The 288,358-nt window shown below is 44.4% G+C and overlaps 2 protein-coding genes across 2 annotated transcripts; one reads left to right on the top strand and one right to left on the bottom strand.

The window, feature by feature from the left end:
* Positions 1 to 104,261: 104,261 nt before the first annotated feature.
* LOC143798735 (uncharacterized) lies at positions 104,262 to 107,424 on the bottom strand. Its single transcript, XM_077281122.1, has 6 exons — positions 107,199 to 107,424; positions 107,045 to 107,119; positions 106,024 to 106,219; positions 105,707 to 105,869; positions 104,579 to 104,924; positions 104,262 to 104,282 (listed from the first exon to the last, which is right to left on the bottom strand). Exons 1-6 carry the CDS (start codon positions 107,391 to 107,393, stop codon positions 104,262 to 104,264), a joined length of 996 nt encoding a protein of 331 aa, XP_077137237.1. The 5' UTR covers positions 107,394 to 107,424.
* Positions 107,425 to 117,504: 10,080 nt separating this feature from the next.
* GRIN3B (glutamate ionotropic receptor NMDA type subunit 3B) lies at positions 117,505 to 284,392 on the top strand. The gene is made up of 9 exons (XM_077253166.1): positions 117,505 to 118,292; positions 150,471 to 151,069; positions 180,578 to 181,625; positions 198,643 to 198,788; positions 221,939 to 222,054; positions 222,138 to 222,289; positions 245,159 to 245,323; positions 269,603 to 269,670; positions 283,920 to 284,392. The coding sequence occupies exons 1-9, from the start codon at positions 117,867 to 117,869 to the stop codon at positions 284,218 to 284,220; spliced, it is 3,021 nt and encodes a 1,006-aa protein (XP_077109281.1). The 5' UTR covers positions 117,505 to 117,866; the 3' UTR covers positions 284,221 to 284,392.
* Positions 284,393 to 288,358: the final 3,966 nt, after the last annotated feature.

Genomic DNA, 288,358 nt, shown 5'->3' with positions numbered 1-288,358 from the left:
CTGCTTGGCATCCTTCACTACTGACTGCCCGACTACATTGACTTTCTCTGTTGTAGACTGCATTTGTAGCCATGTAATGTCCTCTGCACTGTCAGTGTCTGGTGTCACAGCGTGGAGCTGTCTGTACTGTTTGCCTCTTCCCTGCCTGCAGACAGCAGTGTAATGATTCTTCTTGCCACATGACCTGCAGGTTTCCCCATATGCTGGACACTTGGTTTTGTCTCTCTCATGTCTTTTCCCACAATACTTTGCAGTGGACAGTGTTTATAGGGTAGTCTGGTCCTGTCTTTCCTTTCATAGATACTGCATGTACCTTGTCATCATCATTCTCACTGGTGCCTGCCATCATCTTCAGGCTGTGCTGTGTGAGCTCAGCAGCCCTGCAGATTTGCATACATTTCTCTAAAGTCATGCCTTCCTCTCTCAGTAATCTTTCTTTGAGATGACTGTCCTTTATGCCACACACCATTCTGTCCTTGATTAGACTGTCCCTGATCTCTCCAAAGCCACAGGTTTCTGCAAGTCTCCTCAGCTCTGTCAGATATCTGTCCACATTTTCACCATCCTCCTGATGTCTTGTGAAAAACTTATATCTTTCCACTGTCTCATTCTTCTTTGGGTCACAGTGTTTATCAAATGCCTGCACAATGTCTGCTAGGAGGAGGTTGTCTGTGTCTGGGAGCAAGGTGTGGGCTAATTCTCTGCCATTTTCCCCAATTAGGTAATAAAACAGCTTTACTTTCCGTTTGTCGTCAGTGGGGCCCACAGTCAGATCCACATACAGTGTAAACTCTTCCTTCCAATGTCTCCAGGTCTGGGACAGATTACATAAAGTGACATCCAGTCTCTGAGGGGGCTTCAGACCAGTCTCCATTTTTGCTGTACTGTCAGGGAATCTGTACTTACAGTTGCAGTGATCTGTGCAGTTCCAGCCTCATATAAGCTCTGAGAATTTGCAGGTTCTGTGCCCGGCTGCCACCATGTTCTGTTTGTTGAATCCTGTCATGAATCACACTCTTTGAGTATCTCCAGGCTCTTTATTCACATCATGTCTCAACCTCCATTACATGAATCCGTTGTACAACAACATCCAACAAGTTCCAAACAAAGAATATAGAACACACATAAAAGTAGTGAGACCCTTAGAGGCCACATGAACATATAACATATTGCTACAACATCTACAATGTGTCCCCTGAGACCATTAAAACGTCCCTCAGGTGTGACTTTCCTTTGTAATGACACGCAGCAACCCCCTTGGTAGCGCTGCCCGTCTTCTCACATCATTGTTTGGCTGGCTGCGCCTCTGCGGCAGCCCTGCCCGACACAACGCCCCTCGGTGTCTAATTTCTTTAGACTGCGAGGGTGTGATTGATGGGCATGAGCAGTGCCTATCTTCGCCTGGCACTTATCTCCTTCCGCCTTCTTCACACTGTGCGGCCTCATGGCCGTGGCATGCCATAAGGGATCAGCTGGCGCCGCACAGTCTGAAGCAGGTGTAAGGACCCGAGCGAGAGGCGAACATATGTACTGCGCCAGGCCATGAATCCCAGCCCCGCAGTGTGAAACACTGTAAAGACACTGCGGGGCTGGGATTCATGGGCATCGCGAACCGCACCAGCCGACATGAAATGATGTCAGAAGACGGGCAGCGCATGGCCAAGGGATAACGCAACAACGCAGACTCCTGTACAGCAAAATGCGATGCTCAGGAGGCCGCGCCAAGCACCAAGGTGGTATTTTTGCCAGCTGTGCTGCGTCTCATTACGAAGGGAACTCCCGCCTCCAAGACAGATTGACTGTATAAGGGCCAAAATGTTGTACATGTTTCATTCAGCTTGTGCAAGGAACAAAATTAAAAGAGCAACGTTTCACTTCTGCAGCACTACTGCTGCATAAGGCGTGGCTCTTCTAGTGTGTAACACCTGAGGGGGGGTTAAAGGTTACCTTTAAAATTGGTTCAATTAGGCTTCGGCCTACACTCCGCTCCCCCTGCAGAGCCTGGGCTCTAACATTGCCAGTTGGTGCCCCGAAGTGCTGGCTGCACAGAGAAAAACACCCGCCAATGTGTCAGTGGGGTTCAGCACCGCCAGCTGTTCCCCTGCTGTGTAGCCGGCAACGTGTCCTGCAAAAGCCACGCAGACACAAAGCTGCCGCCAGTGCAGGCTTCGGCCTACACTCTTCTCCCTCTCCTCCTGCTGACCCTGGGCTCTAACACCGCCAGTTGGTGCCCGGTAATGCTAGCTGCACAGAGAAAAACACCAGCCAATGTGTCAGTGGGGTTCAGCAACGCCAGCTGTTCCCCTGCTGTGTAGCCGGCATCGTGTCCTGCAAAAGCCAAGCAGACACAAGAACTGAAATTGAAGGGAACCTGTCCCCCCCCCCAGGCGTTTGTATGTATAACAGCCACCTTGTACAGCAGTAATGCTGCATTTGTACAAGGTAGCTCACTAAGTTATTCTCCTTGCACACGCCGAACGTAACACGTCTAAAATGTGTCCCCTGAGACCATTAAACCATCCCTGAGGTGTGACTTTCCTTTGTAATGATACGCTGCAACCCCCTTGGTAGCGCTGCCCGTCTTCTGACATCATTGTTTGGCTGGCTGCGCCTCTGCGGCCGTCCTGCCCGACACAACGCCCCTCGGTGTCTTATTTATTTTGACTGCGAGGGTGTGATTGACGGGCATGAGCAGTGCATATCTTCGCCTGTTGTCACTCATCTCCTTCCGCCTTCTTCAGACTGTGCGGCTTCATGGCCGTGGCATGCGATAAGGGATCAGCTGACGCCGCACAGTCTGTAGCAGGTGTAAGGACCCGAGCGAGAGGCGAACATATGTACTGCGCCAGGCCATGAATCCCAGCCCCGCAGTGTGAAACACTGTAAAGGCACTGCGGGGCTGGGATTCATGGTCATTGCGAACCGCACCGGCTGACATTAAATGATGTCAGAAGACGGGCAGCGCTAACAGCGCAAGGCCAAGGGATAACACGACAGCGCAGACTCCTGTACAGCAAATAACGACGCTCAGGAGGCCGCGCCCAGCACCAAGGTGGGATTCTTGACATCTGTGCTGCGTCTCATTAAGAAGGAAACTCCCGCCTCCAAGACAGTTTTGATTGTTTAAGGGGCTAAATGTCATACGTGTTTCATTCAGCGTGTGCAAGGAACAGAATTTAAAAGAGCAACCTTTGACTTGTGCAGCATTACTGCTGCCCAAGGTGTGGCTCTTCTAGTTTGTAACCCCTGAGGGGGGGTTAAAGGTTACCTTTAAAATTGGTTCAATTAGGCTTCGGCCTACACTCTGCTCCTCCCGCAGAGCCTGGGCTCTAACACCGCCAGTTGGTGCCCGGTACTGCTAGCTGCACAGAGCCAAACACCTCGCCAATGTGTCAGTGGGGTTCAGCACTGCCAGCTGTTCCCCTGCTGTGTAGCCGGCATCGTGTCCTTCAACAGCCACGCAGACACAAAGCTGCCGCCAGTGCAGGCTTCGGCCTACACTCTGCTCCCTCTACTCCTCCTGCTGACCCTGGGCTCTAACACCGCCAGTTGGCGCCCGGTACTGCTAGCTGCACAGAGAAAAACACCAGCCAATGTGTCAGTGGGGTTCAGCACTGCCAGCTGTTCCCCTGCTGTGTAGCCGGCATCGTGTCCTGCAAAAGCCACGCAGACACAAGAACTGAAATTGAAGGGAACCTGTCGCCCCTCCCCCAGGCGTTTGTATGTTTTACAGCCACCTTGTACAGCAATAATGCTGCATGTGTGCAAGGTGGCTCATAAACTTATTCTCCTTACACACGTGGAACGGAACACGTCTACAATGTGTCCTCTGAGACCATTAAAACGTCCCTGAGGTGTGACTTTCCTTTGTAATGACACGCAACGACCCCCTTGGTAGCACAGCCCTTCTTCTGACATCATTGTTTGGCTGGCTGCGCCTCTGCGGCCGCCCTGCCCCACACAACGCCCCTCGGTGTCTTATTTATTTTGACTGCGAGGGTGTGATTGACGGGCATGAGCAGTGCAGATCTTCGCCAGGCTGTCACTCAGCTCCTTCCGCCTTCTTCAGACTGTGCGGCTTCATGGCCGTGGTGTTGTGAAATTGGATTTTGGGCTCCCCCGGTGGCCACTGGTGGAATTGAACTGGTGTGCATCATCCCCTCTGTTCACCTGTTTCCATCAGGATGTGGGAGTCGCTATTTAACCTTGCTCCTCTGTCACTTCCATGCCGGTCAACATTGTAATCAGAAGCCTTTCTGTGCATGTTCCTGCTGCTAGACAACTCCCAGCTAAGTTGGACTTTAGTCCTCGTTTGTTTTTGCATTTTGTTCCAGTTCACTGCTGTAGTTTCGTTTCTGTGTCTGGAAAGCTCTTGTGATCTGAAATTGCCACTCTGATGTTATGAGTTAATACTAGAGTCTTAAAGTAATTTCAGGATGGTATTTTGATAGGGTTTTCAGCTGACCATGAAAGTGCCCTTTCTGTCTTCCTGCTATCTAGTAAGCGGACCTCAATTTTGCTAAACCTATTTTCATACTACGTTTGTCATTTCATCTAAAATCACCGCCAATATATGTGGGGGCCTCTGTCTGCCTATCGGGGAAACTTCTCTAGAGGTGAGCCAGGACTATATTTTCCTCTGCCAGGATTAGTTAGTCCTCCGGCCGGCGCTGGGCGTCTAGGGATAAAAAACGTAGGCAACGCTACCCGGCTACTGTTAGTTGTGCGGCAGGTTTAGTTCATGGTCAGTTTAGTTTCCATCCTTCCAAGAGCTAGTACTCATGTTTGCTGGGCTATGTTCTCTTGCCATTGAGAACCATAACACCGTGGCATGCGATAAGGGATCAGCTGACGCCGCACAGTCTGTAGTAGGTGTAAGGACACGAGCGAGAGGCGAACATATGTACTGCGCCAGGCCATGAATCCCAGCCCCGCAGTGTGAAACACTGTAAAGACACTGCGGGGCTGGGATTCATGGGCATCGCGAACCGCACCGGCCGACATGAAATGATGTCAGAAGACGGGCAGCGCATGGCCAAGGGATAACGCAACAACACAGACTCCTGTACATCAAAATGCGATGCTCAGGAGGCCACGCCCAGCACCAAGGTGGTATTTTTGCCAGCTGTGCTGCGTCTCATTACGAAGGGAACTCCCGCCTCCAAGACAGATTGACTGTATAAGGGCCAAAATGTTGTACGTGTTTCATTCAGCTTGTGCAAGGAACAAAATTAAAAGAGCAACCTTTCACTTGTGCAGCACTACTGCTGCATAAGGCGTGGCTCTTCTATTTTGTAACACCTGAGGGGGGGGTTAAAGGTTACCTTTAATATTGGTTCAATTAGGCTTCGGCCTACACTCTGCTCCCCCTGCAGAGCCTGGGCTCTAACACCGCCAGTTGGTGCCCGGTACTGCTAGCTACACAGAGCCAAACACCTCGCCAATGTGTCAGTGGGGTTCAGCACCGCCAGCTGTTCCCCTGCTGTGTAGCTGGCATCGTGTCCTGCAAACGCCATGCAGACACAACAGACCTACAAATGCCTCCAGTGCAGGCTTCAGCCTACACTCTGCTCCCCCTGCTGACCCTTTGCTCCAACACCGCTAGTTGGGGCTCTAAGAAGACAAGCTTGAATAGGTCCCCATCCTGGTTCCAGCACCGTCAGCTGGTTCCGGGCAGAGCCTTTGTCTTAGGTGCCTCCTTCTGGGTATCCGAGTTCCACCAATGTCAGGTGGTCCTTGGTAGTGCTTTCAGGCACGGGTACCTCCTGCTTAGTAACCGGGTTCCAGTAACGTCAGCTGGTCCTCGGTAGTTCCATTGGCTCTTGGACCTTCGGCTACCCATCTGGGTTCCAGTACCGTCAGCTGGTTCTCGGCAGTGTCTTTTGCTCTTGTACCTTCTGCTCCCCATCCTGGTTCCAGTACCATCAGCTGGTTCCGGGCAGAGCCTTTGGCTTAGGTGCCTCCCTCTGGGTATCCGAGTTCCACCAACGTCAGGTGGTCCTTGGTAGTGCTTTCAGGCACGGGTACCTCCTGCTTAGTAACCGGGTTCCAGTAACGTCAGCTGGTCCTCGGTAGTTCCATTGGCTCTTGGACCTTCGGGTAGCCATCCGAGTTCCAATTCCATCAGCTGTTTCTCGGTATTTTCTCAGCCTTCTTGTACCTTCTGCTACATTTCCGAGTTCAAGACCCTAAAGACGACGAGCCGGAAGACCACCCCTAAGATGACGACGACACCAGAGACGACAACCACTGAGATGACAACGACCCTGGAGACGATGACCCTGAAGACCACCCCGATGACGACGACCCCGGAGACGACGACCCTGGAGACGACGACCCTGGAGACGACGACGACATGGGAGACCGAGAAGCAGAAGAACAAGAGGCTGCAGAACAAAGAGCAGAAGAACATTAAGCATAACACTAAATATCAGAGCAAAAGATATTATCTAAATTATAAGCAGAAGAAGACTAAGCAGTGTATGGGGGTGAGTCCGTTCCTCCTCGTGGTGCCCCTGGATAAAGCCTGATGCTGCAGGCCAAACTGAACGCGGACAAATGTAACTCTTTTGTGACAGGCAGAACGGAAGGTGTAATCTTCAAACTTTTATAGATAACAACTACGGGAATGCCTGTCACAAATAAGAATATGATGAAGAAGTTGAATATGAAGAAGAATAATAGTTAAATAAAAAGAATATGAACAATGTAAAAAAAAAAAAGTTATAGGTAGAATATGAAGAAGATGAATAAGGTGAAGAAGAAGTTGATGTCAAAGATGCTGATGATGATGAAGAAGAAAGTGTGGGAGAAGTAAAAAAGAGGGTGAAGGGCGTGGAAGTAGTGAAACATCAATATCTGACAAAATAAAAAAAATCTTAACATAGTCAATATCTTTGTAACTCCGAACGTCTTTAAAAAAAAATAAAATTACTGCTATTCTATTTGATTGGGCTAAACCTCTATGCCTTTAATGTCTCCGCCACATCCCCCAGTACATCCTACATTATTCTTAGTTGTTTTCCTTCATATAGAATGAACCTACAAGGAAAGAAAGGGTTTATTTTAATTCCGATATTTTCGTCCCATTGACTTGCATTGGGATCGGGTATCGGAATCGGCGAGATCCGATACTTTGACGGTATCGGCCGATACTTTCCGATACCGATACTTTCCAATATCGGAAGGTATCGCTCAACACTAGTCGTGACAGGACTTGGCAGACGTGTCTTCTGTGGGAAGCTAGATCTGAAGAAAACACAAGAATGTCGTCCAAATATACCACCACACTGGAGTAGAGTAAATCCCGGAAAACATCATTCACAAACTCTTGAAACACCGCTGGAGCATTACACAGGCCGAAAGGCATGACTAAATATTCATAGTGGCCATCTCGGGTGTTGAAGGCGGTTTTCCATTCATCACCAGAGCGAATACGAATGAGGTTGTAGGCTCCACGAAGATCCAGTTTCGTAAAAATACGTGCTCCCCTAAGACGATCAAACAACTCAGGAATGAGTGGAAGTGGATACTTGTTCTTGATCGTGAGATTGTTGAGACCTCGGTAGTCTATACAAGGACGGAGGGTTACATCCTTCTTCTTAACGAAGAAAAAATCTGCGCCTGCTGGGGAGGAGGATTTGCGGATAAAGCCTTTAGCTAGATTCTCCTGAACATATTCAGTCATGGCTTGTGTCTCATGTCTCGGTAGGAGACAACGGGTAGATTCGACCTCGAGGCGGAGTAGAGCCTGGAAAAAGATCGATTGGGCAGTCGTATGGTCGATGCAGAGGCAAGGTCTCTGCTTCTCTCTTATTGAAGACATCCAAAAAAGCCTGATACGAGAAAGGTAAAATAGAGGACTTAGAAATAGGACAAGAAGGTTTTCTTGGCTGAACCGGAAGAAGACAGTTCTTCTGACAGAAGAGACCCCAACGCAGGATTTCACCAGACCGCCAGTCAAGAGTAGGCTCATGGATCCTCAACCAAGGAAGACCAAGCAAAATAGTATGGGACAAGGAAGGCAGCACATAGAAGGCGATCTTTTCCCGGTGTAGAATTCCAATTTGGAGCTCCAATTCTTCGGTTACCAAAGTAACGGACTCCCGCAGAGGTTGACTGTCAACCGACGCAATCTGTCGAGGAGTCTCCAGGGATCTGACTGGAATCTGCAATCTCCTAACAGACTCGAGATGGATTAAATTCCCAGCGGCCCCAGAATCTATATAGGCAAAATCAGAAAAACACTTATCACCCAAATGCAAAAGAACAGAAAGAGTAAGGGGTTGAGAGGGTTCAGAGATACCTAGGGAGACCTCTCTTACATGCCCTAGGTGGAGGCGTTTCACGGCCTGACTGGACAAGAACGCAAAAGATGTGACGAACTGCCGCAATAGAAACAAAGACTTTGGGTTAGCCTTTCCTTCTGACGCTGTTCTACAGGCTTTAGGCGATCCACCTGCATAGGTTCCGGAGCAGTACTAGCAGAAGTCGAATCTGAATGAGGAAGGGAAGAACTAGGAGTAGCCGGAAGAAGACGAGGAGACCTTCTCTCTCTAGCGAATTCCCGAGAACGTTCTTGAAAACGTAAATCGATGCGGGTCGCCAAAGAAATAACATCGTCCAGGGAGGTCGGAGCATCACGACCTGCTAACTCGTCCTTGATCCGAGGAAAAAGCCCCCGCCAGAAAGCTCCCACCAAAGCCTCATTATTCCATCCTAATTCGGATGAAAGAGTGCAAAACCGGATGGCGTATTGACCCTCCGAAAGCGTACCTTGATGGAGGTTAAAAAGAGACTTGGTGGTAGAGGCCAAACGACCCGGTTCATCAAATACCTTGCGGAAAGTATCAAGAAAAATGGAAAGTTGAGAAACAAGAGGATCAACCCGCTCCCAGAGAGGATAACACCACCCGCCAAAGCCTGCCCTCCATGTGTGAGATTACAAAAGCTACCTTAGCACGGTCAGTGAGATACTGCAAGGGAAGTAACTCAAAGTCGAGCTGGCATTGATTTAAAAACCCTCTACACAATTTGGGATCCCCACTATGGCGAGGAGGTTTAGCCAGACGAGGAGTTGGGTGAGGGACCAAGGCCGGAGAGGAAACGGGAGCAGAAGCCTGAAGAACACAAAGGCAATCGTCCACTGAAGCCATAAAATTAAGTATATGAGCTTGAGTGTCTCGCTGTTGAGCTAGCTCCTGTTGGAGAGTTGCCAACTGCGAAGCACTACTGGGATCAGAAGCCTGTAGCACCAAGAGACGGGACTCCATGGACTTCAAAAAGGACATAATCCTAGACTGGTTCTCTTGTAGGAACAATAACTCCTTCTGAGTTGGAGTCGAGGTACCAGCAGGGTCCATGGCCTGTGTGTACTGTGAGATACTTAGAACTCCTAGAGTGAACCCGCAGATCCATGGCATTGAACTTCCCACAGATGAGCTAGCCAGATAGACCACCCCCTATACAGGGAGCGTTAGGGGCAGGCCGAAAGGAGACTATCGCTACGGAAGCTGGCACCTGGGGACAAGCAGTAGGAGATCCCAAAGAAAGGAGCAATGGGTAAGACAGACTAGGGGTAACAGGACGCAGGGCGGATAGGTATGGTAGAGACACGAGGAAAACAGGAGAAGAAGGGAGGAAAGCGGTAACGGGGTAGGAAGGCGACACTAGGTAGAGAAGGGATGGAGTGGTAACAGGACGGACTGAGCAAGACGGCGAGGCAAGGAAAGCTAGGAACGGTGAGGAAGCTAGGCTGGCTGGGCTGAAAGAGACACAGGACAGACCGAGCAGAGACAAAGGAGGACCTGGGTCAAAAAAGCACAAATGACAGACAGGCAAGGGATAGAGGAAGGAGTAACCTTAAATACCAGACGTGCAAGGGGACTTCCGAATCAGGATCCAGGAATGGAGGCACGGAACGCCTGTAAAACAAAAGGAGGAAGTGCGCATGCGCAGAGGGAGCAGGAGCGTGAGGTGCGCACGCGCACCCGACGTGAACCAGGAAGAAGCGGGTACTCAGGAAGAGGGAGGACGCGAGGCTGCAAGGAGAGTGTGACGGGACGGAGCTAGTGAGTATACCGGCGAGTGGAGACAGAAGCGACAGAAGCAACAGGCACGGCGGCAGGTACAGCAGACGTGACAACCAGTTGCCTAGTCACCATTACTTCTCTAAGAAAGATGTGCATGCGCTACACAAGCATGTCGCAGACAACATCACCATTCCTTGAAACAATCTGTCTGACAGGGTTGACAACACTGACGCCTGGTCAAGCATGCATGGCCAGGGGCGTTATATCTCGCAGACTGGGCACTGGGTGACTCTGGTGGCTGTGGGGCGGCAGGTAGGGAAGGGGCTACTTCACAAGCCTTGGAATTCCAAAGGCTTGTAGGGCACTTGGGGATGGAGAACCCCAAGACTCTTTTCTCTCTCAAAAGAGACGCATGCATGCTGGAGTATCGAAACACGCTTGAAGACAATCTTAAGAGTTTTTTTCCCAAGACAGCAGTGAGGCACACAGTGTACATAGCAGTTATAGACTTCCAACCCCAAGAACATCGAGTCGTCAACGCAAAAACATTAGCAGCAGTATAAGTGGCAGAGGCAGCATGGTGGCTTAGTGGTTAGCACTGCAGCCTTTCAGCACTGGGATTCTGGGTTCAAACCCCACTAAGGTCAACATCTGCAAGGAGTTTGTATGTTTGTGAGGGTTTGTGAGGGTACTCTGGTTTCCTGCACATCCCAAAGACATACTGATAGGAAATTTTCATTGGGAGCACCAATGGGGACAGTGCTGAAAATGTGTGTGAAGTGCTGTGGTGGTGCTATATAAGTAAAATATAAAAAGCAATTTCTGTGAGTCATTTCACACATTTTTTTAGACCAGCCCGTGCACCAGTAGAATAGAATAAAAGACTGACACGTAATGAACGACTGGAGAAGATGGTGCAGGAGTATCTCTCTCGAGCTCAATATCAATGCCATCGGGGGGGGAGTTGTAACCTTTTGCATTTTGGTCTTCATGCCTTGGAGGTTTCCTCATGCCTGGCAGCCAGCATTCTCTCAAAACGTGTTTTCAGCACTGCTGGTGGTGTCCTGACAAATAAGCACATCTGTCTGTCCCTGAAAGTGTAGACCACCTAACTCTCATCAAGGATCTCCAATGACTTTTGCACCCCAATCGCAGACTGGGTAGACTAGACGATGGTGTCATTTTTAGTGTGTTTCAGTGCCTGCTGTTGTTACTGCTGCTAATGTTACTAACAATTTTATGAAATGCGGAGACTCCAATCAGCTCATGCATGTTTTTAAAGTGGTAGAATAAGTAATGCCTCAAAGTTGCAGTGTATGTGCCTCTAAGATGTAGCAGAGCTGGCAGCTACCTCATTGTGTTTGCATCTGGTGGGCTGCCTAGTGGAAGGGGTGTCAGAGCCCCATTATAGTATTTCTACTATGGAGAAATTGATACTGTCTTTAAAGTGCTGTGCACTATTTAAGTGAGTAAAATAAATAAATAAAATAAATTGATGCCACTTTAGTGGTGTCTGCCCCTAATTTTTGGAAATGCTTGGACTCCGAATGGGGTCTCCTTCATGTGTCTTGAATGAATTTGGCAGGTCTCTCAGAGATCCAGGCCTACACCTGTCTCTCATCCACCTGTTACTGATCTATGTTTAAGCTAGAAATGCTGTTCCAAGCCCTGTCCCATGCTAAGATATGGCCTGCTGGCTAGACCACACAAATAGCACAAAGGATTTATATACTGAAATGTAGCCTTTTATTAAATATATGTAATATTCCTTATTTAAACTTGGGGGCAGGTCACTAAGGGATCAGTGACCTATCAGAAATCATACTGGTGAATACCTAATCAGAGCATCACATAAAGTCCCCCCCACGGGCCACCTTGGAGCACGAGCATATCATTAACTCAAAACTGAAAATAAAGATTAAACAACAACCACTAGATGGATTACAACAACCAGGGTATCATTAATCAGTATAATGGCACCAACCTGACACTGTCTGTAGGTTAGTCAGCACAATCCTGCTGACAGGTTCCCTTTAATCAAAGTTATGTAGAATCCAAAATTGTGGCACTGACAAATACAATTCATTCTATTGTATTACTGCTGTATTGGGGTATCAGCAGGATAAGGAGTTTGTACAGGTTGGTAATAGATGGTGATGGGGCTGGAATATGAGAAGTGAAACGTGTCTTTGTTGTAATCTCTGCAGACGAGTTGTAGCTGGAAGAAGTTGTCATGTCGGTCTGGGCCATGGAAAAGACGGTAAAAATGAACAATTCCATCAGAAAGAACGTCAGCGGTAAGACATTATCTATAACTGTGCAGTGATTTGCTATATGTTCTGTAGGGCTGTTATCTACCACTGACCATATGGCGGTGATATCCATGTTGTTCATTATACAGAGATTATCTTCAGTAACAGAGCGGTCATCTGCTGAGGTTCTCCTCCACTATTAAGGTGTGTCACCCAGCTGTAATCAAGGTTACCTGGTTAGGGGCCCAATCAGAAGTTTTGCCCCCCTTGAACCAAAACCCTAGCTACGCCTCTGGGTCTGGGGTTTAAGTAGCTGGCCTCCAATGGCAGCAGTGTTCAGTGTCTGGAGAGAAAAACTCCAGAGAAGTGGTTTGTGCTTTTGTTTATGCCTGAACTGTGAGTCTTGCTAACCCTGCGCGGGCTGATCCCCACTAATGGAAGGACTGTACCTAGTGCTATTGTTTTGTTTTGTTTTGCTGTTTTGCCCAGAGGGCCATGTTTATTTTGTGCTTAAATTTGGTTTATGCCAGATCTAATAAACCAAGTGCATTTTTAAAGCTTTATTGTTCCCGTGTTTACCTCCGTGTGCAGCCGAGTCAGCCGATCTAACACTACCTGTGGTAGAAGTGCGGGCAGCATACCTAGCGAACACGTGTGATGGCTACAAGAGGTACTGCATGTCCTGGATGAAGGCAGCCACAAGCCAGCATACGTCAGGCAAAATGGAGGGCCTACTCAAACATCTGGTAAAAGCACAGTAGCCGCAGCACATGTGCAGCGCCCCAGAGTCCTGGTCGTTGCAGTACTGTGGCTCCGCCACTATGGGGAGCCATGGTGCGTCCGATGGCACTGAAGGAGTTCATCTGACCAGGTATCACAGACACCAATACATTTCACAGCTGGGCCTCCGGGGGGAGCTAAAGGTTCTATTCATTAGGCCACTCCCCACCATAGTGGGTAAACTGGGGGTCAGGCAGGAAGTTAGATCAGAAAGCTGACTGGGTTGGAACCAGGCAACACCTTGTGGCAGAGGGTGTTGTGGGGGAAGATACAGTAGGGTCTCTGTCAGGGGTGGGATCCTGACAGAGGCTTGGCAACTTGAGCGAACGTAACGGGACCGCGCCTGCTCCGGGTAGCGGCGGTGCCCAAGGAAGGACTAGAAGCGAGATAGATTGTGCTGAGTGAGAAATGAGATCAAGCAAAAGGAGAAATACCAGTAGGGGTCGTGCTGTAAGACCGGAGCAACACCCTACTGAGGCGCACTACCGGTGGCCGGAACGCCGAGGGAGTATTATAACATTCAGCTTCAAGCAATACTCTAAACAGCGGCAGGGCAGTCAGTCTAAGGCGGGCTGTCTAACTCAAATCACCTATGCAGTCTTGGGGGGCAACTTGTGGAGAGGGGCGACTCTAGGGTCCCGGAAGAGCTCCGAGCCTACCCGTCAAACGGGTGCCGTTCCAACCAGAACATCAGGGAGGGACGGAGGATTAGAAGAACATCATTTAATCGAGTTGTGAGGGAACTTAAGAAACAGACACAACAGTTGTGGGGGACTTTCCGTAAGCACAGCAGGGAAGGACCATAACACATAGCGCTAGAAGGAAGGCACCGATTTCCACCTGTGAGGAGAACTCTGGAGGTGCCATTGGACCGGCCGGACTTGCGCAGCCTGGTGAACCGTATTCCGGACTGAGGACCCAGAGATCTTCAGTAAAGAGGTAAAGAGACTGCAACCTGGGGTCCTCGTTATTTACTGCACCGCACCACTACGGTCTCACCCCCATCTACACCATCCACACCTGCTATTCCCTGTGCGCCCCACGGCAGGGTCACGGACCGGGGCCTAGCCGCCGTGACATCCCCAGAGCAGAGACTCACACAGGCCCGGTACCGGGTACCCCTCGGCCCTGCGGCGGTGAGGGCGCTACAACTTGGCGTCACGAACAGGATTTACTTAAGCCTGAAGAATCAGGTCATGTGTGCCTTGGGACTGTGACTTGGCGTGCTTGGACTGTACTTTATTGAGAGACTGTGTGCTGTGCCATTTGCCGCCAAAATCCGCCGCCATTACAGCGCTGAGGAGAGCGCGGGAGGAGAAAAGGGGCGTGGAGTAGGCGGAGGCAGGCTGGAAAGCGCGAACGACAATGGCCGCCCAGTCCAAATATTTCTGTGTCCTGCGGACGTGTCCGTCAACAGCCGAGGTCCACCTCCTGATCCTGTTTGGAGGGTGGAGACCATGGAGACGGGGCCGCCCATGAAAGAGACCGCGGGAAGAGGACATTGGAGAAAAGGCAAAGATGGCGACACCAGGAACACCGCGTGGGACTGACCCGATCCGGCCTGAGGCTGCGCAACCTGACACAGCCCCAGAAGCGCCAACGCTGCGGGGTCTGACCCTCACGGAGCCACCGATGGGCCGACCCCCTTTTCCGCTGTCTGAGGAGTGTGTGGCTGCAGCCGAGGCCCGACAGCTAGCCCGCCGGCTGGAGGCTGATGCCCGCGTGCTTACTCGGCTGGGCCAGCCCACGGACGTCCGGTTGTCCCCAGTGTCCCCTGTTCCCTCCCACCTGGCCGCGGCTGGAGGTACGCTACAGACACCGGACCTGAAGATTATGCCGGACGCCGAACATTTACGGCGTCTGATGGCAGCGTGGCGGAGCCGGCCCCAGCCTGCAGCGCCGATTGACTTGGTCAGAGCTCCAGAGATCCCGCCGTCACACTGGGGTGTGGTAGTGTCTTTTAACTCCCGGCACGGGAGAGGAGTTATCCAGGAGATTGGAGAGCCGCTGCAGGTCCGTGTCGATCGGGAGGAGGTGGAGCCCTGCGGCAGGAGATTCGCTCGTGATCTGGAGCCGGGCGACGCCGTGACTTACACAAGGTGGAGGAGGGAAGCTGGTGAGACGGGCTGGATAGCCCGAGGCGTACAGCGATGCATTGCCCTCCAGGCTGCTGCCGGAACACCGGAAGAAGATGATCCAGTGAGGGAAGCAGCAGAGCCCGGCCCCGCGGAACCTCGAGAAGCCCGGCCTCGCCATGCCCCGGAGGGACGGGTGCACCTGCCAGTGAGAAGGGCCTCCCGGCGTGGGATCTTATCGCTGCGAGGACCGGAACCGTTTCCTGGCTCACCAGTGCGATCTGTTGGCCTGGTGAGGCCAGATCGGAAACCACCCTGTTCCACAAAGAACGAGTAAGCATAATTGCTTTATTAATATGTACATAGTTTTTTAACTGTTGGTTTGTCGTTTCCTGATTTTTTGCTGAACCCGTCCAGGGTTAACTCTAAAGGGAATCCTTCTGTGGACCTGGGATCCCTATTGTTTTGCTTTTGTTTGATTTTTCTAAAGTTTTGTTTGCACAAGTTTCTAGAACTGCTGAAATCATGAACAGTGCATGATCCGAACTTCGTGTATATAGTTTGCACCTTATTAAAGGCGCTCCCTACTGGTTTTACTTAAAGAAGGACTCTTTGTGAAGATACCACACTGGAACCTTTGCTGAGTATGGACTGGTAGCTTGAGAAGATATGCTACCTCATAGAGACTTGGTCCCCTCTTAAAGGGGATGTTCATTTGTTATGTGTCATGATTCCCAATGGCAGGGAAACATCAAAACACAAAGATAACGGACGAGCTCTGGGTGATGGAATTTCGAGCTGACCGTGAGCTAAATCTACCACACAACTAATAGTAGCCAGGGAGCATACCTGATTAACCCTAGATGCCACGCGCCAGCCGGAGGACTAACTACCCCTGGTAGAGGAAGGAACAGACCTGGCTTACCTCTAGGGAAATACCCCAAAAGATGATAGCAGCCCCCCACATGTAATGACGGTGAGTTTAGAGGAAAAGACATACACAGTATGAAGGTAGATTTAGCAAAGAGAGGTCCACTTACTAGATAGCAGAAGGATACAAAAGAGGACTTCACGGTCAACTGAAAACCCTATCAAAAAACCATCCTGAAATTACTTTAAGACTCCTGTGTCAACTCATGACACAGGAGTGGCAATTTCAGCCCACAAGAGCTTCCAGCTACAGAGAATAACAAAACTGCAAACTGGACAAAAGATACAAAACAAAAGGACAAAGTCCACTTAGCTGATCAGCAGACTAGTAGCAGGAACATGCAACCGAAGGCTCTGGTTACAATGATGACCGGCAAGGAAATGACTGGAGAGCAAGGCTAAATAGGAAACTCCCAAACACTGATGGGAGCAGGTGAACTGAGACAGCAAAGACACACAAGTCACCAGTACCACCAGCAACCACCAGGGGAGCCCAAAAGCGGATTCACAACAGTACCCCCCCCCTTAAGGAGGGGGCACCGAACCCTCACGAGAACCACCAGGACGATCTGGATGAGCCCTATGAAAGGCATGAACCAAATCCGAGGCATGAACATCAGAGGCAGTTACCCAAGAATTATCTTCTTGACCATAGCCCTTCCATTTAACCAGATACTGAAGTCTCCGTCTGGAAATACGGGAGTCCAGGATCTTCTCCACAACGTACTCCAATTCACCCCCTACCAGCACAGGAGCAGGAGGTTCAGTAGAAGGAACCACCGGTACCTCATACCTCCGCAACAACGACCGATGGAATACATTATGGATAGCGAAAGATGCCGGAGGTCCAAACGAAAGGACAAAGGGTTAAGAATCTCCAAAATCCTATAAGGACCGATGAACCGGGGCTTAAACTTAGGAGAAGAAACCCTCATAGGGACAAAACGGGAAGACAACCACACCAAGTCCCCAACACGAAGGCGAGGACCAACACGACGCCGGCGGTTAGCAAACTGCTGAGTCCTCTCCTGGGACAACTTCAAATTGTCCACCACTTGTCCCCAAATCCGATGCAACCGATCCACCACAGCATCAACTCCCGGACAATCCGAAGATTCCACCTGACCAGATGAAAAACGAGGGTGAAACCCTGAATTGCAAAAGAAAGAGGAAACCAAAGTGGCAGAACTAGCCCGATTATTAAGAGCAAACTCTGCCAACGGCAAAAAGGCAACCCAGTCATCCTGATCCACAGACACAAAACACCTCAAATAAGTCTCCAAAGTTTGATTAGCTTGCTCCGTCTGGCCATTAGTCTGAGGATGGAATGCAGACGAAAAAGACAAATCAATTCCCAACCTGGAACAGAATGTGCGCCAAAATCTAGACACGAACTGGGTTCCCCTGTCAGAAACGATGTTTTCCGGAATCCCATGCAGGCGAACCACATTTTGAAAAAACAGAGGGACCAATTCAGATGAGGAAGGCAACTTAGGCAATGGCACCAAATGGACCATTTTAGAAAAACGGTCACACACCACCCAGATGACAGACATCTTCTGAGAAACAGGGAGATCAGAAATAAAGTCCATAGAGATGTGCGTCCAAGGCCTCTTCGGAATAAGCAAGGGCAACAATAACCCACTAGCCCTAGAACAACAAGGCTTGGCCCGAGCACAAACATCACAAGACTGCACAAAAACACGCACATCTCGAGACAGGGAAGGCCACCAGAAGGACCTAGCCACCAAATCTCTAGTACCAAAAATTCCAGGATGACCTGTCAGAGTAGAAGAATGAACTTCCGAAATGACTCTACTGGTCCAATCATCAGGAACAAACAGTCTACCAGGTGGACAACGATCAGGTCTATCTGCCTGAAATTCTTGCAAAGCACGTCGCAAGTCTGGGGAGACAGCAGACAAAACCACCCCATCCTTAAGGATACCAGCAGGTTCAGAATCCCCAGGAGAGTCAGGCTCAAAACTCCTAGAAAGAGCATCTGCCTTCACATTTTTAGAACCCGGTAAGTATGAGACCACAAAATTAAACCGAGAAAAAAACAACGACCAGCGTGCCTGTCTAGGATTCAGGCGCCTGGCAGACTCCAGATAAATCAGATTCTTGTGATCAGTCAAAACCACCACCTGATGTCTGGCACCCTCAAGCCAATGACGCCACTCCTCAAACGCCCACTTCATGGCCAAAAGCTCCCGATTACCAACATCATAGTTTCGCTCAGCGGCCGAAAATTTACGAGAAAAGAACGCACAAGGTCTCATCACTGAGCAATCGGAACTTTTCTGCGACAAAACCGCCCCTGCTCCGATCTCGAAAGCATCGACCTCAACCTGAAAGGGAAGAGAAACATCAGGCTGGCGCAACACAGGAGCAGACGAAAAGCGGCGCTTAAGCTCCCGAAAGGCCTCCACAGCAGCAGGGGACCAATCGGCAACATCAACACCCTTTCTAGTCAAATCAGTCAAAGGTTTAGCAACGCCAGAAAACCCAGTTATAAATCGACGATAGAAATTAGCAAAGCCCAAGAATTTCTGAAGACTCTTAAGAGAAGTAGGCTGCGTCCAGTCACAAATAGCCCGAACCTTAACAGGGTCCATCTCAACAGAAGAAGGGGAAAAAATGTACCCCAAAAAAGAAATCTTTTGAACCCCAAAAACACACTTTGAACCCTTTACACACAAAGAACTAGTCCGCAAAACCTGAAAAACCCTCCTGACCTGTTGAACATGAGACTCCCAGTCATCAGAAAAAATCAAAATATCGTCCAAATACACAATCATAAATTTATCCAAATATTCACGGAAAATATCATGCATAAAGGACTGAAAGACCGAAGGTGCATTTGAAAGGCCGAAAGGCATTACTAAATACTCAAAATGGCCCTCAGGCGTATTAAATGCGGTTTTCCACTCATCCCCCTGCTTAATTCGCACCAAATTATACGCCCCACGAAGATCAATCTTAGAGAACCACTTAGCCCCTCTTATGCGAGCAAACAAATCAGTCAACAAAGGCAACGGATACTGATATTTGACTGTAATTTTATTCAGGAGTCGATAATCAATACAAGGCCTCAGAGAGCCATCCTTCTTAGACACAAAGAAAAAACCAGCTCCTAAAGGAGATGAAGAAGGACGAATATGTCCCTTTTCCAGGGACTCCTTAATATACTCTCGCATAGCAGCATGTTCAGGCACAGATAAATTAAACAAACGACCCTTTGGAAATTGACTGCCAGGAATCAGATCTATGGCGCAATCACAATCTCTGTGGGGAGGGAGAGAACCAATCTTAGGCTCTTCAAAAACATCGCGATAATCAGACAAAAATGCTGGAATCTCAGAGGGAGTAGATGACGAAATGGAAACCAAAGGTACATCCCCATGAGCCCCCCGACATCCCCAGCTTATCACAGACATTGTTTTCCAGTCAAGGACTGGGTTATGAGATTGTAACCATGGTAATCCAAGCACTAAAACATCATGTAAATTGTACAACACAAGGAAGCGAATCACCTCCTGATGGTCTGGAGTCATACGCATAGTCACTTGCGTCCAGAATTGTGGTTTGTTACTAGCCAAAGGGGTAGAATCAATACCCTTCAGAGGTATAGGGACTTCCAGTGGCTCTAAATCAAACCCACAGCGCCTGGCAAAGGACCAATCCATAAGACTCAGGGCGGCGCCAGAGTCCACATAGGCATCCACAGTAATAACTGATAATGAACAAATCAAGGTTACAGACAGAATAAATTTAGACTGTAAAGTGCAAATAGACTTGTCAGCCTTCTTTGTGCGTTTAGAGCATGCTGATATAACATGAGCAGAATCACCACAATAGAAACATAACCCATTTTTACGCCTGTAATTCTGCTGCTCGCTTCTGGACAGAGTTCTGTCACATTGCATATTCTCTGGCGACTTTTCAGAAGATACCGCCAAATGGTGCACAGGCTTGCACTCCCACAAACGCCGATCAATCTGAATAGCCATTGTCATGGACTCATTCAGACCTGTAGGCGCAGGGAACCCGACCATAACATCCTTAACGGCATCAGAGAGGCCCTCTCTGAAATTTGCCGCTAGGGCGCACTCATTCCACTGAGTAAGCACAGACCATTTACGAAATTTTTGGCAGTATATCTCAGCTTCATCTTGCCCTTGAGATAGGGCTATCAAAGCTTTTTCAGCTTGAATCTCCAAATTAGGTTCCTCATAAAGCAAGCCTAAAGCCAGAAAAAAGGCATCCACATTGAGCAACGCAGGATCCCCTGGTGTCAATGAAAATGCCCAGTTTTGAGGGTCACCTCGCAGCAAAGAAATCACAATCTTAACCTGCTGGACAGGATCTCCAGAGGAGTGAGGTCTGAGAGAAAGGAATAATTTACAATTATATTTGAAATTCAGAAACCGAGATCTATCTCCGGAAAACACCTCTGGTGTAGGAATCTTAGGTTCAGACATCGGAGTATGTATAACAAATTCTTGTAAATTTTGAACCTTAGTAGCAAGATTATTTAAACCTGCAGCCAAGCTCTGAGGATCCATCTTTAAACAGGTGAGATCAGAGCCATTCAAGGATTAGAAGGAGAGAAAGGCAAAGGCTGTAATTAGAGCTGAAATACAACTGATCCAACTATGGAGCAAACATGGGGAAAAAAAAAAAAAAAACTCTACAGACTTCTTTTTCTCTCCTTTCTTCTGCCAGTAACTTTAACACGGGCCGGTCATACTGTCATGATTCCCAATGGCAGGGAAACATCAAAACACAAAGATAACGGACGAGCTCTGGGTGATGGAATCTCGAGCTGACCGTGAGCTAAATCTACCACACAACTAATAGTAGCCAGGGAGCATACCTGATTAACCCTAGATGCCACGCGCCAGCCGGAGGACTAACTACCCCTGGTAGAGGAAGGAACAGACCTGGCTTACCTCTAGGGAAATACCCCAAAAGATGATAGCAGCCCCCCACATGTAATGACGGTGAGTTTAGAGGAAAAGACATACACAGTATGAAGGTAGATTTAGCAAAGAGAGGTCCACTTACTAGATAGCAGAAGGATACAAAAGAGGACTTCACGGTCAACTGAAAACCCTATCAAAAAACCATCCTGAAATTACTTTAAGACTCCTGTGTCAACTCATGACACAGGAGTGGCAATTTCAGCCCACAAGAGCTTCCAGATACAGAGAATAACAAAACTGCAAACTGGACAAAAGATACAAAACAAAAGGACAAAGTCCACTTAGCTGATCAGCAGACTAGTAGCAGGAACATGCAACCGAAGGCTCTGGTTACAATGATGACCGGCAAGGAAATGACTGGAGAGCAAGGCTAAATAGGAAACTCCCAAACACTGATGGGAGCAGGTGAACTGAGACAGCAAAGACACACAAGTCACCAGTACCACCAGCAACCACCAGGGGAGCCCAAAAGCGGATTCACAACAGTTATGCTTAAACTGTGATATTGCTTAAGATAGGAAGCAATAATGTCTTGACCAAAGAAAGAGATGATAATGTTTACATGAGAAAGTTATATGTATTTAAGTAGTTAAATGTGAAGAAATACTGATGATGTGCTCTGAGAAGAAAAAGGTGAAAGATAGAAGAAGGATGCAGTGGGCCCGTAGGGATAGACGTGGTGTCCAGCATGCATGAAAGGAAGAAAGATAATGAGAAGGCTTAATGTTCAATAGAAAATGTTTTTGATAATGCTGATAGATAGTTAGGATAGAAGGTAAACCCTGAGTCCTCATAGGAGTCATGTAGAGATGACTTAGTGCTCTTAAACTGAAAGTAATGTTATGTTCTATACTGTGTATAGTAGTTGAAAAGGCAGTAGGCCCTGGCTGAACGGGGCGGTCCTGTAACAGAAAGGAGAGGCAGAAGGTCTGGTGCCGATAGGACAGGCGGTCCTGCAGATCTAAAGTAGGAGAATGAGAAAGTTAAACTACCTTATAATGTGATTATAGGAAGGTCTTTAGTGGATTTAGAGTGTAAGTCCTTAAAGGCAATGTTAAATTATTGTCCAACAATTTTGCACTTAGTAGAATACCCGGTTGGGTAACAGGAGTTATTTATAGCCTGTAATTTATAATGTTAACTATGTTTGTAACGTTCAAGTGTCCTTATCTCCCATAAAGGGAAGCCTGTTCAAGTATACTTATTGTTATTACACTCAACGAAACTGTATGTCTTTTTGCTAACTTGTATTGTTGTTTTCTTCCCAGTCCCGGAGTACTGTGTTTAACCAGGGGGGAGTGCAGCGCCCCAGAGTCCTGGTCGTTGCAGTACTGTGGCTCCGCCACTATGGGGAGCCATGGTGCGTCCGATGGCACTGAAGGAGTTCATCTGACCAGGTATCACAGACACCAATACATTTCACAGCTGGGCCTCCGGGGGGAGCTAAAGGTTCTATTCATTAGGCCACTCCCCACCATAGTGGGGAGTCAGGCAGGAAGTTAGATCAGAAAGCTGACTGGGTTGGAACCAGGCAACATCTTGTGGCAGAGGGTGTTGTGGGGGAAGATACAGTAGGGTCTCTGTCAGGGGTGGGATCCTGACAGAGGCTTGGCAACTTGAGCGAACGTAACGGGACCGCGCCTGCTCCGGGTAGCGGCGGTGCCCAAGGAAGGACTAGAAGCGAGATAGATTGTGCTGAGTGAGAAACGAGATCAAGCAAAAGGAGAAATACCAGTAGGGGTCGTGCTGTAAGACCGGAGCAACACCCTACTGAGGCGCACTACCGGTGGCCGGAACGCCGAGAGAGTATTATAACATTCAGCTTCAAGCAATACTCTAAACAGCGGCAGGGCAGTCAGTCTAAGGCGGGCTGTCTAACTCAAATCACCTATGCAGTCTTGGGGGGCAACTTGTGGAGAGGGGCGACTCTAGGGTCCCGGAAGAGCTCCGAGCCTACCCGTCAAACGGGTGCCGTTCCAACCAGAACATCAGGGAGGGACGGAGGATTAGAAGAACATCATTTAATCGAGTTGTGAGGGAACTTAAGAAACAGACACAACAGTTGTGGGGGACTTTCCGTAAGCACAGCAGGGAAGGACCACAACACATAGCGCTAGAAGGAAGGCACCGATTTCCACCTGTGAGGAGAACTCTGGAGGTGCCATTGGACCGGCCGGACTTGCGCAGCCTGGTGAACCGTATTCCGGACTGAGGACCCAGAGATCTTCAGTAAAGAGGTAAAGAGACTGCAACCTGGGGTCCTCGTTATTTACTGCACCGCACCACTACGGTCTCACCCCCATCTACACCATCCACACCTGCTATTCCCTGTGCGCCCCACGGCAGGGTCACGGACCGGGGCCTAGCCGCCGTGACATCCCCAGAGCAGAGACTCACACAGGCCCGGTACCGGATACCCCTCGGCCCTGCGGCGGTGAGGGCGCTACACATGCAACACCTGCAACAATTACAGCAGCAACAGATGGCGCAACAAGAAACCAGTAAGCTACTTATACAGCAGATGCAACAGCAGCACGAGCAGCAGATTGACTTGCTCACAGAGGCGATTCTTGGAAGGCTAGCAGCCCCTCACCCAAGTCCAAATGGTCAAGCGGGTTGTCATGGACAGATTTGTTCACTCCCTTCCTAGGCCGGTTGACCAGGGAGATCCCCGGAATGCGGACAAACTAGTGGGCCTAGTGGAACGTTACCAGGTGGTCGCGAGGTCCCTAGGAAGGCCAGGGAGTGGTGCATCACCATACTGGAGTACCAGCGGGAACCTGAGCCCCAAAAGAGAGGTAGTATAGCCACCAATGGGGGAGTCCTAGATCCCAATGGGTCACTGAGGGGTTGTCAAATGCCATGGGTAAAGACATACTTTGCTGGAGATGTTGTGGTCTGGGACATATAGCCGCCTGTTGTACCTTGTCCTCCGAAGAGATGGACTGCAGACTAGGGAGGCATTGCTCCTACTATGCCTATCCTGTCTGCAGTATGGACTATCAGCCAGATGAGGTCCCGCAGGCATGTCCCGTGACAATAAATGGTATGCTGGTGTCAGGACTCTTAGACTCAGGAAGTTTGGTGAACCTGATAAGGGCCACACTCCCCCACCAGTTGATCCCAGGGAAACACGTCGGCATCCACTGTATCCACATGGACACCATGGACTATCCTCTCTCCAGAGTTTCGATCAAAACGATCCGGGGTACTGAGTCCCATGAGGTCAGGGTAGTCAAAGGCTTGCCACTCCCCGTGAGAATCAGGCAGGGCGTCAGCCTTTTCTGGGACTTGTGGTGAAAGGCGGGGATACCCAGGGAGGCAGACAGGAGCCAGCTCAACCCTGATGAAACCCCATCACAGTCGGAAGTGAATGAGTTCCCTTGTGTGTCCTGGCTGGTGACGAGGATGAGATGTTGACCAGTGAGGCTGAAATTCCTGAAATGGGGGTTTCTGGGGGGAATTTTTGGACTGCCCAAATGCAGGATATAAGGTTAAAAAATGTACTTGAAAATGTGACTGTGATAAATGAAGTTATAGAATCATGAAGCAGGATTCACTGGGGTTGCCCAGGAGCCGGGGATGGCACCAAGTTCCCATACTTTGCAGTCAATGAGGAGTTGCTTTATCAGATTACTGAACAGCGAGGGGAAGTATTAGAGCAGCTGTTAGTCCCTGGACCCTATAGATGTAGGGTACTAGATCTGGCTCATGCCCATGTCTTTTGGGGGCATATAGGTGTAGATAAAACCCAAGAGTCTTTCAGAGGTTTTACTGGCCTGGGTGTAACAGGGACATTGTTAGTTTCTGCCGATCCTGCCCTACCTGCCAGCAAACTGCTCCTGTATCCCACTTCTGCATTCCCTAGTTCCATTACCCATAATTGAAGTCACATTTGACCCGGTTGCCATGCCCCTGGTTGGGCCCTTAATTAAGTCCGCCATACATCCTGGTGGTAATGGACCACGCTGTACCTGGAGGATTTTACCGCTGAGAAACTCCTCTGCCCGAAGTACAGCACGAGAGCTAGTTCATATTTTCTCCTGGATGGGCATGTCAAAGGAGGTCCTGAGAGACCAAGCGCCACTGTTCATGTCCAAGATAATGAGGGAGTTGTGTAAGGCCCACCAGATTACCCAACTTAGGATGTCTGTGTACCATCCGCAGACAGACGACCTGGTGGAGAGGTTGAACAAGACCCTGAAATCTATGTTGAAGAAGGTCCTGGAGAAGGATGGCTGAGATTGTGATTGCCTGTTGCCATACTTACTGTTCTCCATTAGAGATGTCCCACAGGTCTCTACGGGGTTGTTGCTGTTTTAGCCCTTATATGGACGGCACCCTCGAGATCTTGTGGACATTGCAAACGAGACCTGCAAAGGGGAGGTAACACCCCACTGAAGCGTTGTCGAACATGTGGCCCAGATGCAGGACAGGATCATGAGTGTGAGGGAGAGCCTCCCCCAAGCACAAGAGGCCCAGGCAAGAGTCCACAATCAGTCAGCAAGACTGAGACAGTTTAGCCCTGGAGACCGGGTGTTGGTGTTGATCCCTGTTACGCTCACGCCCTGACTGGTTGGTGCAAGTGCAGATTGTGACCCCACTGTGCCACAAACCAGACTACCCTGGAGGGGCATGACTAAGCAGCTACCTTGGTGTTCACTGGAGCCTCCAGTGGTGAGTTCAGGCTTGTGCGGCAAATAGCTGCCATGTGCCACTCCAGAGCGGTGTCTGGCCATAGCAGCTGATCCCACTGGGGAACAGAAGTCTATTTAAAGGTGTGAGCAAGTACGGATGAGAACAACTGGCATTGTGGTTAGTGTTGAGCGATACCGTCCGATACTTGAAAGTATCGGTATTGGATAGTATCGGCCGATACCCGAAAAGTATCGGATATCGCTGATACCGATACCCGATACCAATACAAGTCAATGGGACACCAAGTATCGGAAGGTATCCTGATGGTTCCCAGGGTCTGAAGGAGAGGAAACTCTCCTTCAGGCCCTGAGATCCATATTACTGTGTAAAATAAAGAATTAAAATAAAAAATATTGATATACTCACCTCTCTGGAGGCCCCTGGACATCACCGCTGGTAACCGGCAGCCTTCTTTGCTTAAAATGAGTGCGTTTAGGGCCTTCCATGACGTCACGGCTTCTGATTGGTTGCGTGCCGCTCATGTGACCGCCACGCGACCAATCACAAGCCGTGACATAATTCTCAGGTCCTAAATTCCGAATTCTAGGAATTTAGGACCTGAGAATTATGTCACGGCTTGTGATTGGTCGCGTGGCGGTCACATGAGCGGCACGCGACCAATCAGAAGCCGTGACGTCATGGAAGGTGCTGAACGCGCTCATTTTAAGCAAAGAAGGCTGCCGGTTACCAGCGGTGATGTCCAGGGGCCTCCGGAGAGGTGAGTATATCAATATTTTTTATTTTAATTCTTTATTTTTTACATGGATATGGATCCCAGGGCCTGAAGGAGAGTTTCCTCTCCTTCAGACCCTGGGAACCATACACTGGGAACTTCCGATTCCGATTCCCGATACCACAAAAGTATCGGATCTCGGTATCGGAATGCCGATACTGCAAGTATCGGCCGATACCCAATACTTGCGGTATGGGAATGCTCAACACTAATTGTGGTGGGCACGGCTGGCACTCTGGCAGGCAGGCTGGCACGGCTGGCACTCGGGCAGGTAGGTGGGCATGGCTGGCACTCTTAGCAGTCAGGCGGTCATGGCTGGCATTCTAGGCAGGCAAGTGGGCATGGCTGGCACTCTAGGCAGACAGACGAGCATGGCTGGCACTCTAGGCAGACAGGTGGGCATGGCTGGCAATCTAGGCAGGCAGGCGGGCACTCAGGCAGGCGGGCACAGCTAGTGGGACTGGAAATGGTTTGGGTAGGACAGGAACATAGGCAGGTATGAGTGGGAAAAGGGAACAGGTCGGAACCAGTTCAGACTGGAGGGACAGGAACTGGTAGGAGCCAGTACAGACTAAAGGGGCAGGAACCGCAGGGAGCGAAAAGGGAGTAGAGCAGAAACGCAGGATGCAGAGCAAAGCAGAACTGCAGAGTGCGGTGCAGAGCAGAACCACAGGATGTAAAGCAGGGCAGAACCACAGGATGTGGAGCAGAGCAGAACTACAGGATGCGGTGCAAAGTAGAATCGCAAGATGCGACGCAGAGCATAACCACAAGGTGCGCAGCAGAGCAGAACTGCAAGGTGCGCAGCAGAGCGGAACTGCAAGTTGCACAGCAGAGCAGAACTGCAGGTTGCGGAGCAAAGAGCACAGCTACTGGTTGCAGAGAAAAGAGCAGAGATGCTGGTTACAGAGCAAAGAGCAGAGACGCAGGTTGCAGAGCAAAAAAGAAGAAGGAGTGAACACAAGGAAACACACAGCAGGATAGGGAAGGCTACAGACAGGGATACAAACGGACACAGGTATAGGACCTAGCAAGGACATGAGGTCCAGAGCATGGAGCTGGTAGAGGACAAAACTCACAGCATGGCCAGGAGTGGTGAGTAACAGGGGAGATGGGAAGCCGTGCAGTGATGCCGGCAGGGATGTTACAGTCCCCACCTTCGAAACTAAGTTCCTGGCCAAATGGCAATGGCCATACGAGATGGTCGAAAAGTTGAGTGACGTCAACTACAAAGTCCACCAACCAGGGAGAAGAAAACCATACCAGGTGTACCATATTAACTTGCTGAAATCGTGGTGAGACAGGAATTCGGTTGAAGCAACATGCCTAGGGGCCCATCCTGAAGCCAGGGTCGAGGATGTCACATTGGCAGAGACACTGTCACCATCCCAGAAACAACAGTGCCGTGATCTGCTTCAGCGGAACCGAGACCTGTTTTTGGAGTTATCAGGATGTACGCAGGTTGTGAGCACAAAACCTGACTGAAACCTATATGAGGGTGAACCAAAGGCCGTATCAGATCCCTAAAACCCGCCGTGAGGTGATCTCCAAGGAGGTGAAGAAAGCCTGGGCAGTATTCAGGAGTCAAAGAGTGTCTGGTCCAACCCTATTGTCCTTTTGCCGAAGCCAAATGGAGAGTGGCGCTTCTGTAATGATTACAGGAAGCTCAATGAGGTGTCCAAGTTCGACGCATATCTGATGCCCCGGGGCCAATCAGCTTATTGAGAGGTTAGGGTCAGCTAGAAATGTCACCACTCTGGATCTAAAGAAAGGGTACTGGCAAGTTCTCCTGTCTCCAAGTGCTGAGGAGAAGATGGCCTTCACCACATCCGATGGGTGCTTTCAGTATACATGGACGCCATTCGGACTGCAAGGAGACCCAGCTACCTTCCTGAGGAATATGGATCAGATCCTAGCTCTCACAAGCAGTACACTGCCGCTTACTTGGACAACATCATGATTTTCAGCCTGGATTGGGGAAGTCACCTGCAAAAGGTCCAGGTGGTACTGGATGCACAGAGGAAGGCAGGGTTTACCATAAATCCAAAGAAGTTTTCTCTATGGAAAGAAGAGGCAAAGTACTTGGGCTACATTGTTGGAAGGGGCGAGATAAATCCACAAATAGACACAGTGGAAGCAATCCAGAAGTGGCCTCAGCCGTTCTCCAAAAAGCAGGTTAGGGCATTTCTGGAAATTGTGGGATATTATCGGCAATTTATCCCAAATTTCACCATGATAGCAGCCCCACTGACGGATCTTCTCAATGGCATAAAATTGTTGATGGTCAAGTGGTCCTCTGAAGCTGAGATGGCATTCCAGGAGTTGAAGCTCATCATCTGTAGACAGCCGGTCTTGTTCGCAGCAGACTTCACTAAGGAGTTCGTGCTCCAGACAGATGCCTCTGAGGTCGGTGTGGGAGATGTGTTGTCCCAATAAATAGATGAGGACAAACATTCAGTCCTATATCAGGGAAGGAAACTCTCCTCCTGAGAGAAGAGCTGTGCCATTGTGGAGAAAGAGCGCTTCGCCATCAAGTGGGCAATTGACATCCTGAGATACTACCTGTTAGGCAGAAAGTTCAGGCTGGTGTCGGATCATATGCCCCTGAGATGGATGAGGGAAAAAAGGGGACGAATGCCTGGGTAACTAGGTGGTTTCTCATGCTCCAGAACTTTACTTTTCATGTGGAGCATAGGCCAGGGAAGTAGCATGGGTACGCAGATGACCTGTACAGAGGTCCCTACTTAGTGAGTGAAGGTGCCAAAATCACCCAGAGTTTTTCCTCTAGCACACAGTGTTGTGAGGGGTTAAGTTATTTCCATAATGGGCTGGCTTTTCTGTGGACATCCATAGAGCGGGTGGGAGGATGTCCACCTTATTTCCACCCCAGGGTGTAGTCTGGGGTTTAAGTAGCTGGCCTCCAAAGGCAGCAATGTTCAGTGTCTGGAGAGGAACACTCCAGAGAAGTGGTTTGTGCTTTTGTTCATGCCTGAACCATGGGTCTTGCTAACCCTGAGGGTGGTGATCCCCACTAATGCAAGGACTGTACCTAGTGCTACCATTTTGTTTTGCTATTTTGCACAGAGGGCTGTGTTTATTTTGTGCTTAAACCTGATCTAATAAACCTAGTGCATTCTTAAAGCCACAGTGTTCCCGTGTCTACATCCGTGGGCAGCCGAGGGAGCAGCTCTACTAGAATATAAACATCGAAAAGTTTAACTTAGGTTGCTAAAAGTGCAAAAATGGCTTAAAAGTAAGCAAAGGAAAAGATGGGGTTAAGTTAGACTAAATGGCTAAATATTCAATCCAGCATAAGCCACTTTGATCATTTTTGTGCATTTTAAAACATTAGTTTAAGCCTATGCTGTATAGAAATAAGCAGGATTTTCAGTTCTGTCCATAGTTTTTTTTACAGACACTGGACTGTTTTGGAGTAAAACATGACTCTCTGCAATGAGAGACCCAGTTTAGATTTCATGCTGTCTATAGCACAGACAACAGGAAACTGTTCCCTTCTTGCCACCTGTAGAGTTCAGTTACATTATTACTAATTGAGGAGGGTGAGAGTTGATTCTAAAATAATAATAGATTATTAATTATTCTAGGGTATGTAATAAGGCTACATTAAAATTTCTGTTTGCACAATCTGTCTGTTCTGTTTGGAGGAACAGACAAATGGAAATCAGGTACAAAATGGTTCTGGTTTTATTAAATACATTGTTACACTGGACTTTGTTATCAATATAGTTGTTGAGTGCCAAAGAATGTTAATTCTAATTATTATTTCACAATAAGGCATTTTTTCAACAAGTGCTAGAATACTTGTATGTACTGTCTTTATACGTGTATGTTTGATATGAACTAATAATTAATTTACTTAAAATATATTAAACTTTTTCTCGGACCTTCAAATATCCAAGTTTCCATCCTTCAAAGGAAGAAACATTAATCTAAAACCCTGTATTGGAAGCTTTGTGATATATAAGGAGTAAGGTCTAATTTGATGACCTTGTATATGCCATCTTTAACAGATTGATATGTTCAGTCCAAAAACCTCATCCTTCTATATAAAAATGTCCTCAATTATGTACAAATCTCTTTAGACAGGAAGACACACAGTATTTATCTGAATTATGTGTATGGCGATCAGACCATGACCCTTTAAAGTAGCGTGCTTATGAAATATACATGCTGCATGACTGCTCCGGTTACTGTGCACCCTGCAGAATTAATTTTTCAGAAGAGTTTTACATTAAGTGGAGTGCCTGGTAAATGTCTTCTCTACATAAAGCAACTGGAGCTTTGACTATTTTGGTGGTTAATTCTCAAGTAGAGGAGAAATAATTCATACTCAGGGTGACAGACATTGCATGACGTGAGCTCGATATAACTCGTCTCCAACAACCCTTCTTTCAGACTTCATTGCATTCAATGTTAGCTGAAAAGAGAATTAAATCAATCGAGCACTGAATATAAAACTAATGAACGAAATTGGTAGATTTTTTACACCAATAAACACAATAACTTGTGAGTACATGAGGAATCATATAGTGTACAATTGTATAGAATTGACATTACAGCAAAATTAGTTTTTAGGAAAAGATGGATCATTATTATTGGCTCCATGGTTTACTCTTCTTCTTGTTCTTACTATTATTAGTATCAAATACACATCTTATTATAATTATGATATATGATAACCAAACCATTTTCAAATCTTTTTTTGCAATATACCTACCAAGAAGAGATAATTCAAGCAAGTGGAAGTTTAAGGCTATTTGTGCACGTTGTGGATTTGCTTGCAGAATTTCTGCAAAGTTTCTACATCTCTTGGCAGAAAAACGCAGTGGAAAATCTGTGCTTTTTTTAACCCCTTCATGGCCTTGGGATTTTCCATCTTTCCGTGTTCGTTTTCCGCTCCCCTCCTTCCCAGAGCCATAACTTTTTTATTTTTCCGTCAATTTGGCCATGTGAGGGCTTATTTTTTGTGGGACGAGTTGTACTTTTGAACGACATCATTGGTTTTACCATGTCGTGTACTAGAAAAGGGGAAAAAAATTCCAAGTGCGCTGAAATTGCAAAAAAAGTGCATTCCCACACTTGTTTTTTGCTTGGCTTTTTTGCTAGGTTCACTAAATGCTAAAACTGACCTGCCATTATGATTCTTCAGGTCAGTACGAGTTCATAGACACCTAACATGACTAGGTTATTTTTTTATCTAAGTGGTGAAAAAAAATTCCAAACTTTGCTAAAAAAAAATAAAAAATGCACCATTTTCCGATACTCGTAGCGTCTCCATTTTTCATGATCTGGGGTCGGTTGAGGGCTTATTTTTTGCGTGCCGAGCTGGCGTTTTTAATGATAGCATTTCGGTGCAGATACGTTCTTTTGATCGCCTGTTATTGGCCCGTTAATGATCGCCCGGCGATGCGATCATTTCCGGCCGCCCGGCCGGAAGCGGTAGTTAAATGCCGCTGTCTGCGTTTGACAGCGGCATTTAACTAGTTAATAGGCGCGGGCAGATCGCGATTCTGCCCGCCCCTATTACGGGCACATGTCTGCTGTTCAAAACAGCTGACATGTCCCGGCTTTGATGCGGGCTCACTGCCGGAGCCCGCATCAAAGCGGGGCTTCTGACCTCGGACGTACTATCCCGTCCGAGGTCAGAAAGGGGTTAATGAGTTTTTGATGTGGGGTTTTTTTGCGTTTTTTCATGCGGTTTTTTATGCTTTTTGTAAGCTAAATAAAGATATATTATTAAAAAAAATAAATTGTGATTTAATTTCCTTGTTCACACTCTTCAGCCAGATACCCTCATCAATATTAAATAAAGACACACACGCACACACACACCAGCCTATGTAGGAGCATTAACATAATTAACCTACATACAGTTAGGTCCATATATACAGGTCCTTCTCAAAAAATTAGCATATAGTGTTAAATTTCATTATTTACCATAATGTAATGATTACAATTAAACTTTCATATATTATAGATTCATTATCCACCAACTGAAATTTGTCAGGTCTTTTATTGTTTTAATACTGATGATTTTGGCATACAACTCCTGATAACCCAAAAAACCTGTCTCAATAAATTAGCATATCAAGAAAAGGTTCTCTAAATGACCTATTACCCTAATCTTCTGAATCAACTAATTAACTCTAAACACATGCAAAAGATACCTGAGGCTTTTAAAAACTCCCTGCCTGGTTTATTACTCAAAACCCCCATCATGGGTAAGACTAGCGACCTGACAGATGTCAAGAAGGCCATCATTGACACCCTCAATCAAGAGGGTAAGACCCAGAAAGAAATTTCTCAACAAATAGGCTGTTCCCAGAGTGCTGTATCAAGGCACCTCAATGGTAAGTCTGTTGGAAGGAAACAATGTGGCAGAAAACGCTGTACAACGAGAAGAGGTGACCGGACCCTGAGGAAGAAGTGGACTGAGTCTGGTGTGGAAACATCCAGAGCCACCGTGCACAGGCGTGTGCAGGAAATGGGCTACAGGTGCCGCATTCCCCAGGTAAAGCCACTTTTGAACCATAAACAGCGGCAGAAGCGCCTGACCTGGGCTACAGAGAAGCAGCACTGGACTGTTGCTAAGTGGTCCCAAGTACTTTTTTCTGATGAAAGCAAATTTTGCATGTCATTCGGAAATCAAGGTGCCAGAGTCTGGAGGAAGACTGGGGAGAAGGAAATGCCAAAATGCCTGAAGTCCAGTGTCAAGTACCCACAGTCAGTGATGGTGTGGGGTGCCATGTCAGCTGCTGGTGTTGGTCCACTGTGTTTCATCAAGGGCAGGGTCAATGCAGCTAGCTATCAGGAGATTTTGGAGCACTTCATGCTTCCATCGGCTGAAATGCTTTATGGAGATGAAGATTTCATTTTTCAGCACGACCTGGCACCTGCTCACAGTGCCAAAACCACTGGTAAATGGTTTACTGACCATGGTATTACTGTGCTCAATTGGCCTGCCAACTCTCCTGACCTGAACCCCATAGAGAATCTGTGGGATATTGTGAAGAGAAAGTTGAGAGACGCAAGACCCAACACTCTGGATGAGCTTAAGGCCGCTATTGAAGCATCCTGGGCCTCCATAACATCTCAGCAGTGTCACAGGCTGATTGCCTCCATGCCACGCCGCATTGAAGCAGTCATTTCTGCCAAAGGATTCCCGACCAAGTATTGAGTGCATAACTGAACATTATTATTTGTTGGTTTTTTTGTTTGTTATTAAAAAACACTTTTATTTGATTGGACGGGTGAAATATGCTAATTTATTGAGACAGGTTTTTTGGGTTATCAGGAGTTGTATGCAAAATCATCAGTATTAAAACAATAAAAGACCTGACAAATTTCAGTTGGTGGATAATGAATCTATAATATATGAAAGTTTAATTGTAATCATTACATTATGGTAAATAATGAAATTTAACACTATATGCTAATTTTTTGAGAAGGACCTGTATTTGGACAGAGACAACATTTTTCTAATTTTGGTTATAGACATTACCACAATGAATTTTAAACAAAACAATTCAGATGCAGTTGAAGTTCAGACTTTCAGCTTTCATTTGAGGGTATCCACATTAAAATTGGATGAAGGGTTTAGGAGTTTCAGCTCCTTAACATGTGCCACCCTGTTTTTAAAGGGACCAAAAGTAATTGGACAATTGACTCCAAGGCTATTTCATGGACCGGTGTGGGTAATCCCTTCATTATGTCATTCTCAATTAAGCAGATAAAAGGCCTGGAGTTGATTTGAGGTGTGGTACTTGCATTTGGAAGGTTTTGCTGTGAAGTAAACATGCGGTCAACGGAGCTCTCCATGCAGGTGAAACAAGCCATCCTTAAGCTGCGAAAACAGAAAAAACCCATCTGAGAAATTGCTACAATATTAGGAGTGGCAAAATTTACAGTTTGGTACATCCTGAGAAAGAAAGAAAGCACTGGTGAACTCATCAATGCAAAAAGACCTGGGCGCCCACGGAAGACAACAGTGATGGATGATCGCAGAATAATCTCCATGGTGAAGAGAAACCCCTTCACAACAGCCAACCAAGTGAACAGCACTCTCCAGGAGGTCGGCGTATCAATATCCAAATCTACTATAAAGAGAAAACTGCATGAAAGTAAATACAGAGGGTTCACTGCACGGTGCAAGCCACTCATAAGCATCAAGAACAAAAAGGCTAGACTGGACTTTGCTAAAAAACATCTAAAAAAGCCAGCACAGTTCTGGAAGAACATTGTTTGGACAGATGAAACCAAGATCAACCTCTACCAGAATGATGGAAAGAGAAAAGTATGGCGAAGGCGTGGTACAGCTCATGATCCAAAGCACACCACATCATCTGTAAAACACGGCGGAGGCAGTGTGATGGCTTGGGCATGCATGGCTGCCAGTGGCACTGGGTCACTAGTGTTTATTGATGATGTGACACAGGACAGAAGCAGCCGAATGAATTCTGAGGTATTCAGAGCCATTCTGTGTGCTCAGATCCAGCCAAATGCAGCAAAACTGATTGGTCGTCGTTTCATACTACAGATGGACAATGACCCAAAACATAAAGCCAAAGCAACCCAGGAGTTTATTAAAGCAAAGAAGTGGAATATTCTTGAATGGCAAAGTCAGTCACCTGATCTCAACCCAATTGAGCATGCATTTCCCTTGTTAAAGACTAAACTTCAGACAGAAAGGCCCACAAACAAACAGCAACTGAAAACCACCGCAGTGAAGCCCTGGCAGAGCATCAAAAAGGAGGAAACACAGCATCTGGTGATGTCCATGAGTTCAAGACTTCAGGCCGTCATTGCCAACAAAGGGTTTTCAACCAAGTACTAAAAATGAACATTTTATGTAAAATTATTGAATCTGTCCAATTACTTTTGGTCCCTTTAAAAACAGGGTGGCACATGTTAAGGAGCTGAAACTCCTAAACCCTTCATCCAATTTTAATGTGGATACCCTCAAATGAAAGCTGAAAGTCTGAACTTCAACTGCATCTGAATTGTTTTGTTAAAAATTCATTGTGGTAATGTCTATAACCAAAATTAGAAAAATGTTGTCTCTGTCCAAATATATATGGACCTAACTGTATGCTGTAACAAAACAGCAACTGTGGCTACGTCCCTACGGTCAGTAATCAGCAGCACTTTGGATGCACCACATGTCCGTTCCATCCAAAGCGCTGCCGGCTTTCAAATGCAGGTAATTCCATATGTGTTCATTGAACCGTGTGAAATCACTGTGCCCTATACATTGGATGGGTGATATTTATATTGCTGAGACTGAGCATCTCTGCAAGATAAATAGACATGCTGTGGTCTGGAAAGACGTGCCGCATGTCCGTCTCCGCAGGGAAGCCATGGGCGTTGGTGCATGCATAGTGGATGTGGGAATTCTTGATATCCCATCCACTATGCTGTAACATCTGGCTTCTGCGGGTTGAACGCTGTGGATGTTCGCAGCATCCAACCCGCAGCCTTTACTGATGTGGGAACATAACCTCAGAAATCTGTGTGAAATGCTATATCTGTTTATTTTTCAAAAAATTTAAAAAATTGCGTGGGCTCCTGCATAATTTTAATAATCAGCAGAGGGAAAGCCGATGGCTGAGGGCTGATGTTAATATTCTGGGAAGGAGCTAATAGCTATAAAGATTCCCAGGCTATTAATATCAGCGATCACCTCCTGTCAGTGTATCACTGGCAGCCGGGTAAGATCGATGTGGGACACTTGGTATTAAAAGGATTACGTCGGACAGGATAGTATTATACTGTATGTTGGTTTATTATTTTATTTTTGTTGCAGGAGATGAAGGCGTCAGGGATTAGGTGTTCGGTGTGTATGTATTGTGTATGTGAATATGTAAATGTTTTGATTTTTTTTACAATTGTACACAGGCGCCGGATGATGAGACTATTCTCTCATCATCGGCTCATGCTGTCACTGTTATATGTGACAAAACACGTAGTCGAATGGGAGTAGTAGTCCCATCAGATGACGCCTGGGTAAACACGTCACATGGTAAGGGTACTGTCACACAGTGGCACTTTGGTCGCTACAACGGCACGATCCGTGAAGTTCCAGCGATATAGTTACGATATCGCTGTGTCTGACACGCTACTGTGATCAGGGACCCTGCTGAGAATCGTACGTCGTAGCAGATCGTTTGAAACTTTATTTCGTCATCAAGTGTCCCGCTGTGGCGGCATGATCGCAGCGTGTAACAAAGGTGTGCACGATATTTCCAATGTCCCGTATGACTTCTACATCGCAACTACGTCATGAAATTATCGCTCCAGCGCCGTGCATTGCAAAGTGTGACCGCAGTCTACGACGTTGGAGCGATAATCAAGCGACGCTGCAACGTCACGGATCGTGCCGTCGGAGCGATCAAAGTGCCACTGTGTGACAGTACCCTTACACACACACAGAGAGAAAAACATAAACACACAGACAGACACACAGACAGACACAGACAGACACACAGCGAGAGACACACAGACAGACATACGCACATATTCTCTGCACACACACAGAGACACACGCACATATTCTCCACCCACACATAGAGACACACACACATATTCTCTGCCCACACACTCTTTCTCCTTCTGACATCATTTCCCTTTGACAAATGGCAGCTTTTTTGGCAGCAAATCCGCAAACCTTTTTACACCTGCATTTTCGCTGTGGATTTGACTGACTCAATGGAAGTCAATGGGTACAGAAATGCTGCAGATCCGCAAAATGAATTGACATGCTGCGGGAAATAAAATGCTGCGGGAAATAAAATGCTGCAAATAAGGACAGAAATTTCCGGATTAAGTGCACAACACTTCAGGAATGTCATTGATTAACATTGCTTAAGTAATCCATTGCGTTTGTATTATGGCATTATTCACAGAAAAAGAAAGATAACCTTTGGGGTGCAAATTATAACAACAATTCACAGAAAAAAAAACCCAGTGTGAATGTTAAAAAATACCTTTATTAATTCATCTAAAAATCTTAACTGGTGCAACAACCAAAACCATCACCAATTTTGGACATACTTGCTGGCTGTTGAGTTTCTTTTATGGATATACCTATTTGATACTAATGAATTTATGTCTATACTGTCTCTAATTAGGGGATAAGGATCTGAGAAACATTGTAGAGTTCCACCTGGGAGAGTTCTCTCTGATGTATCATGAGTTGTGAATGAATGGGCACTCTTTAGGAAACTCCAGCATTTATTTTGCTAGGGACATATCAGGGACAGCCGTCAAGGAGCGGGGACTCCACTTTTCATCATTTTCATCAATAGGGTGCTAACATCCGCTGACAGGTCGGGTTTAGGCAGGGATAGCCCATTATTGGCCCCCTGTTTGCAAAAGACAAGAATCTATCTACACTATTGGATACACCGTATGTATGCAACTGATTTTCCTACCCCATCCCATAGGGTTTTACAGGGGTAGAAGGGATAGTCGATGGTGAGCGGGGGCGCCATTTGCGCAGGTGTAGGGTGCCAACCTCCGCTGGTAGGTAGGGTGCTTATAGTGCAGTGTAGGGCCAGGCACCTCTCTGGCCTTGTGTATTGTGATGTGTCTATGTGCCACAATACACTTTAACTGGATGTGCTTCCGAGGATACACATCCAGTTGAAGTTTCTGCTGGTGTCAGCGGGTCCCTGACCTCCTGGACCCATGGCTGTCACGCCCTTGTCAGCAATGGATACCATATGTAATATTTAATGAAACAGAAACACTGAGGAATGAGAAAGTGCAGGGCATATTCTGGCTATGGTCGCAAAACTGCAGGATGGACATCCACATAATACAGAACTAAGTGTATTTATTGGTGAATTAGTTACTAAAGACGAAGACATTTTAGGGGTGCTTCAAGCTTACATTAACCCTTCACAACATTGGACAGTAGTCTGGCCAGCTCCAAATATCAGGGATGTTGTTAGAGACATATGTTTGCTATCAATATACCTAATTTGGACGTGTCCGTGTGTCTGTGCACAATGAGTCATCCACAGTTGGGCGTAACCATGGATACCTAAAGAGATGAGCTCCCCCTGGTGGCGAGTTAAGGCATAAGCCTTTTTTGAATGTTAGCCTGTGAGGCAACACTGTGAGGCAAGATTGCAAAGATGGATCAAATTTAGCGCGCTGCTGCACGTAGAGAAACTGACATTTCGATGTCAGTTCTGCCAATCTAAAAATTTCAAAGACGAAATGGCGCAGGACAAAACATTCCCTTCCTGCTGCAAGAGAGGACAAATCCAATTACATCCCATTCGTATGGATGATCAATTAGTCAAGTTGATGAAAGGAGAGCATCAGCACTCCAATAACTTTATGGCTAATATAAGGCAATACAATAGCTCACTTGCTTTGGCATCAATGGGAGGACATGTAGAGCCACCTCCTGGGCATGGTCCATACTGTTTTCGAATTCATGGACAAATTTACCACAGAACTGCCCCATTGCATCCGCACTGTGGGTAGTACTCCCAAGTTTTCCCAGATTTATATCTTGGACAGTGAAGAAGCATTAAGTACAAGAAGTCAAGCAAATAAAAAGTGCCTCCCAGCACTGCTATCATCTCTTGTAGAGAAAATGAAAGCAATTAACCCACTCGCAAGAGCCTTCACAATGATGAGGGAATTTGAAATAGAGGAAGAGAGGATTGCTGAATTAGAAAATCACGATCCACTCAAAATGTCAATTATAAATGACTACAACGATGACCAGAGGCGCTACAATGCACCAAGGTGCAATGAAGTAGCTATAATTTATCAAAATGCAATGGGTGAACCCTCATTTAATAGGGACATCAGAGTTCACCTCAAAAATGAAAACCAAACTGTTCAAATCAGCTTTCTTCACAGAAAGTGTGATGCAATGACATATCCTCTTCTATACCCATGTGGGGACAGTGGATGGACAATAAATTTGACAACTCCAATTGCCCTAAATGTGCAACATCAAGGAATTGGTGACATTCATCTACCATCCATACCAGTGGATCAAGAAAAAATCACCCTGTTGCAGTACTATGCATACAGACTTGCCATTCGTGACGTGTTCAAACCCCTTTTAAATGCTGGGAAGTTGACGCAACAATTTATCGTTGACAGTTACGTCAAAATTGAATCCAACAGGATCGACTATATAAAACAAAATCAAAAGGCATTACGTGTCGACAGTTATGCCGGCGTTATGGATCACATCCATAATGCTGCATTACACCAAGGGCTAAAAGCTAAAAGCCCAATACCTATGCAGCAAAATTACCAAGACTCCATGACAATTGTCTGAAAATTCGGAAAAGCCAGATCTTTTTGTTACGATGACCTGGCTGCAACCCAAAGTGGAAAGAAATTACTGAACACTTAGAACCATGACAAAGGCCAGTTGTCAGACGAGATTTGGTTGCACGAGTATTTAAAATCAAACTCCAAGCCGTGCTTAATGAGATTTTGAAAAAACACAATTTTGGCCGTGTAGTTGCCTATGTGCATGTAATAAAATTTCAAAAGCGTGGACTACCACACGCTCACATGCTCTTAATCCTCGGAGAGGGACAGAGAAATAATTGACGAATTGGTCTGAAATCCCAAATGAGACAGCAAATCCAAAACTGCATGAGGCAGTGATGAAGCACATGATTCATGGCCCTTGTGGCGAAGAGCAACCTGGTGCTATATGCATGACAGATGGTCAATGCGCCAAAAAATTCCCAAAGGAATTTAATACAGATATAAACCCAATGTTGATGGTTATCCACAGTACCATCGACGAAATACTGGGAAAACCAGACAAAGAACGTGAGAAATCGACAATAAATTGGGTAGTTCCATACAACCCTTATTTATTACTCAAGTACAATTGCCATATCAATGTTGAGATATGTGCATCAATAAAAAGTGTTAAATATCTTTTCAAATATGTATACAAAGGACATGACTGTGCCAATATCAAGTTTGATACATTAAACTAGAATGAACCAGCCATGTGCCTAGATTCTCGGTATATAAGCGCCCCTGAGGGCATGTGGAGAATCAGAAAAAATAAATGCATGATGCTTCACATACCATTAAAAGGTTTGCTGTTCACCTTGAAAACATGCAGCAAGTGTTTTCGAAGATGGTAATGTGGATATGGTCATTTCAGACTCAAAAGCCTCTACTCTGCAGGCTTATTTTGAGCTAAACAGAGTTGACGCTTCCGCCCGTCAGTATTTGTACAGTAAAATCCCTGAACACGATAGAAAAGCTGTACTAGAAGGATGGAAAAAACGACGGGCTCAATTTGGGAAAACAATTGCCGGAATGTATACAGTCTCTTTAACAGATGGTGAGCTGTATTACCTAAGACTCCTTTTACTTCACGTAAGAGGAGCAAAGTCTTATGCTGACTTAAGGACTGTCAATAGAGTCGTACATGACACGTATAAAAATGCGTGCATTGATCTTCATCTATTGGAAGACGATTCCCAATGGGAAGATGGTATAACGGATGCAATCACTTTCCAAATGCCCTACCAACTTCGCAAATTATTTGCTATAATTTTTGTATATGGGGAACCAGCTAAACCATTGGCATTATGACAAAAATATAAAACCGAATTTATGGAGGATTACACCAGGTGGTATACTCCAGAAATTGCTGAGCAACTGGCTCTTTGTGATATTAATGAAGTGCTCTTAAGCAATAAAAAGTCCTATGCTGACTATGGATTGCCAACTCCAGTAAATGATCCAGATGAAATATTGAACCAACTGACAAATGGTTTACTGTCAACTGTGTGTACAAAGAAGTCTTTTATTAAGCTTTTTAACCCCTTCCCGACCTTTGACGCACCGTATGCGTCATGAAAACCTGTGCCAATCCATATGCTGCGTCATGGCTGGATCGCGTCCCTGCAGGCCGGTTGAAAGGGTTAACTCAAATTTCACCCGACATGCAGGGACAGGGGGAGTGGTGCTACAGCCCAGGGGGGGTGGCTTCGCCCCCCCGTGGCTACGATCGCTCTGATTGGCTGTTGAAAGTGAAACAGCCAATCAGAGCAATCTGTAATATTTCACCTATGAAAATTGGTGAAATATTACAATCCAGCCATGGCCGATGCTGCAATAGCATTGGCCATGGCTGGAGACCCTGATCTGGCCCCCCCACCGACTGGCGGCGGCGATCTGCAGCCGCCGTCAGTGTTCCGTACCCCTCCGTCCTGTTGTAAACGCCTTCCTCTCACCTACGCCCCTCCCCCATCCTCCCCTCCGTCCCCCCCGCTGTCCGATCGCACCCCCCCATACTTACCTAGTCCCGGTGTCCTTCCCGGTGTCCTCCGTCTTCTCGCATGGGCGCTGCCATCTTGGAAAATGGTGGGCGCATGCGCAGTGCGCCCGCCGAATCTGCCGGCCGGCAGATTCGTTCCCTGTACATTTTGATCGCTGTGATAAGTTCTATCACAGCGATCAAAATAAAAAAAATAGTAAATAAATCCCCCCCTTTATCACCCCCATAGGTAGGGACAATAATAAAGTACAGAAAATATATTTATTTTTGTTTTTCCATTAGGGTTAGGGTTAGGGGTAGGGTTAGGGTTAGGGGTAGGGTTAGGGTTAGGGTTGCACTTGATAGGGTTGCACTTAGGGATAGGGTTGCACTTAAGGATAGGGTTGCACTTAGGGTTGCACTTAGGGTTGCACTTAGGGACAGGGTTGCACTTAGGGATAGGGTTGCACTTAGGGTTGCACTTAGGGTTGCACTTAGGGATAGGGTCACACTCAGGGATAGGGTTGCACTTAGGGATAGGGTTGCACTTAGGGATAATGTTGCACTTAGGGTTGCACTTAGGGTTGCACTTAGGGATAGGGTTGCACTTAGGGATAGGGTTGCACTTAGGGTTGCACTTAGGGTTGCACTTAGGGATAGGGTTGCACTTAGGGTTGCACTTAGGGCTAGGGTTGCACTTAGGGCTAGGGTTGCACTTACGGTTGCACTTAGGGCTAGGGTTGCACTTAGGGCTAGGGTTGCACTTAGGGCTAGGGTTGCACTTAGGGCTAGGGTTAGAATTAGGGTTACAATTAGGGTTACAATTAGGGTTAGAATTAGGGCTAGGGTTGGAATTAGGGTTAGAATTTGGTTATGTGCACACGGTGCGGATTTGGCTGCGGATCCGCAGCGGATTGGTCGCTGCGGATTCGTAGCAGTTTTCCATCACGTTTACAGTACCACGTAAACCTATGGAAAACCAAATCCGCTGTGCCCATGGTGCGGAAAATACAGCGCGGAAACGCTGCGTTATATTTTCCGCAGCATGTCAATTCTTTATGCGGATTTCGCAGCGTTTTACACCTGCTCCATAATAGGAATCCGCAGGTGAAATCCGCACAAAAAACACTGAAAATCCACGGTAAATCCGTAGGTAAAGCGCAGTGCGTTTTACCTGCAGATTTTTCAAAAACGGTGCCGAAAAATCCGCAAACAAATCCGCAAGGTGGGCACATAGCCTTAGGGTTAGGGTTGGAATTAGAGTTAGGGTTGGAATTAGGGTTAAGACTAGGGTTAGGGGTGTGTTGCGGTTAGGGTTGTGGTTAGGGTTAGGGGTGTGCTGGGGTTAGTGTTTGAGTTAGAATTGAGGGGTTTCCACTGTTTAGGCTCATCAGTGGGTCTCCAAACGCGACATGGCGCCACCATTGATTCCAGCCAATCTTGCATTGAAAAAGTCAAATGGTGCTATCTCCCTTCCGAGCCCAGACGTGTGCCCAAACAGTGGTTTACCCCCACATATGGGGTACCAGCGTACTCAGGAGAAACTGGACAACAACTTTTGGGTTCCAATTTTTCCTGTAACTCTTGGGAAAATAAAAAATTCTGAGCTAAAAAATTATTTTTGAGGAAAGAAAACGTATTTATTATTTTCACGGCTCTGCGTTATAAACTTCTGTGAAGCACTTGGGGGTTCAAAGTGCTCATCACACATCTAGATAAGTTCCTTCAGGGGTCTAGTTTCCAAAATGGGGTCACTTGTGTAGGGTTTCTACTGTTTAGGCACATCAGGGGCTCTGCAAACGCAACGTGATGCCTGCAGAGCATTCCATCAACATCTGCATTTCAAAACGTCACTACTTCACTTCCGAGCCCCGGAATGTGCCCAAACAGTGGTTTACCCCCACATATGGGGTACCAGCGTACTCAGGAGAAACTGGACAACAACTTTTGGGGTCAAATTTCTCCTGATACCCTTGGGAAAATTAAAAATTCTGGGCTAAAAAATTATTTTTGAGGAAAGAAAACTTATTTATTATTTTCACGGCTCTGCGTTATAAACTTCTGTGAAGCACTTGGGGGTTCAAAGTGCTCACCACACATCTAGATAAGTTCCTTCAGGGGTCTAGTTTCCAAAATGGGGTCACTTGTGTAGGGTTTCTACTGTTTAGGCACATCAGGGGCTCTGCAAACGCAACGTGATGCCTGCAGAGCATTCCATCAACATCTGCATTTCAAAACGTCACTACTTCACTTACAAGCCCCGGAATGTGCCCAAACAGTGGTTTACCCCCACATACGGGGTATCAGCGTACTCAGGAGAAACTGTACAACAACGTTTGGGGTCAAATTTCTCCTGTTACCCTTGGGGAAATAAAAATTTGCGGGCTAAAAAATCATTTTTGAGAAAAGAAAAATTATTTTTTATTTTCATGGCTCTGCGTTATAAACTTCTGTGAAGCACTTGGGGGTTCAAAGTGCTCACCACACATCTAGATTAGTTCCTTGGGAGGTCTAGTTTCCAAAATGGGGTCACTTGTGGGGTAGCTCCAATGTTTAGGCACACAGGGGCTCTCCAAACGCGACATGGTGTCTGCTAATGATTGGAGCTAATTTTCCATTCAAAAAGCCAAATGGCGTGCCTTCCCTTCCGAGCCCTGCCGTGCACCCAAACAGTGGTTTACCCCCACATATGGGGTATCAGCGTACTCAGGACAAACTGGACACCAAGATTTGGGGTCCAATTTCTCCTGTTACCCTTGGGAAAATAAAAAATTCCGGGCTAAAAAATCATTTTTGAGGAAAGAAGAATTATTTTTTATTTTCACGGCTTTGCGTTATAAACTTCTGTGAAGCACCTGGGGGTTTAAAGTGCTCATTATGCATCTAGGTAAGTTCCTTGGGGCGTCTAGTTTCCAAAATGGGGTCCCTTGTGGGGGAGCTCCAATGTTTAGGCACACAGGGGCTCTCCAAACGCGACATGGTGTCCGCTAACGATTGGAGCTAATTTTCCATTCAAAAAGTAAAATGGCGCGCCTTCCCTTCCGAGCCTTGCCGTGCGCCCAAACAGTGGTTTACCCCCACATATGAGGTATCGGCGTACTCAGGAGAAATTGCCCAACAAATTTAAAATCACACCTATATTATAGATTTTAGAGGTTTTGTTGCCAGACAAAAAAAATATCGATAAATATGCTGTGTGTATATATATATATATATATATATTTATATATTGCATGCAAGTGAGGGGGTCATAGTGCACCCTAGCTGTCGCCACTGGCTCATTGCATCATTACGCCAGCTCAATTTTAGATACTGATCACTTTTTTCAAATCTTGATTGATAGCTCTCAGTAGACTACTGCCTGAAGTCAATCAGTAACTCTGCACCCCAGCATGGACACTTGAAGAGCCCAGTCATGCTCACATAGACACATTACAGGCTCTCATTGATGGTTCCTATACTACAGCACCTAGCAACCATAGACAGGAATTAGCAATGAGAATTTTAGCGCTGTAAATCAGGATAGGTGTTATGATCCTAGTGGCTGAGGATCACAAAACGGACTAGCTAAGTTTATGAACATAGACACGAGCTCTAGGGAGGTGGTAACTGGACTGACCGCAAAACCTGATCCTAACCAAACACACTAAAGGTAGCCGGTGAACGTGCCTAAATTCCTAGACGTCTCGACGCAGCCTGAGAAACTAGCTACCCCTAGAGAGAAAGAAAGTAAGACCTCACTTGCCTCAGAGAAATAACCCCAAAGATATAGAAAGCCCCCAACAAATAATAACGGTGAGGTAAGGGGAAAATACAAATGTAGAAATGAAACAGATTCAGCAAATGAGGCCCGCTAATACTAGATAGCAGAAGACAGATAGGAAACTGTGCGGTCAGTAGAAAACCCTATACAAAATATCCACGCTGAGAATTCAAGAACCCCCACACCAACTAACGGTGTGAGGGGAGAAACTCAGCCCCCTAGAGCTACCAGCAAGTGAGGAAATCACATATTAGCAAGCTGGACAAGGACAGATAATAAACCAAGAAACATATTGAACACTGATGATCAAAAAATGAACAAACAGAAACTTAGCTTCTCTTGAAGAGACTGATAACGAAGGACTGCAGGAGAGCTCCAAAATAGCACTGAAGACATTGACAGCAGGCAACAACTGAGAGTCCAGGTGAACTAAATAGGAAACCAGCTAACAGATAACGAGACAGCTGATCAAGCCTCAGACCTGCAGAATGACACAAAGAGCCACCAGAGGGAGCCCAAAGACAGCACTCACACAGTACCAGTTGTGACCACAAGAGGGAGCCCAAAAACAGAGTTCACAACAGTACCCCCCCCCTTGAGGAGGGGTCACCGAACCCTCATCAAAACCCCCAGGGCGATCAGGATGAGCCACATGGAAGGCATGAACCAAATCGGCCGCATGAACATCAGAGGCGACAACCCAGGAATTATCCTCCTGACCATAGCCCTTCCACTTAACCAAATACTGAAGCCTCCGTCTAGAAATACGAGAATCCAAGATCTTCTCCACCACGTACTCCAATTCGCCCTCAACCAGCACCGGGGCAGGGGGTTCAACAGAAGGAACCACAGGCACCACATACCTCCGCAACAAAGACCTATGGAACACGTTATGAATGGCAAACGACGCTGGGAGGTCCAAACGAAATGACACCGGGTTAAGGATTTCCAAAATCTTATAAGGACCGATGAAGCGAGGCTTGAATTTAGGAGAGGAAACCTTCATAGGAACATACCGAGAAGACAGCCATACCAAATCCCCAACAAGAAGTCGGGGACCCACACCGCGACGGCGGTTGGCAAAGCGCTGAGCCTTCTCCTGTGACAACTTCAAATTGTCCACCACATGGTTCCAAATCTGTTGCAACCTATCCACCACAGAATCCACCCCAGGACAGTCAGAAGGCTCAACCAGACCCGAGGAAAAACGAGGATGAAAACCAGAATTGCAGAAAAAAGGCGAAACCAAAGTAGCAGAACTAGCCCGATTATTAAGGGCAAACTCGGCCAATGGCAAAAAAGTCACCCAATCATCCTGATCAGCAGAAACAAAACATCTTAAATAAGTTTCCAAGGTCTGATTAGTTCGCTCGGTTTGGCCATTCGTCTGAGGATGGAAGGCCGTCGAAAAAGACAAATCAATGCCCATCTTAGCACAAAAGATCCGCCAAAATCTGGACACAAACTGGGATCCTCTGTCAGACACAATATTTTCAGGGATGCCGTGCAAGCGAACCACATTCTGAAAAAATAGAGGAACCAAATCGGAGGAGGAAGGCAACTTAGGCAAGGGAACCAAATGGACCATCTTGGAAAAACGATCACACACCACCCAGATGACAGACATTCTCTGAGAGACTGGAAGATCCGAAATAAAATCCATGGAAATGTGCGTCCAAGGCCTCTTCGGGACAGGCAAAGGCAAAAGCAAACCGCTGGCACGAGAACAGCAAGGCTTAGCCCGAGCACAAATCCCACAGGACTGCACAAAGGAACGCACATCCCGCGACAAGGAAGGCCACCAGAAGGACCTAGCCACCAAATCTCTGGTACCAAAAATCCCAGGATGGCCTGCCAACACCGAAGAATGAACCTCGGAAATAACTCTGCTGGTCCATCTATCTGGGACAAACAGTCTCTCTGGTGGGCAACGGTCAGGTCTATCCGCCTGAAATTTCTGCAGCACTCGTCGCAAATCTGGGGAAATGGCAGACAAAATCACTCCCTCTCTGAGGATACCAGTCGGCTCTGAAACTCCCGGAGAGTCAGGCACAAAACTCCTAGAAAGAGCATCAGCCTTCACGTTCTTCGAACCAGGCAGGTACGAGACCACGAAATCGAAACGGGAGAAAAACAACGACCAACGAGCCTGTCTAGGATTCAGCCGCTTGGCAGACTCGAGATAAATCAGATTTTTGTGATCAGTTAAGACCACTACATGATGCTTAGGTCCCTCGAGCCAATGTCGCCACTCCTCAAATGCCCAGTTCATAGCCAACAACTCCCGATTACCAACATCATAATTCCGCTCGGCAGGCGAAAACTTTCTTGAAAAGAAAGCACAAGGCTTCATCACAGAGCAATCAGAGCTTCTCTGTGACAAAACAGCCCCTGCTCCAATCTCAGAAGCATCAACCTCGACCTGAAAGGGAAGAGAGACATCAGGCTGACACAAAACTGGAGCCGAAGAAAACCGGCGCTTCAGCTCCCGAAAGGCTTCCACGGCTGCAGGAGACCAATTAGTCACATCAGAACCCTTCTTGGTCAAATCCGTCAAGGGTTTAACCACGCCAGAAAAATTAGCAATGAAGCGACGGCAAAAATTAGCAAAACCCAAGAACTTCTGAAGACTCTTAACAGATGTAGGCTGAGTCCAGTCATGAATAGCCTGGACCTTGACTGGGTCCATCTCAATAGTAGAAGGAGAAAAAATAAAACCCAAAAAGGAAACCTTCTGTACTCCGAAGAGACATTTTGAGCCCTTCACAAATAAGGCATTAGCACGCAGGACCTGAAATACCATCCTGACCTGCTTCACATGGGACTCCCAGTCCTCAGAAAAGACCAAAATGTCATCCAGATACACAATCATAAATTTATCCAGATATTCTCGAAAGATGTCATGCATGAAGGACTGGAACACAGAAGGAGCATTAGAGAGTCCAAAAGGCATCACCAAGTACTCAAAATGGCCTTCGGGCGTATTAAATGCTGTTTTCCATTCATCCCCCTGCTTAATGCGCACAAGGTTATACGCACCACGAAGATCTATCTTGGTGAACCAACTGGACCCCTTAATCCAAGCAAACAGATCAGACAACAATGGCAAAGGATACTGAAATTTGACCGTGATTTTATTTAGAAGACGATAATCTATACAAGGTCTCAGAGAACCATCCTTCTTGGCCACAAAAAAGAATCCTGCACCAAGAGGGGAGGAGGACGGGCGAATATGTCCCTTCTCTAAAGACTCCTTTATATAGCTCCGCATTGCGGCATGTTCTGGTACAGACAAATTAAAAAGTCATCCCTTAGGGAACTTACTACCAGGAATCAAATTTATAGCACAATCACAATCCCTGTGAGGAGGCAGGGCACCGGATCTGGGCTCATCAAATACATCCTGGTAGTCCGACAAAAACTCAGGGACCTCAGAAGGAGTGGAAGAAGCAATTGATACCAAAGGAGCATCGCCATGAATCCCCTGGCAACCCCAACTTGACAAAGACATAGCTTTCCAATCCAGAACTGGATTATGGGCCTGCAGCCATGGCAGACCCAACACGACAACATCATGCAAATTATGCAGCACAAGAAAGCGAATCACCTCCTGATGCACAGGAGTCATGCACATGGTCACTTGAGTCCAATATTGAGGCTTATTCTCAGCCAATGGTGTAGCATCAATTCCCCTCAGTGGAATAGGGAATTCCAAAGGCTCCAGGACAAAACCACAGCGCCTGGCAAACGACAAATCCATCAGATTCAGGGCAGCACCTGAATCCAAAAAAGCCATAACCGAGTAGTATGACAAAGAACAAATTAAAGTAACAGACAAAATGAATTTAGGCTGTATGGTACCAATGGTGACAGGTTTAGCAATTTTTTTAATGCGCTTAGAGCATGCTGAGATAACATGAGTTGAATCACCACAGTGAAAGCACAACCCATTTTGACGTCTATGATTTTGCCACTCAATTCTGGTCAGAACTCGGTCACATTGCATAGACTCAGGTCTCTGTTCAGAAAACACCGCCAGATGGTGCGCAGATTTGCGCTCCCGCAAACGCCGATCAATCTGAATGGCCAAAGCCATTGAGTCATTCAGACTTGCAGGCGTGGGGAACCCCACCATAACATTCTTAATGGCTTCAGAAAGACCTTCTCTGAAATTTGCAGCCAGGGCACACTCATTCCATTGAGTAAGCACCGACCATTTCCGAAATTTTTGACAATACACCTCAGCTTCATCCTGGCCCTGAGAAAGAGCCAGCAAGGCCTTTTCTGCCTGGTTCTCAAGATTAGGTTCCTCATAAAGCAGTCCAAGCGCCAGAAAAAACGCATCCACATTCAGCAATGCAGGATCTCCTGGCACCAGAGAGAAGGCCCAATCTTGAGGGTCGCCACGTAACAAGGAGATAACAATTTTAACTTGCTGAGCGGAATCACCAGAGGAACGAGGTCTCAAAGATAGAAATAATTTACAATTATTCTTAAAATTCAGAAACCTAGATCTATCTCCAGAAAACAACTCAGGAATAGGTATTTTAGGCTCTGACATAGGGCTATGAACAACAAAATCCTGAATGCTTTGCACCCTTGCAGCAAGATGATCCACACTAGAAGTCAGACTCTGAATATCCATGTCTGCAGCTGAACACAAAACCACCCAGAGATTAAGGGGATGAGAGAAACTGGACAGACTGCAGCAAAGATAGAGAGGAAAAAAAAAAATTGTACTCAGGGCTTCTCTTATCCCACTTCTGCGATGCATTAAACACTTTTGGGCCTGCTGTACTGTTATGATCCTAGTGGCTGAGGATCACAAAACGGACTAGCTAAGTTTATGAACATAGACACGAGCTCTAGGGAGGTGGTAACTGGACTGACCGCAAAACCTGATCCAAACCAAACACACTAAAGGTAGCCGGTGAACGTGCCTAAATTCCTAGACGTCTCGACGCAGCCTGAGAAACTAGCTACCCCTAGAGAGAAAGAAAGTAAGACCTCACTTGCCTCAGAGAAATAACCCCAAAGATATAGAAAGCCCCCAACAAATAATAACGGTGAGGTAAGGGGAAAATACAAACGTAGAAATGAAACAGATTCAGCAAATGAGGCCCGCTAATACTAGATAGCAGAAGACAGATAGGAAACTGTGCGGTCAGTAGAAAACCCTATACAAAATATCCACGCTGAGAATTCAAGAACCCCCACACCAACTAACGGTGTGAGGGGAGAAACTCAGCCCCCTAGAGCTACCAGCAAGTGAGGAAATCACATATTAGCAAGCTGGACAAGGACAGATAATAAACCAAGAAACATATTGAACACTGATGATCAAAAAATGAACAAACAGAAACTTAGCTTCTCTTGAAGAGACTGATAACGAAGGACTGCAGGAGAGCTCCAAAATAGCACTGAAGACATTGACAGCAGGCAACAACTGAGAGTCCAGGTGAACTAAATAGGAAACCAGCTAACAGATAACGAAACAGCTGTTCAAGCAGAATGACACAAAGAGCCACCAGAGGGAGCCCAAAGACAGCACTCACACAGTACCAGTTGTGACCACAAGAGGGAGCCCAAAAACAGAGTTCACAACAGATAGGATGAAGTGCTCAGCATGCAAAGTGACGAGGGTTATGCACCAAAGTTCCCTCATTTGCATAGAATATATATATATTTTATTTGACAACTAAAACACTAAAATCTATGCTATAGACATGATTTATATAGGATCCAAGTCCTCTACATACCTGTATAAGTCATGTAATTAGAGTTTTGGGAGGGACTGACTATAACTATTTAGAAGACCAAAGTGTGTGGCTGTCCAAGTGACTTGTATATAGGCAATACTATGTTCTTGTTATGAGCATCTATGCCTCTTTTGATGTATCCCATTATGTTATTTACCTTGGCAACAGCTGTCTGTCACTGGTCGCTAAAGTTGCGTTTGCTATCAACCCATACACAAGTCTTTTTCTGAGACACTTGTACCCAGTAGTACATAAAGTATGGCTTCATGTCTAATAAATCCATATCCATCAAGGAGGATGTACCTTAAATTTGCAGGCAAGGCAGGAAAGTTAAGTATGTCAAAATCCTATTTTATATCATGAAGCTCATTGCCATAGACGTTACTGAGTTAACCCCTGCATTTACCCTTACTCTTGTGTTTTTAAGTGACTGTCATTAAAAAGGAGTAGTAAGCAGGGTTTCCCCTTGTCATACCTTTGAGACAATGGCTTGGCTGGCCAGGTTGTTGCCATATATTGTTGGATTTTATTAACAGAATATGGAGAATTGCATTTAGTTGTGTATATACAGTGGGTAGGGAAAGTATTCATACCCCTTTACATTTTTCACACTGTGTTTCATTGCAGCCAGAAAACTCACATTATCCATAAAGATGCTGGTAGACTGCGACACCCCCTTTTTCCATATGTGTTACAAGCCAGTTTAAGAAAAAACAGGTGTAATGCTAGCTATCAGCAACTCTGTGGCCTTCTCTCCAATATGCTTGGATTCTGACTCACAGGGGAGATACATAATTCAAGTATGTTCCATTAATAATGTATTACAGTGGGTATGGAAAGTATTCAGACCCCTTTAAATTTTTTACTCTTTGTTTCATTGCAGCCATTTGGTAAATTCAAAAAAGTTTATTTTTTTCTCATTAATGTACACTCTGCACCCCATCTTGTCTGAAAAAAAAGAAATGTAGAAATGTTTGCAAATATATTAAAAAAGAAAAACTGAAATATCAAATAGTCATAAGTATTTAGACCCTTTGCTCAGTATGGAGTAGAAGCACCCTTTTGAGCTAGTACAGACATGAGTCTTCTTGGGAATGATGCGACAAGTTTTTCACTCCTGGATTTGTGGATCATCTGCCATTCTTCCCTGCAGATCCTCTCCAGTTCTGTCAGGTTGGATGGTGAACGTTGGTGGACAGCCATTTTCAGGTCTCTCTAGAGATGCTCAATTGGGTTTAGGTCAGGGCTCTGGCTGGGCCAGTCAAGAAAGGTCACAGAGTTGTTCTGAAACCACTCCTTTGTTATTTTAGCTGTGTGCTTAGGGTCATTGTCTTGTTGGAAGGTGAACCTTTGGCAAAGTCTAAGATCCAGAGCACTCTGGAAGAGGTTTTCATCCAGGATATCTCTGTACTTGGCTGCATTCATGTTTCTTTCAATGACAAACAGTCGTCCTGTCCCTGCAGCTGAAAAACACCCCCATAGCATGATGCTGCCACCACCATATTTTATTGTTGGGATTGTATTGGGCAAGTGATGAGCAGTGCCTGGTTTTCTCCACACATACCACTTAGAATTATCACCAAAAATTTCTATCTTCGCCTCATTAGGCCAGAGAATCTTATTTCTCATAGTCTTCATGTGTTTTTTTTAGCAAACTCTATGTGGGCTTTCTTATGTCTTGCACTGAGGAGAGGCTTCTGTCTGGTCACTCTGCCATAAAGGCTCGACTGATGGAGGGCTGCAGTGATAGTTGACTTTGTGGACTTTCTCCCATCTCCCTACTGCCTCTTTGGAGCTCAGCCACAGTGATCTTGGGGTTCTTCTTTACCTCTCTCACCAAGGCTCTTCTCCCACGATTGCTCAGTTTGGCTGAACGGCCAGGTCTAGGAAGACTTCTGGTGGTCCCAAACTTCTTCCATTTAAGGATTATGGAGGCCACTGTAATCTTAGGAACCTTGAGTACTGCAGAAATTCTTTTTTAACCTTGGCCAGATCTGTGCCTTGCCACAGTTCTGTCTCTGAGCTCCTCGGCCAGTTACTTTGACCTCATGATTCTCATTTGGTCTGACATGCACTGTGAGCTGTAAGGTCTTATATACACAGATGTGTGCCTTTCCAAATCAAGTCCTATCAGTTTAATTTAACACAGCTGGACTCCAATGAAGGAGTAGAACCATCTCAAGGAGGATCACAAGGAAATGGACAGCATGTGACTTAAATATGAGTGTCTGAGCAAAGTGTCTGGATACTTATTACCATATGATATTTCAGTTGATCTTATTTAATAAATTTGCAAAAATTTCTACATTTCTGGGGGGGTTTTCAGTCAAGATGTAGTGCAGGATGTACATTCATGAGACAAAAATGAACTTTTTTGAATTTAACACATGGCTGCAATGAAACAAAGAGTGAAAAATGGGGTCTGAATATTATTTGTACTCACTGTATTCCCCAAAGTGATATAGGGTGATCATGAATTGAACAGTACCACATAGCTCTATGTGGGAAAAGTATAGCACTAAGAAATGTCTAGGCAGTCACACATTTTGCATACATTAGGTCACAGAGCCCTAACTCCAACATTTTCCAAAAATTAGCTATTTAGTATAAACCTATATAGAAAAAGCAAGGAAGCAAAATGGTAAAATATCTGTTTTTTTATTATATGCGAACATATTTAAGAAATAACAATGTACAGTTGTGCTCAAACGTTTACATACCCCAGCAGAATTTTTGCTTTCTTGTCCTTTTTTCAGAGAATATAAATGATAACATGAATGATAATACCAAAACTTATTCTCCACTCATGGTTAGTGGTTGGTTGAAGCCATTTATTGTCAAACTACTGTTTTCTCTTTTTAAATCAAAATGACAACCCAAAACATCCAAACGACCCTCATCAAAAGTTCACATACCCCATTTCTTAATACCGGGTATTGCCCCCTCGAACATCAATGACAGCTTGAAGTCTTTTGTGGCAGTTGTGGATGAGGTTCTTTATTTTCTCAGACGGTAAAGCTGCCCTCTCTTTTTGGCAAAAAGCCTCCAGTTCCTGTAAATTCCTGGGCTATCTAACATGAACTGAGTGCTTGATACCTCCCCAGAGTGGCTCAATGATATTGAGGTCAGGAGACTAAGATGGCCACTCCAGAACCTTCACTTTGTTCTTCTGTAGCCAATGACAGGTTGACTTGGCCTTGTGTTTTGGATCCAAGTACATCCCATGCGCAGCTTCTGGGCTGATTGCAAATTTGGCTCCAGTATTTGCTGATAACGTGCTACATCCATCTTTCCTTCAACTTTGACCAAGATTCATGTGCCTTTCTAGCTCACACATCCCCAAAACATCAGCAATCCACCTCAATGCTTTACAGTAGGAATGTGGTCCTTTCATCATAGGCCTTGACCTCTCTCCAAATGTAACGTTTATGGTTTTGGCCAAAAAGTTGTGGCCAATTTTAGTCTCATCACTCCAAATTACCTTGTTCCAGAAGTTTTGAGGCTTGTCTCTATGCTGTTTTGCGTATTGTATGTGAGATACTTTGTGGCATCTGCGCAGTAATGGCTTTCTTCTGGCGACTCGACCATGCCTACCATTTTTCTTCAAGTGCCTCCTTATTGTGCATCTTGAAATAGCCAGACCGCTAGTTTTCAGAGAGTCCTGTATTTCAGCTGATGTTATTGGTGGGTTTTTCTTTGCATGCCGAGCAGTTTTCCTGGCAGTTGTGGATGACATTTTTGTTTGTCTACCTGACTGTTGTTTTGTTTTTACAGAGCCTCTTATTTTCCATTTGTTAATCACAGTTTGAACGCTGCTGACTGGCATTATCGATACCTTGGATATCTTTTTGTGTCCCTTTCTTGTTTTATTCAGTTCAACTAACTTTTCCCATAGATCCATTGACAGTTCTTTTGCTTTCCACACAACTCACATCCAGAAACATGAGTGGATTCCAGAAATTCACTCAGCTTTTATGCACACACACTGATTACCAGCAAACCCGTTTTGTGTCAAGTTCTGTGCATGTTACCAGGCCAAAATCACCAGGATATGTGAACTTTTGATCAGGGTCATTTGGTTGTTTTGGGTTGTCATTATGATTTAAAAAGAGAAAACACAGTAGTTTGACAGTAAATGGCTTCATCCAACCACTAACCATGAGTGGAGAAAAAGTTTTGGTGTTATCGTTCATATTCTCAGAAAAAAGGACAAGAAAGCAAAAATTCTGTCAGGGTATGTAGACTTTGAGCACCGCTGTATATATATTGAAGTAGAATGTCTCGCTCGGCTGGACACAGAGGTATAAAAGGAACACTGTCTCTTTAAGAATGTGCTTGGTTTATTGAGGCAGCATAAACCAAGCAAGGGAAAATAAACACGGCTCTTTGGGCAAAATAGCAAAACAAAATAAAATGGAAGAAAACACAGTCCTTTTCCTAGCGGGGTGCAGCCCATTCATAGGTATAGTTTCCACAGTACAGGTCCATAATATGCCACATGGGCACAAACACGTTCCTGGAGTGTTTCCTCTTCAGGTATGGAGCGCCCCCAGACGCAGGGCAGCGGGGTACTCGGTACCGGGTCCCTCTGTCTCGGTTCTGGGGATGTCACGGTGGCTTGACCCGGTCCGTGGCCCTGCTGAGGGGCGTCCAATTAAAGGTGTAGGTAGAAGTCTGTCAAGTGTTCGTGACGCCACCTGTGGTATTCGGTCAGGATGACCGACGCTGCTAGGGGTCCGCTGGGGTGATAGAATGGCAGCTAGATGGTATACCTTCCCACAGGTGAAGTATGTCCCCAGGGCTTCCCTTGAGGTGTAGATGATGATGGTGTAGGTCGCAGTAAATAACGAGGACACAGGGTTGCAGTCTCTTTACCTTTTACTGTAGACTTCGGCATCCACAATCCAGAGCACTGCTAACAGGGCTGGCTGAGACCGGCCGGTCAGAAGGCACATCCAGAGTTCCCTTTACAGGTGGAAATCAGTAGCCTTCTTACTTGCGCCTGTGTGTTGTAGTACCTCCCTGCTGAGCACCACGGGATAATCCTCACAACCTTTGTATCTGTTTCTGATGTTCTCTTTCTCTCCGTCCCCCAGTGTGGATAGGAGGCACCCGTATGACGGGGTAAGCCTGGAGTTATTTTATAGGGACCCTAGAGACGCCCCTCTCCCACAATTGCCTTCGTTGTCTGCTTAGGTGAATAGGTGAGACAGCCAACCTAAAGTTAACTGCCCTGCCACGATCGGAGTAGTGCGCAGAGCCAGTACTCCCTCGGTCTTCCGGCCACCGGCTACGCGCCTCAGAAGGATGTTGCCACGATCTTAGAGGCACGACTCCTCCCGGTATTATCTCCTTAGTGCTGTGATCTCGTTTCTCACTTCTCCACAATATACTTCGCTTCTTGTCCTCTCTTAAGATACCGCCGCAATGAGGTGCAGGCGCGGTTCCGTAACGATCTGTCTCTTGCTAAGCCACTGTCAGGATCCCACCCCTGACAGGGACCCCCCCTGAATCTTTCCCCGCAACACCCTCTCTCACAGGATGTTGCCTGGGCAAAACCCAGTCAGCTTCTCTCTAACTTCCTATCCAACCCCCAGTTTTACCAGAGTGGGAGGAGTGGCCTAATACATAAAACCTTTTGCTCCCCCTGGTGGCCGGAGTATGAAGTGTAGTGTGTGACTGTGATACCTGGTCAGGTGAACTACTTTAGTACAATCAGACGTAACATCGCTCCCCTTAGCGGCAGAGCGACATTACTGCAATGACCAGAACTCTGGGGCGCTGCAGGTACACTGCACACTGCTGTGTTGCAAAGCCTGCCACTTAAACCCTATACCATGTGACTCCTATCCATCATGTGACTGACCACATGATTTTGACATCACACAGGTCCTGTCAGTACACGGCAGTGCAAGTGGAGATAAGGTGGGCATCCTCCCACCCACTCTATGGATGCCTACATAAAACCAGCCCATGTATGCAACTTTAAAGGGAACCTGTCACCCCCCCAGGCGTTTGAAACTAAAAGAGCCACCTTGTGCAGCAGTAATGCTGCATTCTGACAAGGTGGCTCTTTTAGTTATTGGTGCTGTAACTGCAGAAATAATCCGTTTTGTAATTTGTCCTAAATACCTTTCTTCAGTCCTGGAGGCAGGCCTTTCCCACCGCTGCAGACGCCACATAGCCATCACTCAAGTCTTCTTGGCGCCGGGTGCCGCCTCCTCTGCGCTGTTTTGAAATCAGCAGGCGCCTGCACTCTTTTGTCATGCCTTAGGCAGGCACAGTGAGCGCTGCCCGTCCTCTGTCCCCATATCCAGTCTAGCTGACTGCGCCTGTGCGGCCGCCCTGCCTGGGAATCCCAGCCCCGCAGTGTCTTCTGATTTATTCTCACTGTGGTCAGTTACATACATCTTATACCCAGTTATCATGGGTGAATGTATGCCAAACAGTTCATCAATGTTCATGGAACAAAACAAGCACCAACAGTTTGTTCCACTGGCAGATACTTCTCTGCCGTTATAATAGCCCCCTTCCAGGGTGTTACCTTTCTGGAGCTCCTGCTCCACATGCTGAGCTCCTGTCAGTCCTTTCTCCTGGGGAGCTGCCTTACAGGGATCACTGTCCTTGCGACCAGGTCACTCCCGACAGTCCAGACCCTACGAAGGTCAGTAGTTCCCCAATGCAGTGCCTTCACAGACTCTGTACATTCGGCCTTTCAGTGCGCTCTTCAGGATGTCTGTCCCCACCTGGGACCATCTAACACAGGCCACTGCGTGTGCTGTTCAGGACGTCCATCCCCACATGGGACCAGCCAACACACAGGCCACCAGGTCCCAAAGCCCCACCACGTGCTATTCAGGAAGTTAGCACTCCCACCACATAGGCTTCCAGGACCTACAAGACAGACCATTCAGGTCCAAACACTTTCCACTACAGAGACCATGTGACCACACCATGGTCACATTATGTACCTGTAACCACTCCCAAAGGTGGGAGGTGTGTGTGGTTAGCCAGACCCACCCAGCTCTCCAACTAACCCTGCAAGCCTCCCTTTTAACCAAACAAACACAAACACTTGTGGAACTACAGGTCCCAGAACAATCTTACTTCCGGCTTACAGAGCAGACCCTCTGTGACACATACTGGCCATTTACAATCCTGCCGGTCACTGTTTCACCATCAAAATCACAGATATGCCTCCATGCGCATCCCGAGGAGCACATACAGCGCCACCTAGCTGTAACAGGGGTCACTGCATCATAGCAGGGAGACTCGGACCGATTTTTCATACATTTAGTATGACCCCGGCCTAACAAGAAGTATCTTAGGGTGTCGATTGCCCACTTGATGGCCAAGCACTCTTTTTCAGCGAAGGCACCGTTTTTCTCACAGGATCAGAGCTTCCTAATTAAGTATATGACTGGATTTTCATCCCCATCTATATACTGGGCAACACGGCTCTCAATCTGACATCAGAGGCGTCAGTCTGGTGCACAAATTCCATAGTGAAATCCATTGCAACCAAGATCTCTTGTCTGCATAGGGCGAGCTTCAACTCCTGGAATGCCATCCCTGCTTCAGAGGACCACTTGACCATCATCGATTTTGTGCCATTGAGAAGATCTGTCGGGGGGGGGGGGGGCAGCTATTATTGTGAAATTCAGGCTAAATCATCAATAATATCCTACAATTACCAGGAATGCCGAAACCTACTTTTTGGAGACTGGCTGTTAGGCGCTGGGATTCTCCCACTGCACGGGGTAGATCCCAAGCCTTGTCTGCCTCTGCGGTCTCCCATTCTGCTTCGCCTACAATGGGAGCTGCTCAGCAAAGATGTCGGTCTCAGCGTCTTGCCCAGACTCATGCTCTTCGCTTGGTTACTGCTGGCTCTCCAGCCAAAGCTATAGTAACTAGCAATAGGCAGGGGCAAACAGGTGTTCCATAGGCTAAGTCCATTAATCACCCCACTGAGCACGCTCGTGAGGTGGCGACCTCTTATTGGTGGTCGGTTGTCAGCTGCTTGGGTGACGTGGCAGTTCCGAATTGGTCCTCGAGCAAGGTCCTGTCTGACTGGACTTATGCGGAACATATAAAAAGTTCTCTGGAGCACACGCCGGCACGCTAGGATCATTTATAACTTATGAGTGTGTGGGACATAACGGTAGTCTGGACTTGTTTGCGAGTGCTCAGGGCAGGCATATAGCCTTTAGAATTCTGCCACCTCCAGAGAGGAGTTTGGGTGAATTCAGGTCAGGCGTATAGCCTTTAGAATTCCGGCACCTCCGGAGAGGAGTTTGTGTGCGTGCACACACTGTGATTGTGTCCACTACCTGTTCCCTTACCCCTGTGAGGGTTGTGTTCTCCTGTGAGGTTAACAGGGATCATGTTTACTGCCATACTTGCTCTGTTACTGTGTGCAAGTGACACAGCTCTACTGCAGAGCATCTTTTCCATTGCTGTGTGCGAGTGACACAGCTTCGTGTGTTATACACTTAGTGAAGTTTAACTCAGTGCGATCTAGTTACCGCTCGCTGTGTGTTCCGCTGTGTGTTCACTAGCTGCGGTTTTCCATCACTGCACGGTGGACCTCGAGTTGTGATAGCACTTTATCAAAATTTATATTTAGTGCGATCCGCGAACCCTAACAGGGTCTGGCTAGCAATGGCAGACGAGCAGTGTTTACAGTGATTCATACAGCAGCTGGAGGGCAGGTTGTCTGCTCTAGAGCGCACAACTTCAGCAGTGCATGTTACCGCAGTAGCGGCTCATGCAGCCAATGAAGCTGTGTCCAGAGATTCTACTGCCACCCCTGTACCGTCTCCCACTCACTGTCCCCTGCCCGATAAGTTCTCGGGAGACAGCAAAGTCTGTTGAGGATTCGAGAACTAGTGTGCTATTCATTTGGAGCTAGTGGCATCACGATTCCCATCAGAGGAGGCTAAGGTGGGGTTTGTGGTCTCTTTATTAATGGACAGGGCATTGGAGTGGGCTACCCCGCTGTGGGAGTGCAATGACCATATGGTGCAGAGCATCTCTTGATTTCTGAGGGCTTTGAAACAGGTCTTCTTAGGACCTCGTGTTACCCAGGATTCCACTCTCCAACTCTTGGCGTTAACCCAGGTCTCCTCCATGGTCAGCCAGTTTGCCATCCAATTTCGGACTCTAGCAACCGAGTTGGAGTGGTTGGATAAAGTCCTAATCCCGGTGTTCTGGAATGGGCTAGCTGATCATGTAAAGGATGCCCTTGCCACTAGGGGGATTCCTGCCACACTGGAGGACCTAATATCAGTCTCTACCCGCATCACCCTTCGGCATGCCGAATTAAGGTTGGAGCAAGCCCAGTGTAGGCAGAGATTTAGGTTGGCTCCAAATTTTTCCAAACCTCTGGAGTCTCCGGCTCAGTCTAGCGAGCCCGTGGAAACCATGGAGGGTATTGCAAGTGGAATCTAGGTCTCGTTCTGCTCACACACACCTGACCTGCCATGTCTGTAGACAGGCAAGACACTAAACAAACAGGTGTCCCCAGCAGCAGGGAAACAACCGCGTCTAGTGGCTATTGGAGGAGGCTCACTAGACATGGAGGGGATGTCCTCCAAAGTAACTTTTAGGGCAACACTTTCTTATGGATCGACTTCCCACACTACTGAGGTTTGCTTGGATTCTGGGGCTGAGGGTAATTTTATGTCCTCCACTTTTGCCAACGGCATGCAATACGCCTAGTAATTCTCACCAAGCCGATCACCATCCGGGTGGTAAATGGCTCCGCTCTATCCTCTCTGATCACACATCAGACCATTCCTCTCTTCATTGCTATATCTCCAAAACATCAGGAGATAATTTCCTTATTTATCATTCCTGAGGTTATAGACGATGTATTGTTGGGTATACCTTGTTGCGTCACCATTCACCTCACATTGACTGGTCTACTGGGAGCATATTAGGATGGAGTAGGTCGTGTGAGGGATGGTGTCTGGGGCCTCAGGTTCTGGTCAGTTCATCTGAGGTCACCAAAGATCTAACATCTCTCCCTAAACACTATTGGCAATACGCAGACGTGTTCTTCAAAAAAGCCACGGAGACTCTTCCGCCTCATCTCTCACATGACTGCCCAATTGACCTCTTGCCGGGTTCTAAGCCTCCCCATGGGCGTGTTTACCTGCTATCTCTGCCGGAGACAGAGGCTATGTCCCAATACATCAAGGAGAATTTAGATAGAGGATTTATGAGGAAGTCAGTGTCTCCTGCTGGGGCTGGATTCTTCTTTGTTCAGAAGAACGGGGAACTTTATCCATGCATTGGCTATAGGGGGTTAAATGCTATTACCATCAAAAATAAATCCCTCTGCCTCTCATCTTGGAGCTCTTTGACAGACTCTGAGGGGCTAGAGTATTTTCCAAGTTAGATCTACATGGTGCGTACAATTTAATACGTATTCAAGAAGGGGATGAATGGAAGACCACGTTTAGCACTCAGGATGGTCATTATGAATATCTGGTAATGCCGTTCGATCTCTGCAATACGCCTGTCATCTTCCAAGACTTTGTTAAAACATCTTTTGTGATTTGTCATCCACCTCGGTAGTAGTATATCTGGATGATATACGTATTTATTCTCCAGGTATTGATTCTCACCGAAGAGATGTCTGTAAAGTCTTCAAATTCTTACGTGCTAATTTCCTTTTCGCCAAGTTAGAGGAGTGTGTTTGAGCAGGAATCTTTGCCTTTCCTGGTGTATATTATCTTGGCCAAGGGCTTGGCCATGGATCCTGACAAACTGGACTCTGTGATGAACTGGCAAGAGCCGCATTCCCCTAAAGCGGTGCAGTGCTTTATAGGGTTTATCAACTATTATTGTTACGGAACTGCAACACAGAACTAGGATAGAAGGGGGAAAACTGAGACTAAGCTGATACCCTACGATGGAGTGGGCGACCCATTCCTTGCGAATAGACCCACCAACGATCCTAGGTTAATCTCAGCGAAGTCCTATAGATAGGTGGAAGGAGGTCCCTGAAATATCTAAGGACTGGGTATAAAAACTGGTCACCTCCTAATAGAAAATACAGAGATGGCTGCAGAAACCAACTGAAAACAGAAACCAAAGATAGCAGAACCAGAGATCCCAGAACTGCACAATATCAAACACAGAAAGCTATCAAAACACCTAGCCAGAACTCTAGTGGATTAACACTGTTGTCCAGCAAGGAATGGAGGCAGGTGCTGGGTAATAAAGGGTGATACAATCACCTGACCTAAGGCAACCCAGCACCAGGGGAAAAAGACCAGCAGACAGAAAACCACAACAAGATGGCGGATGGTCAAAAACCAAACAGATTCGAACAATTATTGCCAGTTCATCCCACAATTCTCTGCCCTAGTATCTCCTCTGGTAGCCCTCGCCAAGAAGGGAGCTAACCCAAAGCAGTGGTCTGAGGAGGTCTCCAAGGCATTTACTTCAGTGAACTCCCACTTTGCTAGGGTTCCTGTGTTACATCGGCCCGATATAGATAAGCTCTTCATATTGGAGGTGGATGCCTCTTCCATCAGTGTAGAAGCAGTCCTATATCAGAAGGATGCTCAAGGTCAGAAACACCCATGTTTCTTCTTCTCTAAGACCTTCAAACCGGCGGAGAGAAGCTATTCATCGGGGACATGGAGTTAAGGTACCGTCACATTAAGCGACGCTGCAGCGATAGCGACAGCGATGCCGATCGCTGCAGCGTCGCTGTTTGGTCGCTGGAGAGCTGTCACACAGACCGCTCTCCAGCGACCAACGATGCCGAGGTCCCCGGGTAACCAGGGTAAGCATCGGGTTGCTAAGCGCAGGGCCGCGCTTAGTAACCCGATGTTTACCCTGGTTACCAGCGTAAAAGTTAAAAAAACAAACAGCACATACTCACCAGCGCGTCCCCCAGCCTCTGCTTCCTGACACTGACTGAGCTCCGGCCCTAACAGCACAGCGGTGACGTCACCGCTGTGCTTTCACTTTCAGTTTAGGGCCGGCGCTCAGTCAGTGTCAGGAAGCAGACGCTGGGGGACGCGCTGGTGAGTATGTGCTGTTTGTTTTTTTAACTTTTACGCTGGTAACCAGGGTAATCATCGGGTTACTAAGCGCGGCCCTGCGCTTAGTAACCCGATGTTTACCCTGGTTACCAGTGTAAAATATCGCTGGTATCCTTGCTTTTGCTGTCAAACACGGCGATACACGGCGACCTAGCGACCAAATAAAGTGCAGACCTTCTAGCAGCGACCAGCAATTTCACAGCGGGATCCAGATCGCTGCTGCGTGTCAAATACAGCGATATCGCTATCCAGGTCGCTGCAACGTCACGGATCGCTGGCGATATCGCCTAGTGTGACGGTACCTTTACTGGCCATGAAGTTAGCTTTCTCTGAGTGGAGACATCTCCTAGAGGGAGCCCGATACCCCTTTCAGATGTTTACCGACCACAAGAATCTGCTTTATTTGCAGATGGCCCAGCAACTGAATTCTCGCCAGGCCAGATGGTCCTTATTGTTCTCCAGCTTTAACTTCAGAATTTAGAGAAGAATTTACGTACTGATGCTCTATCCTGTTCCGCTGTCTCTTCCAAGGAGGGGAATGATCCATGGCTTATTGTCCCATCAGAGAGTCTTCAAAGGATGGCTCCAGTGTCTCTGGAGCAGGTGCCCCCAGGCAAATCAAAAAAACACCAGAACACAGGCAGGGATGCTTACCTGTTCAAGGCCTCCAACAATTGCACTACCCAGGGTGCACCAGGCCCAAATGAAGATAGCGAAAACACAGGTGCAAATAATACCGATGCAGCCAACCTACAATCAGGAATTGGCTGCTTGGAGCACCCGTGCAAAAAAATAGTCTGTATGTGGCATGTTCACACAGGAATGCAAAGTATATGGTGAAAAGCCTATTAATGACGCCATATATATAGCGGGCTAACCATGATGCATCCTGTGTGAACAGAGGCCACAGTGTACAGAGCCATCTAGGGCCCAGGCGCACCCTGGAAAAATTTACAGTGCACCAAAAACATAACAATGTATGCAAGGTATTGGTTGATATTATGGCCACAATATTGAAGCTGCCAACCCACGTCAAGGGTCCTTGTATCTTGGCAGTCCTAATCTAAAAAAACACCATTGGAGGAAACCCTCCACTAAACTAAACAAAAAAACACCAGAACACAGGCAGGGATGCTTACCTGTTCAAGGCCTCCAACAATTGCACTACCCAGGGTGCACCAGGCCCAAATGAAGATAGCGAAAACACAGGTGCAAATAATACCGATGCAGCCAACCTACAATCAGGAATTGGCTGCTTGGAGCACCCGTGCAAAAAAATAGTCTGTATGTGGCATGTTCACACAGGAATGCAAAGTATATGGTGAAAAGCCTATTAATGACGCCATATATATAGCGGGCTAACCATGATGCATCCTGTGTGAACAGAGGCCACAGTGTACAGAGCCATCTAGGGCCCAGGCGCACCCTGGAAAAATGTACAGTGCACCAAAAACATAACAATGTATGCAAGGTATTGGTTGATATTATGGCCACAATATTGAAGCTGCCAACCCACGTCAAGGGTCCTTGTATCTTGGCAGTCCTAATCTAAAAAAACACCATTGGAGGAAAACCTCCACTAAACTAAACAAAAAAACACCAGAACACAGGCAGGGATGCTTACCTGTTCAAGGCCTCCAACAATTGCACTACCCAGGGTGCACCAGGCCCAAATGAAGATAGCGAAAACACAGGTGCAAATAATACCGATGCCTTGCATACATTGTTATGTTTTTGGTGCACTGTACATTTTTCCAGGGTGCGCCTGGGCCCTAGATGGCTCTGTACACTGTGGCCTCTGTTCACACAGGATGCATCATGGTTAGCCCGCTATATATATGGCGTCATTAATAGGCTTTTCACCATATACTTTGCATTCCTGTGTGAACATGCCACATACAGACTATTTTTTTGCACGGGTGCTCCAAGCAGCCAATTCCTGATTGTAGGTTGGCTGCATCGGTATTATTTGCACCTGTGTTTTCGCTATCTTCATTTGGGCCTGGTGCACCCTGGGTAGTGCAATTGTTGGAGGCCTTGAACAGGTAAGCATCCCTGCCTGTGTTCTGGTGTTTTTTTGTTTAGTTTAGTGGAGGGTTTCCTCCAATGGTGTTTTTTTAGATTAGGACTGCCAAGATACAAGGACCCTTGACGTGGGTTGGCAGCTTCAATATTGTGGCCATAATATCAACCAATACCTTGCATACATTGTTATGTTTTTGGTGCACTGTACATTTTTCCAGGGTGCGCCTGGGCCCTAGATGGCTCTGTACACTGTGGCCTCTGTTCACACAGGATGCATCATGGTTAGCCCGCTATATATATGGCGTCATTAATAGGCTTTTCACCATATACTTTGCATTCCTGTGTGAACATGCCACATACAGACTATTTTTTTGCACGGGTGCTCCAAGCAGCCAATTCCTGATTGTAGGTTGGCTGCATCGGTATTATTTGCACCTGTGTTTTCGCTATCTTCATTTGGGCCTGGTGCACCCTGGGTAGTGCAATTGTTGGAGGCCTTGAACAGGTAAGCATCCCTGCCTGTGTTCTGGTGTTTTTTTGTTTAGTTTAGTGGAGGGTTTCCTCCAATGGTGCCCCCAGGCAAATCCTATGTACCACCTAACTTGCGCCTGGAGGTCCTATCTTGGGCTCACTCCTCCAAGGTAGGAGGGTATTTCGACATCAAGAGGACCACTGAGCTGTTGGTGATAACTTTTTGGTGGCCTCGGATGGTGTGGGACGTAAGGGATTACATTCAGGCTTCCGTTTTATGTGCCAGGAATTGGTCTTCTTGGCAGAGACCCATGGCTTGTTACATCCTTTGCTGGTGGCACATATGTCTTGGGAGATGGTCAGGATGGATTTTATTGTGGATTTGCTCAAATCTAGTAACAACAGAGTTATTTGGGTGGTCATCTACCATTTCTCAAAAATGGTACATTCGGTCCCTCTTCCGCGCGTGCCTTCGGCACAGGCATTAGCGGTGCTGTTCGTAAAACACATTTTCCACCTTCATGCCTGACAAGATGTCAGCAATCGGGGTCCACAATTTGCATCTTGGTTCTGGAGGGAGCTTTGTCGGCTGCTTAGTATAGAGCTCAATCTCTCTTCGGCGTACCACCCTGAGACGAGTGGGCTGGTGGAGAGGGCCAACCAGACTCTCATCACATACCTACAGCATTTTGTTTCTGCCAGGCATGATGACTGGGCATCTTTGCTGCCATGGGCGAAGTTTGCATTAAATAACTCCATCTCTGACTCAACTGGGCAGACACCGTTCCTCCTTAATTACGGTACCTGTGCACATGATGTCTCGTCCTCCGATCCTAGGGTGGTGGATAGGACATCTTGGATCGCATGCAGGATGCCATTAAAGCTTCTAAAGAAAGGATGAGGGTCTCCGCCGATGCGCATTGTCATCCCACTTTGGTTTTTGCCGCTGGCGAATTAGTGTAGCTCTCTGCTCATAACATCAGGCAGCGTGTAGAGTCCACTAAATTTGTTCCCGGTACCTTGGTCCTTTCGAGGGTCTGGGATAGGTGAACCCTGTGATATTTACGTCTCAGCCTTCCTCCAAATCTGAACATCGCTGACACCTTCCATGTTCTGTTGAAACCCGTATACATGACCCAATCGTTCAGGACTGTCAGGAGTTCGGATACGTCCTCAGATGATTTCGAGGTCAATGCCATTTTTGGGTCCAAGGTAGTACGTGGCAAAAAAATTTTGGTGGACTGGAAGGGTCATGGGCCGGAGAATAGGACCTGGGAGCTGATTGAGCACATTCGTGCCCCTCAGCTCATTGCGGCTTTCGACTGTGGCGAACATCACTGAGAGGGGGCCTAGCGGGGTGGTAATGTTGGGGGCTGGGATTCTCCCACTGCACGGGGTAGATCCCAAGCCTAGTCTCCCTCTGTGGTCTCCCATTCTGCTTCAGCCACAGTGGGAGCTGCTCAGCAAAGACATCAGTGTCAGCGTCTTGCCCAGACTCATGCTGTTTGCTTGACTACTGCTGGCTTTCCAGCCAAAGCTCTAGTAACTAGCAATAGGCAGCGGCGAACAGGCGTTCCAGAGGCTAAGTCCAGAAATCACCCTACTGAGCATGCTCGTGAGGTGATGACCTCTCATTGGTGGTCGGTCGTCAGCTGCTCGGGTGATGTGGCAGTTCCGGATTGGTCCTCAAGCAAGGTCCTTTCTGACTGGACTTAAGCAGAATGTATAAAAGCTTCTCTGGAGCGCACGCCGCAATGCTAAGATCATTTATAACTTATGAGTGTGTGGGACATAACTGTAGTGTGGACTTGTCTGCGTGTGCTCAGGGCAGGCATATAACCTTTAGAATTCCGGCCCCATCAGAGAGGAGTTCTGGTGAATTCAGGGCAGGCGTATAGCCTTTAGAATTCCGACACCTCCCGAGAGCAGTTCATGTGTGTGCACACGCTGTGATTGTGTCCACTGCCTGTTCCCTTGCCCCTGTGAGGGTTGCTTTCTCCTGTGAGGTTAACAGGGATCGTTCTTAGCGCCATACTTGCTCTGTTACTGTGTGCAAGTTACACAACTCTACTGGAGAGCATCTTTTCCTTGCTCTGTGCGAGTGACACAGCCTCGTTTGTTATACACTGAGTGACGAGCTAGTTACCGCTCACTGTGTGTTCCGCCATTGTTCACTTTTCCATCACTGCACGGTAGACCTCGGGTTGCGATCGCCCATTATCAAAATGTATATTTAGTGTTATCCGCAAACCCTAACACCGGCTGCTGCCACTTTTGGATTGCCTCCGCTTTGTCTATTTGTGGCTTTATCTCACCCCTTTCAATGATATAGCCCATGTATTTTGCCTCTTCTTTCCCAAGGGCGCACTTCTTTGGGTTTATAGTAAACCGTGCCTTCTTCAGTGCATCCAGTACCGCCTGGACCTTCTGCAGGTGACTTTCCCAATTCGGGCAGAATATTACGATGTCGTCCAAATAAGCGGTGGAGTACTTCTTTTGGGGGACTAGTATCCGGTCCATAGTCCTCTGTAGTCTGAACGGCATCCGGATATACTGAAAGCACCCCTCAGGTGTGGAGAAGGCCGTCTTCTCCTTGGCACTTGGAGTCAGGAGAATTTGCCAGTACCCTTTCGTTAGGTTCAGGGTTGTAATGTATCTGGCTGACCCTAAACTCATAATCATAATCATTACACTTTCCATTTGGCTTCTTCCTCAGTGGTTGGTGGACCTTGTAGTTGACGTCACTCAACTTCTCCATCACCTAGTATAGCCCTTGCCAATTGGCCAGGAACTTACTTTCCATGGTGGGGATCAATACCAACACCTGGTCTCAAGAGCTAAACTGTCTCAGCCTTGCAGCTCAGTTGTAGACCTTCACCTGGGATTCTTGTGCTTGAAGGAGCTCTCCTTCACAATTGGCATCATCTGTTATGACCCCAGTGGACAGGGTCTCAGAGGAACGTGTAAGTCTGCAAGATACAAAAATCCAGCTCATAGGACTGTGGTAACTGGGTTGACCAAATAGCTACTCCTAACGCCAACACTAGAAGTAGCCGGGGATCATGCCTACGGTGATCGCTAGATGACTCGCGCCAGCCGGAGAATCTAACTACCCCTAGGAGAAGAAAACAAAGACCTCTCTTGCCTCCAGAGAAAGGGACCCCAAAGCAAGATACAAGCCCCCCACAAATAATAACGGTGAGGTAAGAGGAAATGACAAACACAGAAATGAACCAGGTTCAGCAAAGAGAGGCCAGCTTACTAATAGCAGAATATAGCAAGATAACTTATCTGGTCAACAAAAACCCTATAAAAATCCACGCTGGAGATTCAAGAACCCCCGAACCGTCTAACGGTCCGGGGGGAGAACACCAGCCCCATAGAGCTTCCAGCAAAGGTCAGGATACAGATAGGAACAAGCTGGACAAAAATACCAAACAAAACAAAAGCAAAAAGCAAAGAAGCAGACTTAGCTTGAAAAACAGGAACCAGGATCAGAGGACAAGAGCACAACAGATTAGCTCTGATTTCAACGATGCCAGGCATTGAACTGAAGGTCCAGGGAGCTTATATAGCAACGCCCCTGAACTAACGGCCCAGGTGAGGATATAGGAAAAGACAGACGCTCCAGAGTCAAATCACTAATGACCACTAGAGGGAGCAAAAAGCAAAATCACAACAGTACCCCCCCTTAGTGAGGGGTCACCGAACCCTCACCACGACCACCTGGGCGATCAGGATGAGCGGCGTGAAAGGCACGAACTAAATCGGCCGCATGAACATCAGAGGCGACCACCCAGGAATTATCTTCCTGACCATAGCCCTTCCACTTGACCAGGTACTGAAGCCTCCGCCTGGAGAGACGAGAATCCAAGATCTTCTCCACCACGTACTCCAACTCGCCCTCAACCAACACCGGAGCAGGAGGCTCAGCAGAAGGAACCACAGGCACAACGTACCACCGCAACAAGGACCTATGAAACACGTTGTGGATAGCAAACGACACAGGTAGATCCAGGCGAAAGGATACAGGATTAAGAATTTCCAATATCTTGTAAGGACCAATAAAACGAGGTTTAAATTTGGGAGAGGAAACCTTCATAGGAACAAAGCGGGAAGAAAGCCACACCAAATCCCCAACACGTAGTCGGGGACCCACACCGCGGCGGCGGTTGGCAAAGCGCTGAGCCCTCTCCTGTGACAACTTCAAGTTGTCCACCACAAGATTCCAGATCCGCTGCAACCTATCCACCACAGAATCCACCCCAGGGCAGTCAGAAGGTTCCACATGACCCGAAGAAAAACGAGGGTGGAAACCAGAGTTGCAGAAAAACGGCGAAACCAAGGTGGCGGAACTAGCCCGATTATTAAGGGCAAACTCAGCTAACGGCAAGAAGGTCACCCAATCGTCCTGATCAGCAGAGACAAAACACCTCAAATAAGCCTCCAAAGTCTGATTAGTTCGCTCCGTCTGTCCATTAGTCTGAGGATGGAAAGCAGACGAAAACGACAAGTCAATGCCCATCCTACTACAAAAGGATCGCCAGAATCTGGAAACGAACTGGGATCCTCTGTCTGACACAATATTCTCAGGGATGCCGTGCAAACGAACCACGTTCTGGAAAAACACAGGAACCAGATCGGAAGAGGAAGGCAGTTTAGGCAAAGGAACCAAATGGACCATCTTGGAGAAGCGATCACATATCACCCAGATAACAGACATGCCCTGAGACACCGGAAGATCAGAAATGAAATCCATGGAGATATGTGTCCAAGGTCTCTTAGGGACAGGCAAGGGCAAGAGCAACCCGCTGGCACGAGAACAGCAAGGCTTAGCTCGAGCACAAGTCCCACAGGACTGTACAAATGACCGCACATCCCTAGACAAGGAAGGCCACCAAAAGGATCTGGCCACCAGATCTCTGGTGCCAAAAATTCCTGGGTGACCTGCCAACACCGAGGAATGAACCTCGGAAATGACTCTGCTGGTCCACTTATCAGGCACAAACAGTCTGTCAGGTGGACAAGAATCAGGCCTACCAGCCTGAAATCTCTGCAACACACGTCGCAGATCTGGAGAAATAGCTGACAAGATAATACCATCCTTAAGAATACCAACAGGTTCAGCGACTCCAGGAGCATCAGGCACAAAGCTCCTGGAAAGAGCATCGGCCTTCACATTCTTTGAACCTGGTAAATACGAGACAACAAAGTCAAATCGGGAGAAAAACAATGACCAGCGGGCCTGTCTAGGATTCAGGCGTTTAGCAGACTCGAGATACATCAGATTTTTGTGATCAGTCAAGACCACCACACGATGCTTAGCACCCTCGAGCCAATGACGCCACTCCTCAAATGCCCATTTCATGGCCAACAACTCCCGATTGCCCACATCATAATTTCGCTCAGCAGGCGAAAACTTCCTAGAGAAAAAGGCGCAAGGTCTCATAACAGAGCAACCAGGGCCTCTCTGCGACAAAACGGCCCCTGCTCCAATCTCTGAAGCATCCACCTCAACTTGAAAGGGAAGCGAGACATCAGGCTGGCACAAAACAGGCGCCGAAGTAAACCGACGTTTCAACTCCTGGAAAGCCTCCACGGCAGCAGGAGCCCAATTAACCACATCGGAGCCCTTCTTGGTCATATCCGTCAAAGGTTTCACAATGCTAGAAAAGTTAGCGATAAAACGACGGTAGAAGTTAGCGAAACCCAAGAACTTCTGAAGACTCTTAACTGACGAGGGCTGAGTCCAATCAAGAATAGCTCGGACCTTGACTGGGTCCATCTCCACAGCAGAAGGGGAAAAAATGAACCCCAAAAAGGGAACCTTCTGTACACCAAAAAGACACTTTGAGCCCTTGACAAACAAAGAATTTTCACGCAAAATTTTAAAGACCATCCTGACCTGCTCCACATGCGAGTCCCAATTATCAGAAAAAAACAGAATATCATCCAGATAAACGATCAGAAATTTATCCAGATAGTTCCGGAAAATGTCATGCATAAAGGACTGAAAAACTGAAGGGGCATTAGAGAGCCCAAAAGGCATCACCAAGTACTCAAAATGACCTTCGGGCGTATTGAATGCGGTTTTCCATTCATCCCCTTGCTTAATGCGCACAAGGTTGTACGCACCACGAAGGTCTATCTTGGTAAACCACTTGGCACCTTTAATCCGGGCAAACAAGTCAGACAACAGCGGCAAAGGATACTGAAATTTGACAGTGATCTTATTTAAAAGCCGATAGTCAATACAAGGCCTCAAAGATCCGTCCTTTTTAGCCACAAAAAAGAATCCCGCACCAAGAGGGGAAGAAGACGGACGGATGTGTCCTTTCTCCAGAGACTCCTTGATATATGAACGCATAGCGGTATGTTCAGGTATCGACAGATTAAACAGTCTTCCCTTAGGAAATTTACTGCCTGGAATCAAATCTATTGCACAGTCACATTCCCTATGAGGAGGCAATGCACTGGACCTGGACTCGCTAAAGACATCCTGATAATCAGACAAGTACTCCGGAACTTCCGAAGGCGTAGAAGAAGCAATAGACACAGGCAGAGAATCCTCATGAATACCACGACAGCCCCAACTAGACACTGACATAGCCTTCCAGTCAAGGACTGGATTATGGGTCTGTAACCATGGCAGCCCCAAAACAACCAAATCATGCATTTTATGTAGAACGAGAAAACGTATCACCTCGCGGTGTTCAGGAGTCATGCACATGGTAACCTGTGTCCAATACTGCGGCTTATTTTCTGCCAATGGCGTAGCATCAATACCCCTAAGAGGGATAGGATTTTCTAATGGTTCAAGAATAAAACCACAGCGCTTAGCAAATGAGAGATCCATAAGACTCAGGGCAGCACCCGAATCTACAAACGCCATGACAGGATAAGATGACAGTGAGCAAATCAAAGTTACAGACAGAATAAACTTAGGATGCAAATTACCAACGGTGACAGGACTAACAACCTTAGATATACGTTTAGAGCATGCTGAGATAACATGTGTAGAATCACCACAGTAGTAGCACAAGCCATTCCGGCGTCTATGAATTTTCCTCTCATTTCTAATCAGGATTCTATCACATTGCATCAAATCAGGTGTCCGTTCAGACAACACCATGAGGGAATTTGCGGTTTTTCTATCACATTGCATCACATCAGGTGTCTGTTCAGACAACAACATGAGGGAATTTGCGGTTTTGCGCTCCCGTAACCGCCGGTCAATTTGAATAGCCAGGGACATGGTATCATTCAGACCTGTGGGAATGGGAAAACCCACCATAACATTCTTAATGGCCTCAGAAAGGCCATTTCTAAAATTAGCGGCCAGTGCACACTCGTTCCAATGTGTCAGCACGGACCATTTCCGAAATTTTTGGCAATACACCTCAGCCTCGTCCTGGCCCTGAGACATAGCCAGCAAGGCTTTCTCTGCCTGAATCTCAAGATTGGGTTCCTCATAAAGTAAACCGAGCGCCAGAAAAAACGCATCAATATCAGCCAATGCCGGATCTCCTGGCGCCAACGAAAAAGCCCAATCCTGAGGGTCACCCCGTAAGAATGAAATAACAATTTTTACTTGTTGAGCAGAGTCTCCAGACGAACAAGGTTTCAGGGACAAAAATAATTTACAATTATTCCTGAAATTCCTAAACTTAAATCGGTCTCCTGAAAACAGTTCAGGAATCGGAATCTTGGGTTCAGACCTAGGATTTCTGGTAACATAATCTTGTATACCCTGCACACGAGCGGCAAGCTGGTCCACACTTGTAATCAAGGTCTGGACATTCATGTCTGCAGCAAGCTTAAGCCACTCTGAGGTAAAGGGGAAAAGAAAAAAAAAAATGAGAAAGGGAAAAAAAAAAACTCAAAATTTTCTTTCTTATAATCCCACTTCTGCAATGCATTAAACATTTAATACTGGCCTGGCATACTGTTATGACCCCAGTGGACAGGGTCTCAGAGGAACGTGTAAGTCTGCAAGATACAAAAATCCAGCTCATAGGGCTGTGGTAACTGGGTTGACCAAATAGCTACTCCTAACGCCAACACTAGAAGTAGCCGGGGATCATGCCTACGGTGATCGCTAGATGACTCGCGCCAGCCGGAGAATCTAACTACCCCTAGGAGAAGAAAACAAAGACCTCTCTTGCCTCCAGAGAAAGGGACCCCAAAGCAAGATACAAGCCCCCCACAAATAATAACGGTGAGGTAAGAGGAAATGACAAACACAGAAATGAACCAGGTTCAGCAAAGAGAGGCCAGCTTACTAATAGCAGAATATAGCAAGATAACTTATCTGGTCAACAAAAACCCTATAAAAATCCACGCTGGAGATTCAAGAACCCCCGAACCGTCTAACGGTCCGGGGGGAGAACACCAGCCCCCTAGAGCTTCCAGCAAAGGTCAGGATACAGATAGGAACAAGCTGGACAAAAATACCAAACAAAACAAAAGCAAAAAGCAAAGAAGCAGACTTAGCTTGAAAAACAGGAACCAGGATCAGAGGACAAGAGCACAACAGATTAGCTCTGATTTCAACGATGCCAGGCATTGAACTGAAGGTCCAGGGAGCTTATATAGCAACGCCCCTGAACTAACGGCCCAGGTGAGGATATAGGAAAAGACAGACGCTCCAGAGTCAAATCACTAATGACCACTAGAGGGAGCAAAAAGCAAAATCACAACAATCATCCTTACAATCCAGTCCTGCATTTTTCATTTTCAGCATCTAGAAGTCTCCGGGGCTGTCGTCCGTATAACAGTTTGAATGTTGAGAACCCCGTAGAGGTCTGTTGGACTGCCCTGATGGAGAACAGTAGGTATGGCATGAGGGAATCCCAATCTCGGCCATCCTTCTCCATGACCTTCTTCAGCACGGACTTCAAGGTCTTATTGAACCTTTCCACTAGTGATGAGTGAGCATACTCGTTAATGCTCGTTACTTGCCCGAGCATCACCGTACTTGGCGAGCACCAAGCATTGCCAGTTTTGATCGGCGGGAGCTCATGTCCCCGCCCTGCATGATTGGTGCTCTTTACAGAGCCAATCAACATGCAGGGATTGTGTGCCATGCACTGTAATGCTTCAGCCATGTTTATTGTGGTATAACAGTGATTGGCTGGACACACAACATCATCAGGTCTATAAGAGACCTGGCACCGCCCTGCTCAGCGCAATCAGCTCCGGATTCAGACAGTGTAGGGAGAGCTGCTGCCGAGATAGGGTCAGATTCGGGGATTTATTAGTTAGTGTGGTCTACCATCATAGAATCCACAAATTTAGCTAAACCAACAGTCCTTCTAAGGACAAATTACGGAGTATGTAGATTGCAGTGCTAGGTAGGCAGGGGAGTGTATGTGGCTCTATACATATCAGTGCAAGGCATTCAGGCACTGTATGTGGGTATATAGATATCATTGCATACATCAACAGGGATCATTCCATTACTGTTTGCTGCGGCTGCTGCCTATTACATATATACCTAACCCCAGATATCAGTGGCTAGGAAGAATTTTTTTGGCATCTTAATCGTGATATTTTATTTCAAAGCAATCCAGAGCCCCCTTTTTTTTGCTTGTTCACATATTGGACATTGTGGTTTCTCTGTCAATCCCCTGATCTATCTGTGGGCTACAAATTTGGGCATTTCAGGCCTCCATTCTACTGTATTTGCTGTCTGTTACCCTCATTTTATACAGTATTTTGGTGGGAAAAAAAAACAGGCCACATATTGGACATTGTGCTTTCTCTGTCAGACCCCTGATCTATCTGTGGGCTACAAATTTGGGCATTTCAGGCCTCCATTCCACTGTATTTGCTGTCTGAAACCCTCATTCTATTCAGTATTTTGGGGTAAAAAATACAGGCCACATATTGGACATTGTGCTTTTTCTGTCAGACCCCTGATCTATCTGTGGGCTACAAATTTTGGCATTTCAGGCCTCCATTCCATTGTATTTGCTGTCTGTAACCGTTGTTCTATTCAGTATTTTGGCGTAAAAAATACAGGCTACATATAGGACATTGTGCTTACTCTGTCAGACCCCTGATCTATCTGTGGGCTACAAATTTGGGCATTTCAGGCCTCCATTCCACTGTATTTGCTGTCTGAAACCCTCATTCTATTCAGTATTTTGGGGTAAAAAATACAGGCCACATATTAGACATTGTGCTTTCTCTATTAATACTATTAGTCCATCAAAGAGTAAATTGCCCAAAGGGACACTCAACTTAGAATAAATCAAATATATCCCTGGGGGTGCAATTGCCCAGGATAATGAGTGATGTAGGCCAATACAAAATTATTTTAAAACTGAATTTTTATTGAAAAGTATATATAAAAAACTATTTGTTAAACAGGGCTAAAAAAAAACAAAGGGAGGGAAGCGGATACAGACACAGGTGATACATGTAAAAAGTGATAATACTAATTGGTGGTGGCAAGACTATAGTATTGACAAAAATGGCACATAAAAATACTGCTGTGATAAATAACCACTATAACCGGACAGGAATACCATCTGCAACATGTGTCGGGATCCAGCAGTAGGCTAATATATGCACAAATACTATAATATATAGGCATCAGTATGATGTAAAAATGACACAACTATATGCAGATAACAACAAGTTCACTAAGTACAATACAAAAATAGTAATCCTAAAAATTAGAGGACTAAACTTGGCAGGGGGGACAACAACGCTGTAATCCAATGAAAAATAATAAATATCGCCGAAATCGGTAACATACACTGGATGACAGTGTCCCCTAGATAAAGTACTCCCTAGTTGGGTAATTAGTAACCCCAATGGTACCAATGAATAGAATGTGCTATATAGTAGAAGCGCTTACCACCAGAAATGCTGTGTCTGACGTGCTCCCTCCCGCCCGACGGGCACCGTTTCGCTGATCGCTTCTTCCGGGGGTGTGTGCGGTGAGGGGTATCTACGTGGTATAAAAAGGCCGTGCTGGGATGTGATAGGATATATCTCCAGTGTTGACGGCGCATGCGTCGGGACTCCGTTCCCATAGAGAAAATGACTTCCGGGAACTGCCAGCTGGAACGCAGTGGAACGCACCGCGGTCACCTGATAGGCACACCCGGAAGTCATAGGGAATCTGACCCCACGCATGCGCACCTGGAAACAGGAGGGGATGGAGGAAAAACAAGAAAGACTACACCGGACTAATAATATAGACGGTACCACCGCAGAAAAGTGAACTTATGTGTTAAAGCTAATATTAGAAAGACTAAAAGTACATCAAATATTATATATAAGAAGGTGCTTTAATATAAAGTGCCCATAGTGCCAACATCGTATTAATATTGATATTTAGTATTTAATAAATATGACTAATAGCACAATCCCATTATTTATATTGCAATTAGAAAAACCTTATACTACACAATCCCATTTAATAAAATAAATAAATAAATAACAATAATAAACTACAACATACACTAATATAAACAATAAATAATAAATAATAAATGTGTGTACATAAATAAATAATAAACCAAATTTATACGGATGAATACCATATGTAAATATAGCCCAAAACTAATAACAAACATCATATACATAACAGTGAAACCAATATAATATGTAAAAACTAGATATACCACATAAAACCAAAAAATGATATAACGATTCATATAGGTGGTCCGTATACGTTCATGTGCCTCTCTTCATTTTATGCATCCAGATGATAACCTCCAAAAAGGGGAATGATCCCCTAATCATTTCTTGTAGCTGGACTGTATAATGTTATTAATCATAGCCAGAGAGATATAACATCCCATATTCACAATCCCTAGTTTCGGACACTTCTGCAAAGGATAAAAAAGGGTATTAAAAACAATTAAAATGACATACAACACATTAAAAAGGAACCCCTAACCTAAGAAAACCACTGAAAAAACAACCGAAGAACCTACAAAAAGGCATTAAAGCCCAAATTTTCATTAATACCTTGTGGGGTAAGTGTGCCCAATCGGAAAATCCATCTACTCTCGTATTGGGCCAAAACTTGACCTAAATTGCCCCCCCTAATACCAAGATCTACCTGATCAATCCCTTGAATTACCAAGCCTCTAGGGTTGCAGTTATGGTGGTCCAAAAAATGACGGGGGAGTGTTTTAAGACTAGAGACGTCTTCAACTGTGATGGCCTTTTCAATGTCCTCCACGTGTTCTCTCACCCTTATTTTGAGTTCGCGTGTGGTGAGGCCGATATAAATTAAATTACACGGGCATTTGGCATAATAAATAACCCCTCGTGAGGAGCATGTGAGACGTTTTTTAATTTCGTATTTTTTAGATCCATTCCAGTTGGTAAATGAGGTGGATTTGCGTAAGTTTAGACAGGCTTTACAAAAGCCACAAGGGAAAAAAACCATCCTGTGATGTCTTCTTCTTAGAATGCCGTTTCGGGTCATAGTGGCTGTGGACCAAAATATCTTTGATATTCTGCCCACGTTTAGCTACCATCAGGGGGGCTGCTGGAATCACTTCTCGTAGAACCGGGTCGGATTTAAGGATACCCCAATGTTTCTTTAAAATACTCCTAAGCTCTTCCCACTGATTATTATAATTAGAAATGAATCACACCGGCTCCCTCGCCTTCATACAATGTTTTTTTATGGAAGGATGTATCAAATTGATACGAGGAGTGTTAATCGCCCTCTTATAACCTCGCCTAATTGACTTTTTACTGTATCCCCTATTGGAGAATCTCAATGCTAAATCAACAGCCTGATTTTCAAAGGCTTCTTCTTGTGAACATATTCTTCGAGCTCGAAGAAATTGACCAATCTGGATGCCTCTGATAGTTGAAGGCGGGTGGGCTGACGAGTAATATAACAAGGAGTTGGTAGACGTGGATTTCCTGAAAAGATCAGTTGTTAGGGTCCCATCATCAAGAACCCCAATTTGTAAGTCTAAGAAATCTAAATTCCTCCCGTACTTGTGAGTTAAATGAATATTCATGGAGTTATCATTAAGTTTGTCCATAAGGCCATGAAGTTCGTCTACTGTCCCCTCCCACAAAAACCATATATCATCGATATAACGCATCCATCCCTGAACCTTATCCATTTCAGGGATGGTGCCGTCCAAGAAAATGTCTCTTTCCCAAGCCCCCATAAACATGTTGGCATATGAGGGGGCACAAGCAGCCCCCATTGCCGTACCCTGTAATTGTAGGTATGTCTGGTTGTTAAATGTGAAGATATTGTGTGTTAGGACATATTCTAATAGGGTAAGGACTAAATCGATCAAATCAGACTTGAGGTTGGTAGAATTTAAATAATAAGCCACTGCCCGGAGACCATCTTGATGTTTTATTGCCGTGTACAGTGTCTCTACGTCCGCGGTTACCATTATCATATTCTCGTCCAAGTAGAGACCATCAAGTCTCTGTTGGGCGGCATTGGTATCCTGAATGAAGGAAGGTAAAGTTGATACCAGAGGTTTTAGATACCAATCTATAAAGTTGCAAACAATTTCATTAAGCCCACCGTTACCGGCCACGATTGGTCTCCCTGGGGGATCTAAGGGATTTTTATGTAACTTAGGGATCAAATAAAATGTAGGCAATTTAGGGTGTAACTGTCGTCTAACATCTTCTTAGAGATGATTCCCTGTTCCCATGCTTTATCCAGTATGTTAATCAAATCAATTTGATAATTGTGGGTGGGGTTAAAAGTCAACTTTTTATATCCCAGAGGGGCATTGAGTAATTTGTAGGCCTGTTTCTCATACTGGTCAATAGGCCAGATTACCAGATTGCCACCTTTATCGGCCTCCTTAAAGACCACATCAGTAAATGCTTGTAATTCGGCCAAAGCTTGCCTCTCTTCCCTAGAAATGTTGGTAAAATGTGAGGGCCTGGAGGCCAAGTTTTCAATATCCGTTGTAACCATCTTAGTAAAAATTTCAATGGCCGAACAAGTACTGAGAGGTGGAAATTTTTTGGATTTCCCGAACATGTTGTCCGGACAAGTACTTACCGCAGTTGTAGTCTCATTTTCCTCCAATAAGGATTCCAAGATTTGTAGAGTCTCATTGTCATCATTTATAGGTTCCCCAATGTCCTTTTTATGGTGAAACTTTTTAAAAATTAAATTTCTAGAGAACAGATGTAGGTCCTTTATCGCTGTGAACGAGTCTAAATGGCACGAAGGGGAGAAGGTTAAACCTTTTTCCAAAAGACGCAATTGTGTGTCTGTAATTATATGTTGTGAGAGGTTCACTACCTTATATTGTTCCCCAGATGATTTTTTCCCTTTTGTTCTTGTGAAAATATCATGTAATCGTTTATCATTCCTTTGATGGCCTCTGCGAGTTCTTCTCTCTTTGATATAATTCTCACCCTCGCTTATAGATGTATTGTAGACATCTGAAGTAGATGCACCTGAACTTTCTGATATTGTCCTTTCCTGATGCACATTTTGTCCATTACCATCAGTATCTTCTTTATGGGATTTATTAGGGCTTTTATATTGCCAGCGGTAGATCTTATTATTCTCATAATCATTGAGATCACGCTGTAATTTTTTAAATTTATTTTGGCTGATATTATCTATTTCCCACTTATCCACCTCCTTATTAATGTCTGCTAGAGACTTATCAAAACTGTCCACTGGTATTTGTTTCAAAGTATTTTTTCCCATTTCATCAATTTCTTCATTGAGTATTTTTAAGGACTGTGAGTTCTTATCAACGATAATCTGCATAAAATCTAATGAACAAGTCATAGCCGCAGATGTCCATCTTTTTATAAGTGCATCATCTTCCAAATCAAATGATGGATATATTTGGACTCGGAGGCCCCAGGGTATAATTTGTTTATCCAAATAGTTCTCCAGTGAAAATTTTTTCCACCATAGGCAGGTTTTTTTGTAAAGAGCATTTTTGTAGGATTTAATAAGATCTTTATTAGTAGTAACGGTTGTTTCTTGGGTTCCTGTGGAGGTGCCCTGTCTAAACAGATCAGATGCTTTGGACTGCCAGGCTTTTTCCCTGGCTTTGAAGTCCATATTATTGATGGGACAAAAAAGTCTGTCATACAAACAGAAAAACTATATTAATACTATTAGTCCATCAAAGAGTAAATTGCCCAAAGGGACACTCAACTTAGAATAAATCAAATATATCCCTGGGGGTGCAATTGCCCAGGATAATGAGTGATGTAGGCCAATACAAAATTATTTTAAAACTGAATTTTTATTGAAAAGTATATATAAAAAACAATGGGGGCTGCTTGTGCCCCCTCATATGCCAACCTGTTTATGGGGGCTTGGAAAAGAGACATTTTCTTGGACGGCACCATCCCTGAAATGTATAAGGTTCAGGGATGGATGCGTTATATCGATGATATATGGTTTTTGTGGGAGGGGACAGTAGACGAACTTCATGGCCTTATGGACAAACTTAATGATAACTCCATGAATATTCATTTAACTTACAAGTACGGGAGGAATTTAGATTTCTTAGACTTACAAATTGGGGTTCTTGATGATGGGACCCTAACAACTGATCTTTTCAGGAAATCCACGTCTACCAACTCCTTGTTACATTACTCGTCAGCCCACCCGCCTTCAACTATCAGAGGCATCCCGATTGGTCAATTTCTTCGAGCTCGAAGAATATGTTCACAAGAAGAAGCCTTTGAAAATCAGGCTGTTGACTTAGCATTGAGATTCTCCAATAGGGGATACAGTAAAAAGTCAATTAGGCGAGGTTATAAGAGGGCGATTAACACTCCTCGTACCAATTTGATACATCCTTCCATAAAAAAACATTGTATGAAGGCGAGGGAGCCGGTGCGATTCATCTCTAATTATAATAATCAGTGGGAAGAGCTTAGGAGTATTTTAAAGAAACATTGGGGTATCCTTAAATCCGACCCGGTTCTACGAGAAGTGATTCCAGCAGCCCCCCTGATGGTAGCTAAACGTGGGCAGAATATCAAAGATATTTTGGTCCACAGCCACTATGACCCGAAACGGCATTCTAAGAAGAAGACATCACAGGATGGTTTTTTTCCCTTGTGGCTTTTGTAAAGCCTGTCTAAACTTACGCAAATCCACCTCATTTACCAACTGGAATGGATCTAAAAAATACGAAATTAAAAAACGTCTCACATGCTCCTCACGAGGGGTTATTTATTATGCCAAATGCCCGTGTAATTTAATTTATATCGGCCTCACCACACGCGAACTCAAAATAAGGGTGAGAGAACACGTGATGGACATTGAAAAGGCCATCACAGTTGAAGACGTCTCTAGTCTTAAAACACTCCCCCGTCATTTTTTGGCCCACCATAACTGCAACCCTAGAGGGTTGGTAATTCAAGGGATTGATCAGGTAGATCTTGATATTAGGGGGGGCAATTTAGGTCAAGTTTTGGCCCAATACGAGAGTAGATGGATTTTCCGATTGGGCACACTTACCCCACAAGGTATTAATGAAAATTTGGGCTTTAATGCCTTTTTGTAGGTTCTTCGGTTGTTTTTTCAGTGGTTTTCTTAGGTTAGGGGTTCCTTTTTAATGTGTTGTATGTCATTTTAATTGTTTTTAATACCCTTTTTTATCCTTTGCAGAAGTGTCCGAAACTAGGGATTGTGAATATGGGATGTTATATCTCTCTGGCTATGATTAATAACATTATACAGTCCAGCTACAAGAAATGATTAGGGGATCATTCCCCTTTTTGGAGGTTATCATCTGGATGCATAAAATGAAGAGAGGCACATGAACGTATACGGACCACCTATATGAATCGTTATATCATTTTTTGGTTTTATGTGGTATATCTAGTTTTTACATATTATATTGGTTTCACTGTTATGTATATGATGTTTGTTATTAGTTTTGGGCTATATTTACATATGGTATTCATCCGTATAAATTTGGTTTATTATTTATTTATGTACACACATTTATTATTTATTATTTATTGTTTATATTAGTGTATGTTGTAGTTTATTATTGTTATTTATTTATTTATTTTATTAAATGGGATTGTGTAGTATAAGGTTTTTCTAATTGCAATATAAATAATGGGATTGTGCTATTAGTCATATTTATTAAATACTAAATATCAATATTAATACGATGTTGGCACTATGGGCACTTTATATTAAAGCACCTTCTTATATATAATATTTGATGTACTTTTAGTCTTTCTAATATTAGCTTTAACACATAAGTTCACTTTTCTGCGGTGGTACCGTCTATATTATTAGTCCGGTGTAGTCTTTCTTGTTTTTCCTCCATCCCCTCCTGTTTCCAGGTGCGCATGCGTGGGGTCAGATTCCCTATGACTTCCGGGTGTGCCTATCAGGTGACCGCGGTGCGTTCCACTGCGTTCCAGCTGGCAGTTCCCGGAAGTCATTTTCTCTATGGGAACGGAGTCCCGACGCATGCGCCGTCAACACTGGAGATATATCCTATCACATCCCAGCACGGCCTTTTTATACCACGTAGATACCCCTCACCGCACACACCCCCGGAAGAAGCGATCAGCGAAACGGTGCCCGTCGGGCGGGAGGGAGCACGTCAGACACAGCATTTCTGGTGGTAAGCGCTTCTACTATATAGCACATTCTATTCATTGGTACCATTGGGGTTACTAATTACCCAACTAGGGAGTACTTTATCTACGGGACACTGTCATCCAGTGTATGTTACCGATTTCGGCGATATTTATTATTTTTCATTGGATTACAGCGTTGTTGTCCCCCCCGGCAAGTTTAGTCCTCTAATTTTTAGGATTACTATTTTTGTATTGTACTTAGTGAACTTGTTGTTATCTGCATATAGTTGTGCCATTTTTACATCATACTGATGCCTATATATTATAGTATTTGTGCATATATTAGCCTACTGCTGGGTCCCTACACATGTTGCAGATGGTATTCCTGTCCGGTTATAGTGGTTATTTATCACAGCAGTATTTTTATGTGCCATTTTTGTCAATACTATAGTCTTGCCACCACCAATTAGTATTATCACTTTTTACATGTATCACCTGTGTCTGTATCCGCTTCCCTCCCTTTGGAGGTTTTTTTAGCCCTGTTTAACAAATAGTTTTTTATATATACTTTTCAATAAAAATTCAGTTTTAAAATAATTTTGTATTGGCCTACATCACTCATTATCCTGGGCAATTGCACCCCCAGGGATATATTTGATTTATTGTGCTTTCTCTGTCAGATCCCTGATCTATCTGTGGGCTACAAATGTGTGCATTTCAGGCCTCCATTCCACTGTATCTGCTGTCTGTAACCCTCGTCCTATTCAGTATTTTGGGGTAAAAAATACAGGACACATATTGGACATTGTGCCTTCTCTGTCAGACCTCTGATCTATATGTGGGCTACAAATTTGGGCATTTCAGGTCTCCATTCCACTGTATTTGCTGTCTGTAACCCTTGTTCTATTCAGTTTTTTGGGGTAAAAAGTACAGGCCACATATTGAACATTGTGCTTTCTCTGTCAGACCCCTGATCTATCTGTGGGCTACAATTTTGGGAGTTTCAGGCCTCCATTCCGCTGTATTTGCTGTCTGTAACCCTCGTTCTATACAGTATTTTGATGTAAAAAAAAAAAACAGGCCACATATTGGACATTGTGGTTTCTCTGTCAGATACCTGATCTATCTGTGGGCTACAAATTTGGGCATTTCAGGCCTCCATTCCACTGTATTTGTTGTCTGTTACCTTCGTTCTATTCAGTATTTTGGGGTAAAAAATGCAAGCCACATATAGAAGATTGTGGTTTCTCTGTCACACCCCTGATCTATCTATGGTCAATAAATTTGGGCATTTCAGACCTACATTCACCATTTTTTGCGGTGTGTTATCCTAGTTCTATACAGTATTTTTCTGTTTAAATTAATAATATACAGGCCACATATTGAACAGTGTGGTATCTGTCAAACGCCTCCTCAATCTGTGGGCTAAAAATTGTGGCATTTGAGGGCTCCCTTTACCTACAGTCCAGATAATTTAAACTGTGGTTTTTACGCACACTGATCACATATAAGTTTGCTCCAAATTCAGCCATTTGTAGTGAACGTGGAAAATATTTTAGTAGTCCTTTTAAAATGGGCAAGGCTAGGGGCAAGTGACGGGGAAGTGGAGGTGATGCTGATGGTGCATGCAGAGGCCGAGGCCTTTGACAAGCTGAAAGTGGGCCACAACAAACAACCACATCTTCTCGCTCGACTTTCCTGTCCCAATTACTAGGGGACCGCAGTACACACCATTGAACTCAGAGCAGCGTCAAAAGGTTGTTGGTTGGATAGCGGATAATGCTTCCAGTCAATTTGCCACCACCACCACCACGCCTTCCACACGGTCAAGTCTGAGTAGCCGTGAGTCTGGACCGCATATTACTCACCCTGATCCTCCTTCCTCCCACCATGCCAAGTGCCCGGAGACAACTGATCCCACACTTGGACACTCCGAAGAGCTGATCACTTGTCCATTTATAGATTCGAGACTCTCGGCCGGTCCACTTGAAGCAGGGCAAGATGAGATCGCATGTAGTGATGCCCAAATATATGAGCAGCCATGGCCACATGAAAGGTAACGTTGGGAAAGTGTCACAAGAGGTGGACGTCAGGAGGAGGAGCAGGGTGGAAGACGAGGTGGTGGATGATATAGTAACTGACCCAACCTGGCAGGAGAACATGCAGAGTAAGGACAGCAGCGCACATGGGGAAGAAGACATAGCGCCCAACAGGCAGGAAGAAGCAGTGTGGTGGCCACAGACAGAAGGCGTGCATCCGTTCCCCGTAACACCAACATGACGGAAGTTGCCATTCCAATTGTTAGGTCTTCCCGAGTTTGGTTGATTTTAAAGACTCTGCCTATAACCCCAAACAGGCCATTTGCACCACCTGCCATGCCAGCATCAGCAGGGGTAGCAAAACGACCAGCTTGAACACCACCAGCATGATCAGGCACATGGCAGCAAAGCACCCAACTGTTGTGCGTGCAAGCCAATCCCCTGTTCACGGTGCATGCAAAGATGCCTCGTTCCCTGCACCTGTCATTGCTTACAGTCAACTAGCACCATCATCAAGCATGTTCTTGTCCCAGCACAGTCTTCAGTTGTCCATACCCCAGTCATTGGAACGCAAGCGGGAATACGCAGCCAATGCCCCACAGGCCATAGTACTAAATTCACACATTTCTCATCTGCTTGTGCTTGAAATGTTGCCTTTTAGGCTCATGGAGACAGAAGCTTTCCGCAACCTGATGGCAGTGGCAGTCCCAAGGTACTCGGTGCACAGTCGCCACTATTTCTCCCGGTGTGCTGTACTGGCATTATACCAGCACATGTCTCACAAAATTACCCGTGCCCTCAACAATGCTGTTACTGAGAAAGTCCACCTAACCACGGACACGTGGACAAGTGCTTGTAGGCAGGGATGGTTCATCTCATTGACGGCACATTGGGTTAACATAGTGGAAGCTGGGACCCAGTTGGACCTTGGGATGGAAAATGTCCTCCCGACGCCGGGGATTGCGGGCCCTACATCAATCAGCGTTGCCCCACAGTCTATAGCTCCTACTCTTCAGCCTCCATCTCTGAAATGAGCACATCAGTCACAAGCTGAAAGCACTGCAGCACTGCCTCAGCCAAGCGGCAATAGGCTGAGCTGAAGCTAATCTGCTTAGGTGACAAACCGCATAATGCTGAAGAGTTGTGGGCAGCTCTGAAAGAGCAGTCACATTTGTCGCTGACATCGCTGAACCTGCAGCCAGGCATGGTCATGTGTGACAATGGCCAGAACCTGGTGGTGGCTCTGAGGTGAGGTGAGCTTACACACATACCATGCCAGGCCCATGTGCTTAACTTCGTCATTCAACGGTTTCTCAAAAGCTACCCGGAGCTGCCTAATCTTCTTGTGAAAGTACACTGCCTGTGTGCCCATTTTAGAAAATAAGCTACTAAGCTACAGCTACAGCCGCCCTTGCCATGATTCAGTAGCATTTGCAGCTTCCGGCTCACTGACTGGTGTGTGATGTCCCCATGCATTGGAACTCTACACTGCATATTTTGGAAAAGATTTGTGAGCAGAAGAGGGCAGTTGTTGACTACTTGCATCAACAAGGCTGTCGTTATTTAGTTCAGACTCCACACAAAACTTTGAGGACTCCACCAAGATGGTGAGCAGTCAGAAATAGTTCCCGGGGTCTTCCCCATGATGTTCCTGTGTCATTTGAGTACTGTTCCCATCGATTTCAGAAATTTTAAGACCCTAAAAGGACCCCCATGCTCAGGATTCCCATAGACTTACATTGGGCTCGCTCGTTGCTCGGGTTGAGTACCCGAGTATTTCAATTTGCTCGACCCAAGCATTTTAGTGCTCACCCATCACTACTCTCCACTAGGCTGTCTGTCTGCGGGTGATACACCGACGTCCTTAGTTGGATAATCTGGAGGGCCTTACACAACTCATTCATTACCTTGGACATTGACAGTGTCCCCTAGTCCATCAGGATCTCCTTCGGTAGGCCTGTATGGGAGAAAATATGGACTCGCTCCCTTGCAATACTCCGGGCGGAGGAGTTTCTCAGTGGTACCGCCTTCAGGTACCGCGTAGCGTAGTCCATTATATATATAAAAAACGTAGAAGTGAAAAACTTCAGGTTCATACAGCATGCCCTGCCATAAAAAAAATTGGTATAGTAGGTTGCAGAGATTAAGGTATGAAATCGGCAGTTTCAGTTACTAATATACATGATTAATGAAGTTAATCTAGAGCACCAAATGGTAAAGCTATAGTAATAATAAAGGTTTTTAATTGATCAAAAACAATATTAGACCCAGTACAACAATTCACATCTCAGTGCTTAAGAGACCACAACAAAGAAAATTAAACAGATCCTTAGCTGAATGGAATATAGGCTTTGTAAGGCAATAGTACACTGCTCAAAAAAATAAAGGGAACACTAAAATCCCACATCCTAGATATCAGTGAATGAAATATTCCAGTTGTAAATCTTTATTCATTACATAGTGGAATGTATTGAGAACAATACAATCTAAAAATGATCAACGTAAATCACAACTAATATCCCACGAAGGTCTGGAGCTGGAATGATGCTCAAAATCAAACTGGAAAATTAAGTTACAGGCTGATCCAAATTCAGTGGAAATGCCTCAAGACAAGCAAATGATGCTCAGTAGTGTGTGTGGCCTCCACGTGCCTGTATGACCTACAATGCTTGGGCATGCTCCTGATGAGGCGGCAGATGGTCTCCTGAGGGATCTCCTCCCAGACCGGACTAAAGCATCTGACAACTCCTGGACAGTCTGTGGTGCAACGTGACGTTGGTGGATGGTGCGAGACATGATGTCCCAGATGTGTTCAATCGGATTCAGGTCTGGGGAATGGGCGGGCCAGTCCATAGCTTCAATGCCTTCATCCTGCAGTAACTGCTAACACAGTCCAGCCACATGAGGTCTGGCATTGTCCTGCATTAGGAGGCACCCAGGGCCAACCGCACCAGCATATGGTCTCACAAGGGGTAGAGGATCTCATCACGGTACCTAATGGCAGTCAAGCTACTTCTGGCGAGCACTTGGAGGGCTGTGCGGCCCCCCAAATAAATGCCACCCCACACCATTACTGACCCACTGCCAAACCGGTCATGCTGAAGGATGTTGCAGGCAGCAGATCGCTCTCCACGTCGTCTCCAGACTCTGTCACGTCTGTCACATGTGCTCAGTGTGAACCTGCTGTCATCTGTGAAGAGCACAGGGTGCCAGTGGCAAATTTGCCAATCCTGGTGTTCTGTGGCAAATGCCAAGTGTCCTGTATGGTGTTGGGCTGTGAGCACAACCCCCATCTGTGAACATCGGGCTCTCAGACCATCCTCATGGAGTCAGTTTCTAACCTTATGTGCAGACACATGCACATTTGTGGCCTGCTGGGGGTCATTTTGCAGGGCTCTGGCAGTGCTCCTCCTCTTCCTCCTTGCACAAAGGCTGAGGATCTCCTTTTGCATCAATTACTGCATCAATGCGACATGGCATGGAGGCGATCAGCCTGTGGCTGTGCTGAGGTGTTATGGAAGCCCACGTTGCTTTGATAGCAGCCTTCAGCTCATCTGCATTGCTGGGTCTGGTGTCTCTCATTTTCCTCTTGACAATACCCCATAGATTCCCAATGGGATTAAGGTCAGGCGAGTTTGCTGGCCAATCAAGCACAGTGATATTGTTGTTTTTAAATCAGGTATTGGTACTTTTGGCAGTGTGGACAGGTGCCAAGTCCTGGTGGAGAATTAAATTTCCATCTCCAAAAAGCTTGTCAGCAGAGGGAAGCATGAAGAGCTCTAAAATTTCCTGGTAGACGGCTGCGCTGACTTTGGTCTTGATAAAACGCAGTGGACATGGCTCCTCAAGCCATCACTGATTGTGGAAACTTTACACTAGACCTCAGCTTGAATTGTGTGCCTGTCCACTCTTTCTCCAGACTCTGGGACCTTGATTTCCAAATGAAATGCAAAACTTACTTTCCTTGTGGAGTCTGTCTGTTGCGGGTACATGTCAGCTGTATAGATCAGTTGTCATGTGCCCGGAAAGGTGCTGGCTCAGTGCCAGAGCCCGCACCATACAGGGGAAGTCTGACATGGGTGTACTATTCTGCGATCACTGACGGCCTTCCGCATCTCTATGCGGCGGCTGACGTCGGGTCACATGTACCTCTGTGTCCTGACGTCACCTGCCCCATGATGCGGACACCAGCCAACGTTGCGGCTGCCTTGGTGACGGATGCATCACTTCCAGCCCGCAGCAATGTAATTTCTGGCAGCAAAATCTTGGGAGATGAGACTTCAGCGCTGAGATCTCATCTCCCGACATATTTGTGCCAAGATCTCACTCTGCGCATGCGCCGCCCCTACGGCGGCCATTTTCATGGAGTCCACTACACATGAAACCATGGAACTGCGGGGGGTTCTGGCCTTTCACAAAATGTCGGCAGAGCTCCCAGCAGCAGCACTGGAGATCCCTGCAATGGCACCGGAGACCCCCGCAGTGGCACGGCACACATCGGAACACCCCCTCATGCCAGCCTGCAGCATCTCTCCACTCCTGCCTCCTCCAGCAGTGACCCCATTTCACTGCAGCCACCACCCCTGGTAAGCAGTAAGACGCATTGATTATAAGAAGCACCACCATTTAAAAAAACAAACAAACATTTTTTTCTTATTTTTCTCTTCAAAATTTTGGGTGCGTCTTTTATATTCCGGAGCGTCTTATTATCCGAAATATACTGTAACTATAACCCGCAATGTTATGTGTATCAGGGAACTCATCCAACGCTTTTTTAAAAGCTGTTATAGTGTCTGCCATTACTACCTATTGTGGTAGGGCATTCCACAGTCTGACTGCTCTAACTGTAAAGAACCCTTTCTTATTTAGCTGCCGGAACTGCCTTTTTTCCACCCATAATGAGTGCCCCCTATGTTAGGGCTGGCGGAACGCATCGAATAATATAAGGGTAGTAGTATGGTGCTTTCGCAGCCTGGGGTCAACCGTGCAGAGATATTACCTGCTGCCCGGTAATGGCGGACGCAATTTGGTGGAATAATACACTATGTTCCAAATTATTATGCAAATGAAATTTTTCTCAGATTTTCCTAAATGGTTGGTGCAAATGACAGTCAGTCTAATAAAAGTAATCACCCGTTAGAGTATACATCGAATTTTATTGAAGAAACCTCCCAATGATAACAGTATAATCTCCAAAATGAATAAAAACTCACAATGCACTGTTCCAAATTATTAGGCACAGTAGAATTTCTAAACATTTGATATGGTTTAAAGAACTGAAAATCCTCATTTGTTGAATTTGCAGCATTAGGAGGTCACATTCACTGAACAAAAAGCTATTTAACTCCAAAACATCCTAACAGGCCAAGTTACAGTGGGGCAAAAAAGTATTTAGTCAGTCAGCAATAGTGCAAGTTCCACCACTTAAAAAGATGAGAGGCGTCTGTAATTTACATCATAGGTAGACCTCAACTATGGGAGACAAACTGAGAAAAAAAAATCCAGAAAATCACATTGTCTGTTTTTTTATCATTTTATTTGCATATTATGGTGGAAAATAAGTATTTGGTCAGAAACAAAATTTCATCTGAATACTTTGTAATATATCCTTTGTTGGCAATGACAGACGTCAAACGTTTTCTGTAAGTCTTCACAAGGTTGCCACACACTGTTGTTGGTATGTTGGCCCATTCCTCCATGCAGATCTCCTCTAGAGCAGTGATGTTTTTGGCTTTTCGCTTGGCAACACGGACTTTCAACTCCCTCCAAAGGTTTTCTATAGGGTTGAGATCTGGAGACTGGCTAGGCCACTCCAGGACCTTGAAATGCTTCTTACGAAGCCACTCCTTCATTGCCCTGGCGGTGTGCTTTGGATCATTGTCATGTTGAAAGACCCAGCCACGTTTCATCTTCAATGCCCTTGCTGATGGAAGGAGGTTTGCACTCAAAATCTCACGATACATGGCCCCATTCATTCTTTCATGTACCCGGATCAGTCGTCCTGGCCCCTTTGCAGAGAAACAGCCCCAAAGCATGATGTTTCCACCACCATGCTTTACAGTAGGTATGGTGTTTGATGGATGCAACTCAGTATTCTTTTTCCTCCAAACATGACAAGTTGTGTTTCTACCAAACAGTTCCAGTTTGGTTTCATCAGACCATAGGACATTCTCCCAAAACTCCTCTGGATCATCCAAATGCTCTCTAGCAAACTTCAGACGGGCCCAGACATGTACTGGCTTAAGCAGTGGGACACGTCTGGCACTGCAGGATCTGAGTCCATGGTGGCGTAGTGTGTTACTTATGGTAGGCCTTGTTACATTGGTCCCAGCTCTCTGCAGTTCATTCACTAGGTCCCCCCGCGTAGTTCTGGGATTTTTGCTCACCGTTCTTGTGATCATTCTGACCCCACGGGGTGGGATTTTGTGTGGAGCCCCAGATCGAGGGAGATTATCAGTGGTCTTGTATGTCTTCCATTTTCTAATTATTGCTGCCACTGTTGATTTCTTCACTCCAAGCTGGTTGGCTATTGCAGATTCAGTCTTCCCAGCCTGGTGCAGGGCTACAATTTTGTTTCTGGTGTCCTTTGACAGCTCTTTGGTCTTCACCATAGTGGAGTTTGGAGTCAGACTGTTTGAGGGTGTGCACAGGTGTCTTTTTATACTGATAACAAGTTTAAACAGGTGCCATTACTACAGGTAATGAGTGGAGGAAAGAGGAGACTCTTAAAGAAGAAGTTACAGGTCTGGGAGAGCCAGAAATCTGGATTGTTTGTTTCTGACCAAATACTTATTTTCCACCATAATATGCAAATAAAATGATAAAAAAACAGACAGTGTGATTTTCTGGATTTTTTTTTCTCAGTTTGTCTCCCATAGTTGAGGTCTACCTATGATGTAAATTACAGACGCCTCTCATCTTTTTAAGTGGTGGAACTTGCACTATTGCTGACTGACTAAATACTTTTTTGCCCCACTGTACATGTTAACATAGGAACCCTTCTTTGATATCACCTTCACAATTCCTGCATCCATTGAACTTGTGAGTTTTGGAGAGTTTCTGCTTGTATTTCTTTGCATGAAGTCAGAATAGCCTCCCAGAGCTGCTGTTTTGATGTGAACTGCCTCCCACCCTCATAGATCTTTTGCTTGATGATACTCCAAAGGTTCTCTATAGGGTTGAGGTCAGGAGAAGATGGTGGCCACACCATGAGTTTATCTCCTTTTATGCCCATAGCAGCCAATGACTCATAGGTATTCTTTGCAGCATGAGATGGTGCATTGTCATGCATGAAGATGATTTTGCTCCTGAAGGCACATTTCTTCTTTTTATACCATGGAGGAAAGTTGTCAGTCAGAAACTCTATATACTTTGCAGAAGTCATTTTCACACCTTCAGGAACCTTAAAGGGCCCTACCAGCTGTTTCTCCATGATTCCGGCCCAAAACATGACTCCTCCACCTCCTTGCTGTTGTTGCAGCCTTGTTGGGACATGGTGGCCATTGTTGTGAACTAGACTTTTTTGGCTCCCTCTTGTGGTCACTAGTGATATGACTCTGGGATTGTCTTTCCCTAGTTTGGCACCCACCTGGGTCGTTAGTCCAGGGGTGTTGCTATATAAACTTCCTGAATTCTCAGTCTGGTGCCTGGCATCGTTGTAATCAGTTCCTTTCTGTTTGCTCCTGTCTGCTGGTCCTGGATCTTGCAAAATTAAGCTAAGTCCTGCTTCCTTGTTTTTTGGTTATTTGCATTGCTCTTATTTATTTGTCCAGCTTGTACTAAATGTGATTCCTGATTTTGCTGGAAGCTCTAGGGGGCTGGTATCCTCCCCCCGGGCCGTTAGACGGTTCGGGGGTTCTTGTATATCCAGCGTGGAAATTTTGATAGGGTTTTTGCTGACCGTATAAGTCATCTTACTATATTCTGCTATTAGTCAGTGGGCCTCTCTTTGCTAAATATCTAGTTCATTCTTACGTTTGTCTTTTCTTCTTACCTCACCGTTATTATTTGTTGGGGGCTTGTATCCAACTTTTGGGGTCTTTTCTCTGGAGGCAAGAAAGGTCTATCTTTTCCCTTCTAGGGTTAGTTAGTTCTCCGGCTGGCACGAGACGTCTAGAACCAACGTAGGCACGTTCCCCGGCTGCTGCTATTTGTGGTGCTAGGATTAGTTATACGGTCAGCCCAGTTACCACTGTCCTATGAGCTGGTTTTTTGTGTTTGCAGACTTGGTAATTACTTCTGAGACCCTCTGCCATTGGGGTCATAACAGTATGCCAGGCCCAAGTTGAATGTTTAATGCATTGCAGAAGTGGGATAATAAGAAAGGAAATTCTGAGTTTTTTTTTTTTTTTTTTTCTTTCTTCCTCCCCTTTACCTCTGAGTGGCTTGTGCTTGCTGCAGACATGAATGTCCAGACCTTGATTACAAGTGTAGATCAGCTTGCTGCTCGTGTGCAGGGCATACAAGATTTTGTTACTAGTAGTCCTATGTCTGAACCTAAAATACCTATTCCTGAACTGTTCTCTGGAGACCGATTTAAGTTTAGGAATTTCAGGAATAATTGTAAATTGTTTCTGTCTCTGAGACCCCGTTCATCTGGAGACTCAGCTCAGCAAGTTAAAATTGTTATCTCTTTTTTGCGGGGCGACCCTCAGGATTGGGCTTTCTCGCTAGCGCCAGGAGATCCGGCATTGGCAAATATTGATGCGTTTTTTCTGGCGCTCGGATTGCTTTACGAGGAACCCAATCTTGAAATTCAGGCAGAAAAAGCCTTGCTGGCTATTTCTCAGGGCCAGGATGAAGCTGAAGTGTATTGCCAAAAATTTCGGAAATGGTCCGTGCTTACTCAGTGGAATGAGTGTGCTCTGGCCGCAAATTTCAGAAATGGCCTTTCAGAAGCCATTAAGAATGTGATGGTGGGTTTCTCCATTCCTACAAGTCTGAATGATTTCATGGCGCTGGCTATTCAAATTGACCGGCGTTTGCGGGAGCGCAAAGCCGCTAATCCTCTGGTGGTGTTGTCTGAACAAACACCTGATTTAATGCAATGTGGTAGAATTCAGACTAGAAATGAACGGAAAAATCATAGACGTCAGAATGGGTTGTGTTTTTACTGTGGTGATTCTACACATGTTATATCAGCATGCTCTAAACGCCTAACAAGGGTTGTTAGTCCTGTCGCCATTGGTAATTTGCAACCTAAATTTATTTTGTCTGTGACTTTAATTTGCTCATTGTCCTCCTACCCTGTTATGGCGTTTGTGGATTCAGGTGCTGCCCTGAGTCTTATGGATCTGTCATTTGCCAAGCGCTGTGGTTTTGTTCTTGAGCCGTTGGTAAATCCTATCCCTCTTAGAGGTATTGATGCTACGCCATTGGCAGAAAATAAACCGCAGTTTTGGACACAGGTAACCATGTGCATGACTCCTGAACATCGGGAGGTGATTCGTTTTCTTGTGCTGCATAAAATGCATGATTTGGTCGTTTTGGGTCTGCCATGGTTACAGACCCATAATCCAGTCTTGGATTGGAAGGCAATGTCTGTGTCAAGTTGGGGCTGTCAGGGAATTCATGGTGATTCCCCCCCGGTGTCTATTGCTTCCTCTACTCCTTCGGAAGTTCCTGAGTATTTGCCTGATTATCAGGATGTATTCAGCGAGTCCAGGTCCAGTGCTCTTCCTCCTCATAGGGACTGTGACTGCGCTATAGATTTGATTCCAGGTAGTAAATTTCCTAAGGGAAGATTATTTAATCTGTCTGTACCTGAGCATACCGCAATGCGTTCGTATATCAAGGAATCTCTGGAGAAGGGGCATATCCGTCCATCCTCTTCCCCTCTTGGTGCGGGATTCTTTTTTGTGGCCAAGAAGGACGGATCTTTGAGACCTTGTATTGACTATCGGCTTCTGAATAAAATCACTGTTAAATTTCAGTATCCTTTGCCTCTGTTGTCGGACTTGTTTGCCCGGATTAAAGGTGCCAAGTGGTTCACCAAGATAGATCTTCGTGGTGCGTACAACCTTGTGCGCATTAAGCAAGGAGATGAATGGAAAACTGCATTTAATACGCCCGAAGGTCATTTTGAGTACTTGGTGATGCCTTTTGGGCTCTCTAATGCTCCTTCAGTGTTTCAGTCCTTTATGCATGATATTTTCCGGAAGTATCTGGATAAATTTATGATTGTTTATCTGGATGATATTCTGGTTTTTTCTGATGATTGGGACTCGCATGTAGAGCAGGTCAGGATGGTGTTTCAGGTTTTGCGTGAGAATGCTTTGTTTGTTAAGGGCTCAAAGTGTCTCTTTGGAATACAGAAGGTTCCCTTTTTGGGTTTTATTTTTTCCCCTTCTGCGGTGGAGATGGACCCAGTCAAGGTCCGAGCTATTCATGATTGGACTCAACCCACGTCAGTTAAGAGTCTTCAGAAGTTCTTGGGTTTTGCTAACTTCTACCGTCGTTTTATCGCTAATTTTTCTAGCGTTGTTAAACCTTTGACGGATATGACCAAGAAAGGTTCTGATGTTGCTAACTGGGCTCCTGCAGCCGTGGAAGCCTTCCAAGAGTTGAAGCGCCGGTTTACTTCGGCGCCTGTTTTGTGCCAGCCTGATGTCTCACTTCCCTTTCAGGTTGAAGTGGATGCTTCTGAGATTGGGGCAGGGGCCGTTTTGTCGCAGAGAGGCCCTGGTTGCTCTGTAATGAGACCATGTGCTTTTTTCTCTAGGAAGTTTTCGCCCGCTGAGCGGAATTATGATGTTGGCAATCGGGAGTTGTTGGCCATGAAGTGGGCATTTGAGGAGTGGCGTCATTGGCTCGAGGGTGCTAAGCATCGTGTGGTGGTCTTGACTGATCACAAAAATCTGATGTATCTCGAGTCTGCTAAACGCCTGAATCCTAGACAGGCCCGTTGGTCATTGTTTTTCTCCCGTTTTGACTTTGTGGTCTGGTATTTACCAGGTTCAAAGAATGTGAAGGCTGATGCTCTTTCAAGGAGCTTTGTGCCTGACTCTCCTGGAGTCGCAGAACCTGTTGGTATTCTTAAAGAGGGAGTAATCTTGTCAGCCATTTCTCCGGATTTGCGACGTGTGTTGCAGAGATTTCAGGCTGGTAGACCTGACTCTTGTCCACCTGACAGACTGTTTGTTCCTGATAAGTGGACCAGCAGAGTCATTTCCGAGGTTCATTCCTCGGTGTTGGCAGGGCATCCGGGAATTTTTGGCACCAGAGATTTGGTGGCTAGGTCCTTTTGGTGGCCTTCTTTGTCTCGGGATGTGCGGTCATTTGTGCAGTCCTGTGGGACTTGTGCTCGAGCTAAGCCTTGCTGTTCTCGTGCCAGCGGGTTGCTCTTGCCCTTGCCTGTCCCGAAGAGGCCTTGGACACACATTTCCATGGATTTCATTTCAGATCTTCCGGTGTCTCAGGGCATGTCTGTCATCTGGGTGGTATGTGATCGCTTTTCCAAGATGGTCCATTTGGTATCTTTGCCTAAGCTGCCTTCCTCTTCCGATCTGGTTCCTTTGTTCTTTCAGAATGTGGTTCGTTTACACGGCATTCCTGAGAATATCGTGTCTGACAGAGGATCCCAGTTTGTTTCCAGGTTCTGGCGATCCTTCTGTGCTAAGATGGGCATTGATTTGTCGTTTTCGTCTGCCTTTCATCCTCAGACTAATGGACAAACGGAGCGAACTAATCAGACTCTGGAGGCTTATTTGAGGTGTTTTGTTTCTGCAGATCAGGATGATTGGGTGACCTTCTTGCCGTTGGCTGAGTTTGCCCTTAATAATCGGGCTAGTTCCGCTACTTTGGTTTCGCCATTTTTCTGCAACTCTGGTTTCCATCCTCGTTTTTCCTCGGGACATGTGGAGCCTTCTGACTGTCCTGGGGTAGATTCTGTGGTGGATAGGTTGCAGCAGATTTGGAATCATGTGGTGGACAACTTAAAGTTGTCACAGGAGAAGGCTCAGCGTTTTGACAACCGCCGCCGCGGTGTGGGTCCCCGACTTCATGTTGGGGATTTGGTATGGCTGTCTTCTCGATTTGTTCCTATGAAGGTCTCCTCTCCTAAATTTAAGCCTCGCTTCATCGGTCCTTACAAGATATCGGAAATCCTTAATCCCGTGTCCTTTTGCTTGGATCTTCCTGTGTCGTTTGCCATTCACAACGTGTTCCATAGGTCTTTGTTGCGGCGGTACGTTGTACCTGTGGTTCCTTCTGTTGAGCCTCCTGCTCCGGTGTTGGTTGAGGGCGAGTTGGAGTACGTGGTGGAGAAGATCTTGGATTCTCGTCTCTCCAGGCGGAGGCTTCAGTATCTGGTCAAGTGGAAGGGCTATGGTCAGGAGGATAATTCCTGGGTGGTTGCCTCTGATGTGCATGCGGCCGAATTAGTTCGTGCCTTTCACGCTGCTCATCCTGATCGCCCTGGTGGTCTTGGTGAGGGTTCGGTGACCCCTCCTTAAAGGGGGGGTACTGTTGTGAATTAGACTTTTTTGGCTCCCTGTTGTGGTCACTAGTGATATGACTCTGGGATTGTCTTTCCCTAGTTTGGCACCCACCTGGGTCGTTAGTCCAGGGGTGTTGCTATATAAACTTTCTGAATTCTCAGTCTGGTGCCTGGCATCGTTGTAATCAGTTCCTTTCTGTTTGCTCCTGTCTGCTGGTCCTGGATCTTGCAAAATTAAGCTAAGTCCTGCTTCCTTGTTTTTTGGTTATTTGCATTGCTCTTATTTATTTGTCCAGCTTGTACTAAATGTGATTCCTGATTTTGCTGGAAGCTCTAGGGGGCTGGTATCCTCCCCCCGGGCCGTTAGACGGTTCGGGGGTTCTTGTATATCCAGCGTGGAAATTTTGATAGGGTTTTTGCTGACCGTATAAGTCATCTTACTATATTGTGCTATTAGTCAGTGGGCCTCTCTTTGCTAAATATCTAGTTCATTCTTACGTTTGTCTTTTCTTCTTACCTCACCGTTATTATTTGTTGGGGGCTTGTATCCAACTTTTGGGGTCTTTTCTCTGGAGGCAAGAAAGGTCTATCTTTTCCCTTCTAGGGTTAGTTAGTTCTCCGGCTGGCTCGAGACGTCTAGAACCAACGTAGGCACGTTCCCCGGCTGCTGCTATTTGTGGTGCTAGGATTAGTTATACGGTCAGCCCAGTTACCACTGTCCTATGAGCTGTTTTTTTGTGTTTGCAGACTTGGTAATTACTTCTGAGACCCTCTGCCATTGGGGTCATAACAGGCCATACACCAACCATCCACTACTCCATCCATCTGGAGCATCCAGGGTTGCTCAACACCTATCAGTAAACAAGAATGTTTGGAAATTAGTCTTCATGCATGTGTGGGCCCAATGCAACCATTTCTGCTTGTGAACACTGTTTAAGGGTGGCCGAATAGTAGGTTTATGCACCACAGCAAGCCTTTGAAGGAGCCTACACCATGAGGTTCGAGGGACTCCAGAGGCACCAGCAGCTTCAAATATCTGTTTGCTGCTTTGTAATGGCTTTTTAGCAGCTGCTCTCTTAATCCGATGAACTTGCCTGGCAGAAATCTTCCTTATTATGCCTTTATCAGCACAAACACTTTTGTGCTCAGATACAGCCACAAATCTCTTAACAGTATGATGATCACGCTTACGTTTTCGGGAAATTTCTAATGTTTTCATCCCTTCACCAAGGCATTGCACTATTTGATGCTTTTCAGCAGCAGAGAGATCCTTTCTCTTTTCCATGTTACTTGAAAACTGTGACCTGCTTAATAATGTGGAACATCATTTTTAAGTAGTTTTCCTTTAATTAGAATCACCTGGAAAACTAATTATCCCATGTGTTTAAGATTGATTTCAGTGATCCATTGAACCCTGAGACACAATACCATCCAGGAGTTTATTTGAAAAACAAAACAATTAAATCTTTATCACACTTAAATCCAATTTGCATAATAATTTGGAACACAGTGTAGATGAACACACGTGGGTTAACGTCACCCGTGTGTACAGAGGCAGACTCTGTTGCTTCACAGAACAGCACTACCGCAGAATGTAAATGCCTTAGCCTGTTAAAGCTCACAGAGCTCGGCAAGGTGAGCGCTAATGTATAGTCACAGGACTCTGCCCCAAGGACGCAGGGTTAGAGTCCCTCTAGACCCACTAGCGCTCTGCGCCGAAACTGGGGTGCCAGGGAGAGACTACACTAATAGCTTTAATGCACAAAGTGTGCGCAGCGCCGTTCTGGTGGACAGACACCACTAACCACCCTGACTACGGCCTGGAAAACGCTCTAATTGCGCCCGGTGCCGCACTGGTGGTCGCTGCTTAATTGACGCAGTATTCTCGTGCCTAGTGCTGGATGGCACAATCTGGCGCTAGTTAGCTCAAACACCCAACTACATGCAACAAAGCTAGAGAGGGGGATAATTTAGAAGCTTTCACCAGATATCAAACACACATCCACACACACACACGAGTTCAGTTTTATACTAGCGCATGGCCGGGCGGCCATGCAAACCTTTCATAGTTGCAGCCTTCGGGGACCTTCCCAGTGGTCCAATCAGAGCCACAACAGGACCTGTGCATGTGACCTCCGAACTCCAATGAGAGGTCATCCCACGGGCATGCTCAGTAGACAAAAAGCAGGACTTAGTCCCTGGAGAGTCTGCTCACCGCTGATTAATGCTTGTTACAATAGCTGGAACTGGGACAGCAGCAATAACCAGAGCACAGCATCAGCTTGAGCAAGACGCTGGGAATGACATCTCTGCTGAGCAGACACCTCTGCGGATGGGGAAGAATGGTAGACCGCAGAGGACAATGGTTCGAGATTCCCTCTGTGCGGCGGAAACATGACACCTAACACCCTAGTCCTCAGTGTGGTCTTTGGAAGTAATAGGTAATGTGCCAGTGTTTTGTACTGACCACACATACTGTATATTTATATTTATACATGTAAATGACATCACCTCTGAGGCGTCTTTTTTCTAAGCTAAACAAGCCCAACTTTTCTAACCTCTCATTGTATGAGAAGCCTTCCATCCCGTGTAATAACCTAGTTACCTGTCTTTGAACTTATTTTAACTTTTGAATATCCTTTTTAAAATGTTGAGCCCAAAACTGGATCCGTATTCTAAATGTGGCCTCACCCATGATTTATAAAGGGGTAATAATACGTTGGAATTGCTGGATTTTATCTTTTTATACATCCTAAAATCTTGGTTGCTTTTGCAGCTGCTGCTTGACATTGAGTACTGCTGCTCAACTTACTTGTAACCAGAATACCCAAGTCCTTCTCTTGATCTGTAGTCCCAACTATACTCCCATTTAATGTATATGCAGCAATAGGATTACTCCATCCTAGGTGCATTACTCTACATTTATCTACATTAAGCCCTTGAAGACGCAGCCCTTTTTCGTTTTTGCGTTTTCGTTTTTCGCTCCCCTGCTTCCCAGAGCTATAACTTTTTTTTTATGGCCATGTGAGGGCTTATTTTTTGTGGGATGAGTAGTACTTTTAAAAGACATCATTGGTTTTACCATGTCTTCTACTAGAAAAGGGAAAAAAATTCCCAGTGTGGTGAAATTGCAAAAAAATGTGCAATCCCACACTTGTTTTTTGTTTGGCTTTTTTGCTAGGTTCACTAAGGCTACGTTCACATTTGCGTTGTGCGCCGCAGCGTCGGCGCCGCAACGCACAACGCAAACAAAAACGCAGCAAAACGCATGCACAACGCTGCGTTTTGCGCCGCATGCTTTCAACGCATGCGGTGCAAAACGCTGCGTTTTTTGGAAACGCAGTTGCGTTTTCAACAAAAAACGCAGCGTTTTGCGCCGCATGTGTTTTTTTGTGCAGTGAGTCATTCTTCATCCCACCCACAAAAAAAGTGTCTACACAATAGATAAGGACCACCAATGGCTAGAAGAGGGTTGGTGTTTATGTAATTGTGTATATATACCCTGGCAGACATGAATTCCTCCCATTTTGCTGGTATTCATGATGGAGCGTTCCATGGACAGTATCTACATGGATATGGAGATGGAATTTGCCTTGGCTCATGCCTATGCTGTCTCCTGTTCTCATCAAAGGGAAAGGGAAAAACGGAGATGGATTCGTCGCCGCTTTTGGATACACCCTATCTTGGAAGTCCGGGAGAGCCGTGGAGCATACCATAGCTTGTTTGGCGAACTGAATGACAACCTGGAGAAATATTTAGAGTACACCAGGATGTCTCAGGAGAGCTTCCGGTATCTTCTGCGTCGGGTGGAAGGAGCCATTAGCAGGCAGGACACGCAGCTCCGGAGAGCTATTTCCGCAGAGGAGCGGCTTCTGGTGACTCTACGGTACGTAGCTGTTTGAATGACTGTGATATGTTCTTCCCTTTTTTTTTTTTTAATTTTTTTTGGGGGTGGTATGGTCAATGTACTTTTATAAATTGCAATGTACTTTAATGTCATTTCTTTATCTTCTTGGCAGTTTCCTGGCTACCGGAGAGACCTTGAGATCCCTTCAATTTCAGTTCCGGATTGGAGTCTCCACTCTCTCCGGAATTATTGCTGAGACATGCCGCGCTTTGTGGGATAATCTCCGGGAGGAATTTTTACCCGTCCCTACAAGCGATATCTGGTTGGCCAACGCACAGAAATTTGACCAAGTGTGTTCGTTTCCAAACTGTATTGGCGCGGTGGATGGCAAGCACATTCGGATTACCAAGCCAGGGAAAAGTGGATCCCTTTTCTACAACTATAAAAAATACTTTTCCACTGTGCTGATGGCAATTGCCGGTGCGGACTGCCGTTTTCTCGCAGTGGACATTGGTGCGTTTGGCCGTTCAAATGACTCGCGCACATTTAAAGAGTCGGATATGGGCCAAAAATTATATGGGAACAATTTTAATTTCCCACAGCCACGACCTCTTCCCCACACCGAAGGCCCTGCGATGCCATTTGTTGTGGTTGGGGATGAGGCATTCCAAATGTCTGCCAACCTATTGAAACCCTACTCCAGTCGGGGCTTGGACCATACAAAAAGGGTGTTCAATTACAGACTGTCCAGGGCCAGAAGGACTGTGGAGTGCGCCTTTGGCATCCTTGTCTCCAAATGGCGGATATTAGGATCCGCCATTAATCTGAAAACTGAGACAGTGGATGAGGTGGTGAAGGCGTGTGTGGTTCTCCACAATTATATTCTGTCCAAAGAGAGACTGAACGTGGATCTCGATGAAACCATAGCCAACCCATTGCCCGATTTCCATGATCATCCTCTGAGGTCAAGTGTGGAAATTGCGCAGATGAGGGATCGTTTTGTGGCCTATTTTGTGTCAGATGTTGGCCGTGTGTCATGGCAAGATACAATGGTGTAGTAAACTGTTGGACTGTATTCTGGTGTGACTATGCTAAAAATAGTTCACCAATGTAATGTGCCTTATCTAAAAAACTTGGAACCCTTTGTTTTTAAAATGTTGTGTTTTAATAAAAAAAATTTCTTCAGTTTTCTACCCTGCTTCAAAGACAAAATTTATACCATACCATATAACATATTTATTTGTTTGTCAGATCGCCGTGTATCGTTGTGTTTGACAGCAAAAACAACGATACCAGCGATGTTTTACAATGGTAATCAGGGTAAATATCGGCTTACTAAGCGTAGGGCGGCGCTTAGTAACCTGATATTTACCCTGTTTACCAGTGCGAAAGTTTAAAAAAAAAACAGTACATATACTCATCTTCGCGTCCCCCGGCGTATGCTTCCTGCACTGACTGAGCGCCGGCCGGAAAGTGAATGCACAGCACAGCGGTGATGTGACCGCTCTGCTGTTAGGGCCGTCACTCAGTCAGGGCAGGGAAGCGGACGCCGGGGGACGCAATTCTGAGTGTATGTACTGTTGTTTTATTTACATTTAACACTGGTAACCAGGGTAATCATCGGAAGCGCGGCGGCCTGCGCTTAGCAACCTGATGTTTACCCTGGTTACCCGGGGACCTCGGCATCGTTGGTCGCTGGAGAGCTGTCACACAGACAGCTCTCCAGCGACCAAATAGCGATGCTGCAGTGATCTGCATCATTGTATGTTTCGCTGCAGCATTGTTAAGTGTGAAGGTACCTTTACGGTATGTGTCCACGTTCAGGATTGCATCAGGATTTTGTCACGATTTTTCATCAGTATTTGTAAGCCAAAACCAGGAGTGGAACAATTAGAGGCAAAGTAGAATAGAAACATCTGATCCACTTCTGTATTTATCACCCACTCCTGGTTTTGGGTTACAAATACTGATGAAAAATCGTGACCAAATCCTGATGCAATCCTGAGCGTGGACACATACCCTAGTGATTGAAAACACCTCATACACTTTAGTGTTTGTAAACACCTCATACAGCAATGAGAGACACACCAAAAAAGGCAAAATAAAAATGGTAAAAATAGTGTCTGACATTGCATATATGAGTTGTTTGAAGCACAAAATATGTGTAGACGGCGCACGGTGTGACTTGCTGAGAAGTATACAGGAAAATAATAGCAAATATTGTTGTATTAAAACCAAAATTTTTTATTGGGGGGAAACAGAAAAAAAAAAGGGGAAATAAACTTAGGGGGTATCAACCTGTGCCACCATGGGGGAATGGTATGTTTCTTTTTGGGAATGGGGAGCGGAAAATGAGGATGATGACGACGACGACGACGAGGAGGATGTTGACCTATTATAGTCCAGGAGGCTGGATGGCAGGTCTAAACCCTCCGCAGGGTATAATGGGGAGGAAACCGCCACCTCTGTAGGGGTGCGTGTCCTCTTGCTTTTGTGCTTTCTTTTCCTTTTCTTTCCACGATCGGTATTAGCTCCCCCAGAATGATGGCTGCGGGAGGATGAGGGCCTGGCAGGAGCAGGAGTCGGCGGCACACTGCTATGGTGCCTGTGGTGGCGTCGCTCGGCACTTGGACCAGGGTGGGGTGGCTGGAGTGGCTCTGCAGCAGTAGTTGGAGTCATGCTAGCCAGCGACGGCACTACGGGCAGTGTCGCTGACTGCATGACCCGAGCCTGCTGCAGAGCCCTCACGTAGGCATTGTTGCAGGATTGCATCACCGAAATCTGGAGTTCCGGCGTAAGGTGTTCCACCATGCCCTTACCAATAGTACTTAAAAAATGTTTGGCCGGATTTGAGAGCTCGGTTTCCATATTTTCAAGGCGTCGTTCGATACTGGACAGACGAGTGTCCATTTTATCGCTCAACGCCTTGAAACAGTTCTGGAAAACCGTGCTCAAATGCAAAAATTCGGGCATGGCTGGCCTGTCCGAGGCCCGCTGGCGCTGTCGGGAATTCCCAAACGAAGGTGCGCCAGAGGCCTCGTGCAGGGGAACACCTGATGGACCGGCTGCCGGTTCTCCAGATGGTGGTGCAAGCCTGCTGTCGCTGTGGGAGGGCTGTGACGGGTCAGATGGCGATTCATGAAGGTCCGCTCCTGCGGGGCGAGCTCGCTCGAGGGTGCTGCTGTGTGTCCTGTGAAAAGATAAGGAAAGAATTAGCCTTCAATTAATTAACTATCACATACGCCAACTCCTGTAATAAAACATTACATGACACATCAATACATTACAATCCCCTGTCTCTCAGTCTGTGTGGCCTATAATAAATTGCTGATTGTTATTGCCAGCTAACCATTAGGGCTGACGATAACAATCATGGACATACCTACGGCAGAAAATGACTGGTCATTCCCGCTGCCAAAGCCAATGCATACCTCTGTCATCGTTTTCAAAAAATTTTTTTTTTAAATCTTTCTTGATGCTGCCTATGCCGCCAAATTAGTAAAAAATTTAAAGCCAAGAAAAACATTAAAAAAAAAAAAAAAAAAAGTCACTTTGCTGATCTGATCGCAGGAACGGCCATGACGTTAGGATCATGTGATCCAGACGTCATCATTATTCCTGCGATCAGAACTACCCTGACTCAGACCGTAACCTGTCATGGACTACAATGACTCACGCCTAACCAAAAAAATTACTAATGGGCTATATACCATTCCACTAGGGTAAAAGGATTGCCAAAATGCTACGATGACTACATGGATGGCCAATACACTATGTTCCTTTGGAAATATACTATGTGTATATGTAGCTAGAACGTGTACTATGTGGCTGCGATATAGTGGCCTGGCAATCTACTATGTGGATGCACAATGTACGTGGCTGGGCAATGTACTATGTGGCTGTGCAATATGCTATGTGTCTGGGCAATGTACAATGTGGCTGTGCAATATGGTATGTGGCCAAAATACTTACTGTCGGCGGGTAAGGACCGGTCTTAGGAACTGGAGTGCCCTGTTATATTTATAGGGCACCGCCTTGGACGCAGCAGCACCACTCCGAGCTTGCTCCTCCGCAGCACGGATCCCCTTATTGAAACGGTCCTTCATGGATCGCCATCTGGTCCTCAACTTTTTCACTGTGAATGTAAAGACAAAAAAATGGTTACATATTTAGCATTTTAAAAGGATAAAACAACCGTGTGCGATGCAAAGTTTAGGCGTTGATCGCATCACACACGGTTGTGTTTATCCTGGCAAGATGGGTCATAGCAGCGTATCTGCAATACTCACTAAAGTTGCCTTTGGCCTTCGCTGAGGCACTGTCAAAGCCATCCCACAGCGACTTTGCCACCTCTGCCCACAAACGCCTCGACACCACCTGGTCCATGTGCCGAGGGTCACGGCTGTCCCACAACGGGCCACGCTCCTGGATGCTGGAGATCAGGAGGTCCACATCAATACTGTCTCCTTGGGCCCGTTGTGAAACCTAGAAAAATTAGAAAACAAATAGGTTACAAATATGCAAATAATAACAACCACCAGTACCTGGCATGATAGGTACCTTTGCCCTATCCTTTGCCATTTGATGTATGTATATTGATGTTTTCTACACCTGTGTTTTGGAATGTTTGTGTGCAGGGAGTTCAACTTTATTTTACCTTCCCCCAATACTTGCTGCCCTGAAAATCTATAATGTAATTAAAGGCCCCGTCTCACATAGCGATTTACCAACGATCACGACCAGCGATACTACCTGGCCGTGATCGTTGGTAAGTCGTTGTGTGGTTGCTGGGGAGCTGTCACACAGACCGCTCTCTCCAGCGACCAACGATCAGGGGAACGACTTTGGCATCGTTGAAACTGTCTTCAACGATGCCGAAGTCCCCCTGCAGCACCCGGGTAACCAGGGTAAACATCGGGTTACTAAGCGCGGCCCTGCGCTTAGTAACCCGATGTTTACCCTGGTTACCAGTGAAGACATCGCTGGATCGGTGTCACACACACCGATTCAGTGATGTCAGCGGGACCTCAACGACCAAAAATTGGCCCAGGCCATTCCAACACGACCAGCGATCTCACAGCAGGGGCCTGATCGCTGGTACGTGTCACACATAGCGAGATCGCTACTGAGGTCGCTGTTGCGTCACAAAACTTGTGACTCAGCAGCGATCTCGCTAGCGATCTCGCTATGTGTGACGGGGGCCTAAGCTTAGTAAACATCCCTAGTGAAAGCAGGATGCTCCTCAAATGTAATGTTCCTCACAGCAGGATGCTACTGAAAAAAAAAAGATTAAAAAAAAAAAATACTCACTCGCCGGCCTGACGCCACATCTTGGCCCCGATCTCTCTGCTCCCGCTGACTGCCTTCCCCCTCACTTGAAGAAGCCTGGAAAAATTGTATACAAAAATTATTGTCAATGCTACAAATGGCAGCGAATAGTAAGCAAATGGACATAATTACTCACCGCACTCCCCCGCGCCGATTGGCTATGCTCAGAAGAACTTGGCATTCTTGCAAGTTTGTTCTGCAATGAAAAAATGAGCAAAAAATCACATCCAATGCCACATACAATAAAATAGGCCCAAAACATTAAAACAACCACAATTGACTGTTGACTGATAGGACAATGCAAACTCAAAAAGCGACACCACAACGCCATACATTGCAAGAGAATACAATCGAAGAAACAATACAAGAATAGACCCAAACAAAATTAAGCAAAAATAGACACCTATGTAAAAATTTCTAAAGCTACAAAATTATAAAAAAAAAACTTACAGGAAAAAAAAAGGCACAATGAAATAGCAAACTAATGAACGCCATAATTTACAATTACAACAAGACATGATCCAAAACAACACCATCTGGTGACATCCACCGAAATACATCAGAAAAAGGCGCTAAATAACATTCTAGATAATAAGCAATAAACATTACGGGACAACCGCTGTTACAATATACAGCAACCCAAAAGATAAAACATCAAACGTCAAATAGAAAAGAAAACACAATAAATTTAACCCCTTCCCGACATGTGACTGTATAGTACGTCACATGTCGGGACCCCCGCTTTGATGCGGGCTCCGGCGGTGAGCGCACATCAAAGCCGGGACATGTCAGCTGTTTTGAACAGCTGACATGTGCCCGCAATAGGTGCGAGCAGAATCGTGATCTGCGCGCGCCTATTAACTAGTTAAATGCCGCTGTCAAACGCAGACAGCGGCATTTAACTACCGCATCCGGCCGTGCGGCCGGATATGAGCGCATCGCCGACCCCCGTCACATGATCGGGAGTCGGCGATGCTCCTCCATTGTAACCATAGAGGTCCTTGAGACCTCTATAGTTACTGATTGCCGGTGGCTGTGAGCGCCCCCCTGTGGTCGGCGCTCACAGCACACCTGCAAATCTGCTGTGTAGCAGCGATCTTATGATCACTGCTGCATAGCAGAGCCGATCGGGCTGTGCCTGCTTCTAGCCTCCCATGGAGGCTATAGAAGCATGGCAAAAGTAAAAAAAAAAAAAGTTTTTAAAAATGTGAAAAAAATAAAAAAAATATAAAAGTTTAAATCACCCCCCTTTCGCCCCAATCAAAATAAATCAATAAAAAAAAAACCCAACCTACACATATTTGGTATCGCCGCGTTCAGAATCGCCCGATCTATCAATAAAAAAAAAGCATTAACCTGATCGCTAAATGGCGTAATGAGAAAAAAATTCGAAACGCCAGATTTACGTTTTTTTGGTCGCCACGACATTGCATTAAAATGCAATAACGGGCGATCAAAATAACGTATCTGCACCAAAATGCTATCATTAAAAACGCCAGCTCGGCACGCAAAAAATAAGCCCTCACCTGACCCCAGATCACGAAAAATGGAGACACTACGAGTATTGGAATATGGCGCAATTTTGTTTTGTTTTGTTTTTTGCAAAGTTTGGAATTTTTTTCCACCACTTAGGTGAAAAATAACCTAGTCATGTTAGGTGTCTATGAACTCGTAATGACCTGGAGAATCATAATGGCAGGTCAGTTTTAGCATTTAGTGAACCTAGCAAAATAGGCAAGCAAAAAACAAGTGTGGGATTGCACTTTTTTTGCAATTTCACTGCACTTGGAATTTTTTTCCCGTTTTCTAGTACATGACATGCTAAAACCAATGATGTCGTTCAAAAGTACAACTCGTCCTGCAAAAAATAAGCCCTCACATGGCCAAATTGACGGAAAAATAAAAAAGTTATGGCTCTGGGAAGGAGGGGAGCGAAAAACGAAAACGAAAAAACGGAAAAAGCTCCGGGGGTGAAGGGGTTAAAAAAAAAGGCCACCAACTAAAAAAAAAAAAATAAATAAAGGCCATACTACACACTTGTCAATGGAAACATTCAAGAAAGGAGATACATACGGAAGCCATAGGGAAAACGACGTTAAACCATCATAGTAAACCATCACCAAAAAAAAAAAGGGAAAATACAATTGAAAATAGAATGGCATATAGCAGCCCAGAACAATACAATACAAATGAAACATCATAAATGTAGCCCCCCCACCAGCACGAAAAGACACTCAAGGAAAGCAAAAAAACGGACAACAGCATAATAAAACACAGCAAGACATGAGCCAAGAAAACGCCATATGGTTACCCCCAACAATAGAAACCAGAAAAAGACATGCACCAGAAATTTAACATAAAAATCTGCCAAATTAAAGACATTGAACAACCGCATGACACCAGAACAACCCAAAATCCCTAAAACCAATCCAAAACCAAGCAAGGCCGGTGACAATAAACGCCATCATATAACGCCAGAAGTACATCAAAACCAGATTAAAAAACACAATTTTTCACTAACAACCCACAGTGCCATAACCGTACAATAGCACAGACCAAACATTGCACAAATTAAATCAAAATCAAAAAATAAAACACAGAATAAAAAATATGCAAAGAGAAATATATACTTACAGGTTGTGAAAGCAGGTTTCTCCTCAGTGACTTGTCTTGTCTGATAGCCTTGTGAAAGACAATGCCAAACCCCTTTTTTTCTCTCTATATATAGTGGGTTTTTTTTGTCTAGACAATGTTTTGCATTTTTTAGTGGAAAACGCATGCGTCGTACAACGCACCACGACGCAAGTACTTGCGTCGTCTGCGTTGTCAATACAAGTCAATGGGAAAAAAGGCGCATCGACGACGCAAACACGACGCAAACACGACGCATGCGTTTTTTACAAAGTCTGCGCCGCCCAAAAAATGCAACATGTTGCGTTTGCCGCGCCCTGACAGGTGCGCCCTAACGCCGCATGCGGCGTACAACGCACCAAAACGCATGACAACGCATGTACATGCGGCGCCATGCGGCCCCAATGTTAAAGATAGGGCCGCACGCCGCATGCGTTTTGGTGCGGCGACGACGCTGCGGCGCACACAGTGAACGTAGCCTAAATGCTACTATGATTCTCCACGTCATTATGAATTCATAGACACCAAACATGTCTAGGTTATTTTTTATCTAAGTGATGAAAAAAAAATGCCAAACTTTGCTAAAAAAAAATAAAATGGCGCCATTTTCCGATACACATAGCGTTTCCATTTTTCGGGATCTTGGGTCGGGTGAGGGATTATTTTTTGCGTGCCGAGCTGTTGTTTTTAATGATACCACTTTTGTGCAGATACGTTCTTTTGATTGCCCATTATTGCATTTTAATGCAATGTCGCGTAGACCAAAAAACGTAATTCTGGCGTTTTGAATTTTTTTCTCATTACGCCGTTTAGCGATCAGGTTAATCCTTTTTTTAATTGATAGATCGGGCGATTCTGAACTCGGCAATATCAAATATGCGTATGTTTGAATTTTTTTTATTTTGAATGGGGTGAAAGGGGGGTGATTTAAACTTTTATAATTTTTTAGTTTTTTCATATTTTTTAAAACTTTTTTTAACTTTTGCCATGCTTCAATAGCCTCCATGGGAGGCTAGAAGCTGACACAACTGGATCGGCTCCGCTACATAGGAGCGATCATCATATCACTCCTATGCAGCTGAATTACAGACTTGCTATGAGTGCCGACCACAGGGTGGCATTCACAGCAAGCCGGCATCAACAACCATAGAGGTCTCAAGGAGACTTCAGGTTGTCATGCCGACGCATCCCTGACCCCCGATCACATGACGGGGGTCGGCGATGAGCGCATTTCCGGCCCGATCGCCGGAAGCGGTAGTTAAATGCCACTGTCAGCGTTTGACAGCGGCATTTAACTAGTTAATAGCGACAGGTGGATTGTGATTACACCTGCCACTATTGCGCGCACATGTCACTGTACAAAACAGCTGACATGTCGCGACTTTGATGTGGGCTCAGCGCCGGAGCCCACATCAAAGGGGGAGACACGACATGCGCCGTACTAGTACGGCACATGTCGTTAAGGGGTTAAATCTCATTTGCCAAGTGTTTGCCCATTCAGTCTTCTTATTCAGATCGTTTTGCAATATTGTAATGTCAAGGTCAGAGTTTAATATCCTACATAGTTTGATGTCGTCAGCAAAGACTGACACTTTACTCCAAATTATTATTATTATTATTATTTATTTATATAGCACCATTGATACCATGGTGCTGTACATGAGAAGAGGTTACATACAAATTACAGATATCACTTACAGTAAGCAAACTAACAATTACAGTCTAATACAGAGGGGTGACGACCCTGCCCTTGCGGGCTAACATTCTACAGGATGGTGGGGATGGAGACAATAGGTTGACGGTTGTTGGAGCTCCGGTGTTGGTGAGGCAGGTGGCAGCAGGGTCAGTGCAGGCTGTAGGCTTTCCTGAAGAGGTGGGTTTTCAGGTTCCGTCTGAAGGATCCGAATGTGGTTGATAGTCGGATGTGTTGGGGCAAAGAATTCCAGAGGATGCGGGATATTCTGGAGAAGTCTTGGAGGCGGTTGGGTGAGAAGCGGATAAGTGTGGAGGAGAGAAGAAGGTCTTGGGAGGACCGGAGATTACGTGAGGGAAGTTATCAGGAGATTAGTTCAGAGATACAGTACAGACCAAAAGTTTGGACACACCTTCTCATTCATTTTTCTGTATTTTCATGACTATGAAAATTGTACATTCACACTGAAGGCATCAAAACTATGAATTAACACGTGGAATTAAATACTTAACAAAAAAGTGTGAAACAACTGAAAGTATGTCTTATATTCTGGGTTCTTCAAAGTAGCCACCTTTTGCTTTGATAACTACTTTGCACACTCTTGGCATTCTCTTGATGAGCTTCAAGAGATAGTCACCGGGAATGGTTTTCACTTTACAGGTGTGCCTTGTCAGGTTTAATAAGTGGGATTTCTTGCCTTATAAATGGGGTTGGGACCATCAGTTGTGTTGTGCAGAAGTCTGGTGGATACACAGCTGATAGTCCTACTGAATTGACTGTTAGAATTTGTATTATGGCAAGGAAAAAGCAGCTAAGTAAAGAAAAACGAGTGGCCATCATTACTCTAAGAAATGAAGGTCAGTCAGTCCGAAAAATTGGGAAAACTTTGAAAGTGTCCCCAAGTGCAGAGGCAAAAACCATCAAGCGCTACAAAGAAACTGGCTCACATGAGGACCGCCCCAGGAAAGGAAGACCAAGAGTCACCTCTGCTTCTGAGGATGAGTTTATCCGAGTCACCAGCCTCAGAAATCGCAGATTAACAGCAGCTCAGATTAGAGACCAGGTCAATGCCACACAGAATTCTAGCAGCAGACACATCTCTACAACAACTGTTAAGAGGAGACTTTGTGCAGCAGGCCTTCATGGTAAAATAGCTATTAGGAAACCACTGCTAAGGACAGGCAACAAGCAGTTGAGACTTGTTTGGGCTAAAGAACACAAGGAATAGACATCAGACCAGTGGAAATCTGTGCTTTTGTCTGATGAGTCCAAATTTGAGATCTTTGGTTCCAACCACCGTGTCTTTATGCAATGCAGAAAAGGTGAACGGATGGACTCTACATGCCTGGTTCCCACCGTGAAGCATGAAGGAGGAGGTGTGATGGTGTGGGGGTACTTTGCTGGTGACACTGTTAATAAAGACATATTTTCAGTTGTTTCACACTTTTTGTTAAGTATATAATTCCACATGTGTTAATTCATAGTTTTGATGCCTTCAGTGTGAATGTACAATTTTCATAGTCATGAAAATATTGAAAAATGTTTAAATGAGAATGTGTGTCCAAACTTTTGGTCTGTACTGTATATGGAGGAGACAGGTTATGGATGGCTTTGTAGGTCAGTATTAGTAATTTGAACTGGATATGCTGAGGGAATGGGAGCCAGTGAAGAGATTTTGCAGAGGGGGGAAGCGGAGAAGTAGCGAGGAGAGAGATGAATTAGTCGGGCAGCAGAGTTAAGAATGGACTGGAGAGGTGCAAGGGTTTTAGCAGGGAGGCCACAGAAAAGGATGTTGCAGTAGTCAAGGCGGGAGATGATGAGGGCATGCACAAGCATTTTAGTAGATTGACGTTTGAGGAAAGCATGGATTCTGGAGATATTTTGGGGCTGGAGGCAACAAGAGGTGGAAAGAGCTTGGATGTGCGGTTTGAAGGACAGGGCAGAGTCAAGGGTTACAAGGCAGCGGACTTCCGGTACGGGGGGAAAGCGTGATGTCGTTAATTGTGATAGATAGGTCAGGTATGGAAGATCTATGAGATGGAGGAAAGATGATGAGTTCAGCTTTGTCCACACTGACTTTGAGGAAGTGAGAGGAGAAGAAGGAGGATATGGCTGATAGACACTCTGGGATTCTGGACAGCAGAGAGGTGACGTCTGGGCCAGAAAGGTAGATCGGAGAGTCATCAGCATAAAGGTGGTACTGGAATCCATGGGACTTTATGAGTTGTCCCAGGCCAAGTGTATAGATTGAGAAGAGTAGGGGTCATAGAACAGAGCCTTGGGGGACTTCAACAGAGAGAGGGTGAGATGAGGAGGTAGTGTGGGAGTGGGAGACGCTGATTGTGCGGTTGGAAAGGTATGAGGAGATCCAGGATAGGGCGAGGTCTTTGATGCCAAAGGAGGAGAGGATCTGTAGTAGGAGGCAATGGTCAACTGTGTTGAAAGCAGAGGACAGATCTAGAAGGAGGAGTATAGAGTATTGTCCGTTTGCTTTGGCTGTAAGTAGGTCATTAGTGATTTTGGTCAGGGCTGTCTCGGTTAAATGATGGGGGCGGAAACCAGATTGTAGATTGTCAAACAGCAAGTTAGATGAGAGATGGGAGGAAAGTTCAACGTGGACGTGCTGCTCCAGGATTTTGGAAGCGAATGGAAGCAGCGATACTGGGCGATAGCTGGACATAGCTGTTGGGTCGAGGGTTGGCTTTTTAAGGATAGGCGTAATTGTGGCATGTTTGAAAGCAGAAGGGAAGGTGCCAGAAGTTAGTGATAGGTTGAAGAGGTGGGTTAGGGATGGGATAAGTGTGGTGGTGAGGTTGGGGAGGAAGTGGGATGGGATGGGGTCAAGCGCACAGGTTTTGAGGTGCAATTTGGAGAGGAGACAATTAAGCCCCCCAATCCCATCCACAATGTCATTAATAGAGGTTAAAAAGAATCAGTCCTAGCACAGATCCCTGCTGTACCCCACTGCTGACTATATCCCATTTAGAGAATGTACCACTTATGACGACTTTGTTTCCTGTCATTCAGCCAATTCATTACCCATCTACATATAGGTTCTACCAGTCCTTGCTTCTGTAGCTTCAGTATAAGGCCATGTGCACACGCTGCGGATTTTGCTGCGGATCCGCAGCGGATTTGACGCTGCGGATCCGCAGCAGTTTTCCCAAAGTTTACAGTACCATGTAAACCTATGGGAAAAAAAAAAACGCTGTGCACATGCTGCGGAAAAATCCGTGCGGAAACGCTGTGGATTATTTTCCGCAGCATGTCACTTCTTCTGCGGATTCCGCAGCGGTTTTCAACCTGCACCAATAGGAAAGTGCAGTTGAAAACCCGCTGAGGAATCCGCAGAAGAAACCGCATGAAAATCCGCAGTGGTTTTGCACTGCGGATTTTCCAAATCCGCTGCGGAAAAATCCGCAGCAAAATCTGCAACGTGGGCACATACCGTATGGCTGTTATGTGGTACAGTATCAAATGCCCTTGCAAAGTCCAGATAAATCACATTAGCTGCATTACCTACATCCAGATTTGCACTGACCTCCTCATAGAAACTCAACATGTCTGTTAGACATGACTTATTCTTCATGAATCCATGCTGGTTCTCAGTTATTATATTATCTGCAATATATTTCTGCGGGTCATCTCTTTAATGCCCTCAAAAAGTTTGGACACTATTGATGTCAGGCTTACCGGACGGTAGTTGCCTGGATCCACGGCTCTGTGCCACGTTGCGGCTTACAGTAGTAGATACAGTAAACTACATGTGAGAATCTGCTATTAAAAGATTTGTCCAGTTTTGTAAGATAGATTTTTTTTCCAGAAAAAGCTCCAGACTTGTTTGTCCCATCCACTTTAATAAAATTGAGCTGCAATACCAGAAACAAACCAATGATAATAGTGTCGCTGTTTCTACAAAAATGTAAGAGCATTTTTTTCCTGAAAACTCCCTCTAATCTGTGCGCTGTATGTCCTAAAATTCTGTACATTTACAATCCGAACCTGTGCCATGTGTGCAGTGACTACAAGTGGCGCCCTATATAATGTAAAGGAATGACGTTTGACTTTTAGATAAATATTGTTCCTATCCCTAATAAAAATTCTGTATCTTGTGGTTTAATTTTTCTGTTAGGCTGCACATTTCAGCTGCCAATTTCTCTGCCTTATGTAGAACAGTTTACGGAGTGTGAAACACTATTATAGTATGCCATGCTATTATAATCTTTCACATTCTGGACAGAAAGGTAATTAAAAATATTACTGTCATTCATGGATATTTTCCTTTTTTATTAAGGTTGGCAAATGCGCTGAGGATTCTCCAGACATTTTGTAGACAATTATTATTTCAGTATTGCAAAAATATCCAGACATTCAAATCACTAAGTAAATTGTTTTTTTTTGCAGATTTATATCCTCCAAGGTTTCTTTTTTCAGATCCTGTTTTCAGATCTATTTTACACATTTAATCTAAGCGTGAAGTGTGTTTTCTGTGGAAGCCTGGAGAGAAAATACGTAACGCTGATTGATAGAAAAAATTCTCAGCCTTCATTAGAGTGTTGGTCACATACACAGCACAGGGGCTTTCTCTGTCTGTGACACGCACTCAGAAGATTGACTACCTGCCTCCATACAAATACTGCCACACAATCTCCAGGCAGCCAGTTAGCAGAGCTCCTTTATTTTACACGTCAGCCGTACATAACTGCTGGAGGGTCTTCCCTGTTCAGTCACCTGTTAGGGACTGCCTGTTCCAGGCCACCATCTGGTGGATCTCAGGATCTCTTTATCCCCTACTTTACGTTTATTATAACATTACCTCAGAGCATCCATGATTGTGTACATATGAGGACTATCTTCCCCAGAGCACATTCTTCCTTTTGTTTCCCACCATACTTTAAAACCTTTGCCCACTCCCTTCCTCTGTTGCACTACAGTGTGTGCCTAATGAAGCATGAGCACTGCTGTGCATATCTATCCTCCAGGCAGAGTTACCACCATCACCCTCCTGTTGCACAGGACATAGGACCTGGTGTTCCCCCTCATTTCCATGTATCTTCAGTCCTTGCTTCAATTCCCAAACGCCGTTTCCTAGCTCATGTCTCTCCATCACCATAATTGTACCTGTCCCCCCTCCACATAAACAGATTTTGTCTGTCATGCGTTAACTCCCTCCATTTGGCATTGCTTCTTCCCTTGCATCTCCTCTTGGCAGTTTTCCTCTGACACAATTGCCTTTCTTTGGGCACTATCCAGATTCTTTAAAGTACAAGGCAAAAGACAAACATATCTCTTGACCCCAAATGGCCCTGGTATTTATGGCCACACTGCATTGGTTTGAGTATGAGATCCATTACTGACCTAGTGGACTTGAAAGAGTTAAGCATTAGCAATGGCAATTCTTGGCAGTGTTACACAGAACACAGGATGACCAGGACACCACTGCAGTCTGCAAAAGCCTAAAAATGGCTAAATGTCTATGTCCACTAATAATCCCTTTGCTTATGATGTTTTGTGTTTTATATGTTGCTGTCTGATTTACTCTGTTTCTTAGCCTTTTTAAATGAGCCTATGTATTTTACCTTAAAACCTTGACACGCTCACATTCTTACTACTCATTTCTTTTCATTTGCCCTTGTCTTGTAATCAGCGCCCCAGACAGTCTCGGAGATCTGTTAATGCTTCAGGACCCACCTCTCTGTAGACTGGCCTTAAATCTGTGAACCTGGATAACAATAACTCACACCAGTCCCAAAGTAATAATCTACCTACAACATCTTATATCTGCCTGTCTCCTGTTATCTCCTTCTCCAGTTAACCCCTTAAAGCCTCTTTTTTTCCAAGCTTTCTGAATTTTCTTCTCTGTCTAGCCCTCTTTTTCACTTAACTTTCACCCTGTGACTGGCAGTTTAATTTATTGTCACTGTACAATGCTTTCCGCTCAGAATCACCTCTCAGTATTCCTTATCTCTTCTGTTTGCTTTCCTTCTCCTGTTCATCAATATTTTTGACCTCCTCTCCTCTGGTCCCTCTCTCCCTCCTGGTCTCTCTCCCTCCCCTCTCTCGCTCTGTTCTGTCAGTATCACCAGACTCCAGCAAATAGTGGCAGAGCTGAGCTCAACTCAGCATCAAGACTGATTCATCCTGAACAGACTTCTTTCCTTACATTCCCGTCATTTACGTCTCATCCTCCTAGATTGGGATCCTGTCCTCCTCTCTCTTCATACATAGCACCATTTTTCCTGGATAGATGTTCATCACCTATATTCTTGTATATTCACATTGACCTCCTTTCTCATGCACTTTACCCTCCCTCAACACTGTTCTCTGCCTTCTCACACCATTTTCCTATTGCCTTTTGGTTTCTTGTCCTTCTTTCACTACCTCAGCCCACTCATCTTCTAAATCATTCTCACCATATTTCTACCTCTGTCATTTGTTCATCCACCTTTTCTTTCCACCCTCCCCTTTTGGTTTCACCTCATGGATATTCTGCGCTGGTTTTGCTTATACCTTAGTGTATTCTGCAGTTTGGTGCCTTGCTGTGGTCACCCACAACCATGTCGTATTCTTGCCCGTATTGGGCACACTATTCGTCTTGGTGCACTCTTGCCCTTGGCTGGACATTCGCAGACAAGAATCCAGAATGTTCTGTCCCGCATCAGTCGCAGCAGTTTACTCCCATACAATCTGAGTTTGGAGGTGGTTTCAGGGGCTCCAAGGGAGAGGGATCCTGTCTCGTTGGCAAGATGGTTATGCCAGGTGATAGTTGCCCAAGGAGTGGCTGCAGTGCTGGCATTCCCTCAGTCACAGGAGGAGCTGCTACAATTGGAATTTTTGTCCAGTTTCCTGGAGATACCATTCCTCAGTATTCTGGAGCAAGATCAGATCATGCCACTGACCACTAAGGTAACTTGGTAAAATCTTTTGTCAAAATATTGCCAAAAGTGTAAACAGCATGATCCAAGAATTGGAATAATTGCTTGTTGTACAGGAGAAATGTAAACATATGGTCCACTAAATGTTTCCACCTAACTTTAATGTTCTCTCTGTCATTTAATATCCTCATATATCTAATCAAACAGAATCTGTATTCCAGCAAGTCCTTGTCTCCAGTCATTCTTTGGGAAGTTATCACAACACATATTTGCTCAACCTTTCATTGTCATCCTAATTCTGGAGCTCATTCTCAATGTCATTTATTTTGATCCCTGCCGCTCCATGCCCTGTTTATAGAGCAGCACTGAACCCTCGCCAATAATAATGGATCACCAGTCATACCCGGTTGCATTTGATTAGTGAATGATGCTAGTGTTCACTTTTATGATAACCTATATGTATGCCATTTGATCATATTAGACTATATGTATATTTAACCCTTGCACCCAATCTAGATTCAATATTTTCCCACTGAGATCTTTGTTGACGATGCTTGTGTTTTTCTGCTGTGCACAGTTGGAAATACTTTTGTTTTCCCGGGCATGAGATAAATTTCTGTAGTCACTTTATGTAATTGCAGAATGCCAAATATTGACAGCACTTATTACTACTAAGAGAAGCAGATGAAAATCTAGTCCTCTTGCTGAATCAATCGAGGAGAATCCTGGCAGCGTGCATAATGCACAGTGTAAAGATACACCAATCTAAAGTCATAGAACGACTGTAGACATTTGCTTCAAACCTGGAAAACTCCTTTTAAAACTTTTAAAACATAATTCATATAACAGCAAATATGTTTCATGCAGCTCAGCTCCAATATGTAGTAGGGTAACAAAAAAAATAACTTGTCTACTATATGGCAAGATAAAAAGTCAAGAAATAAATTAGATTAGAAATTAAAATAGACTTGTGTAGGACATATGAACATAACATATTTTGTACTTTACAAATATATTAATAGTTACTAAGTAGGGATGAGCGAACCCGTGGAAGCTTGGGCTCTTGTACCCAACCCGAACTTGATTCCAAAATTTGGTTCCGGCACCAGAACTGCACCAGAACGTAAACCAGAACCAAGAACCCCGTTGAAACCAATGGAGACCTGGATAATCCTCTCTCTCTTTCTTTCTCTGCAATGGAATTTCCCTGGAACTCTGAACATGCAACGGACTTCCGGGGAAAGTCCACATTCAGCGTTAAGCACCAGACAATAACTGTCCAGTATGAACACCAAACTTCTAAGTTCGGGTTCTCTCATCTCAATTCCTGAGTCATTAATGAATGAGTATGAGGATGGATCCTGGTCCTAGTTTCAGATCCATCCTCAGCATGTTGTCATTTTCCACTAGAATTAATGAAAAGTCTGAGAGGTGAAATCTCTTTAACCAGTTAAAGACCAAGCCATTTCTCCCAGGCACATTTTCGCATTTTTCTATTCATGCAATTTAAAGACCTCTCATTTTTTTGCAAATTCAGGCACTCAAACTGGTTTGCATTCAATTTCTTGTTATACATGGGGCCTAATTGCTATGTCATTTTAAAATATTTTTTTCAGCAATATGTGGTGATATCAATTAGAAAATATAGAACCACTAAAATACGTTTTAAAATGTGTTATCCTTTCTGTAAAAAATATTTTCATATAATCAAACATGTTTTATTCAACTGGGGTGGAGCTAGAAATTTGGATCGGCAGTGGTTTTTTTTTTTTTTTTTTAACTTCCCTGATTTTTATTTTTCATTTAATTACTCATCGTGCCTCTCATAAGGTTATACATTTTCTCCTGTAACTGGGTCTGGTATATTAGCCCCTGTTACAGGGCAAATTCAGCTTTCTGGCTGGATCCAATAGGAATAAGTTGCTAATTCTCCCTACCAAACCTTGGTGATCACGCGCTGTCAGTTTTGTTCAGCACTGTAGATACAATGATCAGGAAGGCAGAGACAGTAATAAACCCGTTCTGCCTTCTCTATAGGTATTCCAACCATCTCTGACAACTGGCTACCTTCTCGCACAGCTGCAAGATCTCATATATCTGCTATACTATGCAGTGACATTTTAGAACATCACTGCAGGGTGTAATGCCGGCTGCGCTGACTTTTAAAGTCTGGTTTTAAGTCTGGTCTGGTGTTAAGTTTGTCTGAGGCCACAGGCTCAAAATGCTACATTGGGCAGACTTGGCACAAGCCACTCTGTTTAGCAGAATCCAGAGAAACCTCAACATCTTTTAGCCCCTGTACGGGAATCTGGTTTTACAGCAGGAACCAGTGGAGTGCTATCAAGGAGGGGTTGCCATCTAGAGGCAGTAATGGTCGCCAAACAGGGTCAAGCTGAGAGGTTGCATCAAGGACAAAAACAGGAGGCAAGTGGGTAGTCAGATTATAGGCCGGAGTCAGAGCATGGTGAAGACAAAGCAGATAACTAGAGCCAAGTTAGAGACTATGTCATGAGCTGATTACATTCTAATTACTGCCAGTTAGTGTCAGTCTGCTGGGGTTTATATACAAGGTAGCCCCACCCATGGCACCCAGTAGAGAGCTAATTACCTACCAGCTCACTACAGGAACAAAAGCGAATAACAAACTGTCGCCACCTAGCAACCAGGGCACGGGTGGCAGTAGTGTGTTCAGACAGATGTGACATCCGGAAGTGGTTAAAAAGGACCCATCAGTTCTCTTGACAAGTCTGTTTTAGTAAATAATTGTACCCCATCTCATGGCTCTATTTTGGGGATTGTCCTTATACAATATGGCACTGCCCAATCAATGATGCCAGTACAAGACTCTCTAGCAAAACATTTCTTTGACAAATGGATATGGTAATATCCCGTTGTCAATTTATTCATAAATGTTCAGGAGGAACAAAGGAAAAAAATCACAACCCAAAGTCATGAGGAAACATTTTCCAGAATTGTTATTTCATTGGAAATATAAGTATATACTAAAATAAATTAAAGTCGAACTGATATGTACTCTATAAATACCGTAGGTATTGTCAAAATTATGGAAACAGAGAGCGATAAATATAGAAGATTTCAAGGCTTTAGTGAACAAAGTTTAAATGGATAGACACTAAGGTTTTCCATATCATTTACTGTGACTGCTTTTCCTTAGTGTCTGTGAGCAGCCATTATTATTATTATTATTATTTATTATTAGAGGGCCATTTATTCAATGGCAATTTGGAGACACAGATTGCTATTATCCCTGGCTCCACCTGTGATATACCAAACCACACAGGGACCATACAACCTAACCTGCACCCCTGATTCCATATGTGAGACAGCATTATCTTCCCTTGCCCCCGCTGGGATATACCAAACGAAACAGGAATTACACAGCCTGATCTGTACTCCTGATCCTATATGCAAGACAGCCATTGGTTCCTTTCCAGCCGAAACTACGGTTATATTGCACTGGCAAGCGTTTATACCATATCAGTCTGGTTACACAACTGCATCCCTCTATCAGACTTACCAATCATACAGTGTACTTACTTTAAACAACAGATTTTCTTTGGGTGATTTTTGTGATCAAGGCCACGGGCTGGCCGAAACGTAAATTCGCCAATCGCTTTTTACCACTGATTCAAGTCAAATAAACTTTTGATGTATGCAACTTTAACTATACGAGTGCAGTGATTGCTTTGACTCTGGGATTCTGGACAGCAGAGAGGTGACATCTAGGCCAGAAAGGTAGATCTGAGTGTCATCAGCATAAAGGCGGTACTGGAATCCATGGGACTTTATGAGTTGTCCTAGGCCAAGTGCATATATTGAGAAGAGAAGGGGTCCTAGAACAGAACCTTGAGGAACTCCAACAGAGAGCGTGTGGAATGAAAGGGTAGTGTGGGAATGGGTGACGCTGAATGTGCTGTTGGAAATGTAGGAGATCCAGGATAGGGTGAGGTATTTGATGCCAAAGCAAGAGAGGATCTGTAGTAGGAGGCAGTGGTCAACTGTGTTGAAAGCAGAGGACAGGTCTAGAAGGAGGAGTATAGAGTATTGTCCAAAAGCTTTGGCTGTAAGTAGGTCGCTAGTAATTTTGGTCAGGGCAGTCTCAGTGGAATGATGGGGATGGAAACCAGATTGTAGATTGTCAAAAAGCAAGTTAGATGAGAGGTGGGAGGAAAGTTCAGCGTGGACGTGCTGCTCCAGGAGTTTGGAAGCGAATGGGAGCAGCGATATTGGGCGGTAGCTGGACATAGCGGTTGGGTCGAGGGTTGGCTTTTTAAGGATAGGCATGATTGTGGCATGTTTGAAAGCAGAAGGAAAGGTACCAGAAGTTAGTGATAGGTTGAAGAGATGGGTTAGGGATGGGATAAGTGTGATGGTGAGGTTGGGGAGGAGGTGGGATGGGATAGGGTCTAGTGTACAAGTGGTGAGGTCTTCTCCAAATCACACAATTAAGCTCCCCTTCAGTAATGTTGGAGAGGGAGGTTATGGGGAAGGGCATTGGTCTGGTATACAAAGGGGGTGTGGTGATTGAACAGTAAAGACAGCAGAGATGAGGGAGGCTGGAGGGGGCAGTGGTGGGAGAAGGAGGGAGTTAAAAGTTTTGAATAACTGTTTGGGGTTGTAGGATAGGGAAGATATGAGGGTTGTGAAGTAGGACTGGTTAGCAGAAGTGAGAGCAGATTTGAAAGGGAGTGTTGCTTGTTTGAGTGCAGTGAAATCATCTTGCAAATTTGTTTTCTTCAAACGTCGCTCTGCAACCCTGGACACTTGCCGGAGCTTTTTAGTGATGTTATTCTGCCAGAGTTGCCTATTAATATGTCGCACTCTGCCATGAACGAGAGGTGCGACCGTGTCAATAGCTGATGCTAGAGTAGCATTGTAGAAAGCAGTGGCACTGTCTGTGTTGTGGAGTGAGGATATGGATGCCAGTGGTAGAATGGTCAGAGAGCATGTGGGTGTCTAGGTGTGCGAGGTTTCTGCAGGGGTGCACATGTTGCTGGACAGTTGTTTCTTTAAACTTTTTACTCAGTGCTGATTGATCAATGAACACAGCCATCAAGACTATTAATATAATTTTCACATAAAAGCACAAACATCACATTATGTCAGAAACGTAAATTTATTAACCTATTTCACTCTTTTCACAGGACTATGAATATAATTTTAACATAAAAATATTCACATAAAAGCACAAGCATCACAGTATGTCATAAACCTAAATTTATTCACCTATTTCAATTTTTTTTACCTTTTTTAACGTTTATATAACTAAAGCAACTGCATCTAAAGAGAAATCCTAGTTATAAACATGTAGGTGATAACTTCTACATTGATGCAGGGTATGACTATTGAGAACTCCACCAATCATCAAAACATGGGATTTGTCCTCAGTTGGCATAAAGCCTTGTTTGCACAAACACTCTTGGTCTATAGGAATGACGGATAGACAAATACAGAGCTTGATCATCTTTGTAAGTCCCAAAGTCTTTGAATGATCCAGTACCGTTCATATAGAACTGCCTCTCCATTCCATTGGGGGACACAGGACCATAATAGTTCATCAGACAGTATTTGACCTAGGGATTTATTCTAAGTCTAACTAGATTTGGCATCAGGAAATAATTTTCTTTCTCCACTGCTTGCTCCCTTCACTAACTTAGTCAGGTATGAGTGACAAGTACAGTTATAAAAATGTTTACAAATCCTTTAAAACAAACCTGTCAGCAGGATTTTGCTAAATAAACTATAGGCATTGTCAAGTTGATGCTGTTATACTGATTAAAATGTTACCTTGGTTGATGAAATCTATCTTGTGGTTGTTTAATCTGTATTTGTAGTTTTCAATTAATGTGATTCTTGTGCTTAGGTGCAAGCCTGTGCGGGGGGTCTTTATGTGGTGCTCCACTTAAATATTCATCTGTATGGGCTTATGACAGGTCACTGATCCTTTAGTGACCTGCCCCCTATTTAACATAATGCATATAATATTTTTCACCACTAAATGAAGGTTTCTGCTAGCAGTGCAGGGGGTAAATCTGTTCAGTTGAGAGTCTATGAAGCTTTCCTGCTTTGATGAACTCAGCTGTTCAGTGTTGGCTACTCCCTTCAGCTATTTATACTCGCCTCTGGCAATCTGTATTGCCAGTGTTAGTTTTATATTGCTTGGTGTGGAGTTGGAGGTGTTTGGAGTGTTGATCTAATGACTGTTGCTTCGTGATTGCTCTGTGTGTACAGTATCCTCATCCTCTCCTATTTGGTTGTTCCTTCCTTTTACTTCCAGGTGTTCCACTCTGTTATTTTTGAGGGCATATTTTTATGTTCGGTATTTTCATTTATCCCTGTATGTCTTCCCTTGTTAGTCTGTGTGAAGAGTATTTGAGATATAATTTCATGCCAGTCATTTGTATCCTATGTGGCATGGGATTAGAAAAAACCCCTTCATTGTGCAACTAGCAGCAGCAGGAGGGCCAAGACTCAAAGGCTGTGAGTGACAGCTCTCACACCTTGAGCAGCTCATAGTAGGACAAAGTCTGGTTTGTGTTTTCTTATACAACTGCTCCCATCAGAGATCACCATTATTCTCATTTGCACATGGAAACACGAGAAGCAATGGAATGAAACTGAAAGGAAGAAGATACAGATTAAATATTAGAAAAAACTTTTTGACATTGAGGGTGATCAATAAGTGGAGCAGGCTTCCAAGAGAGGTGGTGAGTTCTCCTTCACTGGAAGTTTTCAAACAGAGGCTGGACAGACATCTATCTGAGAGAGTTTAGTGAATCCTGCTCTGCATTGAGCAGGGGGTAGGACATGATGACCTGTGAGGTCCCTTCCAATGCTAACATTCTATGATTCCCCACTTCCATGGGTGGGGCAGGTGACGCTGATTCAGGAGCTCAGCAAGGTACGTGGCTCCGGATCTTCACCATTAGAAGTAATCTGGGGAGAAGGGATAGCTAGGGCACCCCTAGCCTTAGGGACAGGGAAGGAGCCCCTAGCCCCGGGGTATCAAACTACAGCCACATGACAGTAGCAATTTTCAGATTTATAATTTTTAAATATTTAGAAAACCATGTATCATTTCCTTTACACTTCCAAATACTTGCAATTTTTTGTTGATAGATCACATAAAATCCCAATAATAATGTGAAAATATATGGAAAGTGGTATGAATACTTTTGCAAGGCACTTTACAGCTAAGTGGATTGACACCTACAGCTAAGGAATAATCTATATGTGCCTTTCTATTTTCCTGTTTTTAGGCTTAAAGTACTTAATTTATTTCCCAGTGTGATCATGCAATATGCAGTGTGAACATAGCTATATTTCAATCTTAGGCATACCTCCTTTAACTTGTAATAACACTATATTTAAGAGCAGAATTTGTACTTTTTGATTGCACTCTATAAAACATGTATTTTGGGGGGTTTTTTGGTTAGGATTTAATGGAATTATGATAGTTTTTAATTGGAACTTTATTTTAAAAAATACAGCAGCGAGATGGGAGGAGGTGCTGTGCATATTCCATGCAATATTAAGCACTGAAAATGTCTTTAAGAGCCAATAGCACTAAGACTGAAGCCAATATCACAATCAATAATTATGCTAACAAATACTGCAAGCCATTTGCCTGAGCACTTTTTACTATATTACGTCATTTTACATTGTAGAAGTGTTGATACTCAATCCATTTCTTAAATAATGTTGGATTCATAATAGGGTAAAAAGCAAAACGAGAAATGATGTATGCAATTATTCTGTTTCCAATATATTCATACACTGCAATTTTCCATTAATATACCAAGAGCCATCTGAAACATATTTTGCAACACATACTGTACTATATTACAGAAGCCTAATTCATACCCAGTGCCCACAGGCTAAGCTCTAAATCTAGTATGGCAAGTACAGCACACTAAAAACTGCAATGAAGGTTGTGTTCTTCAGCAGCAGATTAAAAGGGGATTAGGCAAATTGAAAAAAACATATAATTTCACAAACCTCTTGGTCCCAAATATTGGCTTTGACTGGGAGTCTGCTAAATGGACTACCGTAAATTCTGTACCCGAAGGTAAAAACTTCTTTCAGTAACAGCTGGTATAAAAATTGGGTATATATTAGATTCAAAGTATCCAAATGTAAGATTAATCATCAAATTCATCAGCAGGACAAAACCACATTTGGGGGAGGGACGCTAGGCCTGACCTAGGTCGACAGCAAAAGCTACTAACAGTAAGGTACCACTTCTACCTGCAAATTTTACTACTATAATCACACATGTTAGTACATTGTTGCATTATTATGAATGTACTAATATTATGCATTTAGTTTTGAGTAGTTTTGGATAAGGCTAGGTTCACACTGCGTTACAGCAGCCCATTCAACACATAGGTTAACGGGCTGCTGTAATGCAAGTGCCGACTTTGGCACATCGCTAGCGCAGATAGAGCATCTGCTAGCTCCATCTGTGCTAGCAGTGACGGACCCGGAAACGCTGCAGCCCGCGTGTCAGGGTCCGTCACTCAATGACGGCACATGGCTAGCGCACGCCCACTGTGGGCGTGCGCTAGCGACGCGTCCGACATTGGAGTCTATGGCGGCGTTAGAGGACTACGTTACACCGCATTATGCCGCGGTGTAATGTAGTCCGTCTAACGGACTGCCATAGCGCAATGTGAACCGAGCCTAAGAGAACGTCTTTCACTTGCCCCTTCCTTCTTGATTTACTGCGTTATTTCCTGTACATGCTCTTGAGCAGGCCTATTTTGTGTCCCTTTCTGCGAGGCACATAGTGCTTTTAATATGGAAATTGTGGTTCTAGGATGTTTCGCCCCCAGCAGTTCGCCCACAGCAGTTCGCCCCTGGATACATTTTGCACCCGCACATTTTGCCCCAGCATTTGGCCGCCAGGATGTTTCGCCCCCGCACTTTTCACCCCCGCACATTTCGCCCCCAGCAGTTCTCCCCCAGCAGTTCTCCCCCAGTAGTTCTCCCTCAGTAGTTCTCCCCCAGCAGTTCTCCCCCAGCAGTTCACCCCCAGCAGTTTGCCCCCAGCAGTTCACCCCTGGGTACATTTCGCCACGCACATTTCACCCCCAGCATTTGGCCCCCAGGATGTTTCGCCCCCCCACATTTCACCCCGCGCACTTTTCGCCCCCATCAGTTCGCCCCCAGCAGTTCACCCCTGGGTACATTTTGCCCCGCACATTTCATCCCCAGCATTTGGCCCCTGGATGTTGTTTCACGCCTGGCAGTTTAACTCCAGCAGTTCGCCCCCGGATGTTTGTACCCTTGTGGTTCATGAATTCCTGTCCATCATCAATGTTTCGCCCCCAGCAGTTTGCCCCCGGCGGTTCACCCCCAGATGTTTTTACCCTTGTGTTTCATGAATTCCTGTCTGTCATCAATGTTTCGCCCCCAGAAGGTTGCCCCCAGCAGTTCGACCCCGGATGTTTCACCCCTGAATGTTTCTCCTACAGCATTTTGTCCCCGTGATGTGTCGCCATATGATGTTTCGCACCTAACATTTTGACCCCAGATGTTTCACCCTAAACTTTTGGGGTCAACATGCAGGGATCAAAACATCTAAGGCTGAACATACCTGGGGGTAAAATATACAGGACCCCAATTGCTGGGGATTCCCGTGGCTTCCTTTTCAGAAGCTCACTCAGTGTCTCTACTGGCTGGCCTTAAAGGAGTATTATCACCCTAGAACAAAAAAAACTGACATACTTACCTGTCACAGCTGCAGCTCCTTGGGTCACAGAGTGCAGTCTAGCAGTTCCCCGTGATGTCTTCTGCTTCTGGCTGTCTTTTCATCTTCCCTGGATCACTGATCCATGAAGCATGATGAATGCCGCAGCAGTGAGGCCGAATGTCTCCAGGCCGCTCACTGACATGACATCACTCCTGCCCCATTCATCAGTCAATCCAGGGGGCAGGATGCCTCTCCTGTCACCAAGACTCGCGGTGGCCTTCGGATCCAGAATGGTCATCACCAACCCACACAGCCAGGAGAAGATCAGGCAAAGACGAGCAGAAGACCTCTAGGTAAGTACCAGGAGCGGAAGATCGGCATCATGCTTACCGCAACATGATTGCTGAAGCATGCTGCCTTATTTTGATTTTGCTGTTCGGCATGAGTATACCCCTTTAATGCAGGCTATGAATGGAAGCAGGAGGATTGTTGACTGACTACAGGGTTAATCCCACCAACCATCTCTGCAGAACTGAGATATTGGCTTTGCTGAACTAAAGTGGTGGTTAACCAGCTTCTACAGAACCACTTTATCAGGTCTTCAGAAGGGGGGTTTGGGATTAGCCCTCACAAAACACTTTGCCAGTATACAAAAGAATGGAGCAGTAGATAAAAGTGGTATTCTCACTTCAGGATCCCTTTTTCTGTTGATGCCCATTCCTCAGATTAGGCCAAGAATAGGGTCCAGTTGTATTCTGCATTGAACCAGCTGTTTATCAGCAATTTTCAGCACCAACGACAATGACAAGTGACTGGAAGCTGCAGCCATAGCTCTCCATGATTTCAGTGAGATCCAGGGAAGATGTGACAGTGCATGGTAGAGAGCTGATCCACCATGACATGCCTTATACAGGGGCATGCACTGCTCTGTGCAGAGAAATGCATGTTCTGGACGGGACTCGGTTGTGTGCATCCAGTCTTTCAGCAACAAATGGCCCTTTGGGGACAACCATTAAATTGGTGTGGCCTTTGGTGAATATGAGTTTGACACCCCTGATCTAAGACAAGTGACCATCATTTTACTGTCATGTAATAGTGGTGTTACACTTAATGGCTTCTTTTTGTCATCCATTACATATCATACTGTATCTAGTGATGAGCAAAACCCGATCTGGAAAGTTCAGGGTTCGTATCGAACATTGCCTGCTTGGGTTCAACCACATCAACCCCAAACAGGCAATGTTCGGAGTTTGCTCATCAGAAAACAAAAATTACTTATCTCCCTTTTGCTGAGGTCCTGACCTGTGTGAAGTCTTCTTGACCAAGGGAATCCCTAGCTAGGAATCCTGAAAGGGATTCCCTCGGGTAGGATGACCTATTCACATAATGTGGAAGTGCATGGAAGAGGACCCTCCACGTCTGCCGGTACCTCAGCAAAAGGGTATGTAGCAATATATATATTTTCTTTTTACTATCTGGTCAGTGATGAGGATGTGGTGGACAGATCCTCCACTCCTCTGAGTCTCCATGCCCATTGAGTTCAATGGAGATGATAGTTTGGGGGTGCTGAATCTGGCAGGTTCACTTCTCACTAATCATATTTTGGGTCTAAGATGTATAAATGTGATCAAGTTACAGTTTTTTTTTAATTCCAAAACGTTGAGTTTTCTAGATAAGTAACTTTAGAAACAGACAGAAAAATATTAACAATTGGTCAAACCAACCAACATTGCAGAACAATATATTTAAAGCGTAACTCTAAAAAAAGCCCCAAAATTTTTGATATGTTATAGTACCTGTGTCACTGATCTTTTCCAATGGAGAACCCCTTCCAGCAGCTTTAGTTTATTTTTTTAAATATATTTTGCAAATTTTATTTAGTTTTGTGTGAAAAGTCGCATCCAAGTTACAGCAGCAGGCTCTATGTGCTGCAGGATTTCAGTGGTTACTAAGGAAGTCGGGCCCCCTTGGTAGCAGAAATTGTGGACGGATTCAGGCTTCCTGTGATACATTCAGGGCTGTTCGATCACAGCCCTCTGGAAAGTTCCTCTTCCCCCTCCCCTCATGTGCTAGATCCTGGACAAGAAGAGGTCATCCACCCTGTGTAAAGCCAGTAAAGGACTGAGCACATGGAGAGTTGGGGAGCTATGCAGGGGGCTGTGAACCAGCAGCCCTGTATACATCATAGGGAGCACGTTGATGCCTCTTTCAGACTTGCTGTTTTCCTGGCGATTACCGTGGCAGTTTAAAACCGCGGTGGTAATCGCCTGGAAGATAGAACTTTTTTAAAATGGAAAACCATTGAGCTTTCTGCTGCACAGTTTTCCTGCGATTTGAGCCCATTGACTTGCATTGGGCAAATCGAGTGCTATGTAGTGGTTTTGCTGACGATTACTGCCGCGGTTTTAAACTGCTGCGATAGTCGCCGACAAAACCGCTAGTCTGAAAGAGGCCTGACAGTTGCATGCCCCCTAGAGTCCATCCACAAGTTCTGCTACTAAGGCGAAACGGCCTCCTTATTAGCCACTGAAATCCTGCATCACATGGAGTCTGCTGCTGGAACTTGGATAGGACTTTTCACACAGAAGTAAAGTTGCTGGAAGGGGCTCTCCATTGGAAAAGAAGATCAGTGCCACAGGTACTATAACATAGTAAAACTTGTTTTTTTTTAGAGTTACGCTTTAACTGTATAAATTAAAACTGTTAAACAAGAAACATAAACGGTATAGAGGGGGAAGGGTTAGAGAAAAAGAGGGAAGAAAAGAAAAATTGCAGGTGTTAATGTTTGAATTATTTTACAGCTAAATATGTGACCATCAACTAAAATTCAAAGCTGTAGGCGATGCCTCTCAGATAATCTATCAAGCTTCTATCGTTGAAATCTTGCACAATACGTTTAACCCTTGCTGAAATTGCAGCGTATTTTTTGTTTCATGCAGTTGTGGGATTTCCTGCTATTATCTGAATAATTTCTAAACTGTGGAGCTCTTGCTGATGTTTCAGACAGTTAATGAACTGGTATATATTTGGGAAAAGACTACCACATGTTTCTTGAAAACTACGGTGCCATCCTTCAACATCATTATTTGTTCGCTGTTGATCATTTAATGTTCGTTCATACATATTCCAAAGTTCAACTGGAAACAAAGGTGCCTGACGTCCTCTGCGAGTCATTTGACCAATATAGGTATCTTCAAAATAGTTGGCAATGAGTATGGCTTCTTGTGGAAAGTCAGGATTTTCCACTAACTCTTCAAATGAAGGCACAACATTCTGTGTTGGTAGAAAGGCAAGGGCAGGTATCATGCGTATCCAACGAGCAAATTCATGGTCACCTTGATATTGCACCTTGAGTTCTTCATTTTGAACTTTACGCCAAACTGACTGTGTTAGGTTGAAGAAGCAACCGGTCTTCTTGAGGTTGGGGAATTCATTCTCAAATGCCTGGATTGCAGCTAGTTCAAAATCCAACATCAGGTTGTGTGGCTGCAGTCCAGGTTGTATGTTCTTCAGCTCTTGTAGCAATCTCTGGTATGTTGAATGGCTCTTGTCCGTCAGTAAGGCGTAGACTACAGGAACAACAAGGCCGCTGTGGACTACATGACTTGTATAAAGTTGCTTGAACAGGGATGGTGTAGTGGAAAACAAGACATCAGCAAACCACTCTTTACTTTGGGCCAGTAGATGGAGATTGTCTCTTGTTCCAAATATCAAGATATGCCTGTGTGCACTTCCTAATTAAAAGTGAAAGTATTAGTACAGGAAATAATGAGAGACAAAATAAAAAGTAACAAGTAGCAGACAGAGAATTTCGGGATGAATTCACAATAAGTTTTCCAAATCAGAAGCATCCATTGTTCATATCTCACATTTAAAACTCACATTTTGCTTCAGATTTTCTGATCTTATAACAGAAACGTAAAACTGAAGAAAAATCTGATGTGAAGGGGCTAAGCATTATTTGTTTCTACGACATGTATTGTCCCAGTGGAAAATTATATATTCCTGTTTAAAAATGCTTCCAAGCTTCAAAAATTTCACATTTTCAAAGTTGTGAAAGGATTAATGGCAGCAGAAACTAGCAAAATGCAGAATTCCATGATAACAAAAGGTTTACATCAGGAAAAACGAGCAAACATGTAAGAAGCATTTGCAAAAAATAGCATATTAACTCAATGGTTCATTAGGTTGGGGTCATATGCAGCGTAAATGTCTAAATCCCATCCACATGCTGATGAAAAAATGCACAGTTAAAAAAAATGACATGCAGTGCAGCAGTGGCATACCTACCATGTAGGCAGGGGACGCCACTGCCCCCAGGCTGTCAGGATCTACCAAGGTCTGGTACAGTAGGTGCCTGTCATCTACTGGAGTATGGCAAGGATAAATTAATACTGCCTACTGCTGCGCTGCTTTCCTCACTCTGCTTTGGTGCAGATCCTGAGATGTGAGAGATCACATGATTGCATACATCATTCCAGGTCCTGTATCAAAGCAGAGGAACACAGCGTGTGGCAGCAGATGGTGAATATTACTTAACCCACTGCCATGCTCTGGTAGGTGACAGGCACCTAACGGAGCATGGTGTACCCTCTTCCCAGCACTAATTCAGCATTGGAACTCCATTCCAGGCTGTTGGCAGGGGGCGTGGCTAAAGGGGCAGTGCATTATGGAGGAAGGGTGGCCCAGGCCCCTTCAAAACTTTGCTATGGGGCCAGGGCCAAGCAACTTTTGTCACTGCATGTGAATGTATGCTGCCATTATGCAAATGAGATTCCAGCCATTCAGACAAGGGGCTAAAATCCTGCATTAAAACCTGCACCTAAAGCCATAGAGCTAAATAGAGATTTTGGTGTAGAATTATCTACACCAGAATAGCTGTAGATCTACAGTTTTGGACAATCCACAGAGGTTAGGAGACATGTTAATGAATCATAGAGTCATAGAATCATAGAATGTTAGAGTTGGAAGGGAACTCCTGGGTCATCTGGTCCAACCCCCTGCTCAAAGCAAGATTCACTAAATCATCACAGACAGATGTCTGTCCAGCATCTGAAGACTTCCATTGAAGGAAAACTCACCACATCTTATGGCAGCCTGTTCCACTCATTGATCACCCTCACTGTCAAAATGTGTTTTCTAATATCTAATCTGTGTCTCCTCCCACTCAGTTTCATCCCATTGCTTCTAGTCTTTCCTTGTGCAAATGAGAATAAAGATGATCCTTCTACAATGTGACAGCCCTTGAGATATTTGTAGACAGCTATTAAGTCTCCTCTGTCTTCTTTTTTGCAAGCTAAACATTTCCAGATCCTGTAACCGTTCCTCATAAGACATGGTTTGCAGACCAGTCACCATTCTGGTCTCTCTTCTCTGAACTTGCTCCAGTTTGTTTATGTCTTTTTTAAAATGTGGTGCCCAAAACTAGACACAGTATTCCAGATGAGGACTGACCAAAGAGGAGTAGAATCCTTAAAGGGAACCTGTCAACCCCAAAATCGAAGGTGAGCTAAGCCCACCGGCATCAGGGGCTTATCTACAGCATTCTGTAATGCTGTAGATAAGCCCTGATGTATCCTGAAAGATGAGAGGTTAGTTTATACTCACCCAGGTGCAGTCCCGGTTCTGTTCTGGTCCAATGGGTGTAGTGGTCCTGTCCGGGGCCTCCCATCTTCATAGGATGACGTCCTCTTCTTGTCTTCATGCTGCAGATCTGGCGCAGGCGTACTTTGTCTGCCCTTTGTCCGCCGGGCCTCTCTGACCTTTCCCAGCGCCTGCGCACTGCAGTACTTTGCTCTGCCCTCAACAGGGCAGACAAAGTACGCCTGCGCCAGAACCGCAGCATGAAGACAAGAAGAGGACGTCATTCTATGAAGATGGTAGGCCCATCGGACCAGAACCACAGCGGGACAGCCCCTGGTTGTGTATAATCTAACCTCTTTTTCTCATCTTTCAGGATACATCGGGGGCTTATCAACAGCATTACAGAATGAGGTAGATAAGCCCCTGATGCCGGTTGCAGCAGACAATCTGCAGCTAATTTATAGCAGAAAATTCAACACTAAAATTAACATCTAGTGATGCGGGTTTGATGTGACAACCTTGTCCTCTGGCTGTGATTGACAATGGCTGGATACCTGCAAATCATGGTTGATGGACAAGGATACCACTCTGCTTATGAACATGGCAGACCACTGTATCTTAAAGGCAGAACTTCTACTTTGAAGCTGAGCAGAGAATTAGACTGCAACTAAACAAGTGAGGCATAGTGGGAATCAGTAGGTCTCATCATACATTATACTATCCTCAAAGTTTCCCTTTAAGGCAAAAAAAAATCACATAGTACTCTAGCACTTTGTAATATATAATTTTTCACATTTGTGCAACATAAACTTTGCAATAATTCTCCATAATGGAAATGTTAAATGCTTACCAGAGTCATGCGGAAGGAACTGCTGCTGAATGCCATCAATATTGATCCCCTGGAACTCCTGGGGAATAACAAGTTGATCAAGGGTTTGGGGCAACCTTGGAATATTGACAAGTTGCCTTGATAATCATATTGTTCTCTTCAGTGATGCTTTCTTTGGGAGAAGTGCTATAACATTAGAATGGGCTCCTGAAATGACTTCTGTGAGAATCTGTTGTGGTGTCTCCTGTGTTGTCCTTGCCCTGGTGACGGCCTCATTGACAAGTCGGATTGCTTCAGGTCTTGCTGCTTGTGCTGCAAGGTTGTGGGGATTGGTTAGTTTCACCACTTCACCAGATGCTTCATTGGTCCAAACACGTCCCTTGCAAGTCGACCGTTTTTCACACACCCAGATGCCATGGACATCGTCAGCCGTTTGTTTGGAAAATACGTAAATGTGATTCTCGTAGACCAACTTCTTCTTCCCATGTTTCGATAGAACTGAATTCATACTTGTAGAAAGTGAATTGCTGTGGAAGCTGACTGATTTTTTTGTGCTAGTACACCTCTCTCTTTGTAGAGATTTTAGACACTGCTATATTCTGATGTAAAGATGGAATAAGAGCTAGTCTAATGTAACTTGAAGGACACCTGACATTAAAATTGTTACATCTGCAACAAAACTTGCAAACAAGCAGGTCAATGCTGGGTCAAGTAAAAGTTCACAAAATGTTTTGATTTTAGAGTGGTTTACATTCTCCACTTAAATCTGGCCTCATTCACACTACATTTTTTTAATCCATTTATTTTTTTCGTGTTATGCTTTTGTAACACAAAAACATTTTAGAAAAGTTTTGGAAAATGTCTTGTTAAATTTGCGGGCAAAATGCTCTGACATTATAATGCAATCAGTTGTGAGGTTAACAGATGGAAATAGTTGATTTAAGGGTACTGTCACACAGTGGCACTTTGATCGCTACGACGGTACGATCCGTGACGTTCCAGCGATATCCATACGATATCGCTGTGTCTGACACGCAGCAGTGATCAGGGACCCTGCTGAGAATCGTACGTCGTAGCAGATCGTTTGGAACTTTATTTCGTCGCTGGATCTCCCGCTGTCATCGCTGGATCGTTGTGTGTGACAGCGATCCAGCGATGTGTTCGCTTGTAGCCAGGGTAAACATCGGGTTACTAAGCGCAGGGCCGCGCTTAGTAACCCGATGTTTACCCTGGTTACCAGCGTAAAAGTAAAAAACAAACAAACCGTACATACTCACATTCCGGTGTCCTTCAGGTCCCTTGCCGTCTGCTTCCCGCTCTGACTGACTCCCGGCCGTAAGGCAGTACAGAGCACAGCGGTGACGTCCCCGCTGTGATCTGCTTTCACTTTACGGCAGCACTCAGTCAGAGCGGGAAGCAGACGGCAAGGGACCTGAAGGACACCGGAATGTGAGTATGTACGTTTTTTGTTTTTTTTTACTTTTACGCTGGTAACCAGGGTAAACATCGGGTTACTAAGCGCGGCCCTGCGCTTAGTAACCCGATGTTTACCCTGGTTACCCGGGGCCTTCGGCATCGTTGGTCGCTGGAGAGCGGTCTGTGTGACAGCTCTCCAGCGACCACACAACGACTTTCCAACGATCACCGCCAGGTCGTATCGCTGGTCGTGATCGTTGTAAAGTTGCAGAGTGTGACAGTACCCTAACATGTCACAAAAGTGCAGCACTCTGTACAGTACTTTTGTGGCATGTGGATTGATGACGGACCGGATTTCATGAACCACAAGGACAAACTGGCAGAACATCCAAACACAAAATTCTGGGGGCAAAACTGCCAGGGGCAAACTGCTGGGGGCGAAACATTGATGACGGACAGGAATTCATGAACCACAAGGGTAGAAACATCTGGGGGCAAACTGCCGGGGCGAACTGGGGGCAAAACATTGATGACGGATGGGAATTCATGAACCACAAGGGTACAATCATACGGGGGCGAACTGCCGGGGGCATTCTGCTGAGGGCGAAACATTGATGATGGACAGGAATTCATGAACCACAAGGGTACAAACATCCGGGGGCAAACTGCCCGGTGCGAAATATTGATAATAGATGGGAATTCATGAACCACAAGGGTGCAAACATCTAGGGCGAACTGCCAGGGCGAACTTCGGGGTGCGAAACATCCAGGGGTGAACTGCCGAAACATCTGGGGGCTAAATGCTGGGGATGAAATGTGCGGGGGCGAAATGTACCCAGGGGCAAACTGCTGGGGACGAACTGCTGGGGGCGAAATGTGCGGGGGTGAAATATACGGGTGCGAAACATCCTGGGGGCCAAATGCTGGGGACGAAATGTGCGGAGGTGAAATGTACCCAGGGGCGAACTGCTAGGAGCGAAATGTGCGGGGGTGAAATGTGCGGGAGCAAAACATCCTGGGGGCCAAATGCTGGGGACGAAATGTGCGGGGGCAAAATGTACTCAGGGGCGAACTGCTGGGAGCAAACTGCTGGGGGCAAAAAATTCAAATCCCGAGCAAATGTGCTCGCCACTACTCGTTACTCGCTGGTGTATCACTGTACTCGGTGTATTCGGCGAGCACCGAGCGTTTCCGGGATTACTGGGAGGGAACTCAGGTCTCCACCCTGCATTTTTGGCAGTCTTTAGAGACCCAATCAACATGCAGGGATTGTCTGCCAGGCACTGTAATGCCGCAGCCATCTTTGTTGTGGTTTTGCAGTGATTGGCTGGCCGCACAGCATCATCAGGGGTATAAGAGACCAGACGCCGCCCTGCTCGGTGCATTCAGCTCAGACAGTGTAGGGAGAGCTGCTACTTAGATAGGGTCAGATTTGGGGATTTCTTAGTCAGTGTGGGGTCTACCATCCTAAACTACTCAAATCCAGCTAAACCAACAGTCCTTCTAAGGACTAATTCCAGAGTATATACAGTAGGTTGCAGTGTTAGGTAGGCAGGGGAGTGTACGTCGCTCTATACATATCAGTGCAAGGCCTGCAGGCACTGTATGTGTATATAGAAATCATTGCATACATCAAGAGGGTCCATTCCATTACTTTCTGCTGCTGCTACCTATAGCATATATTGACCATATATACCTAGCCCCAGGTATAATTGGGTAAAAGAGATTTTTTTATTGTAAAGCAATCCAGAGCCCTTTTTTTCTCCATTTGCTTTTTGATACTGCGCAATACAGCCAGATTCTTTTCCTAGCATAGTGTGAAAATGCAGCAATTTTAAAGGGGTCACAAAAATCACTTATATGAGTGTGCAGAAAAATCTTTCATTTTTTTGTGGTAGGGTAGAGTAGAATTTATTTTTGAGTGTCTTACACAATTTCTTGACATCATTGTGCTGAACCCCCCCAAAAAATATATACCGGCCACATATTTTACAGTGTGGTATATCTGTGACACACCTCATACATCCGTGTGCTAAAAATTTGGGCATTTTAGGCCTAAATTTTATTTTTTTGCTGTCTGTTACTCTAGCTATATACAGCACTATTTTGCAGACCCCCCAAAAAATACAGGCCTCATATTAGGAAGTGTGGTATCTCCATGACAGACCTCATATATCTGCGGGCTCCAAGTTTGGGTATTTTAGGCCGGTATTCCAGTTTTTTTTCCTGTCTGTTACTCTACTTATATACAGAACTATTTAGCAAACCTCAAAAAATATACAGGCCACATATTTGGCAGTGTGGTATTTCCATGACAGGCCTCATATATCTGCGTGCTCCAAGTTTGAACATTTTAGACTGGTATTCCGGTGTTTTTCCTGTCTGTTACTCTACTTATATACAGCACTATTTGGCAAACCTCAAAAAAATACAGGCCACATATTTGGCAGTGTGGTATTTCCATGACAGGCCTCATATCTGCGTGCTCCAAGTTTGGACATTTTAGGCCGGTATTCTAGTTTTTTTCCTGTCTGTTACTCTAGCTATATAAAGCACTATTTAGCAAACCTCAAAAAAAATACAGGCCACTTATTTGGCAGTATGGTATTTCCGTGAAAGGCCTCATATATCTGCGTGCTCCAAGTTTGGGCATTTTAGGCCGGTATTCCAGTTTTTTTCCTGTCTGTTACTCTACTTATATACAGCACTATTTTGCATTTTAAAAAATTAAAAAATACAGGCCACATATTTGGCAGTGTGGTATTTCCGTAAAAGGCCTCATATATATGCGTGCTCCAAGTTTGGGCATTTTAGGCCGGTATTCCAGTTTTTTCCTGTCTGTTACTCTACTTATATACAGCACTATTTTGCATTAAAAAAAAATACAGGCCACATATTTGGCAGTGTGGTATCTCCGTGACAGGCCTCATCTATCTATTTTGCTGTCTGTTACCCTACTTATTGACACCAATTTGATAACCAAAAAAACATTTTTAACTACAGTCCAGATAGTTTAAAGTGTGTTTTTTCCACACACGTATCACATACAAGTTCGCTCCCAATTCAGCCATTTGTAGTGAACTTGTAAAATATTCTAGTCCATTTACAATGGGCAAGGCGCATAGCAAGGGACGGGGAACTGGACGTGATGGTGATGTTGCATGTTGAGGCCGAGGCTGTGGGCAAACTGAAATTGGGCCACAAAAAACACCCACATCTTCTCGCTGGACCTTAATGTCCGAAGTCCTAGGGGACCGCAGCAAGACAGCACTATTGAAGCCAGAGCAGTGTGAAAAGGTTGTTGTTGGATAGAAGATAATACTTCCAGTTACTTGGCCACCACCACCAGCACCCCGTCTTCTACACAGTCAAGTCTGAGTAACCGTGAGTCTGGAACGCATATTCCTCACCCTGATCCTCCTTCCTCCCATGATGCCGAGTGACCGGAGACAACTGATACCACACTTGGACACTCCGAAGAGCTGTTCACTTTTCCATTTATAGATTCGGCCCTCTCACCCAGTCCACTTGAAAGCGGGGCAACATGAGATTCCATGTAGTGATGGCCAAATATTTGAGCAGCCATGGTCACAAGAGGTGGACGATAATCAGACACAATTGCTCGAAAGTCAGGAGGAGGACCAGGGTGCGGAAGTGGAAGATGAGGTGGTGGATGATATAGTAACTGACTCAACCTGGCAGGAGGACATGCAGAGTGAGGACAGCAGCACACAGGGGGAGTGAGGCATAGCACCCCTTCAGGCAGGAAGAAGCAGTGTGGTGGCTCAGACAGAACACCAACATGGCAGAAGTTGCCAGTCCAACTGTTAGGTCTTCCCGAGTTTGGTTATTTTTTAAAGACTCTGACGATATCCCCAAACAGGTCATTTGCAACACCTGTCATGCCAGCATCAGCAGGGGTAGCCTTACCACTACCAGCATGATCAGGCACATGATAGCAAAGCACCCGACTTTGTGGGCCCAACCCCAGGCTCCAGGAACAGTGTCTGCAGGTGACACCACTGCTTCTTCCACTGTTGTGCGTGCAAGCCAATCCCCTGTCCACGGTGCATGCAAAGATGCCACCTGCCCTGCACCTGCCGTTGCCCACACTCAAATAGCACTATCATGAAGCAAGTCCTCATCCTTGTCCCAGCGCAGCCTTCAGTTGTCCATACCCCAGTCATTGGAACGCAAGCGGAAATACGCAGACAACACCCCACAAGCCACAGTACTAAATTCACACATTTCTTGTCCACTTGCGCTGGAAATGTTGCATTTTAGGCTCGTTGAGACAGAATCTTTCAGCAACATGATGGCGGCGGTAGTTCCAAGGTACTCGGTCCCCATCCACCACTATTTCTCCCGCTGCTATTTCTCCTTACTGTCATTGACAGTCATTACTGGGTATTGACAGTCATTACTGGGTAGTGACACTTTTAGACCCATGCTACAAGGAGAACCTTCAATCTCTTCCTCCAGAGGCAGACAGGTGTACTAAAATGCTGCATTACCAGAGGGCCATTGTTGCAGAATTAGTAAAAAAATTCCCATCTCAAAACGCTGGAGGCAGACATAACAGTTCGTTGGACAACCAAGGAGTACAGGCGAGAGAGACACAACTCCAATCCAGCAGAGGCAGGTGAACACTGGCAAAGTTCTGGGACAGTTTTCTCAGACCCTCCCATCGCCTTGGCCCTGAGGCTCGGGGTAATGTCACAAGAAATGGAATGTTTTCTAAGATGCTGAGGGAGTGCTTTGCTGACCATACCAACGTCCTCCATGATTGCTCTGTGCCTTTTAATTATTAGGTATACAAGCTGGACACGTGGCATGAACTGTCTCTCTGCACTTTGGCCTGACCTGCCGCTAACGATTTGTCAGAGCGGGTTTTTAGTGCCGCTGGTGGAATTATCACAGATAAACGCATTTGTCTGTCAACGGAAAACGCAGGCAGGCTGACTCTTACAAAAATTAACAAGGGCTGGATTGGGCCAGACTTCTCTACACCACCAAATGACAGCAAACCATAACCTCCAATACAGTGTCTTTTTGGGAGATGTATTCCCATGCACCTCTACACGCCCACACATGGGTATACGGTTCCTGATTTTGGCTATGCTGCTATAGCCAGTCAATTTTTTGGCAAGGGAGTCTATGATCCCCTTAAAAAAATGTAAAATGTGCCCCCCATGGGGAAATGTTTGTCAGCCCATGCGCTTAGTGTATGGGCATTCCAAGTCTAGGAGACCAGCTCCTTTAAATTGGGCATCTTTTTAATGAGGCCTTCCTCCACGTCTCATCATCCACCACCACTAGACCACCAGGGTTAATGTGTTCTGTGCTGCTACAGTCACTGTAGGTTTTTGCAAGTGTGTTTATGATGCCTGTAAACAATTTATTTTTAAAAAATTTACCCCCCCCCATGGGGAAATGTTTGTCAGCCCATACACTTAGTGTATTGGCATTCCAAGTCTAGGAGACCCGCTCCTTTAAATTGGGCCTATTTTTTAATGAGGCCTTCCTCCACATCTCATCATCCACCGCCACTAGATCACCAGGGTTAATGTGTTCCATGCTGCTACAGCCACTGTAGGTTTTTGTAAGGGTGTTTATGATGCCCATAATAGAAATATTTACACAGTATGTTGATGTGTACCCCCCAGGAGAAAAAGTTTGTGTATGGGCATTACGAGTCTAGAGACCCTCTCCTTTGTAATGGGACAATTTTTTATGAGGCCCTCCTCCATGTTTCTTCCAAGGGGGGATTGGGGTGCGTGCAAATGTGGATCAAGGTGGCCCTTGCGTTCAATGCAAAGGAAACAGTATGGCAGGACCAACTGAAGAATGTGAAGTGGGTTTTCCTGTGGCCATCCAGTACCTGGGTTCAAAGGCTTATTGGGGTGCATATAACTTGATAGCAGGGCAGGCCTTGCAGTCATTGCATAAGAAAACAATATGGGCGTACAAAATGAATAATGTGATGTGGGTTTTCTTGTGGCCATCCAGTACCTGGGTTCAAAGGCTTATTGGGGTGCATATGACTTGGTAGCAGGGCAGGTCTTGCAGTCAATGCAACATTTTTTCAGGAAGCCCTCCTGTACCTCTCGTGAAAGGGGTATTGGGGTGCGTCGTAATTCTTGGCAACCCAGCCACTCACTGCATAGGCAATAACAGCATAGGAGACCCACTGTTTAATAATGGCCCTTTAAAAATATTAATGCCACCTGATGCCCCTCTAAAAATAGGCTTTGTGACTTTGAGTCCCTCCTTCATAAATGAAACAAGATGTGTCTGCTTATATGTCACACACCACATGGCCAACTAGGGTTGTTAAATGTTACAATGGCATTTCCCAGTGAATGCATTTGTATTGGTTGAAAGCAATGTTAATGTTGAAAAACGCATCAAAAACGCTGCGTGTGAACATAGCCCAAGTGGTGAAGACACATTTTGTTCTGGCGTTAATTATTTTGCCTTATATACAAGTCATTACACTGGAAAGGATGTACCTTAACATATTTCCCAGCAAAATCCATTTTGGTTTCGTTTTTGTATGTTTTTTGGTACACCTGTAAAAATGGCGTGAAACTCTGACAACATTGTTTACAGCTGTGACCTAGGAATCAGAAATGCTTCCAGGGACATTTGCCATGATGTTCCCGTGTCATTTGAGCAGTGTTTCCTTCATTTTCAGATGTTTTTAGTCCTTAAAAGGACCCCCGGGGGGCATCACGGTAAAAATGCTCGGGTCTCCCATAGACTTACATTGGGCTAGTTGTTCTGTCCGAGTACCAGAGTATTCCAATTTGCTCGACCCAAGCAACAAGCACCCAAGCGTTTTAGTCCTCGCTCATCACTAATATTGAGCTGTCACACAGAATGTACTAATCAAACACTCGAGGAATATCTTCAGTATTATGTGTCTGATCGCCTGTCTGACTGGGTGGAACATCTGCCATTAGCTGAATTTTGCATCTTCTCCTCATGGTTTGTTTAGTGTATTCCAGTTTTAACCCGGTTTGTTTCTCACAATTCTTATGGATCCTGATTTGGACCTTGACATGACCTCTCAGCTCTGACCTTGGTTGGCGACCATTCTTACCTCTGGACAGCAGCCCTTCCATGGTAGCATTCCACTGGGTCCTATTAAAACCAGGGGTACAGGGGTTAAAGGGTATTGGGATGTTTCTGGAGTCTGCCAGATGGAGTGACTTGGGCCGGTCTGCAATAACCATGCTCTCCTACTGCCTTGGATCACAACAATCTTCTCATGTTAGATATATTTCTGCTTGACTTTAGATACTCATAGTAATAAGGTTTGTCCCATGTGTGTACATACTGTATATATATATACAGTACAGACCAAAAGTTTGACACACCTCATTTAAAGATTTTTCTGTATTTTCATAACTATGAAAATTGTACATTCACACTGAAGGCATCAAAACGATGAATTAACACATGTGGAATTATATACTTAACAAAAAAGTGTGAAACAACTGAAATTATGTCTTATATTCTAGGTTCTTCAAAGTAGCCACCTTTTGCTTTGATGACTGCTTTGCACACTCTTGGCATTCTCTTGATGAGCTTCAAGAGGTAGTCCCTGGGAATGGTCTTCCAACAATCTTGAAGGAGTTCCCAGAGATGCTTAGAACTTTTTGGCGATTTTGCCTTCACTTTGCGGTCCAGCTCACCCCAAGCCATCTCGATTGGGTTGAGGTCTGGTGACTGTGGAGGCCAGGTTATCTGGCGTAGCACCCCGTCACTCTCCTTCTTGGTCAAATAGCCCTCACACAGCCTGGAGGTGTGTTTGGGGTCATTGTCCTGTTGAAAAATAAATGATGGTCCAACTAAACGCAAACCGAATGGAATACCATGCCTCTGCAAGATGCTGTGGTAGCCATGCTGGTTCAGTATGCCTTCAATTTTGAATAAATCCCCAACAGTGTCACCAGCAAAGCACCCCCACACCATCACACCTCCTACTCCATGCTTCACGGTGGGAACCAGGCATGTAGAGTCCATCCGTTCACCTTTTCTGCGTCAAACAAAGACACGGTGGTTGGAACCAAAGATCTCAAATTTCGACTCATCAGACCAAAGCACAGATTTCCACTGGTCTAATGTCCATTCCTTGTGTTCTTTAGCCCAAACAAGTCTCTTCTGCTTGTTACCTAACCTTAGCAGTGGTTTCCTAGCAGCTATTTTACCATGAAGGCCTGCTGCACAAAGTTTCCTCTTAACAGTTGTTGTAGAGAGGTGTCTGCTGCTAGAACTCTGTGTGGCATTGACCTGGTCTCTAATATGAGCTGCTGTTAACCTGCAATTTCTGAGGCTGGTGACTCGGATAAACTTATCCTCAGAAGCAGAGGTGACTCTTGGTCTTCCTTTCCTGGGGCGGTCCTCATGTGAGCCAGTTTCTTTATAGCGCTTGATGGTTTTTGCCACTGCACTTGGTAACACTAAGTTTTCCCAATTTTTCAGACTGACTGACCTTCATTTCTTAAAGTAATGATGGCCACTCGTTTTTCTTTACTTAGCTGCTTTTTTCTGGCCATAATACAAATTCTAACAATCTATTCAGTAGGACTATCAGCTTTGTATCCACCAGACATCTGCACAACACAACTGATGGTCCCAACCCCATTTATAAGGCAAGAAATCCCACTTATTATACCTGACAGGGCACACCTGTGAAGTGAAAATCATTCCCGGTGACTACCTCTTGAAGATCATCAAGAGAATGCCAAGAGTGTGCAAAGCAGTCATCAAAGCAAAAGGTGGCTACTTTGAAGAACCTAGAATATAAGACATAATTTCAGTTGTTTCACAATTTTTTGTTAAGTATACAGTCTTTAAAGGTGTGTCCAAACTTTTGGTCTGTACTATAATATATATATATATATAATTGTCTAAGGGGTACTTCGGTCTTTCTGTCTGTCTGTTGGCAACTTCCGTCACGGAAATCCCGCATCGCTGATTGGTCGCGCCAGCTGCCTGTCATGGCTGCCGCGACCAATCAGCGACGGCCACAGTCCAATTAGTCCCTCCCTACTCCCCTGCAGTAAGTGCCCAGCGCCCGCTCCATACTCCCCGCAGTCACCGCTCACACAGGGTTAATGCCAGCGGTAACGGACTCACTCCGTTACCACCGCTATTAACCCTGTGTGACCAAGTTTTTACTATTGATGGTGCCTATGCGGCGTCAATAGTAAAAACATCTAATGTTAAAAATAATAAAAAAAAATAAAAAATCATTATATATTCACCTTCTGCCGCCTTTCCCGCTCCTCGCGACGTTCCGGTGCCAAGGATGGTATGCCAGAAGGACCTTCCATGACATCACGGTCATGTGACCGCGACGTCATCACACCCTAGGACCGGAAGCTGCCACCTGCACCGAACACAGGCGACAGAACTACAAGGGGCCCCTTGGAAGGTGAGTATATGTTTATTTTTTATTTTTTAACCTGTGACATACATGGCTGGGCAATATACTACGTAGCTGTGCAATATACTACGTGGCTCTGTGCTGTATACTACGTGGCTGGGCAATATACTACGTCACTGGGCAATATACTACATGGCTGGGCAAAATACTACGTAACTGGGCAATATACTACGTGGCTCTGTGCTGTATACTACGTGGCTGGGCAGTATACTACGTGGCTCTGTTCTGTATACCACATCGCTGGGCACTATACTACGTGACTGGCCAATATACTACGTGGCTGGGCAATATACTACGTGGCTCTGTGCTGTATACTACGTGGCTCTGTGCTGTATACTACGTCGCTGTGCAATATACTACGTGGCTCTGTGCTGTATACTACGTAACTGGGCAATATACTACGTGGTTGGGCAATATACTACGTCACTGGGCAATATACTATGTCACTGGGCAATATACTGCGATACTACGTGGACATGCATATTCTAGAATACCCGATGCGTTAGAATCGGGCCACCATCTAGTATATATATATATATATATATATATATATATATATATATATATATACACATATTGTAGCGTTTCACCCTCTACATGTCTTGGGGACACTCACTTGGCAGCAGAATAATCATAGACAGGCACGGTTTTTCACATTAACAGTCCATGTGGTTTATTATACTCTCAGCATAAACCACTGTAGGCCATGTTACAAATCACAGACCTCATGTAGTCCTGTACTTCTTAATATCTGTCTTCTTTACAAATCATACATTATTCAGGCCTGTATCTCTCCAGGCACCGGTTGACTGCACAGTTCAGCAACTGTCCTATCTTAGCGCACACAGTTCTTTTCCCTATACCAGGGGTTACCTCTCAGGAGCTCCTGCTCCACAGGTAGACTCCACGTCAGTCCCAGGTCCTCAACACGGACTGCCCAGGTCGGCGGTCTCACAGTGCTTCCAGGATGACTCCGCTCCCAGGAGCCTCCAACACTGACCGTCCAGGTCCTACAGCACATAGGCCACTCAGTACCAAAGCCCAACCATGTGCTATTCAGGAATTCCCAGTATTTCCATACAGGCTTCCAGGGCCTTGCACTTGGACCATTTAGATCCAAACACAGGAACCATGTGACCCACACCCTGGTCACATTATATACCCTTAACCACCCCCTTGGATGGGAGTGTAGATGTGTGGCTAGTTTGCCCCGCCCATCTCGCACAACTAGCCTAGTAAGTCTCCCTTGACTATTATACAACACTACACAAACTCTTGAGGGACTACAGGTCCCAGAACAACCACGTTAAAACAGACTTACCACACAGACTCCCTCTGCGACACATATCGGCCATTCACAACACTGCCAGTCACTGTTTCATCACAACTATGCGTCCAAGTGCATCTTGAAGTGCACACACAGCGCCCCCTGGCTGTAACATTGGTCACTGCACCACAATATATATATGTATATATACAGCTCTGGCAAAAATTACCACTGCAAAATGTTCACTTTGTCTGATTTTTCTCTTTAGAGGTATGTTTTTGAATAAAATGTAAATTATTCTTTTATTCTATAAACTTCTGACAACATGTCTCCGAATTTCCAAGCAATACATTTTGTATTTTTTTCTGACAAAGAAAAATGGTCAAGATAAAAAAAAAACAGTGCTTTTAGACCTCACATAATGCAAAGAAAATAGTCTCATAATCATTTAGAAACAACAATACTAATGTTTTAACTCAGGAAGAGTTCAGAAATCAATATTTTGTGGAATAACCATGATTTTTAATCACAGCTTTCATGCATCTTGGCATGCTTACCACCAGTCTTTCACACTGCTTCTGGCGCAAAAATTTAAGCAGTTCTCTGTTTGATGGCTTGTGACTATCCATCATCCTCTCGATTACATTTCAGAGGTTTTCAATGGGGTTCAGGTCTGGATTGGGCTGCTGATGATAGGGTTTTGATGTGGTGGTCTCTTAATTTTTGCCAGTGCTGTATATTATAATATACTGTATATATATATATATATATATATATATATATATATATATATATATATATATGTGTGTATATATATATATATATATACTGTATATATGTGTGTGCATTCATAAGTATTGAACTCATCACCAATTTTCAAAGTGAATATATTTCCAAAGGTGCTAATGGCATGAAATTCTCACCAAATGTCAGTAACAACCCATCTAATCCACACAGGCAAAGAAATCCAACTGTAGATGTCCATAAATGTAATAATGAGAAATGACAGGGGAAAAAGTATTGAACATGCTTACTGAAATTAATTAAATACTTGGTTCAGTATCCTCCTGATAAAGGATTCATGAACATTAATATTAGCTAAAGTGAGAAAGGCCTTTAGTTGCTTAGAATTTACATGGAGTTCCTTTGTTACCAGGCAGACTCGTCGACCACAAATGAGGGTAATAATGATATGGAATTTCCTACTTTTGTAAACAATCTGTCTAACTGTGGCTTTGAGGACTTTTCCACTTTGATGGGTATAAACATCTCTTTATATGAGGTCCTCTTAAATCTCTGTTCGTGCCATGATGCACTTACACAAAAGTTTTGGGAAGATCAATTTTTGATTAAACTTTGATACATCCCTATTCTTTATAGAGTACCTTGAGCACAACAGACATCTCACACACTGAAAACAAGGAGATTTTATAGCTAAAATATGCTATTGAAATTATGTGAGGGAGGGCCAGGACCATAGTCATGGCTGAGGTTACAGGCTTTTGTGCACCTTGGCTCCCATCACATGTAAAGAACAAACTGCTATGAGGGTACTTGCCTCTCAGTTATCCGTACTCTCTGGGTCTCTTCTGAGCTGCTGCAGACCCTCTTCTTCCGATTGCACAAAAATTGAGATACAGTCTTGCTTTAAATTCAAACACAAAACTTTACTTGCTTCTGTTCACAGCACATCCTTCTCCATTACACTTACAGCATCGGGTTCCGTACAGTCCACATCCTCCACTTTCCCTGCTTCTCCTCTTACGGCCTTCAGTACGTGCCCGGGTCCTATCACCTCTCGTGGTAACGCAGCATCCTCCCTCTACTAACTCACTGCACTAGGGAATTCCCTCAGCCGTTTCGCACTGGATCTGAGGGCATCAGCCCATGCGATAAGTTGCCACATTATGGAGCCACCTGTGTCCCCGTACTGTCCTAGCCCTGCTTTCAGCCTTCATTCCAACACTGCTGTAAGCCCGCTGTCCAGCTCTACTTTTGGCACAGTGGGCCCTGGATGGCTGGGTCCTGTACTTAATCGTTGTGGAGCTACTAGGTAGCTTGGATTCTGGGCCCTTCCCAGCTGACTGGGAACCATGGCCCCTACTGACTCTAACTAGGAAACTGTTGCTACCTTACCCCAACTAGCTCCTCCTATAACTAACTATTTATCATGTACCATCTTGTAGCCAAATTTGAGTACTACACTGTCCTTACATATTCATAGAAAAACATCATACAAGTAGTACAAGTAGTACAACACATTATGGAACAGAAAACATTTAGAAGACACCATATACATCATTAAACAAATGTATTCTTACAAAGTGCAGCAACCGGGACATATTTAAAGGGGTAGGGGCATATACCAGTCTTTGTGACCCCCTTGCAATTAGAATTAACAAGCAAAGTGATTTAGAATACATAGAACGACTACACAAAGAGTATTTTAGCAACTACACAGTTCATATATTTAATATAAAAAATAAGTATATTGATATGAATGCACAATTCAAATAGAATAGAAATAATAAACACAATGGTCAGTATACAACATTTTACCAAGTACAGAGCATATCAGTAGCTATATTTAAATTGCTATTTGTCTTGGGTTAATGGCAATAATACTCCTAACAATCATCAATATGCACTGCTTGCTGCTATCAAACTGTTGCATAGGTTTGCCCAACGTACGTTTTGAGTACATTGTTGTCGCTTCCTCAAGAGGGTGCGCCCCTGAAACAGCTTATATTCACCTAATAAAGCTTCCCTTAAGTATTGGGACTCTATGTTGTCAGTGGCTCGGCATAGGCAGTAGTTACAGTGATGTTACTATAGATAGAGCCACTTCTGTAATTCCAGTGATGTAATCAGCACCAAGTCTAAGACCAATTCTAATAGGATCACATCTAAACGTATTTTATAAAGTGACCCAATATTCCTATACAGTTGACTGAGAAACATGCTTGATTAATACTTAGTCTAAGGCCTGTGTCAAAATGTGAGTACAATGCGAGAAACTCGCATCAATACCTGGCACTGCCGCCGGCACTCAGGATCGGAGTGTTCAGCTGCATAGAAATACATGCAGCTGCACACTCCGGTCCCGAGTGCCGGCGGCAGTGCCGGGTATTGATGCCAGAGACTAGCGCGAGTTTCTCGCATTGCATTCGTAAATTTGACCCGGGCCTTAAGCCAGCTTATTGAAGCCTGTGTATTTTTATCAATGGATGTAATGTCTCTGAAATCCCTGTTAATTATAAAATTCATGTTTTTTGGATCAACTACAATCCCACTTGAAATGGAGGGGGTTTAAGATTAAAGGTCATTTTTGCATCTGTTGTATCTCACTACTTATTTTATAGTGTAACTGTCATTTCAACTTTTATTTCATAAATCAGTAGTGTACATGAAAATAAGCAATTTTATAATATATGTTATCAGAGACATATGTTTCTTTCTCCTGGACTGATAATTCATTTTAAAAATTCTCAATTCACGGGTAAAATCTGTATTCAGTGAACACGGAATGTTACATTACTGAGAGGAGATGGCAGTTGCTATTGATAAGATTCTATGTCCTCGGGAGGAGGGAAGAACTCTGTTGCTAGCTCTTCCCTCCTTCTCCCACCTCATGTCTACATAGAATCCTATCAGTAGCAACTGCCATCTCCCAGCTCAGTGATGTAGAAATGTGTCTTCACTGAATACAGATTATATCTCAGAATTGAAAATTTTGATAATGAATGATTAATTCTGGCACAGAAAGAAGCAGCTTTCTCTGATAAGATATATTACAAAGTTGCTTATTTTAGTGTGTACTATTGATTTATGAAACAAAAATTATAACAGTGGTTAATCTTTAAGTTTGTCTGTGACAGCTTTGTACACTTTAATTGCTTGACACGTAATGTATATATATAAATAATATTTGGTTCTTTCTAGAATCCCTTCCACCTGCTTATGGATACTCGAAGCTCAGTTGGTTCTCTCATGGAAATTTTAGGTAGTGTGTTACAAAACAAGAGCTGGGAGGAACTTCTGGTTATTACCTGCCACCCATGGGAAACAACAACAATTCTTGACTATTTGACAACTAATACAAGTATGATGACACGTGAAATCCTCAACATTCGCTCTCTCAATGATTCTGCTATAGGAATTTACCTGCATCATCACTTTGAAGATATTAAGGATCTTGAGATTCCCTTGCTCCTGCATGGATGTGACGCACACCATTCCTCTTTAGTATTCAAGGCTGCTCAAGATAGTGGCTTGGAAGTACAAGAGTTTCATTGGATGGTTGGACAGCCTCTCAAAGTGGAAGAGATGCAGACTCATGGGATGCCCCCTGGGTTACTGGCTTACGGAGAGGTCAGCCGATCAAGTTTGGAAAAGTTTATAAGAGATGCAGTAGGATTAGTTACCCGGGCAATCACCAGTGCAGTGCAAGTGAGACCAGATCTTGCTCTTATTCAGACAATGGTGAACTGCAATGACAAACAGACACCACAAACTGAATCTTCTGGTATGTACCTTTCTAGGTGAGTTACAGTCTTTAAAATTGACCTTGTACTTTAAAAACAATTGCAATTATCCAAGGTTTAAAGATTTGGAGTATTGAATTCTGTTTATACATTATTAATAAGCGTAGCATAATAAGTTATCATTTTTTTAACAGGACATTTTCTTGAGAAGCTAAAAATAATGACCTTCAGAAAGACTGATGTAATCAGCCTAGATAAGCACTGAGGCTCGCAAACCTGGAGAAAGGCTTCTAACATAAGGGTACTAAGAAATGAGACGTTTTTAAAGACATGTTAAATAGGTATTGCGAAAGAAACATATTATGGAAAAAAAGCATTAGAAATATTACAAAACAAATGTATCGTAATTAAATATGCAGCAATACCAGAAAGGAAGCTTTTGAGCTTCTTGAGGAACAAGTCATTATTATTATAACTGCAGTACAAAAGATAAGGATAAATTATAGAATGTGCAAATACAGGAAAGATGGAAACAGTGTCAGGAAAGCAAAACTGAATTTACATAAAATATTAAATATAACTGGGCAGGATAAAGGAAAAGGCAATCTCTTCATTTGCTCAATAAATGTCTCAGCCAGAAAGTGCAGAGCTGCCTTAACCACTTCCTGACCGCCGACGGTAGATACACATCGGCGCTAGCAGGGCTTTGTGCAGCACCGACGTTTGTCTACGGTCGGCGTTTTTTTGCTCACCAGGACCCCCATGTACCTTATAATGAGGGGATTCCGGCACACAATGCTTCCTGTGACCTCCGACCTCATCGAGACCTGATTGGTTCAGGTCCTGATGACGTCAGTATCACAGCACCCAATGAGACAAATCGTTAGGAAAGTTTGTTGTAGCAACGAACTTCCTGGGGCGATCTGCCTCATAAAAACGCTGTTTCTCCTCAGATCTCCTGTAAGTGAGAGATTTGAGGAGAAACAGTGTTACGAGCGCTGCTGGCAACATCTGTGTTAGTCAGCGCTCTTGCTATAAAGTTAAAAAGACAAATAAGGTAGGTTAGGGTTTAGTGCTATAGTTCGGGTTACTGTTAGGCTAAAGTTAGGGTCACTCTTAGGCTAAAGTTAAGGTCACTGATAGGCTAAAGTTAGGGTTACTGTTAGACTAAAGTTAGGGTTACTGTTGGGCTAAAGTTAGGGTTACTGTTAGGCTAATGTTAGGGTTCACGTCACATCAGTCACATCATATCACGATCATATCAGTCAGTCACATCACGTCAGCCACGTCAGAGTTTTCTATTTCTGGAAAAAAAAACAAAAATAAAAATAAAATGGCTCATCAGTATTATAGTGAAGAGGAGACTTTTGCACTTTTATGTTCTGACAGCAAAGAAAGTGCAGTTTCAGATGGCAATGTGGATTTTGTGGGCTTTAGTAGCAGCGACAGTGATAGCTCAGAAATGAGCAGTGATTCTGGTCCATCCTCACACGCAAGGACCAGTACAACAAGAAGGGCAAATAGTGCTTCTGGAGAAATATATCCAACTCAGGGAACCAGGTATGGACTGGGACTGAAATTCAGCCCTGGCATTTTAAATCACACAGGCTCATGTTGTCCCTTTTCCCAAGCACCAGATGGGATATATTACTAATATTACCCTGGATGGAGGAAAGGAAGATTTTCTACAAGACCAATATTTCTAATGATACCAGTGGCCTGCTGGGGTAAGTGACGGAGTCAGTGACTTTGTGCTTCATCACAACTCTTAACAGTATGGGTGTCTTGAGAACAATGATTCTGTTAACAACTTAGCAGACAAGGCAGCCCATGACCAGACAGGCCCTTCTGGCATTTGCCAGAATTGCCCGATGGCTAGTCCGGCCCTGCAGGGAACAATGCCCAGTACTAGTGCTGTCCCTAGTGCTCGTGAATTATTGCACACCAATGTCCGAGAGGCTTTTCTTCTTGATGTAGCATTTCCCAGATGGGAGGCTTCGGATTCTGCTACTCCATTCATCCCTAATTTTAATGCCATTCCAGGTATAAATGTGGAGGTGGAAAATTTTGGACCAATTAATTTTTTTAATTTGTTTACGACAGATAGCTTGCTAGAGCATATTGTTCTACAAACAAATTTATATGTGTCTCAATTCATCAGCCAGCATCCACAATCCTATTATGCTAGGTCAAATTTATGGCCACCAACTAATGTCCTAGAAATGAAAAAAAATTTAGGACTTACATTCGCTAGGGGGCTTGTTAAAAAAACAAACATTCGTCCTATTGGTCCAACTGCCCTGTTCAAGCCACCCCTATGTTTCCTGCCGTTCTCCCTAGGACCCATTATGAAATGCTCATGAGGTTTTGGCATTTTAATGACAATAGTCAATGCCTGCCCAGAGATGCCCCAGAACATGACAGGCTATTCAAAAGCAGACTCATCATCAAAGATTTGACAGAAAAGTTCTTAAAGCTCTACACCCCAACATAAAACATTTCCATTGATGAGTCCCTTGTAAAATTCAAAGGAAGACTGCACCTCAAACAATATATTCCTTCTAAGAGGGCAAGGTTTGGAATAAAGCTGTATAAAATGTGCGAAAGTTCAACCAGAAGCACATCAGCTTTTCGCATTTATGTGGGGAAAGATAGCCAACTAAACTCACCAGGATGCCCTACTTATCTGGGGACATCTGGAAAAATCGTTTGGTAGCTGATAACTCCATTTTTACAAAAAGGCTACAATCTGAACGTTGACAATAACTACACGAGCATACCCCTATTTAAAAGTCTGGTTGAACATAACATAGGGGCTTGTGGGACCATTCACCAAAACCATCAGGGGTTTCCACAATCGTTGGTCAACAAAAAGGTCTGAAAGGGGCAGCCAGGGGCTTTACGCAATGGGGAGCTGCTTGCCCTTAAGTATAAGGATAAAAAAAGATATTTGTATCCTGAGCTCGATCCACACAGATGCCACAGGGGTCACTGCAGACCAACAGGGATCCACTACTCCAAAACCTGTGTCTGTCATTAACTACAACAAATATATGGGGGGTGGGGACCTTGCAGATCAGGTTGTGCAGCCATACCAGGTATCAAGAAAATCATATACCTGGTATAAAAAGTTAGTCATTTATTTGTTTCCAAGCCCTGCCGTGCGCCCAAACAGTAATATTCCCCCACATATGGGGTATTGGCGTGCTCAGGAGAAATTGCACAACAAATTGTATGGAGCAATTTCACTTTTTAGAAAATGCTAAATATGGCAATAAAGGAACATTTTTGTGGGAAAAAATGAAATGTTAATTTTTTTTCCTTCCAGATTCCATTAATTCTTGTGAAGCACCTGAAGGGTTAATAAACTTCTTGAATGTGGTTTTGCACACCTTGAGGGGTGACGTTTTTAGAATGTTGTAACTTTTGGGTATTTTCTTTCATATAGACCCCTCAAAGTGACTTCAAATGTGAGGTGGTCCCTAAAAAAAATGGTTTTGTAAAACTTGTTGAAAAAATGAAAAATCGCTGGTCAACTTTTAACCCTTATAACTTCCTAATAAAAAAAAATGTTGGTTCCAAAATTGTGCTGATGTAAAGTAGACATGTGGGAAATATTATTTATTAACTATTTTGTGCGATATGACTCTCTGATTTAAGGGCATAAAAATTAAAAGTTTTAAAAATTGCGAAAGTTTCAAGATTTTCACCAAATTTCAGTTTTTTTCACAAATAAATGCAAGTCATATCGAAGAAATTTTACCACTATCATAAAGTACTATATGTCACGAGAAAACATTCTCGGAATCACTGGGATTCGTTGAAGCATTCCAGCGATAAGTAAAAATTGGCCCGGTCACGAAGGCAAACAACAGGCTCGGGCGCAAAAGGGTTAAAATTACCAAAATCAAAGACATTGGGAGCAATTCATTAATACTGGTAAAGCTCACTTCAGTCTTAATGAAGCACTCGCTGGAGTACACAGATTTGATTCATTAAGCGGTTTTCACATATTGGTGTAGCTGGTCAAGACGTGCGCATAAATGGCAATGGAGGCAATATTTTTGCGCAATTGCCAAGATGCACAAAATATGGTGACTTATTAGGGTGTTTATGCCAGAATTCTGGCGTAAACATCTGAATCTCCCCCATTGGGTTCAGAGGACAAAGACATCCCTGTTCTGCAGGAATTTTAACCATTTCAGATTGAATATGTTCTCAAAATCAATTTCCAATCCTACGGTCAGTTTTTAGAAGACAATTTCTTCAAGCAGTGGTACAAGAAAAAATCTGCTTGTTTTAAGAAAACCATGATTTTTATGCACGACAATGCTCCATCACATACATCAAAGTGCTCCACTGCTTGGCTAGCTACCGTATTTTTCCAACTATAAAACGCACTTTTCCCTAAAAAAAATTGTGAGGAAAATGGGGGGTGCGTCTTATAGTTGGAATGCAGGCTTACCGGCAGTGTGGTGGCGGCAGAGGTGCGGGGATGATGAGGCGCGGTGAGCGGTATGGCGTGAGCAGGTCCCTTCCACAGGTGAGGTGGCGCCGCGGCCCGGTGTCGAAGGAGAGCAGCAGAGCTGGGTGAGTCACAGCTTTCCCGGTGGTGGTGGCCATCTTCCTGAGGCCGCTCGTGCGCAGATTGAGTTTTCTGCTTCCTGGGGCTTCAGGAAAATGACCGCGGGAGGCCGCACGTGCGCAGATTGAGATCGCAGCGGCCATTTTCCTGAAACCGAGTTCGCAGATTGAGATCTCGGCTTCAGGAAAATGGCCGCCGCGATCTCCATCTGCGCACGCGTGGCCATTTTCCTGAAGCCCTGGGAAGCAGAGTACTCAATCTGTGCACGCGCAGCCTCAGGAAGATGGCCACCGCCACCGAGAAACTGATGATTAACACAGCTTTGCTGCTCTCCTTGGATCCCGGCCGCGGCGTCACCTCACCTGAGGAAGTGACTGCACATCTGCCGCCACCACAGCACTGCCGCAACCTCCCCATGGACACCAAGCCATGGCGTTGCCCACCTAAGCAGGAAGGGACCCTGCTCAGGTGCATGCCGTACCACCCACAGCGCCTCAGCATCACCGCACCTCTGCTGACACCATGCCTCCTGTGACCCTGCTCTGCCACTGCCTGCCCTCAGGTAAGAGATCTTAAATTCGGACAATAAAACGGACCTCCATTTTATAAAAAATCTTTTTTTCTGCAATTTTCACCCCATATTTGGGGTGCGTCTTATGGTACGGTGCGTCTTATAGTCCGAAAAATACGGTATTTCTTGGCCCACTCTTGATGTTTTGTTAAGTGGTGATCAGATTTCAGTGCTTCTTATCTTGGTCATGTCTCTGAGCACAGAACATCTTGCACACCAGTGAAGTTACAGTTCTGGAAAATTACACCATTGGAGGATATTGAGTTTCACGTCACTTCATGATTGATTCTTAAATCTTTGGCAGTTAATGTGCATCTTTTTTCACAACACGTTTCCTGCAACTCTGCTGACTATTTGATTTTTTATTAAAAACACAGAATCACAATAATATTAAATATCATTGCATCAGATGTAATGCGCGATAAAGACTCAAGTTCCCCCACAAAGAGATTTGCAAAACTTTGGGCAACTTGAGGCCCCATTGCCATACCAAATTGTGTAAGGACAGTTTATCCTGAAATGAAAAAAAATTATGTTTTAATATGAACTCTAGTACATTTAAAAGAAAATGTTTTTGTTCCAACCCAATGCTGGGATTTGTTGATAAATAATAATCTATGGCTTGAAGACCCAATACATGGTTTATATTTGAATATAAGGCTGATACTTCCAGTGACGTAAAAAAAATTGGGTTTCTCACAGCTATCATGCACTCCGAAACTCAACTGGAGGCACTTCCTAAAGCAAACCAGGTCATCTGCATCCCATTGCACCTTGGGTAAACTGCTCCTAGTGTTATACCTCAGTAAACACATCCCATTCAGGTGAGCACACATAGTGTCTCTCACCTGATTGTATTACACTAATTTACTACTCTTAGATAGTAATTTCCCCAAAGGATTTCCATTACTTTTATATTTTCTGCTGGACGATTTCTTTGGAATCAGAAGAATCTCCTAGTGGAGTTGTGAGTGGAGCGCCCCCACGCGTAAGGGCAATGGGGTACTCGGTAATGGGTCCTTCGGTTCTGTGGGGATGTCACGGTGGCCCGACCCGGTCCGTGGCCCTTTGAGGGGCGTCCGATTGAAGGAGAAGTGTGTATAGTGTTCGTGATGCCACCTGTGGTACTCGCTCAGGGTGACCGACGCTGCTTAGGGGTCCGCTGGGGTGATGGAACGGCAACTAGATGGTATACCTTCCCACAGGTGAAGTGTATCCCCAGGGCTTCCCAGGTGTGTAGGTGGTGATGGTGGACGATGTAAGGCGCAATGAATAACGAGGACACAAAGGTTGCAGTCTCTTTACCTTTTACTGAAGGCTTCAGCATCCACAGTCCAGAGCACTGATCACAGGGCAGGCAGAGTCCGGCCGGTCCCAGGGCACATCCAGAGTTCCCTTATCCAGGTGGAAATCAGTAGCCTTCCTACTAGCGCCTGTGTGTTGTAGTACCTCCCTGCTGAGCACCACAGGATAGTCCTCACAACTTTCGTGGATGTTTCTGTTGTTCTCTCTCTCTCTGTCCCCCAGATGGTATGGATAGGACAACCCGTATGACTGGGATAGCCTGGGGCTTGTTTGTAGGGACCCTAGAGACGCCCCGACCCCCACAATTTGCCACCGTGTCTTCTTAGGTATTAAGGTCAGGCAGCCAACTTGGAATTGACTGTCCTGCCGGTCTCTGAAGTAAAGCGTAGAGTCTATTACTCCCTCGGTGTTCCGGCCACCGGCTACGCGCCTCAGAAGGAGGCTGCCGATCTCGGGGCAGAACTCCTCCCGGTGTTTTCTCCTTGTGCTGTGACTTCGTTTCTCACTCTCTACAATACAATTCGCTTTGTGTCCTTCCTTTTGATACTGCCGCACGTGGGGCAGGCGCAGCTCCGTAGCTTTCTATCTCACTAGGCCTCTGTCAGGATCCCACCCCTGACAGGGACCCTCTGTCTGCAGCTCAGATGTTCCTCCTTTTCCCCCTGTCTGCCTGACAGGAACTCTCTGGGTCAAGACGCAGGCAGCGTCTGACTCGCTTTCTATCCAAACCACCAGTTTTACCCTTCTGTGAGGAGTGCCCTACTCGATAGGAGCATGGCTCCCCTGGTGGATTGGAGTGTGAAGTGTGTTGTGATGCCGTGATACCTGGAAAGATGAACTCCTTTAGTGCCATCAGACGTAATACCACTCCTCCTGGTGGAAGAATGACATTACTGCAGCAACCAGGACTCTGGGGCGCTGCATGAGCAGCTTGGAAGTTGAAATAGAATACTTTTCTACATGTCTGCCATACAAGAAGAACTTAATAGTGATATCAGAATTTATAAGAAAACTACTGAATTTTTTTCCAATTTGAAAAAAGTATGAAAATAGGAATAAGAAATCAATTGGATGCTGACTTTCTGGAAATCTGTATGCAAAAAAATCGGGTACCCAAAGATTTCAATATTAATATACCCTCCATTTTCCCTGAAGATAAAAAATTCACCACTGAGTGGAATGACTATTTGGATCTACGGTATGTTCCTTGGGTTAAATAAGATTTTTAATCCCGTCCTGACATCGGGCGTAATAGTATGCCAATGTCGGACACCCTCCCTTTGATTTGAGCTCCGGCGTTGAGCCCACATCTTTCCCGGCACGTCAGCTGACATGTGCCCAGAACAGCTGCGGGTGGAATCGCGATCCACCCACGGCTATTAACCCAGTAAATGCTGCTGTCAAATGCTGACAGTAGCATTTAACATGCACTTCTGGCAATTGCGCCTGAAATCGGCCCATCGATGACCCCAGTCATGTGATCGCAGGTCACCAATGGGTCTCCTTGAGACATCTATTTTTGTCACTGCCATATTGCTATGAGCGCTGCCCGGTGGTCAGCGCTCATAGCAAGTGAGGTATTCTGCTACATATAGGCGATCTGATCATCGCCTGTATGTAGCAGAGCCGGTCGGGTTATGGCAACTTCTAGTATTCCATGGAGACTATTGAAGCATGCCAAAAGTGAGAAAAATAATAATAAAAAATAAATATATATATACATATATATATATATATATATATATATATATATATATATATATATATATATATATATGTTCAAATCACCCCCCTTTCGCCCCATTCAAAATAAAACAATAAAAAAATGAAACATACACATATTTGGAATCGCCGGGTTCAGAATCATCCAATCTATCAATAGAAAAAAAGAATAACCTGATCACTAAATGGCGTAGCGAGAAAAAAAGTCAAAACGGCAGAATTCCTTTTTTTGGACACCACAATATTGCATTAAAATGCAATAACAGGCGATCAAAAGATCGCATCTCAACCAAAATGGTATCATGAAAAACAGCTCAGCGCTCAGAAAATAAGCCCTCACCCAACCCGAGATAACGAAAAATAGAGACGCTACGGGTATTGCAAAACGGCAATTTTTTAAATTAACAAAGTTTGGAATTTTTTTCACCACATAGATAAAAAAGAACCTAGACATGTTTGGTGTCCATGAACTTGCAATGACCTGGAGAATCATAATGGCAGGTCAGTTTTAGCATTAAGTGAACCTAGTAAAAAAACAAAACAAAACAAAAAACAACTGTGTAATTGCACTTTTTTGCAATTTCAAAGCACTTGAAATTTTTTTCCCATTTTCCAGAACACGATATGTTAAAACCAATAGTGTCGTTCAGAAGTACAACTTATCCCACAAAAATCAAGTCCTCACATGGCCATATTGATGGAAAAATATACAAGCTATGGCTCTGGGAAGAAGGGTAGCAAAAAATTAAAGCGCAAAACCAAAAATACCTCTGGTCATGAAGGGGTTAATAACTAAACGCAAAATATTAGCTACAAAAGCGACATAACAATGTGAACCTTTGTTATTTGATTTAGACAAATGTAAATAATTACTAGAGATGAGTGAATATTTCAATGTTCGGAATACGATTGTCGAATTTGCAATATTCGCTGATTAATTGGTTGAATATTCGCCGAACATATCCGAACACCATTCATGTCAATGGGAGGTAAAAACAAACGCATGCACAACACTTTATAACGACCCCAAATGCTGCCAAAACACATCAAATGAGGGACAGAAAACAGGAAAGTGGCCTCAATTCACCCAGTACAAAATTGCAGCATGGCACTGCAGCATTCAGCCAGGCAGGAGGTATTGGGGTCTGGAATAGCATTTACAGCTTTCAATTGAATGTCACAGTAAGACGAGGTGGATGAGGGATTGGTGTTGGCCTCCTTTGCTGGGAGCCCTGATACTGCATGCAACACCTCTACCTACTTTCATGCTGAGCCACACTCAGGTGGCATAAATATCAGTTTTGTAGACTACTATTGTCAGAAAAATTTAAGGATAGTAACACGGGTAGCTGAGTCCAAGGAGGTGGAGGCCCGAGGGCCTCCGAGGCCTACTGCTACAGGCAACATGCATGAATGAGACCCAACCAGGATGGTTCACATTTCCAAAAATTATTGGCAGATACCATCAAAGTGGCATCAATTTCACCACAGTTGAAACAGTATAATAAGGACCGACACATATTCCACTATGCCCAATCCAGCAGATGGACACCCAACCAGGAGTGTTCACATTTAAACAAATGAGGGCCTTACACCACAGACGTGACATAAATTTCACGAGAGTAGAAATAGTATAATAGGGACAGACAGGTCTTCCACTACACCCAATCAAGCAGATGAACACCCAACCAGGAGTGTTTACATTTATAAAAATTATTGGCAGACAATACCAAAGTAGCATCAATTGCACCACAGAATAAATAGTATAATAGGGACTGTCAGGTCTTCCACTACACCCAATCCAGCATATGAACATCCAACCTGGTTTTCAAATTTAAAAAAATTATTATTAACCATCGAAGTGGAATAAATGTCACGAGAATAGAAATAGTATAATTGGGACCGACACGCCTGTGTGACGACAGTCTGGAACTTAGAGACAATGTTATCCCTTCCACATACTCCTCTGCCTCCGCCTCCTATTCTGGGACCACCATCTCCTCTCGCAGGCTATTCAAAGTCTGCTCCATAATATAGATGACCGAAATAGTGATGCTGATGACGTCGTCGTCAGCGCTAACCATCTTAGTAGCAGTTTAAAAACTGTGCAGAAGGATGCAGAAGTCCGTAATCTCTGCCCACTCCGTAAACGTGCTATGGGCCACGTCCATACTGCGTTGGCCCAGGCTATACAACATGACATACTGCGTCAAAGCTTGTTGCTGCTGCCACAGTCACTGCAACATATGCAGAGTAGAATTCCACCGTGTTGGCACATCGCATATCAACCTGTTAACTGGTGTAGACAAATATGGCACCCCTAAGGGTCCAGTCGCCACAGAGGTACTGCACCTCAGCCAGACATGTGGTACTCTGCTCTTGGGTAAGGAGAGGACACTACCCAGTACCCACACACCAGCACCCAACACTAGACCTCTATAGGCCAGGAGGGAACTAGGTAGAGGGTGTGGGTAGAAAGAGTGGAGTTGTCATGGAAACAAGAGGTGTTATGGTTCTCAATGGCAAGAGAACATAGCCCAGCAAACATAAGAACTAGCTCTTGGAAGGATGGAAACTAAACTGACCATGAACTAAACCTGCCGCACAACTAACAGTAGCCGGGTAGCGTAGCCTGCGTTTTATCCCTAGACGCCCAGCGCCGGCCGGAGGACTAACTAATCCTGGCAGAGGAAAATATAGTCCTGGCTCACCTCTAGAGAAATTTCCCCGAAAGGCAGACAGAGGCCCCCACAAATATTGGCGGTGATTTTAGATGAAATGACAAACGTAGTATGAAAATAGGTTTAGCAAAATTGAGGTCCGCTTACTAGATAGCAGGAAGACAGAAAGGGCACTTTCATGGTCAGCTGAGAACCCTATCAAAACACCATCCTGAAATTACTTTAAGACTCTAGTATTAACTCATAACATCAGAGTGGCAATTTCAGATCACAAGAGCTTTCCAGACACAGAAACGAAACTACAGCTGTGAACTGGAACAAAATGCAAAAACAAACAAGGACTAAAGTCCAACTTAGCTGGGAGTTGTCTAGCAGCAGGAACATGCACAGAAAGGCTTCTGATTACAATGTTGACCGGCATGGAAGTGACAGAGGAGCAAGGCTAAATAGCGACTCCCACATCCTGATGGAAACAGGTGAACAGAGAGGATGATGCACACCAGTTCAATTCCACCAGTGGCCACCGGGGGAGCCCAAAATCCAATTTCACAACAGTACCCCCCCCTCAAGGAGGGGGCACCGAACCCTCACCAGAACCACCAGGGCGATCAGGATGAGCCCTATGAAAGGCACGGACCAAATCGGAGGCATGAACATCAGAGGCAGTCACCCAAGAATTATCCTCCTGACCGTATCCCTTCCATTTGACCAGATACTGGAGTTTCCGTCTGGAAACACGGGAGTCCAAGATTTTTTCCACAACGTACTCCAACTCACCCTGAACCAACACCGGAGCAGGAGGCTCAACGGAAGGCACAACCGGTACCTCATACCTGCGCAATAATGACCGATGAAAAACATTATGAATAGAAAAAGATGCAGGGAGGTCCAAACGGAAGGACACAGGGTTAAGAATCTCCAATATCTTGTACGGGCCGATGAACCGAGGCTTAAACTTGGGAGAAGAAACCCTCATAGGGACAAAACGAGAAGACAACCACACCAAGTCCCCAACACAAAGCCGAGGACCAACCCGACGCCGGCGGTTGGCAAAAAGCTGAGTCTTCTCCTGAGACAACTTCAAATTGTCCACTACCTGCCCCCAAATCTGATGCAACCTCTCCACCACAGCATCCACTCCAGGACAATCCGAAGATTCCACCTGACCAGAAGAAAATCGAGGATGAAACCCCGAATTACAGAAAAAGGGAGACACCAAGGTGGCAGAGCTGGCCCGATTATTGAGGGCAAACTCCGCTAAAGGCAAAAAAGCAACCCAATCATCCTGATCTGCAGACACAAAACACCTCAAATATGTCTCCAAGGTCTGATTCGTCCGCTCGGTCTGGCCATTAGTCTGAGGATGGAAAGCAGACGAGAAAGACAAATCTATGCCCATCCTAGCACAGAATGCTCGCCAAAATCTAGACACGAATTGGGTACCTCTGTCAGAAACGATATTCTCCGGAATACCATGCAAACGGACCACATTTTGAAAAAACAGAGGAACCAACTCGGAAGAAGAAGGCAACTTAGGCAGGGGAACCAAATGGACCATCTTAGAGAAACGATCACACACCACCCAGATGACAGACATCTTCTGAGAAACAGGAAGATCCGAAATAAAATCCATCGAGATGTGCGTCCAGGGCCTCTTCGGGATAGGCAAGGGCAACAACAATCCACTAGCCCGAGAACAACAAGGCTTGGCCCGAGCACAAACGTCACAAGACTGCACGAAGCCTCGCACATCTCGAGACAGGGAAGGCCACCAGAAGGACCTTGCCACCAAATCCCTGGTACCAAAGATTCCAGGATGACCTGCCAACGCAGAAGAATGAACCTCAGAAATGACTTTACTGGTCCAATCATCAGGAACAAACAGTCTACCAGGTGGGCAACGATCAGGTCTATCCGCCTGAAACTCCTGCAAGGCCCGCCGCAGGTCTGGAGAAACGGCAGACAATATCACTCCATCCTTAAGGATACCTGTAGGTTCAGAATTACCAGGGGAGTCAGGCTCAAAACTCCTAGAAAGGGCATCCGCCTTAACATTCTTAGAACCCGGCAGGTAGGACACCACAAAATTAAACCGAGAGAAAAACAACGACCAGCGCGCCTGTCTAAGATTCAGGCGTCTGGCGGACTCAAGATAAATTAGATTTTTGTGGTCAGTCAATACCACCACCTGATGTCTAGCCCCCTCAAGCCAATGACGCCACTCCTCAAAAGCCCACTTCATGGCCAAAAGCTCCCGATTCCCAACATCATAATTCCGCTCGGCGGGCGAAAATTTACGCGAGAAAAAAGCACAAGGTCTCATCATGGAGCAATCGGAACTTCTCTGCGACAAAACCGCCCCAGCTCCGATTTCAGAAGCGTCGACCTCAACCTGAAAAGGAAGAGCAACATCAGGCTGACGCAACACAGGGGCGGAAGAAAAGCGGCACTTAAGCTCCCGAAAGGCCTCCACAGCAGCAGGGGACCAATCAGCAACATCAGCACCCTTCTTAGTCAAATCAGTCAATGGTTTAACAACATCAGAAAAACCAGCAATAAATCGACGATAAAAGTTAGCAAAGCCCAAAAATTTCTGAAGACTCTTAAGAGAAGAGGGTTGCGTCCAATCACAAATAGCCTGAACCTTGACAGGATCCATCTCGATGGAAGAGGGGGAAAAAATATATCCCAAAAAGGAAATCTTTTGAACCCCAAAAACGCACTTAGAACCCTTCACACACAAGGAATTAGACCGCAAAACCTGAAAAACCCTCCTGACCTGCTGGACATGAGAGTCCCAGTCATCCGAAAAAATCAAAATATCATCCAGATACACAATCATAAATTTATCCAAATAATCACGGAAAATGTCATGCATAAAGGACTGAAAGACTGAAGGGGCATTTGAAAGACCAAAAGGCATCACCAAATACTCAAAGTGGCCCTTGGGCGTATTAAATGCGGTTTTCCACTCATCCCCCTGCTTAATTCGCACCAAATTATACGCCCCACGGAGATCTATCTTAGAGAACCACTTGGCCCCCTTTATGCGAGCAAACAAATCAGTCAGCAGTGGCAACGGATATTGATATTTAACCGTGATTTTATTCAAAAGCCGATAATCAATGCACGGCCTCAAAGAGCCATCTTTCTTAGCCACAAAGAAAAAACCGGCTCCTAAGGGAGATGACGAAGGACGAATATGTCCCTTTTCCAAGGACTCCTTTATATATTCTCGCATAGCAGCATGTTCAGGCACAGACAGATTAAATAAACGACCCTTAGGGTATTTACTACCCGGAATCAAATCTATGGCACAATCGCACTCCCGGTGCGGAGGTAATGAACCAAGCTTAGGTTCTTCAAAAACGTCACGATATTCAGTCAAGAATTCAGGAATCTCAGAGGGAATAGATGATGAAATGGAAACCACAGGTACGTCCCCATGCGTCCCCTTACATCCCCAGCTTAACACAGACATAGCTTTCCAGTCAAGGACTGGGTTATGAGATTGCAGCCATGGCAATCCAAGCACCAACACATCATGTAGGTTATACAGCACAAGAAAGCGAATAATCTCCTGGTGATCCGGATTAATCCGCATAATTACTTGTGTCCAGTATTGTGGTTTATTGCTAGCCAATGGGGTGGAGTCAATCCCCTTCAGGGGTATAGGAGTTTCAAGAGGCTCCAAATCATACCCACAGCGTTTGGCAAAGGACCAATCCATAAGACTCAAAGCGGCGCCAGAGTCGACATAGGCATCCGCGGTAATAGATGATAAAGAACAAATCAGGGTCACAGATAGAATAAACTTAGACTGTAAAGTGCCAATTGAAACAGACTTATCAAGCTTCTTAGTACGCTTAGAGCATGCTGATATAACATGAGTTGAATCACCGCAATAGAAGCACAACCCATTTTTTCGTCTAAAATTCTGCCGTTCACTTCTGGACAGAATTCTATCACATTGCATATTCTCTGGCGTCTTCTCAGTAGACACCGCCAAATGGTGCACAGGTTTGCGCTCCCGCAGACGCCTATCGATCTGGATAGCCATTGTCATGGACTCATTCAGACCCGCAGGCACAGGGAACCCCACCATAACATCCTTAATGGCATCAGAGAGACCCTCTCTGAAATTCGCCGCCAGGGCGCACTCATTCCACTGAGTAAGCACAGCCCATTTACGGAATTTCTGGCAGTATATTTCAGCTTCGTCTTGCCCCTGAGATAGGGACATCAAGGCCTTTTCCGCCTGAAGTTCTAACTGAGGTTCCTCATAAAGCAACCCCAAGGCCAGAAAAAACGCATCCACATTGAGCAACGCAGGATCCCCTGGAGCCAATGCAAAAGCCCAATCCTGAGGGTCGCCCCGGAGCAAGGAAATCACAATCCTGACCTGCTGAGCAGGATCTCCAGCAGAGCGAGATTTCAGGGACAAAAACAACTTGCAATTATTTTTGAAATTTTGAAAGCAAGATCTATTCCCTGAGGAAAATTCAGGCAAAGGAATTCTAGGTTCAGATATAGGAACATGAACAACAAAATCTTGTAAATTTTGAACTTTCGTGGTGAGATTATTCAAACCTGCAGCTAAACTCTGAATATCCATTTTAAACAGGTGAACACAGAGCCATTCCAGGATTAGAAGGAGAGAGAGAGAGAAAGGCTGCAATATAGGCAGACTTGCAAGAGATTCAATTACAAGCACACTCAGAACTGAAGGAAAAAAAAAAAATAAATAAAAAATCTTCAGCAGACTTCTCTTTTCTCTCCTTTCTCAGTCAATTAATTTAACCCCTTTTTGGCCGGTCAAACTGTTATGGTTCTCAATGGCAAGAGAACATAGCCCAGCAAACATAAGAACTAGCTCTTGGAAGGATGGAAACTAAACTGACCATGAACTAAACCTGCCGCACAACTAACAGTAGCCGGGTAGCGTAGCCTGCGTTTTATCCCTAGACGCCCAGCGCCGGCCGGAGGACTAACTAATCCTGGCAGAGGAAAATATAGTCCTGGCTCACCTCTAGAGAAATTTCCCCGAAAGGCAGACAGAGGCCCCCACAAATATTGGCGGTGGTTTTAGATGAAATGACAAACGTAGTATGAAAATAGGTTTAGCAAAATTGAGGTCCGCTTACTAGATAGCAGGAAGACAGAAAGGGCACTTTCATGGTCAGCTGAGAACCCTATCAAAACACCATCCTGAAATTACTTTAAGACTCTAGTATTAACTCATAACATCAGAGTGGCAATTTCAGATCACAAGAGCTTTCCAGACACAGAAACGAAACTACAGCTGTGAACTGGAACAAAATGCAAAAACAAACAAGGACTAAAGTCCAACTTAGCTGGGAGTTGTCTAGCAGCAGGAACATGCACAGAAAGGCTTCTGATTACAATGTTGACCGGCATGGAAGTGACAGAGGAGCAAGGCTAAATAGCGACTCCCACATCCTGATGGAAACAGGTGAACAGAGAGGATGATGCACACCAGTTCAATTCCACCAGTGGCCACCGGGGGAGCCCAAAATCCAATTTCACAACAAAGAGGGAGGAGTTAGTGAGTGAGTTAGTGAGTTGGAGCTGGGGACTTGAGCAGCGAGGAGCTCATCCCAGCACCAGAGGAGAGACAGAACAAGGAGATACAGATAAGTTCCAGAGAGTGAGAGAGGAAGAAGGGGTCCTAGGGGCACTGGTAGTGAGAAATTCACCCCGTGGGGCCCGAATCCACGCCGACCGTAGTTGGGTGGAGGGACCAGGTCGCAGTAGGGGACTGACTGGACCACAGACCCGGAGGACACAGCACCCGGCTGAGGATTGCATAAAGAACTGTGAGTAAAGTGTGGAAACTGTATCCTGCTGTGTCTTCTGAATTATTGCTGCTCCACCTGCCCTGCACTATGGCCACCACTATCAAATGTAACACCATAACTGCCCTGGGGCCTAGCTCTACCTGTGGAGAGCTGTATCAACTCTGCTGAGTCACCAACTGCCCCAGTGGACCTGAACCGCAGCGTCGGCCATCCATTGCCGAACACCACGGGTGGCATCACAAACAATCTCCCCATAAACTTTATTCCCCTTTAATTTCCTTATTTTAATTGGATGCCCAGGGCCACTGACCGGGTCACTGCTGCCGTGACAACTCCCTTAACAACCGTCGGACCCGGCCCGAATACCCCATGGCCCTAGTGGGTGCCCCACAAAGACCTCAGTATCGATGTAAGTCGATGACCTAAGGGGTGTGAATGGCGGAAATGAGTACACAGCTTACGTGCTTTCTGGAGCAGCTCACCCAGGCCAGGATACTGGCGGAGAAAATGCTGTACCACCAGGTTGAGGACGTGAGCCATGCAAGGCACGTGTGTGCGCTTGCCTCTCCATAGGGCCGCCACCAGGTTTGGACACGGCCTTTCCTGGATGCAGGTTCAACAAAGACAGCCATTGATTTAACTCAGCCTGGAGAGCTATCCACAACTCTTCAGCTGTATGACTGCGATCTAAATGGCATATCAATTTTAATACTGCCTGATTGCGGTGTGCCCTGGCTGCGCAGTATGGAGGTGGTGGGGGTTTCCTCTGCACTGTTGGAATGCATGTCTCATTATGGCAGAGTGCACAGGTGGAGGCCCTAGAGGAGATAGAGGAGGCAGAAGCAGTGGAGGAAGTGTTAAAAGCTAGAGGTTTGTCCTGCACCCCTTGGGGATTCCAAGACATGTGGAGCAGCACCTGCTCCCACAGCCACCAGAGTCAACCAGTGCCCAGTCAGCGAGATGTAATGTCCTTGGCCATTCTTACTCATCAAAGTGTCTGTGGTGAAATGCCCCCTGGAAGACAGAGATTTAGTCAAGGAACGGGTCATGTTGTCTGCGACATGCTGGTGTAGCGCAGGCACAGCTTTCTTACAAAAGTAATAGCGATTGGGCAATTGATACTAGGGGACTGCGACAGCCATCAGCTTTTGGAAAGTGACTGTATCTACCAGGCACAAAGGCATCATTTACATGGCCAACAGATTGGAGATAGTAGAGTTCAACCTCTTAGCTTTGTCATGTGTAGAAGGAAACAATATTATGTGACCACAACTGTGGAACCGTGGACTGGCTGCAGTGCTAAGAGAGGGTGGAGTACGGTGATCTGGACAAACTGCTGGACCATTAGAGAGGTGCAGATGGAGATGTTACTGTGGATTGAGAAGGTTGTGGTGTGCTTGTTCTCTGAGATCGGTCAAAAAGCAGGCATGTCCATTTCCGTTACAACTGACGTCAGGCTCTCACTCAGTGTGACTGGAGTGGGTAAAGAACCCGAGGTTCTGCTGTCGAAGACCTGCGTCTCAATAGTTGGCACGGTAACAGAATAGGAGGAAGAAGCAGCAGATGCGATTGATGGGGCGGCTGATGGTTGTTGAGGTCCGCTCATCCCAGAGTAACGCATGTTGAAAAAAGACCCAGGCTAGGCAACCCTTGCCACCCCTGCGAGCTGAAGACCCACGGATGCTGCTGGTCACAGCCAAAGTTGTGGCTTAGGATGCATTGCTCATCGTGGCTGCATCACTGCGTGTATGTGACATACAGCGCAACGTAACCTCTCTCGTCTTCCTCCTCAGATGGCCTACTCAGCTGTATGCCTTTATTTTCACACCAACTGGGATCTAACACCTCATCATCATCCTCTGTGTTATCACATTCCTAACCCTTGTCCGCGTGAGTCTCAGATATTTGAGCCTCATCAGGATCACCTCCCTCCCAGGGGTTAACATCTGGTGATGAGGGTCAGAATGCTGATCAGACCCTACTTTTTCCTGCCCCGGATCCAAGCTAAAAGAATTTTGGGCATCGGTGCAGATTTCCTCCTCTTGACTCTGTGAAGCTTTTGAGTACACTTCTGATGATCATGGCATAGAATGTGTGAACAGCTCTTCAGACTCATCCATCTGTGGCTCCGTACAGTCAGTTGTACGGTTGGAGAGTTGGGACGCAGTGGGAAGCAAGGGTAATTTGGGTGCCACCTCTGTACTGGGTGTGATGTTGAGGAGGAGGAAGAGGAGCAGAGGCCACTTGAAGCTGCACTTGCCATCCACTCGAGCACATACCCTTTCTGGGCCTCATCAACAAGGTGTACCACTGAGCGTCTGCCAAAGAAAGGTAGTGGAGTAGCCCGTTGTAGCCCGAAGTTGTCAGTGGTCTTTGCATAGGACATTGTAAGGGGGTGAAGAGGAAGACAAGCCCAAAGGAGGTTGCTTTCCCTGCTCCTTACCTGGAACCACTTAGTCAGACAGCTGGGTTGTTGAGGGGAGGACTTTCTGCCCTGGACAGAGGAGACCATGTGACTGCTGAGTGCGGAGAGGAAGAGAGAGGAGTGTGGTCAGAAAAGAGCGGGAAAGCAGAGCGCACGGGACAGAGGGGACAGCGCGCGATAGAGAAAGCAGGCTGCAGCGCCGCACTCCCCACGAGAGAGTGCTCCTCGTGAGGGCACTGAGGCTGAGATACCCACCATAGTGAAGGCTGTATGTGAGGGTGTGGACTCGGAAGCCTCCGTAATCAGAGAAGACTTTTCCCCTGACAGTGCAGAGACAGTGACTCGAGCATGCAGCCCCGGTGACCGGAGTGACAAGCCAAGACTCCTGAGTGTGATAAGTAAACTACTCAGTGTGTGCAGCATTACTACTGCAGAGAGACTGTCAGCTTAACATACAGAGACTCATGCAGCAGTGTGACTGTGCTACTTCCTGCTTCCAGTTTCACTCTGAGAAAAAGACTGCAAAGATTTAACCCCGGAGTTTCCAGTTCCCAGGAGACAGAGGAGAGACTTCAGAATCTTCAAGTGCTGCTGGTGACTGTATCCACGTTGGAATAAGGACCCTCCAGTCAGGACCTCGCTGGACTGATAAGTTACAAGAACACTCGTTAACCATTTATATTCCGCTTAACTGTTTCATAGCTTCAGTTAGCTTGCTGTGTATTGTTATACTGTTTGCTTTATCTCTACTAACCCCCTGTTTTCTCTCTGCGAGGAGAATCTTACTCCTGTTAATAAGTCCCCCTCAAGAGTTGGTCTGTCTGTTCCGTGGTGACATACTCAACCCTGCACCCTATTACAACATGACATTGGTTCACTAGTGCTTTCATAAACATTAAAACCTACCCCACGTACACCTTGAACACCAAGTCTAATTCCCCTTCCACCACGGGCTCGCTTTTTCCAAGTCATGTTGCTCAGATAGTGTAGGTGGAGCACAGTATTAGAAAAAAAAAATTAGATTTTAAATTCTGCACCACCTCTGCAAACAGCTGAATTTCAGCGGCAGTAAATTCCAAGGTGAAATATGGCATGCTGTATTAGTTTAGTCACAGAAGAAAGAATTGTTTGAGTGTGGATGAGGCCTGCATGACAAAAATATATGCTACAAACAATTTTAAAGTGAGGTCCCTTACTGTAAGACACAAGGATGAGATTTTTTGTGACCTTTGGATCAAGCCTCTATAACACACTTGATGCTCCAAATTATTTGAAAATCGTGTCTCCTACTGTATGACACTAGGAATAAAAGGATTTTTGGTGGCCTATGGATCAGGCCTCTATAACACACTAGATGCTACAAACTATTTGAAAGTCAGGTCTCCTGCTGTATGACACTAGGAACAGAACAATTTTTGTGGCCTCTTGATCACAGCTTCTATAACACATTATATTCTACAAATTATTTGAAAGTCAGGTCCCCTACAGTATGACACTAGGAACAGCAACAAGTTGTATGTTGCATTTTCTCCTGTTACAATTGTGAAAATTATAAATTTGGAGTCAAGCAACATTTTTGCATTTTTCATTTTGAAGGCTCAACATTCTAAAATTCTGTGAAGCACTCGTGTGTTGAATATGCTCACCATACCTCTATATAAGTTATTTGAGGGGTGACGTTTCAAAATGAGGTTACTTGAGGGAAGTTTCTATTGTTTAGGAACATAAGTAGCTATCTATTCCAGCCAATTTTGCGCTCCAAAAGTCAAATCATGTTCCTTTACTTCCGAGACCTGCCATGTGCTCAAACAGTAGTTTCCCACTACTGTACATATGAAGTATCGGAGTACTCAGGAGAAATTGATCAGCAAATTGCATTTTATCCTGTTAGTCTTCCTAAAATTAAAAATTTGGAGCTAAACCAACATTTTTGTGAGAAAAATGTATTTTTTCATTTTCACGTCACTCACAACGTTATAAAATCCTGTGAAGTATCTGTGGGTTCAATGTGCTCACCATACCTCTAGATAAATTACTTGAGGGGTCTAGTTTCCAAAATGGGGTCACTTGTAGGGGATTTCCGCTATTTAGGCATTTCCTTTCCAAGTGCTGTCGTGTATCTAAACAGTAGTTTTTCACCACATATTGGGTATCAACATACACAGGAGAAATTGCACAACAATTTGTACTGTCCATTTTCTCCTGTTTTTGTTGTAAAAAAAATTGGGGGCTAAACTAATAATTTTATAGGAAAATTAAAATTTTCTTTTCTTTCTTCTGCATTGCATTAATTCCTGTGAAGCAACTAAAGGGTTAAAGGGAATCTGTCACCCCTTTTTTTCGATATGAGATAAAAATATCGTTCAATTTAGTGTGAGCTCTGCATTACTGCAGTACCTTTCATATCCCCTGATTCCCCACCTTTGCTGAGAAAATAACTTTGTAATTTCTCCGGCGTCCTATGTAAATTACCCCGATCCGGTCCAATGGGCGGGGCCTATTCGCCGTCTCTCCCCACCTCCTGCCTTGCTCTATGCATTTACTTTTCTTCTTTACTGCGTTGGCATTGTTTTCCTGCGCCTGCGCATTGAAATGTCCTCTCGCGCGTGCGCAGTATGTTTTGCCCAACAGTGGGCAAAGCATAAAACTCATTATTGCACATGCGCCGGCACTTTCCATGATGTTCTGTAACCCCAGAAGTCTTTCCATGCAAAGTCCAGGAACACAAGATTTCCACAGCAATACTTCTGGGACACAGAGCATAGGGTAAAAGCCAGCGCATGCGCAATAATGATTTTATGCTTTGCCCACAGTTGGTCAAAGCATACTGAGCAGGGGCTAGAGGCCAATTCAATGCACACACGCAGAAACTGTACAGGATCTGTGCTACTCACAGATCTCGTTACGTCCAGCACGATGAGGAGCGGGAGGAGAGGTGGCGAATAGGCCCCGCCCATCGGACCGGGCTGGGGTAACTTACATAGGACGCCGGAGAGATTACAAGGGTATTTTCTCAGCAAAGGTGGGGAATCAAGGGTATGAAAGGTACTGCAGTAATGCAGAGCTCACGCTAAATTGAACGATATTTTTATCTCATATCGATAAAAAGGGGTGACAGACTCCCTTTAATAAACTTTTTAAATGTTGTTTTGAGCAGTTTCAGAGCTGCAGTTTTTAAAATAGTGTCACTTTGGGGTATTTTCTTTCACATAGGCTGCTCAAAGCCACTTCAAACGTGATGTGGTCCCTAATAAAATAATGATCGAAAAATTATAGAATTGTAACCTTTTTAATGTCCTAACAAAATAAATTATGTTTGAAAAGTTATGCTGATCTACAGTATTAAAAATCAAAGTTTGAAAATTGAAAAGTTTAAAAATTTTTTGCCAAAATTGCAATATTTTCGCAAATTAAAAAAATCTTAGAATCACTGGAACAAGTTGAATCGTTCCCAACATGTTACCTCATAAATTGACACTTGTCAAAATAGTAAAATTTGGCCTGGTCGGAAATGTAAAAGCAGGTTTTGGGGTGAAGGGGTTAAATTAATGATATGTTTGAAAGTAAACGAACCATGACCATTTCAATACCTGACCAAAGTAAGAAAGTAAATATTGTCTAACCAAAGTGTGAAAGTAAACAATGCTTGACCAAAGTGTGCCAGTAAACAATGCATAACCAATGTGTAAAATTGCACAGTGCCTTACCAACTCATTGGACCTACCAATGTGTAAAAGTAAACAATGCCCAACCAATTCAACTCCCACTCCTGTTTTTACATTTGCAAAATAATTTCATCAAATTGCCCTTTTTTTTTTCCAAAAATGGTTTATGGCTTTACATAGGCCTTGCATTGGTGACCTAAAATCTTTGCTTGTTAAAGCAAAACTGAACCTGATCCTGAAAAACACAGCAAAAATGCAGCAAGAAAAGCAGCTAAACATCCAGAAAATCTTGTTTTTTTGCCTGTAGCTTCTTTACTGCCAAGAGATCAGATTTTGGCTGCAAAAAACTTAAAGCGGATAAAAAGCAATGTGTGAACATAGCCTTAAAGGTAATCTGTCAGCAGGTTTTTCTATATAATCTGTCAGCAGCATTATATCGGGTCAGAGACCCTAATTCTAGTGATGTATCACTTAATTTACTGGGTGCAGCAGTTGTGAGATAATCAGTTTTCTCCCTTTCAGATCTACTAGTTTTCTGACTGCTGAATTCTGAGTTCTCACCCCTCCTACACCAGTGAATGGTAGAAAAATGCCAATCAGTGGTGAGGGTGTGGTTACCCAAAACCAGTTGACCAGTAGGCACTCGACACCTAGCCCTGTTGTCATATTCTCATACTGATAAACCACTGAAAGGGCATGGATGGGCAGAGACACAGGACAGTGACCCTGCGGTCTGTCTGGTAAAAGAGCTGCTGACACAAGCAGATTCACACCCTGGCAAATTGTTTATCTACAGCGGTAAGCTGTGCCGGAGGAATATTGATCCACGCACTCACGAGTTGGTCTGGCAAATAGTGGTCCCGAGACAAGATGCACCAATGGGTCTGGAAGCATACCACAATGTAGCAGGACACTTCGGATGGAGGAAGTTAGAGATCCTACTCCGTGGAAGGTTCTACTGGATTGGCATGAGAAAAGCCATTGAAAAATGGTGCTGAGAGTGTGTGTGTGGCCCATGCAACCTGCGCAGAAAGGACTGTGACAGCCAAAGGGCTCCCCTACAGCCCATAATCACCAAACAGCCACTGGAACTGGTGGCCTTAGACCACGTGAAGCTAACTCCAAGCCGGTCCGGATATGTCTATGCCTTGACCATTGTGGACCATTATTCCAGATTCCTGGTAGTCGTGCCTGTCAAGGACCAAACAGCGAAGACAGCAGCCAAAGCCTTCCGGCAACACTTTTGCCGACCACACGGATACCCAGGGAAGGTACTTACTGACCAAGGCCCAGCCTTTGAAGCGCAAGTGTTTCAAGAGTTCTGCAACCTGTACAGATGTAAGAAGATCAGAACAACACCGCACCACCCACAAACAAATGGCATGTGTGAAAAGACTGACTGAGAACCAAAGGGGGCATCACGAAAATAGACTTTCAAAATACCCCTTAAAAGACCGTTCCCTTTTAATTGAGCCCCAGGGCCACAGACCGCGTCGCAGGCACCGTGACATCCCCTTTAAGAGCGACCGGACCCGGTACCGAGTACCCCACTGCTCTTGTGGGTGACTCACATCCTTCCTTATGAATATGTATATATGAATGCTTCCAAGGATTTTTTTTGTTTTTGTTTTTTTTGGGGAGGGGGATATCCTTGGAGCAAGTATTCAAAGAGATTTGCTAGATGTGGAAGTAGCTGTTTGGTGATTTCTTTTTTATAATAAATCAGGAATCCATCAGGGCCACGTGTTTTCCCACTGGGTATAGTTTAAAGCGTGTCTAATTCCTGTGGGGTGATTTAACATGTTAACACATCACATTAGCTTGCTTGAGTGTACGCAAGGGCAATGAGTTTTAAAAGTTAATTATTTTACTTGAGCCTTCGTGTGGGTCTTTCATTGGATTCGGTGTTTCTAAATTGGAAAGGTTTTCATAAAACAGGTTAAAGGAGTTTGCAATTTCATTTGTTTTATCAACTAATGTCTTGATCTGTTTAATAAAGGACCAGTTAGAGCTATTCTTTAGTAGCGAAGAGGTGAGCTTGCTTCCTTTGTTTCCATGCATATAAAACTTTTGCTTACTTTGATAGATTTTAGCTGAATGTGTATTTAAAATGCCTGTTTCTCAGACTAGAAAGGCCATCCTGAATACTTTTTGCCATTGATGTTTTATGCATGTATTCTAGAGTATTTATCTGGTGTAGGATAGAGATAATTTCTTTCTCTCTTTCAGGTGTGAGCCTAAATCAATTAAATCCTCCCTTAGAACTGATTTTTGAAAGTCCCAGGTTATAGGGGTTGGGCAGCCCGAGTTTGGGTTCTCTTTAAAATAAAGTTCTATAGATTTGGGTAACTTAGAAATAGTTTTTTCATTGTCTATTAAAGTTTCATTTAGTCTCCAAGTATGGTTTGGATGATGTAATATGGCTATAATTAGTTCCAAAAAGATCGGGCGTGGTCTGAAAGTGTTTTAGAGGGGCAGAAAAAAAGGTGTATTTTTAATAGATTTTTGGACAGGGTTTAATGGGGTATTAAGGTCTCCTCACATAATGAGGAATTCCTCGCTAAAGAGGGCTAGTGTTTCTAATGTTTTCAGAATCCAGGTAGATTGTCCTTGCTTTGTATAATAAGAGTATTTGCTATATGACCATTCATAAAGACATACCGTATATATTTGTGTATAAGCCGACCCGAGTATAAGCTGAGGCACCTAATTTTGCCAGAGAAAACTTGGTAAGCTTATTGACTCGAGTATAAGCTGGATATGCATTGTCCCCTCATCCCTGTCCTGCTATGCGTGGCTCCCCCATCCTGTCCTGGCATGTGGCTCCCCCGTCCTGTCCTGGTATGTGGCTCCCCTGTCCTGTCCTGGTATGTGGCTCCCCCGTTTTGTCCTGGCATGTGTGGCTCCCACCTGTCTTGTCCTGGTATGTGTGGCTCCCCCTATTGTATACATAGCTCCCCCGGTCCCGCATGGCTCACTGTTGTGAATTCTGCTCTTGGGCTCCCTCCGGGGGTTGTTGGTGGTAGTGCAGTTGCCTTGGGGTTGTAATTCAGGGCAGGTGTTTCTGCTGATTGCAGCTCTACTGGGTATTTAGGTTTGCAGGATCCATGAGTCCTTGCCAGTTGTCCATTGTTTTTGGAGGGATTGCATCTCTCTCTGGTTCCTCATGCCCTGCTGCCAATTCAGCTAAGATAAGTGTCTGGTTTTTTTGTCTCTGTGCACACATGCAGTGTGCTTTGCAATTCAGTACAATTCATTGTGTTTTTGTCCAGCTTAGACTTTGTTTGGATTTTTCAGTCATGCTGGATTCTCAGGAGATGCAGATATACTTTCTATGTCTTTAGTTAGATGTAGAATATTTGTATTATTTGCTGTGGATATTTTTAGGATTTTAATACTGACCGCTTAGAATTCTGTCCTATCCTTTTCTATTTAGCTAGAAGTGCCTCTTTTGCTAAATCCTGTTTTTCTGCCTGCGTGTGTCTTCCTCTTATACTCACAGTCAATATTTGTGGGGGGCTGCCTATCCTTTGGGGTTCTGCTCTGAGGCAAGATAGAATTCCCATTTCCATCTATAGGGGTATTTAGTCCTCCGGCTGTGTCGAGGTGTCTAGGATGTATTAGGTACATCCCACGGCTACTTCTAGTTGCGGTGTTAGTTTAGGGTTTGCGGTCAGTACAGGTACCACCTACTCCTGAGAAAGTCTCTTATGCGGCTCCAAGGTCACCGGATCATAACAGCTCACCCCCCAGCCTATCGTTGTATGCATGGCTCACACATTTCCCCATCCTACCCTCTCTCCTGGCGCCGTCTCTGCATGTCCGTTGTCCCGACGCCGCAGCTCTCCTGTGCTGAGCAGTCACGTGGTACCGCTCATTAACGTAATGAATATGCACTCCACACCTATGGGAGTGGAGATGTGTGCATATTCATTACCTTAATGAGCAGTACCACGTGACCACTCAGCACGGGACGGAGATGCAGCAACGGCGCGTGGAGGGTGAGTATGATGTCTTCTGTTAGCTGGCTCCTGCCGCTGCTCTGCAGCTCCCCCTTCCCCTTCCATATTCTGGACAATAACTCGTGTATAAGCCGAGGAGTCCGTTTTCAGCACAAAAAAATGTGCTGAAAATCTAGGCTTATACACGAGTATATACGGTATCTACCTTTCTGGTAAGAGGGTATTTTTGAAGGGTAGGCCCTTACACAGGGCGATACCAACTCCTTCATCGGGAATGCAAAACTCGAAAGATCTGGAATACAACCTTTTTTTAAAGTGTGTTTCTTATAGAATAGCACATTTTTGTTTTCCTTTTTTTGCAGGAGGATTTAACATTTTAAAAAAGGTTTTTCCCTTGGCATTATGGGGGTGGGTGTTTTGAGATTTGTTTTCTGGCTTTAGAAGTTGTTTTCTTGCGTACAGTCCACTCTTCCACTTTCGTAAGCTGAGGAAAATCAAAACCAGCATCTAGTGGCATCCAGAAAGGGAGTTTCAACGGGGAAATTTGTAGAATTTCCCAAGGTCTTTGAAGGTCTTCTAGTGTGAGAATGGTAACTTGTTTTCCATCTTTAATAACTGCTAGACCAAAGGGGAAAAGTCATTTGTAACTTAGGTTATTGGATCTCAGGTCTTCTAGGATGGGTTTAATCTTCCTTCTTTTTGCCAGGGTAGAGGGTGCAATATCATGAAAGATTTGGATAGGAGTATTTTCATGATTCTCTTGCTTTGGCAAGGATGGCTGAGGTGTTCATGAAACTGAGTAGGTCACAAAGTAGATCTCTTGGAGGCTCTGCAGGTTTTGGTGTTTTAAAGGCATATGGACTTGTTCTATTATTATTTTTTCCACTCTTTCAAGGCCAACAATAGTAGAGAAAATTAATTTAGTGACTTTTTCAAGAGTTTCTTGGGTGGAGGATTCACGAACTCATTTGATTCTTATGTTTTTACATCTGCTTCTATTCTCTTGATGTTAAGCTGGTGGTGATAGTATGAAACTTGTTCCTTTAGGGTATTTGATAACTGCATGAGATCTGTCAAGAAGACTCCAGAGAGTCAACCCTGTGACCTACATGTTTTAGATCTGATCTGAGGCCTCAGGTTATGTGCACACATTGCAGATTTTGCTGTGGATCCGCAGCGGATTGGCCGCTGCAGATTCGCAGCAGTTTTCCATGAGTTTACAGTATCATGTAACAAGTATCAAGTATCAAGTGCACATGCTGCGGAAAAAAACGAGCTGAAACGTAGCGTTCTTTATTCAGCAGCATGTCAATTCTTTGTGCGGATTACCTGCGGATTTACCAAAATCAGTCTGGAAAAAAGTTCTTATGATAAGGGTTTCATGGCTTGAGACAAGGATTTTTTGAAGAATGACCTAGAAATAGGAACAGAGTCAGTAGAAAACGGTTCACTTTCAGAGTCATCATTACTGAAATCTGAGTCCTCAATTGGTGCTGAGTCAAGGGAATGAGAGAATGCCTTTTTAAAATTGGTTGAGGGGTGGATAGGTTTTTCTTTAGGAATTTGTCCAGTTCACCTTCTTGTTTATGAGTTGTATTTAATATGGAATGTTTCACCCACTCTTTGCTAGATTTAGCCATTTTTAATGTTAGTGTGCACCAAAAAGAATTACCACTTGTTCATAGAAGGTGTCTAAACTTTAATTTCTCAATATTTGCCACTATGGGAAGCAAAATCTTGTGAGATTGTATTTTTCCAGATGGCCAGTAGGTGTCAGTGGTGTAGTTTAAAATACTGTGCTGCACAGAGTATTGCAATAAACTGTAGCAAATTATAGTAATAGTTTTAGGTTTTAATTCATACACTATATGATCCTAGGAGAGGTTATGTATGATACTGGGCGATTTGTGCAGAGTAAAATGAAGCTTTGCAAAGTATTGGTGCTGGTGAGGAGGGGTGAGATATTAGGCAGTGTTGTAGAGCTGCTTCCTCTGGTGCCTTGTAAGATGGAGGGGAATATAACTCCAAGTGTCTGGGTGACCTGTCAAGTTGTCTAAGGAGCCCCTGTTGCTGGTATTCTTGTGCATAATGCAAAAATTCAACCTGAGAATAAACTTCTGCCATCTTCATATGGGCCTCTGCAGTTGAGTTGAAGCTATTGGATAAAGTTCTTGGTGTGAGTACTAATCAGTAGAGACATCCATAGAAACTCTGTCTAAGGAGCCCCTCATATACAGTTTAGTTATGAAGTCATAATAAGACTAGAGGCATTTCTTGAAGATTTTTGCACAATTATTGAAAGTATCTGTTTGCTATTGCATTATGGTGTGGTCTTTGACAACCAAATATTGTATTTGTTATGGTCAAAAAGCAAAAGCATTTTTGGGTTCATTGGACCAGGTTAATATTTTCTTCATGATTTAATAGTCTAATTTTGGCAAACTGTGGCCAATATATGTGCAGTTTTCAGCAGTTGCTTTGTCCATACGACCTTCCCAAGTGTTGTGAGCAACTGTTCTAGGGAATTCTGCTGTTGTGACCTGCAGATAGTTTGACATTACATTGACAGTATAGGGCATAAATTATTTCAAGGTCAGAGAGCAGTGTTCCTGATGAACATGCTTACAGGCACCTGACTTGTCCTAACATTCTTGGACAAGTTTCAGTCAGTTTAACAATAGTAATTTTATAATTTTAATGTATGATAGTAATTACCTGTCTAGTAAAAAAAATATGTTTTTAAAACTGTATTCATAATGATATTTTCAATATTTTTCTATTTCCAGAGAACCACTTTAAGCAGATGCTAACATTTCATTGTTAATTATAGGTACTTAGCCAATACATCATTCTCAGGACAAACTGGTCAAATCTATCTAATGAATAATAATCTGATCCATACTGATCACCATTACAAAATATGGAGCCTGGTGCGTGATTCTTTAGGAGACCCCACCTGGGTAACTGTGGGTGGTTGGCATGAAGGAAAAATGGAAGTAGAAGAAGGTCTGTGGCAAAATCGCATACAAAAGCGTGAACCAGCACCAGTGGTGACACAACGCATAAAGCTCAGAGTGGTAACCCTTGTGGAACATCCCTTTGTTTTCACTCGAGAGGTGGATGCTGATGGCAGTTGTCCAGCTGGGCAAATGTGCCTGGACCCTCGCACAAATAATACTGCGTTATTAAACATGCTCTTTGAAGAGCTAAATTCACCAAACGGATCTGTGCCACTAGAGTACAAAACTTGCTGTTATGGTTATTGCATTGATTTATTAGAAAAACTGTCTGAAGATCTTGGATTCGACTTTGAGCTGTACATTGTTGGAGATGGAAAATATGGAGCACGAATCGGCAACCGTTGGACAGGACTAGTTGGAGACTTGTTGAGTGGAGCAGCTCACATGGCTGTTACATCTTTTAGCATAAACTCTGTGCGAAGCACTGTTATAGACTTCACTAGCCCATTCTACTCTACCAGCCTTGGTATTTTGGTTCGCATGCGAGACACTGCCTCCCCTATTGGAGCTTTTATGTGGCCTCTACACTGGTCCATGTGGGTGGGTATATTTGTGGCTTTGCATTTAACTGCATTATTTCTTACATTCTATGAATGGAAGAGTCCTTTTGGCATGACTCCACATGGACGTAATCGGATGAAAGTCTTCTCATATTCTTCAGCACTAAACCTATGCTATGCCATTCTGTTTGGAAGGACTGTATCAAGTAAAACTCCAAAATGCTGCACAGGAAGAGTTCTCATGAACCTGTGGGCTATTTTCTGTCTACTAGTACTATCCAGCTATACCGCAAACCTTGCTGCAGTAATGGTGGGGGATAAGACTTTTGAAGCCTTGTCAGGAATCCACGATCCAAAGGTGGGTATAATTACTTAAATTACTTTAATGTATTTATAAATGTTTTCTCTGCATATCTCCGTTTTATTGTTGATATTTGAGATTTCTAGCTCTGGTACATTTATTCTAGATTTTCTAGATTTTCTTCACTTATTTATGGATATTTACTCCATAATGAAGGCCTTCTAGAAAATTTCAAATGCCATTCAATATTCATAAAATATCTCGGCATGGAAGATGTTAAACATATGTTTGCTTTAAGTTAGAGACCAAAGACCTAGAACGGGCAAAACCTAGATATCTTTTCTGTCAGGGGAAGTGTTGTCATAGAGGAATCAAATGTATTCGAATCAGCAATTACTAAAATAACTACATATTGAATTTCCATGGCAAATACACAAATTAAAGTTTTCATGAGATGTGACCGGATAAATTGATTATTCTTAAAGGGGTTTTCCAATGAACAAAGTACATTTTAATAGGTAATGAAATAATTATAATCCACAATTGGATTGTTTAAAAAATGTTGAGATAATCTTGTAAATGTGCCCCTGCTGTGTACTGTGTAATGACTGTGTCTGACCATACAGGAAAACGGTATGATCATATTACAGCTCCTGGGTGGGGGGATGCAAAAGAGAGTATACAGACAGTACAGCATGGGGATCTGTTGTGAATTCTGCTCTTGGGTTCCCTCCGGTGGTTGTAAGTGGTAGCGCTGCTGTCTCTGAATCGCAGCAGTTATCAGGTGTGTTCACTTTTTGCAATTTTGACTGGGCTATTTAATCTTGCTTCACCCTTTAGTCAGTGCCAGTTGTCCATGGTTCCTGGAGGATTCCTGCCTGGTCTCTTCTGCTTTGCAGTTCATTTCAACAAAGCTAAGTTCTGGCCTTGATTTTGCTGTCCACATGCTGTGGACTTAATGTTCAGTTCTTTTCCATGTTTTTGTCTTGTCCAGCTTGGTCTGTATAAGGATTTGTTTAGCCAAGCTGGTATCTCTGGAGATGCAGATATACCCTCCATATCTTTAGTTAGCTGTGGAGATTTTGTATTTTCTGTGGTGGATATTTTCTAATGTTTTAATACTGACCGCATAGTACTCTGTCCTATCCTTTCTGTTTAGCTAGAAGTGGCCTCCTTTGCTAAATTCTCATTTCCGTCTGTGTATGTTTTTTCCCTCTCCTCTCACAGTCAATTTGTGGGGGGCTACCTATCTTTTGGGGATTGTCTCTGAGGCAAGATAGTTTTTCCTTTTCTATCTCTAGGGGTAATTAGTCCTCCGGCTGTGTCGAGATGTCTAGGGAGCGCTAGGTACATTTCACGGCTACTTCTAGTTGTTGTGTTAAGTTCAGGGTCTGCGGTCAGTACAGGTACCACCTTCTCCAGAGTACGTCTCATGCTGCTCTTAGGCCACCAGATCATAACAGTACAACTGGCCAACAATGAGTTAACCGCATCTCAGAAGAAGGGAAGGAAAGTGCTGAGCCATTTTTTTTTCTGTAGTCTGTTGTGTTTTTTTTTTTTTCTCTTCCCTCTTTACCTCTGGGTGGCTCAGGAGTTCAGCGCTGATATGGATGTTCAGGGATTGGCTTCTCGTGTGGATCAACTTGTCAACTTGCTGCTAGAGTACAGGGTATTTCTGATTATATCATTCAGACTCTGGTTTTAGAGCCTAGAATTCCAACTCCTGATTTGTTTTTTGGGGATAGGTCCAAATTTCTGAGCTTTAAAAATAACTGTAAACTGTTTTTTGGCTCTGAAACCCCGTTCCTCTGGTGATCCCATCCAGCAGGTTAAAATTGTTATATCTCTGCTGCGTGGTGACCCCCAGGATTGGGCATTTGCCCTGGAACCTGGGAATCCGGCGTTGCTTAATGTAGACACCTTTTTTCAGGCGCTTGGGTTATTGTATGACAAACCTAATTCAGTGGATCATGCTGAGATGACCTTGTTGGCCCTGTCTCAGGGTCAAGAAGCGGCAGAATCATATTGCCAGAAGTTTAGAAAATGGTCTGTACTAACTAAATGGAATGAGGATGCCTTGGCGGCAATCTTCAGAAAGGGTCTTTCTGAATCCGTTAAAGATGTTATGGTGGGGTTCCCCACGCCTGCTGGTCTGAGTGATTCTATGTCTCTGGCCAATCAGATTGATCGGCGCTTGCGCGAGCACAGAGTTGTGCACACTATGGCATTGTCTTCCGAGCGGAGTCCTGAGCCTATGCAGTGTGATAGGATTGTGTCTAGAGCTGAACGACAAGGATTCAGACGTCAGAATAGGTTGTGTTTTTACTGCGGCGATTCTGCTCATGTTATTTCTGATTGCCCTAAGCGTACCAAGAGAATCGCTAGTTCTGTTACCATCAGTACTGTACAACCTAAATTTTTGTTATCTGTGACCCTGATCTGCTCATTATCGTCATTTTCTGTCATGGCATTTGTGGATTCAGGCGCCGCTCTAAATTTAATGGACTTAGAATTTGCCAGACGTTGTGGTTTCCCCTTGCAGCCTTTGCAGAGTCCTATTCCTTTGAGGGGTATTGATGCTACACCGTTGGCTAAAAATAAACCTCAGTTTTGGACACAGCTGACCATGTGCATGGCGCCAGCCCATCAGGAAGATTGTCGTTTTCTGGTGTTGCATAATTTGCATGATGCTATTGTGCTGGGTTTCCCATGGTTACAGGTGCATAATCCGGTATTAGATTGGAAATCTATGTCTGTGACTAGTTGGGGTTGTCAGGGGGTTCATGGTGATGTTCCTCTGATGTCAATTGCCTCCTCCCCCTCTTCTGAAATTCCTGAGTTTTTGTCATATTTCCAGGATGTATTCAATGAGCCCAAGTCCAGTTCCCTTCCACCGCATAGGGACTGTGATTGTGCTATTGATTTGATTCCAGGCTGTAAGTTCCCTAAGGGCCGACTTTTCAACCTGTCTGTGCCAGAACATACCGCCATGCGGAGCTATGTTAAGGAGTCCTTGGAGAAGGGGCATATTCGGCCATCTTCTTCACCATTGGGAGCAGGTTTTTTTTTTGTTGCCAAGAAAGATGGCTCCTTGAGACCCTGTATTAATTATCGCCTCTTGAATAAGATCACGGTCAAATTCCAATACCCTTTGCCTTTGCTTTCTGATTTGTTTGCTAGGATTAAGGGGGCTAGTTGGTTTACTAAGATTGACCTTCGAGGGGCATATAATCTTGTTCGTATTAAGCAGGGTGACGAATGGAAAACTGCGTTTAATACGCCCGAAGGCCATTTTGAATACGTTGTGATGCCATTCGGACTCTCTAATGCTCCATCTGTGTTTCAGTCCTTCATGCACGATATATTTCGGAATTATCTTGATAAATTCATGATTGTATATCTGGATGATATTTTGATTTTTTCAGATGACTGGGAGTCTCATATGAAACAAGTCAGGATGGTATTTCAGATCCTTCGTGATAATGCCTTGTTTGTGAAGGGGTCTAAGTGCCTCTTTGGAGTACAAAAAATTTCTTTTTGGGCTTCATTTTTTCTCCCTCATCTATGGAAATGGATCCGGTTAAGGTTCAGGCCATTCATGATTGGATCCAGCCCACATCCATGAAGAGCCTTCAGAAATTTTTGGGCTTTGCTAATTTTTATCGCCGTTTCATTGCCAACTTCTCCAGTGTGGTTAAACCCCTGACCGATTTGACGAAGAAAGGCGCTGATGTGACGAATTGGTCCTCTGCGGCTGTTTCTGCCTTTCAGGAGCTTAAACGCCGATTTACTTCTGCCCCTGTGTTGCGTCAGCCCGATGTTTCTCTTCCTTTTCAGGTTGAGGTTGACGCTTCTGAGATTGGGGCAGGGGCCGTTTTGTCTCAGAGGAATTCTGATGGTTCCTTGATGAAACCGTGTGCTTTCTTTTCTCGAAAGTTTTCGCCTGCGGAACGCAATTATGATGTCGGCAATCAAGAGTTGTTGGCTATGAAGTGGGCATTTGAGGAGTGGCAACATTGGCTTGAGGGGGCCAAGCACCGTATTGTGGTCTTGACCGATCATAAGAATCTGATTTATCTCGAGTCTGCCAAGCGGCTGAATCCTAGACAGGCCCGATGGTCCCTGTTTTTCTCCCGTTTTGATTTTGTGGTCTCATATCTTCCGGGTTCTAAGAATGTTAAGGCTGATGCCCTCTCTAGGAGCTTTTTGCCTGATTCTCCTGGGGTCCTTGAGCCGGTCGGTATTCTGAAGGAAGGGGTGATTCTTTCTGCCATCTCCCCTGATTTACGACGGGTTCTTCAGGAATTTCAGGCTGATAAACCTGACCGCTGTCCAGTGGGGAAATTGTTTGTTCCCGACAGATGGACTAGTAAAGTGATTTCTGAGGTTCATTGTTCTGTGTTAGCTGGTCATCCTGGAATTTTTGGTACCAGAGATTTGGTTGGTAGGTCCTTTTGGTGGCCTTCTTTGTCACGGGATGTGCGTTCTTTTGTGCAGTCCTGTGGGACTTGTGCGCGGGCCAAGCCTTGTTGTTCCCGCGCTAGTGGGTTGCTTTTGCCTTTGCCGGTCCCTGAGAGGCCTTGGACGCATATTTCTATGGATTTTATTTCGGATCTTCCGGTTTCCCAGAGGATGTCAGTTATCTGGGTGGTTTGTGACCGGTTTTCTAAGATGGTTCATTTGGTGCCTTTGCCTAAGTTGCCTTCCTCTTCTGATTTGGTTCCTTTGTTTTTTCAGCATGTGGTTCGTTTGCATGGTATTCCGGAGAATATTGTGTCCGACAGAGGTTCCCAGTTTGTCTCTAGGTTTTGTCGTGCCTTTTGTACTAAGCTGGGCATTGATTTGTCTTTTTCTTCCGCATTTCATCCTCAGACAAATGGCCAAACCGAGCGAACTAATCAGACTTTGGAAACTTATTTGAGATGCTTTGTGTCTGCTGATCAGGATGATTGGGTGGCTTTCTTGCCATTGGCCGAGTTTGCCCTTAATAATCGGGCTAGTTCTGCTACATTGGTTTCACCCTTCTTTTGTAACTCTGGTTTTCATCCTCGTTTTTCTTCGGGGCAGGTTGAGCCTTCTGATTGTCCTGGGGTGGACTCTGTGGTTGACAGGTTGCAGCAAATTTGGGCTCATGTTGTTGACAATTTGGTGTTGTCTCAGGAGGGGGCTCAACGTTTTGCTAACCGTCGTCGGTGTGTTGGTTCCCGGCTTTGGGTTGGGATTTGGTCTGGTAGTCTTCCCGTCATGTCCCTATGAAGGTTTCCTCCCCTAAGTTTAAGCCTCGGTTTATTGGCCCTTATAGGATTTCTGAGATTATCAATCCAGTGTCTTTTCGTTTGGCCCTTCCAGCCTCTTTTTCCATTCATAATGTTTTCCATAGATCTTTGTTGCGGAAATATGTGGTGCCCGTTGTTCCCTCTGTTGATCCTCCTGCCCCGGTGTTGATTGATGGGGAGTTGGAGTAAGTGGTTGAGAAGATTTTGGATTCTCGTTTTTCGAGGCGGAAGCTTCAGTATCTTGTCAAATGGAAGGGTTATGGCCAGGAGGATAATTCTTGGGTTGTTGCCTCCGATGTTCATGCTGATGATTTGGTTCATGCCTTTCATTTGGCTCGTCCGGATCGGCCTGGGGGCTCTGGTGAGGGTTCGGTGACCCCTCCTCAAGGGGGGTACTGTTGTGAATTCTGCTCTTTGGTTCCCTCCGGTGGTTGTAAGTGGTAGCGCTGCTGTCTCTGAATCGCAGCAGTTATCAGGTGTGTTCACTTTTTGCAATTTTGACTGGGCTATTTAATCTTGCTTCACCCTTTAGTTAGTGCCAGTTGTCCATGGTTCCTGGAGGATTCACATGCCTGCCTGGTCTCTTCTGCTTTGCAGTTCATTTCTACAAAGCTAAGTTCTGGCCTTGATTTTGCTGTCCACATGCTGTGGACTTAATGTTCAGTTCTTTTCCATGTTTTTGTCTTGTCCAGCTTGGTCTGTATAAGGATTTGTTTAGCCAAGCTGGTATCTCTGGAGATGCAGATATACCCTCCATATCTTTAGTTAGCTGTGGAGATTTTGTATTTTCTGTGGTGGATATTTTCTAGTGTTTTAATACTGACCGCATAGTACTCTGTCCTATCCTTTCTGTTTAGCTAGAAGTGGCCTCCTTTGCTAAATTCTCATTTCCGTCTGTGTATGTTTTTTCCCTCTCCTCTCACAGTCAATATTTGTGGGGGGCTACCTATCTTTTGGGGATTTTCTCTGAGGCAAGATAGTTTTTCCTTTTCTATCTCTAGGGGTAATTAGTCCTCCGGCTGTGTCGAGATGTCTAGGGAGCACTAGGTACATTCCACGGCTACTTCTAGTTGTTGTGTTAAGTTCAGGGTCTGCGGTCAGTACAGGTACCACCTTCTCCAGAGTACGTCTCATGCTGCTACTAGGCCACCAGATCATAACAGGGATCACAGCTGATTATTTATGTGAGATAAAACATTGCTTAAAAACAGGCAAGGAAATGCTTTATCTCACACAAAGAATCAGCCGTGATCCAATGCTGTGCTATCTGTATACTCTTTTTTGCTTTCTCTCCTGCCCAGGATGTGTGTTATGAACAGACCATGTCCCTGTATGGTCAGACACAGCCATTACACAGTACACAGCAGAGAAGGCAGAAGGGATAACAATATCTCAAATTTCCAGACTTTTGTCGCACAGGCAGGTGCCTGTCATGGTTCCCAATGGCAGGGGAACGTCAGGACACATAAATAACGGACGAGCTCTTGGGTGATGGAATCTCGCGCTGACTGTGAGCTAAACCTACCACACAACTAATAGTGGCCGGGGGGCGTGCCTACGTTTTATCCCTAGACGTCTCTCGCCAGCCGGAGGACTAACTAACCCTAGTAGAGGAAAAAACAGACCTGGCTTACCTCTAGGGAAATTCCCCCGCAAAGGAGACAGAAGCCCCCCACATATATTGACGGTGAGTTCAGAGGAAAAGACATACGCAGTATGAAGGTAGGTTCAGCAAAGCGAGGTCCGCTTACTAGATAGTAGAAAGATACAAAAGGGAACTGCACGGTCAGCTGAAAACCCTTTTAAAATACCATCCTGAAATTACTTTAAGACTCATGTGTCAACTCATGACACCGGAGTGGTAATTTCAGCCCACAAGAGCTTCCAGCTACAGAGAATGATATAACTGTAAACTGGAACAAAAAATGCAAACAAACTTAGGACTAAGAGTCCAACTTAGCTGATCAGTAGTCTAGGAGCAGGAACATGCAACAGAAAGGCTCTGGTTACATTGATGGCCGGCAAGGCAATGACTGAAGAGCAGGAATAAATAGGAACTCCCCACTACTGATGAAAACAGGTGAACTGAGAAAGAAAACACACCCGAGTCACCAGTACCACTAGCCACCACCAGAAGGAGCCCAAAAGCAGATTCACAACAGTACCCCCCCCTCAAGGAGGGGGCACCGAACCCTCACAAGAACCACCAGGGCGATCCGGATGAGCCCTATGAAAGGCACGAACCAAATCAGAGGCGTGAACATCAGAAGCAGTTACCCAAGAATTATCTTCTTGACCATAACCCTTCCACTTAACCAGATATTGTAGTCTCCGTCTGGAAATACGGGAGTCCAAGATTTTCTCCACAACATACTCCAATTCACCCTCAACCAGCACAGGAGCAGGAGGCTCGGTAGAAGGAACAACCGGCACCTCATACCTCCGCAATAACGACCGATGGAAGACATTATGGATAGCGAAAGATGCCGGAAGGTCTAAACGAAAGGATACAGGGTTAAGAATCTCCAAAATCCTATAAGGACCGATGAACCGAGGCTTAAACTTAGGAGAAGAAACCCTCATAGGGACAAAACGGGAAGACAACCACACCAAGTCCCCAACATGAAGACGAGGACCAACACGACGACGGCGGTTGGCAAAATGCTGAGTCTTCTCCTGGGACAACTTCAAATTGTCCACCACCTGTCCCCAAATCCGATGCAACCTATCCACCATAGTATCCACTCCAGGACAATCCGAAGACTCCACCTGACCGGAAGAAAAACGAGGGTGAAACCCCGAATTGCAAAAGAAAGGAGAAACCAAAGTGGCAGAACTAGCCCGATTATTGAGGGCAAACTCTGCCAACGGCAAAAAGGCAACCCAGTCATCCTGATCCGCAGACACAAAACACCTCAAATAAGTCTCCAAGGTCTGATTAGTTCGCTCCGTCTGGCCATTAGTCTGAGGATGGAACGCAGACGAAAAAGACAAATCAATGCCCATCCTAGCACAGAATGCCCGCCAAAATCTAGACACGAACTGGGTCCCCCTGTCAGAAACGATATTTTCCGGAATACCATGCAAGCGAACCACATTTTGAAAAAACAGAGGGACCAATTCGGATGAGGAAGGCAACTTAGGCAAAGGTACCAAATGAACCATCTTTGAAAAACGGTCACACACCACCCAGATGACAGACATTTTCTGAGAAGCAGGGAGATCAGAAATAAAATCCATAGAGATGTGAGTCCAAGGCCTCTTCGGAATAGGCAAAGATAACAACAATCCGCTAGCCCGAGAACAACAAGGCTTGGCCCGAGCACAAACATCACAAGACTGCACAAAAACTCGTACGTCTCGAGACAGGGAAGGCCACCAGAAGGACCTAGCCACCAAATCCCTAGTACCAAAGATTCCAGGATGACCTGCCAACGCAGAAGAATGAACCTCCAAGATGACTCTACTGGTCCAATCATCAGGAACAAACAGTCTACCAGGCGGGCAACGATCAGGTCTATCCGCCTGAAACTCCTGCAAAGCCCGTCGCAGGTCTGGGGAAACAGCAGATAATATCACCCCATCCTTAAGGATACCTGTAGGTTCAGAATCACCAGGGGAATCAGGCTCAAAACTCCTAGAAAGGGCATCTGCCTTCACATTTTTAGAACCTGGTAGGTATGAGACCACAAAATTAAACCGAGAGAAAAACAACGACCAGCGCGCCTGTCTAGGATTCAGGCGCTTGGCAGACTCAAGATAAATCAGATTCTTGTGATCGGTGTAATATGCATTAATTAAATCTTGTACCTTGTCTCTTTAAGAAAGATGAGATGTAGAGAATTGTGGGTAGTTACAGAGAGGAGGGGGAGAAGTTACTTTCACTTTGTCATGCATGCAGAGACAAGCTTATGCAACCTGCTAAAGAGAAATAAAGATAATGAAGATTTACTAGTGTGGATTACTTACAAAGTGTGGACATTACAACTGGCGACGAGGATGGGATCGAAAATCTTCTGCTGCAGTGAGTACTAATCCCTATTTTACTGATCCACACGGCTGCACCACTGAAAAACTTCATCATGGCTGAATACTTACACAGTTTCCCACAGTTTGATATGACTGATGTCACTAATCTCTCCCATAACTGGAGAAAATGGTTGAGCAGATTTGAGAACTTTCTAGAAGCCATAGATATAAAAGAGGAGAAAAGAAAGAAAGCATTACTTTTACATTGTGCAGGCACAGGAGTCTATGATATCTACTGCACATTACCTGCATCTGAGACAGATACATACAGCGATTGCAGCAAAGCTCTCACTGATTACTTCAATCCCAAACAAAACATCAGATATGAGAGATACAAATTCAGAATTGCTAAGCAGCTTCCCGAAGAATCCATAGACACCTATGTCACACGACTGAGGGAGCTGGCACATGGATGTGCATTCACAGATATAGATGATGAAATCCTAACTCAGGTAATCGTCACCTGCTCATCTAACAAAATAAGGCGCAAAGCTCTGCAGCAAGATCTCTCTTTACATGAATTACTCAAAATAGCCCGTGCTACGGAAATAGCAGATCATCAGGCTACTACAATGGAGAATGGGGAAAAGTCACAGGTACATAATCTCGTGCATAAAAATACACAAGACAAGCAAACCCCGAAACAGAAAAAATGCTATAGATGTGGACAGGAGTTCCCTCACCGCCTGGACAGATGTCCAGCTATAGGACAGACATGCAATAAGTGTGGAAAAGGGAACCATTTGGCAGCTGTCTGCAGATCAGCACAATACAAGCCTTCTCTGCCTATGACACGGCCTGCCGATGTAAAAATGGTAAATCAGGATACAGAAGAAGCATCTGGAGCAGAAAACTATGTGTTCACCACCTCTGCCACTGGCTCTGTACAGTCCCCCTGTATCACACTCCCAATCTGCGACACCAATATCACGTTTACAATAGATACGGGAGCGTCAGTGGACATCATAGACAGCACTACCTATGAGCAATTGAAGACAAAGCCAGTTTTGCAGCAAGTACATACTAAAATCTTCCCATATGGATCTAAAATACCTCTAACTACCAGAGGGCAGTTTGATGTTGAACTGAGCTATAAAGACAATAAGCAGAAAACTACCTTTCATGCGTTACAAGGATCAGGAGGCTGTCTTCTCAGCTATCACACTGCCTTGAAGCTAGGTCTCATCCAAATTATCCATACCATAACTGATCCTGCGGACATGGATATACAAACCATGGTGAATAATTTTCCCTCCCTATTTAGTGGCTTGGGGAAACTAAAAGACTCTCAAGTACATCTTCATGTGGACGATAGTGTTCGCCCAGTGGCCCAGTCACATAGGCGCATTCCATTTCACCTGAGAAGGAAAGTAGAAAAAGAACTCCAATTCCTCATGGACGAGGACGTTATCGAAACCGTTACTGGGCCCACTCCCTGGGTCTCACCACTGGTGGTAGTTCCTAAACCAAAGGCTCCTGACCAGGTGAGATTGTGTGTTGACATGCGCCTACCCAACACTGCCATTCAGAGAGAAAGACATATCTCACCCACAATTGATGACATCATTCATGTGTTAAATGGAGCGACCGTCTTTTCAAAACTCGATCTCAATAAGGGCTATCACCAGTTAGAGCTGAGTCCAGAATCCAGATATTTGACAACATTTTCCACACATGTGGGCCTCAGAAGATATAAAAGATTGACTTTTGGGGTCTGCTCTGCAGCGGAAATTTTTCAGGATGCAATAAGGGGCGTTATTCAGAACATTCCAAATGCCTTTAATTACAGTGATGACATACTGGTGTTTGGCAAAACTCAAGCTGAACACAATCGTGCTCTATATGCCGTCTTTGAATGCCTCCTCTCTGCTAGACTCACCTTAAACAAGGAAAAATGTGAATTTGATAAAAATTCATTAGAGTTTTACGGTCATATTTTTTCGGCAAAAGGGGTACAACCTGATCCCAAGAAAGTGGAATCCATTAAATGAGCCTCAATTCCACAAGATGCCAGTGAAGTACGCTCGTTTCTTGGAATGGCCAGTTATTGTGCTAGATACATTCCAAACTTCTCAACAATTAACAGTCCATTAAGGGAACTTACAAAACAGAGTTGTGTTTTTCAATGGTCTCCAGACTGTCAAAATGCATTTGAAACAATTAAAACTGAACTTTGCTCAACAACCACAATGGCCTATTTTGATCCAGCTCTCCAAACTGAGCTAATTGTGGACGCCAGTCCCGTGGGGCTGGGTGCCATCTTAGCACAATATAAAGATAACAATCAAAATCCTCAGATTATTTCTTATGCAAGTAAAAGCTTAACAAGCACGGAACGGAAATATTCACAACCTGAAAAAGAAAGCTTGGCAGTTGTCTGGGGATGCGAACATTTTCACTTATTTCTGTATGGAGCTCCCTTCACTGTTGTCACAGATCATCAAGCACTCCTTACGATCTTTGGAAATCCCAGAGCTAAAATGCCTGCACGCATAGAACGGTGGGGTCTACGTCTACAGGACTACAACTACAAAATTGTCCACAAGCCTGGAAAATTCAGCAATCCCGCTGACTATCTGTCAAGACATCCGATGACTGATGATCTACCTGAGCATTCCGCCATTGAAGAATACATATGCTTCATTACAGCCCATGCAGTACCAAAAGCTCTTTCCATTGATCACTTTGTGAACGCCACAACAAGTGACAAGACACTACGTGCTTTAATACAAATCATCCGAAATCGAAGGTGGCATGAAATTCAAAGAGAAAAATTTCCCGATCCTGAGATTGATCTGACAGAATTAAAACTATTCTCAAGTGTACGGTATGAACTATCTGTCACTGAGGAATGCCTCATCCTTCGAGGTACCAAATTGGTTGTACCTAAGACTCTGCGCAGCTTAGTAATACAGATAGCGCATGAAGGTCATCTGGGAATTGTTGGCACAAAGAAATTACTCAGAGAAAAAGTGTGGTTCCCAAACATGGATCAATTGGTGGAAGAGAAGGTTAAACACTGTTCCACCTGCCAAGTTATCACTCCATCATCACAGCTGGAGCCTTTACAAATGTCACCTCTACCCACTGCTGTCTGGGAGGAGGTGGCAGTCGATATATATGGACCGTTACCAAATGGCCAATACATTCTAGTAACAATTGACGAATATTCCAGATACCCTGTCATTTCTTTTATCTCTTCAACATCTGCTACTAGTGTGATACCAGAACTGGATAACATATTTTCAGCATATGGCATTCCAAGAGTGGTCAAAACGGACAATGGACCTCCATTCAATGGACACGTGTTCACACAATTTGCTGAATACTTGGGGTTCAGTCACAGAAAAATCACACCGTGCTGGCCGCAAGCAAATGGAATAGTCGAACGCTTCATGCGCACCATGGGGAAACGAATCAAGGCAGCTAGCCTGGAGCACACCCCACTGAAACAGTCATTGTACAAATTCATGCGCAATTACCGCAATACGCCACATTCTACTACCAATGCTGCTCCAGCGCATCTAATGTTTGGCAGAACTCTGCATATACGAATCCCTGACATAGTCAGTCGTCCTGTACCAAGTGACTCCTCTGTGCGCTTAGCAGACTCTTCCAACAAACAAACCATGAAACACTATGCAGACAGAAGGCGAAGGGCACAGCCAAATGCTATCAAAAGAGGTGACGTCGTTGTGGTGCGTCAGAGACCAACCAACAAGACTTCAGCTGCATATTGTCCCGCAAAATATAACGTTATTGACAAGAAAGGCAGCATGGTCACGGCTGAGAGGGATGGACACTTCATAACTCGAAACTCTTCACATTTCAAAATTATTCCTCAAAATAATGACAATGGACATTCTCTGGGGGAAGATTCGGCACTCAACAGTGGAGAGAATCACCAGGAGGCAACAAGTTCTTCATTAATGGACACCATCGCTGAGCCCAGACGTTATCCATCAAGAGAGAGAAGGGCTCCATCCAGACTTATTGAAGAAGCGTGACTTCTTTTCTTTAACAGGGCAAAATGGACATACGTTTTCTTGGACATTTTTCTTGTTGCATCATTAGTTCATGTTATTTTATTTTAGCTTTATTCGTTTAAAAAAAAAAAAAAAAAAAAAAAAGGGGGATGTTGTAATATGCATTAATTAAATCTTGTACCTTGTCTCTTTAAGAAAGATGAGATGTAGAGAATTGTGGGTAGTTACAGAGAGGAGGGGGAGAAGTTACTTTCACTTTGTCATGCATGCAGAGACAAGCTTATGCAACCTGCTAAAGAGAAATAAAGATAATGAAGATTTACTAGTGTGGATTACTTACAAAGTGTGGACATTACAATCGGTCAATACCACCACCTGATGTCTAGCCCCCTCAAGCCAATGACGCCACTCCTCAAAAGCCCACTTCATAGCCAAAAGCTCCCGATTACCAATATCATAATTTCGCTCGGCGGGCGAAAATTTTCGAGAAAAGAACGCACAAGGTCTCATCACGGAGCAGTCGGAACTTTTCTGCGACAAAACCGCCCCAGCTCCGATTTCGGAAGCGTCGACCTCAACCTGAAAAGGAAGAGCAACATCAGGCTGACGCAACACAGGGGCAGAAGAAAAGCGGCGCTTAAGCTCCCGAAAGGCCTCCACAGCAGCAGGGGACCAATCAGCAACATCAGCACCCTTTTTAGTCAAATCAGTCAAAGGTTTAGCAACATCCGAAAAACCAGTTATAAATCGACGATAAAAATTAGCAAAGCCCAAGAATTTCTGAAGGCTCTTAAGAGAAGTAGGTTGCGTCCAATCACAAATAGCCCGAACCTTGACAGGATCCATCTCAATGGAAGAAGGGGAAAAAATGTACCCCAAAAAAGAAATCTTTTGAACCCCAAAAATACACTTAGAACCCTTCACACACAAGGAATTAGCCCGCAAAACCTGAAAAACCCTCCTGACTTGTTGGACATGAGAGTCCCAGTCATCCGAAAAAATCAAAATATCATCCAGATACACAATCATAAATTTATCCAAATATTCATGGAAAATGTTATGCATAAAGGACTGAAAGACTGAAGGGGCATTTGAAAGACCAAAAGGCATTACTAAATACTCAAAATGGCCCTCGGGCGTATTAAATGCGGTTTTCCACTCATCCCCCTGCTTAATTCGCACCAAATTATACGCCCCACGAAGATCAATCTTAGAGAACCACTTAGCCCCCTTTATTCGAGCAAACAAATCAGTCAGCAGTGGCAAAGGTTACTGATATTTGACTGTAATTTTATTCAAGAGTCGATAATCAATACACGGCCTCAAAGAGCCATCTTTTTTAGACACAAAGAAAAAACCGGCTCCTAAGGGAGATGAAGAAGGACGAATATGTCCCTTTTCCAGGGACTCCTTAATATACTCTCGCATAGCAACATGTTCAGGTACGGATAAATTAAACAAACGACCCTTTGGAAATTTACTGCCTGGAATCAGATCTATGGTACAATCGCAATCTCTGTGAGGAGGGAGTGAACCAAGCTTAGGCTCCTCAAAAACATCATGATAATCAGACAAAAATGCCGGAATCTCAGAGGGAATAGATGATGAAATGGAAACCAAAGGTACATCCCCATGAGCCCCCTGACATCCCCAGCTTAACACAGACATTGCTTTCCAGTCAAGGACTGGATTATGAGATTGTAACCATGGCAATCCGAGCACCAAAACATCATGTAGATTGTACAACACAAGGAAGCGAATCACCTCCTGATGGTCTGGAGTCATACGCATAGTCACTTGTGTCCAGCTTCCAGCTACAGAGAATGATATAACTGTAAAGTGGAACAAAAAATGCAAACAAACTTAGGACTAAGAGTCCAACTTAGCTGATCAGTAGTCTAGGAGCAGGAACATGCAACAGAAAGGCTCTGGTTACATTGATGGCCGGCAAGGCAATGACTGAAGAGCAGGAATAAATAGGAACTCCCCACTACTGATGAAAACAGGTGAACTGAGAAAGAAAACACACCCGAGTCACCAGTACCACTAGCCACCACCAGAAGGAGCCCAAAAGCAGATTCACAACAGGTGCCATGGGAGGGTGGCTTACAGCAATCGAGGTGGGGCTCATGGTACCATTTTTAATCACATCCAATTGTGGAAATTATTATTATTCCGAGATGTATTGATTAAAATCAACTTTAAAATTAACTTTGTTCATGGGAACATCTCTTTAAATGCTCCACCATAATATGCAGTTTTAAACAAACCAAAAAATAGTAACAAACAAAAATAGTAACAACAAAAAAGTATAACAAACGTATACAAGAAAGGAAAGTAAACCAGGTGGAATTGCCATAATATGTCTGTTAACTGAATTTAGGTACCGGACAGATGCAAGTACCATATATATACTCGAGTATAAGCCGAGATTTTCAGCCCATTTTTTTCGGCTGAAAGTGCCCCTCTCAGCTTATACTCGAGTCATTGTCCCAGGGGTCGGCGGGGGCGTGGCTGTCACATCATACCCGGCGCGGTCCCTGCTTCTCCGATGGTGTCCGGTGCCCACAGCTCTTCCTGTGTTCAGCGGTCATGTCGTACTGCTCATTAAAGTAATGAATATGGACGCGACTCCACTCCCATAGGGGTTGAGCGCATATTCACTACTTTAATGAGCGGTACCATGTGACCGCTGAACACAGGAACAAGCTGCCGGCGCGCACCAGAGACCATCGGAGAAGCAGGGACGTGCAGACCATGCTAGGAGGGGGTGAGTATGACGGGGAGGGTGAGCCATGCGATATTCATCTGTCCCCGTTCCACCGTTGTGCCGTGTCTTCCTCGTCCTCTGGCTGTGACGTTCAGGTCAGAGGGTGTGATGACGTGGTTAGTGCGCGCCCTCTGCCTGAACAGTCACTGCAGAGAGATGGAAGACACAGCAGCATGTGGCGGTGGAACGGGGACAGGTGAATATCCCATGTGTCGGGGGCCTGAGCCAGCGGCAACTCCGGCACCTGGCGCCCATTGATGATAGGTGAGTATGTAATTTTTTTTTAATCGCAGCATCAGCACATGGGGCATATTATTCTATTGAGCATCATATGGGACCATCAACCTTTATGGGGCATATTATTCTATGGAGCATTTTATGGAGCCATCAACCTTTATGGGGCATATTATTCTATAGAGCATCTTATGGGGCCATCAACCTTTATGGGGCATATTATTCTATGGAGCATCTTATGGGGCCATTGTTAACTTTTGAGCAGAATTATATGGGGCATATTTTAATATGGAGCATCTTATGGGGCCATCATTAACCTTTTATGCAGCATTATATGGGGCATATTTTAATATGGAACATCTTATGGGACCATCATTAACCTTTGTGCAGCATTATATGGGGCATATTTTTTGTATGGAACATCTTATGGGGCCCAACATGAACTGTATGGAGCATTATATGGGGCTCCTGATTCAATATGAATATTCAAAAACACAACCTACTGATGTCTCAATTCATTTTATTTGTATTGGTATCTATTTTTATTTTTGACATTTACTGGTAGCTGCTGCATTTCCCACCCTAGGCTTATACTCGAGTCATTAAGTTTTCCCAGTTTTTTGTGGCAAAATTAGGGGTCTCGGCTTATACTCGGGTCGGCTTATACTCAAGTATATACGGTAATTTGCGATTCATCTTAATGGTAATCAGGAATTATAGTTATAAAAAATATGGTATTTGGTCAACTTTGTATACTAATAATTTGTCTGTCTTTGCAGCTTCATCATCCTTCTCAAGGTTTCCGTTTTGGAACCGTTTGGGAAAGCAGTGCAGAACAATACATTAAAAAAAGTTTCCCTGAAATCCACAACTATATGCGAAGGTTCAGCGTGCCATCCACTTCAGATGGAGTCCACATGTTAAAGTGAGGAGGCATTTCAGTGACAGGGTGGGCACAACTGTTAGATAATTTAAAATGACATTTGGGGAATACTTTTTTCGAGCTCTACATCCATAGTATGACCAACAACTGATGAATTAGTGGTACTTTTAAGTCAGCATTGAAATCTACTGCTAAGACTCTGAACACTTACATGGCATGACTTATGTTCAATTTAAAAAGCAAATTGTAGGAGGAAATTTGCATGACACAAAAAATGCAAATCTCCAATTTACTGTATAGATGTAGAGTTAGATTAGAGATGAAGCCAATTTTGACCTTTATGACTTGGCCAAATTTTTTAAATCTCACCAGTGTCACTTTATGTGGTAATAACTTTGGAACGCTTCAACGTATCATACTGTTTCTGAGACTTTTTTTTTGTGATACACTGTACTTCATGTTAGTGATAAATTTACTGTAGATAGATATGTTTTGCGTTCATTTGTGAAAACTTTGGAATTTTGGAGAAAATTTTGAAAAAATTTGCATTTTTCATACTTCTAGTTTTATACCCTTAAACCAGTTAGTCATGCTGTACAAAATAATTAATAAATAATATTTCCCACATGTCTGCTTTATATATACATTGTATTTTCATATGTAATTTTATTTTGTTAGGATAGAAGGGTTAGAAGTTGAGCAGCAATTTCTAATTTTTTAAAGATATTTACAAAACCTATTTCTTTAGGGACTTATCCTGATTTAAATGGATTTTGAGGGGACTTTCTATTGGAAACACCATAAAAGTGATATGATCTTAAAAATGGCTCCCATCAAATACTTAAAAACTGTTGTTAGGACATGTTTTAACCCTTCAGGTGCTGCACAGGAATTGTAACTTTTCCTCTAAAATGTTGCTTTAGTCTGGATTTTTTTTCAGTTTTACATTGAATAGCACAAGAAAATTAACCTCAAAATTTGTTACCAAGTTTCTTCTGAGCATGTTGATGCCCCACATGCAGTTAGTCTCCTCTAGTTGGAGAAACAGCAATGATTAGAAGGAAAGGAGTACCATTTGAATTTTGGAACATATATTTGGCTAAAATAAATAGAGGGCGCTATGTGTCAATTGCCAGGCCCCTACGGTGCCTAACTAGCAGAAACCCCCAACAAGTGACCGCATTTTGGAAACTACACCTCTTCAGGATTTTATCTAGGGGTATATTAAGCATTTTTAATCCACATGTACTATACAAATTCACTGACATCAGCATGAGCGCTGTGGGAAAATTTCTAATGGCCCTCGCACTGATGTCAGTGAGTTGAACTGAGTTCATTGGCTGTGAACTCCCAAGACCCTTCTGGTGGCTCCACAAGTGTGTGAATTTTCTCAGGCTCGGGGTGACATCAGTCAGGTCATAGGCATTCACAATGAGACACTAGGCAGCAGTAGCAGACGTTGCTCAGTGTCCGTTCTGGATGGAAGGCTGTATAATCACATCATGCAACAATGCAGCCTGCCATCCAGAAGTATCAGAGTTAGGCCCATCGCGGAACAAATGGATTATTATTTTCTCTGAGGACAGATGAGGAATATGGTTGATTATTATTTTAATTCTCTTACAGGTGATGGTGGCTTCACTGGAATGGGCGATGACGTGAGTATGGTTTAATTAAGATTGATTAAAGAATTCTGTGTCATTATTTCAATTAAAAGACTGTATTCTGGGTGTGGGTTCATTAATACAGTATGATTATGGAGTTAGTAATGGGGACATCTCTCTATTACTAACCTCTGGGTTCGATGTCACCTGACAATACAAAGGTGACATCAACCCCCCAAGTATCACCCCACTTGCCACTGCAACGTGGCAAGTGGGAAGAGCAAAGCTTAACTTTGAGCCTTTTCTGGGCTGGCTGAGAGCTGATGTTTCTAGCCTGGGGGGCCATATCCATGGCTCCTTCTTAGGCTATTAATATCAGCACGCAGCTGTCTTCCAGCCTTTGCTGGTTATTAATTATAGGGAGACACTATGTTATAATTTTTGGGGGGTCCCCCATTTAAATAACCATTAACCCCTTCTGCCATTGGACGTACTATTCTGTCCATGTGGGGTGGGCCCTAATTCCCAAGGACGGAATAGTACGTCCAGCGCGATCGGCCGCGCTCACGGGGGGGTGTCAGCTGCCTATCGCAGCTGACATCCGGCACTATGTGCCAGGAGCGGTCACGGACCGCCCCCAGCACATTAACCCCCGGCACACCGCGATCAAACATGATCGCGGTGTGCCGGCGGTACAGGGAAGCATCGCGCAGGGAGGGGGCTCCCTGCGTGCTTCCCTGAGACCCCCGGAGTAACGCGATGTGATCGCGTTGCTGCGAGGGTCTCTTACCTCCTATCCCTGCAGGCCCCGGATCCAAAATGACCGCGGGGCTGCATCCGGGTCCTGCAGGGATTACTTCCGGGTGCAGACCAGGCGCAGCTAAGCCTGCTGCGCTGGAACTGAGATCGGTGATCTGACAGAGTGCTGTGCAAACTGTCAGATCACCGATCTGTGATGTCCCGCCCCCAGGGACAAAGTAAAAAAGTAAAAAAAAAAAATGTGTAAAAAAAAATAAAAAAATTCCTAAATAAAGAAAAAAAAAAAAAAATTATTCCCATAAATACATTTCTTTATCTAAATAAAAAAAAATATCACACAATAAAAGTACACATATTTAGTATCGCCGTGTCCATAACGACCCCACCTATAAAACTATATCACTAGTTAACCCCTTCAGTGAACACCGTAAAAAAAAAAAAAAAACGAGGCAAAAAACGCTTTATTCTCATACCGCCAAACAAACAGTGGAATAACACGCGATCAAAAAGACGGATATAAATAACCATGGTACCGCTGAAAACGTCATCTTGTCCCGCAAAAAACGAGCCACCATACAGCATCATCAGCGAAAAAATAAAAAAGTTATAGTCCTCAGAATAAAGCGATGACAAAATAATTATTTTTTCTATAAAATAGTTTTTATCGTATAAAAGCGTCAAAACATTAAAAAAATGATATGAGGTATCGCTGTAATCGTACTGACACGAAGAATAAAACTGCTTTATTAATTTTACCAAACGCGGAACGGTATAAACGCCTCCCCCAAAAGAATTTCATGAATAGCTGGTTTTTGGTCATTCTACCTCACAAAAATCGGAATAAAAAGCGATCAAAAAATCTCCCATGCCCAAAGATTGTTACCAATAAAAACGTCAACTCGTCCCGCAAAAAACAAGACCTCACATGTTTCTGTGAACTCAAATATGGAAAAATTATAGCTCTCAAAATGTGGTAACGCAAAAAATATTTTTTGCAATAAAAAGCGTCTTTCAGTGTGTGACAGCTGGCAATCATAAAAATCCACTAAAAAACCCGCTATAAAAGTAAATCAAACCCCCCTTCATCACCCGCTTAGTTAGAGAAAAATTAAAAAAATTAAAAAAATGTATTTATTTCCATTTTCCCATTAGGGTTAGGGTTAGGGCTAGGGTTAGGGCTAGGGTTAGGGCTAGGGTTAAGGCTACAGTTAGGGTTGGGGCTAAAGTTAGGGTTAAGGTTGGGGCTAAAGTTAGGGTTAGGGTTTGGATTACATTTACGGTTGGGAATAGGGTTGGGATTAGGGTTAGGGGTGTGTCTGGGTTAGAGGTGTGGTTAGGGTTACCGTTGGGATTAGGGTTAGGGGTGTGTTTGGATTAGGGTTTCAGTTATAATTGAGGGGTTTCCACTGTTTAGGCACATCAGGGGATCTCCAAACGCGACATGGCGTCCGATCTCAATTCCAGCCAATTCTGCTTTGAAAAAGTAAAACAGTGCTCCTTCCCTTCTGAGCTCTCCCGTGCACCCAAACAGGGGTTTACCCCAACATATGGGGTATCAGCATACTCGGAACACATTGGAGAACAACTTTTGGGGTCGAATTTCTCCTGTTACCCTTGGGAAAATACAAAACTGGGGGCTAAAAAATAATTTTTGTGGAAAAAAAAATATTTTTTATTTGTATGGATCTGCGTTATAAACTGTAGTGAAACACTTGGGGGTTCAAAGCTCTCACAACACATCTAGATGATTTCCTTAGGGGGTCTACTTTCCAAAATGGTGTCACTTGTGGGGGGTTTCTACTGTTTAGGTACATTAGGGGCTCTGCAAACCCAATGTGACGCCTGCAGACCATTCCATCTAAGTCTGCATTCCAAATGATGCTCCTTCCCTTCCGAGCTCTGCCATGCGCTCAAACGGTGGTTCCCCCCACATATCAGGTATCAGCGTACTCAGGACAAATTGGACAACAATATTTAGGGTCCAATTTCTCCTGTTACCCTTGGAAAAATACAAAACTGGGGGCTAAAAAATAATTTTTGTGGAAAAAAAAATATTTTTTATTTGCACGGCTCTGCGTTATAAACTGTAGTGAAACACTTGGGGGTTCAAAGCTCTCACAACACATCTAGATGAGTTCCTTAGGGGTTCTACTTTCCAAAATGGTGTCACTTGTAGGGGGTTTTTACTGTTTAGGTACATTAGGGGCTCTGCAAACACAATGTGACGCCTGCAGACCATTCCATCTAAGTCTGCATTCCAAATGGCGCTCCATCCATTCCGAGCCCTCCCATGTGCCCAAACGGTGGTTCCCCCCCACATATGGGGTATCATCGTACTCAGGACAAATTGGACAACAACTTTTGGGGTCCAATTTCTCCTGTTACCCTTGGGGAAATACAAAACTGGGGGATAAAAAATAATTTTTGTGGGAAAAAATTTTTGTTTTATTTTTACGGCTCTGCATTATAAACTTCTGTGAAGCACTTGGTGGGTCAAAGTGCTCACCACACATCTAGATAAGTTCCTTAGGGGGTCTACTTTCCAAAATGGTGTCACTTGTGGGGGGTTTCAATGTTTAGGCACATCAGGGGCTCTCCAAACGCAACATGGCGTCCCATCTCAATTTCAGTCAATTTTGCATTGAAAAGTCAAATGGCACTCCTTCGCTTCCGAGCTCTGTCATGCGCCCAAACAGTGGTTTACCCCCACATATGGGGTATCGGCGTACTCAGGACAAATTGTACAACATCTTTTGGGGTCCATTTTCTCCTGTTACCCTTGGTAAAATAAAACAAATTGGAGCTGAAGTAAATTTTGTGTGAAAAAAAGTTAAATGTTCATTTTTATTTAAACATTCCAAAAATTCCTGTGAAACACCTGAAGGGTTAATAAACTTCTTGTATGTGGTTTTGAGCACCTTGAGGGGTGCAGTTTTTAGAATGGTGTCACACTTGGGAATTTTCTATCATATAGACCCCTCAAAATGACTTCAAATGAGATGTGGTCCCTAAAAAAAAATAGTGTTGTAAAAATGAGAAATTGCTGGTCAACTTTTAACCCTTATAACTCCCTAACAAAAAAAAATTTTGGTTCCAAAATTGTGCTGATGTAAAGTAGACATGTGGGAAATGTTACTTATTAAGTATTTTGTGTGACATATCACTGTGATTTAATTGCATAAAAATTCAAAGTTGGAAAATTGCGAAATTTTCAAAATTTTCGCCAAATTTCCGCTTTTTTCACAAATAAAAGCAGGTAATATCAAAGAAATTTTACCACTATCATGAAGTACAATATGTCTCGAGAAAACAGTGTCAGAATCACCAGGATCTGTTGAAGCGTTCCGGAGTTATAACCTCATAAAGAGACAGTGGTCAGAATTGTAAAAATTGGCCTGGTCATTAACGTGCAAACCACCCTTGGGGGTGAAGGGGTTAAAGTCTATGTATACAGCTATGCGCTGATATTAATAGCCTGGGAACCCCCAGGGGTATTACCATTACCCCCTTCCCAGGCTATAAACACCTACCCCCAGCCGTCGGCTTTCCCTCTGCTGGTATGGAAAATTATGAGGGAGCCCACACCATTTTTTACATTAAAAATGTATTTAGTAATACAATACATGTACAGTAAGCTAGAGAACCACTAATTATATATGTGACTGACATCTTTATATCTATGTATTGTATGTATATAGATATGTATTCTATCCTATTCTATCAGGATATGTTGTGATTTTACTGTACTGCAGATGAATTGCTGGTTTTTCGAAGGACATCAGTGTGAAAAAATCCGACAGCATTCGCATGGTCCAAGTGTTGTGCGATTTTTTTCTCGCACCCATTGACTTCTCTTGCTGAATGAGATCCAATTTGCCATTACAATAGCAGCATGCTTCGATTTTTTTCCAGTCCAATTGTGATCCGATCCTAGCTAGAAAAAAAAATCACAGATGACCACACAATGATAAAATAACATTGGACCAAATGCAATTCGATTTTTAATTGGATTGCATTCGTCTGATTTTATCTCAAGTGGGAGTGTGCTCAAATACTGAAAAAATCTGCAAAGAAATCATGATTTTGGTGGTGATGTTTAAGATTATCCTGTAGAAAACTGCAGCACTTGCAAAATAACAGAAAAAAACCTTAAAGATGGCTAAAGATTTCAAGTTCAACAATTAAGTGATCTACGTTTTAGCACAGATGGAATTTGGGATTTTTGTTTGCTTCCCAGCTTTGAGACAGAATAGACAGACTGAAGTAATGCCAAGGCAGTGTTAAAATGAGGAATTAGGAATGATTCATATGTTTGTATTAAATTCCTGAGCATTGGCTCATTTCTGACAGAGTTTGCACTAGTCTAACTCCAGACATTAGCCACTGTAGGAGATGAGATAAGGTCCAATCCACCAGAATCCGATATATAATCTTCAAGGAAAATGCTAAGACTCGTCAGACTCTTTGAGATGTGACAGGTCTGGTTTTTACATTTTCATGCAGACAAGATGGCCGTGTCAATGGATTGAGCTATGCATGCATGGCTTTGAATTCCATCTTTTAGTTTGTTTCTGAATCTTTTAAGTTGCCTCATCAAGTTCTTTTTTACTCTTCTACTGTTCAAGAAACTTTGTTGAAAGAGTCAGTTTCATAAGGAGAAGCCATTTCAGTCTGGCAAAATGAAATTCACTGGTTTCACCTTGTCATGCTTGATGACAACTTTATACAGCATACTCGTATAATGACATTTTCTTCCTTTTGAGTACTTAGACAATACAGATTAACCCCTTTCTGACATTGGATTTAATGATCCATCCATGTGAGCTGGGTCAATTTGACCATGGACAGATCATTACGTCATCGCGATCGCCTGAGCTCAATGGGGGTGCAAAGGCGATCGTCGCCGGGTGTCAGCTGATTCTGACAGCTGGTTTTTCTTCATTCTGCCTCCCAAAAATCAGAATAGAAAGCAATCAAAAAAGTTATGTGCCCAAAAATTCTGCCAATTAAAATGTCAACTCGTCCAGCAAAAAACAAGACCTCACATGACTCAAAATGTGGTGATGCAAAAGCTATTTTCTGCAATAAAAAGCATCTTTTAGTGTTTGACAGCAGCCAAATATTAAAACTCGTTATAAGACCTCTATCACACGTCCTGATATTTCTGGTACAGGAGATGTCAGTGTCCATGTTTGTAATGCGTCTGGCACACATGTGGCAACCATGTGCTCAGAGGCATAGCTAGGGTTTTGGTTCAGGGGGGCGAAGCTTCTGAGTGGGCCCCCTAATCAGGTAACCTTCATTACAATTGGGTGACTCGCCCTAATAGTGGAGGAGAACCTCAGCAGATGACCGCGCTATTACTGAAGATAATCTCTATATAACGACCAACATGGATATTACCGCCATATGGTCAGTGGTAGATACCAGCCCTACAAAACATGTACGAGATCACAGCACAGTTACAGATAATGACTTACCGCTGATGTTCTCTGATGGAATCGTTCACTTTTCCCATCTTTTCCATCTGGTACAGACCGACATGACAACTTCTTCCAGCCAGGACTCGTCTGCAGAGAAAACAACAAAGACACGTTTCACTTCTCATATTCCAACCCCATCACCAACTATTCCCAACCTGCACAAACTCCTCATCCTGCTGATACCCCAATACTGAGCCGCTGCTGCCGTATGTGACCCTATTACTGCACCTGCTGTGTGGTTCTCTGTGCCTTCTAAATTCTAAAGCACCCCTCTATAATATAGTAATGCCGGGTGCAAGTGCCCTAGAAAACAGTGCCCACATTTTGCTCCCTAGAAAGTAATATTGCCATGTGTGCCCCTTTGATAATTACAGTAACCTGAGATCCCCTATAACAAGAAGTGCCCACTTTACATTTAATAATGTCCCGAGTCTGTCTCCCTGTACAGCTGCCCTATACAGTATAATGCCCCCTCACTGTATAGTACCATCCACACAGTATACTGATCCCTTAGTAGCCCCCAAACTGTTTGATGGCTCCAACACTGTATGATGGCCCCTTCACTGTAATCTCCACACTGTTTGATGCCCCACTAGATGGCCTACATATAGTATAATGCACCAGATCATCCTAAACATACTATAATGCACTCCCCATAGGTCTCCATATAGTATAATGCACTCCACATAGGACTCCATATAGTATAATGCACTCCCCATAGGACTCCATATAGTATAATGCACTCTATAGCACAAGGCAGTACCCATAGGCAGACTCTATAGCACAAGACAGCACCCCCATAGGCAGACCCTGTAGTTTAAGACAGCACCCCATAGGTAGACCCTGTAGTATAAGACATAACCTCATAGGCAGACCCTGTAGTATAAGGCAGCACCCCATAGGCAGATCCTGTAGTATAAGGCAGCATCCCATAGGCAGATTCTGAAGTATAAGGCAGCACCCATATAGGCAGACCCTGTAGTATAAGGCAGCTCCCCATAGACAGACTCTAGTAAAAGGCAGCACCCCATAGGCAGTCCCTGTAGTATAAGGCAGCACCCCATATGCAGACTCTAGTAAAAGGTAGCACCCCATAGGCAGACCCTGTAGCATAAGACAGCACCCCATAGGCAGACAATGTAGTAAAAGGCAGTACCCCATAGGAAGATTCTGAAGTATAAGGCAGCCCCCATATAGGCACATCCTGAAGTATAAGGCAGCATCCGTATAGGCAGATCCTGAAGTATAAGACAGCACCCCTATATGCAGATCCTGAAGTATAAGGCAGCCCCCCTATAGGCAGATCCTGAAGTATAAGGCAGCCTCCTATAGGCAGATCCTGATGTATAAGCCAGCCCCCCATAGGCAGATCCTGAAGTATAAGGCAGCCCCCTTATAGGCAGATCCTGAAGTATAAGGCAGCCCCCCATAGGCAGATCTTGAAGTATAAGGCAGCCCCCCATAGGCAGATCCTGAAGTATAAGGCAGCCCCCCTATATGCAGATCCTGAAGTATAAGTCAGGCCACCTATAGGCAGATCCTGAAGTATAAGGCAGCCCTCCTATAGGCAGATCCTGAAGTTTAAGGCAGCACCCTTATATGCAGATCCTAAAGTATAAGGCAGCCCCCATAAAAAAAAAAAAATAAATACTCACCTCTCTTCCTCCTTGTTCCAGCGGTGCTCTGACCTCCCACTCATCTTCTGACAGTGGGCGCCGGGTGATGACGTCATCGCGCCCACTGTCAGCGCCGGCGTCGCCAGACGCTGACAGGGGTATTATGGGTGCGGTGACGGGGGGGGGGCCCACTACTGGCACAAGGGGCCCCATAGCGGGCGGCAGAGCAGGGAGATCGATTATCCCTGCTCTGCCGCAGAAGGTAACTGTATTGGCGCGCACAGTCACAGTTACAGTAACGTAGCTCCGGGTGGGCCCCCTCTGAGCACCGGGCCCAGGGCGATGGCCCCCTCCGCTCCCCCGGTAGCTATGCTACTGCATGTGCTGCATCAGTACCACACGGACGGGCGAAGTCACCAGAGCTCAGGCCGGCTGGGAACTGAGCCCAGTGACCGGAGGTAATCTCTATCACATCACCCCGGTCACTGACGCTGCGTTCCCAGCAGCTCATTCACCAGTGGTCCTCAGCCTGAACGGTCGCATCTTGGCACCATCCAGGTTGAAAACTAATTATCCCCCAGACATGGATTACGGCGTGTCACAGAATGACAGACAGGTTTGGTATTTTTTATTTTTGCTTTCTTACAGGATAACGAGGGCTTTTGGTGGAATAGGCATTTAGTGAGTATAACTGTGTTTGTTATTTTAAAATAAAAAAGTAAAACTGTGTTTTGTTTTATTTCTAATAAAAGATTTTATTATGGCTGTGTCTTTATTTACCATGTAGCTATAGGATTAGTAATGGATAAGTGCCTTATAGACGTTACTCCATTACTAAGCCGTGAGCTTGATGTCACCTGACAATACAAAGGTGACATCAACCCAACAAATATGAACCCCACTTACCACCTCTACAGGGCAAGTGGGAAGAGTAGGGCAAAGCACCAGAATTAGCGCATCTAATAAATGTACCTTTTCTGGGCAGCTGCAGCTGCTATTTTTAGGCTGGGAGGGGGTCAATATCCATGGTCTCTTACCAGCCTGAGAATACCAGCCCCCAGCTGTGAACTTTAGTAAGGCTGGTTGTCAAAAATGGTGGGGACCCTATGCATTTTTTTAAATTATTTATTTAAATAACTTTAAAAAAACAGCATGTGGACCCCTCTATTCTTGACAACCAGCCTTGCTGAAGATTAGATTACAGCTGAGGATTGCAGCCCCCTGCTGTTTTGTCTAGCTGGTTATAGAAAATACAAGTACAGGAAAGATATATATCTTTGTACCATGTTAGCCAGTAGATAGAAAAATATTTAGAATTGAGAGTCCTCAGTGGTTGATACCTTTTAGTCTCTAACTGAAAAGATGGTAACAAATTGTCCATAAAGATGCAGTACATTCTGGTTGCAATTTCTTACCATCTTTTCAGTTAGCCATTAAAAGGTATCAACCACTGAGAAAATACAGGGGAACCCATGCCGTTTTTTTTCATTTATTTATTTATAGCGCCGGCGGCTGATGAATACCCCCATCAGCTGCTCCTGCTGTCACTGTTATTAGCAGCAGCTGGGGTAGGCTGATGGGAGAAATAGTATCATCAGCCGCTGCCTGCTGTCTCTTTTATAACTTAAATGTAACTCTCATCATTCTCCCCTGCTCGCGGCGATCGCCGGCAGAGCAGGGGAGAATGATGAGAGCCGTGTGTTCAGCATCCGGTGGGGAATAGAGCTTACTGTAACGCTTGTTCCCTGGCGCCGATCCGTGTCACACAGATGACATCCAAGAGAGTTATGTGTATGCACGTGTGCGGTATGTTTTGTGGCACGTGCTGACATTAAAAAAGGACATGTCAGCGTGTTTTGCCCACAGATACTCACTGACGTGCACATACCCATTCACTTGAATAGGTAAACAGCTGTGGAAAAAGTGAATAGCGCCCCCCAGAGTCAGATTCGGGGGTTTTTTTACTGACGCCCAAGTTGCGATCGCCGGTAGTTAACCGTTTACCGGCGGTCGCAACAACAACAAAAAACGCGATTTGCCATTTAATTTCTCTGTCCTCCGATGTGATCGCACATCGGAGGATAGAGAAATGGGGTCTGCGATCACCCCCCAATACTTACCTATCTCCCCCAGTGTTCCTCGTGGCTCCCGATGGGCGCTGCCATCTTTTTCTGGGAAAAAAAATGGCGGGTGCATGCCCGGCACCCGGAAGATCTTTGGGGTCTCGGCTGCCGGGGGTAGCCGAGACCCCAAAGAACATGATCGGGGTCGGTTTTTACCGACCCCTATTTTGCGATCGCCGGTAATTTAACTGTTTACCGGCGACCGCAAAAAAAAAAAAAAAAGCGATGTCATTCTCTGTCCTCTGATGTGATCGCACATCAGAGTACAGATAAATAGGGGGATCAGGGACCCTGTTATACTTACCAGTGTCCCTGGGTCCTCCTGCTTCTTCTGCTGGCCGCCGGCTTCTTGCTTTGGTAAGAAGATGGTGGGCGCATGCGCAGTGCACCCGCCATGGTCTGCCGGCCGGCAGAGGAAGATTCTTCCTCTTGTTTTATTTTGGTCACTGTGAGATCCTATCACAGTGATCAAAATAAAAAAAATAGTAAATAACCCCCCCCCCTTTATCACCCCCTTAGTAAGGAAAAAATAATAAAATAATAATAAAATAAAAAAATGTATGTATTTCTATTTTCCAATTAGGGTTAGGGTTAGGGGTAGGGTTAGGGTTAGGGGTAGGGGTAGGGGTAGGATATGTGCACACGTAGAATGGTTCTCGGCGGATTTTTCCGCAGCGGATTTGATAAATCCGCAGGGCCAAAACGCTGCATTTTTCCTGCGGATTTATCGCGGATGTACCGCGGTTTTTGTGTGGATTCCCCTGCGGTTTTACACCTGCGGTTTTCTATTATGGAGCAGGTGTAAAACCGCTGCGGAATCCGCAGAAAGAATTGACATGCGGCAGAATGTAAACCGCTGCGTTTCCGCGAGGTTTTTTCCGCAGCATGGGCACAGCGTTTTATGTTTCCCATAGGTTAACATTGTACTGTAAACTCATGGGAAACTGCTGCGGACCCGCAGCTGAGGAAATGCTGCGGATCCGCAGCAAAATCCGCAATGTGGGCACATAGCCTTAGGGTTAGGGCTAGGGTTAGGGCTAGGGTTAGGGTTAGAGCTAGGATTAGGGTTAGAGCTAGGGTTAGGGCTAGGGTTAGGGTTGGGGCTAAAGTTAGGGTTAGGGTTGGGGCTAGGTTTAGGGCTAAAGTTAGGGTTTGGGCTAGGGTTGGGGCTAAAGTTAGGGTTAGAGTTGGGATTAGGGTTTGGATTAGGGTTGGCATTAGGTTTACATTTGGGATTAGGGTTAGGTTTGGGATTAGGGTTAAGGTTAGGGTTGGGATTAGGGTTAGGGGTGTATTAGGATTAGGGTTAGGTTTTGAGGTTAGGGTTGAGATTAGGATTAGGGGTGTGTTGGGTTTATGGTTTTGATTAGGGTTATGGTTAGCTTTGGGATTAGGGTTAGGGGTGTTTTGAGGGTTAGGGTTGTGATTAGGATTATGGATCAGGTTGGGATTAGGGTTAGGGGTGTGTTGGGGTTAGGGTTGGAGTTAGAATTGGGGGGTTTCCACTGTTTAGGTACATCAGGGGGTCTCTAAACGCCACAGCCAATTTTGCGCTCAAAAAGTAAAATGGTGCTCCCTCCCTTCTGAGCTCTGCCGTGCGCCCAAACAGTGGTTTACCCCCACATTTGGGGCATCAGCGTACTCGGGATAAATAGGACAACAACTTTTGGGGTCTAATTTCTCCTGTTACTCTTGTGAAAATAAAAACTTGGGGGCTAAAAAATCTTTTTTGTGGAAAAAAAAATATTTTTTATTTTCACGACTCTGCATTATAAACTTCTGTGAAGCACTTGGGCATTCAAAGTTCTCACCACACATCTAGATAAGTTCCTTACGGGGTCTAGTTTCCAAAATGGGGTCACTTGTGGGGGTTTTCTACTGTTTAGGTACATCGGGGGCTCTGCAAACGCAACATAACGCCCGCAGACCATTCTATCAAAGTCTGCATTCCAAAACGGCGCTCCTTCCCTTCCGAGCTCTGCCATGCGCCCAAACAGTGGTTTACCCCCACATATGGGGTATCAGCCTACTCAGCATAAATTTCACAATAAATTTTGGGGTCCAATTTCTCCTGTTACCCTTGTGAAAGTAAAAATTTTGGGATGAAAAGATCATTTTTGTGGAAAAAATATGATTTTTTTTATTTTCATGGCTCTACATTATAAACTTCTGTGAAGCAGTTGGGGGTTCATAGTGCTCATCACACATCTAGATAAGCTCTTTGGGGGGTCTAGTTTCCAAAATGGGGTCACTTGTGGGGGGTTTCTACTGTTTAGATACATCAGGAGCTCTGCAAATGCAACATGACGCCCGCAGACCATACCATCAAAGTCTGCATTCCAAGCGGCGCTCCTTCCCTTTCGAGCCCTGATGGGTGCCCAAACAGTGCCCCCCCACATATGGGGTATCAGCGTACTCAGGACAAACTGGTCAACAGATTTCGGGGTCCAATGTCTCCTGTTACCCTTGAGAAAATAAGAAATTGCAGGCTAAAAAATCATTTTTGAGGAAAAAAAAAAGGATTTTTTATTTTCACGGCTCTACGTTATAAATTTCTGTGAAGCACTTGGGGGTTTAAGGTGCTCACCACACATCTAGATAAGTTCCTTAAGGGGTCTAGTTTCCAAAATGTGGTCACTTGTGGGGGGTTTCTACTGTTTAGGCACATCAGGGGCTCTCCAAACGCGACATGGTGTTCGATCTCAATTCCATCCAATTCTACATTGAAAAAGTAAAACGGCACTCCTTCTCTTCCAAGCTCTGCGGTGCACCCAAACAGTGGTTTACCCCCACATATGAGGTATCGACGTACTCAAGAGAAATTGCACAACAACTTTTGTGGTCTAATTTCTCCTGTTACCCTTGTGAAAATAAGAATTTGTGGGCGAAAAGATCATTTTTGTGTAAACAAATGCGATTTTTTATTTTCACGGCTCTACTTTATAAACTTCTGTGAAGCACTTGGGGGCTCAAAGTGCTCACCACACATCTAGTTAAGTTCCTTAAGGGGTGTAGTTTCCAAAATGGTGTCACTTGTGGAGCGTTTCCACTGTTTAGGCACATCAGGGGCTCTCCAAACGTGGCATTGCATCCGATCTCAATTCCAGCCAATTCTGCACTGAAAAAGTCAAACGGCGCTCCTTCTCTTCCAAGATCTGCAGTGCGCCCAAGCAGTGGTTTACCCCCACATATCGGGTATTGGCGTATTCAGGAGAAATTGCACAACAAAATTTATAGTTAAATTTCTGTTTTTACACTTGTGAAAATTAAAAAAAATGGTTCTGAATTAAAATGTTTGCAAAAAAAAGCTAAATGTTCATTTTTTCCTTCCACATTGTTTCAGTTCCTGTGAAGCACGTAAAGGGTTAATAAACTTCTTGAATGTGGTTTTGAGCACCTTGAGGGGTGCAGTTTTTAGAATGGTGTCACACTTGGTTATTTTCTATCATATAGACCCCTCAAAATAACTTCAAATGTGATGTGGTCCCTAAAAAAAATGGTGTTGTAAAAATGAGAAATTGCTGGTCAACTTTTAACCCTTATAACTCCCTAACAAAAAAAAAATTGTTTCCAAAATTGTGCTAATGTAAAGTAGACATGTGGGAAATGTTATTTATTAACTATTTTGTGTGACATATCTCTCTGATTTAAGGGCATAAAAATACAAAGTTTGAAAATTGCAAAATTTTTAAAAATTTTCGCCATATTTCCATTTTTTTCACCTGTGGGTTCAAAATGCTCACAGTACCCCTGGATAAAATTCATGAGGGGTGTGTTTTTCAAAATGGGGTCACTTGTGGAGGATTTTCACTGTTTAGGCACATCTGGGGCTCTCCAAACGCGACATAGTGTCCACTAATTACTCCAGCAAATTTTACATTTAAAAAGTTAAATGGCGCTCCTCACCTTCCGAGCCCTGTCATGTGCCCAAACAGTAGATTTACCCCACAAATAAGGTATCAGCGTTCTCAGGAGAAATTGCACAAGAAATTTTGGGGTCCATTTTCTCTTATTACCTTATGAAAATAAAAAGGTTTTGGTCTTAAATAAATTTTTTGCGAAAAAAATTAAATGTTCATTTTTTCCTTCAATATTGCTTCAGTTCCTGTGAAGTAACTGAAGGGTTAATAAGCTTATTAAATGAACACCTTGAGGGGTTCAGTTTTTATACTAGTGTCACTTTTGGGTACTTCTTGTCATATAGGCCTCTCAAAGTCACTTCAAATGTAATGTGGTCCCTAAATAAAATGGTTTTGTAAATTTTGTTGAAAAAATGAGAAATCGCTGGTCAAGTTTTAACCCTTATAACTTCCTAACAAAAAAAATTATGTTTCTAAAATTGTGCTGATGTAAAGTAGACATATGGGAAATGTTATTTACGAACAACAGCTCTGGCAAAAATTAAGAGACCACTGCAAAATTTTCAGTTTGTCTGATTTTTCTCTTTATAGGTATATTTTTGAGTAAAATGTAAATTGTTCTGACAACATGTCTCCGAAGTTCCAAGCAATAAGTTTTGTATTTATTTTCTGAAAATGAGAAATGGTCAAAATAACAAAAAAAATGCATTGCTTGCAGACCTCAAATAATGCAAAAAAAGAAAACAAAACAAGTTCATAATCATTTAGAAACAATAATACTATTTTTTTTTACTCAGGAAGTGTTCAGAAATCAATATTTTGTGGAATAACCATGATTTTTAATCACAGCTTTCATGTGTATTGGCATACTTTCCACCAGTCTTTCACACTGCTTTTGGGTGACCTTATGCCACTCCTGGTACAAAAATGTAAGCAAGTCTTCTTTGCTTGATGGCTTGTGACTATCCATCTTCCTCTTGATTACATTCCAGAAGTTTTCAATGGGTTTCAGGTCTGGACATTGGGCTGGCCATAACAGATATTAACACTTCCGTCTTTTTCCTCCCGTTTAAATCAGTCGATTTTTGAAAAAACAGGATCCTGCAAATTTTTCTGCAGGATCCTGTTTTTCCCCATAGACTTGTATTAGCGACGGATTATGACGGATGGCCATCCGTTTCATCCGTCGTTCAGAGGAACGTTTTTTCTGCACGTTGGAAAATTGCTCAGCGCTGTCCGTCGTTAACTATAATGGAAACCTATGGGCGCAGGATCCGTTGCTGACCGTCAAACACAGGAATCCAGGGACGTATCTCGTTTTTTCATTCTGAGCATGCCTGGAAGGATTTTCTAGTCCGGGAAAAAACACAAATCTCTCTCTCTCTCCAGAATTTTATGCATTGAAATGCAGGTACTAACAAATTCGATGCATCCGTCAGGTTCCTGGATGCGTTACATCCGTTTGCCAATCTTTTTTCAACATCCGTCGATACTTCCTGCCGACGCATTATGACGGCTGTCTCAAGACGGAAGTGTGAACGAAGCCTTTATGTGGTGGTCCCTCATGCACACCTTGATTGACCTAGCTGTATGGCATGGCACATTGTCCTGCTGGACCAGGACCCCAGAGTTGGATAACATTGCCTGAGCAGAAGGAATCAACTGTTTTTCCAGGATAACCTTGTATGTGGCTTGATTCATACGTCCTTCGCAAAGATTAATCTGCCCAATTCCAGCTTTGCTGAAGCATCCCCAGGTAAACACCTGGTCGTCTAATGGTTAGATGGAGACCTGGAGAGGCATACAAGCCACAGTGTTTTGCACCCACTGTGAAATTTGGTGGAGGATTGGTGATGATCTGGGGATGCTTGTGGGTCCCCCTGGAGGAGCGAGATACCTATCACCACACATTGCTCCTGTGTACCTGAGGATACCGGATAAGAGAAAATGCTAACGGTTAGAGTCAATGTCACGACACAGCTGTCGGGTGACTCAGGACCAGGGGCTCCTTTTCTGGCCCTAACAATAGGGGGCATCCTAGCTCGCTCTTTTCCCGAGGATACTTCAGATGGTGAAGACGCCAGGGCCTCCGCCCTTGCCTTATCTCTGAAGATAGCCCTCCGTCTGTTCCCTTCCCCCACCCAGGGAAGAGGGGGCTCTACTGTGCACCACAGTGCACCAGCCCGACAAACAGGGCAACAAAGACAAGGGGTAACTGAAAACTACACACACACAAAATATTCACTCACATATAACAGACGAATCCACTGGGGTGTGCAAGAAGAGGAAGAAACCAAAATAGGTAAGGATAAGGAATTACCTAGCATACAAACCAAACAGCAGTCGCTTAAAACTCCTCCAGCACTCCTTTTCATACCAACCTCTCTCCCTCCTTTAGCCATGGAGCATAAAGCTAACTCTGAAGAGGAGTAGTAATAGAGCCCAGATTATATAGGGAAAAGGAGTGGCTAACCGAGCACAGCTGAGCACAGGGATTTCCAACATGGCCGACTAACCACTGTCCTGCCGGAAGAAATAACCACATTTAATAAGATGGAGAAGTGCTTCTTCTCAGCACCGGAGTAGGAGCAACCAGACGCTGCTGTCTCCTAGCTCCCCTCCATCGCGGTAACCCCGTGACAGTTGTTTTCTGATGAAAGCAAATTTTGCATCTCATTTGGAAATCAAGGTACAAGAGGAAGAGTGGAGAGTCACACAATCCAAGCTGCTTGAGGTCTAGTGTGAAGTTTCCACAATCATTGATGGTTTGGGGAGCCATATCATCTGCTGGTGTAGGTCCACTGTGTTTTATCAAGATCACAGTCAGCGTAGTCATCTACGAGGAAGTTTTAGAGAACTCCATGTTTCTCTCTGCCGACAAGCTTTTTGGAGATGGAAATTTCATTCTCCAGCAGGACTTTGCACCTGTCCATACCTGGTTTAAAAACAACAGTATCACTGTGCCTGATTGGCCAGCAAACTTGCCTACCTTAACCCCATAGAGAATCTATAGGGTATTGTCAAGAGGAAGATGAGAGACACCAGACCCAGCAATGCAGACGAGCTGAAGCCTGCTATCAAGCAACCTGCCCTTCCATAACACCTCAACAGTGCTACAGGCTGATCGGCTCCATTCCACATCGCATTAATGCAGTAATTGATGCAAAAGGAGCCCCGACCAAGTACTGAGTGCATTAACTGAACATATATTTCAGTAGGCCGACGTTTCAGATTTTAAAATCATTTTTCAAGCTGGTGTTAAAAAGTATTCTAATTTACTGAGATAATGATTTTTGGGTTTTCATTGGTCGTAAGCCATAATCATCAATATTAACAGAAATAAACACTTGAAATAGATCACTCTGTTTCTAGTGACTCTATATAATATAGGAGTTTCATTTCATTTTTTGTATTGAAGAACTGAAATAAATTAATTTTTTTATGATATTCTAATTTTGTGAGAAGCCCATGTGTGTGTGTATATATATATATATATATATATATATATATATATATATATATATATATAGAGAGAGAGAGAGAGAGAGAGAGAGAGAGATACCGTATATATGCTTATATATATACACTCACCGGCCACTTTATTAGGTACACCTGTCCAACTTCTTGTTAACACTTAATTTCTAATCAGCCAATCACATGGCGGCAACTCAGTGCATTTAGGCATGTAGACATGGTCAAGACAATCTCCTGCAGTTCAAACCGAGCATCAGTATGGGGAAGAAAGGTGATTTGAGTGCCTTTGAATGTGGCATGGTTGTTGGTGCCAGAAGGGCTGGTCTGAGTATTTCAGAAACTGCTGATCTACTGGGATTTTCACGCACAACCATCTCTAGGGTTTACAGAGAATGGTCCGAAAAAGAAAAAAAATCCAGTGAGCGGCAGTTCTGTGGGCGGAAATGCCTTGTTGATGCCAAAGGTCAGAGGAGAATGGGCAGACTGGTTCGAGCTGATAGAAAGGCAACAGTGACTCAAATTGCCACCCGTTACAACCAAGGTAGGCCTAAGAGCATCTCTGAACGCACAGTGCGTCGAACTTTGAGGCAGATGGGCTACAGCAGCAGAAGACCACACTGGGTACCACTCCTTTCAGCTAAGAACAGGAAACTGAGGCTACAATTTGTACAAGCTCATCGAAATTGGACAGTAGAAGATTGGAAAAACGTTGCTTGGTCTGATGAGTCTCGATTTCTGCTGCGACATTCGGATGGTAGGGTCAGAATTTGGCGTAAACAACATGAAAGCATGGATCCATCCTGCCTTGTATGGAGCATCTTTGGGATGTGCAGCCGACAAATCTGCGGCAACTGTGTGATGCCATCATGTCAATATGGACCAAAATCTCTGAGGAATGCTTCCAGCACCTTGTTGAATCTATGCCACGAAGAATTGAGGCAGTTCTGAAGGCAAAAGGGGGTCCAACCCGTTACTAGCATGGTGTACCTAATAAAGTGGCCGGTGAGTGTATATATGTTGTAGTAGATCTGTTCCCTCAGCTACTCAGTGAAATAGTCACAGGAGTCCTTTTAGTTTAACCCCTTCGCCCGAAGCCTGTTTTCACCTTCCTGACCAGGCCAATTTTTACAATTCTGACCACTGTCACTTTATGAGGTCATATCTCTGGAACGCTTCAACGGATCCTAGTGATTCTGAGATTTTTTCTCATGACATATTGTGTTAGGGCTAGCGGAATGCACTGAGTAAATAGAGATGTGTTTATTGATATTGGTGCGTTCGCAGCCCGGGGTCCATCGTGCAGGAGTACCTGCTGCTAGCAAACGGCGGCACTATATGCCGGTATGGACTAACTCAGTTAATTCACCGAGTAGCCGTGAAAACAAAGCACTGTGCCCTGTTAGACTTCACAGAGGCACAGACTAGCTGCCCAAACAGAGAGCAGTCAGTGGTCACGCATGCACACAAAACTCCTCGCCGGAGGTGCCAGCATTCTAGGGGCTTATTTCAGCCAGGTCCCTGAATACATACAAACACAAACTCCTCGCCGGAGGTGCCAGCATTCTAGGGGCTTATTTCAGCCGGGTCCCTCAACACACTCTCACGTGACCACACTGGCGCAAAGCACATAACAAAGAACAATACTAGCGCATGGCCGTGCGGCCATGCGAACCTTAATTAGTTGCAGCACGTACAGGACCTTCCTAGAAGGACCAATGAGAGGCTGCCACAGACGTGAGCACCTACATGACCTTCCTGAAGGACCAATTGCCTTAGCTGCAGTATCTGATCATGTGACCCTCGATCTCCAGTGAGAGATCCTACTCTAGGCATGCTCAGAACGAGAAAAGCAGGACTTAGTCCCAGAAGCATCTGCTCGCTGCTGCCCAGCACTGACTTCAATGGCAGAAGCAGGAAAGGCAGCAGTAACTCTTTGTACAGAGTCAGACTGAGCGAGATGCTGGCACCGACATCTCCGCTGAGCAGGCTCCACTGCGGCAGGAGAAGAATGGGGGACCACAGCAGAGATGGCCCGAGGTTCCCCTGTGCAGAGGCGGGAACTCAACCCCTAACATTTTGTACTTTATGATATTGGTAAAATTTCTTTGATATGACTTGCGTTTATTTGTGAAAAAGATGGAATTTGGAAACAAATTTGAAAATTTTGCAATTTTCAAACTTTTTAATTTTTATGCCCTTAAATCAGAAAGATATATACACAAAATAGTTAATAAATATCATTTCCCACATGTCTACTTTCCATCAGCACAATTTTTGAAACAGAAGAGGGGAAATGGATTTGGTAGAGGAGAATTTGCTGAATTTCTTTTGGCGGGTGAGGAGCCATTTCGCTTTTCCAGAGCCTTTGTACTACCAGTAACGTGGATGCCCCCTATATTTCCATTAACAGATAACAGATCTGAGTGGGAGCCTGCTATTTTTGTGGATTGAGTTGAAGCTTTTATTGAGAACATTTTACAAAATGTTTGGGATCACATTTATCTGGCGCTCTATGCTGAGCACTTACTTTGGTGTTTCCATCTAAATCTCCTAGTGACACGATTCATATGAAACCCCCGAGGGATCCATTCACTATAATGAGGCAGCAGAGTTGCTGTGGACTCCGTCCGGCCTCTGTTCAGTGGTGTACTTTTCAGGAGTGCACAAAACTGTGGCCGACAACACTTTAATGCAATCCTAAAAAGACGGACACCGCCGGATCACAGGTCAGACAACATCCACAGTGCCTCCATCTGCCTCATTATAGGGAATCTTCCGCCGAGGGTTCTGTCTGAATCACGTATTTTCAGAGATTTACACGGAAACCCTGGTGTAAGCGCTCAGCGCAGAGCGCAGGATAAATGTGCACCAAGCCTTACTGTGATCTTTGGAAGGCAGAATGAAAAAATTCACAGCATGTGATGAATTAATTTAATTTATTTTTACGATGTTCCTTGTGCGGTATAAGTGATTAGGTGACTTTATTCTTTGGGTCAGTACGATTACAGTGATACCAGATTTATGTCGGGTTTCTGTGTTTTGCTGCTCTCACACGCTTTTTATTGCGAAAACTAGTTTTTGCATCACCATATTTTGAGAGCTATAATTTTTTCAAATTTTGGCCAACAGAGTCATGTGATGGCTTGTTTTTTGCGGGCACGAGCTGTCGTTTTTATTCGTACCATTTTTTATCGTTTTCTATTCTGATTTTTGGGAGACATAATGAACAAAAACCAGCAATTCAGGAATTGCTTTTTGTTTTTGTTTTTTTTATACCGTTCCACGTGTGGTAAAATTGGTAAGACCGCTTTATTCTTCGGGTCAGTATGCTTACAGTGATACCTCACTTATATAGTTTTTTATGTTTTGGTGCTTTTACACAATAAAAACTATTTTATAGAAAAAATAATTATTTTTGCATGGCTTTATCCTGAGAGCTATAGCTTTTTTATTTTTCTGCTTTTGGAGCTGTATCACAGCTTGTATTTTGCGGGACAAGATGACATTTTCAGTGGTACCATTTTTATTTACATCTGTCTTTTTGATCGTGTTTTATTACACTTTTTGTTCTGCGGTATGATAAAGCATTGCTTTTTGCCCCTTTTTTTACGGTGTTCACTGAAGGGGTTAACTAGTGGGGCAGTTTTATAGAGCGGGTCATTACGGACACATCGATGCCAAATATGTGTACTTTTATGGGGTTTTTTTAATTTACATACATAAATATATTTATTGCAAAAATATTATTATTTTTTTCTTTATTTAGGGATTTAAAAAAAAATAAAAAATTACACTGTGTAATTTTTTTTTTACTTTCTTTACATTGTCCCAGGATGGGACATTACTTTATAACATGTTCTGCAAGCTTGCGAGTCCTATCACTAATCTAGTAGCAAAGCCACAAAAGAGGACTGAAGTTTTGGAGGATTTTCAGTCCTCTTTTGGGGCTTTGCTACTAGATTAGTGATAGGACTCGTATGCATGAGGATCCTTGACGTTGGGTTGCAAGCTTCCATATCTTGGCCAAAATATCGACCAGTACCGCACATATTTGTATGTAGTTTGAATTAAAGACAAATTCCCCAGAACGTGAGCGCCGTGACTTTATGGAAATCTGACCAAATCATACAGCCATCAGAAAAAGGCGTATAACCGCATACTGAATTAAATAAATTTTATTGTATATTTTGGCAATTCTACATGTTCTTGTAAAACATGTGGAAGAGTTTAAACTTAAAAAAAACAACTTTTAAAGAATATTTATTCTTTGTAGGACAGACCCATCAACATTGAATGCTTTTATTATGGACAAAGCTTTGTTGGATTATGAGGTATCCATAGATACGGATTGCAAGTTGTTGACTGTGGGGAAACCATTTGCCATTGAAGGTAGGATTTAATTCAATTTCAAGTTGATTTAAAGAAATGACTATATTGTAAAAGGTACAAATAATGTTTTCATTTCTACTCAGGTTATGGAATTGGTCTGCCCCAAAACTCTGCCTTAACCTCTAATATATCTGAGTTCATAAGTCGTTATAAATCATCTGGATTCATGGACACTCTGCATGACAAATGGTACAAAATGGTGCCTTGTGGAAAGCGGGTGTTTGCTGTGACTGAGGTAACACTATATCAAATTATCTATCACCCATCTGCATAGCGTGTAATTGAGTTTTCTAACCTCCCAAACTTGCATGAATTGGCTGTAAATGTTAAAAATATATACCTATCTTTTAAGTTTAGTTATAGGTCATTCTTCAGTAATTGGTTGTTGAAATGAAACTCCCTGTCTATTTTTGTATTTTTGTTCTAAAACAAAAGAAACTCTACAAAGTGTTGAACAGACTTTATCATCAAGAATTAAAGGCATATTCCCAGGTCTAAGGTAAAATCCCAATATGTAACAAGTGTAATAATAATATTAGCAAATTCCTCCAATTAGAAATATACTATAGTTCTTCTGAATCGCTATCTCGCTTTCTGAATATAGAACATTGCAGTAACAGGTATCCATGATTACAACCACTCTATTAACAGTTAGTTAGTTAGCCTTTAGAGGTCATAACCATGGTAACTTAAGCTACTGCAATGCCGTGCACATTGGGTAAGCGATATTGCGAATAAGGGGAACTATACTACATTTCTAATTGGAAGAATTTGATATTATTATTATTACACCTACTACATATTGGGATAGGATATTGGAGATCGGAACACCCCTTTAAGGTAGCACTCAAGTGACATGTAGGGAACTGCTGTAGCTGAAAATTGACTGATCTGTGATATACTCACTCAATAGCAGGGGAAGGGGACATAATGCCACTACTCTCGGTATAAGCCACAGCCTAATTGACCTGGGTCAATCTAGATGCATATGTATATGAAACCGATTAAAAATTAACTTTTAATAAACCAATCTATATATATAATTGTCTAAGGGTTTTTCTGTCTGTCCTGGAAATCCCACGTCTCTGATTGGTCGAGGCCGCCTGGGCCTCGACCAATCAGCGACGGGCACAGTATCGACGTAGATGTCATAATGGTTGCCATGGCGACGATGAAGTCATAAAGGTTGCCTTGACCAATCAGCGACGGGCACAGTCATCTGCCGCGAATTCTGGAATCATCATTGTCCATATACTACGGGGACATGCATATTCTAGAATACCCGATGCGTTAGAATCTGTCTGTCCTGGAAATCCCGCGTCTCTGATTGGTCGAGGCCAATCAGCAACGGGCATTGTCCTCCACTGCTGTCAAGTGCCGCCATTGTGTTGTTTAAGGGTCTAATTGTCTGTCTGTCTCGGAAATCCCGCCTTGCTGATTGGTCGAGGCCAGCCGGCCTCGACCAATCAGCGACGGGCACAGTCTGCCGCGAATTCTGGAATCATCATTGTCCTCCACTGCTGTCAAGTGCTGCCATTGTGTAGGGTGTGTGCCTGCGTCTCCCTGTATGGGCGGCATCTCCCTGTGTTTCTATCTTAGAATGGGTCGTAAACAAAAATACGCCAATGAGGATGACAGAAAAGCAGCAGCAGCAGCAAGAAAACGACAACATCGAGAACAGGAGATACCACAACAAACTGCCGCCAGACAAGTCCAGGATGTGGAATCTCACAGACAATGTCGCCAACAGGAGACACCACAACAATCTGCTGCTAGACAAGCCCAGGATGCGGAATCTCACAGACACCGTCGCCAACCGGAGACACCACAACAAACTGTTGTACGACAGGAACAACATGATCGCCAAATTCATAAAAAATGAATGCTCTACCAACTAAGGCACGACCAGGACAATATTCAACAACTTGCACATTACGTAACAGACAATGAAAGTACAATTCATGAACACTACTGTGGGAATATGAATGCAGTTTGCTCTAAATGCGACTCTCTGAATTTCATTGATGAAAAACCATCTGACAATCAGTTTACTCAATGCTGCCAAAAAGGAAAAGTTAAGCTACCGAGACCTCACTACTCAGATCTGTTTGAGCAGTTAATGAAAGGAATGCGTCATCCTCATCACAAGTCCTGCGCGCCTGCGCGGAAAGGACCTGCCGTGACGTCACGGTCATGTGACCGCAACACGGTCATGTGACCGTGACGTCATCACAGGTCATGCGCGACAAGGACCTGCCGTGACGTCACGGTCATGTGACCGTGACATCATCACGTGACCGCGACGTCATCACACCCTGGGTGTTATGGACCTAGTGGTTAGGAACACTTGAGATTACCTGATAGGTAAACCAGAAATATAGGACAAGCTCTGGGGACGTGGAAACTTTACTGACCGCAACCCTGATCCTATCACACACACTATAGGCAGCCGTGGAGCGTACCTAACTCTCCCTAGACGCCTCTTCACAGCCTGAGAACTAGCTACCCCTAGAGAGAAACAAAAGCGTCAGAGAAATTTCCCCAAAAGTAAAGTCAGCCCCCACAAATAATGACGGTGAGTTCAGAGGAAAATACAAACATAGGAATGAAAACAGGTTTTAGCATAGGAGGCCCACTAGTACTAAATAGTAAGAAGATAGCAAGGGAACTGTGCGGTCAGTATAAAATACTACAAAAATATCCACGCAGAGAATACTAAAGACCCTCACACCGACTCACGATGTGAGGGAGCAACTCTGCTCCCCAGAGCTTCCAGCTAGCAAGAAAATAGCATATAAGCAAGCTGGACTGAACTTAACATATACTGAGAAACATTTTCCAAAAGCAGTGAGCAAAAATGAACTAGCATGAACTTAGCTTCTACAAGAGGAGACAGGTCACACGAGAAGTCCCAGAGAGATCTGAACCAATACTGAATACAACGACAGCTGGCAACAAGTAAAGATCTAGGTGGCGTTAAATAGGCAGCAGCACAGCAGAAAACGAGGCAGCTGGAGCCCAGCTAAAGACCAGCAGTATCACTCAAAGCCACCAGAGGGAGCCCACGAACAGAACTCAACAAAGTACCATTCATGACCACAGGAGGGAGCCCGAGGACGGAATTCACAACAGTACCCCCCCCTTGAGGAGGGGTCACCGAACCCTCACCAGAGCCCCCAGGCCGATCAGGACGAGCCAAATGAAAGGCACGAACCAAATCGGCAGCATGGACATCAGAGGCAACAACCCAGGAATTATCCTCCTGACCATAGCCCTTCCATTTAACCAAGTACTGAAGCTTCCGTCTCGAAACACGAGAATCCAAGATCTTTTCCACCACATACTCCAATTCTCCCTCGACCAACACTGGAGCAGGAGGATCAACAGAAGGAACCACAGGCACCACATACCTCCGCAACAATGACCTATGGAACACATTATGGATGGCAAAAGATGCTGGGAGGTCCAAACGAAATGACACAGGATTGAGGATTTCAGAAATCTTATAAGGACCGATGAAACAAGGCTTAAACTTAGGAGAGGAAACTGTTATGGTTCTCAATGGCAAGAGAACATAGCCCAGCATACATAGGAACTAGCTCTTGGAAGGATGGAAACTTAAACTGACCATGAACTAAACCTGCCGCACAACTAACAGTAGCTGGGTAGCGTAGCCTGCGTTTTATCCCTAGACGCCCAGCGCCGGCCGGAGGACTAACTAATCCTGGCAGAGGAAAATATAGTCCTGGCTCACCTCTAGAGAAATTTCCCCGAAAGGCAGACAGAGGCCCCCACATATATTGGCGGTGATTTAAGATGAAAATGACAAACGTAGTATGAAAATAGGTTTAGCAAAATCGAGGTCCGCTTACTAGATAGCAGGAAGACAGAAAGGGTACTTTCATGGTCAGCTGAAAACCCTATCAATACACCATCCTGAAATTACTTTAAGACTCTAGTATTAACTCATAACATCAGAGTGGCAATTTCAGATCACAAGAGCTTTCCAGACACAGAAACGAAACTGCAGCTGTGAACTGGAACAAAATGCAAAAAACAAACAAGGACAAAAGTCCGACTTAGCTGGAAGTTGTCTGGTAGCAGGAACATGCACAGAAAGGCTTCTGATTACAATGTTGACCGGCATGGAAGTGACAGAGGAGCAAGGTTAAATAGCGACTCCCACATCCTGATGGGAACAGGTGAACAGAGGGGATGATGCACACAAGTTCAATTCCACCAGTGGCCACCGGGGGAGCCCAAAATCCAATTTCACAACAGGAAACCTTCATAGGAACATAACGAGAAGACAACCAAACCAGATCCCCCACACGAAGTCGGGGACCCACACAGCGACGGCGGTTAGCAAAGCGCTGAGCCTTCTCCTGTGACAGTGCCAAATTGTCCACAACGTGGTTCCAAATCTGCTGCAACCTGTCCACCACAGAATCCACACCAGGGCAGTCAGAAGGCTCAACCTGCCCTGAGGAAAAACGAGGATGAAAACCAGAATTACAAAAAAAAGGCGAAACCAAAGTAGCCGAACTAGCCCGATTATTGAGGGCGAACTCAGCCAATGGCAAAAAAATCACCCAATCATCCTGGTCAGCAGAAACAAAACATCTCAGATAAGTTTCTAAGGTCTGATTAGTTCGTTCAGTTTGGCCATTTGTCTGAGGATGGAAAGCCGAAGAAAAAGACAAATCAATGCCCAGCTTAGCACAAAAAGATCGCCAAAATCTGGACACAAACTGGGACCCTCTGTCAGACACAATGTTCTCCGGAATACCATGCAAACGAACCATATTCTGAAAGAACAGCGGAACCAAATCAGAGGAGGAAGGTAATTTAGGCAAGGGCACCAAATGGACCATCTTAGAAAAACGATCACAAACCACCCAGATGACAGACATCCTCTGAGAGACCGGAAGATCCGAAATAAAATCCATGGAAATATGCATCCAGGGCCTCTTTGGGACAGGCAAAGGCAAAAGCAAACCACTGGCACGAGAACAGCAAGGCTTGGCCCGAGCACAAATCCCACAGGACTGCACAAAAGAACGCACATCCCGCGACAAGGAAGGCCACCAAAAGGACCTAGCCACCAAATCTCCGGTACCAAAAATCCCAGGATGACCCGCCAACACTGAACAATGAACCTCGGAAATAACTCTACTGGTCCATCTATCAGGGACAAACAGTCTCTCCGGTGGACAACGGTCAGGTCTATCGACCTGAAACTCCTGCAGCACCCGCCGCAAATCAGGGAAGATGGCAGACAAAATCACCCCCTCTCTGAGGATACCAGCCGGTTCAGGAACTCCCGGAGAGTCAGGCACAAAACTCCTAGAAAGGGCATCAGCCTTCACATTCTTAGAGCCCGGGAGGAACGAAACCACGAAATCGAAACGGGAGTAAAACAGCGACCATCGAGCCTGTCTAGGATTCAGCCGCTTGGCTGACTCGAGATAAATCAAATTCTTGTGATCCGTCAAGACCACCACACGATGCTTGGCTCCCTCAAGCCAATGTCGCCACTCTTCAAATGCCCACTTCATTGCCAACAACTCCCGATTACCAACATCATAATTACGCTCAGCAGGCGAAAACTTTCTTGAAAAGAAAGCACATGGCTTCATCATAGAGCCACTAGAGCTTCTCTGAGACAAGACAGCCCCCGCTCCAATCTCAGAAGCATCAACCTCGACCTGAAAAGGGAGAGAAACATCCGGCTGACGCAAGACAGGAGCCGAAGAAAACCGATGTTTCAGCTCCTGAAAGGCCTCAACGGCCGCAGGAGACCAATTAGTCACATCAGCACCCTTTTTGGTCAGATCAGTCAAAGGCTTAACCACACTAGAAAAATTAGTGATGAAGCGACGGTAAAAATTAGCAAAGCCCAGGAACTTCTGAAGACTCTTCACAGATGTAGGTTGAGTCCAATCATAAATGGCCTGGACTTTAACTGGATCCATCTCGATAGTAGAAGGGGAAAAAATAAAGCCCAAAAAGGAAACCTTCTGGACTCCGAAGAGACATTTAGAGCCCTTCACAAACAAGGCATTAGCACGCAGGACCTGAAATACCATCCTGACCTGCTTCCATGAGATTCCCAATCATCAGAAAAGACCAAAATATCATCCAGATATACAATCATGAATCTATCCAGATACTCTCGGAAGATGTCGTGCATAAAGGACTGAAACACACAAGGGGCATTAGAAAGCCCAAATGGCATCACCAAGTACTCAAAATGGCCTTCGGGCGTATTAAATGCTGTTTTCCATTCATCGCCCTGTTTTATACGCACAAGATTATACGCTCCTCGAAGATCTATCTTGGTGAACCAACTAGCCCCCTTAATCCGAGCAAACAGATCGGACAGCAGAGGCAAAGGGTACTGAAATTTGACCGTGATTTTATTAAGAAGGCGATAATCAATACAGGGTCTCAAAGAACCATCCTTCTTGGCCACAAAAAAGAACCCTGCTCCCAATGGTGACGAGGATGGGCGAATATGTCCTTTCTCCAAGGACTCCTTTATATAACTCCGCATAGCGGCATGTTCAGGCACAGATAGATTGAAAAGTCGACCCTTAGGGAACTTACTACCAGGAATCAAATCTATAGCACAATCACAATCCCTATGAGGAGGTAGGGCACCGGATTTGGGCTTAACAAATACATCCTGGTAATCTAACAAAAATTCAGGGACTTCAGAAGGAGTAGAAGCAGCAATTGACACCAAAGGAACATCGCCATGTACCCCTTGACAACCCCAACTAGACACAGACATTGATTTCCAATCCAATACTGGATTATGAACCTGCAGCCATGGCAACCCCAAGACGACAACATCATGCAAATTATGTAACACCAGAAAACGAATATCCTCCTGATGTGCAGGAGTCATGCACATGGTCACTTGAGTCCAGTACTGAGGCTTATTCTTGGCCAATGGCGTAGCATCAATTCCCCTTAGTGGAATAGGGAACTGCAAAGGCTCTAAGAAAAAACCACAGCGCCTGGCAAAATCCAAATCCATCAGATTCAGGGCAGCACCTGAATCCACAAAAGCCATAACTGAGTAGGATGACAAAGAGCAAATCAAAGTAACAGACAAAATAAATTTAGGCTGTACAGTACCAATGGTGACCGACTTAGCGAACCTTTTAGTGCGCTTAGGACATTCGGAGATAGCATGAGTGGAGTCACCACAGTAAAAACACAACCCATTCTGACGTCTGTGATTTTGCTGTTCAATTCTGGTCAGAATCCTACCACATTGCATAGACTCAGGCTTCTGCTCAGAGAACACCGCCAGATGGTGCACAGGTTTGCGCTCCCGCAAACGCCGATCAATCTGAATGGCCAAGGACATTGATTCATTCAGACCTGCAGGCGTGGGGAACCCCACCATAACATCCTTAAGGGCTTCAGAAAGACCCTTTCTGAAAATCGCTGCCAGGGCACACTCATTCCATTGAGTGAGCACAGACCACTTCCTAAACCTCTGGCAGTAAACCTCCGCTTCATCCTGACCCTGAGACAGAGCCAGCAAGGTCTTTTCTGCCTGGTCGACTGAATTAGGCTCCTCATAAAGCAATCCAAGCGCCAGAAAAAACGCATCTACATTTAGCAATGCAGGATCTCCTGGCGCCAGGGAAAATGCCCAATCCTGAGGGTCGCCACATAACAAAGAAATAATAATTTAACTTGCTGAGTAGGGTCACCAGGAGAGCGGGGTTTCAGAGCAAGAAACAATTTGCAATTGTTTTTAAAATTCAGAAACTTAGATCTATCTCCAGAAAATAAATCAGGAATTGGTATTCTAGGCTCTAACATAGGATTCTGAACTACATAATCCTGAATGCCTTGTACCCTTGCAGTGAGATGATCCAAACTAGAGGACAGATCTTGAATGTTCATATCTGCAGCTGAGTCCTGAACCACCCAGAGATTAAGGGGAGGAGAGAAGCAAAACACACTGCAGAGAAAAAAAATGAGCTCAGAACTTCTCTTATCCCTCTTTTGTGAGGCATTAACACTTTATGGGCCAGGTGTACTGTTATGGACCTAGTGGTTAGGAACACTTGAGATGACCTGATAGGTAAACCAGAAATATAGGACAAGCTCTGGGGACGTGGAAACTTTACTGACCGCAACCCTGATCCTATCACACACACTATAGGCAGCCGTGGAGCGTACCTAACTCTCCCTAGACGCCTCTTCACAGCCTGAGAACTAGCTACCCCTAGAGATAAACAAAAGCCTCACTTGCCTCAGAGAAATTTCCCCAAAAGTAAAGTCAGCCCCCACAAATAATGACGGTGAGTTCAGAGGAAAATACAAACATAGGAATGAAAACAGGTTTTAGCATAGGAGGCCCACTAGTACTAAATAGTAAGAAGATAGCAAGGGAACTGTGCGGTCAGTATAAAATACTACAAAAATATCCACGCAGAGAATACTAAAGACCCTCTCACCGACTCATGACGTGAGGGAGCAACTCTGCTCCCCAGAGCTTCCAGCTAGCAAGAAAATAGCATATAAGCAAGCTGGACTGAACTTAACATATACTGAGAAACATTTTCCAAAAGCAGTGAGCAAAAATGAACTAGCATGAACTTAGCTTCTCCAAGAGGAGACAGGTCACACGAGAAGTCCCAGAGAGATCTGAACCAATACTGAATACAACGACAGCTGGCAACAAGTAAAGATCTAGGTGGAGTTAAATAGGCAGCAGCACAGCAGAAAACGAGGCAGCTGGAGCCCAGCTAAAGACCAGCAGTATCACTCAAAGCCACCAGAGGGAGCCCACGAACAGAACTCAACAAAGTACCATTCATGACCACAGGAGGGAGCCGGAGGACGGAATTCACAACACCTGGGACCGGAAGCTGCCGCCTGCACCCCACACAGGCGACAGAGCTACAACGCGCCTGCGGAAGGTGAGTATATGTTTATTTTTATTTTTTTAACCTGTGTCATACATAGCTGGGCAATATACTACGTAGCTGGGCAATATACTACGTGGCTCTGTGCTGCATACTACGTCACTGGGCAATATACTACTTAACTGGCCAATATACTTCATCACTGGGCAATATACTATGTGGCTGGGCAATATACTACATGGGCTGTGCAATATACTATGTGACTCTGTGCTGTATACTACGTCACTGGGCAATATACTACGTCACTGGGCAATATACTATGTAACTGGCCAATATACTACGTAACTGGGCAATATACTATGTGGCTCTGTGCTGTATACTACGTCACTGGGCAATATACTACGTAGCTGGGCAATATACTACGTGGGCTGTGCAATATACTACGTGGACATACATATTCTAGAATACCCGATGCGTTAGAATCGGGCCACCATCTAGTTAAAATATATATGACCAACAACAGAAAGGCCCTCTAGGACTGAAGAAATAGCTTAAAAACATGTAAAGCACAAGCCAACTAACTACTGTACTCGGTTAACCTGGTATTGTTATTGCTTGTTGAATTTGCATACCTTTCCTCATGGACCAATAGTACAGACCAGAAATCACAGATAGTATTAATAAATAACCTATTAGCTATTAATGCAGAAAGCCAAAAGGTTGTGGCACAACGATATGAGAGAGCGGTGATATTGGTGCCGGAGGGGAATGCGAGCCACCTCTCCCTGACTAAACTCTCCAGATAAGTCATGTCCAGATGAAACGAGTCGAAAGTTAATTATGCATCGGAGCCTCAACCTAAAGCAGACGGGCTAAGCACTTAGGGCACCGTCACACAGTACCATTTACATCGCTACGACGGCACGATTCGTGACGTCGCAGCGTCGTATGATTATCGCTCCAGCGTCGTAGACTGCGGTCACACGTTGCAATCACGGCGCTGGAGCGATGCCGAAGTCCCCAGGTAACCAGGGTAAACATTGGGTTACTAAGCGCAGGGCCGCGCTTAGTAACCCGATGTTTACCGTGGTTACCAGCGTAAAAGTAAAAAAAAAAAAACCGTACATACTCACCATCTGATGTCCGTCAGGTCCCTTGCCGTCTGCTTCCTGCTCTGACTGAGATCCGGCCGTACAGTGAGAGCAGAGCGCAGCGGCGACGTCACCGCTGTGATCTGCTCTCATTTTCCGGCCGGCAGACAGTCAGAGCGGAAAGCAGACGGCAAGGGACCTGACGGACATCAGATGGTGAGTATGTACGGTTTTTTTTTTTTTACTTTTACGCTGGTAACCACGGTAAACATCGGGTTACTAAGCGCGGCCCTGCGCTTAGTAACCCGATGTTTACCCTGGTTACCAGCGAACGCATCGCTGGATCGCTGTCACACACAACGATCCAGCGATGACAGCGGGAGATCCAGCGACGAAAGAAAGTTTCAAACGATGTGCTACGACGTACGATTCTCAGCTGGGTGCCTGATCGCAGTAGCGTGTCAGACACTGCGAGATCGTAACGATATCGCTAGAACGTCACGAATTGTGCCGTCGTAGCGATAAAAATGCCACTGTGTGACGGTACCCTAACACACATGAATGGAACCTGTCGGAAGAGGGCATACCCTGCAAAATGGTGTGAGCGTTCCAATTAGTTACTGACAAACCTTTTGGCTTTCTGGATTAATAGCCATATGTGTATACTGTATACACACAATCATGGCACTCTTGAAACTGTTCCAGAAAATGAAGTATTTCTCCCAGAAAATTATACACATTTCTTTCCTATGTATGTATTGGAACAGCACAAAAAAAACAGAAAAAAAGGAATATTGGTTACAGCCCCAGAAATGGACCGGACAAAATTGTTAGCACCTTTCCAAAATTCTGGGTAATCAAGTTTGTTTCAAGCATGTGATGTTCGTTCAAACTCACTTGTGGAAAGTAACAGGTGTGGGCAATATGAAAATCACAGCTGAAACAAGATAAAAAGGGGATAAGTTCACTCAATCTTTGTATTGTGCATCTGTGTGTGCCACACTAAGCTTGGAGAACAGAAAGAGAAGAGAACTGTCTGAGGACTTGAGAAACAAAATTGTTGAACATTGTCAGCAATTTCAAGGTTACAAGCCCATCTTCAGAGATGTTGCTGTTTCTTTGACCACTTTGTACAGTATAATCAAGAAGTTTACAATCCAAGGCACTGTAGCTGATCTCCAAAGAAATTCAAGCTGTCCGGCAATCTCAGGGTGCATCAGTCTCAGCGCAAACTATCCATCGATATTTGAATAAAATTAATTCTATGGCAGGAGACCCAGGAGGACCACAGTGCTGACACAGAGACATAAAAACGCTAGACTGCAGTTTGCCAAAATGTACAGAAGAAAGCCTAAATCCTTCTGTCTTGTGGACAGATGAGCCCACGATAGAGCTTTCTGGTAAAGCACATCATTCTACTGTTTACCGAAAATGGAATGAGGTCTACAAAGAGACGAACACAGCACCTATAATCAAATATGGTGGATGTTCAAAGATGTTTTGGGGTTGTTGGTGCACTGGGTGCCTTGAACATATACAAGACATCATGAAATCTGAAGATTACCAAAGGATTTAAGGTCACAATTTACTGACCAGTGTCAGAAAGCTGGGTTTGCCTCCTAGGTAATGGGTCTTCCAGCATGACAATGACCCAAAAAATACTTCAAAAAGCACCCAGAAATGGATGGAAACAAAGTGCTGGAGAGTTCTGAAGTGGCCAGCACTGAGTCCAAATCTAAATCCCATTGAAAACCTGTGGAGAGATCCTAAAATTGGGAGTAGGCACCCTTCAAATATGAGATCTGGAGCAGTTTGCAAAAGAAGAGTGATCCGAGGTGTAAGAAGCTTGTTGATGGTTATAGGAAGTGATTGATTTCAGTTATTTATTCCAAAGGGTCTGCAGTCAAATATTACATTGAAGGTGCCAACAAATTTGTAAGGCATATTTTTGTTGTTTTGTGTGAAATTATGTCCAGTTTGCCTTTTTATGTCAGTTTTTTGCATTGTTCCAATACACACAAAGGAAATGAACATGTGTATAACAAAACATGTATAAGTGCAATAATTTACCGAGAGAAATACCTCATTTTATGGAACATTTTCAAGGGTGCCAACACTTTCGGCCATCACTCTATATATAGATATGTATAAATACATACTGTATTTAATATATATATATATATATATATATATATATATATATATATATACTAGATGGTGGCCCGATTCTAACGCATCGGGTATTCTAGAATATGTATGCCCACGTAGTATATTGCACAGCCCACGTAGTATATTGCCCAGCCACATAGTATATTGCCCAGTGACGTAGTATACAGCACAGAGCCACAAAGTATATTGCCCAGTTACGTAGTATATTGGCCAGTTACATAGTATATTGCCCAGTGAAGTAGTATATTGCCCAGTGACGTAGTATACAGCACAAAGCCATGCAGTATATTGCACAGCCCACATAGTATATTGCCCAGCCACGTAGTATATTGCCCAGTGATGTAGTATATTGGCCAGTTACGTAGTATATTGCCCAGTGACGTAGTATATTGCCCAGTGACGTAGTATATTGCCCAGCTACGTAGTATATTGCCCAGCCATGTATGACACAGGTTAAAAAAATAAAAATAAACATATACTCACCTTCTGCAGGCGCGTTGTAGCTCTGTCGCCTGTGTGGGATGCAGGCGGCAGCTTCCGGTCCCAGGGTGTGATGACGTCGCGGTCACGTGACGACGTCACGGTCACATGACCGTGACATCACGGCAGGTCCTTGTCGCGCAGGACCTGTGATGACGTCGCGGTCACATGACCGTGTTTCGGTCACATGACCGTGACGTCACGGCAGGTCCTTTCCGCGCAGGCGCGCAGGACTTGTGATGGCGCGTTCCTTTCATTAACTGCTCAAACAGATCTGAGTAGTGAAGTCTCGGTAGCATAACTTTTCCTTTTTGGCATCATTGAGTAAACTGATTGTCAGATGGTTTTTCATCAATGAAATTCAGAGAGTCGCATTTAGAGCAAACTGCATTCATATTCCCACAGTAGTGTTCATGAATTGTACTTTCATTGTCTGTTACGTAATGTGCAAGTTGTTGAATATTGTCCTGGTCGTGCCTTAGTTGGTAGAGCATTAGTTTTTTATGAATTTGGCGATCATGTTGTTCCTGTCGTACAACAGTTTGTTGTGGTGTCTCCGGATGGCGACGGTGTCTGTGAGATTCCGCATCCTGTGCTTGTCTAGCAGCAGTTTGTTGTGGTGTCTCCTGTTGGCGACGTTGTCTGTGAGATTCCACATCCTGGGCTTGTCTGGTGGCAGTTTGTTGTGGTATCTCCTGTTCTCGATGTTGTCGTTTTCTTGCTGCTGCTGCTGCTTTTCTGTCATCCTCATTGGCGTATTTTTGTTTACGACCCATTCTAAGATAGAAACACAGGGAGATGCCGCCCATACAGGGAGACACAGGCACACTCCCTACACAATGGCGGCACTTGACAGCAGTGGAGGACAATGATGATTCCAGAATTCGCGGCAGACTGTGCCCGTCGCTGATTGGTCGAGGCCGGCTGGCCTCGACCAATCAGCAAGGCGGGATTTCCGAGACAGACAGACAATTAGACCCTTAAACAACACAATGGCGGCACTTGACAGCAGTGGAGGACAATGCCCGTCGCTGATTGGTCGAGGCCGGCTGGCCTCGACCAATCAGAGACTGTGCCCGTCGCTGATTGGTCGAGGCCTGGCGGCCTCGACCAATCAGAGACGCGGGATTTCCAGGACAGACAGACAATTAAACCCTTAGACAATTATATATATATATATGAGACAAGCGGGGATTCCGTGTCTGGACACAAGCACAGCACCTATCAGCGTGAATAAGTCCATTCTGTGTGCCTAAACCTATCTGCGCAAATACCAGACGCAGACCATGCTGTGCCTTATATGACACTACAGTCATTTACTTTTTTCATCATAGTAAGTAACTGATGAAGGTCCAGATATAGGACCGAAACGTTTTGGCTACTACGATTAAAATCTCACAAGCATTAAGTTGAGTGCCAGGTTCTTTCTTTTAATTATATATATATAGATATATAGATATATATACACAATAAAAGGGGAAGGTTTGGCAACAGTTTGACTAGTCACATTTAAAAATTGTAGGCACCACAACAATACTATTGGTTACTGCCATAAATTGCTTTCCACGCATGAAAGTAGCAACCTCTTTATTTTGGGGTTAAGCAATTTCAATATTCTAATTTGGCATTGGTACATCACATTACTATACTATTATAAACCAAAAAAATCTCCCTTCCCCCTTAAAGTGAAAAAAGAAAAACTTCGTTACACACGTTTTACTTTTTGCCTATCTATTTCAATATTCCATTTTGGCAGTGGTACACCTCCTTACTATACTTGTTGTTGGTTGCAACATTTTTAGTTAATATATTTACCTAGTGGCATTAGTGTTTAGTTGTTTCTTTGGCCAGGGAGAATTCAAGTGCTATAACCCAAAATTTGTAAATTAATTATTACAGTAAATTGAGACATGCAACTGTGCAGGTCTGTTTTGCAACACTTTAAATTAAATTGTCAATTTAATTTAACCCTTTCCTGATATTTGCAGTATATATATATGTATATACATCATGGTTGGGATGAAGTATATATATGTGATTGTGAACGCCTCCGGGTGTTCAGCTGATATGACAGCTGACACCAGTCACTCACTGCCAGGAACGGCGCCCCCACCAATCCAGGCATTTTAACCCATTAAATGCTGTGATCAAAATCAATCGAAGCATTTAGAAGGCAGGCAGAGAGTGGGTTCCCTCTGCCATTCAATCGGCAACCCTGCGACTTCATCGTGAGGGGCCGATCGTTGTCATGGTGCCCTGATGTCGTTATTTTTTACTCATTTTCACAGATCAACATTGTAAAATTCTGTGAAGCTCCTCTTGGTTCAAGGTGCACACTGCACATCTAGATACATTCCTTCAGGGGTCTAGTTTCCACAATAGGGTCACTTGTGGGGAGTTTTCACTGTTTAGGCACATCAGGGGCTCTCCAAACGTGACATGGTGTCCACTAATGATTCCAGCCAATTTTGACCTCCAAAAGTCATATGGCGTTCCTTCCTTCCAAGCCCCGCCATGCGCCCAAACAGTAATTTTACCCCACATATTGGGTATTTGTGCACTCAGAAGAAATTGCAGAATACATTTTGGGGTCCTTTTTTCTCTTGTTACCCTTGTGAAAATAAAAGAAATGAGGCTAAAAGACATTTTTATGGGAAAAATGTGATTTTTTTTATTGTCATGGCTCAACGCTATAAACTTCTGTGAAGCACCTGGGATTCAGGGTGCTCACCACATATCTAGATATCTTCCTTGAGGAGTCTAGTTTCCAAAATTATGTCAGTTGTGTGTGATTTCCACTGTTTAGGCACATCAAGGGCTCTCCAAAAGTGACATGATGCCTGCAGACCATTCCATCAAAGTCTGCATTCCAAAACGTCACTACTTCTCCTCTGAGCCCCAACGTGTGCCCATACAGTAGTTTTCTCCCACGTATGGGATATCAGAGTACTCAGGACAAATTGGACAACAACTTTTGGGGTCCAAATTCTCCTGTCACCCTTGGAAAAATACAAAATTGAAGACTTAAAAATCATGTCCGTGAAAAAAAATATGATTTTTTTATTTTTACGCCCGGGCGCTATAAACTTTAGTGAAACACCTGGGGGTTCAAAGTTCTCACCACCCATCTAGATAAGTTCCTTGGGGGGTCTAGTTTCCAAAATTGGATCACTTTTGGGGGGTTTCCACTGTTTAGGCACATCAGGGGCTCTCCAAATGCAACATGGTATCCGATCTCAATTCCAGCCAATTTTGCATTGAAAAAGCCAAACGGCGCTCCTTCTCTTCCATAATCTGCCATGCGCCCAAACAGTGGTTCTCCCCACATATGGGGTATCAGCGTACTCGGGACAAATTATACAATTACTTTTGGGGTACTGATACCCTTGGGAAAATTAAAATTGGGATTGAAAAGATCATTCTTGTGGAAAAAATATGATTTTTTAATTTTACGCCTCTGCGTTATAAACTTCTGTGAAGCCCTTGGGGGTTCAAAGTGCTCACCCCACATCTAGATAAGTTCCTTAGGGGGTCTAGTTTCCAAAATGGTGTCACTTGTGGGGGGTTTCCCCTGTTTAGGCACATCAGGGGCTCTCCAAATGCGACATGGCATCCGATCTCAATTCCAGCCAATTGTGCATTGAAAAGTCAAACGGCGCTCTTTCCCTTCTGAGCTCTGCCATGCGCCCAAACAGTGGTTTACCCCCACATATGGGGTATCAGCATACTCAGGACAAATTGCACAATAACGCTTGGGTCCAGTTTCTCCTGTTACCCTTGGGAAAATAAAAAAAATTGAATCTGAAATAATTTTTTTGTGAAAAAAAGTTAAATGTTCATTTTTTTAAACATTCCAAAAATTCCTGTGAAACACCAGAAGGGTTAATAAACTTCTTGAATGTAGTTTTGCGCACCATGAGGGTGCAGTTTTTAGAATGGTGTCACTTTTTGGTATTTTCGATCACATAGACCCCTCAAAGTGACTTCAAATGTGATGTTGTCCCTAAAAAAAAATGGGGTTTTAAAAAGGAGAAATCGCTGATCAACTTTTAACCCTTATAACTCCCTATCAAAAAAAAATTTGGGTTCCAAGATTGTGCTGATGTAAAGTAGACATGTGGGAAATGTTACTTATTAAGTATTTTGCGTGACATATCTGTGTCATTTAAGGGCATGAAAAAATTTACATTTTTTTCACAAATAAACGCAAGTCATATCAAAGACATTTTTCCACTATCATAAAGAACAATATGCCACGAGAAAACAATGTCAGTATCACCAGGATCTGTTGAAGTGTTCCAGAGTTATAAAGGTACATTGGTCAGAACTGTAAAAATTGGCCTGGTCATTAACATGGAAACCACCCTTGGGGGTAAAGGGGTTAATAATAGGAAGACTTTCCAAGCTATACTCCTGTTGTTACCCTGAAAGTACTATTATAGTGAAATATATAATGCACTATAGCTGATTATGTCAAGATTTATTTAGCAAATTATGGTGGAAAATAAGTATTTGGTCACCTAAAAACATGCAAGATTTCTGTCTCTCACAGACCTGTAACTTCTTCTTTAAGAGGTTCCTCTGTCCTCCACTCATTATCTGTAGTAATGGCACCTGTTTGAACTTGTTATCAGTATAAAAGACACCTGTCCACAGTCAGACTCCAAATTCCACTATGGTGAAGACCAAAGAGCTGTCGAAGGACACCAGAAACAAAATTGTAGCCCTACACCAGGCTGGGAAGACTGAATCTGCAATAGGCAAGTAGCTTGGTGTGATGAAATCAACTGTGGGAGCAATAATAAGAAAATGGAAGACATACAAGATTACTGATAATCTCCCTCGATCTGGGGCTCTACGCAAGATCTCACCCTGTGGGGTCAAAATGATCACACGAATGGTGAGCAAAAATACCAGAACCAAACAGGGTAACCTAGTGGATGACCTTCATAGAGCTGGGACCACCGTAACAAAGGCTACCATCAGTAACACACTATGCCGCCAGGGACTCAGATCATACAGTGCCAGACGTGCCCCCCTGCTTAAGCCAGTACATGTCCAGGCCCGTCTGAAGTTTGCTAGAGAGCTTTTGGATTATCCAGAAGAGTATTGGGAGACTGTCATGTGGTTTGATGAAACCAAAGTAGAACTGTTTGGTAGAAACAAAACTTGTTGTGTTGGAAGGAGACAGAATGCTGAGTTGCACCCAAAGAACACCGTACCTACTGTGAAGCATGGGGGTGGCAACGTCATGCTTTGGGGCTGTTTCTCGGCAAAGGAACCAGGACAACTGATCCGTGTACATGAAAGAATGAATGGGGCCGTGTATCGTGAAACTTTGATGGCAAACCTCCTTTCATCAGCAAGGGCATTGAAGATGAAACGTGGATGGATCTTTCAGCATGATAATGATCCCAAGCACAAGGGCAACAAAGGAGTGACTTCATAAGAAGCATATGAAGGTCCTGGAGTGGCCTAGCCAGCAGGGCCGGCCCGAACGTATAGGCGAACTAGGCGGCCGCCTAGGGCGCCGACCCTAAGGGGGCGCCAGAGAAAAAATAGAAAAAATTATAAAAAATCTTTTCAAAAGGCAAAAGGTGTATGGAGCGGAGCTAAATGTGTATGAGGTGTATGGAGCGGAGTGGTGTGTGTATGAGGTGTACGGAGCGCAGCCGTGTGTATGAGGTGTACGGAGCGGAGTCGTGTGTATGAGGTGTATGGAGCGGAGCTAAATGTGTACGAGGTGTACGGAGCGGAGCCGCATGTGTATGAGGTGTATGGAGCGGAGCGCGTGTGTATGGAGCGCAGCCGCGTGTGTAGGAGTAGCTATGTGTGGCCATTATACGGTACAAAGTATCATGTGCGGCCAATATACAGTATGGAGCATCATGTGTGGCCATTATACAATGGAGCATCATGCGTGGCCATTATACAGTATGGAGCATCATGTGTGGCCATTATACAGTATGGAGCACATATTTTTTTGTTTATAATTATTCTTTATGAAACAGTGTGATCAACAGTGCTAAATGGGTGTGGTTGGGACGTGGATATGGGTGTGGCTAGTTATGAATGGGTGTGGTCAGAGGCGTGGCCTAAAATTTGCCGCGGCGCGCTTCACGCGCCACAAACTTTGTCCCTCTTTCCCATCTTCAAAAGTTGGGAGGTATGTTAAAAGTAGTAAGGGCGCAACAAAATAGTTTCACCTAGGGCGCTGTAATCTCTCAGGCCGGCCCTGCTAGCCAGTCTCAAGAGCTCAACCCCATCGAAAACCTTTGTAGGGAGTTGAAAGTCCGTGTTGCCCAGCGACTGGCCCAAAACATCACTGCTCTAGAGGAGATCTGCATGGAGGAATGGGCCAACATATCACCAACAGTATGTGCCAACCTTGTGAAGACTTACAGAAAACCTTTGACCTCTGTCATTGCCAACAAATGATATATAACAAAATATTGAGATGGACTTTTGTTAAATACTTATTTTCCACCACAATTTGCAAAATAAATCTTGACAAATCAGACAAGGTGATTTTCTGGATTTGTTTTCTCATTTCAACTCTCATAGTTGTGGTCTACCTATGATGTCAATTATAGGCCTCTCTCATCTTTTTAAGTGGGGAACTTGCGCAATTGGTGGCTGACCTAATCCTTTTTTTCCCCCACTGTATATGCTGCCACAGAGGAATTTTATTGTGTGGTAAAAAAAAAAATTGTAGGCTGCTACACAGGAATATTATGTAGCTCCTAAAAAAATGGTTTTATAAATGCTGGTAGTACCTAATATTATTATCCTCTATAACTACCTGATTTTTATATTTTGCCAGTAGATTAAACCCTCCCTATTTCACCCTAATCCCACAGTCTGTTCCTAATACTAAACTATACAACACAATGGAAAATAGCAGAGATCTGCAGCATGTACTTGCAATGATAAGAACACCCAAGCCTTTCACCCTCCTTCCTATTCAATCTCTCCCTACTTAAATTCCCACCTAACAAACAAGTAATCTCTACAAAATCTTCAGCTCTTAAAAGAGCTTTTTGGAATAAATAACGCTCACTATAACCCCCCTATCACTCTCCCTATGCTCCTTTCACTGTCCCTATGCTGAAACTGCTTTCTCACTATGCTGTTTCCGGCACCTTCAGCCTTTAAATAGTCCCTATGATGCTGGAAGGCAAGCCAATCACAGTAATGCCACACCAAAGATGGTGCCGGCATTACTGTGATTGGCAAGCCAGCCCAACATGTTCATTAGTTGCAAATAAAGCACCAAACATGCTGGGTGGGTTACTCAAATATAACGAGGTGAATACCTAATTACTCGCCGAGTAACGAATAGCCCAAACACCGTACTATTCGTGTGAGTAACAAATAGTGCTAAATGTATTCATTCATCACTAGTTAAAAACTCTGCTTCATATCTGCACTAAAATTGCATCAAATAAGTTGTAAAAGGCATAAAAGAAATGCTGCAAACACGCAAACGTTGTGTGGTGAGAACACCTGAAGAAAAAAAGAAGCAGAAATAAAGCAGTATTTTAATACATCATTTACCGATCTGTGTACATAATTTGATCGCTGTGTTGCGCAGGTCATTATGATTGCAGGGACACCAAATATATCCTTGTTATTTGCTGCTTTGTGATGTTCACTATTTTTTTTAAATGCATTAAAACAATACATTATGTTTTTCATTATCAAGTGTTTTTCATTATTATTTTTTAGTAATTTCACAGGATGAAAAAAAAAATTTATTCTCAAATAAAGTCTATTTCTAACACTATAATCTGCCTGTATTCAGATCCTGCAATACATATCAAGTACACAAAATTATCCACTTTACATCACCAGCTTAAGAGCCTTACTGTAATGGTAGGTCTGTGGGTGTGAGACCCAAGGAGACTCACAGGAAAAAAAAGACATTTTTGTAATTGCTTATTATTAGTGATGAGCGAGTATACTCGTTGCTCGGGTTTTCCAGAGCACGCTCGGGTGGTCTCCAAGTATTTGTGAGTGCTCGGAGATTTAGTTTTCCTTGCCGCAGCTGCATGATTTGCGGCTACTAGACAGCTTGATTACATGTGGGGATTCCTAAGCAACCAGGCAACCCCCACATGTACTCAGGCTGGCTAGCAGCTGTAAATCATGCAGCTGCGTCAACAAAAACTAAATCTCCGAGCAGTCACAAATACTCGGGGACCACAAACCCGAGCAACGAGTATACTCGCTCATCACTACTTGTTATTTTTACTACTATAGGAATAAAACTAAATTCTCCTTCTTTCAAGGGACCATAAGAATACATTGTTATATGCAATGTAGCTCTCTGGGCATGTATAACCTGCTTCTGGATTCATTGCATGCAATAGAAGTCAAGATTAAAAATCTCCTATCTACATTCTTATGGGTTGTGGCTCAATGGTAGAGAAGCGTCCTCCTCCTCAGAGTTGCCTTCTGTCTTCCCGATGCACAGTGAACATGTAATCTGTCTTCTGATTGGTGGAGCAGCCCCTGCTAACTGATGCTCCGTAGCTCATTCTGTGTGCCCTCACCCTGCCCTTTCCCCACAAAAAAACATCCCTCACACCTCAGAAAAACAGCAAATTGATTTACAAGTCTGTAGGAAGACAGAGGGGAGTATTATAAAAAAAATCACCACTAGGTGGCTCTGCCCCCTTCAATGTGCCGCCCTAGGCACCTGCCCTCCAGTTCCTAATGGTAAATGTGGCCCTGCCTACGGGCTACAGATTGGAGAGTGCTAGGGCAGGGAGACCATTGCTTCCTGCTCTACCGCAAGATTTAACAGTTAAGACTCATGGTCGCTCTGAGTGGTCCTTTGTTATGACCCCAATGGCGAGGGTCTCAGAGGAACAAGTAAGTCTGCGAAGTACAAAAATCCAGCTCATAGGGCAGTGGTAACTGGGTTGACCATATATCTACTCCTAACGCCAACACTAGAAGTAGCCGGGGAACATGCCTACGTTGGTCGCTAGATGTCTCGCGCCAGCCGGAGGACTAACTACCCCTAGAAGAGGAAAACAAAGACCTCTCTTGCCTCCAGAGAATAGACCCCAAAAGTTGGATACAAGCCCCCCACAAATAATAACGGTGAGGTAAGAGGAAATGACAAACACAGAGATGAACTAGGTTTAGCAAAGAGAGGCCCACTTACTAATAGCAGAATGTAGTAAGATAACTTATATGGTCAACAAAAACCCTATCAAAAATCCACACTGGAAATTCAAGAACCCCCGAACCGTCTAACGGCCCAGGGGGAGAACTCCAGCCTCCCTAGAGCTTCCAGCAAGGTTAGGATACAGATAATGTACAAGCTGGACAAAAATGCAAACAAAAACAAATAGCAAAAAGCAAGAAAGCAGACTTAGCTTAATCTAGCAGGAACCAGGATCAGTAGACAAGAGCACAACAGATTAGCTCTGATTACAACGTTGCCAGGCATTGAACTGAAGGTCCAGGGAGCTTATATAGCAACACCCCTGAACTAACGGCCCAGGTGAGCATACAAGGGATGACTGACATACCCAGAGTCAAATCACTAGTAACCACTAGAGGGAGCCAAAAAGCAAATTCACAACAGTCCTTACTATGTGAGTGCTATGCTATGTGCCACTATGTGAGTAGCTACGCTACTGGGTCTAAATCATCATAAATGATCATATCCAGTAGCCCAGTGCAATGTGTCTCATTCTTCTATTCATCCCCCTCTTTTATGATGTTCTTATCTATTTTATTGGGCCTCTCATAATTCTCTCCTGAATGTCTGCAATAATAACTAGTGTCTGAATGAATACATGATTGTCTATTTTTTTCGCAATGGTCACAGATCCAGTGTTGGTCCACTTGCGCACCAAATCATGTATACTGCTGTTTTGCTAGAAAGTGAAACAAGCACTATAGTCCTGCGTGATTGCCTGTGCAACATAGACCTCAACTATCACTATTCTTTGTTGTATCGAATACGGCATGTTGGACGCATTCACACACAACTTTACTGCCCTCTACACATAGTGCCTCCCTACTGGCAGGGAAGTGTATTTCTTAAACATTACAGCTGAAAAGTAAGTTAAGCTCTGATTGTTTCTGTTACCAACAAAGAGCATTTTACTGATAGACAGTTTTACTGAAAGAGGTGACCATTATCCTTTACAAGCCCCAAGCAAGAAACACAGGGGCCATGTTTTTTCTTGCCCATCATCATCACTGTCCCCATTGGGGCTCACAATTCCTATTAGTATATCTATGGAGTGTGGGAGGAAACCCATGCAAACCCAAATAGAACGTACAAGCGCCTTACAGATGTTGTCTGTGGTGGGATTTGAATACAGGATCCCAGCACTGTATTGAAGATAATGGCAGACAATGTGTGAAGTGAGGAGAAAGTAATTTATAATGTTTTATAAGTCAAATAAATATACAATTGCAGTTTTTTTTTGTATCCTATAGACACTTCAGATGGGAATTTACCATTTTTCTGGACTCTTTGTCCTCCTCTGTATCGGGTTTTGTGGTTCGCTCCTCACATCCTTAGGAGAAAGGATTGTCTATTACTTGATCTTGCCTCGCATTAGGAGAAGGCGTAGATTCAAATACTGGCTTCATACTAGTCAGGTAAGCTTTGAATTCTGGTATAAATTATAAACAAATATTCATGGAGTTAAAACGTGTTTAAATTCCCTTAAGGGGGAACATAGATTTAAAGTAATGTGTTAAAAAATTATGTTATCCAAATCAGAAAATCTAGATCTTGGGCAGAACTACCTATTGCATTAACCCATTATCTACCAATGTCCTTTTTTTAGGACGCCTAATCTTTAGCATCTAGCAACTAAGATTTTATAATTTTTATAATTAGGTCCAATTTTTTGTGTTGTGTTTGTAAAATAAATGTTTTCAAAATAGGAAATCATGTCATTGTCATTTTTAATTGAATATTGGGACGCCCTTTTCTGAAAAATCCGTACTTGTAAAAATGTTAATTTGGCAAGTAATGGGTTAACTAAATATGCAGGTGTAAGTACACCGTGGCTGCAAACAACGTACAACAGCACTCGGCAAATTCTATACACGTGAATTACACAATTGCTCTGCAAGTAAAAACGTGAGGTTCTTGGTGGTCACATTGATTAAAATTTGGGTACCCATCTTTTATCAACAAGGCAACCTCTTTAAGATGGGACCATATACTAAAAACGTACCTCTATGCCTATGCCGCAAATGAACTGTGGGATTCTGCTGTATAATTTCAATGTTTTAATGAAGGTTTAGTTTCAAACTTTTTTCTTAACTTTAGAAAGTATTTTTTATTTTTCAAATGTCAAAGAGAATGAACAAGTTCATACACAATGACTAAGTGAATTAATACAGTTTACACGTAAAGATTTGTCAGCAGGATTTCACTGTTTGTACATGCAGCTCTTTCAAAAACAAGTCCAGCAGTACCATTATCTGGACAGTCCATTCCTATGTTACAGAGAAATTAGCTTTTGAATTAATATGCAAAATGAGTCTGAAGAGCTATTTGTAGATCTGAAACCTCTGTCATTCCAGCTCTATTCTCTACCCAGCACCACCCCCTGACAGCCACTATGCTGCGTGATTTCAGGCAAAGTACCCATCAGTCAAGCAAGATGAGGCAGTTCTGGACGGGGAATAGAGCTGGAGTGACAGAGGTGTTAGATCTACAAATGACAGGTTAATTTGCATGTCAACTCAAAAGCTGATTTTTCAGTAACAGAGTGTCGAGAAAAAGGTATTGTTGAACTTGTTTTTGAAATAGCTACATGCACATATACTTTGGGGGGGTGAAATTCTGCTGACAGCTTCTCTTTAAGCGTACACAATATTAATTCAGTTAGTCATTGTATAAATATGACCCTTTGAATAATTATTCAAATAGGCTGGCCATGTAAACAGGGGCGGACTTACCATTGGTGCAAAATGTGCAGCCGAAGGCCCTAGACGAATGGGGCCCACTCTTATCTCCAAAGCAGTAGAAATGATGCATTATGATGAGCTATTGGATTGCAAAGTCCCCATATACTGTTGTCGAACAATGGTCCTCCGCCATCTGTGTCCGCTCCTGCATGTAAAAGTATTTCTGGACTTGCCTTTGAAAGAGCTATATTTAAATATAAATAGTTGGGGTGTAAAATTCTGCTAACAGATTTCCTTTAACTGTAAAAGAGAAATTCATACAAAAACATACCCAAAATCTACTTTATATATCCCTTTCATGTAAACTAATTGCCATAGTTAGGAGTGGTCCAAATGCAAACCATTTTTCACCACTTATTTAATCCCACATCTAAGCTATTTTCTATAAACCTGCATTAAAAATTCCCCATCGTTCCCTAACTACACTAACTACTTTTGTATTTTTGATTCTACTTTCTGTCAATTTGTTTGGTTGCTGGAATACTAAAATGAAGCATCATCAGGGGGTAGAGGCTGTGGGCATTAATGGTTTTACATTGCTCTATTGCTCGCTCATAGACTATTCCTTGGTTTAGAGTACATTTCTTTAGCATATAACCCTGAAAAAACGTATTCAAAATTATATGGCACTATAGTGCTCATCAATAGACTATTCCGTGGTCTGGGGTACATTTCGTTGGTACATAACCCTCAAAAAAAACTTGTTAAAAATTTTATTGGTATTATATTGCACACCCATAGACTATTCCATAGTCTGAAGCCATTGCTGAAGCTGAATACAAATTTATAGCGGTCGACATTGGGGCCTATGGCCGCTCCAATGATTCACAAGTTTTTAAATTGTCTGCAATGGGGCGTCATCTCTATGGAAACACCTTCCAATATCCACCCCCAAGACCGCTGCCTGACACCTCTGGGCCTCCAATGCCATTTGTATGTGTTGGAGATGAAGCCTTTCAACTCTCGGAACACCTGCTGAAACCATACTCCAGTAGTGGATTGACGCCAACTAAAAGAATTTTTAATTACCCCTCAAACGAGCATGAAGAATGGTGGAGTGCGCGTTTGGGATTCTAACAGCCAAGTGCAAGTTCTATTGACCGCTATCAACCTGAATACTGACACGGTGGACGAGGTGGTGAAAGCTTGTGTGGTCCTGCACAATTTTGTTATATGCAAAGAACAGATTTCAATTGATGACCACCTTTCATGATTATCAGAACATTACTTATAGAAGTTCTGTGTCAGTTTCCAGAATGAGGGACAAATTTGCTGAATAGTTTATTTCACCTTAAAGGGAACCTGTCACCCCGTTTTTTCCGTATGAGATAAAAATACTGTTAAATAGGGCCTGAGCTGTGCATTACAACAGTGTATTTTGTGGACCCCGATTCCCCACCTATGCTGCCGAAATACGTTACCAAAGTAGTCGTTTTCGCCTGTCAATCAGGCTGGTCTGGTCAGATGGGCGTGGTGTCTTCCCCCAGATCTTGCTTAGTTTTCCGTTGGTGGCGTAGTGGTGTGCGCATGTCCAAGGTCCCGAATCCACTGCACAGGGGAGTGAAAAGAGCGCGATGTGCGCTATTTCATTGGTGATCGGTGGGGGCGGCCATCTACCTTTGGCCGCGCGTGCGCAGAAGCGGCGCTCTGCTGGCCGCGGCTTCAGGAGAATGGCTGCTGCGATCTCCATCTGCGCACGCGCGGCATCCCATGGCCATTTTCCTGAAGCCGCGGCCAGCAGAGTGCCGCTTCTGCGCACGCGCGGCCAAAGGAAGATGGCCGCCCCCACCGATCAGCAATGAAATAGCGCACATCGCGCTCTTTTCACTCCCCTGTGCAGTGGATTCGGGACCTTGGACATGCGCACACCACTACGCCACCAACGGAAAACTAAGCAAGATCTGGGGGAAGACACCACGCCCATCTGACCAGACCAGCCTGATTGACAGGCGAAAACGACTACTTTGGTAACGTATTTCGGCAGCATAGGTGGGGAATCGGGGTCCACAACATACACTATTGCAATGCACAGCTCAGGCCCTATTTAACAGTATTTTTATCTCATATGGAAAAAACGGGGTGACAGGTTCCCTTTAAGGAAGAGTAGACTGGCAGGATGAGAGAGTTTGAAAAAATTTGTCTTGGACCTTCTTTACCCAAAGTATTGTATCTGGTTGGGTTTTTCCCAAAGTACATTACCTTCTGTACCCAAAGTATTTTACCTAGGGCAGCACGGTGGCTCAGTGGATAGCATTACAGCGCTGGGTCCTGGGTTCAAATCCCACCGAGGACAACATCTGCAAGGAGTTTGTATGTTCTCCCCGTGTTTGCTTGGGTTTCCTCCAGGTACTCCGGTTTCCCCCCACATTCCAAAGACATATGCAGCACCCCAGGGTCCTGGTCATTGCAGTAATGTCATTCTCCTCCAGTGGGGAGTGATGTTACATTTGGAGGCAGTAAAGGAGATCTCTTTACCAGGTACCACAAACATACAACACATTTCATACTCCAGTCCACCAGGGGGAGCTATGCTCCTATTATTAGGGCACTCTTCTCAATTAGGTAAAACTGGTGGCCTGGAGAGGAAGTTAGGCAGTTGCTGGCTGAGCTTTGCTCAGATAGTTGGTCCCTGACAGGGGTGGGAGCCTGTCAGAGGCTTAGACAGAGGGTCACGGAGCTGCGCCTGCCCTAAGTGCAGCAGTTCCTAAGAAAAGACATGACAAGAGAACTGTATTGTAGAGAGTGAGAAGAAGTCATAGCAAAGAAGTGGATACCAGAAGGAGTTCTGCCCAGCACAGGCTGCCTCCTTCTGAGGCTCAGGATCCCGGTAGCCGGAACACCGAGGGAGCAACAGTCCTTTATGCCTTGCTCCAGAGACCGGCAGGACAGCTAATTGCAAGTTACTGATCCGCCCTATACCCAGGAGGCAAGGTGGCACCCACGAGAGGCCGGAGCATGATAGAGTCCCTGTAAAAAGCCTCAAGCCACCGGTCATACGAGTTGTCCTATCCATCTGGAGGACAGAGAGAGAGATAACATCGATAACATCTACAACATCTGTAAGGACCTTATGAGAGACTTAGCAGTAAGGTACTACAACACCAAGACGCTAGAGGAAGACTACTGACTTCCACCTGGATAAGGGGACTCTGGATTTGCCTCCAATCCGGTTGGACTCTGCCTGCCCTGTGATCTGTGCTCTGGACTGTAGATGCTAAAGCCTTCAGTAAAAGGTAAAGAGACTGCAACCTTGTGTCCTCGTTCTTCACTGCACCTCACACCATCCACCATCTACACACTGGGAAGCCCTGGGGATACACTTCACCTATGGGAAGGTATACCATCTAGCTGCCATAACATCACCCCAGCGGACCCCTTAAAGCAGCCTCGGTCACCCTGACCGAATACCACAGGTGGCGTCATGAACATATCCCTTTAAAAAGACCTTTCCCGTTTACACGGACGTCCCAAGGGCCATGGACCGGGTCAGCCACCGTGACATCCCCCCTGAGAACTGAAGCACCTGGTACTGAGTACCCCATTGCCCACGGGGCGCTCCACATACTGATAGGGATTCTAGATTGTGAGCCCCATCGGGGACGGTGATGATAATGTGTGCAAACTGTAAAGCGCTGCGGAATATGTTAGTGCTATATAAAAATAAAGAATATTATTATTATTATTATTATTATTATTAGAGTTGAGCGACTTTTACTTTTTTCGGATCGAGTCGGGTTTCGCGAAACCCGACTTTGTCAAAAGTCGGGTCGGGTGAAATCGTCCGATTATCGCGAAAAGTCAGGGGCCAACTGAAATACGAAACCCAATGCAAGTCAATGGGGAATCAAAGTCGGCAGTGAGTGGAGGACAGGAAAACACCTACAGTGCCCATTTTAATGCCAAAAACATCAATTCTTATTACTGAAGCTTGTCAATCTTAATTTACTTTATAATAATAGTTTGGCATTGAAAACTGGGGGTCATTTGGCTAAAGTTGTGGGGGGGTAGGGCTGGCTCAAGATTTTCGTGGGCCCAGGAAATGCGGAAAACGTCACGGCGGTGGAGCAGGGAGAGGTAAGTATTTCAACTTTGCAAGTGCTGTGATCCTGGGCAAGCAGGGGGGGCCCACTCGTTGGCATTGGCACTGGCACAGGGCCCCTCATAGTACAGCGGTGTGTTTGACAGCGGTTGGCGCCTCCCACCGGCAGAGACACTTTTGCGTACTATGAGGGGCCCTGTGCCAGTGACATCGCCAGTGAGTTTGCCCCCCACCTGAAGAAGGAACCTGCACTTAATTCTGCACCTTCCTCTTTGTCCCCGTGTAAGGTGGTATAGTATGCGGGAAGGGGAACCTGACTTTCAGCAGGGTCAGATTCTGGCTGTGTAGAGTGCAAGGGGAATGTAGTGGTCTGGGTCAATGTACCAGTAGACTCATCTAGCAGTGGCTGGGCAATGGGCAGGATGAGGAGGAAACACAAATATATGCATATAAATGCAGTTCAAATGTGGTAACAGGACTAAACAGGCGGCATTGCTTTGTTCAGTGGAGGACAACTGTAATGAGCGGCAGACAGTTAGTAGGCCCAAATAATAAAGTGGGCTAAATGCAGTTCAAAATTAGTAACAGGACTAAACAGGCGGCATTGCTTTGTTCAGTGGAGGACAACTGTAATGAGCGGCAGACACAGTTAGTAGGCTGTTATGATCCCTAGTGGCGGAGGATCACAAATAGATCAGCAAGTGATTAAACTAAGGACGAGCCCTAGGGAGATGGTAACTGGAATGATCGCAAATCTGAACCTATCCAAAACAACTAGAGGTAGCCGGTGAACGTGCCTAAAAAATTCTTAGACGTCTCGAGCCAGCCTGAGGAACTAGCTACCCCTAAAGAGAAAGAAAGACCTCGCTTGCCTCCAGAGAAATAATCCCCAAAGATATAGAAGCCCCCAACAAATATTAACGGTGAAGTAAGAAGAAGGCACATACATAGGGATGAAATCAGATTCAGCAAAAGAGGCCCACTAGTACTAGAAAGCAGAAAATAGAGCAGGGGTCTATGCGATCAATAAAAAACCCTTACAAAATATCCATCCTGAGATTTCAAGAACCCACACACCAACTAACGGTGTGTGGGGAGAAACTCAGCCCACTAGAGCAACCAGCAAGCGAGGGAATTACATTTTAGCAAGCTGGAACAGAAAACATGATAAACACTGCTGATCAAAAAATGAGCAAACAAAACTTAGCTTTGTCCTGGATGGACTGGGAGCAAGGTAGTCAGAAGGAATCTGAGTAGCACTGATTACATCGACAGCCGGCAACAAGTGGAAGTAAAACAGAGCTATATAGGAACCTCCCAGAGGATAACGAACCAACTGATAGCCAGAGACCAGCAGGATAACAAACAAAGCCACCAGGGGGAGCCCAAAGCAAAAGTCACACCATACCACCAGTGACCACAAGAGGGAGCCCGAAAACAGAGTTCACAACAGTACCCCCCCCCTTAAGGAGGGGTCACCGAACCCTCATGAAAACCCCCAGGGCGATCAGGATAAGCCACATGGAAGGCACGAACCAAATCGGCCACATGAACATCAGAGGCGACAACCCAAGAATTATCCTCCTGACCATAGCCCTTCCACTTGACCAAATACTGGAGCCTCCGTCTAGAAACACGAGAATCCAAGATCTTCTTCACCACGTATTCCAATTCTCCCTCAACCAGCACCGGGGCAGGAGGCTCAACCGGAGGAACCACAGGTACCACATACCTCCGCAACAACGAGCGATGGAACACATTATGAATAGCAAATGATGCCGGGAGGTCCAGACGGAATGACACCGGGCCAAGGACTTCCAGAATCTTATAAGGACCGATAAACCGAGGCTTGAACTTAGGAGAGGAGACCTTCATAGGAACGAAGCGAGAAGACAACCATACCAAGTCCCCAACGCGAAGTTGGGGACCCACACAGCGACGGCGGTTGGCAAAGAGCTGAGCCTTCTCTTGTGACAACTTCAAATTGTCCACCACATGATTCCAAATCTGATGCAACCTATCCACCACAACATCCACTCCAGGACAGTCAGAAGGCTCCACCTGACCCGAGGAAAAACGAGGATGAAACCCCGAATTACAAAAAAAAGGAGAAACCAAAGTAGCAGAACTAGCCCGATTATTAAGGGCAAACTCGGCCAACGGTAAAAAAGTAACCCAGTCGTCCTGGTCAGCAGAAACAAAACATCTTAAATAAGTCTCCAAGGTCTGATTAGTTCGCTCGGTTTGGCCATTCGTCTGAGGATGGAAGGCCGACGAAAAAGACAATTCAATGCCCAACTTAGCACAAAAGGTCCGCCAAAATCTAGCCACAAACTGGGATCCTCTGTCAGAAACAATGTTCTCAGGAATCCCGTGCAAACGAACCACATTTTGAAAAAACAGTGGAACCAACTCGGAGGAGGAAGGCAACTTAGGCAAGGGCACCAAATGGACCATCTTAGAAAAACGATCACACACCACCCAGATGACAGACATTCTCTGAGAGACAGGGAGATCTGAAATAAAATCCATGGAAATGTGCGTCCAAGGCCTCTTCGGGACAGGCAAAGGTAACAGCAAACCACTGGCACGAGAACAGCAAGGCTTTGCCCGAGCACAAATTCCACAAGACTGCACAAAGGAACGCACATCCCGCGACAAGGAAGGCCACCAAAAAGACCTGGCCACCAAGTCTCTGGTACCAAATATTCCAGGATGGCCCGCCAACACCGAAGAATGAACCTCGGAGATGAGTCTGTTGGTCCATCTATCCGGGACAAACAGTCTCTCCGGTGGACAGCGGTCAGGTCTATCCGCCTGAAACTCTTGCAGCACACGTCGCAAATCTGGGGAGATGGCAGACAAAATCACCCCTTCTCTAAGGATACCAGCCGGCTCTGAATCTCCAGGAGAGTCAGGCACAAAACTCCTAGAAAGAGCATCAGCCTTCACATTCTTCGAACCCGGCAGGTACGAGACCATGAAATCAAAACGAAAGAAAAACAACGACCAACGAGCCTGTCTGGGATTTAGCCGCTTGGCCGACTCGAGATAAATCAAATTCTTGTGGTCAGTCAAGACCACCGCACGATGTTTAGCTCCCTCGAGCCAATGTCGCCACTCCTCAAATGCCCACTTCATAGCCAACAGCTCCCGATTACCGACATCATAATTCCGCTCGGCAGGCGAAAACTTTCTTGAAAAGAAAGCACATGGCTTCATCACAGAGCCATCGGGGCTTCTCTGTGACAAAACAGCCCCCGCTCCAATCTCGGAAGCATCAACCTCCACCTGGAAGGGAAGTGAGACATCTGGCTGACATAAGACCGGAGCCGAAGAAAACCGACGCTTCAGCTCCCGAAAGGCCTCCACAGCCGCAGAAGACCAATTAGTCACATCAGAACCCTTCTTGGTCAAATCCGTCAAAGGCTTAACAACGCCAGAAAAATTAGCTATGAAGCGACGGTAAAAATTAGCAAAACCCAAGAACTTCTGAAGACTCTTAACAGATGTAGGCTGCGTCCAGTCATGAATAGCCTGAACCTTGACTGGGTCCATCTCAATAGTAGAAGGAGAAAAAATGAAACCCAAAAAAGAAATCTTCTGGACTCCAAAAAGACATTTTGAGCCCTTCACAAATAAAGCATTGTCACGTAGGACCTGAAAGACCATCCTGACCTGCTTAACATGAGACTCCCAATCATCCGAAAAAACCAGAATATCATCCAGATACACAATCATAAACTTATCCAGATATTCACGGAAGATGTCATGCATAAAGGACTGAAAGACTGAAGGAGCATTAGAAAGTCCAAAAGGCATCACCAAGTGCTCAAAATGGCCTTCAGGCGTATTAAATGCAGTTTTCCATTCATCATCCTGTTTTATACGCACAAGGTTATACGCACCACGAAGATCTATCTTGGTGAACCAACTAGACCCCCTAATGCGAGCAAACAAATCAGTTAACAATGGCAAAGGATACTGAAATTTGACCGTGATTTTATTCAAAAGGCGATAATCAATACAGGGTCTCAGGGAACCATCCTTTTTAGCCACAAAAAAGAATCCTGCACCAAGAGGGGATGAGGACGGGCGAATATGTCCCTTCTCTAAAGACTCCTTTATATAACTCCGCATGGCAGCATGCTCCGGCACAGATAAATTGAAAAGTCGTCCCTTAGGAAACTTACTACCAGGAATCAAATTTATAGCACAATCACAGTCCCTATGAGGAGGTAGAGAATTGAGTTTGGGCTCCTCAAATACATCCTGGTAGTCTGACAAAAACGTAGGGACTTCAGAAGGAGTGGATGAAGCAATAGACACCACAGGAGCGTCACCATGAATTCCCTGACAACCCCAACTTGACACCGACATAGCTTTCCAATCCAGGACTGGATTATGAGTCTGCAACCATGGTAGACCCAACACGACGACATCATGCAAATTATGCAGTACAAGAAAGCGAATCACCTCCTGATGAACAGGAGTCATGCAAATGGTCACTTGTGTCCAGTACTGAGGTCTATTCGTAGCCAATGGTGTAGAATCAATTCCCCTTAGTGGAATAGGGAATTTCAAAGGCTCCAAATCAAAACCACAGCGCTTGGCAAATGACCAATCCATCAGACTCAGGGCGGCACCTGAATCTACAAAAGCATTAACCGGGTAAGATGACAGGGAACAAATCAGGGTAACAGACAAAATGAACTTAGGCTGTAAAGTACCAATGGTGACAGATTTATCAACCTTTTTTTTGCGCTTAGAGCATGCTGAGATAACATGAGCTGAGTCACCACAGTAAAAGCACAACCCATTTTGCCGTCTATAATTTTGCCGTTCACTTCTGGTCAGAATTCTGTCACATTGCATAGATCCAGGTGTCTGTTCAGAAGACACCGCCAAATGGTGCACAGGTTTGCGCTCCCGCAAACGCCGATCAATCTGAATGGCCAGAGTCATTGACTCATTCAGACCTGCAGGCGTAGGGAACCCCACCATGACATTCTTAATGGCTTCAGAAAGACCTTCTCTGAAATTTGCAGCCAGGGCACACTCATTCCACTGAGTAAACACCGACCATTTCCGAAATTTCTGGCAGTACACCTCTGCTTCATCTTGCCCCTGCGAGAGGGCCAATAACGTTTTTTCAGCCTGGTTCTCAAGATTAGGTTCCTCATAGAGCAATCCAAGGGCTAGAAAAAACGCATCTACACTAAGCAATGCAGGATCCCCTGGCGCCAGTGCGAAGGCCCAATCTTGGGGGTCACCACGCAAAAAGGAAATAATAATCCTAACTTGCTGAACGGCATCACCAGAGGAACGAGGTTTCAAAGAAAGAAACAACTTACAATTGTTCCTAAAATTCAGGAACCTAGATCTATCTCCAGAAAACAACTCCGGAATAGGTATTCTAGGCTCTGACATAGGACTGTGAACAACAAAATCCTGAATACTTTGAACCCTAGCAGCAAGATGATCCAGACTGGAAGCCAAGCTCTGGACATCCATGTCAGCAGCTGAACTCAGAGCCACACCAACATTAAGAGGAGGAGAGAAGCTAGCCACAGCAGCTAGACACACGGCAACAAAAAAAAAAAAAAAAATTCTCAAGTCTTCTTTTCTCCTGCTTCTGCCATGCAATTAACACCTTATGGCCGGCTGTACTGTTATGATCCTTAGTGGCTGAGGATCACGAATAGACCAGCAAGTGAATAAACTAAGGACAAGCTCTAGGGAGATGGTAACTGGACTGATCGCAAATCTGAACCTATCCAAAACAACTAGAGGTAGCCGGTGATCGTGCCTACAAAATTCCTAGACGTCTCGAGCCAGCCTGAGGAACTAGCTACCCCTAAAGAGAAAGAAAGACCTTGCTTGCCTCCAGAGAAATAATCCCCAAAGATATAGAAGCCCCCAACAAATATTAACGGTGAAGTAAGAAGAAGGCACATACATAGGGATGAAATCAGATTCAGCAAAAGAGGCCCACTAGTACTAGAAAGCAGAAAATAGAGCAGGGGTCTATGCGATCAATAAAAAACCCTTACAAAATATCCATCCTGAGATTACAAGAACCCACGCACCAACTAATGGTGTGTGGGGAGAAACTCAGTCCACTAGAGCATCCAGCAAGCGAGGAAATCACATTTTAGCAAGCTGGACAAGAAAACATGATAAACACTGCTGATCAAAAAATGAGCAAACAAAACTTAGCTTTGTCCTGGATGGACTGGGAGCAAGGTAGTCAGAAGGAATCTGAGTAGCACTGATTACATCGACAGCCGGCAACAAGAGGAAGTAAAACAGAGCTATATAGGAACCTCCCAGAGGATAACGAACCAGCTGATAGCCAGAGACCAGCAGGATAACAAACAAAGCCACCAGGGGGAGCCCAAAGCAAAAGTCACACCATACCACCAGTGACCACAAGAGGGAGCCCGAAAACAGAGTTCATAACACGAAACCCGTTAAATTCAATGGGAGACAAAACCAAACTTATATACGACACCTTAAGAGGTGACAAAAAACTTCTTAAACAGCTAAAATTAGGGACAGACACCATGAAAAGTGGCAGCAATTGACCCACAGTAAAAATTTGATAATGGCACTGCAGCAGGCAGCCATGGGACATGCATGAGGTATCAGGTTCTGGGCCAGCATTTAGAGCATGGTAGGTAAGAGAGTGGTGTAAACCTTCTTACCTGATACCCACGGCCGGACTGGCCATCTGGCAGTTCTGGCAAATGCCAGAAGGGCCTGTCTGGTTGTGGGCTGCCTTGTCTGCTACATTGTTAACAGAATCAGTGTTCTCAAGACACCCATACTGTTAAAAGTTTTGACAAAGCACAAAGTCGCTGACTCCGTCACTTACCCCACCAGGCCACGGGTATCATTAGAAATATTGGTCTTGTAGTAAATCTTGCTTTCCTCCATCCAGGGTAATATTAGTAATATATCCCATCTGGTGCTTGGGACGGGGACAACATGGGCCTGTGTGATTTCAAATGCCAGGGCTGAATTTTAGCCCCAGTCCGTACCTGCTTGTGTGGTTGGTGTATCTTATCCCCTTTAAGCATCTTGTTGCATTGATGACACTGTAAGCAGGGAAATGTGCCAAGTCTCTGGGTACGTAACAATTGCTGCCTAGGAACCCTTACTGCAGAGCCTATGTCTGCTCTGACTAGTTTATTTTTAAGATTACTGGGTCGTTTAAAACATGGTAAGAAGGGTTCTTTAAATTCTGGTACGTCAGGATAACCTGTTCTTAAAATGCTCCAATGTTTCCGGATGGCTCTGTGTACCTGAAAGGCGAAGGGATGATAAGTGTGAATAAAAGGTATGCGATTAGGACTTACGGTACGTTTTTGGGGATTGCAATGCAGCAGTCATTAAGTACTTTTGTGGGATAACCCCTATCTGAAAATTTGGCCTGCATCTTATCAAGGCATTTAAGCCGTACTGATTTGTCTCTAACAATGCGTTGAAACTGAGAGATGGGAATTGACCTCATGCCTGAATGTGGATGGAAACTTTCAAAGTGCAGCAAGTTGTTCTGATCTGTGGCCTTAGCAAAAAGGTCCGTGATAAGTGTACCAGGAGTTGTCTTAATGACTAAAATTTCTATGAAATTGAATTGGTTAGAGTCATGCTGTACAGTAAACGTTAGGCCATTCCAGACGGAATTGAGGAAGGCATGAAACGCGAGTAGTGTTCCATTTTTGAAGACCAAAGAGTGAAAGGGTCCAAACCTTCCCTGATGGTATTGATATTCAGTTCTAGATACTCCTGCACCATCCTCTCCATTCGTTCACCACATATCATACTTGGACTCTGTTTTTCCTGGTGCAAATTTAATAACTGAATAAATTTGTTTTTACTGTGGATGAGGCCTGTATAACCTAGAAGATATGCTCCAAACAATTTCAAACTCGGATCTAGCCTGCTGTATCACGTTTGTAAAAAAAAGTACAGTACAGACCAAAAGTTTGGACACACCTTCTCATTTAAAGATTTTTCTGTATTTTTATGACTATGAAAATTGTAAATTCACACTGAAGGCAACAAAACTATTAATTAACACATGTGGAATTATATACTTAACAAAAAAGTGTGAAACAACTGAAAATATGTCTTATATTCTAGGTTTTTCAAAGTAGCCACCTTTTGCTTTGATGGCCGCTTTGCACACTCTTGGCATTCTCTTGATGAGCTTCAAGAGGTAGTCACTGGAAATGGTCTTCCAACAATCTTGAAGGAGTACTGTTGTGAATTCTGCTCTTGGGCTCCCTCCGGTGGTTGTAAGTGGTAGCGCTGCTGTCTCTGAATCGCAGCATTTATCAGGTGTGTTCACTTTTTGCAATTTTGACTGGGTTATTTAGTGTTGCTTCACCCTTTAGTCAGTGCCAGTTGTCCATTGTTCCTGGAGGATTCACATCTCTGCCTGGTCTCTCCTGCTTTGCAGTTCATTTCAACAAAGATAAGTTCTGGCCTTGATTTTTTGCTGTCCACATGCTGTGGCCTTATTGTTCAGTTCTTTTCCATGTTTTTGTCTTGTCCAACTTGGTCTGTATAAGGATTTGTTTAGCCAAGCTGGTATCTCTGGAGATGCAGATATACCCTCCATATCTTTAGTTAGCTGTGGAGATTTTGTATTTTCTGTGGTGGATATTTTCTAGTGTTTTAATACTGACCGCATAGTACTCTGTCCTATCCTTTCTATTTAGCTAGAAGTGGCCTCCTTTGCTAAATTCTGATTTCAGTCTGTGTATGTTTTTTCCCTCTCCTCTCACAGTCAATATTTGTGGGGGGCTGTCTATCCTTTGGGGATTTTCTCTGAGGCAAGATAGATTTCCCTTTTCTATCTCTAGGGGTAATTAGTCCTCCGGCTGTGTCGAGATGTCTAGGGAGCACTAGGTACATTCCACGGCTACTTCTAGTTGCGGTGTTAAGTTCAGGGTCTGCGGTCAGTACAGGTACCACCTTCTCCAGAGTACGTCTCATGCTGCTCTTAGGCCACCAGATCATAACAGAGTTCCCAGAGATGCTTAGCACTTGTTGGCCCTTTTGCCTTCACTCTGCGGTCCAGCTCACCCCAAACCATCTCGATTGGGTTCAGGTCTGGTGACTGTGGAGTCCAGGTCATCTGGCGTAGCATCCCATCACTCTCCTTCTTGGTCAAATAGCCCTTACACAGCCTGGAGGTGTGTTTGGGGTCATTGTCCTGTTGAAAAATAAATGTTGGTCCAACTAAACGCAAACCGGATGGAATAGGATGCCACTGCAAGATGCTGTGGTAGCCATGCTGGTTCAGTATGCCTTCAATTTTGAATAACTCCCCAACAGTGTCTCCAGCAAAGCACCCCCACACCATCACACCTCCTCTTCCATGCTTCACGGTGGGAACCAGGCATGTAGAGTCCATCTGTTCACCTTTTCTGCATCGCACAAAGACACGATGGTTGGGAACAAAGATCTCAAATTTGGACTCATCAGACAAAAGCACAGATTTCCACTGGTCTGATGTCCATTCCTTATGTTCTTTAGCCCAAACAAGTCTCTTCTGCTTGTTGCCTGTCCTTAGCAGTGGTTTCCTAGCAGCTATTTTACCATGAAGGCCTGCTGCACAAAGTCTCCTCTTAACAGTTGTTGTAGAGATGTGTCTGCTGCTAGAACTCTGTGTGGCATTGACCTGGTCTCTAATCTGAGCTGCTGTTAACCTGCGATTTCTGAGGCTGGTGACTCGGATAAACTTATCCTCAGAAGCAGAGGTGACTCTTGGTCTTTCTTTCCTGGGACGGTCCTCATGTGAGCCAGTTTCTTTGTAGTGCTTGATGGTTTTTGCAACTGCACTTGGGGACACTTTGAAAGTTTACCCAATTTTTCGGACTGACTGACCTTCATTTCTTAAAGTAATAATGGCCACTCGTTTTTCTTTACTTAGCTGCTTTTTTCTTGCCATAATACAAATTCTAACAGTCTATTCAGTAGGACTGTCAGCTCTGTATCCACCAGACTTCTGCTCAACACAACTGATGGTCCCAACCCTATTTATAAGGCAAGAAATCCCACTTATTAAACCTGACAGGGCACACATGTGAAGTGAAAACCATTTCCGGTGACTACCTCTTGAAGCTCATCAAGAGAATGCCAAGAGTGTGCAAAGCAGTCATCAAAGCAAAAGGTGGCTACTTTGAAGAACCTAGAATATAAGACATATTTTCTGTTGTTTCACACTTTTTTGCTACGTATATAATTCCAGATGTGTTAATTCATAGTTTTGATGCCTTCAGTGTGAATTTACAATTTTCATAGTCATGAAAATACAGAAAAAATTTTAAATGAGGTGTGTCCAAACTTTTGGTCTGTACTGTATATCTTTTTTTTATGTGCAACAGCTCTGCACACACAACAGATTCACCGCCACTATATGATAAGGTGAGATATGTCGGGCTGTATCACGTTTAGCAACCAAAAAATAACTTGTTTTTTAATCTGCATGAGCTATGCAAACAGTTGAATTCCACCGACACTAAATTACAAGGTGATATATGGTGTGCTGAATCACGTTACCAACTGTCCCCCGAATTTTTTTAACTGTGCAACAGTTCTACACACAGAACAAATTAACCATCACAAAATTTCGCTGTGGAATATGGCAGGCTGTATCACATTTAGCAACATAATTATTTTTTTTACGTGAATGAGCTCTGCAGACAGCTTAATTTCACCGCCACAAAATTACATGGGATTATGTGGGATAAGATGGGCTATATCACATTTAGCAACAGAATGTTTTAATTTTTTTTTTAATGTGCATGAGCTCTGCAGACAGCTTAATTTCACCGCCACAAAATTACAATGTGGGATATGGCGGGCTGTATCACATCTAGCAACAGAATTTTTTTTTTTTAATCTGCATGAGCTATGCAGGCAGTTGAATTTCAACGCAACTAAATAACAAGGTGAGATATGGCATGCTGAATCACTGTAGAAACTGGCCAACAGCTCAAATCGCAGAACTATATCACCACACCACTAAATGATAAGGTGGCATATGCTTTGCTGAATCACATTTAGCAAGTGAAAAAATAAGATTTAGAAATGTCGTGCATGGAGCACAGTAGAAGCAGTGCACAACACACTTCTATGAAATGTGCACTGCTGTTTTTGTCTGTGGACCTCAGTAATGGCACAAAAAGAAAAAAAATCTACTGGAAGGTCGATTTCACAGCCACACAGGACACTAGCTATCTAAACTATCGGACTTAAAAACAACAGCCTAGATAAAAAGCTAAAATCTATCAGCAAACAGTCCCAGTGTCAAGAACAGCCTCTCTTTGCTGCTACAGTGTCAAAATGGTGCTAAAACAAGATGTCCGCTCCTTATATGGAGGGGAACATGTGATTTCAGCAGCCAATGACACAAGCCTTTGTGTCAGGACATTGAGGATGTTTCCTGCACCCTGATTGGCTAACTTCTCTGAGCACTGCCAACCCCCTACCGTCATCAAACACGTGCCCCACGCTCATCATACACTACCATTATTGTAGCCAAAGTGCTCAAAATACTTTAGCGGCAAAGCAAATATTTTCCCTCACTTTTTACCGAATATTTCCGATTTTTAAAAATGTTGCTTGTGTTTCCGATCACGAATCTAAATGTGCCATATTCGTGCCGATTTTATGTTTGGTGATCATTTTTCGAAGAAATTCATTCATCACTACTTATTACCACATATAAAGTGACACTGGTCGGAATTGGAAAATGAAATTGGAAGGTGAAAAGAGTTGTCAGGATCACACTCAGTCGGAGCAGCCTTTGGAAGTGGGGAATCACCAGAAATAATACACAAGACACGTCTTGTATAGTGTATCACTGGGAAGTCTCTGAAGCACGCCTGCCTTCAAGGTGCTATCCCTTCTTTATATAGTTGTATCGGTAGGTTCAGTGGTTATACAAGTTTTGCATGTTTAAACAAAGAGACAAAACAGGAAAGAAAGAAAAAACAGTTTCGTGGGCGGCAGTTTCACAACAAACAGTACAAAGGCAATTCCACAGACAAGAAAAACAGGATTTCATACTATAGCTAAAATGTCCTTGAATGGACAGGTCAATATTTATCACAAATTCTTTTTAAAAATGGTTCATTGAGGTAACCATTTTTGTTCTGCTCTTCACAATCCCCCCTTTGACATATTCCATTCAAAACCTTGTCATATAGACGATCATTTTAGTCATTCTTTTTGTGATATTACAACAAAAAAAAACAAAAAAAACTTTATATTCTCGCATCCATTACACAAAATTTATTTGTGCATACCGAGATACCCTTGAGTACAACCTTGAATAATACATATATAATTACAATAACCATAACTGTATGTATTAGGCTTTGCATAATCCCGGTAACCCACCCACCGATCCCTCTGAACCCATTGGCCGGGTTAAGAAAAGAAAAGGTATCTGACCACCAGCTATCCTTATTTTGGTCATTGTCTTTGTCATACTGATCCCTGAGTCGTTGTACGTCTTCTAATTTAAATCTCATACTCATAGTACTATTTGGGTCTATATAATGACAGCAGGTGGGTCCGATGATTTGACACATACCCCCTTGTGAGGCAGTTAGGTAATCCAATACCAGGGTATGTTGGTTAGTGATTATTATAAGCTGATTCTGTACAGCTATACTAGTATTTAATATGTCCAATATATCCCAAATCTGGTCATCTAGATAATCCGTGGCTCTAACTAATTTATCCCACATCTGTGTTAACATAGGATAAATAAAAAATGGTACTAGCAATTTTGTTGGGAATTCCCATTTGTACTATATGTGGCCTCCCCGAGGGACGTGGTGAGTTATCTGCAGCTCTTTTATACAGTGTGTGCTTGGGCACGGCTTGCATATTCACTTGTTTGTTCGAAATTATGAAAGTAGCCGGGGTTAGGCGTCCTAATGTACAAGTACCCTTTATACCTACGGGAAGCCATTTATATGCTCCTTCTCCGCATATCCAAAATGTACCCTCAGGCAGATCCCACAAAGCTGAGTGCTGCAATACCAATCTGTGAGCCAAATCCACAAAACTAGATACATTCTGAAGCATACACCAAGAGGGTTTTTGTCCCAAGGGGCTACAGTACCCGGCTGCGGGATTCCCACATACATGCATTCCGTTGAGGTTAACATTATTAACATCAATATCATGAGTCTTATACTGCTTTTTTGCAATGGCTTGCATGTATCCATGATGCCTTTCCTTCAAGCTTGACTGATGTTGGAGTTGTTAACAGGACTTGGAAAGGTCCGTCAAATCTCGGTTCAAGAGTCTTTCTGGTGTGTCTTTTCACGTAGATTTGATCACCAGGTTCCAACTTGTGGCCTCCTTCGAGATTTTCTGGATCTGGAAGGGAAGCAAAAACTTGCGAATGCACTTTAGTTAAACGTTTTTGTAATTCTTGTACATAAGCAGTTAAAGTCTCAGTATTCAACATCAGTTGTTGTGGAAAATAACAACCCAAATTTGCTGCTCTACCAAAAAGAATCTCATGTGGTGACAGCTTAGCCTTCCCCCTTGGGGCGTTTCGGATGGAATACAGGGCAAGTGGTAGACACTCGGTCCAAGGCTTTCCTGTTTCTGCCATGGCCTTCTGGATTTTTAATTTTATTGTTCCATTTAATCTTTCCACTTTATCTGAACTCTGTGAGTGATACGGAGTGTGAAACTGGTTTTCTACTCCCAACATTTTCATAACATTCTGGAATATTTCCCCAGTAACATGGGTACCCCTATCTGACTCGATCACCTCAGGCATGCCGTAACGGGGTATCAGTTCATGTGCTATTTTAATGGCAGTAGTTTTTGCTGAGGCTTTACGAACTGGATAAGCCTCTGGCCACCCTGAGAACATGTCCACACACACAAGCACATATTCGTATCCATTGTACCTAGGAAGTTGGATGTAGTCGATCTGGAGTCTTTGAAAGGGATACAGTGGTCTTACATGATGCTTGGTTGGGGTTTTAATGGTCTGACCTGGATTGTGTGCCAGGCATATAGCGCATGCAGCACACATGTTCCGAGCAAAATTACCAAAGCCTGGAGCCAACCACCTTTCTTTTACCTTGAGCGTCATACCATTTGCCGACACATGCGTGGGTAGGTGGAGGTCACTTGCCACTGCGGGGTACCAGGCTCTGGGTAAACACAACAAAGTTCCTTTTTTCCATAATCCTTGCTGATCTTCTGCCCCTTTTTTCTGCCACTGCCCTCGTTCTTCGTCGTCTACCTGTTTCTGAGCTTCCTTCAATCTCTCCTCATCATGTTCAGAGCTATCTAGTGTGTGGGCATGATGTAAGGGTTTACGTGCTGCCTGTTTTGCTGGCTTGTCGGCTTTATCGTTACCCCTGGCTTCCTCGGTGTCGAGTCTCACATGTGCAGCTACCTTTATCACCGCTATTTCTTTAGTTTCTTGTGCTGCCTCCAGAATCTGTCTAATGAGGGAGGCATGTTTAACAGGTTGGCCTGAAGCAGTCATATAACCTCTGGCTCTCCATATTACGCCAAAATCGAAAATAATGCCATGTGCATATCTAGAATCAGTGTATATGTTTGCTGTCTGATCTTTGGCTATTTTTAGAGCTTCAACCAATGCCGTAAGTTCTGCTTCTTGTGCAGACTGATTAGCAGGGAGAGGTTCTGCTTTCAGCACTTCATGCTGAGTTACTACCGCATAACCTGTATGAAATTGTCCATTCATATCTGCATATCTACTGCCATCTATGAAAAGTTCAAATGTAGCATTACAGAGTGGCTTGTCACGTACATTACATAAGCCCTGAGTCTCTTGTTCCATTAATTGTACACAATCATGCATTTCAGTCAAAGTGTAAACAGAGGACAGTAACCCGCACCGCCCACTCACACGGGCAGAGCTCCACAGTGTGAACTCCTGCTGACAGCCAGCTGGTACGTCTCTGATCTCGGGTGCTTCGGCCAGAAAATTGCTTTCACAATGAAAAGATAGAGAAAATAAGGGCCGCACTCACCGATCTCTTGCAGGTGACTTTATTAAATATCCATCTTCACGGCACGGGGGTGTGTGTTACAGGATATGTGAGGGAGCCGAACGACGGCCGTTTCGCACCGACCAGGTGCTTCTACGGGTTCTCAATCCAACATGAGGTTAAAGATTTGATCACATGTCAGACAAAGTACGTAGTTTATGTCCTCTGGTGTCCATGCGGGCGCTATTATATCGGCAAAACGATAAGATGCCTGTATATTCGTATTAGAGAACATTGTAGGTCGGTCATTACTGGGAAAGGGTCACCGAGACTAATTGATCATGTCCGAGATGCCCATGATAGTAATTCAGGAATTCTGACCTTTGCTGGTATTGAACAGGTCAGATTACCCAAAAGAGGGGGGGACCAGAATAATATACTATTGAGGCGAGAGGCCTCCTGGATCATACAGACAGGGGCTATGGGTCCGGCTGGACTCAATGATAAGGTCGACATGTCGATATTTTTATGAACAATAGGATCCCAAATAGTACCTCGTAAAGATTAAATTATTATTATCATGTATACTAGATGGGTATCGAGTATCAATAATAATTTTTTGTTTCTGCCTTTTCCTCCTATTCCTCTCCCGAAAATATGATCCTTCATAATGTCGGACAGATGCTTAGATAAATGCATAGTAGTATGCGAGTACAAATATAGCAACAAGATGGTGAGTGCTAGCAGCAGAAACATGAAATAATAAGTATCATGATGGGATAGTATATTGCTTAATTATGTTAAGCGGTGTCCAGAGTTTCTGCATCTTCAGGGATGGTCAGCATAACTGTGCCATCTTCTCTAAAATGGATGTTTGCATGCATTTTACTTAAGACATCAGTACCCAACAAGCAGGTAGGTGCACCTTTAGCAAATAAAAATTTGGATACAAAAGTTTTAGGGCCAAAGCTCACATTTAAAGGTTTTGTAAAGGGCAACGCCTGAATTTTACCATCATACCCTTCTGCATATGTAACCTTTGAGGATATATTGTCAGGATATGGTAAAAAGTCCTGATTTAAAATGGAGGATGTTGCTCCCGTATCTATCAGAAAAGGTACATTTTTACCCTCAACCTCAACTTGTATTATTGGTCTTCTAGAAGGAAGAGAGACCTGCATAACTTTCAGTCATTCTGAGCTGTCTGTTTGATCAGGCGCTGGGTTATTTATCCTATTTTTGGGTACAAAGGTTCCTGAATCTATATCTGCTTTTCTCTTCCTACATTCCCTTTGGAAATGTCCTGGCTTCTTACAGTAATGACAAGTAAACTTTTGATTAGCAGAGCCAGTATTAGCCTGTGCAATTCTTACTGGCTTAGAATTTTCTCTTAAGTCCATTTCTATCCCTACAGCTTTCTGTCTAGCCAGGTGTGGGTCTTCCAAGGTTCTCCAATCAGGGGTTGCGGCCTTAAGCTTTTCCTTCACTTTTGGAGACAATCCATCTATAAAGGTTTTTGTAACTAACCTCATCATTCCTGGAGCGGTTAGATCCATGCCTTCATCTCTGAAATTATTTTCTACACTTAGATAATATTCGTCTACTGATTGTCCAGATTTCTGAGCCACCACTCCCGTTGTTCCTCTCTGCCTCTGTCTCTCCCTCATGAAAACCATTAAGTGATCTACAAATTGCGTACCTGATTCTATCGTTTGTAAGGCACCATCTCCTGCTTGGGGCCTATGTACCTGTAGATTTGCTAATAGCTCCTGGAAGAGTCCAGGAGTCATTTTCATTCTACATAATTCTTCTCCATCTGCCCAAACTCCTGCGTGAGTCTGCATAATTTGCTGTATATATTGTGCAAATCTAACTGGACACTGGGTGGGATCTGGTGCGTTATGCAAGAGAGACATGCCTTCAGCGGGGGACCAAGGGAAATATTGTCGAGTTTGGTGGTATCTAGTTCCCATTACTCCGTCAGCACCAGGTTCCCTAAAGGGTCTTGGTACTACCCTAACAGGGGCAAGTACAGCGCCATGTCTAGGTGTACCACAGACTAGGCAATCATTTCTCCAGTCTGGATTTTGTTGTCCACAGTGCGGACATACCCATCCTCCTGGTCCGGCTAAACTTTGAGGTGGTGTTTGGAGAAAAGATGGGGCATGTGGGTTAAGGTATGGGGGTGGGGTATTTTTAGATTCCACATTTTGTTTTTCTCCACAGCCTGCGGGTCTAATACACCACTTTTTACTCTGTTGATTATATGTCCATCCCTCATTTTCTGCTACCCTAGAGACATCAATCAATGCTTGGATCTGATCTATCCATTTCTTGTCTCTGATTATGCCTTTTTTTCTTTCCTGAATTCCTTCCCATAGTTTTCTACTAAAAGCTTCTGCCCTAGTAACTCCAAACTTACTAAAAATCTTTCTCAGCCCCTTAGTGGCATCTTCACCACTTCTCTCCTTTATGATAGTATAGATATCTAATTCTTCTGGTTCCGACTTTGTTTGCTTATTCCCCATTTTCTTATCCTGAGCTTTCTTGCCCTAGGTGGCGTTTGGGTATGAGAATACCTCGTTACCTTCTTCCTAAGGAGCTAGGATGTCTTTTCTTGCCCTAGGTGGCGTTTAGGTATGAGAATACCTCGTTACCTTCTTCCTAAGGAGCTAGGATGTTTAAACTGTGTTGATGTAAGAAAATCCTGATTCCTACACCTATAGCAAACAACACAAATGCAACCAGACAGAAAAAGAAAAAGAACATACAACGTATCTTGTCCCAGGCTAATTTATCTGTCCTGGGCTCATACTATCATACACAACGTATTCTTGTCCCAGGCTAATTTATCTGTCCTGGGCTCATACTATCATACACTTATCCGTCACCAGGTTTTTGTCAAAGACAGGGTCAGAGATTGAACCATAGGAGCGGAGGTCTCCCTGAAAGGACGCAACCACGTTGCCCAGTGGGACAGTCACTTCTTCTGTTTCAACACCCTGGGCGGCTTATAGGGCTATTCCCAACTTCCACACACCTTTTATTCACATTCACTCTCATTCAATGCCGTACTCCGTGAGGTGATCAATTCCTAAATAGTTCAAGAACCCGAGCTATAGGTATCCTCCTCTACTAGAACTACCCGCTAAAGAACACGACACAGAAAATCTTACGGACAGTGCAGGGCAGATATAAGAGATCTAACAGTGTCTCTTACCTGGCCAGGTTTTTGTTCATCTGCCGTCCATTATCCCAGATTCTCTTTTCGTTCGTATTCTGCCGGTGTTCTTGAAGGAATACACAGACCTCGGGTCCCTGTTCAGGCGCCAGGAAATGTCAGGATCACACTCAGTCGGAGCAGCCTTTGGAAGTGGGGAATCACCAGAAATAATACACAAGACACGTCTTGTATAGTGTATCACTGGGAAGTCTCTGAAGCACGCCTGCCTTCAAGGTGCTATCCCTTCTTTATATAGTTGTATCGGTAGGTTCAGTGGTTATACAAGTTTTGCATGTTTAAACAAAAAGACAAAACAGGAAAGAAAGAAAAAACAGTTTCGTGGGCGGCAGTTTCACAACAAACAGTACAAAGGCAATTCCACAGACAAGAAAAACAGGATTTCATACTATAACTAAAATGTCCTTGAATGGACAGGTCAATATTTATCACAAATTCTTTTTAAAATGGTTCATTGAGGTAACCATTTTTGTTCTGCTCTTCACAGAGTCTTCTGAATGAAGGGATTAATATAATTAAAAAATGGTATCTATACTTTTTGTGTTATGATAGTGTTGTGGCGCAAGGTTGGTGGATATCTTAGCAATAAAATAAAATCTTTAGAAAAAAAACTACACCTTTCTGTGCAATGATGTATTTATTGTTCTTATTCACAGAAAATACATTGGGCTTTGAACATGGCTAGTGAAGACCAAGATGTGAAGGTCCCAAAACCTGACAAACGGTACGTTTTTATCTATTGTATCTCTAGATAGAGAGGAAAATTAATAGTCACACTCAACTAAATTCAAAAGTACTTATTCCTGTAATGCTCTATTGCAACTGGTAGTGTCACAGTGGTTTCATCATGTCAAATAGACATGATATGATTTTTAATGAAGGTGTTAAAGAGGGTGTCCACCACATTGATGACTTATCCTTAGGATAGAAAATTAGTGTCTGATCAGTGTGGGTGCGACATCGGCACCCCCACCAATTATCTATTCTCAGTGTCGGCAGCGGCCTGAACTAACAAGTTACGGAGCTGCACAGCACAGCTCCGTCATCTCAATAGAATTATGGCTCTAGGAAGAAGTGGAGGAAAAATCAAAACTCAAAAGCGGAAATTGGCCTCAATGTGAAGAGGTTAAATCAATAGGGCTGGATGTGCAGTACCCGGCCGCAGCCACAATGCCTGAGCCAATGTCACCACCCTGCGCACCCGGGCAAGTGTTGGGGCCCTGGACAAACGGGGGCCCACTTGCCATTGGGACACTAGCAGGCTATGGGGCCTGTGAGTCAGGAGAGCCTGGTGCTAGTGCTGGCACCATTCCCCCTCAAATATTCACCTCTCCCCATTCCCCACTGCTCCAGTCTATTCAGCATCTTCTGACTCTTTATCACGTCTCAGGGCAGAGGACGTAATGACGTCAGTACAGCATGCCCTCTGAGCTGAGCAGTGCAGAGAGTCAGAAGACGTTGAAGAGACTGGAGCAGAGGGGAACAAGAAAGGTGAGTATTTTTTTATGTATGGAGCACATTATGGGAACGTTATACTGTATGGAGCAATATATGGGGCCATTATACTGTATGGAACATTATATGGGGCCCATTATACTGTATGGCGCACTATATGGAGCCATTATATACTGTATGTAGCAATGTATGCGGTCATCATACTGTATGGAGCAATTTATGGGGCCAATATGCTGTATGGAGCAATATATGGGGCTATTATACTGTATGGACATTATTTAGAGCCATTATATACTATATGGAGCACTATATGGGATCATATATGATGTATGTAGCATTATATGTGGCCATTATACTGTATGGAGCATTATATGGGGCCCTTCATAATGTATGGAGCATTAAATGGGGCCCATTATACAGTGTGGAGCAGCAATATATGGAGCTCATTATTCTGTATGGAGCAGTATATGGGCTTGTAATAGCAAGGTAATAGTGTTACTAGATAAAAAATAACTTTTAATATATCTCTTAAAAGAGGTTAAACCTCAAACACCAAAAAAAAAGAAAAAAACAACAAACCACACACAATATCCGTATACTGCCAGACGCTCCTGCTCAGCGCTGCAGTTTTTATAGCAAGGTGAAACTCATTTTCTCAGAGATATTTCACCATAACAATAAATACCCTTCCAAAAAGACTTTATACAGTTGTTTTGTGCCCAACATACAATTTATGCACAAAGTATAAGATATGACGAAAAGACCGTGTGTGTGCCAGTCATCGCACTTCACACTGGAGGACCCGAAACACCGTGCACATGTCCTTTATTTTATATGATACGGCGTCACACGGTCTTTTCGTCATATTCGGCTTCTCCCCTGATGATAGAGTCCAAAAGAAACGCGTCGGGAGATTGACTTATAAAGGAGGCTGACTTATAAAGGAGGCTTCCCATGGGGTCCTTTTGCATTACAAAAAAGGGGTGGTAAGTAGGATTCGTTGAGAGTCCTTCCCCTGAATCCTATGCATCGGACGCATGGAATAACGCTGTAAGGAAGGTCCTTGGATTTTGGTGAGACCATTCCTGTTTATACCCTTCTTTATATGTATAAAAAATATCTTATACTTTGTGCATAAATTGTATGTTTTTTCTTTTTTTTTTGGTGTTGTTTGAGGTTTAACCTCTTTTAAGAGATATATTAAAAGTTATTTTTTATCTAGTAACACTATTACCTTGCTATTACAAGTAATTATTGGATTGGTATTCCCTATTTTATATATTATTAGCAGTATATGGGCCCATTAAACTGTATGGAACATTATATGGGGCCCATTATTCTGTATGAAGCAATATTTAGGGACCCATACTGTAATGACTCATGAGCAATACACACGTGGTCAAAATAGTTGGTACCCCTCGTTTAATGACAGAAACACCCACAATGGTCACAGAAATAACTTGAATCTGACAAAAGTAATAATAAATAAAATAAAAATTGAAAATGGACAAATGAAATTCAGACCTTTCAACCAAGCATCCAAAGATTTAATTAAAAAAATAAAACTCATGAAATAGGCATGGACAGAAATGATGCTACCTTTAACTTAATATTTTGTTGCACAACCTCTTGAGGCAATCACTGCAATCAAACAATTCCTGTAACTGTCAAGGAAACTTCTGCACTGCTCGACAGGTATTTTGGCCCTCTCCTCAAGAACAATCTGCTCCAGTTGTCTCTTGTTTGAAGGTTGCCTTTTGCAGACGGCATGTTTCAGCTCTTTCCAAAGATGCTCAATAGGATTTAGGTCAGAGCTCATAGAAGGCCACTTCAGAATAGTCCAATGCTTTCCTTTTAGCCATTCTTGGGTGTTTTTAGCTCTGTGTTTTGGGTCATTATGCTTTTGCAAGACACATGACCTGCGACTGAGACCAAGCTTTCTAACACTGGGCAGCACTTTTCTCTCTAGAATCCCTTGATAGTCTTGAGATTTCATTGTACCCTGCACAGATTCTAGACACCCTGTGCCAAATGCAGCAAAGTAGCCCCAGAACATAACAGAGCCTTCTCCATTTTTCACAGTAGGGACAGTGTTCTTTTCTTGATATGCTTCATTTTTCCGTCTGTGAACACAGAGCTGATGTGCCTTGCCAAAAAGTTCCATTTTGTCTCATCTGTCCATAGGACATTCTCCCAGAAGCTTTGTAGCTTGTCAACATAAAGTTTGACAAGTTCCAGTCTGGCTTTTTTATGACTTTTTTTCAACAATGGTGTCCTCCTTGGTCGTCTCCCATGAAGTCCACTTTGGCTCAGACAACAACCGATGTTGCAATCTGACACTGATGTTCCTTAAGCTTGAAGTTCACCTTTAATCTGTTTAGAAGTTTTTCTGGGCTCTTTTGTTACCATTCGTATTATCCGTCTCTTTGATTTGTCATGAATTTTCCTCCTTCCTACGTCCAGGAAAGATGGCTACAGTCCCATGGATCTTAAATGTCTGAATAATATGTGCCACTGTAGTCACAGGAACATCAAGCTGCTTGGAGATGGTCTTATAACTTTTTACCATTAACATGTTTTCTAAACATGTAAACAATTATCTTTCTAATATACTGAGACAACTCTTTCCTTCGCTTCCTCTGGTCCATGTTGAGTGTGATACATATCATATCACCAAACAGCACAATGAGTATCTGTAGCCCTATATACAGGCCCACTCACTGATTCCAAAATTGTAGACACCTGTGATGCTAGTTAGTGAACACATCTTGATCTAACATGTCCCTTTTGTCATATTATTTTCAGGGGTACCATCATTTCTGTCCAGGCCTATTTCATGAGTTTTATTTTTTTTTATTTCTGTAGAAGCATGGTTGAAAAGCAATATCTGACTTTCATTTGTTAATTTTTTATAGATTTTTAATTTATTATTACTTTTTGTCAAATTCAAGTTATTTCTGTGACCATTGTAGGTTTTTCTGTCATTAAATGAGGAGTACCAACAATTTTTACCACGTGTGCAAAGGCGATTCAGTGTGGCTCCTTTACAAGTACCAAATTACTGCGCAGAAGAAAGGCCTGACAATCTAATTTTGTAATATGCTAAGAAAACATGTTGGAGAGTACAACTAATGGAATTCGATATAGTGCTGGAAGATGCACCCCTAGGTTGGAAGGCACTCAACAAGCTACTGAGCAAGTGGTTGCCCTGAGTATGGATAATGCACATGATGCGCCAGGATCAAAGCCTCAAGGACGTCTTGGTGCTGATATCACTTGTTCAAAATGGAAAATCAAAAGCAGTAGAGATATCATACAGTTCAGAACTTGGAATGTACGAACCATGAGCCAAGACAAACTCGACATCATCAACTAAACTGATAGGACTTGATTTGGAAAGGCACACACCTAAGACCTCACAGCTCACAGTGCATATCAGACCAATTGAGAATCCTGAGGTCAAAGGAACTGGCCAAGGAGCTCAGAGACAAAATTGTGGCAAGGCACAGATCTGGCCAAGGTTACAACAGAATTTCTGCAGTACTTAAGGTTCCTAAGAGCACAGTGGCCTCCATAATCTTTAAATGGAAGAAGTTTGGAACCACCAGAAGTCTTCTTAGACATGGCCATCCTGCCAAACTGAACAATCATGGGAGAAGAGCCTTGGTGAGAGAGGTAATGAAGAACCTCAATATTACTGTGGCTGAGCTCCAGAGAGGCAGTAGGGAGATGGGAGAAAGTTCCACAAAGTCAACTATCACTGCAACCCTCCACCAGTCAAGCCTTTATGGCAGAGTGGCCCAACGGAAGCCTCTCCTCAGTGCAAGACATATGAAAGCCCGCATAGAGTTTTCTAAAAAAAACACATGAAGGACTCCCAGACTAGGAGAAATAAGATTCTCTGGTCTGATGAGATGAAGATAGACCTTTTTGGTGATAATTCTAAGAGGTAGGTGTGGAGAAAACCAGGCACTGCTCATCACCTGCCCAATACAATCCCAACAGTAAAACATGGTGGTGACAGCATCATGCTATGGGGGTGTTCTTCAGCTGCAGGGACAGGATGACTGGTTGTCATTGAAGAAAACATGAATGTGGCCAGGTACAGAGATATCCTGGATGAAAAATCCTTCCAGAGTGCCCGGGACCTCAGACTTTGGCCGAAGGTTCACCTTCCAACAATACAATGACCCTAAGCACACAGCTAAAATAACAAAGTAGTGGCTTCAGAACAACTCTGTGACCATTCTTGACTGGCCCAGCTAGAGCCCTGACCTAAACCCATTTGGGCATCTCTGGAGAGACCTGAAAATGGCTGTCCACCAACGTTTACCATCTAACCTGACAGAACTGGAAAGGATCTGCAAGGAAGAATGGCAGAGGATCCCCAAGTCCAGGTGTGAAAAACTTGTTGCATCATTCCCAAGAAGACTTATGGCTGTACTAGCTTAAAAGGGAGCTTCTACTCAATACTGAGCAAAGGGTCTTAATACTTATTACCATGTGATATATCAGTTTTTCTTTTTTAATAAATTTGCAAAAATTACATTTCTGTTTTTTTTCAGTCAAGATGGGGTGCAGTGTGTACATTAATGAGAAAAAATGAACTTTTTTGAATTTACCAAATGGCTGCAATGAAACAAAGAGTGAAAAATTTAAAGGGTTATGAATACTTTCCATACCCACTGTATGTCAACAGAAATGCATAACTGGTGAATGGCCCAATTGAATGGCCTACTATGAAGAAGGGAGATGCTACCGATTGTCGAAACTATTGGGCTATTGCGCTCTTACCTCATGCCAGCAAAATACTACTTAAAAGCCTACAAATACAGTTACAGCCTTAGGCTGGGTTCACATTACATTTTAAAAGTCTGTTAGATGGACTGCGTTACACCGCGGCATAATGCGGTGTAACAGTCCGTTAACGCTGCCATTGAGCTCTATTTCGAGCGCATCGCTAGCGCACGCCCAAAATGGGCGTGCACTAGCGATGTGCCATCATTGAGTGACGGACCCTGGGACGCGGGCTGCAGCGTTTCCGGGTCTGTCACTGCTAGCAGATGCTCTATCTGCGCTAGTGATATGACATGTCGGCACTTGCGTTAACGCAGCCTGTTTAACGAATGTATTGAACGGGCTGCTTTAACGCAATGTGAACCTAGCCTTACTGTGACAAAGAGCTGCCAGAGTAGCAGACAAGATTCAGAAAGGAAAGAGAAGCAAGGAATGAGATTGTTAACATCAGATGGATAATGGAAAAGGCCAAAGGATACAACAAGAAGATTTATATTTGCTACATCGGCTACTGCAAAGCCCTCAACTGTGTTGATTACCAGAAACTTTGGAATACCATGAAAGATATGGGAGTACTAAATCATCTGATCAGTCTCATAAGTAACTTTTATATAGGCCAAGAAGCAACAGTCTGAACGGAACACTGCAACACAGCAATTTTCAAAGCAGAGAGAGGCATCAGACAAGGCTGCATCCTGTCACCATTTCTCTTCTGTTTATATGTAGAAGCTATTTTCAGGAAGCCTGGTCTTGCCAAAAAGAAGGAATCAAAATTGCTGGACGAATCATCAACATTCTTAAATATGTAGACGATACAACATTAATAGCAACAAGCGTAGATGGGATGAAGGACTTATTATGGAGTATCAAGATGGAAAGCTCGAACATGGGACTGCTACTCACCATAAAGAAGACAAAGATATTGACTATTGCCAGGTATGACCGGAACAGATTTGAGATGGACAGCGATGCACTGGAAGTTGTAAAGAACTTCAAACTACTGAAATCGATGATAACTCAAGATGCATTGATAACACCGGAAGTCAATATGAGAATAGCTATAGGCAAACAAACAATGAAGTCAGTGGACATAGTCTTCAATTCAAGGAACATTTCATTAGTGAGGAAGACACAGCTCGTACATAGTTTGGTCTTTTCTGAGGTAATATAAGGAAGCGAAAGCTGTACGATAAAAAAGCAAGACAGAATAAGAATCGTCGCCTTCTAAATATGATGCTGGAACCTGTCACCCCCAAAATCGATGATGAGGTAAGCTCACCATCATCAGGGGCTTATCTACAGCATTCTGTAATGCTGTAGATAAGCCCCCGATGTTACCTGAAAGAGGAGAAAAAGAGGTTATATTGTACTCACCCAGGGGCAGTCGCGCTGTGGTCCGGTCCGATGGGTGTCTCAGGTCCGCTCCGGCGCCTCCTATCTTCATTCCATGATGTCCTCTTCTGGTCTTCACGCCGCGGCTCCGGCCTCTCTGACCTTTCCAGCGCCTGCGCACTGCAGTACTTTGCTCTGCTCTTAACAGGGCAGACAAAGTACGCCTGCGCCGGAGCCGCGGCGTGAAGACCAGAAGAGGACATCATGGAATGAAGATGGGAGGCGCTATACCGGACCTGTGATGCCGATCGGAGCGGGACCGCCCCTGGGTGAGTATAATCTAATGTCTTTTTCTCCTCTTTCAGGTAACATCGGCGGCTTATCTACAGCATTACAGAATGCTGTAGATAAGCCCCTGATGACGGTGAGCTTACCTCACCATCGATTTTGGGGTTGACAGGTTCCCTTTAACAATACCATGGATGGCAAGAAGAACAAGTAAATCAATTTTGAAACAAATCAAGCAGACATCTCACTCAAACAAGAATAAACATGCTATGATTTGCCTTCTTTGGACACATCATATGAAGAGAGCAATCAATGGAAAAGGACATCATGGTTGAAAGAATAGAAGGAACAAGACGAAGAGGAAGACAACAACCTAATGGTTTGATACAATCCAGATAACAACAGAGAAGACCCTAGTGGACCTATCTAGGCTGGCACAAGATCGATCTTCCTACAGAGCGTTCATCCATCAAGTCTCCATAGCTCAAGATAGAACCGAAGGCCCTTAAATAATAATAAATAACTTTACATAAAGAGATGTGTTGCTGCTTGGTAAATGTGTTCATTTTCCTTTCCATAGCATTTCTATGGCCACAGGTCTACTGTACTGTGCTTACAGATAAAGCAAGCATTCTTGCCAATTTCAGCAATGATTTTGTGCCATGATACTTGGCATCTGATGAGTATATTGCAACAGTGAAAGCTTTTAATTAGATGAAGATATGCAGTCTTGGACTCCAAAATACCTTTCAGTCCACCATAATCAAATGGAAAAAATCGTTTTTGGTGTGGTATTTAATATACTCTATGGGGCAAATTCATCAAGACTGGCATAGTGCACATCAATCTATCTGATGTACAGAGTGCCGAATTCAATAAGAGGAGCACACCACTTAATGAATTTAGCGCCTCTTCTGAGTGACGGCAATAGCATTTCTGGCATGGTGCACACCAGTGATTGGAGTTGCATTTGTAGTATACAAAACTCCGGCATGCTTGATGAATCTTGTTTCCAGATCTTTTCACCTGGTTCATCATTTGTGACTTTTTGAAAAGTCCTAGAATTTGTTGCAAATGTGGACTGTCATGATCTCCATGGCCAGAGAACTAGCATAAGCCTCAATAGGAACAAGCTCTTGGAAGATGTAACTATACTGACCATGAACTAAACCTACCGCATCATCTAGAAGTAGCCAGGTAGCATGTCCTACTTTTTATCCCTATATGCCCAGCGCCGGCCGGAGAACTAAATAATGCTAGCAGAGGGAAATATAAGACCTGACTCACCTCTAGAGAAATGCCCAAAAAGGAGACAGAGGCCCCCCACATATATTGGCGGTGATATGAGATGAAACAACAAACGCAGCAGGAAAATAGTTTTAGCAAATTTGAGGTCCGCTTTCTAGATAGCAGAAGACAGAAAGCATACTTTCATGGTCAGTAGAAAACCCTAACAAAACACATCCAGAAATTACTTTAGGACTCTGGCATTAACTCATAATACCAGAGTGGCAATTCCTGATCAACAAGAGCTTTCCAGACACAGTAACGAAACTGCAGCTGTGAACTGGAACCAAAATACAAAAACAAAACATGGACGAATGTCCAACTTATCTAGTAGATGTCTGGGAGCAGGAACAAGCACAGAGAGGCTTCTGATAACATTGTTGACCGGCAAGCATCTAACAGAGAAGCCAGGTTATATAGCGACACCCAGATCTAATCAGGACAGGTGAACAGGGAAGATGATGTCACAAGTTCAATTCCACCAGTAGCCACCGGGGGAGCCCAGAATCCAAATTCACAACAGTACCCCCCCCTCAAGGAGGGGGCACCGAACCCTCACCAGAACCACCAGGGCGATCAGGATGGGCCCTATGAAAGGCACGAACCAGATCAGAGGCATGAACATCAGATGCAGTGACCCAAGAATTGTCCTCCTGGCCGTATCCCTTCCACTTGACCAGATACTGGAGTCTCCGTCTGGAAACACGGGAGTCTAGGATTTTTTCCACAACGTACTCCAACTCACCCTCAACCAACACCGGAGCAGGAGGCTCAACGGAAGGCACAATCGGTGCCTCATACCTGCGCAATAACGACCGATGAAAAACGTTATGAATAGAAAAGGATGCAGGGAGGTCCAAACGGAAGGAAACAGGGTTAAGAATCTCCAATATTTTATACGGACCGATGAACCGAGGCTTAAACTTAGGAGATGAGACCCTCATAGGGACAAAACGAGAAGACAACCACACCAAATCTCCAACACAAAGCCGAGGACCAACACGACGGTGACGGTTGGCAAAAAGCTGAGTCTTCTCCTGGGACAACTTTAAATTGTCCATCACCTGCCCCCAGATATGATGCAATCTCTCCACCACCGCATCCACTCCAGGACAATCCGAGGATTCCATCTGACCGGAGGAAAATCGAGGGTGGAACCCCGAATTACAGAAAAACGGGGACACCAAAGTGGCAGAGCTGGCCCGATTATTGAGGGCGAACTCCGCCAATGGCAAAAAAGCAACCCAATCATCCTGGTCAGCAGACACAAAACACCTCAGATATGTCTCCAGGGTCTGATTAGTCCGCTCGGTCTGGCCATTAGTCTGAGGGTGAAAAGCAGACGAAAAAGACAAATCTATGCCCATCCTAGCACAGAATGCCCGCCAAAATCTAGACACAAATTGGGTTCCTCTGTCAGAAACGATATTCTCAGGAATACCATGCAAACGAACAACATTTTGAAAAAACAGGGGCACCAACTCGGAAGAAGAAGGCAATTTGGGCAGGGGAACCAAATGGACCATCTTAGAAAAACGGTCACACACCACCCAGATGACAGACATCTTCTGAGAAACAGGCAGATCTGAAATAAAATCCATCGAGATGTGTGTCCAAGGCCTCTTAGGAATAGGCAAGGGCAACAATAATCCACTAGCCCGAGAACAACAAGGCTTGGCCCGAGCACAAACGTCACAAGACTGCACAAAGCCTCGCACATCTCGTGACAGGGAAGGCCACCAGAAGGATCTTGCCACCAAATCCCTGGTACCAAAAATTCCAGGATGACCTGCCAATGCAGAAGAATGTACCTCAGAGATGACTCTACTGGTCCAATCATCAGGAACAAACAACCTATCAGGCGGACAACGATCCGGTCTATCCGCCTGAAACTCCTGCAAGGCCCGCCGCAGGTCTGGAGAAACGGCTGACAAGATAACTCCCTCCTTAAGAATACCTGTGGGGTCAGAGTTGCCGGGTGAATCAGGCTCAAAACTCCTAGAAAGGGCATCCGCCTTAACATTCTTAGAACCCGGTAGGTACGATACCACAAAATTAAACCGAGAGAAAAATAATGACCAGCGCGCCTGTCTAGGATTCAGGCGCCTGGCGGTCTCAAGATAGATCAAATTTTTGTGGTCAGTCAATACCACCACCTGATGTCTGGCCCCCTCGAGCCAATGGCGCCACTCCTCAAACGCCCACTTCATGGCCAAAAGCTCCCGATTCCCAACATCATAATTCCGCTCAGCGGGCGAAAATTTACGGGAAAAGAAGGCACAAGGCCTCATCACGGCGCAGTCAGAACTTTTCTGCGACAACACTGCCCCAGCCCCGATCTCAGAAGCGTCGACCTCAACCTGAAAAGGAAGAGTCACATCAGGCTGACGCAACACAGGGGCAGAAGAAAAACGGCGCTTAAGCTCCTGAAAGGCCTCCACAGCATCAGGGGACCAATTAGCAACATCAGCACCCTGTCTAGTCAAATCGGTCAATGGCTTAACGACATCCGAAAAACCAGAAATAAATCGACGATAAAAGTTGGCAAAGCCCAAAAATTTCTGAAGACTTTTAAGAGAAGAGGGCTGCGTCCAATCACAAATAGCTTGAACCTTGACAGGATCCATCTCAATGGAAGAGGGAGAAAAAATATATCCCAAAAAGGAAATTCTCTGAACCCCAAAAACGCACTTAGAACCCTTGACACACAGAGAATTAGACCGCAAAACCTGAAAAACCCTCTTAACTTGCCGGACATGAGAGTCCCAATCATCCGAAAAAATCAGAATATCATCCAGATACACTATCATAAATTTATCCAAAAAATCGCGGAAAATATCATGCATAAAGGACTGGAAGACTGAAGGGGCATTAGAAAGACCAAAAGGCATCACCAAATACTCAAAGTGGCCCTCGGGCGTATTAAATGCGGTTTTCCACTCATCCCCCTGCCTGATCCGCACCAAATTATACGCCCCACGGAGATCAATCTTAGAGAACCACTTGGCCCCCTTTATGCGAGCAAACAAATCAGTCAGCAACGGCAATGGGTATTGATATTTAACCGTGATTTTATTCAAAAGCCGATAATCAATACATGGTCTCAACGAGCCGTCTTTTTTTGACACAAAGAAAAAACCGGCTCCTAAGGGAGATGACGATGGACGAATATGTCCCTTTTCCAAGGACTCCTTTATATATTCTCGCATAGCAGTATGTTCAGGCACAGACAGATTAAATAAACGACCCTTTGGGTATTTACTACCCGGAATTAAATCTATAGCACAATCGCACTCACGGTGCGGAGGTAGTGAACCCAGCTTGGGTTCTTCAAAGACGTCACGATAATCAGACAGGAACTCAGGGATTTCAGAGGGAATAGATGATGAAATGGACACCAAAGGTACGTCCCCATGAGTCCCCTTACATCCCCAGCTCAACACAGACATAGCTCTCCAGTCAAGGACTGGGTTGTGAGACTGCAGCCATGGCAATCCCAGCACCAAATCATCATGTAGATTATACAGCACCAGAAAACGAATAGTCTCCTGGTGATCCGGATTAATACACATAGTCACTTGTGTCCAGTATTGTGGTTTATTATTAGCCAATGGGGTGGAGTCAATCCCCTTCAGAGGAATAAGAGTCTCCAAAGGCTCTAAATCATACCCACAACGATTGGCAAAGGACCAATCCATAAGACTCAAAGCGGCGCCAGAGTCGATATAGGCGTCCGTAGTAATAGATGACAAAGAGCAAATCAGGGTCACAGACAAAATAAATTTAGACTGTAAAGTGCCAATGGGAACGGATTTATCAAGCTTTTTAGTACGCTTAAAGCATGCTGATATAACATGAGTAGAATCCCCACAATAGAAACACAACCCATTTTTCCGTCTAAAATTCTGCCGCTCGCTTCTGGACAGAATTCTATCACACTGCATGTTTTCTGGCGTCTTCTCAGTGGACACCGCCAGATGGTGCACTGGTTTGCGCTCCCGCAGACGCCTATCGATCTGAATGGCCATTGTCATGGACTCATTCAGACTTGCAGGCACAGGGAACCCCACCATAACATCCTTAATGGCATCAGAAAGACCCTCTCTGAAAGTAGCCGCCAAGGCACACTCATTCCACTGAGTAAGCACAGACCATTTACGGAATTTTTGGCAGTAAATTTCAGCTTCATCTTGCCCCTGCGATAGGGACATCAAAGTTTTTTCTGCCTGAAGTTCCAAATGAGGTTCCTCATACAGCAAGCCCAAGGCCAGAAAAAACGCATCCACATTGCGCAACGCAGGATCCCCTGGTGCCAATGCAAAAGCCCAATCTTGAGGGTCGCCGCGGAGCAAGGAAATCACAATCCCAACCTGCTGTGCAGGGTCTCCAGCAGAACGAGATTTCAGGGACAAAAATAACTTACAATTATTTCTAAAATTCTGAAAGCTAGATCTATTCCCTGAGAAGAATTCCGGCAAAGGAATTCTCGGCTCTGATACCGGAGCATGAACAACAAAATCTTGCAAACTTTGTACTTTCGTGACGAGATTATTCAAACCTGCAGTTACACTCTGTAGATCCATTATAGACAGGTGAACATAGAGCCATTCAAAGATTAGAAGGAGAGAGAAAAAAAAGAAAGACTGCAGCATAGACAGACTGGCAAGTGATCCAATTAAGAGCACACTAACTACTAGAGAAAAAAAAAAAAAAAAAAAAAAAAAAAAATTTTCAGCAGACTTCTTATTTCTCTCCTTTCTCAGCCAAGGATTTTAACCCTTTAGTGGGCCGGTCAAACTGTCATGATCTCCATGGCCAGAGAACTAGCATAAGCCTCAATAGGAACAAGCTCTTGGAAGATGTAACTATACTGACCATGAACTAAACCTACCGCATCATCTAGAAGTAGCCAGGTAGCATGTCCTACTTTTTATCCCTATATGCCCAGCGCCGGCCGGAGAACTAAATAATGCTAGCAGAGGGAAATATAAGACCTGACTCACCTCTAGAGAAATGCCCAAAAAGGAGACAGAGGCCCCCCACATATATTGGCGGTGATATGAGATGAAACAACAAACGCAGCAGGAAAATAGTTTTAGCAAATTTGAGGTCCGCTTTCTAGATAGCAGAAGACAGAAAGCATACTTTCATGGTCAGTAGAAAACCCTAACAAAACACATCCAGAAATTACTTTAGGACTCTGGCATTAACTCATAATACCAGAGTGGCAATTCCTGATCAACAAGAGCTTTCCAGACACAGTAACGAAACTGCAGCTGTGAACTGGAACCAAAATACAAAAACAAAACATGGACGAATGTCCAACTTATCTAGTAGATGTCTGGGAGCAGGAACAAGCACAGAGAGGCTTCTGATAACATTGTTGACCGGCAAGCATCTAACAGAGAAGCCAGGTTATATAGCGACACCCAGATCTAATCAGGACAGGTGAACAGGGAAGATGATGTCACAAGTTCAATTCCACCAGTAGCCACCGGGGGAGCCCAGAATCCAAATTCACAACAGTGGACCTGTAGTGATTTTATGTATGCCTAAACTTTTGGACCAATCCTTGTAGAACACGCAATGGTTTTGCTCTGAAAAAGGTTCAAGACAAAAATAGAGAATTTTTCACAAATTTTTCACAAATTACATGAACCACATTCACCGTGAATTTGGCACAAAAAAGTCATTGATTATACAAAAAAATGAAAGTAACTTTAAAGAACTTCAGATTTGATTTGGGCCCAAAGTGTTCTACTTGATGTGTACAGCATTTCCACTAACAATTGTACAATTATTTGTTCCCTTCAGCTGCAACCTCCAGAAAGAATCAGCCTCAGAAACCCAGTCTGTATGGAATAATCTGCGTCGCAACCCAATTCGCCAAGAGAAAAGGGTGCATTTTAATTTAGAGACTGTAAATACTAAGGATTGTTTATGTGAAAATGGACAACCCTGCAACACAAAGGAGCTGGAATTGAAACAACTGGAGATGAAAATAGAAGGTATGAAGGATCAATTGAGAGCTGCCCTGGTGAGAAAAAGTGAGCTGATGGTCATCCTGCAGCCTCCATGCAACCACATGCAGCAAAAAACAGAGGGAGACAGATGATACAGTGTTTTGCTCACATACTTGGTATAGTCAAATGCTCTACCTCAGAGCTTACAGTGAGGAGTATCAGCAGTTCATGACTGATGGATTGTTGCATAAGGCACAATGATGAAATTGTCAAAGATACTCACTCCCTAGGAACTTTGTGCAATGTGTAAGCCAGTAGATGAACACCATGCAAGCAATCAATGTATTACAAAAAAATCATATCTTTTTTCTGGAATTAAAGTATTCCATTTGTCTTGTTTATTGTACAAATGACACTATGTTTGTGTCTTGTTTTTAAGTCTTCCCATGTAAAAAGTTATTTTGTTTTTATTGAAAAGCAAACACAAGGTCATTGCAGTATATAATGGCACAAATCTGTGAAAGCATCCTACTGTACTAACATTCCACCAAGAACTCAAAGGAATGTCCCTTCCTGATCTGTTTTCTTGTAATGGTGGGATCTTTTTTAGTCTTCATTTCTGTAAGTATTTTGAATCGTTTAGATTAGGGGTAGGCAATTCATTTTCCCAAGGGGCCATATGAGAGATTGTTGTGGAGGGCCAAACCAATAGGCTGAAATACATTCTTCTCAATATTAATATTAACATATTAATTATAAATATTTTATATTAATATTAATTGTATCACTTAATATTAAACAGAATTAAGTATGCTGACATCCCCCTATATACCATATAAACCCACATACAGCCCCCTATATAATGTATGAGCCCATACCATAAGAGCACACACGCAACCTCCTATATACAGTATGATCCCCCACATAGCCTCCTATATACAATATGAGCCCTCATATAGCCTCCTATATGCAGTATGAGCCCTCAAATAGCCTCCTATATACAGCATGAACCCCCATATAGACTTCCATATACAGCATGAGCCCAAACATAGCCTCCCATATTCATTTATTTATTTTACTCACTTATATAACGCCATTAATTCTACAGCTCGTTACAGACATTATTGGAACTGTCCCCATTGTGGCTCACAATCTAATCTCCCTATCAATATGTTTTTGGTGTGTAAGAGGAAACCCGAGTACCTGGAGGATACCCTCCCATAAACAACATGAGCCCCCACATAGTCTCCTATAAACAGTATCATCCCCTACATAGCCTCCTATATACATTATGTGCCCCCACATAGCCTCTGTGACAGAGTCACTGGTAATGTAATAGAGGAGATATATGTTTCACTACGCCTAATGGCGTCAGTGAGATAAAATCCAGACCTTTATTTCCTCCAGCACAGTAAGTGTTGTGAAGGTTAAGTTAACGTATGTTATGGGCTGGTTTTCAGGGGGACAATCATAGAGTGAGTGGGCACAATGTACCCGTGTCTACCTCCGTGTGCAGCCGAGTGAGCCGCTCTACCACAGATGTGTTAGAAGTGCGGGCAGTGTTTCCAGCGAACATGTGAAGTGGCCACACGCCAGCTTGCGACGTCAGGCAAGATGGAGGACCTGCTAAAACATCCACTACAATATTAATAATAATATACATAAGAACAAGAAAAAAAGAGCTTTGAATTCCCAAACGTAACTTAATCATAATAAATAATCACTATTGCCAATAACAAAATATATGAAAAAATATATATCTTTATTAATGATTCCATACACAAAAGGCAAACAAGTGCGCATAATAAAAAACTAAAATACTGGACAGGTCTGATGAGCAATGATGCAAACTGGCAGTGACAGGCAATCTGTAAGATGAGAGCACTCAAAGTGAACAGAATGTACACCCAATCAAAATATTGAGTTAAATAAACACACATGCATGAATATAGAAGAGTGGCCTCATGAAAAACATGTATATATGGGTAAGATATATAGTACTTGTCAAAAGACATGCTCCTCAGTAAATGGATAGTGTGGCAAAATCACCACACTCCTTAAGAGGCAAAGCTAAGGGGCCAAAAGTGCATATATGTCAGAGACAAAGTTTCTTACCCATGGGATGCCAAGAGCCACTGCACAGCAGCAACAGCGATTGTGGCACCAACAACAATTACAGCAGCAACAGATGGCGCAGCAAGACACAAGTAAGCTGCTTATACAACAGATGCAGCAGCAGCACCAGAGGCAGATTGACTTGCCAGTCGTGGAAGGTCGGAAGCCCCTACCCCAAGTCCAGATGACGACATGTACGTCCGGAAGACGGTAAGACGAGCATTGCAGAAAATGACCCTGGGTGATGATGTGGAGGCATTTTTGACTGTATTCAAGTAGATGGCAGAGCACAAGAAGCTACCACAAGTGCAGTGGGCAGAGGTGCTGGTCCCCTATTTGACTGGTGAGCCCTAGAAGGCCTATTATGATCATACTTTAAAGGAAGCACAAAAGCGTGCTAAGTTAAAAATGGAAATTTTGGCACGCGCATGAGTGACTATGTCAGTCAGAGCACAAAGGGTTCACTACTGGGCATATTGTGGGGATAAACCACCTCGGTTCAATGTTTGACCTACTGCATTTGGTGCAAAAATGGCTGCAGCCAGAATCCTCCACTCCAGCCCAGATGGTCGAGTGGGTGGTCATGGACAGATTTCTGCACTCCCTTCCTAGGCCGGTGCAGATCTGGATTGCTCAGGGAGATCCCTGAAATGCGGATGAACTGGTGGGCCTAGGGGAACGGTTTCAGGTGGTCGAGAGGTCCCTAAGGAAACCATGGGGTGGTGCATCCCTATACTGGGGTACCCAGCGGGAACCTGAGCGCCGAAAGAGGGGTAGTTGAGCCACCACTGGCAGGAGTTCTAGATCCAAAGGGGTCACTGAGGGGTTGTCAAATGCCACGGGGAGAGACTTGCTTTGCTGGAGATGTCGAGGTCCAGGACATATAACTGCAGCGCCCCAGAGTCCTGGTCGTTGCAGTACTGTGGCTCCGCCACTAAGGGGAGCTATGGTACGTCCGATGGCACTGAAGGAGTTCATCTGACCAGGTATCACAGACACCAATACATTTCACAGCCGGGCCTCCAGGGGGAGCTAAGGGTTCTATTCATTAGGCCACTCCCCACCATTGTGGGTAAACTGGGGGTCAGGCAGGAAGTTAGATCAGAAAGCTGACTGGGTTGGAACCAGGCAACACCTTGTGGCAGAGGGTGTTGTGGGAGAAGATTCGGTAGGGTCCCTGTCAGGGGTGGGATCCTGACAGAGGCCTGGCTACAAGAAGGAATGTAACGGGACCGTGCCTGCTCAGCATAGCGGCGGTGCCCAAGGAAGGATCAGAAGCGAGATAGATTGTGCTGAGTGAGAAATGAGATCAAAGCAAGAAGGAGAATACCAGTAGGAGTCGTGCTGTGAGACCGAGGCAACATCCTACTGAGGCGCACAACCGGCGGCCGGAACGCCGAGGGAGTATTGCAATATTCAGCTTCAGGCAATACTCTAAACCAACGGCAGGACAGTCAGTCTAAGGCGGGCTGTCTCACCCAAATCACCTATGCAGTCTTGGGGGGCAACTTGTGGAGAGGGGCGACTCTAGGGTCCCGGAAGAGCTCCGAGCCTACCCGTCATACGGGTGCCGTCCTAACCGCAACATCAGGGAGGGACGGAGGATTAGCAGAACATCATCTAATCGAGTTGTGAGGGAACTTAAGAAACGGACACAACAGTTGTGGGGACTTTCCGTAAGCACAGCAGGGAAGGACCGCAACACCTAGCGCTAGAAGGAAGGCACAGATTTCCACCTGCTAAGAGAACTCTGGAGGTGCCATTGGACCGGCCGGACTTGCGCAGCCTGGTTATCCAGATTCCGGACTGAGGACCCAGAGATCTTCAGTAAAGAGGTAAAGAGACTGCAACCTGGTGTCCTCGTTATTTACTGCACCGCACCACCACCATCATCCATCATATTTATCACTGTGCGCCCCTCGGCAGGGTCACGGACCGGGCCTAGCCACCATGACAACCCCAGAGCAGAGACTCAGAGGCCCGGTACCGGGTACCCCTCGGCCCTGCAGCAGTGGGGGCGCTGCAAATTTTGGCGTCACGAACAGGATCTACTTAAGCCTGAGGAATCAGGTCATGTGTGCCTTGGAACTGTGATTTATTGTGCTTGGACTGTAATTTATTGCAAAGACTGCGTGTTGCCTGTTATGACCCCAATGGCGAGGGTCTCAGAGGAAC

Source organism: Ranitomeya variabilis, chromosome 1, assembly GCF_051348905.1.
Source record: "Ranitomeya variabilis isolate aRanVar5 chromosome 1, aRanVar5.hap1, whole genome shotgun sequence".
Lineage (NCBI taxonomy): Eukaryota > Metazoa > Chordata > Amphibia > Anura > Dendrobatidae > Ranitomeya > Ranitomeya variabilis.
Note: the sequence above shows the minus strand (reverse complement) of the source record. Positions and strands in the feature narration are given on the sequence as shown.

Coding starts and splice junctions, on each gene's coding strand:
- LOC143798735 (XM_077281122.1), bottom strand. CDS start 107,393: ATGGCGTTGTGGTGTCGCTTTTTGAGTTTGCATTGTCCTATCAGTCAA. Junction 106,220..107,044: donor ATGTGGCGTCAGGCCGGCGA/GTGAGTATTTTT, acceptor TAATTTTTCTAG/GTTTCACAACGGGCCCAAGG. Junction 104,925..105,706: donor CCGGTCCTTACCCGCCGACA/GTAAGTATTTTG, acceptor ATCTTTTCACAG/GACACACAGCAGCACCCTCG.
- GRIN3B (XM_077253166.1), top strand. CDS start 117,867: ATGGATATTCTGCGCTGGTTTTGCTTATACCTTAGTGTATTCTGCAGT. Junction 222,055..222,137: donor GAAACCATTTGCCATTGAAG/GTAGGATTTAAT, acceptor ATTTCTACTCAG/GTTATGGAATTGGTCTGCCC. Junction 222,290..245,158: donor GGGTGTTTGCTGTGACTGAG/GTAACACTATAT, acceptor TGTATCCTATAG/ACACTTCAGATGGGAATTTA.